General features: G+C 49.7%; 8 protein-coding genes across 13 annotated transcripts; 3 read left to right on the plus strand and 5 right to left on the minus strand.

Moving 5' to 3' along the window:
- The first annotated feature begins 23131 nt into the window (after positions 1-23131).
- RIMS4 (regulating synaptic membrane exocytosis 4) lies at positions 23132-91845 on the plus strand. 2 transcript variants are annotated; one of them, XM_080405234.1, is made up of 6 exons: positions 23132-35407; positions 70271-70412; positions 83093-83205; positions 83859-83960; positions 84218-84357; positions 86242-91845. In XM_080405234.1, the coding sequence occupies exons 2-6, from the start codon at positions 70336-70338 to the stop codon at positions 86458-86460; spliced, it is 651 nt and encodes a 216-aa protein (XP_080261360.1). In that variant the 5' UTR covers positions 23132-35407; positions 70271-70335; the 3' UTR covers positions 86461-91845. The 2 variants fall into 2 exon arrangements, with proteins under 2 accessions (XP_080261360.1, XP_080261359.1); XM_080405233.1 differs by having other exon boundaries at positions 23132-35390.
- A 5356-nt stretch (positions 91846-97201) lies between these two features.
- KCNK15 (potassium two pore domain channel subfamily K member 15) lies at positions 97202-109436 on the minus strand. The gene is made up of 2 exons (XM_080405228.1): positions 103125-109436; positions 97202-99500 (listed from the first exon to the last, which is right to left on the minus strand). The coding sequence occupies exons 1-2, from the start codon at positions 104125-104127 to the stop codon at positions 98587-98589; spliced, it is 1917 nt and encodes a 638-aa protein (XP_080261354.1). The 5' UTR covers positions 104128-109436; the 3' UTR covers positions 97202-98586.
- A 5920-nt stretch (positions 109437-115356) lies between these two features.
- Positions 115357-121816, minus strand: LOC308070742 (P2Y purinoceptor 1-like). Its single transcript, XM_080405229.1, has one exon. It carries the CDS (start codon positions 117749-117751, stop codon positions 116696-116698), a length of 1056 nt encoding a protein of 351 aa, XP_080261355.1. The 5' UTR covers positions 117752-121816; the 3' UTR covers positions 115357-116695.
- Positions 121817-121967: 151 nt separating this feature from the next.
- Positions 121968-127514, minus strand: CCN5 (cellular communication network factor 5). 3 transcript variants are annotated; one of them, XM_080405230.1, is made up of 5 exons: positions 127245-127514; positions 124642-124858; positions 124070-124321; positions 123688-123881; positions 121968-122754 (listed from the first exon to the last, which is right to left on the minus strand). In XM_080405230.1, exons 1-5 carry the CDS (start codon positions 127302-127304, stop codon positions 122611-122613), a joined length of 867 nt encoding a protein of 288 aa, XP_080261356.1. In that variant the 5' UTR covers positions 127305-127514; the 3' UTR covers positions 121968-122610. The 3 variants fall into 3 exon arrangements, with proteins under 3 accessions (XP_080261356.1, XP_080261358.1, XP_080261357.1); XM_080405232.1 differs by having other exon boundaries at positions 122603-122741; positions 127245-127510; XM_080405231.1 differs by lacking the exon at positions 121968-122754 and adding an exon at positions 122838-123162 and having other exon boundaries at positions 127245-127504.
- A 21549-nt stretch (positions 127515-149063) lies between these two features.
- ADA (adenosine deaminase) lies at positions 149064-170451 on the plus strand. The gene is made up of 11 exons (XM_080406033.1): positions 149064-149193; positions 156489-156550; positions 159724-159846; positions 159983-160126; positions 160910-161025; positions 163307-163431; positions 165822-165893; positions 166141-166242; positions 167003-167070; positions 167562-167691; positions 168959-170451. The coding sequence occupies exons 1-11, from the start codon at positions 149158-149160 to the stop codon at positions 169058-169060; spliced, it is 1080 nt and encodes a 359-aa protein (XP_080262159.1). The 5' UTR covers positions 149064-149157; the 3' UTR covers positions 169061-170451.
- Positions 170452-172229: 1778 nt separating this feature from the next.
- PKIG (cAMP-dependent protein kinase inhibitor gamma) lies at positions 172230-199673 on the minus strand. 3 transcript variants are annotated; one of them, XM_080406060.1, is made up of 4 exons: positions 198662-199673; positions 184077-184144; positions 174326-174501; positions 172230-173168 (listed from the first exon to the last, which is right to left on the minus strand). In XM_080406060.1, exons 3-4 carry the CDS (start codon positions 174474-174476, stop codon positions 173089-173091), a joined length of 231 nt encoding a protein of 76 aa, XP_080262186.1. In that variant the 5' UTR covers positions 174477-174501; positions 184077-184144; positions 198662-199673; the 3' UTR covers positions 172230-173088. The 3 variants fall into 3 exon arrangements, with proteins under 3 accessions (XP_080262186.1, XP_080262185.1, XP_080262184.1); XM_080406059.1 differs by lacking the exon at positions 198662-199673 and adding an exon at positions 189790-190295; XM_080406058.1 differs by lacking the exon at positions 198662-199673 and adding an exon at positions 189494-189758.
- A 5931-nt stretch (positions 199674-205604) lies between these two features.
- Positions 205605-213995, plus strand: SERINC3 (serine incorporator 3). Its single transcript, XM_080406029.1, has 10 exons — positions 205605-205762; positions 206311-206472; positions 206941-207134; positions 208246-208325; positions 209084-209221; positions 210077-210246; positions 210980-211070; positions 211479-211656; positions 212083-212310; positions 213074-213995. The coding sequence occupies exons 1-10, from the start codon at positions 205724-205726 to the stop codon at positions 213210-213212; spliced, it is 1419 nt and encodes a 472-aa protein (XP_080262155.1). The 5' UTR covers positions 205605-205723; the 3' UTR covers positions 213213-213995.
- Positions 213996-215622: 1627 nt separating this feature from the next.
- Positions 215623-224070, minus strand: TTPAL (alpha tocopherol transfer protein like). The gene is made up of 5 exons (XM_080406030.1): positions 223957-224070; positions 221776-222228; positions 220857-221050; positions 218881-218991; positions 215623-218140 (listed from the first exon to the last, which is right to left on the minus strand). The coding sequence occupies exons 2-5, from the start codon at positions 222212-222214 to the stop codon at positions 217865-217867; spliced, it is 1020 nt and encodes a 339-aa protein (XP_080262156.1). The 5' UTR covers positions 222215-222228; positions 223957-224070; the 3' UTR covers positions 215623-217864.
- Positions 224071-224769: the final 699 nt, after the last annotated feature.

A 224769-nucleotide genomic window follows, 5' to 3' on the forward strand; every position in this document is an offset into this window, starting at 1 on the left:
AGGGATGACCTAGGAGGTCAAGCCCGGTGATTGTTGTCTTCTGGCAGGATAGATGATGCATCATGACTCCAAGCCTATTGTTGTCCCCACATACTACCCATAATAGGCTTCATCTTTAGAAGAAGCCTCTCTGCAGACAGCCCAGGCATGCAAGGACAGTTTGTTCCTGGCTTTTGCAACTGCTTTCTCTACAGAGAGAGGATCTCAGTCTTCAAAAATGTTTCTCAGCATTAAGTTTACTTAGCATCAAAAACAGTTAAAAAGAAGCAGAACAACCTCATTGTCAAAGATGGCCTGTTGCCAGACCAGGATTCCTGGGTCTGCTCTCTGTGCAAGCAGCGACACTACAGCAAGTTGTTCCCAGCAGACAGCACCCGGAGCTGCTCCAGCTGCTGCTCTCCACAGCAAGGTACCTGCCCTCAGGCATCCCACTTCTTGCATAAGAAAAGGGAACCTGAGCAAAATATTGTGTTTAAATTGATAAAAATTCATTCAGAAACACAATCCTGATGAGTTGCTCAAATTTTGCAATTATTTTCGAGTCATTTTTGTTGAAAGCAATAGGTCTCAGATGATGTGGATACGAGAAGCAAACAGTTGATGGCACTGCATGATCACTGCGCCTGCAATCGACGTCTCCCTGGCTACCCAGCAGTCTTTGAATGAAAAGGGAAGGTGTTACACTTTCATGCTGTAGCAAAAACACTCACAAAATACAATTGTTACCTACTGAGTAATTTTGTTTCTTGATTCTTCTGTTACTCATCTTCTTCTCCCATGTATGAGAGTCTGTACACAGCCTGGATGTTTCAGTGGTTCTCGAGCTGTATCTCACAGATCACTAAACAATGTATTAGGTGATGGATCCCAAATGGAATTAGCATAGTGGTTTATGACAGCTGTGAGGCTGCCCTGCTGGAACTGATGGCTGGGATGGCCAGCAGAACTCTGGCCAGGGTATTAAGAATTTCATCATTTGTCAGTGCTGGTTGTGGTGCTGCTCTGAATTGTACGTGGTGGAGATAAGAAGGAGGCTTGTGAGGAAGCAACTAGGAACACAAAAAAAGGAAAACAATCAGTATTCTTTTCATTAATATTTCTGCAACAGGAAAGAAAAAAGCCCCAAGGGAAGAATTTCTGCATTTCATGTCTGTCTTGTATTTTCTCTGTATGTAAGCTGCTTGTGACATTACAGGCAGCTGTGATGAAAATGAAACTAGAATTAGGTTCGTTAAATTTACAATCAAACCAGGATTAGGCATAAACATCTTGCATAGGGTAGAATTAATATTAGCATTATTATTAACTATAACTAAAGCAACATTTAAAGCAAAGAGCAGCAGGTTTTCCTCACGGTTCCTGCCAGCTAAATGCTAGACTAAATAATACTTTGTTTGGGCATCTTTCAGTTCTTCCTTGTGTCCAAGGAATGCAAGTGGTTTAGCACAGCTTTTCTATTCAATGCAATTTGGACTGAAGTCAAATGGCTATTTTAATTTGCAGGTGTTTAAAGGCCTGAAGGTGACTTCAGTGAACACAGGTAAGAGCATAATTGCAAAGTAACATATAAGAAGTGATTGTGGGAGCATGAAAATATAAATGACCTAAATAGTATAAAATAATATGATGGGAAATATGGGTAGAACAAATGTCTTGGATGGGATAGGAATTCAGCTCCAGGAATGCAATTTTGGCAGTAGTGTCCCAAACAGAGAATGCTATTTCTGGGGAAATGCACTGAACTCTGGCTCATGAATTAAACTCAGGTAATTTATGTGCAGCTCATAAATAGTGGCAGTGCAAAAACCAAAGAGAAATGGAACAGCATACATTGCTGTAAATTTTGTAGCCCTTGAAACCTGTAGAGTTGTTGTGTACATCTGATACGAGGTAATGCCCAAAAAATATTTAAGCCAAGGAACACATAGCAAGCCCTTCAAAGCTGCCAACTCAATGAACTTAAGGAAATCCAGTTTCAAAGCAGCCTGATAAGAGGGGTTTGAAGAGGTAGCTTCCCAACCTCTGATCTTTTATTTATTAGCTGTTTCTGACAAGCCGAAAAGAAAGGCAAATGTCTTGATATTTTGAGATTGTGTGGCAAGCATTCATTTTATAGGAAACTCAGATCTTTAGGACATACCAATACTACTCAATTTCCTGATTTCTCATTCTTTGTCTCTCTTGGTATGTAATACCAGTCTGCTGTGCAGGTCTTCCAAGCCAGTGTCGGTTCCAAGGCTTGGCTGCCTGGGGCTTGCAGAGCTCCAGCTTCCTCACAACCAGCTATCCTCTGGGTGCCTTTGAAGTGTGATTTCTGCTAGAAAAGTAGCTATGGAAGAAATATACCTCCATACTAATCAGTCAGGTCTGTTAAAATTTTGGTGGTCTCAGTGGGTGCAGATCAGCTGGACTTCTTCACGGGAGATGCAGCCAGTGGCGAAACCTCCCTTTGGCAGGAGGATGGATCCCTTTGGGGTTTGGTGGGCTCAACTTAGACAAGTCAAGGCCCCTTATGGCAAATATGGGAGAAATCTCTCCTTAATACATGGAGTGGTGGAGCTCCTTCTTTGGTATAAGGCACAGAGGAGCCTGGCATGATGTTCTCTCTGAAGGTCCCTGGGGAAAGCAGCTTCTCTCACAGCAATATGTATCTGTTTCAGGCCATGCTTCAAAGTCAAGCCTGGGTTTTTGGTGTTCGCTTTGTTTCTTTTAAACAGGAACTATCTGAAAGCCTAAAACCCTCAAGCTTACACAAGCTTCCTAGAGCTCTGAAGAATTTCTTTATATTTAGAATAAATGCATGAAATATTTAGCCTTCATCCTGTGCAAACCTTGACTTTCAAAAAAGAATTTACAGCACAAAGTGGAGTTTTATCTGCTCCTAAATAGGACAACAATTTCCCTCCTTCCATTTCTGCCCCAAATATCAAATTCCAGCGACGAATCAATTGCAGAAGAGACTCCACCTACTCATGCAAATGACTCTTAAAAACTTCATTTTTCTGAGAGAAGTCAGGGTGAAAACTTGAAGTAGCACGTCTCCAACTGGGTATCTGTTTTTTTTTCTGGTTTGTGGTTCAAGGTGTCTTTTTCTTATTAAGCACCTACCACTAGACCCTTAACAGTTTAACAGCCCACAGCTTCCAAGGAAATGCTTACCAGCAGTCAGAGCTGGAAAATAATTTAGAGGATGGCATAAGCCTGATAAAAGGATTAATAAATCACAGCACTGAAAGCTGTGAGTTCAGTTTTGTCTGACACTGGCACTAAGGGTTATTTTGTATATTCAGTGCTCTTAATTGCTTTTTCTCCCCAGAAGTTCCATGTGCAGCTCTGCAATAGGCTTTCTAGAGCTTTCCCAAACAAACTGAAATAGATTTCTTCCTAATTTATATTTAAAGTGTGGTTGTTACAGCAGACTCTTGTATTTGAGGTATACTGACTGGAGTGATAAACAGAGGGAAAGGGGCAACACCTTCCATCACTTCCATCATGGTGAAAGTAGAATATTTTCGCAGAATAAAACTGCAAACAATTCTAATCTAGCTCCACTATTCCACTTTTCTTGGAATTGTTCCGTCTGTTTCTCTGAAAATGAAAGTCTGTTTTCACTCCTGCCACCTGCTATTTCCATATGAAAAAGCTGTGTTGTTATAATGAAGGTATCATTTCTCCCAAGGGCAAACTAAGGACATTTCATTACACTGATCTTCCTGAAATTTCAGTAACCAAATTCAGTATGTTACTAGATTTGATCTACTTTTTAACAAAGCTGTAAAATCTTTCAGGGAAATCTCAGGTTCTGTCTGCAGGTATTCACAAAACAAATGTCACCTCCCTGCTGAACCGTAAGACAGTCTGATCTGGCAAAACAAAAAAGAGAATCCAAACCCAAGATTCGCTTTAGCTTTGAGGCTTATCTAGTGACAAGCACTGGGAAATGAGGGTATGATTTCCAAACACAGACCTTATTTTTATCCCAGGCACCAGTGAAGAACACTGTGACCAGAAAGTTTCCTCATGGTGACCTCTTGATGCAAGCAAGGGTGGGCAGCGGAGGTGGCCTGAGGCTTGTCTCCTGGGCAAGTCAGCTTTTTGCAGATTCACCTGTGCTTTTCAAGAAACTACCAAAACTGCCCTTTGGCTCCAGGAGAAACTCTCCAAAAAAGTCATTGTTGACACCCACCTTTTAACGAACCCCTTAACATCACACGTACTGTTTTCCCAACAATGTGAGTTAGTCCCACTTTCCAGGAAGAAAGCAAGAAAAAAGTTGGTGGGCTGATCATGGGCCACCTGAATTTCCTCAGCAGGATTCCTAGGTAAGAATCAGGGAAAATTATCTTCTTAGCATTTGTGTAGATGAAAAAAAAGAGTGTAACCCATCAAAGTGCATGCTCTAGAGAACACAGGGCACCCAGAAGTTCAGCATGCTGTTAATTTGACACTGGGGACCTGCAGGAGATACACAGCTGGCTTTGGCATGGGTCTGGACGGGTGGGTCTGCTGTGGGTCACCCGCTGGGTGTTCAGCTGGGCCTCAGGTCACCTGTGCAGACACAAACATGATACCAGAAAGAAAGGCCACAGTTCCACAGCTCCTTTCAGCACTGCATCATTTCTCCCGGTCGCCTGGCATTCCCCTTGGATGAGATATACTCTGCCCTCTGCCCTGGGGTTAATAGGTGCCATCGGGGGTGGAAGGGAACAGGCTGAACTGAAGGCTCAAGAGAAGACATAGCTGAATATTTGCTCAAAATCCCAGAAAGCCACCATCACCACATGTCTGGCCAGAATGCTACAGCTGATCATGCAGCCATACCTTTGGGTTAATAACCAAATTGTAGTAATCAATAACTTCATTGTGCCAGTCTGGTTACTTTGTATAAACAGTGCATGCCTTACTAACCGCTCTGCCCTTGAAGAAGAACTAAAAGACTGACAGAAAGGGAACACCCCAGAAGGCGCTGGAGGCTGGGAGTCAGCAAAACCTGCAGTGACTAAGGGAAAAGTAAAGGTGGCAGTGGGAGAGCGTGACCACCAACTCAAGACTGGAAAGACTTGCCGCCCCCCCCCCCCCCCCCCCCCCTCCACCACTTGCAAGGACTATGCGTGCTAACCTGCACGGCAAGAGAGGTTAATTTGAATATAACTAACCGATGAGCATTAATTTAGGCAGGTTTTGCTAATCATGTAACAAGATAAACACACTGTAGTTCTTCTGTGCAGTGTGCTAGCTTTGTGGAATTACCACCTAGCACCCGTCTTTATGCAAACATGAAATAAATAAACATCTCAGCTCTGTGTGTAAAATTGGCTTATTGCACACCGGGTACTGGACCCCACTTGTAGAACAACAATCTGCGACTATCCAGGTTCAGACAAACACACTACGAGTACCACTTCTTTTCTGAATCCTTTAGGTTCTTGCCTAAGGTGAGTCCTATGGGAATAAGGAATGGGGCCCGTAACAGCCTGAGGCTTTCTTGAAAATCCTAACTGAGACTTCCCTGTTCATATTCAAGATCTGCCTGGTTCTGAAAAACATCTTTATTTCAGGTCTGAATCATGCATTGCATGCTCACAGAGCAGGCAAAGGCCAGGGCAGTACATGGAAATGTGTTAATACGTTTACCCTTGGACTGCTGAAACATTATCTAATTATCTATGTTAACGCAAGCTGCCTTGGAATACAAAGAGCCCTTAATAAAGAAGAAATTGTGGTAAAGAAATGATGAAATGAAAAATAGCAGAAGATGGCTCCCCAAGCTGGGTGAGTTTGAGATGCAAAGGGATAACAAAAGCATCGTAAATGCCTACCTAAACATTTTGCAAACACAAATGTCTCAGGGAACGAGACAATCTGTAGTTGTAGCCCCAGGAACTGAGACAGAGTGTGTTTCTCTGTTTTAAATCAGTTTTCTGCCAGATTTCTTGCAAGAAGCATTGCAAAACTGCCGTGAGCCCTGGAACGGCAAGTGCTACCAGCCACTAGATGTCCCAAAGAGGAAAGGCAAACTCAGCAGGGCAGGGGGGAGAGGAACTTTTAGCAGACTAACTGATTTAGCTGGAAAAAAGACGTGAGCTTTTGCACACACGTGCCTTTCTTCAGGCCTTGTGGCATTGTAGCTGTGATGGTGTGAGGAAATAAAGAACCTGGACAGATGGATCTGAAGTAGAGCTTCTGCATCCCAAAGTTGGACTTGTTTCATTATTACCTTAGACTGGGGTACAGCAACACTACTGCCACGACAGGAAAGCAAAGGGAGATGGGAAAGCCAACATTTCAGCATTAATGAGCTCCTCAGAATAATGATGTGGAAGGGCAGAAGACAGACAAGTATTTCTGCTCTTGTCAAGCTGGTGTAACCATGTGATCTGCGTGTGGTGGGTCGTATGAAGGTGCAATGTCAAGTTGCTTTTCTTTTCCTGTTCCTCATTTGTGGTTTAGTGGCTTTGCTCAGCAAGCTGCAGTGATGTGAGTTTCTATATACACATACACTGTTCTGGGCTCACTGTTTCGCCCCTCATTTAATTACTTTGCCATAATGTTCAGCAGGTTTTGTGATTCTGCATGCAAACCAGGAGAAAGTTGTGAGCAGCTCGCTAAGAGGAAAGAAAGAGAAAATGGCCCAAGCACAGCTCGTGGTCCTTCCACACGAAAGTGTTCTAGAAACAAAAATCTTTCCAACACCCTGACACCCACAGGGCCACCCTCAGCTCATGTTTAAGCCCCCCTACATCTCCCATCCTTGGCTAGCTCTTCTCCTCTGAACAACCTTTAGGATGATCAACCGTATCTCTGCTTGTATGCAGCTTCCTGCTATGCTGCAGTATCGTGTTAGGGCTTCCATAGTTCTTTTCTCCAGTTTTTCGTGCACACGGGCTATGCCATTGCACGATACCTCTGACACAACCCAAGCAAAATGGCTTTGCCAGACGTGCACCATGCGTCAATCCTGAGTAAGCACAGCAGGTCCTTCCTTTTTGGGGTCTGCCAGACGGGCTACACATATACCCTGCTGCTCGGAATGTTCCCCTAACACGTGGCTGGGATTTTGGGGTGCTCAGAAACCCTGGGAAAAAAGCCTCAAAAGCCCACTGCTCTGCTTCCTGCTCTAAGTATGCTCCTACACATAAACACTGATTTTTTTCCCGATTATTAGGGAAGCGAAGAAGGCTGTGGTCCTGTGACATATCCAAATCTGCCCCTTTCCTGGGTCTTCTGGACTCACTTGCCACTCAGTTGCTATTTCTTCTCTGTCAGAGCAGTAATTTGGTAACACGTACCAGGAGCCAGCATGTCCAATAAGGGAACAGAAGCAATTTAATGTGATTCATGATCAGTCACAACTAAGCAACAAAGCTAATTTTTTGGCATTCATTCCTGGGAGCAAGGATTCAAGAAAAAAACATAATCTTGATTATATTCGAAGAAAGTAGAGGAGTCTGCAACCTACTTACAGACAGAAAGGAGGAAGGCAAATGAATCCAGGACATCATTTTTTGTAAGTGACCCACTGCACTGCGGGATGAGGAGGAAGAAGGGGTCGTGTCCCAGCACTGTGGTGCTGCTGCTTGCCTCCTCCAACCATTCCTGCCAGAATATGTGAAAAATTTCATGAGACAAGGCTGGATGTAATAGCATAAGGTTCTTGAAGTACTCTGGTCTCCTGCTTCCTTCCCCTTGAATACACCAGTTACTAAGCAAGGTGAGAAGAAATGGGTGTCTAAAGGGGTTTCGGAGGCAGGAAGGTTGCACGGGGGCATCTGCTTTCTGTTCTGGTGCAGAATGGGTGCAGTCATTTGTGCTCAGCAGGTCCTGAGGATGAATGAGAGAGGGCTAATGAGAACATCAGGAAGAAACTATCTATTAAAGCTTCCCTTGGTAGGAAAATCCATCGTGTCCTTCTGTTCCTTCTACCTTACTTACAACTCAGTGACATGGGGTGACATTTTTTAGCTTAGTCATTATACCAAGGCTGTGAGATAAATCACTGCCCAGTGAGGGAAATGAGCTCAGCAACATTTATAACAGTGTGGGGTCTCATGAAATCTTAATTTAATGACCTTTAAGTAAGAATAGAGACAAATCTACACCATTGTCAGGGGATGATATCCTGTCCTGCCTGGGAAATGGACTCAATCAAATCCTGTCATTTGTGTCTCTGGCTGTTCTGAGCCTGTACTGCAAATAGGCTTATGTCTCAAATGGTCCTCTCCTTTAGTCTAATGAAGGCACATGGAGAGTTATTTCTGCAGCCAAAGCCACAGACACAGGGATAAAGCCTTTTCCCAGGGGACCGTCAGTAGTCAGGACTGCCAGGCGCAGGCCTGTAGCTGGATGCTCTAATGCCATCCAAAAGCAGGCGGGGAGAGGAGCAGGACAGGCTGCAGCCTTGCTCTTCTGCAGCTTGTCTGTGGCCGTAAGAGCCACAAAACAGGACCTGTTGCAGCATTAGCAAACCACATTCATCTGGCAAAGCCATCGCTTTGCACCTCAGTCCTGGGGAAGACCTGCGGTAGGCAGGACGGCAGCCAAGCCTCCGCCTGTGCATGAGGTGACAGCCTGCTCAGCGTCCCTAGGAACCTCCCACGGGCACGCGTGGCTCTGAGGTTAATGGCATTAACACAGGCAGTAACTGTAACAGAGCAGGGCAACGTCCTGGGAACTGCACCCCAAAAGACCAGCGGTGACAAGTTTATACTGCAGCTGTGTAGACCTTTCAGCCAGGAGGTAGCAAGACAGCGCAGTGTGGGTTCTTGAGCAGGTGAGCTCAGACTGCCCAGGCTGTTACACTCCGCTCTTCAGAGTACCATGTCACTGCCTTCCATAATACATCCCTTTGATGCTTTATATGCCCCCTTCTTTATATGGCCATGCCTCTGCAGTCTTCCTTGCACTTCTATCTGAATAGTGGAAGAAATCAGAAGAAACACCAAAGAAGCTGTGATGCCACCATTCCTGTGACCATCATTATTTGTCATATCTACCATCAGTTATGGCTTCCTTGTGCTGGGTTTTATCCAGAGCCACGGGAATAAGATATTCCCTGTCAGAGGGAACACACAGTGCGGTTTAGGGTGTGATGTAGCAGATGGGGGTGATCCGGACTGGAAGGGGACCATCGCTCCCTGTTTGGTTCCATGGCTTGTGCTGTGGTGGCAGATTTTTCTGGTCCTGGGCAGAAGGCAGCCCCACCGACTAACAAGCCTCTCGTCTGCGAGGAAGCAAAGATAAAGCTTTTGATGCCGGCTCTGCCTGGTGACAAGGAGAGGAGAGCTCCTTAGAAGTGGAGAGCTGGCTTTGCCAGAAAGCTGAACTCCTGGGTGGTGGGACGCGGCTGTCAGGAAGCCCAGCCAAATGTCTCAGAGAGCCTGTGACGTGGCACTGCCTCACCATCACACGCACACCATCTGCCACCAGCCATCCCCAGGCACAGCCCGAACGCGGAGCTGCTCTGCAAAGCAAGGCTGCAAACCAGCTCAGGGAGGAGGGGGCCGGTAAGGAATGCCACCCCACGCAGGGGTACCGAGCGTGGTCTGTGAAACGTGGCAGGTGACCTGCACAGCACCCTGCCAGTGCCGGGCCCCAGCGTCACCCATGGCTGAAGCCAAGGGCTGCTCGCTCTGCCCAGCACCCAGCATGCAGAGTTCACACAGCAGGCAAAATGGCTTCACCTTCCGTGGCTTTCTCTCTGCCCAAGGTTTGAAGAGACCTCCAAAACCAGAGGAGACAGCCAGGGCTGCGCTCTGGCTCATGGTAATACGGTTACCTCCGTGCTGCATCGGTGTGGTGGAGCATGTGCAAGTGTGCCGCCTCGCACTTTGGTTAGCTCGAGGAGGTTTGGAGCATGACCCTCCTGCCAGCATCGAACTGCTCATTCCTCTGCCGACCCTGCTCATCTTCTGCAGCCCAGACGCTCCTGGTTCCCCCCATGAGACGCTGCAGGACGGAGTCTGCCTTCCACCCACAGCACAGCCAGGACATACGCACCAGTCCCTCCCACAGGTGCAAGAAATCTTGGAACTGGTGTTTGTTTTCTCTAGGGCCAGTCTCCGACATATGGTCTATTGCCTTCTTTACTGCCCAGTACAACTCCCATGGAGCTAGAGGATTTTGCCATTTTAAGAGGAAACAATTACTGATGAACATTAAGGGTGTCACAGATTTTAGTCTCCCCCACCCTCTCCCTTTCCTCTCCCAATTTTCTTGCTGTTGGAGACAGCCATCTGCTCTGCCTGCCCCAGGGCTCAGCCCTTGGGATAATAATATCTCCAAGTAGTCCTGAGCACAGGGAAGCCGTGAGCCAGCAAAGTCTGCAAGCACCAGGATGAGGAAGCCTCGTGGGAACGGAGTGAGAAAATAGGCTCAGCCTAATCATCCTCCTGGAGCATCCCCATTGCTTGGGAAGCTGAGACTGGCGGCGGAGAGAAGCTACTCTGGGTTATCGCTGCTGCACATGGAGCAAACCTGCGCCAGGCGTATTTCTTGATTCCCAGGCAGCTCAAATTCAGAGACTTTGCAAAAACCGGACTGCCAATCTTATGAAATGCTTACTAGTGAGTTCATTCCCAGGAAGGAAAATGTGGCTTTATAATGCAGCTCTTATTCTCTAGTGTTTTACAGTTATCAGCTGCAGCCTGACAGCAGCGTGACAACTTCAGCAAAGCCCAGAGCCATGCTGCAGTCAGCAGAAGCTGGACAGAAGGAGCTGGGAGCTGTGGGATTGCCCCTTGCCTGACCCTCTGCAAACTGGGACTCAAGTGCAGCTGCATGAGGCTGATAACATATTGCATTGCTTGGTGTGCACACCGCCAAGCAGAAGGCGTTGAGCCCCACGACTCTTCTTCTCAAGAGGCTGGGATGTCAAGTCCAGCCTGGCCAGCAAAATCGATTCCTTCCTGCCCAAGGGCAGGGTGAGCTTAACAGGCTCCGGAGTGGTCAGGTAGCACAGGCAAAGGTGGCTTCTTGCAGTGTAGGGTTGAGTTCCACCATCCAGGCCGTTTCCCCTCCACCCTCAGGAAACAGGACTGTGCTCCACTTTTTCTTTGAGAACTTTCTCCCTGCAGCGCTGCAAGCCTTTAGCTAATGAGACATCCCTGCTCTAGAAACTCTGAAGAAAAAAGCAAATTGTTTCCAACTTTCTGCAAAGTTCCTTTTCAGGGAGTCCAATAAAGCACAATAATAGATCTGATCTGCTAGAAAGTAGGACTTTTTCCTCCCTCGAGTTTGCTCTTACTGCCATGGAGCAAGCTGCAGCGTGGTGACCCACCTGCACCCAGGAGCGTGGTGGGAACAAGCCCAGAGGCAGGTGGATGAGCCCCAGCTCTGGCAGAGCAGTGGCCCTGCTACAGCAGAGCTCCTGGCGTGCAGGCAAAGGGCTCGATGCTGTGGCGTTGTTCACGATCCCCTGGTAGGTTCTACAGAAGGGCAGCCAAACGTTAACTCCGTTTCTCTCACCCTCCTGCCAGATATGTGCTGTCAGTGCTGGAGATGGCTTCTGTAAACGGTTAATGTAAACAGAAAGGGAAGTTTATAGCAAACAAGAAGAGATGACATGGTGTGAGCCACAAACAGCCTTTTAAAGAGGGACCTGGGAGGCTGGGAGCTTTCTCCACTAATAATGCAGGCTGAAGGGGGTCCTGCTGAGGTGGGGATGGGGATGGTGCTGCAGCCCCACACCTGTACACAGGGCACTGTATCTGGCCGAGGTGGTCCTACAGCCCACCTGGGCTCCCTGGGGAAAGCATCAACATATCCCATGTTTACAAAATCCCCACTTAGTGCTGGAGCTGGACAGGCTGGGATGACTGCCTTTGCCAGGGAAATACGCTCACTTGGGGTGACAGGCTGCCTGCAGCACTGCACAGGCGTGTAGGACAGGAAATCAAGGAGAACAAATATCCTGTTCAAATACCAGAGGACAGCATGTAATTACCTGAGCTGGGAGCCAGCCAGGACTCCAGGAGTAATACTGCTGCAAAAGCAAAAGAGCTGAAAAGCGGGAGGGAGGGATGGGGAGGTGGGTACCGAAGAACAGGCACAGAATTTGATTCTTTCTTAGGGAGGGCAATAGCACAGCATCTCTGCACTCTGCCCCTCGCTCAGGCTTTGATCCAGCATGGATGGAGAGAGACAGACATGGTCCCCAGCATGCCTTCTGCACCTTGTCTTCCGCAGCCACTCCGCTGCCCTGTGGAGCTGGGGATCTGCCCGGGGGATGCTATGGCGCAGGTACTCTGCATTCCATCCCTCAGCGCTGTGACCCAGCCATAGCCCCTCATGCTAGAGTCCAAAGGAGCTCTGCTGGCCTCTTTGCACTGGGTCATTTTATACCCTGTGCCAGTCCCAAGGTAAGTTTTTGCAGCCACACCTGAACACTGCTGGAATGGCACGTAAGGACTTTGAGCTTAAACCAGCCCCAGAACCTGGTAAGGAAGATGTAGATGGGTTGGACCAATGCATCACGAAATATTTTGGGGACAGAGCATGGAGTCATAGTCTTCAGCTGGTGCTAAGAAGCTACTATCAAGGGAGCGGTGTCAGGGAAACAGTGCCAAGGGCTGTGCTGCTTGCACAGACTGACCCACAGCAGTTTCAGCCTCACATCTGTGGATGAAACCTCCTGAATTCAGGCTTCTCCAGATGCTTCAGGGCTGTCAAGCACCAGGTCAGGCTGTGCTCTTTAACTCAATAGCCGGCACCTGTGGGCTTGCTGCTGGGCTGATGTGTGCATCAGGAAAGTGGCACTGCCGTCTCTAAACCAGGGTGAAAACCTTCAAGCTTTCTGAGGGAGGCAGTGCTGGAGTCTGCCGAGGAGCTTTCTCAAATTGGGCCAAGCCTTCTTGGCTCCATTTTGTGCCTGGATTGAAAGAATGTGCAGAGGATGATTACGTGCCATTTTCTCAGGACTCTGCTGCGTTTCCTTGGCTGGCTCATGCCAGGCTTTGATCCCCCAATCTCTGCTGACAGCTGCTTGGTTTTTGAAAGAGCAGCAGTTACACGGCTGGGGAGCTGGACCTAGAAGCATCCCCAAGTATCAGCCTCATGGGGCTGACCTGGTATGACCAACAGTGAAGTGCAATCAGCCTGGTAGACCAGGCTTCTTTACAGAGAAGAAGCCTCACCCCACAGAGCCTGGTCCCAACACTCACAGACGCTTTTCCAAAGAGCTCATCCTGCTCGGTGCTGCTGGACCTGACCTACAACCCCCTTGGTGCAGTGGAGCTGCTGGCTTTGGCTGGGGCATGGGACCAGAGCCATAGCTGGCAGTGCCCAGGGCAGGTGGGCAACTGGTTGGCTTTAGGTGATGTGTGTTAGGATCCAGGACTATCCTGGGACTATTAGGATTAGGAATATCATCCCTAAACTTCTGTGTCTCCCTTGGGATCTCGCAGCTGCTGTGGAAGTGATTCAGAGACCCACCTGGTCTGGGGAGCTGCGTTTTGGTGTCCCCTGGCATGCTGGGCTGTGCAGTTCCCTCTGCGGAGAAGTGAGCAGCCGCCACCGTCTCCTCCTTCCTGTCCCTATCACTGCATATCCCATCACACTTTTCAAGAACAATTTTTTCTCCTTAACCACCAGCCCCAAGTTTCAAAGTTAATTGGGGCTGGTGAGGTATAAATAGATGCTGGACCAGATGGAAACTCTGTCATGATTTATAGCTAGCTGAGCCATCACATGTTCCACTTGTACTCTGAGCAAGGGCACTATTAATTATGACACTGCCCAGGCAGATCACATGGGAGGTTACGACAATGATATTCAAGCTGAGGACTTAAATATAACTGGGCTGTGACGTTTTGCTGAGTGAGCGAGATGCAGAGAGGACCTGCCTGTTGCAGCAGCACAGTTTTCAGGGTGTTTCTTCTGTGAGCCCCAGGGAAACAGGTGTTTTGGGGAGCTTTGGATGGACAAAACCAGCGTAGCTCCTTTGCAGGATCCTGCTTTCGTCCAGGCAAAGTGCAATAAAGCCAAGGGATATTTTCTCCGTGCTGAGGCTGTGTTTTCTCACTGTTCATCACAGCTGCTTTGAAAAGAGCCCACACTATAGGCACCCTCTCGCTGATGCAGACAAAACCTCCTGCTCCACACAGGGAATTAAGATTGAGCTTCTTTTACAGCAATTTCCCATCCCTGTGCCTCTGCCTGGGGCCCCAGCAATGTGCTTCTGGATCCTGAAACAGTTCTCAGAGGAAGGAAAAGGCTCCTGTAAGAGACCCCGAGAAAGGGAGGACTGGGATGAAGTAGCAGGAGATGAGGGAGCCCAAGCCCTGACTGCAGCCAGTCTCTCCTGCCAGCTGCCCTCGCTGCACAAGGCAAACCGAGCCCTGGGAAGGGAGCACTGCATGTTCCTGGCCTGAGGAAGTGCATGAAAACAGAGGCGGGGTGAGCTCTGCAGCTCCAGCTGGACGTGGACCAGGAGCACATGCGTCACCCCAAGGGGCTGCAGTCCAGGCTGAGGAGAGCAGGGCAGAGGGACGAGGGACAGCTCCTGGTCGGTGTGGCCGGGGGGATATAAGGATCAAAGGACTTGCTGGAGGTCGTGTGGGAGGGTGTTGCTGCACAGGGTCTCCTGAGTTTCAGGCCTCTTTTCATCACTGCCTGTTTCTTCTTGTAGCCCACACTTAAAACATCTCTTCGCTTATCCATTGTGAATTGGGATTTGGCTAATTAGAAGAAAATTAAGCCCAGGGCAAGGGGGATGGCTATTCCTCCCTTTCCCCAAGCCCTTTCTGCCTGAGGAACAGATTCACGAAGCAGTCAGTTCAAGAACAGTTTGCAGATGTCCTGATTTTTCTGGGACCTGCTGCTCAGTGGTAAAATGAGAACAGGAGCCACAGTCGCCTCTTGCTTTTAGAAAGTATCGACCTCTTGCACTCCCCACGCTGAGCGGCTTGTAAAATATGTACAAGTGTCACACAGAACTGTCAGAGACAAAGAAATCTGTACAAAAGCTTCCTTGGGAACTCTTTGCATCACAAACTGAATAAGATGTGCAATTACAGAGCCATGATTTAAGAACTTAAAACCCGGCTAAGCTTGATGGAAGGTATCAGACTTACAAACAATATGTAGGGAGAATTTAATCTTGCAGGGACTGCGGTCATTTGAGGGGAGAGACTGTTGGGATTAAGATCCAAATTACTGCACAAATTTTTATTAAATCTTTATATTTTCAGCCATACCTTATTATAGCTGTTTTGGGACAGGAGCTTGGTTTTATGGTGGGCATAAATCCCCCCAAATAGTTCACATTCTCTGAAACAGGCAAAACATGAACAAAATGGATTTGGGCGTTACCTGGGCTGCTGACTACTTAAAGCTCCCACACGAGCCTTTCATTAAGGCACGTGATTTTCCAGAAAGCACCAAAAGGAGACAAAAATTATCTAATTTCTCTAGTATTCCTAAAAACCCAAAGAAGCCCTGAGCACATACCCGCACCCCCTGCTGGGAACCCTCCCTTTCCACCTGCACTCATGCTGGGAAGCGCATGTTTGAGCATCCCTATTTTGAACCGATCCCAATATTAATGCACCACAGAAACATTCACTTGGGGAAGCAACCTCCTCATTATCTTAGAGCTCAAGGGACCAAAGCCCAGCTCCTCCTGTGAGATGCCAGGTGGGCATTAAGGGGTGCCCAGATGCCTGCAGCCCCAGCTGGACGCATGAGGTGGCTAGGCGGGGGAGATGGGGAGCAGGGGGCTTGGGGACTGCTGGGGGCTCACACCTGTGGCTGGGTCCACGGGTATCTATCTTCCACTCTACAAATTAATCCAAACACACCAACATCACGTCTTGGTGTGCAACGGACATATCTGCACAAGACAAAGGTTTGATTTAGAGTTAGCATTGTTGCTGTAGCGGAGAGGGCAGGAGCTGAGACAAACACTTTTCCCTCTTGATGTTTTATATTTAAGTGGCTTTATTAAAGCAGCTGGCAGCGGACTCCAGGACCAGGAGCTGAGCTCAGAGCTAATGGAGCTGATTGACACAGCAGCAGCGCGGCATCCTTCTCCTGCATTCCCTGACAGGTAATGTCATGTTATTAGAGCAATGCTGACTGCAAACATACTTGGGAAGCAAAACCGAGTGTTGCTGGCTTGATGCAGGCAGTGCTGGCCCTTGTGCCTCTGTGCAGCAGCTTGCTGCAGCTTGTCCTTAGTGCCAGTCACCCAGGTGCGAGTGCTCGCCTTGCTGGATGATGTTTAACAAACCTGTTCATGTCTCTGCACCACTGTAAGTGGGGTGACAAATGCAAAGTGCTTTGAGATCCTCTGGGGGAAATAACTCACTTGTATCGCCAGACCTGAGCATGTGAGCATCATTTTATCTACCGGGGATGCAGGTCTATGCCAGGTAAAATGGATATAGATCGCATGTCATTAGATCAACCGCAGAGGCCAGGAGCTGGCAGAAGGAAGGAGCAGGCTGAGACAGGGAGCAAAATACTAAGCACACACTGAAGTGTTTGTGGGTCAGATCCATGGTACCAGAAACACTTCAGCCTCAGCTGTGAAGAACTGCATTTGTTGCCATTCAGGCTCCCTGCTAGTCTAGTTGCCCTCTGAGGAGCAAAGCTGCTCCAGACCCCTTCTGGTGTCTGGTGCTTGGTGCCACCTTCCCACAGGCACGGCTCCCGTGCAGGCTGCTGAGACCCTGCTGGGGCCGGGCACTGTCACAGCTGACACGGCAGAAGGAGAAATGGTCTGTTCCCTGTCACCTCTCACTGTCGTGCTGCTGGCTCACCCGCTGCTCTTTAACGGTCCACCCTTCCTGGCTCCGTTTGCTGCTTTGCCCTTTCCAGCACAGCGCAATTGCTTTATTCTTACGGGGATTCACATGGTTTCCCAAAGTGGGTCAGTGTGGGCAATTCCAGCTTGTGCCAGGTCCCAAAGACCTTTTCCCCTTTGCACTTCCCATTGGCAGAGGATGGGGGAAAGCTGGGACAGCAGCGTGCACTGACCTGACGTGGGTACCAGGGAGCTGCACCTGCTGAGAGCATCACGGGCACCGTGGATGTAGGTATTAAACATTATTCAAGGAGTTGTGTGGTAACATTCTGCTATGAAAGTGTCCTCCTTGTCACTGTGGCTGTGGTCAGCTGCCACTACAGACTGATCCAGGCACAATCCCCTTTCTGTCAAACAGCTTCACAAACGCCAGCTGCTCCTCCTGGGCCAGCCAGGCTCGCCTGCAGCATCCTCCCAGGGCCAGCACCATCCTCCCTGCCCACTGCCCGCTGCTCTGCCCAGGCAGCACGAAGACAAGAGGCAGGGAGATATTCAGCTAGTCGAGGGCTGGCTTCTTATTAGAGAGAAGCCTGATTCTCTCGGCAAGATGAGCACTTCTAATATATGGCGACAGAAGGAAGTAATTTGATGTTTTCTGGCAGCCGCACTCTTCTATCAGCCTTAACTTAATCCCTGTTGTGTGGAACACTGGCTCTGCACAGAGGGAGCTGCTGGACAAGGTTCCCTGTCGGGAAATGGCCCCATCGAGGCTGCTGCCAGGCTTTTCATCAGGACACAGCACTCAGCGCTAGCTCCACATACCTGGCGCTGTGATATGACCTCCGCAGGGATGCAGTGCGGGGCTACCTTGTACAGTTCGCTGACACCCCCTGCTCCACACACCCTCCTGGGAAGGAAAGCTGCCCGTGCACACTGCCGTGCCCTCTGGGCTTTGCACACTACTCCTGCCGCAGCACACACCTTGCACGAGTCCCAGGTCAGCAACAAACAAGGAAAAGCCAGGGCCCTGCCCTCCAGCACCTTGGCCCAGGCAGCACCATCCCCGCTGAGGGGCTGCTGCCCCCTCCCTGAGCCACCAGCTCCTTCCCCAGCGACCCTGGCTCACTCCCATTGCAGTTGCTGCCGTTCTGGGTGATTAATTCAGTGTGAGTAATTTTGGAGCAGATGATCTCATTCACGTGGTTCCTGCTATTTCTCCAGCAGAGCAGAGGGAAGAGAAGAGGAGAGGAGAGGGGAGGAGAGGAGAGGGGAGGGGAGGAGAGAGGAGGAGAGGAGGAAAGGAGGAGAAGAGGAGGAGAGGAACGTGAGGTCCATGAGAGCTGTCCCTCTGCGTATGCTTGGGAAGCCCAGTACCAGCCTGCAGACCACTTACTGCTACAGGCAGAGCGGAAGGAAATTTGCTGGCAAATTGGTTTCTTTCAATAGAGAGCAATTTAATCATTTAGGCTGATAAGGGCTCAATTATGGCTTTGCAGCAAGGCCAGCATTTGGGGCAGCAAGTGGCTGCTGTGGCTGAGGAGCAGCCTTGCTTGCTGGGCTCCTGGGGGGCTGGGGAAGGCCCCCAACATGGGACGTGGCACTGGATGGCCGGGCCATTGGGGAATGCCAAGCTCTGGCCCTGCCAGGGGTTGGGGAGGCTTTGTGATCATCCCCCTGTACCCGGCACTGCTGAGGCTGCAAATCCCGTGTTCAGTTTTCACCCCCTCACTTCAGGAGGGATGTGGACAGCGGGGCTGGGGAAGGGGCTGGGGCACCAGTCTGATGGGGGGTGGCTGGGGGAGCTGGGGGTGCTCAGCCTGGAGAGGAGGGGGCTTGGGGGGGACCTTATCACTCCCTACAACTGCCTGAAAGGGGCTGTAGGCAGGTGGGGGTCGGTCTCTTCTCCCAGATAACAAGCAACAGGACAAGAGGCAACGGCCTCAAGTTGTATTGAGGGAGGTTTAGGTCGGATATTAGGAAAAATGTCTTCACTGAAAGAGTTGTCAAGCATTGGCACAGGCTGCCCAGGGAGGTGGTAGAATCACCATCCCTGGAGGTGTTTAAATACCACATAGATGCAGTGCTTAGGGACAAGGTTCAGTGGTGGACTTGGCAGTTCCAGGTGACTTGATGATCCTAAAGGTCCTTTCCAACCTAAGTGATTCTATGATTCTATGAAACTGGAGTGAACCCTACGAAATGAGATGAGATTAACAAAGCAGCTGAATTATTCTAAGCTAATAAAGTACCCAGTCCAGATGGCTCCCACTATGAATACTATTAAAGAGAAAAACTCAGGCTAAATTAGGAGATTTGAGGCTAACGCTTTTAATTCATGTGCAGAAGATGCTCTGCGGAGTGGGGAGTTGCCCCCTGCTCCCTGCCTATCTCCAGCAGCAGAGATTTGGCACTTTCTTGCAGCCCTGGGGAAAGGCGTGTGTGCTCCTTCTCACCCAATTTCTGCTGTCTTTCCCTCAGAAGCCCATGCTGGCTCCTCTTGTTGCCTCCTGTCAGCACAAGGTTTGGAGCCATGGAGGTACTTTCCTGCCACACGTCTGATCATGCAAACCCCAGCTGCTTGGGATCCAGAGCTATTTCCCATCTCCCATCATGGTCTGAGCCCCCAGATACCTTCATGTTGCCCCCCTCCTTCCATCTGATGGGAGCCCACATGAAGACTCTCTACTAAGAAAGCAGCAACATGAATTTCGGTGCCTGGTTTAAGCAGTAAGCAGCAATGAGACCTGCACTGTCTGCCTTGCACGGGGCTGAGCTGCAGCCTGGGATGCAGAGGGGCTCAGCGGGAGGCTGCAGTTAAGGGCGAGCTGCAAACCTCAGCCTGCCAGGTACCACGTATCCCTCCTTTGCCCTGGGAAATGGGTGACAGAGGCAATAAGTGAGACATCATCGCTACAGAGCTGGGGTAGCCGCAGCCCGGAGCTGTGCTGGAGAGAGGTGGGGGGGGGGGCAGTGCTAACCGGGGTTCAAACCACCTGGGATATCCGTGCCATGCAGAGCGAAGTGACAGCTTGTGACATGGGCTTGACACCGGCCAGAGCAGCTCAGGGCAGGGAAGTAGAGCAGGCAGGACCCAGCGGGCACTTAGAGGCAGGGAATTTCCTACCGGCCGTACTGTTTGGCTGAGGATGGATGTTTAAAGTACATCCTTATTCCAACAGGGAAAGGAAGAAACTATGGCAGAGAGAAAAAAACTGGTTTTGCTCCATCTGCAGTGACAGGGGCAATAGATGGCTGGTATGTTTAGTTTTTGAATTACCCTGATGAAATGTATAAGCTTGTTGTTTGTTTTAATTAATGTGAAGCAAGCTGTCAGAGCGCCGGAAAGTGGCGGGAGAGGGAGCAGGGAAGGGAGATGGGGACATTTGGAACAGAAGCATCCTATTAATATTCCTGCTGTTGTATGAAAGGTCATTAATGAACTAAAGAAAAATGAGCAGGGAGAGAAGTAAGAGAAAAAAATCCCTCTCTGCCTCCCATCACCCGCCCCACCACCAGGACACCTCCCAAGCCCTGCTGAAGCCCAGCTGCCCCTTGCCCTGTGCCTTTCTCTGCTGTCTTTAATCTGCTGGGGGGAGCCATGCTCGCACCGATGCTGGACGGGGTGGGAGGCTTTCAGGGAAGATGAGAGCTGGTGCCTTGCCACACTGACACGAGGCTGCTCAAAACTGCGCTCATCTGCTGACATCTAAATCAATGTCTCCTGCCTTTGCCCCAGGACATCCCCTGAACACAGCCTTGCACCTGCAGTGCTGCGGTGAGCAGCAAGGCTTGGGTGAGCAACAAATCTTCTGCCGAAGGCATCGAAACCCCAGCCCTGGAGTGATGTTTGACAAGGAGAGGTGCTGCAACAGGCAGTAAAACTTCACTTGGTTTATTTATCTCATTTTTTCTGCTCTTCTGGAGGTTAACATGACCAGTGTGTGTTCCCAGCCCTGCGCTGAAGCTGTGCTTGCCCAGGAATTGATTTGCCACGCTTGAGACGGAAGAAAACAAAGATTAAATTTAAGCTATTTGTTCAGTATCTCAGTTATGCAATTGGACATTGTAGATTAGGGAAGGTGACCTCCTGTAGCGCAGGGGGATTTACTGACATGTTTGAGCAAACAATACACTTCCTGGGATCCAGCACAGCTCAGGATGGAGGAGAAAAAAGTACCAGCCCGACTGTCCTGCCTGCCCATGCTGCCTCCCTGCACAGCTGCCTGAGCCCTGGTGATCTCCATCTTCCCCCAGACCTTCAGACTGGAGGACCCAGGATCTCCAGAGCAGGGGCCAGCCCTCCTTCCTCCAGCAAGCAGGAAAGGGAGAAAAGGAAAGGAATGAAAGGTGAATGGGAGGGGAGCAAGGAAATGAGCCTTTGCAGGATCTCGGCCACCTGATAAGCATGACCAGCCCCAGGAGATGGAGGATTTTTTTCTGGTCACCATCTCCTACACTCCTGGCTCCTGAGAGCTTTGTGGTGTTGGTGGAGCCAAGGCTTTGGGCTCTCGCTTGCCGCAGGGAGGCTGCCCAGGGCCAGGATTAGTCCCAAGGGCTGTGGCAGTGGGCACGGGGCAGGTGGAGAAGAGAACAGAACACTAGAAGCCATGGGAAGGTTCATTCACCCAGGAGGCTGTTAATGGACCAGCAAATTTAAAATTTAAATCCGTGTGCTTAAAAAAGAAAAGAAGGGAAAGAAGCCATTGGAGGACTTGTGTTTGTATTGCAAACTGTCACTGTCTGTTTGTGAAAAGGCTTTTGACTGACAGCAAAGTTTGTCAGAGGCTTCTGACGTCAAAGCTCTGCGCAGTGAGGTGTCAGAGTGACAGCTTGCCAATGGCAACAGCAGCATCAACCGCCTCTGGGTAGCTCCAAGCTCTCCTCCTCCTCCTCCTCCTTGCCAGGGTTTCACAGCAGACAAGCGGGCTGCCCCAGCACCAACCTGGCCGCTGCCCATGGAACTCCTGGGTAGAGGAGGAAAGGAAAGATGCTTTCATGCTTACTGGATGCCACATGGCTACGGCGCTGTGGTTCTCCCAGGATGGAGACATCCTGACACAGACAGGGCAACATGCCCAGAGCCACGTCCCTCTCCCCACACCCCTGATGCCCTGCTGGGCCTTGGCCCCAGCTGGGCTCTGTCTGTAGCCCAGGAGGGGAGCAGTGCAGGGGAGCTGGGCTGCTCACAGGAACAGGGTAGCAGAGCAGACTCCAGCCCAGAACCTCCCCTTCTCTGGCTTCAGGAAATTCGTGCATGTGCTATGTGCCAGGCTGCGCCACTAACCACCTCTTGGGCTTTTGCCCTCTCCTTGCTGGCTTCCGTGCCACCTTCAACACGACCTGGACAAAGCAAGGGCTCTGTCTGGAGCGAACCAGGCAAATCAGCAGGACACTAAACCAGTTATTGCATGCTTTGACACTGAAGTGATACAGTAGCTCTGGCAGTGGCAAGGCCAGGGCAGAGCTGAGGACAGAGGAGGAGGCTGGGGTGAAGGCAGCGCGAATGGCTCATGTTTGCTGTCTTGATGTGAAGTCTTGCAAATAGAAATGATTCGCCAGGAGAGCATCTGTTCCTCAGGCAGGGGCTGTACCACTGCAGGCATCCTCCAGAGACATCACTGGCCCTGTGAGCAAATAAATAGATCAATAAAAGCAGTGGCTACAGCAAGGGATTTGGCCGTCCAGGCTTGGACACACCTGAGCCATCCAGGATAATCGCCCTGTGGCTGTGGACAGATGGGTTTCTGAGCCCCAAGACACCTGCTTGCTGCTGAAGTGGTTTAGTCCATCTGTTCAATGCTGTGCTAGCTGGGAAATTGTTTCTCTGCTTTGGGCTTTGGCTTTAAATGATGAATTGTTGCCTGAAAGATTATTCTTTGTTTATCTCTGTTCCAGTGACTCCCTTTACTGCCTCTCCTCTCACCTCTGCTTGGGCACTGCAGGAGCCAGGGCAGAGGCAGCAGGAGACGTGATCATTCCCAGCCCTGAATGTCAGGCTGTTGATCTTTCCTCCAAGCCATCCCACCTCCAGCTGAAACCTTGCCTCTGTCCAGCTTCTCCAAAATGCAGAGCAAGGTCCGTCACTCCTGAGACCAGGAAGGAGCATCAGAAATACGTAATAGCTGGAATGAGAAAGGTGGGGAGGAGAAGGACCCATGGGTGCATCTCACCCGCTCCTTCCCTTCACCTCCTGCCTTTAATCTCCTTGCCTGGGGACAGGGCTGTGGAGGGCCAGAGGGATGTCCTGGGATGGAGGGGGACACATGCTCCACCCTGGCTTGGCTTGGGTAAACTCTGGTGGGACTGAGCCAGGTTCTTGGCATGCTCTGCTGCTACTGGTGGGACTGGGCACCAGGCAAGGAGACTTGGGCTTGGAACTGGCTGGCCCCCAGGGTGAGGCCACCTCTGTGGCCCTGCTCAGATGATTTCCTCCTTTCCCTGTGTCCAACAGAATGGTGTCCAGGGGAGGAATTTGCCCGCTTGGTTTGAGGTTTAGATAATTTCCCTTAGAAAAATCCTTGGGCCGTAACTCTCTTAGGAAGGGCAGATATTTCCTCTGAAATTTGGCATGGCTTGCTGCTCTGTCGATGCGGGTATGAAACTGTTAAACATGCTAGGCCATCTGGGTCTCTGATCCTGAATCGATAGCAGCAGTGACCCCAAGCCCTGAAGCCACCTGTGAGAAGCTCCCATTTCATTTAGGTGTTTCTGAGAACCAGAGCCCGATGCTCCCTGACAACACAGACTAACTAACCCCTTGGAATCCAGGTTCTCATGCAAATGAACTCGCTGAGGAAAGGGAGCTGTTACGAAAACGAGCTGAATCTCACTGAGGAAGCTATGCAGCATGAGCCCAGCTCAGTGCAAGAGCCAGAATACAGCAATGAAGTGACAGAATGGATTAACCTGCAATTCGGTTAGAGCTGGGGTGGGGAATCTGCAGAAGGTCACAGTGACACTAAACAAGTGTCTTGTATTAAACCCAGCTCAAGTTTTCATGTCTTGGTAAAAGAGCTGGAGCATCTGTAACTACTAGCAGGCTATTTTTGGCATCCCAACCTATTTTGTAGCTCCCAGGAGGACAAAACTACTTCTCTTTGACTTTGCAAAGCCTGGATTTCTTTTTGTGTCTGTCGGATGCTGGGATCTGCAGTTAAATTCTTTTGCCACTGCCTGTCTTAACAAAAACTCACAGGTCCAGGCCATTACTGTTCTTGCTTGATTTGCACACGGCAAAGAGCCTGCAGCCTACATGAGGGCTGCATTGTTCAAGCTGCTGTTCAAAATAACAATGCAAAAGGGTGTTGCAGCCCTAAAAAGCCTAAATTTTCAGCAGATGTGGTGGTCCAAAGGGTCATTCTATTGCCTTCTTACAGCTCACTGGGCCACAGACGTGCTTGAAGTCACTTGGAAAGTCAGTAGCAGAGGGTGGTACCAGAGGCAGGCCACCAGTGGTTTCCACGGACCTGTCATCAGACAGGTTTCCATGACTCTGCCTCTTCCTTATCCTGTCCCTTCCCAAGCCCCGATGCACCCACACCATGTTCCCACACTTCCTAAGGCTGTTTGTCGGATGGGTGCCAGATCTCCAGTTCTGCAACGCACTGTGTGACATCTGGTCTGCCTTCTCTCCTGCTTCTCCCAAACGGAGATAACCGGAAAAATATTTAAGCCAGCATACACAGACCCATCAGAATCAAAGTGCTTCACAAAATTGACTGCATTTCACAGGAATTTTGTTTTGAAATGAAATAAACAAACAAAAAGATCTGGCAGCATCAAAACATCTTGTTTCAGCATTTTCAGGAGCAAGAAAACCTTCCTGTTCTATTCTGAAAAGGCTTTTCACTGCTGAGATTGTTTCAGAAAATAGCTAAATCAAGCAGAAAGCAAATTAAAAAATCAAAGTCTTTTGGAGATGAATCCAGTTTCCAGATTTTTCTCTGACTGGCAGCCAAGCGGGGCAGTGCCACTCCTGGCATCCCACCCGGTACAGGGCTGGTACCGTGCTGCTCCTCTCCGGCTCCCTGTGTGTGCATGGGGGACACACAGAAGAGCAGGGAGGTGACCCAGAGCTATCTAAAACCTGGGAAGAACAGGCAAGATCAGGGAAACCCTACTATCCACGAGGAGATGCTCCTCCTCTCATCAAGAACCAACCTCCAGAATAAAGCTGTGCACTGAAGAGGGACAAAGAGGACTTGTGATGTGGTAAGGGCAGATGTCTTAGAGGCGTTGGGACAACCCCTGCCTCTGTCTCCTGCATGTGGAAGAACCAGGAAGGTTTTTTCACCACAACAGTGCACATAATACCCACAGCAGGTACCCTGGGACAGGAGTGCTCCCGCACTGCCTGTGCCAGGGCTCCATCCCAGCCAGGCGGGGACAACAGAACTGAAGATTGCTGCAGCACCCTGCGGCTCCCCCAGCAGCTGGGCAATGCGAGCAAACCCCACAGGGCTGGGGTACAGCTCGCATGGTGCACAGCCTTCTGCTGCAAATTCATTATGGGAGACTTTTCAGGGAATGCAGGGCTCTGTGCTTAAGCTTGGTCTTCAATTACCCAAACATCTCATCTCTTCATATGTTAGTATTTCACGTGTCCCTCAAAGACTGGAATGTATAAGGCCACTCAAATGCTCGCTGGTGTTCTGGAAAGTGGCCTTGTTAGGGAGCAGAGCCCCCGGCACAGGGAAGCTGGGCAGGTGCCTGCAGAGCCATCAGCTGCGGACTGTGGGAAGCATGTGGGGGGAGCACCTCCTCCAGAGTCCATCCAGGGCTCCAGCATTTAGTGTATTTTGCCTTGAAAATCAAAGATAAGCAACTGCTTCAATAAATGATCTGCTTCAGGGCAGCCATACATCTGCTGGAGAAAATGTTCTTCCGTGCTCGAGCTAAACTGGAGCAGTCCGCGGTGCCGGGGTGCTCTGGATCCCCACAGTGCGCTGGTGTGAATGCCGAGGAGCATGTCAGCAGTCCACTAAGACCTTGGGCAGATGCTGCTGGATAAACAAAATTCCTGTATCTTTTAATGATGTGAATTTTAGACAGGCAGGAGGGAAAGAAGCAAACATGGTGCTTACAAAACTAAAACCACCCTAAATCTGAATCTCCAGGATGGCGATTGCACTGTCCACCAAGTCCACAAAAAGAGCTGGTACATAACCAGTGGTGAATACGTCCTTCCCATACTTCTACATCCTCCCCAGCTTTTATTGAAATAAACTAAAAGCAATTCTTGGACCTTGTAAGACAAGGTAGTTACTTCCACAGCCAGCCAGCAGATTTATTGACCTCTAAGATGTATTCAAAATGTATTTTCTTTCACATGACAAGTGTTCTATTTTATTAAAGCAGTTTTTCAGCAGTCCCGAATCACTGCTGCAACTCCATTTTGTCAAAAGCAAACTGAAGATGTTTTCAGCTAGAGGCGAGGAAATTGAACACAGTACGTTTGTGAAATAGGGAACGTCAAGCCTTTAATGGTAAGAATTAAAGTTTAAAAAGGGCAGGTTTTCGGGCAATAACGATAAACACTTTAATAGTTGAACTTGAAAGTGAGGGAGTCTTTTTGGCAGCAAAAGTAAAAAAAATATGGTAAACTGCTTTTACAGTACTTTCATCAAGTATTTGAATGAGTGGACCTAATAGTCTGAAGATTGGAGGCAATTCGGATAAACCTGAAGAAATCTCCTCAGCACAAATTGTGAAAGCGTCTGAATTGCATTAGGGATGTTGACAACAATGCCCTCAAAAAAGACTGACAAAGATGAATGATTTGATGAGTTTGCAAATGTAAAGAATGTTGGAATTAAATGTGAAGAGTGGAATAAAAATAAGACTGGTGAGATAAGACATGGAGTGATATATTTGAGTACTTGGTGTGAAATATAGTCTCTGTAAAAATGAAAACATTATCTGGGTTTTTACTGGTACTACCAGAACCAGTGTATTTGTATAGACAGTTGATAAGAAATGTAAAGGCTCTGAGACTACTAAAGCAATCAATGTAAAAATATATTTCCAAGATATGTTTCTAGTGAATTTTATCATGTTTCTTTAATTTTAAACTTCCAGAAGATATACATTCTTCCCAGTACAAAACCCCTTACATTTCCTCCTATAGTTTTCTATACTTAGAGAATGAAGAGAGGAGTTATGATACTTGAAAGAGCAGTCTACTGATATAGTTACAGATAAGCAGATATAGATTAGGCATTTTGAAAGTGAGAACACATTATTTTTGGTTTTAGGACAGGTTATGTCAGAAGACGGAAGAGAGCTGCGAAGCTCAGTGTGAGCTTGCTGGTGAAGACTACAGCAGGTTATTGAGATCTCTGTTTATTTTCAAGTTGATACAGTGTTTTAGTGTGTTACGATAAAACTTGTGATATCACTTGGTTGTTCATAAACTGGTCTTGCCTTCATTTTGTAGTTACACAGTTTGAGTCACAGCTTCAAATTATTTGGCTTGTATAGTCTTCTATAAACAATCTGTTAGGGGCTTCTTATGTAACATTACTCTCAAGTTCAGCAAAAAATGCTGCACCCTGAAAAATGTGCGCAGTGTATAACAAATTTAGCCCCTTTGGTAAGTGCAGACAAGTGAATCTTCCTTTCACTTTGGAACATGGTAATCGCAGCCTGGAGGAAGGAGGGAGGGAAAAGGCAAGGCAAAACAAGAAGGGTGAAAGCAGCCTTTGTGGCAGTCCATAAAAATACACACCCATTTTACCAAACTGTTGCTGGCTTTTGAGACAAGAAAAAGCATTTTTCCCTTTCTCCATTGGCTTCTAGGCTCTTGCCCTGCGCTGCAGGACATAAAAGCCCTTTTTAGCTGAGACCGGCCTCAGCACGGGCGCAGGCGCAAGATGGCAACACATCCAAAGTATCCTCAAGTGCTTGCAGTGATTTCTCTCTCCAAGATGCCGTTTTGCTCTAGCCACTGTCGCTGATGCAACATTCTCCCATTCTATAAACCTGTCAACGTCTAGCTAAACCCGGAGCAAATCCATTTGCTACAACTTTTACAAGTATTAAAGCCCATCTGTAGGAAGCCGCCCAGAGGATTATTTCTGCCTTCTTCTTATTACAGACTCAACAGACTCATTTAGAAAACATATTTCACAAACCTGTTGCTTACCAGGCTGAAAGTGTGTGCGCAAAGTGGATGGTAGTCAGAAAGCCACCTACTTCAGCAGCATCGATGACCCCAATGTGCCACTCCTGCGGAGGGAGAAGAAACGCTGAGATGAGGCATGCTGCAGCACGGAACATTTTGTCCATATGATTATATGTTCTGGCAACTAAAGGACCCAAATCCTAACATTAAATTCGAACTAAATTACCATTCACTGAGCTGCTGAGAGGTATCTGCTCTAAGGGAGGGTTTATGCCACAGACTGCAGCAAAATCCAAATAAAATCAGCTCCCGGTTAGCTTGAGTGCCAGCAGCACGCTCGCTGCTGCAGCACACAGCTCACATGCCCTTGTTTGCTGGGTTTCTTGGCCCCCCGATGAGGGGCTGAGCTACCCAAGCCCTGCAAAGCTGGGGCTTGGTGCCCTGGGGCTGCCCAGGCCACGCGGTGGTCCCTGCTACGGGATGCTTCCCGGTGGTGGCTGCAAGGTGGGCTGCACCGAGGGCTGCCGCGCGCCAGCACATGGGGGGCAGCTCACAAACGCCTCCGTAGCTAAAAAGCTAGACTTGCGTCTTCAAACTGAGAAGCTATTATCGGAAAGATGAGATGTTTATTTTCTGTATTCCTTCCTAGAAAACGGTCTAGTCGCACAGGTAGCAGAACTTGCCAGTCTTGGCACTGAATATTGATGTTACAACAGTATTTAAACATTTACACTCCTTTCACACACGCAAACATATGCCCGTGTGTGCGCGCACAGGGGAATGAGGTGGAAACACAGTCCTTTTAATGTCAGTGCAGGAAGGAAGCCTGAATCTTTCTAAGCATGGCCTGGGATGGGTGCCATACTACTGCTATGTAATTTGGCTGGATAGTTCTGAGCCATCTTAATTCTCCAGCCATCATTACTTTGCTCGGTTATCATTCATGCATTTCTATATGCTAGTTTGCTTAGAGGAAAGAGGTTGGAAATTTACAGCTAGAGAGGATGAGTCTATATTTTTGGAATTGGAGCTAAATTACCCACCAGTTGAAGCATTATTGTGTTTTACAATAATTACTGATTAAAATTCAAATGCATTAAATCCCACCTGTCATTCCCAGCATCGCCTCCGCTTGTGACAATGCCGATGCCATGAGCGGGTATGAATGAAAGGACTGAAGGAAGTGATTTGTCTGCACAATTCCATGCTTTCATTCTGCCACAAGCTGCCACCCCCCCCCTCCCAAACCGTCGGGATATTTTCTACCCCCAAAAAGAGGATGCTATACAGGATGCTTTATAGAATGAAGACACCGTGGTTCAAGTTTTCACAAGCAGCGTCTTCGTTCTCACACCCATGCAGCACAGATACCCAGCTGCCTGAGCTGCAGCCCTCTGTCATTTGTGGCCAGTCAGCCTGCTGGTTTGATACAGAGATGCTTATGACTATTGATGGAGTTTCCAGGTGGGTTTTTCTCTTATGAAGCTTTTTAGAGGAGCTAGATGGGCTGTTCATGTACATGAGCTCCTACTTAGTGTCTCATTTTTGCTCCTGGCCATAGGATGTGCCCCAAGATCATTTCTGTATCTCTCCTGAACTTGCCTGTGGCTGCAACACTTCTTTTGACTGGTTAAATGCCCCAGTCCTTTTCTTCTCCTCTTGTGCCTCCTCCAGTTCAGAATTTTTGGCCTCCTCCTTGCTTTTGGCTTTCCATCCTCTCTCTCCCAGGTCTCTCAAGCTTTTCCTCGCTGTGCCTAGAATTTCCCAGCCTGGAGAGCTGGGGAATAGTACAGCCCCTAGGGAGGTGGTATGTTTATGATAAATCAGGGAAGTGGATAAGCAAGTACCTGCTCTTAACAGCATTTACTACATGCAGATGTTTCCTCTTCCCTTTTTCTTGTGACTGAATATGGCAACAGACAACGTGCGTCTGCAAATTACCTCTACCCTGCACTTCATCAGTCTGGGTCCACATTTTAGTCATCAGAAAAGAATGAGCCTGATTTAACATCCATTTACCTATCCTGGCTGTCTGAACTGAAAAAACCCCAACCAAAACCCCAACATCTGGGAAGACACAGTGAAGCAGAAGATGGTCTGCTGAGTTACACCCCACGGCAGTGCCCAGTCAGTTCCCACACTCCTCGTCCCAGGGGTTGGAAGCCACTAAATGGGCCGAATGCATACAGATTTAGTAGCTGCCAACAGTAAAAAGAGTGCATCATGTGCTGTGAAGCCTCAAGTTCTCTTAATCCTTGGGAAAAGGCTGGCTAGACAACGTGAGGAGAATCAGGGCTAGCAAGAGACCCGAGGCTGACAGCTCAGCATCACATTACTCCTCCTCTCAGCTCTGTCTCACTAGTAGGTTAGCACCTTTGTGGGCTTGGTTTTGATAACTAAAGAGGAAGAGAGAGACATGACTCCAAGACAACAGGATATTAGGACAGAAGGGTGGAAGAACAGCAAGACTGAAAACAAATCTGATTCTAGATGGGGTTTCTGGTTCAAATAAGTGCAGTGTATTTTGAACTACAATGTGCACACAGTGCAGCGTTCTGGCTAGCTCTTTAGCATGGAAGTTGCTACACCACAGCATGGCATGCATGTGGTTGGGCTATCAACAAATCAGAGCAGTCCTGGCTTGCCTGGATCCTAGCCAGAAAAGGATGCTCTAAAAGGCTGTCTGACTCTAAATGTAATTTTGCTAAGGTTAGAATATTGCTTGTATTAGTGAAAAGCAGAAGGTAGTCTTGAGATTCAGGCAGGAAATCTGCATTCAATTCCTACCTCCAATACAGACTTTCCTTACGTGGTCTTGGGCAAGCCAAGTAAAACTCCCATGCTTCATACCCTGAACTTGTATAAGAAAAATTATACTGCCTTCTGTCCTTTGTCTTGACTACTTAGATAGTGAGCACTTGGGGAAGAGAAAGGCTTTCACTCTGTGTTTATATGGTGACTGGTTCTTCAGGGCATCAGTCTGCAATATTCCCTCAACACAAATAATGAGAAGTAATAAGTTAAAATGCATACTATTATACAAGTGTACAACAACCAAGCCCAGTGAAACTGTGGTGCTTGGTGTAGTTGGACACATGAGTCAGTACCTCTCAGCATCATCCCATATTGACGCAATGCCACAAGACCGGAGGTGGCGATGCCAGGCCATTCTGCCGTGTTTATTTACTGGTTATGTGTAGCCACGCTCAGCACATCTCACCCCCTGCCCTCCAGCCTGCCCAGAAAGACCAAGAGGAACTCAAATCAGGTAAGAGAATCACTAAGAGCCCTGAAAAGCAGGGATGATCAGGTCTGCATTTGCTTTTGGGAGCTGAAGAACATTGTGTACTTCCAACTATGAACCGCCTGGCTCTAGCGTCAGCTTCGCCCTGGGGAAGGAAGGGGTAGTATGAGACAGGGAGGAGCTCATCTCTCCTTATCCTCAGGGATGCTGTATGTACTCTGAGTAGATTTATGCATAAGATGTGTTCTCACTAGCAGAGCTTGTTTCTCTGCTGCATTTGAGCTCCCAGCACATGGACTCTTTTTTGAGCAAGCAGTGGGCAGACAGGGCAGAGAGAGCAACATACACAAACCAGGGAGTTTGGTTTTATTTCCAAACAGTCAGACACAGAACCATAGGGGAGTACAAAAGGGAGAAGGCCGCACATTCTCTCACTCCAGTATATAAAAAATAACTGTCTAGGCTAATCCAGACACCTAAGACTCAAGGCAAAAATATAAACTACGTGACTAGTGGGAAGAGAAAGAACCAGCAGGAAAAATCTATCAGCGCTTTCCATGGTTCAATCAGTCAGAGCTTGCTTCACTGGGAAAACAATCAATCAACCACTTCCACCAGAGCAGCCACAGATGTGCTATTCTGGAGGTAGTAAATCTTCGAGTTTATTTGTTCTTGGTTGCACTATCAGCTTATTTACAACATCACAGGAATCTTCCTGCTTGCTTATCCTCACTTCTCCAAGACCCTCCCAAGGATCTTTCCATCCACGATGATCAGTGAAGGAGAACACTTACGGACTAACACTTTCCAGCTTCATTGCAAATCCGTATTTCCCTTAAACAGGCAGCCAAAACAAACGGCTTCCTCCAGGCATCTGGAGGGCATTACGCCTTTAACTGTCCATCTGATTTCCAACTGTCAATGCATTTTGTCTCACTTTAAGGCAGATGGTTTTGGTTTAGGGTGTTTTGGCCCAACCAGTAATCAAAAAGCCCTGCAGTACACAAATTAGGTATGTCCCTGCCCTGAGGAGTAAAACGTAGCAGGCAAATGAGAGGCAGATGACACCAAAGCTAAGGGATGATGCTGACAGCACTCAGGCCAAGCCTCTCTGTAGCAGAAGTGTACAGGAAAGGACTCGAGCATGGCCGGTCCCACAGGTATGGTAAAGAGGGAGGTGTGAGACAGCATGGAAAAAATGCACAAAAGGAAAATTGAGAAGATGTGACCAAGTCATGCTGAGAAGCTGTGCAGGTGCGAGGGGTTTGAACTGCAACTGCAGAGGAAGAGGAAGCTGGTGGATAGATGGAGCACAGAGAAAGGTGCATAACGGTCATGTGGGTGATGGTCTTCCTCAGCACCTCATAGGTGGATCTCAAAGTGCTCAAAGCAGAAGGGTCTTCAGTCCCAGTGCACCAGTGATGAAAGCAAAGGGTGGAGAAGAGCACTGGGGACAGAGATCAGCTATCCAAACCACAGGCCTGCGCTGTCCATTAGGCACTGGTACCTACGCCATCATTATGCTCTCAAGATGTAGTGAAACGAGACATTTAGATGACCACAGCATCAAGTTGAGATTAATTTTCTATTCCCCATTTAAATCTTTCCTTGCATGTTTAAATTAATAGAAATCAGCTCTCAGCACTTCTAGATAGCTCCTGTGCCTGGGAACCTGGAAGCAGATTTCGATTCACAGATGCTTCTTGCTCCTCTGATCAAATGTGCTGCCAGGATTGGTAGACAGGAGCTGTCTTAACAGCTTTAATGCACTTGGACTTGTCCCTATAGATGCTGCTAATGCCTTGATTGGTGCTATTGAAGTCTCTTCTTAAATATATGGTAATACATTCCTCACTGATGTCCCTGCTTTTCAAATCTCAGACCTGGAGTCATCATTGTCTGTAATAAGTTCATTCTGTTCCTTCTGCTTTACTGCCTGCCCAGCCTAGCTTTGATGAAGGAATTCATATAACTCACTAAACTCCAGAGCAAATTTGGATTAGTTTTTGAATTAAAAAGCCCCTATTTTCTATTGGGAAACCCTGCAAACTCAGCTTGGCATCTGATATTCAAATAACCTCTGCTATTTTGGATGCATCATTAGTAATGAAGACTCTGGGTGCCAGGGCTGGGAGTGCACTAATAAGCCTTAATTGCCCTGATGAGCCTCAGCTGGGGCTCACATTCACCCTCGCTGCCAGGAGCTCCATATAACCTCTAACTGTCAGGGCCTTTACTTTTTGCTTGGGTTGTGTTGTAGATGAGCTTCTCTCAGACCTGTTCCTAAACTGATGTTTAGCTTTCCTTGGTTGACCTTGGAGCTGGTGTGTTGATAGGGCCCGTCGCCACCCTGCTCTGCCTCCCGTGGTGTGGGGCTGTCCCTGCCCTGTGCTGGGGCTGCTCCTGGCTCCCCTTCCCTGGGAGCAGCTCTGCTCTTGCTGCTTCCTGATGCTGGCAGCCACAAACACACTACAGCTCTGACAGGATCTTCAGTCGATGGAAGACTCCTACTGGATTGATTTGTTAACTGTTTGAGAGAAGAGGATAGGTAATATGGGCTGTAATTCTTACGTTGCTTACTGTGCATGGAAATAAAATCAAAAGCAGTATTTATAAGTATGAGGTCTCTAGCTCTATCACAGCTTTGAGGCTCCAGTGGGGTTGAGGTGAGTGCTGGGAATGACTGACCCCAGGATGTTATCTTCTGCTTGTCTGCAGCTGGGCTCCAGCACTGCATGAGAGAAACCCTTTTTCACTTCAGGCTGTTCCATGGCACTCAGCGTATAGTAGTTTTAGCCACACTTTTCTGTACGGAGATGTTAGGCTCTAAACTGCAGTATGGAATAGCACAAACAGGCGTGTCACTTGCTATGGGATGGCATTTGGTTATTGTCATGGGTGGACAGACCAAGTGTGTGAGGCACATCTCCCTTTGTGCCCTGAGTGACAGCAGCCCTGCTGGGGAGACTGTCCCTGGCAGAAACATGCTGTGTTTCATCCCATCCCGGGGTTTGTTGCACTGAATAAATAAGGATATTGCTGGGTTTCCTTCCCCAAAGCGGGAACGGGTGATACTGTGGTGTCCATGCCACAGGCAGCACCTATAGACAGCTGGTACTTTTGAGCCTACAATTCTCCATGAGTCTTGTCAAAAAAGAAATACAAGACGCTAGCCTTTGGTAAGATCTCTCTTCATGGAGCATCCCAACTTCCCACCAGAACCTATCCATCAGTGTGCTGCAGAGCTGTTGAAACGCGGAGCCAGCACAGGCAGCAGCTTCCAATTTAATTAATTTAACCCTCCAGTCGACCCCCAAGGAACACCTCTTGGTTTACATGCTGTCTGCCTCGGAGCTTGCATGCTTCCGGACAGCAGCTTTAGGATTTCTGGGAGGTTCTTTTTCCTGGTGCCTGAAGAGTGGAACGTGGGGGAAGACGACCCTTGGGATATGGGTGGAGGGAAGGTGAGGAATTCAATGTATGGAATCAAATGCTATCGTGGCCTGGTTGGTAATGGCCTTCTGTGGGGCGGCAGGCCTGGTACAGGCAATGGCTGACACAGCCCCCCGGAGTGGGGGGACGGCTCTCCCCGTTGTTCCCACAGCGCCTGAGGCGCCCCTTGCCCTGTGCCCGCCTCAGGGGAACGGCTGCTGTCTGTGGGGCTGGGGGCCAGGCCACCCCTGCGGTGACACCAGTGCCACTGGTCATCCCCCCGTTAGCGTAAACCTCCCGCAAGGCTCAGGGCTGTTTCTGGGGACACCCGCGCGGGGCCCGGGGGCGTATGGCGAGCCGCTGGGGGGGGGAAAGGCCCGTCCCGCCCGGCGCGGCCTCGCCCGCCGCCCCCGCTAAGAAGATGGCGGCGGGGGCCGAGACCCCCCGCAGCCCCTCCGTCCCCTGGCGCCGCCGGGCCCGTCCCTCCCCTCCGGGCGGCGATTGGCGGCGGCGCGGCCGGGCGTGAGGCGGGGCGGGGCGGGGCGGCGCCCAGAGCGCCGGGCGGCAGCAGGTGGCTCCGCTCCGCTCCGCGCCGCGCTCCCGCCTCGCCTCGCCCCGCCGCCGCACCGCGGCCCCCGCCGCAGCCAAGACGCCGCGGGCCGTGCTCCGAGTGAAGAATGGGGCGGCGAAGCTGGCCAAGCCGCCGGCGGCGGCGGGCGAGGCCCCCGGCGGCGCCCCCGGACCCGGGCTCTTCATGGAGCGCTCGCAGAGCCGCCTCAGCCTCTCCGCCTCCTTCGAGGCCCTGGCCATCTACTTCCCCTGCATGAACAGCTTCGACGAGGAGGACGCGGGTACGGGGGGGCCGCCGGTGGGTCTCGGTGGCGAGTGGGGCCGGGGGTGCGTGGCGGTAGGGGGTGGGCGTGAGGTGCGCCGGGGGGAGCCCCGGGGGTGCCGGTTTGCAGCGTGCGTGCCTGCACCCGTGGGCGCTGTGGGAGCGGGGGCTCGGCGCAGGCTGCGGGTGGCGCTGGGGCAGTGACCCCCGCCCTGACCGGCGGTTTGGGGTGGGGGGGTCCCCCCGCTGCCCGGCGGGGCTGTGCTGGGAAGGGGGTGCCCGCGGAGGTGGAAGGAGGGCATCTCCCCCAGCCGGTGGGGCACACTCCCTTGGTGGGGACGGGGGGCGCTGGCGGATGGGGGGCTCGCCCCTCCGGCCCCCCGCTTGGCCGAGCTGTGCGAGGTGCAGGGCAGCGCTCAGGGACAGGGGTCTGTTCCGCCGCTCGTTTATGCGCGATGAACTCACAGGCTAATTGTTCCGAGGGGCCGCTAGCAGCGTACGCCGTGCTGCTTTCGGGGAGGGGAATAAAAGGGGTTCTATTTAAACGAGGGCGAAGTAGATCACAGAACACGTACAGAAGCCTTATCGGAAGGGATGCGGTGATTTTTACCGGCTTCATAAAGACCCTTCTGGCCTCCAGAGAGTTGGCAGTGGTCATAAAATGTGACCAAGCTTGCGAAAGTGGGCTGTCGGTAAGGGAAAGTAGGAAAGAAATGGGGTTGAATGGCAAAGGAAGGGTGCTGGGTGCTGGGGAGGGTGCTGGGTGTAGAGAGCAGCACCGCAGCTGCGTGGGTAGGGCGGACATGCGAGGGAGCGGTGCGTGAGCACTGTGTCCCTTCCCGGCAGCTTACTTACAGACCAGGGCTGTTTATTACCGTGCACACTGTACCAGAGACTGAACCTGTAAATGAATCTTCTGAGTGGTAAACGATGAAAGTTGGTAACGAAGGCGTATTTTAACGCTGACTGTCATGGTTGCATCCCTCAAAATGCCGGCGTGCTCCTTTGTCTAACGGCTTATCCCAAGATGTGCAGATGCCAGCAGGAATACATGGGTAAATCAGCCCGCTAGCTGCTACACCTGTAATGTTGTTGTCCTTAAAGGAATTGACGTAGGAATAAATTCATCATCGGTGTGATTAACCTAGGATTGTCATCAGCATCATGCAGGGGTGTCAGGCAGAAGATCGTATCCCCCAACACCTGTGTATTTTTTTAAAAAAATTTGTTCTCAAAATTTTGCTGATGATTTATTTGCACTTCACATTTGGTTCAGCTGCTGGGGAGCGTACAAGACAATAACGGGAGCTTTGGGAAGTCTCGGCGCTGTTGCTTCAGTAATGATTGATAACGAGACATGCTCGAGTACAAGAACCCGACATAATGCCTCAAACAGTGTGTCATTCCCTGGTGCCCGACCCTTCTTGCTCTGAGCAGGGTGATGGTTTTAACTGAATGCTTCCTCTTCCAGTGCTTAGAAAAATGGTTTTGCTCTGGATTTTATTTATACACTTACTGAATTGTCAGGCATGAATGTTAATAGGCTGCTCTTATTACAACACAAGTACTTGTCTCTAAATTAAATAAATCCTATAATTAAGACTTCATTCTCCAGCACCTTATTAGTGGATCTCGCCTGCTTGAGTTAGTCTCGTTAGTAAGGGTGCTTGGGGTAGCATTCAGTACAGTGGGAACATTGCAGTATTGCTACTGTATTTTGTGCATACGAGTGTGTATTCAGACACCTAGGAGCAACCAGCAAGAAAGAATGTTTGCCACTTTGTATTCTTTACATTAAAACTACAAGTGTATAATTTTCTCAAGAAAATAAATGTCATGAAAGAGAAATGATAAAGGAAATGCTGAAATTGTGCCAGACAAGATTCTGTGTTATTCATACCCATGCACGCTCCTGAAATTGAGAGAGATTCTGACCAGTTTGGGTTGCAGCATGGTTTCTGTCAAAAAAATAGATCTTGATAGCTCATTCAGGGAGATGAATACTGCACTTGGCAAGATGTTCTCCACAGGAGATGGTAAGAAGAAAAAAAAAATGATCCTACGAGCATTGACAAAGTAAACAATCCTATTTCGAACAGACACATCATCCATTTTGTGTGAAGCTGAGAACCACATCTTTAAGAGAATAGTCATCCTACGGAAAAAAGAGAGGAGCTGATAAATGGCCAAGCTTAAAGGAAACCTGACATTTTCTTCTGAGAAGGGAAATAGGCTAATGAGAGCTCAAATTTACAAGCAGTAAAAATTCTTCAGGTGTTTCATTTAAGTTACTATGGGTGGGTCATATTAAAGAAGTGTAAAAGAAAATTTGCAGGAGTGCCTACGCTGGGAGCCATGGCGATATAGAAACATAGCTAGCCACATCTGGCCACTGCTAGCAATACCTCTGGGTTCCAGTATTCCCCACTTCTAGTCTTGAAAAATTTCTCTGCTTTTGAAAAATGCTTTTACTTGTAGAATATTTCCTTTTCTGCCATGGCCGTCTTGTTCTTCGTTGCTGTCCATCTTCTGGACATTAGGTGAGAAAACTCTTCTTATCTTCCACAACTCTTCTGCCTGCCGTGCTGCTGGCGTGTCTGGCCTGAGTTCTTGGCCATGAAGTGGATGCAGATGATACCCACTTTATCTTAGTGCGCAGAAGCAGGTAGCCAGCATAGGCAGGATAGCTATAGGACTTGGAGCAAGAAACTGGATCGCTTTTGAATGCTTCCAGAGCATGAGCGTGATTGAGTTTCAGATGTGTCCTGTGGCAAATAAGGCTATGTGCCCATCTCTCTGTGGGCTTCGCTCCTGTGTTGTAATACCCTTGTCATTCCTCAGCTGCATATACAAAGAGGATTCTCTGAGCAAACACTCAGCTCTGTTCGCCACTAAGCTGCGGTGGGGCTTTGAAATAATGGAAATTACTGTCTGCGCTCAATAGTGTAAGGAGTCTAGGTTAATAACTCTTTTGATCTCAGCATGGTCATGTTGCTGTCCTTCCCGCTGGCTGAGTGCCACTATCTTCGCTCCACTGGGGTCCCCAGCAATGTCAGTGAAGTTAAGGATTTTTAAACTGTGGTTAATATTATCATAGTTGTTGGTTTAACTTATGCAAATGTTTGTCCTGAGCTCTGGTAATTTTTCAGTTACGGAGTAGTAGACTAAAAAGACATAAAAGTCAATCGCACGTTCTTCGTGGGCATGTTTCTAGAAATGTGAGCCTTAAATCAGTGCCTATGTCTAGCAGCGTGAACACAAATCTTAGCTGTCCTGAGGATCTGCCATACCCTTGGTCTTGGCTGGAATCAGCCGTTCGGTATGCTGGTATTCGCATGACAACATGTTGAAAGGGACCAAACTGCCAAATGGCAAATGCATGCGGGTTAATAGTAGGGTGTTGAGGATCCGTCCTTACTGTGGGGACCTGCCTTGTAGGTGCCCTGTGAGTCCTGGGTGCAGTTTCCAATTAAAATTGTGGGATTGTGGAATGGGGTGTATGAAATCCACCTTTGACAGCAGTCTTAGTCTAGCTGTGCCCGGTCCGGGACGAGGGATGTCCTTAAGGTTATTGGTAATGTGTTTGCTGGCATGGAGGAGGACCAGCCTGCTCCATGTGTGGAGCATGAAGTTTGGAAAGCTGGCTAAAGCAGAACAGAAAGTGAGGGTTTGGTAGAGAGCAACAGCAACTGACTTGGAGCTGCACATCAAAACCCAGCGAGCTTTGGGCAGGAGAGAGGAGGTGGGTTTAGTAGTAGGGACAGTCAGTGTAACGGTGGTGGATCTGCTGAGGGTTGGCAAGCCAGAAGCAGTCCTTAGCTCTGAAGAGGTGGGAGCTTCTAGATGAGGACCCTGTGTACTGCAGAGACCAAGGACTACACTTAAAGAAACACAGGAAATTTCAAAAATTGCTGAAGGGGACAGGGTTTCCCTAAGCCCCTGTGCCTAAACTGCAGGATCCAGGAGCACTTCTCAGGCTGGAGTGGGTGCTCCAGCCGTGCTGTGGCTTAAGTGGGTGAGATGCAATAACGCACCCGCTCCTGTTTAATCCTGCCTCCTGGTTTTCTCAGGAAGGACACCAACTTGCACTGGCAGAAGGCATCCGAGGTATGCCCTGACAGGGATGCAGGTTTGGGTGTTTGGGGGCTATAGTCATATTGCAAAGGCAGCTGCCCTCGAGTCCAGATACAACTTGAGGAGCTGTGCAAGGGGAGATGTGTGTGTGCCTTACAGCGATCTTGTAGCCATGCAAGTGTGAAGAACAGAAGCGCTTTGATCAGGAAGCCGGAGGAGGTACAGATGAGCTGTGAGGGCCGTGTCAGGGTCGGGACCCCAGCACAGGGACTGTCCAGCTTGGCAGACCTCTGTCCTGGCTGCAAGACAGCAGAATCAAACTGTGTCTCAGCCAGCTGGAACCAAGTGTTTGGCAGAAAGAAAATGGTTTCCAAAGTCAAAATGTCTCCTAGATACTGACGGTAAGCCTTCCTCGTGTCAGCTGCTTGTTCAGAAAAGAGTTGAGTTAGAGATAAAATTCAGCCTAGGCTGCTGCTTTCACACGGTATCAAGTGCTGGCAGATGCACTGTGTTACAATCGATCGCTTTGAAGAGAAGCTATGTGAAATATTATTAATTTAATGGATTGATAAAAACATTTAAAACATTGGGGTGGATGAACATGCTGTGGACATGCAGTTAAGTTTAGAATACTCTTTTTGTCTGGGTTTTATCTATTGAACGTCTCTAATTTTAAACATTGAACTTTTCTGTAATTTTAAACATTAAAGCATCACAAAGTTATTAGAGTGTCTATATATGTTTTCATGTTGCCATGGATATTTCTCAAGTGCAGCACTGTATTGGGTTGGGGTACATGATGATTTTTAAAGAAAATGATGATTCAAATGTTTTAACTAGTCCATTTGTATATTTTTAAAATGTATATGTATCCAGTGTGTTAAGTCCTTTTGGTGTTTAGTCTGGTTTATGCTTCATCCAAAGCCACCTTTGAAGTTTTATAAGCCTCTAGCCAGTCCAGTGAGTTGTTTGTTAGGTGGGTAACCACATTCACAAGGCAGACATATAGGGCAGGAGACAAGGGAAATTATTTGCACATCTGGAATGTTAACTGTTTTTCTTTGTAATCTTTTACAAATGAAATGAGAGTTCATCCCTGTAACCCTGCAAAGGCACAGACTGTAGGGCACATCTGACAATGCATCACCCCAGGGATGCTGCAGGACAAATCTGAATCAGTCTTGGAATACACAAGTATGTTGAGTTTGCCTGTGGCCTCATCCCTGCTGTGCACCTAGCCGGCTCTCTTGGCTTGTGCAGGAGGCAGCGAAAGCCATGGCTTTTCCCTCTTCTTGCACAGTAAGGGGTGTATCCTTGGCTGGAGGTTATCCTGGTGATTGTAAGAAACGTGTCTCTCCCTGCTAGGCACATTCTAGCTCTAGGTAAGCAGATGTTTGTTTCATAAATGGATTACAAAGAGAGAAAAAATGAGAACAATTTTAGAAGGGCTGCTGTCAAATCAGGTTTTCATCAGAGGAAAGTGTATCAAATGGGCCAGCATTTAGGAGACAGCCTAGAAGATGCTGCGGGTAGTACCTGCAGAGGTTGGTGATCTCACACCCGGCCATAAATTAATCCAGATGATAAATACAGCGACTCACTCTTGCATAGTGGATGTGCCAGTCGGGGCAGAGCTGCACAAGCCGTGCTGTTCCTTGCATCCCTTGTGTACTAAAGGCCAGCTTTCTGCTCTCTGGATCTGTTGCCTGCATGTGTGATCGGTAGGCTGCAATTACAGGGCATGGGTTTTGTCTTCTCTGGTGGCTGTGTGAGACCAGAGCGGAGTAGGAGCCCTGAGAATGAGTCAGCTCTAGGAACAAGTGATTTGAAACCTCATCCTCATTTGTGTTGCTCTTGGTGGTGTGGCCGCACGTGAGGACCATAGTCCTTGGCCAAGTTCGTTCTGTGTCTGTAGAAATGCAAGGCAGAGTGGCAGTCTCTGTCCCAAAGAGCGTGCCGTCTGTGGCAAAACCCAGCAGATGGGTATGGTTAGACAGATGGGAGAGCACAGGGGAAGGGTGACGTGATATCGGTCAGCGCTCGGTGTGGCAGGCAGCCTTCCCGGGGCACCAGCTGCTGCCTGCTCCCGTCTCTTATGGGGCACCCGGCAGAGTTATCCAGCATGCCCCAACCTGGAGCATCCACCCGTGCCTCGTGCTGCATGTAGGCTGAGGAATTGTTTTAAACAATGATGTAGGATGGGGGAGAAGAGAGGTGGTGGCTAGCCCTGGGATGTCGAGCGCTCTGTCACTATGTGCTGTGTAGACATTTCCTTGGTGGCCATGTGGGTGTGGGTTTACAGGGAGAGGGGACGTGGATGAGGTCATGGGCCTCCCGGTGGTGGCACTGTGCTGTCCTCTTAGCACTGCTTATTGCAGCACACGCTTGCAGTCATGGGAAGGCACAACAGTATCTATCTCCTTCCCTCAAAACTGACTGCATCTGGCCTGTTGTACATTATAGGTGTTTGGAGGATGCTGTTACGTTCCAGCCCTGTGTGCAGGAATTGCAGAGGGTGGGTTGTATGTGACCCCTTGACAGCCACAGGGGAAGGGTATCTCTTTCTCTTATTTTGCTGTCAGTTGACTTCCAAATAGAAGAGTGTCCCTGGAAAGCTTGCTATCTAGGAGAGACCGTTTCCTTACTGCTTCTATTTCATGTGATGTTAATTCTAATGCAGTATTTATTAATTCAAAAGCACTCTGTTCTCCAGGCTAAAAAAATTATCTACCCTGTCAGATTCCTACATCAGGACAAGTTGTGAAATGCTGTAACTATTTTGCTTCAGCATTTCTGTTTGACAGAATGTATGTCTGCTTTGTGTAAGGGAAGAATTAAATTTGATTGGAGTAGTTGTTTTGAGGAATAATTTATCTGTGCAATTATTTCTGAAGCACTATCTGCTCATATTTGAGTGCCTTCCGTTAGATTAGAAATGTGAATGTTTTAATTTAGGAAGCGGTCTGCAAGTTGCTAGTATGTTTTAGTGGGGCAGAGAGACCGGGCTCACACAGGCTTCTCAGCCCTGCCATCTTCTCTTCCCTACCCAGACATCTGTCATGAAGCACCGTTAGCATATTTGAATAAGGATTTCTGGTCTCCTGCAGAACTGTTCAACACGCGATTTGAATATCCATCTATCCAAATGTTATGTTGCTTTGAGGTTTGGTTTTATTTTCTGGGAGAGGGTGTGAAAACCATGCTATACTGTATGGGAACATGTCATGATAGGGATCCTGCAATGCAAATGATGCCTCAGTAGGTGCCATTGCTTAAATCATTCGCTGATGACATACACAAATTAGGCACACTCTGTTTTCGCTGTCAAACAGCTATGCTTGCCTTGGGATCTTCATTTAAGTTGTATCTTTGCCTTTGCTTTTGCAAAACAGCACAATGGAAAGGCTGGAAAGCCCTGCTACCGCCTAACTTCAGGTAGGAATACAGCAAAGCTCAGCAGCCCTGTCTTTTAACCAGATCCAGCCACAGTTAAATCACGGTGGTGGATGTTTCAGCTTCTTACCATTGGAGCGTTATATCACCTTTGTCCAATACACAGAGAACTTGTACAGCCTTGCAGCAGCCGGTGTAAAATGTTTGAATGCTCAACAGTTTGGAGAGTACAGCGTGTACAGAGGTAAATGGTTTTTTTCTCAGAGCTGCTCTATGACTAAGAGGAACTTGTGCTAATGTTTGTATGTCCTTATTCTTATGAATGTTGAAGTAGAAGGGGTCCTGAGGAGTCACTTGTCTGCTCCCCAAGTAACGAACCTATTCCTAATTAGAAGGACAGTTTACCCTAAAATTTAGCTTAAATTGCCATGGAAATTAAGCAGATTACTATTGTCTTGCTCCCAGCAACATAGGAAACAATTGATCGCTGCTGTCTTGAGAGCAACTCTTCACACTGCGAAACTGTTCTTCCCTGTGCTGGTAATCGCAAGTCAGCAAGTGACCGTAACCACAACCACCGCTAGCTAGCACCCCTCTCCCTCCTTTTGCATTTTGGACGAAAGAAGCCTGGTTGAATTTTTTTGCGTAAAGCAGTTTTCCAAGCATCGTGTTGGCCTTGTTGCTGGACTCAGGATCTTGCCGGAGGAGCGGTGTGGGTGCTGCTCTGCCTGCTGTGTGGCTCCTAGCAGGGAGGAATAACTGTCTCCCACACGGTGTGTGCAATATTCCTATAAATACACGCAGCGCTTTACAAGTGTCCCCACTCCTGACTCGCATTCGGGGTATGATCTGTGCCACTTTCCAGATCGTTCTCTGCAGGACTGCTGCCTGGCTACTCATTCCCATTCTGGCATTTGTGCATTTAATTTTTAAAATGTTCTGAAGTTACTACTTATTACATGTGCCTTTATTAAACTTCCTTGTGTTGATTTGGAGGGGTGAGCTATTTTATCCCATCGCTATCAGTCTCAATTCTGTATTTTTTGTTTAGCAAGACCTGTGCTGCTGGGGTGTTTGTGGCATTGAAAGGTAAGGGTAAATGGCTGTGATAAGGTGCATTGTCCTCCGGGCTCCAGGAATACTGCACTGTTTTGTGAATTATCTTGGCAGCGGGGGGTGGGGGGGTGTCTTCTGTAACTGAGAATCTATGAGTGAAGTGCAGCATCTTTGAAAACCTTTGCTTTCAGAGCATCTGGAGTGGCCCATTTTTTCAGGCATCTTCATTGCCTCATTTTGCAACACTCGTTTCAAGGGACTGTTGAAGCGTCCCCCATTCAGTTACTACCCAAAGACAGTTGTGGTTAGTGGTGCTTCACATTGGTGACAGATGTGATTTAAGACCTCTTAAGTTATAATCACCCTCCCCAAGGAACACATGATTGTGTCCCTCTCTGGATCTGACCAACTTCTTGGGTGCAACAGCTCAGCTGTTGGTGGGTCAGACCTGCGGAATGACCCACCTTGGCAAGGAAGCGGCAGCATCACCAGTAGACAGGATGGTGTGGGCACAGCCTGCCTCTCCCGCGACTGCACAGGCACTATGGATGAGCCTGACATTTCCCAGTGGTGATGGTTTCCCAGTGGTGTGGGACTCTTGCCAGCTGCCCACCAGCAGCATGCATATGTACAGTTAGCAGGGAATGCATCCTGCCACGTGGATGAAAGACATGTTAATTGTGTTCCAGCCAAGATGTCTAAGAAGTTTTTAAGATTTTTGTTGTTGGAAATCCAGCTCCTCGTTTAGCACTTCTCACATCCTGGAAGGATTGCGTGGGAGGGTGTGTTTTTTCTTTCATTTTTACTATTTACCTTTCTTTTCTAGTATTTGAGGCTTGGTATCACAGCAATAGTGAAAAGTTAGGAAATTTGATTCAAGATTTTAGGGTTGCTGCTTTATATCCATATTTGGGGGTTGATCAGATTATCAGGAAAATAGATTAGAAGGCTTTTGCTTTCTAATGCCTGTTAGGCTTTCAGCTGCTCTAGTCAAATCATTTCTGGATGGTGGTATCATGACAAATCAGACCCAGCAGCTTTCTTTGTCTCTTATGCTCTGTCCACGCTGCTGCCCCTCTGGCTGAAGCCCTGTCACCTACCATGAAATCTCACCAGTAACCTGCAGGATTAGAGCAATTGGTCTGCAGCAGTTCTGCAGAGCGCTTCCACCTTTATAGTAGTTTTAATTAAATTTATGATAAAGGTAGGTAGTGGTCCGGACTTAACTTTTGAGGATTGTCAGTATTTTGCTTTTCCCCAGTTCCCTCAAAACCAGAAGGAATTTCAGGAGCTGCTGTCATGACCCAGTGTTACATTTTGATGGCAATTTTGGTACATTTGTCAAAACCCACACATCTTTGTGGGGGTTGATCCTTGTACAAATGCCCCACTGCAGGGCAAAGCAAGGGCAAGACAAGCTGCTTTGGCAATTGCTGCTCCATTTTATGTCAAACACAGCAAAACACAGTCTTTCCGGCTAACACACAGTAATAAAGAAAATCCTTGGGGTTTAAATGTATATAAATAAAAAAATAAAATAAGTATATTTTTATATATGTAATATAGAGTAATAAAGAAAATCTGCCTTTCTGAATCACATAGTCCACAGTTGCATCCCCTTCAGACTTGGGATTTTTGTTTCGTTGTAAGTGAACAAGAAAAGGTTAGGAAGTATTCTGCCTGATGTGCCTTGAGATTAAAAAAAAATAAAATCTTTCTGCAATGAGCATAGTTTTGACAACAAGAATCTGTGCTTGCTTTAAATATTAAATATGCAAAGTTGGGCATTTTCAAAAATGCCTGAGACTTTTGGTCTCTAGTATTTGTTGAAAGTGAATGGGATTTGGGGCCATACCTGCCTTCAGCAGTTCCGAAAATCACCCCGCAGCCGTGCGGGTGTGGGGCTGAGATTCTGCCGCTCTGGTCGTGCAAAGCCAGCTCGAGCAGAGGAGCAGACTCTCCCTTGGATCCTCCAGGTCGAGTAAGCTGATGAAGGAACATTGAAAATGCTGGTCTGGAAAGCAGGGCAAGCGGTGCTGAAAGTAGGCGTGCGGGCCAGTGCTCAGCCTGGCAGACAGTGCATATTAAATCAGGGTGATTTATGGAACTGTTTCTGTTAAAAGCTTCCTCATGCACTTTAGAAAGCCGGGCTGCCAGGTTGGTCAAAATCCAATACCCAGACAGTTTGAATTGGCTGCCGGCTGCAGTAATAACCGTGGCGAAACTCGAACAGCCGTTTCATGCAGACTTTGCAGGCTGCCACATCGTTGCTGCTTCTCAGAAAACAGACAGTGTCAAAATGTTACGCGGTATGAGGACATTTCCATGGTAACGTTAGCATCCCATGACACCCGTTCTTGTACTGCGATGTCAGTGCATGCTGTCATCGTTGTACTTTCTCCCTCCATCTGGGGCCTGTAGGAATGCTGTGGTACGGATCATACGGATTTCTTCAGCGACGGCTCTAGTTGTGGGGCTGAGGGTGGAAGAGATGCTCTCTCTGGGCTTTCGGGTGTCTTCAGTAAGGCAAGCATTCCTTCTTTTAGCATAGCAACTCTCATATAATTCAGCTTAAAAGCACCCGGGTTTGCTTTTCTGCTGTGCTAAAAAAGCAGCTTTCCCTCTGTGACCAGGCAGCTCGCTGCAATGGCTGTTTTGTACCTGGCATCAGAGGCACCCCACTCCTGGCACGCAGCTCTTTGCCAGGCAGCTCTGAGATCGCTCCGTTTGTGAAGACGCTCCAGTCTCGTTTTGGGTCCAATCCTTTCAGCCCAGAGAAAGCTTATTGCTGAGGACCACCTGCAGCCCGACGGTGGTCAGCTCCCTCCTCCCCTCCCTTGGCAGGGGCCATCAGCTGCTCGGGATGCTGCTGGCTGCGGGGTGGGTTTTGGACAGCAGCCTGAGGCCTTTGGGTAGGGTTTCATCTGTGACTAGCTCCTGGTTTCGTTGTGTCTTGATCAGTGGTTTTGCCCTGTATAAATATTTCAATTCCTGCTGCCACCTCTGCAGTAATAATGTCCCACTAGGATTTTCAGTGTTCCTCCTGTGCGGTTTCCCCCCCGCCCCCCCCCCCCCGCTTTTCTTTCTGTATTTCCACCAGGTCATTTACTCCAAAATTAGCATCACAGTGTTTTTTGGTTTTTTTTCACTGTGCAGGCAACACATGTTTATCGGCTCTTTTCCCTTGACATAAAGCTGTTCTCAATATTTTATTGATAAGCTAGACCTTTGGCAAGAAATATTAAAGGTAAAGATGTTTTCTGCGTGGCAGCCCATGGACCCTCCAGCAATATACTTTTTTCATTTCTGCTTGGTACTTTGTAAGAGCAGTAGGGAGAGCTTCTTCAGCTGTTGTGCATGCATAGGCTCTGAAAATCGCATGGATAGGGAGACAGTTATTTAACTTGACGTTAACTTAACATCATTTATTTAACTTAACATGCCTACTCAACATGCATAAGCTATGGATGTGCAATCTAGCTATGTGGGTGCACAGCAAGGCTATTTCTCATACAGCGGTGCTGTAGTGTAAAGGGATTGTGTATGATAAAACCCAGCATTTGTGGTTTTAACATCTGGTCTAAAGTATTTCACTTGAAGGGACTGAGAGGATAAATGTGAGACTTGAGAAAGTACAGGTTGAGACTGGGGGAAGGAGCAGAACTTAACTTTCAATCGTATCTGTTGCCCAGGACCCACTTCTGGACTGTTTCACAACTGTAATTCTCAGCTCTCCTGTTTTGCTCAGGGCTCCACTTTGAGTCATGCCAGAGTCCCAAGTTATCTTTCTATAAACTTGTTCATCTGTTTCCACTGAATTCCTAGCTTCTGCCTGGTAACAGGAATAGGTCTGTTCCTGTGACCTGTCTGCTCTGTCTCTGCAGAAAGACTCTTACTGCTCCTGGACAGGAGGCAGCTACTGCGTCCCAAAGTCAGTTTTTCCCAAGCCAAATGCCTCTAAACCTGGCATCGCGTCGGCCCTATTTCAATATTTTTCTATTTCTGTCTCAGTACTGCCTGGCTTACCTACTAGAGAGCTCTATGAAATATTACATGGTCAGTTAAGGCAAAATTTGGCTTGCTGCTCTAGGAATAATACCAGGCAAATTATCCACAGTCCATTTTAGCTGATGAATTTGACTCTCTGTTTTCACAGTCTGTTCACTGCAGCCATCTGCTGCAGAGGGACAGCAACTTGTAGGACAAGTTGACTGTGGAAATCAGCAATTCTTATTTCAGGCCATAATTTTGTCTAATTTCCTGAGATCTAGAAAACTGTTTATTTCCTAAACCACCTTTCCCCTAGAGCCCTAAGACTGGCTTTCCAAAGATCACCTGTACAGTGTGTTAGCTCCATGAAGAATGTGTGCGCGTGAATCCTGAAGCAGTTGACAACATGATGACCTGAAAATGTTCCACTGATCAAAATATACATTAATAAGTTCCTGGGCTTCTGTCAGTTGTGTTAAGAATGTGCTTTTATGTACGAGCTGACCAATACAAAAGTGTTCTGCAAGTGTCGGTAATGCATATTAAAGCAGCATTTGGCCTCTGATACTCAGTAAATGGTTTGGAAACTGGCTTTTGCCTGCTCTAATGCTAAACTACTATGTCAGGAAAGATTCTCAGCCTTTTATTTCAGTTTGAAAGGGGGGGAAAAGCTTAACGTCTTGATTTGAGTACATGTTACGAGGTTTAGACATTGTGAAAGATTTAGTGACCTGCTCTCTTAAGCTCCTATAGTCATCAGATTTGAGAGGAAATTGCGGTCAAAAGCGAACGTTTTAAAAGTTGCTGATCTAAGTGGTCTAATTGCCGACCTGTTTTTCCCCTTGATATTCCTATGCTTATCTCTTCAGACCTGCAGGTGTTCTGTCCACTAAGGCTGCAGTGCAGAAAGGGGAAAAGAGCTGCAAAACTAGGACAGACTTGGATTATATTTAACAATGTTCTATTTCGACTTGACAACCAGCTATCGAACACCTACAAGTTTGCAACTGTGATTCACTCGGAAGCTGACATAACTGATGTCACGTTGTATTAATAGCTACAGAATTGTAACTGCTTTTAGCAATGAGATTCATTAACAGCCTCTACAAACACACTGACAATCAGTTGAAAACCTGAAAATATTAGGTATATATAAAAATGGATCATGCCATAAAGGAACCTCCCTGTGCTGCCAAATGTGTTTACAGCAAGTTCTCACGGGTGTTATGCATAATGATTCCTCTTCATCACTTTCAGTAGGTCTTACTGTTAGCAAAAGGTGTTTGAGGACTGATCCACACTCTAAATGAATTGGGAGCTGCTGATCTAATGGAGTTATATGACGAGAGTGTATTTGAGAGTTACTGCATCCACAGTGGTGCTCTTGTCAAGTGGAACCTGTCCGACCAGTTCCTGCACAGTGCTGATGGTGTTTTGGGAGGCATTTGGTCCTTCACTCGTTTCAGTTGAATGTTTTGGCTTCAACAGGAAATGTGACAAACCATGCCTAGACAGTACTCGCCAAGCTGTACTAAGTGCGTTGAGTTCAGCTCCCCTTTGAGTTTTGCATGCTTTCCTTAGTGTGGGCTGCTAGCCACCTCGGAGGAGATTGGCGCGGAGGAGGTGGAAGCATTCGTTGCTTCCTACCATCTTCTCTGAACATATTGAATTAGCAGCTAACGATGGTGGCATATAACTGGTCCTCACCAGCCACTGTTAACTGTCCTGTGGGGTGAATGAGTCAGTTACTCTTCCAGGCTCTTGGTAAAGTCATTTTTGCGTTATGTATGTGTGGTTTTCAGGTTTGCATTGCTGGCATGATAGGTCCAGACATCGTAGAAGTGAAATAAAAACTGAGATTCAAGAGAGAAAGTGTTCAGGATGACACTGGGTCGATGTTGAGTTGAGTAGTTGGACTTGTCACCGGGAGTAAATCTGTGGATGTGTACTTTTGGGCTGAGATTTTTAATGCTCTGGGTACCTCTGAGAGCCAGTCCATTGCTGCTTACAGCAGTCAGTCATCTGCTTCCCTGGGTTCCTTCTTTCCCTTTTTTCTCTTATGTACATCACAGTGCCGCTTCTCTCCCTTTTGGCCATGAATAATTCAATTGTGTTTAAGTTTTCAGGTGATGTCTGCTCTGTGTCATTCATCTATCACCCATTTTTGGCATCTGTCATTTGGATGTGACTTTGCTTTTGCTGACCTGCAGCTCTTGGGCTGGCCTCATGTGCTGCTTTCTGGAGGTGGAGAGTCTTCTGAGACCAGCAGGAATGTTTGGCTCAAGACACAACAAAATTGAACATAACAGTCCTTTGAAAATGGTACTTCCTGGCAAGGGAGCACAGTTCCTTATTTTGAGAGGATGGAAATCCTGGGCATTTTTTCCCCCTTTCTCATTGTTCTCTTTCACAAGGTTAGAAACCGTGTTTTCCGGTACACCACAAAACAGTCATTCACCCTTCCTTTCCTAGAGTTGTAAGCAACGGTCCAGATAACTAAGTACAGTTGATCGTCATCCAGTAACTCTGTATATTTTAAATGTTGCAATAGCCAATGATCCATTGGGCATGTAACACAGCAAGTGATCAGCCCCCCCCACCCCCCTGCTCAACGTGTCTCTGTTGAAACAGCCTATGACAGTGAAGGAGTGTAATTAGCAAGACACACAGAATGGGATTGTAAAAAAAATGTGAAAATAAGCAGAAGGATTTGAGAAGGATTAGGAGGGCAAATGACAAACCAGTAGTTAAATGGTGCATGATTAATGATTGTAGAAGTAAAAGGTTGACTAAATATTGTGGCTCTGTAATGGCTGTAATGGAGAATAGTTTGTTCGGAAGACTCCAGAAGTGGATTTATATCAACATAGGCTGACTCCAGGTTTAGACCTGTTTCTTAGACTTGGCTTAGGTCAAGGTGAATATCCCCCGAGATGCTTTCCTAGTTGACTTGGTGACCTGAGATTCATCTTCCATTTTCAGTATTAATGATCAGCATCAAAATATCAGGTACCCCTCTGAGATGCTATAACAGAGTTTTTCTCTCCTGAACCTTGGTGCAGGTGGGAGTATCAGAACTGTCTGGAGTTACACAGGCTCATTGGCTGGTATTAAAGGAAATTATATCTGTACTGGAACTGTTTTTCCTAGTGCTACAAAACTGGTTTGTGTATGCAAAAAGAATCTGAAGAAGATGCAACTTCCACAGTGCTTAGAGGAGTAAGCAGGAGTTGCTCTCAGTAACATGGAGTTCCTGAGTGCTGCTCTTCATCTTAATGTTGATTTTTGTCATGTCTTTTGTATAACGCCTGATCTGGGGCTGGATTTCACCTCTGCTTTCTTATTACTGTATGTTAAATTCTGATTTTCAAGGAGGTACTGAACTCTCCTGCATGTGTTTAGTAAATATGCTGTTACGGACTTTGGAGCAAGCTCTGAATTTTCTCTCTCCTGTAGGATCTGTGTTTCTGCTGTTTTAGGATTAGTCTTTGCATTATTCTTAGCCATGTTTTGCCGTCCACATGGGCTTTGGCAATTTTCAGATCTGCTCTCTTGCATCTTAGTGGAAACAAAGTTGTATGTCTTTTAAGGTTCAAGATTTGTCTCAAACTGATAAAAGCCGACAGAAACGGAAGTGCCACCCTAATATTGAGGTACTTTGACCAAAGATTTGTAGTTGTCATAATTTTTCCATTGGGAACTTTGAAGCAGAGCTGCGGGATAGGGGAATTTTGAACGCAGCTAAGTGCATGGGTTTGCCTATCATGAAGAAAATTTGCTGTTAAAATTGTAGTATGGAGCCTCAGTGAAATTATTCGGTAACCTTTGGTTTGCGGTGTTGCGTTCTTCCCAGAGGGCAGGGAGCTATGGAGAGCACCTGCTGTCTGTTCCTTGGTGCAAAGGATGCAGCCAACATTGGAAGAAGCAGTTTCTCTGGGTTTTTGTTTTGTTTTTTGAACAAAATCTCACTACTGCCAGAAGTAACATTTTTCTTCTTACTGCTTACAGAGTAATGGTATGTGAGTGTTACAAGTTTTTTTATTTCTTTAGCAGGAGCAACTTCATTTCTGTTTACCTGAAAAAAAATTTGCAGGCAACGTGGTCCTCCCAGTTTCTTTGGGGCTTTTGTGCTGTGTTGGGAGAAAAGAGAAAAACTTTTTGCGATAGGTGAATCTGTAAAATCACAGAAACTGGAATAATGTGTGAGTGGGAAGGGAACAGATTTAGGACTCTAAACTTTTTTGACTCATTTTTGGAAGTCTCCATTTCAGTTGGCATTCCTCCCTGCCTTTCAAGGACTGTTGCAAGCACAGCTGAACTAGTTACACCTCTCGGTCCCAGACAGCCCCACTGAGGCTATTCTGGCGCCTGCCATCGTCCACAGCCTGTTTGGATGTGCAGGCTGCAATTTGGGCATAGCTGGAGCATCTGTCCTCACTGGTCACCTAGCTCTTGCTTCTTGTGGTAGGTAAGAGGCTGAACCGTGGCAGGCGCTTCCTTTGGTGGGGACATTAATTTGAATCTCCCCTTCTGTCCGTGGGTACTAGTTTTCATGAATCTATAGGAATATGCTACCTGTGAAACCTGACCCCACTCTCTGGTGTAGTTCAAAGGTTCAGAAGTTATGGAGGATGGAAAAAGAGGGGAGACAAGCCTTGTTTCCAGAGGCAGCTTTGTTGAAAAGGTTATATTTGCCCTGCAGAGGGAAACCACTGCTTCTGGGTTGTGTGCTTAGAGCAAGGGTCAGGTTTGCTAAGGTACTTAGACGCCTGAAGAGCCCCCAGAGCTTTAAAGAGTGCTTCACGAGCCCATTCCCACTGATCCAGTATCTATGATGCCAAGAGGCTAAACATCTTTAGGGATCTGGCCTTTAGCTGCGAGTGGTGAGGGGCTGGGGGACATGGGTTTGTGCACAGGCAGCCAGCGCACACCTCCCTGCAGGGCACGAGGGGCTGCAGATGGCCTGAGCCCCCCTCGCCCACCGCACGGGCATCCTGCAGTGTCACCCAGGGGCTGCGGACCTTGGGGGCTCCAGACCTTTCACAGAGTCACAGGCCTGGGGTGTCAAGTGCAATTAATCTGAAGGTGTGGTAAATAATTAGCTCTCAGTGTCTGCAGTGATTTTCATCTTGTTGGTGAAGTTGTTATTGGAGGTGTATATTGGGAATCTGTTAATCTTCAAAGATAAAACCACCTATATAAAATGTATCAGTATGAAATATATAAAATGTATCAGTATGAAACGTACTCTGTCGCTGTGGGACAAATGACTATGAGAAATGGGGTTAGATTGCACACTGCGTTATAATTGGGATCTTTGAATATAGTTCTGTGTTTGTTGGGCACTAATGTGGAAGAAAAAAAGGTTTTATTTAATGCAACTGCTGGTTTATTTATAATGCTTTCAATAGGAAAATCATTCCGTTGTAGTATATGAGCCTGTGCAGGGTGCTTTTGATTTTTAGCAGGTAGGATTTAAGAGTTCTGTTCTCTCCTGCATACATATGCCTGTGCTTCCTTGCAATGGGAATTAATGGGAATAGCCAACTGTGAAAGGAGAAGGACAGATCCCAAGGACTGGATCATACATAAGAAATTTCAGCAGCCTCTTATGCACAGCTAGTCATATAAATTGAGTTTGGATGGAAAAGAGATCAATAAATGGGTTACTGTCATCTGCCCGTCATCTGCTGGGCATCAGGGGGTGATCAGCAAGTGATGCCCAGAAGACCAGCAAGCGTCCTCCAGTGAGGCTTGTGAATTATTACTAGTTTTATCTTCCCATGTCCTGACTTGCCTACAGGGAAAGTCACGCAGTGTTAGAGGTGGGCTTTTGCTCCTCATTTTGAGAACGTTTTGTGGGATGTTCTAGGAAGTGGACAGCACAAAGTAAAAATGAGCTGGTAGGACCAGAGATCTACTACGTCAGGAGGAGAGGCTCCAACCTCCTGAGCTGAAACCAGGTGTTAAGACTACACTTGGAAGGTAGAGAAACACCACAAATGCCCTACTGTGGCTGGGTGCCAGGGCAGTGACACCACCGCCTTTGCGAGAACAGGGTGATACAGCTCCATGGCCACTTCTTGCCAGCCCAGCGTGGGCCGCTGCCCAGTGCTTGAGGGTTGGGTCTGCCTCTTGGCTCCGGGAGTGAAGATGGGGAAATGATTGTGTAAAAGTAGCCAAAGTAATTGCAAAGTGCTAGTACTTCCGTTGAGAAGACCGTTGCCATTGCATGTTGTGTTTTAATGAAGAGATGAGGTGGTGTTTCCTTTTTTGAGATTTCCACTGGACTGGCAGCCTACAGCGTGTCCGTAAAACTGTTGGAGGGAAATCAGGCTCTGCGTTCAGTAGCTCCCAGCTTATAGAGTTTAATTTTGTCTCTGAGCGCTAAATTGCTTTGAGTTCAATAATTCATCTCCCTCCAAGCGCTTTAGTGTCATTTGATTTATTAATGAGTTGGCTCGGACGGCTGTCCTAATGCTTTATCACAGCAGAGTGAAATCCAGGGTTGTGCTAAGCACAGATTGCAAATGTTTGCACGTGTTGTGTGAACAATACACCATTTCCCTGTAGCTGACCCTGGAGGCACAGTGTGGTTAGTAGATTGGGTGTGCAAGAGCTGGAGCTGCTAAACTCTAACCTTGTTTTGCCCATCAGTAACCCTTCCTAACACTCATCCTCTCTCTGACTCTCTCTTGCTGTAGAAGAACTTTCTACATATCATATTTTTCTTGGTTTTTTTTTTTTTAGAAGCGGATTGTGGCTCATTAATTAGATAATGTTTGTAGAGCAGTGTACAAAACCTGCCAAGGGTTACTGTCCTCGCTGGTATTATTAGAGCTGGAGGAAGGCTGCCAGAAGGTATTGATTACTTGGTAAAAATAAACCCTTCAAACTTCTTTGGTCTTTATTCATTACTGCTTTTTATCGCTGCATCCTGCAAACATTTCAGAGGGTGGATTTGTTTGCCGAAAGATCAAAACAAAATGTTGACAACTACTGATGCCAATTTGTAGCCTCCTGTGTGGGCGACATGAGAGGAATCTGTGCAGTGCTTTGGAAAGTCTTTCTAGGCTTTAAATCCACTTGGATCCTTGAACCGTTGTTTGAGCAAAGCATCCGAGTGGCCAGGTTTGGATAGTACCTTCAGTATCAGAAATGAGAGAATCTCTTCAGGGCTTGTGAAACTGCATTGCGTACAGAAGCTTGTATGTGCTTCCTGAAGTTGACATTTTGATTTGTTTGGTGAAGTTTGTTGGTTAGTTGAGTGCAAGCTGAGGCTTGCAGGGTGTAGTGGGTGCTGTTGAGAGAACTGTGGCTGACTGGTGGGAAGGGCTTGCTGCCTTCTGTGTTTTCTAGTTCGTCTCACAGTGATGGTTTACAGCTTCTCTTATACCTCACTGTGGAAAACAAAATGTCACACTTTGAATTCATTAAGCAGCTGTGCAGAGGGGGGACTATTGAAAGGGAAAGCTGTTTTATACAACAGTAAAATACAGGGGGGAAATTTACATATATGTAGCAGAAAACACATGAAAAAGACAAACATTGTGTAACATTCAGAAGGGCCAAGTCATGCTTGGTAAAGTGAAATTTCTAAGGCGAATGGATCCAAGAGGACACTTTGAGCAGGAATATAGCTTACGGGATGGAAGGAGGTACTAGCCATTCATGGAACCAGAGGACTAAAATTTAGTAGTGACTTCTGAATCAAGTGTAGGCTTGTGGTGTCTCTGGTTGAAATGTACGGTCAGAGCAGAAGCAAAACATAGCGTCTGTCTCCAAATGAGACCAAGGACAGAGCACAGACCTCCAAACATCTGCACATGTTATGACCTGGAAATTGCTTCAGCAGGGAGACTAAAGCCAGGCTTTGGTGGAGACTGCGAAGTGCTTCTGTGCATGCGTCTGAATTGCAAATGGATTCACTCTGGTTATCACAAGTCTCTTCATGTTCATTTCCACCCATTAAGCTTCTTCGAATTAATATTTGGGTAAATGGGAAGTTTTAAAGCAAATACTGAATGACTGCACTTTGAGAGTCATCCAGAGTCATAAGAACCGACCTGCCATGGATCCAAGGGCACATGTTGTCAAAGCCACCCGTTAGTGCTTGAAGGTCCTGTGCTGGCCTGGCATGCCGACCTGCTTGCTCAGGAACAGAGCACCTTCTAGGTGCACTGACCAATGTTAACCTTTGGTAATCTTCAACAAGTACCAGCTTCTTTTCTTTCAAAACTTGGGACAATTCATGAGCAAAGAAAGAGCAAGAACCATCAGCAGATGCTATAAGCTCACTCCCCCCATGCTAGTTGCTCAGATTTCTTCTAGAAGTAACTAAGATGTGAGCAAGTCTTCTAGCTACCTGCTGCATAACGTGTGGATGAAAGAGGTTAAAAAAAAGCCAAACAAAACAAAACCCAACACATTACGCAGCTGCATGTTAATGCTGTAGGTACGTTACTGCTGAATGGGTGGAATGGCACCAGTGCTGAGAAGTGGTAAAGAGGTTTCTGTTTTTGAAATGTGTCATAACCCATCACTAACTTGAAGACAGAGAAAGAGCTGTGAGGCATGGGACAGTAAATACCCGACAGTACAATTTTCATGTTCTTTCAGTGGAGCTGTTTCAATGTAGTTGCCCATTTGAGGAGACCACCGAATATAGGTTCGAATGCTGGTGCTGCTCGGTAGGTTCTCATATGGGCATTGCGGCATCATCTCTGATGGTCCAGGCATGTGTGGAGTTAGATGTGAGCATGTCCAGTGAGAGGGGAGCAGCAGATGCTCGATGTGGGGGGACAGGGCCTGCCCTAATGGTCTGGGTACATAGGGAGACCATGTAGGACACCCAGTAAACCTATTGCACAAGCTATAGAGGAGGGAAACTCGGAAGCAGCTTAGGAAGTGAATGGGAAACTATTGCAGTTTGAGGGCTGCGATTTCACCTCTGTTGTGGCAAATGGAGGGATTAAGAGGTTTTGTGCCTGCAAAGGGGTCTGGAGAAGACTTTCTTCACAGAGGACACTGCACTGACGTTGTTTACGAAGCACCTGCGTCTGCATAACTTGCTTCCATCTTACACCTGCAGTTTACATTTCTGTTCTCATACTTGAAGACTGGGCTGACAGAAGGAGGCCCTGGGATTTCTCAAGATGGTGCTGGCAAGGTCAGAGAAGCACAATCCCCCTTCCATCACCGACTGCACTCCGAGCGCTCCGCTTCACGCTGCTACGTACAATACCCGCACCAGCAACCTGCGTGCGTACAGCCACTGACAGGCAAGAGTGTCCAACACCATGGAGGAACCCTGTGAGGGAGATGAGTGCTGGGACAGGGCATCAGCCTGACCTCTTGATCACCAGCAGTATGGATTTCCCACCATTCCTGTGTAATGCACAGCAGAACGGGAAACAGTGAAACCTGAAAGCAGAAGCATGGCCTCTTCCCGGAGAGCCCCACTTCTGCCACCTGTGAGTTTAACCTCCTCTTTATGAGTGCCCACCTCGTAACCCAACAAGTAGGAGCTGCCCAGATTTATTGAGATGCTTCTTCAGGATGCTGGTCCAGCCTCCGCTGACTCGTGGCTTACTTAAGGACTTGCTCTGCTCCTGACTTTTCCTGATTACTTTTGTCCAGTTGCTTCCTGAACCCATGTTAATTTCCAGCAGCATCTCAAAGTCCTGCAGTGAGGAGATACCCACTCCTTGGCAGGGGGCAGTGTCCGTGGCCCCTCTCGCCTCATTAGGATGTCTTCTAAATCGTTGGCATGATGAGTTCTTGGCTGTGGGTTGCCACAGAGCTGTCGTGGGGCAGACCCTAATTTCAGCACATTATGCTGGTTTAATGACAGTAATAGAAAGTCATTTTATAGGCAAGAACAAATTGCCTTTTCATATGGGGAGGAGGATAATTCCTCCCATGTGTTACATTATTAAATTTGTAATCTTCATTTCTAATGCTTTTCAAAAGTGATATTAGCAGAATCTCAAATACAGATCTTAAATTTATGAGCTGCGTTTTTTTTCCCCCAAACTCCTCAAGTTCTGTAACTTTTCTTTAAAGGTGAACTTCAGCAAGGTTTTCTTTTATTAATGTAATAAATTAAAATCTCTTACTCGTTACCTATCTTAGGGCAAGCTTAAAGACTGCAAAGTTACTTACATTTTAAATAGCAGTAATGGATATCTATTTCCATCTTTGCTGAGTGGTGAGTTTTGAGTTCAGACTTATACCCCAGTTACAAAAGACTCTGGAGAGGAAAAAATGTCACATTTTCGTATGCCGTTTGCTAGCGAGGAGGCTGTTGTGATGCTCTTTTTTTGTTGCCATGGAAACGGAGCCCTGAACCCATGGCTCTGCAGGCAGGAGGAGGAGGAGGAAAGGACAATATTTCACTCCTGAGCTTGCTTTGTAATTCTGACTCTTGATCGGGGACTGTGAATGGGTTGGGACTGGGGGTCTCTCTCTGAAGTTCGAATGGTGTGTCCTGCCTTTTAACGTTTGTTCCATGTTGAAATAAATGTGAGGGCTGGAGCCTGATGGCACAACTCCACCCTCATACTGGTGATGTGGGGTCGGTGGCTGTACGCACGCAGGTTGCTGGTGCGGGTATTGTACGTAGCAGCGTGAAGCGGAGCGCTCGGAGTGCAGTCGGTGATGGAAGGGGGATTGTGCTTCTCTGACCTTGCCAGCACCATCTTGAGAAATCCCAGGGCCTCCTTCTGTCAGCCCAGTCTTCAAGTATGAGAACAGAAATGTAAACTGCAGGTGTAAGATGGAAGCAAGTTATGCAGACGCAGGCGCTTCGTAAGCAACGTCGGTGCATGGTGTCCTCTGCTGACCTTGTTTCGCTGTTGTTGGTCAGTCGGTGCCTGCACATCTTCTAAAGAGGTTCCCATCAAACTTTTTTTTTTTGTGTCAGTTATGTTAAAACTATTTTTTCACTCCTAAATAAAGATACATACTGCTCTATAATGCGTGTTTGATCTTCCTGAACTGGTGGTGGTGTCTGCAAGACTGATACTGGCTGTATCACAAGTCCATACTTTTATTTCTTCTTCATCTGTTCTTTTTTCCGCTGTCGTAGTAGAGAGAAAGAAAAATCTGCACGGTGCTCTAAAGCGTTTTGTTTCACCCTTGCTCCTTCTAAAAAACGTATTTCTGAATATTTGGCACAAATCATGGAATTTTGGTGAACATCCTGCCATGTGTGTGCCATGGGGTAGGCATGCTACAACAGCCATCAGCTCCTCACGAAGCTGCGCGGGTGCATGGCTGGTTTACGCTGTGAGTGATTAACACAAATTCCACTCAGTACGATATTGAACGCCATAGTGTGCCTGTTCTTGACAAAGGACTGATTCTTCCTGCACCTAATGGTTGCTAATTGAGAAAACCAGATCTTGGTATTGTTCCTAGAACGTATCAGTCTTGCTACATTGATGGCTTTTTTTCTTGAATCCTCAATAATCTTCAGACAGGCATGGTATTTTGATTGGTTTCCCACGTTCTCCTGTATCTTTCAGCAGAGATGGAGAAGTTATGTCTATTTTCCAGCTCTGGCCAAATGGCTTTTTTCCTCTATTGGAAGCTCAATACTGGGTGTAGACAAATGGTGAACTGAATTTCCCAATGGACTTCAAATAATTTGGGGTGTTTTTATGAGTGCTGCTTTTGTGCATGCGGTAAACAGATGTAGGCGGCAGTTATGTGTCTGCCATGTTTGTCTGTGGGAGAGTTTTATCACTCAGATAAGAGTCTGCATACATCTCTTCAGGGTTTGGGCTGTAAACATTTTGCTTGAATGTTCAGCTGCACTTCTAGTTAAATTTCAGTGCCTCTGTTTTTGGTATTGGATGGTGTTTTCCATGTTTAATGGCTCGACTTGTCACCAGTTGAAGATATTTATGAAAACTGGTGTTTTGACCACTTTGATTTCTTAGTCATGTGAATCACTTTACATTGTAAGGTACTGTTGCTCCTGTCCTGCTTCTGGGCACCAAAGCCTGATCCTCTCTTCCAGCTGTGTAGAGATGCCAGCAGCCAAATGATCACGGTCAGGAAGGGCAGGGTGCTGTCCCTTCACTCCACCCAAGCAGAACCAGGCACTTGCAGTTTATTAAAGTGGTCCTGGATCCTGAAAAGGGATCCATGTGAGAGAACTGGTATGAGCGCAGTGGATGCATTTGCAAGAGCAGAGCTCTCGTCGGTGGGTTGGAGTAGCTGGTGAGCCAGCTGGGCTACTGCTCTGCTAGGTCCTCTCTCCGCCTGCTGGAAAGGGCTGGGCTCTTCCCCAGGCTTTTGGGAAACTCAGCCACACTCCGTGCTCACCGCTTCGGCATCACAGGCATGCTGCGACTGGAGGGCTTCATTCTGTTCTTTGTACCACTTGGGAAGAAAATGGTTCCCTTTCGTGCAGCTGTGGTGGGATGTGGTTGCACATCCTGGCACAACAGGCACTGCATGGCTGTGGACCTGACAAAGGATGTCTCTGTGAGTCAAAGCAACGTGCACAATTAGAGGGGAAAAATGTGCTGGCTCGCTTGCTTCCTTTAGTGTTTGCTGCAAGTATTACATGGCAGCACCTGTGGTGAAGCCTGACACTGATAGTCGTATCGTCTGGTGAAACTGCCTGGAATTAGAAGCTGAATGCCTGAAATGGTTTAACTTCTCTGGAAACCAGACCATCATCTCCACCTCTCTGCTTCCACAGCGGATCAAATAATTGCTTCCAAATGGACGCAAGTTATTAAGCAGTGTGTATAATTAAAGTCAACTCCTTGTGAATTTGATCATTCATTTCCTTAAGGAAAATATGATGAAGTAATTACAACCCAAGCTAAACACAAATCAAATGCTATTCTAAGCGCCATTCTGCACCACGATTCTATCTTATGAATGACTCCAGGGTTCTATGGCTTCGTGCCTGTTAAAGAAATGTGGCTGTGTTTTTAATTGTGTTTATAACAAATGAACAAAAGGTTGCATGACTCATTCACTGTGCCAAGACCATTGCTTGCTCTTTTTGTTCACACACATGCGGTCTCAACAAAGTGGCTCGCTCCTAAAAGAGCATCAATGGCACAGAAGGGAAAAATCTTGTTAATAAATCTGGCCTTGTCAGCTCTTTCTCCCTGAATTCTGTCTGTACCTAAACTAAACTTTACTTGTCTTAGCTGTGGATTTGAGGGAGGTAATTATTTCTTCAATACTTAAGCCAGAGCCCTGTCCTCACCCTCTCCCCTCTCGCTTTCGTTCCGATGTAGCACATACTTTCCAGTTTCTGTGAAGTTTGGTAGAGCAGTGCAAGATCTGCAGACTTGGCGAACGCTGGGAAAAGGTGGCTCTGGCTAGAGAGAAAGACCTAGACTAGTGTCCCCAGAAGAAAAGGTCTGATGTGTAATCTCAGTTTATAAGTAACACTGAGTGAAAGCAAAACACTGGAGCTCAGCATTATAAATCCCCTGGGCGGAAAGGTGTGTCCGCTCCTCTGAGAAGTTCTCAGTGGCTTCAGGAGACTCACGGCCTGAGCCCTTTTCTGCAGCAGGAAAACACAGCTTGCAAACGGGCTGCTTAAGTTATTTTGTCCACAGCTTTCTTCCCAAAAGTTACTGAGCAAAGAGCAGGATGCTGGGCTCCTCCAGGAGGTATGGTTAGCGAGCAGGCAGGTTCTGCGGGCTCAGGAAGGGCAGAACAGTCTCATGCAAAGTTGCCTGGCTTAGCAAAGCAGAGGCAGGGCAGCTCTTCCATCTCGTGCCATCCATCTCCTGCAGTGACGCTTTCTATCCACTTTATTTTTGTGAAGTCACCTCATTTTTGTCATCCCCTTCTAAACTGAGAGGTTTTCTGCAGCTCAGTCTCATTCATATTTCAGATCCTAGACTTGAGCAGCATCCTCAAAGTTTTTGATGGTGTGAGATGGACAGCAGAATTAGGACAGAGTTCTCTGGTCCAACTCATTTGCAACTGAGTAGAGATCCTTACCTGGCCTTCGTAATTTATGTTGGTCAGCTGAAGGACTTCCAGCCAGAGGGACACCAATATGTTCCACCTCTGGTCCTACTTGTGAAGTAACAAGAAGGCAGCCCTGGGATGGCCCTGGCAGACAAACTAGCCACCCACCTTCTGGCTTCTCATGGTTTCCTGATGCCCAGACCCTCATAGCCGGCCAAGTTTTAAGAGTTTTGAACTGAGAACACTTAAAGCACAGCTGGTTGTTGGTACTATGCCTGATGTGTCCCCCAGCTTCTAGGGAATAAATATTACAACATAGTAGTTTAAATAAAATTAGTTATTTGTTATCAATTGCCTGAGGCTGTGCCAAATGTACCTGTTTTCTGAGCCCCTCAGCTAAAGTTTCCTTGCCTTGGCATATACTCAGATAGTGGACCCCCAGGGCTGCCAAGGTGGGCAGATGTCGGGGGTGTGTGTGTTAAACTCTTAGTGAGGCTTAAACCACAAAATCCAAGAAGTGGGAAGATTGGATCCCCTCACTGCTGTGCAATCAGAACATGTGTGTGTGTATATGTGGTTTATTGCATTATAAATATCATAGTCAAATTATATAGAATTTTTTTTAAAGTCGTCACTCCTTGCCCAAGCAGAAAATGGAGAAAGTCCTGGGACATCTGTCACGGTCATGCAGCAGTTCCAGGGGCAAGTGGCGCAGCATCAGCAGTCCCGTGCTTGTTGGTCCCTAGGGACCTGGGCACGCAGACGGGGCAGGGTTTCATTGCTAGGCTGCTGAGGAAATATTGCAGCAGTGAATTTTCTGTATGCATATGGACATTTCATTTAATCAGACTCTCCTGTAAAGCGTGGCAGATTGGGGGAAGAGAAGGGGGCAGCGTGTTCCATTTTCTTATAAAAATAAAAATGCAGAAGCAGCCATCAGATGAAGCTATTTGGGTCCTGCTGCTGCAAACAAAATAAGACATGGAAAGAATTCTGAAGGCTTGGATCTAGCTGCAAAGTAGTTCCCATGAAATACCCTGAAAGAAGTGAACATTTTTGTTAGTGTTATGGTACTGTAAGGTTTTTATGGTGAAAAGCTAAACAATTTTTTATGGTAGTCAAAAATCTGTTTAAAAGTCATTGACAGTGGAATATATATGTTTACCTTTTGGTTTGTTAGTGCTCTCTGTTTTGTAAGTGAAGGAAAAAATCTCAAAGTAATTTTCCTGGCTGCATGTTAGTTGATGAACTTTTTCTTTAGACATTTTAAAATGAAAATTTTGGCCACTTATTTTTTTTTATATAGATGAACTATCGAAAAGATCAAAATTAAAAATAGTACCATGGGAACGATTTGGTTTTAGCCTCAAAAGGAGCAGAAAAAATATCACACTCGTTTAAAATACGAAATGGATCTCACAAAGATAAGAAGCAAAATTGATGCTTTACCAGGGCTCCAGCCAACCTACGAGAGGTGTGGGTGAGGAAAGGCAGAATTGAATGCTGGGATGAGAGAAAGCTTTTTTTTTTTGGTGCTAAAATATTATAGTGTCCCAGGAGCAGTGGGACAAGTTGGTGACTCTGCTGTGGGTGGCAGTTCAGAGGAGGTGCCTCATTGGCACCTCCGTAGGCTGCCCACACAGGTGGGGTGTCCTGGCCCTGCTCGGGGTCTGTAGCTGTCGCAGCAATACAAATAGTTGCTAATTTTACTATTTTCTGCTGCTCTGAAGAAGAGTTGACTGACCTTTCCCAACCCTGTAGATGTACTTAATCTGCACAGATTAAGAATTAACGTGTTGAAGTATTTTTTCCATCCCGTAGAAGATTTTCAGCTTAATTTGGAAAGAAAGGGTGTGATTTTTATTGGTGTCTGAAACTAGGACAAGGGGAATGAAGCAAACAGCCTGATTCAGTGCCCCTGCTTATCCTCAGCCATTTTCTGTCATTGCTGGTAGATTATTCAGGCTGTGGTGATAGCCTGGTATGTTCTGGAGCACAGTACAAACTGCCTCTCTTTAGGTGCTCATAATTCACACTCCATTAGGATGTCGATGTAGGGAATACTTGGCAGGATGTCAGAGCTTGCCAGGCATGATGAGATTGAGTTCATCTCGTTAAACTGCATTCTGAAGTGACAATCCAGTATTTATATATTTTTTTTTTTCTTCTTCAGCAGCAGCATCCCCTTAGGGGGAGCAGCATGGCTTGCTCTGATCAGAGATGCTGATGTAAAAGGGCCTGTGATACCCACCCCGGCAGCTGCTCCATGCAGCACGTGCCAGGCTGTTGCAGGTGTTGGATACTCATGCAAGGTGGTGGGAAGACTTTTCTTTTTTCCCTTTGAAGCTGAACAATGGAATTATTTTATTAATCTCAGAATTGATGCATGGCACACGAATCTTAGCACATGTCTGTAGGGATTCAGCGTCTGACTAAACAGAAAATCTTCTATTTTTAAACCCATTAGGAACAACAATGCAGCGGCAAAGTTTGAAGCAGAGAAGCTAATGGGCTGGCTCTTTTCTCTGAGTATTTGAAAATCAGTAGTGGGTAAAATGGTCAGTGCTTTGGTAGTCTCACAGGGTGCTGAGCTGAGACTCCCTCTATTACTTCTTGCCCATAGCCACGCTAAAGACCAGTTGTTGGACTTGGGGACCTTCTTCCTAATCTCAGCAGGTGATAACATCCAGATGGGTGTTTGATGTTTTCCCTTCTTTGTTTTCAGCCCCAAACCGACATACCTCATCCTTTCTCGGGGCAGATCTTCATGGAGAAGAAAGCAAGAATCAACTCTTTAGTTTTGACCTTAGAAGTGAAGTTAGTGGCTGTGGAAAATGTAGGGGCTTGCAAGTCCGTGTCTGAGCCAAGGATAGAGCAAGCAGGTTTGGCATAAGCCACTGCGGAGCTCAGGGCCTGTCTCCTTTGCAAACAGTCAGGTCCTGTCCTGTCCAGCCAGGCACCCCTGGTACCCCTGGATGCTGTCTGCAGGGTTCATCCCCCTCATCTCTGCTTCTGCATGATCTATAACGCCTGTCAGATGGGGATTTCTGTGTTTTGTTGCTGGACTTGTCAATTCTTCATGCTTCGTAAGTGCTGGTTTGTACCTGGGCTTCATTTTTGGAGCAAAGCAGATAATGCACTTGCTGAGGAACCCAGGTGTGAAGCCAGAGAGCAGAGTCTGCCCAGGTCGATACCCTGCAGCATGTGTGGATGCAAATCGATGCATACTGCCTGGCTTGGGTAAGAAAAGCAACAGAAATGCAGTCTGTTCACTCAAGCTTGGACTAATCTTTCCTGGAAATATAAAATGTTATCTTTTCCAGAGCTTTGCAATAGGAACAACTGAAAGGAGGCATCCAACTGATTTCCCTTCTGGATTTTCCTCTTGCATCCCAAGGTGAAGTTTGGGAAGGTAAAAAAGCGAACTAGCTGGACCTTTGGTGTGTATTGGGTGGCCGGTATTGGTGCTGCGTGGCCGTGTGCTTTGGGTACCAATGTGTTCTGTGTTTGGAAGCAGATGGTTAATTTAGGAACAAAGCTGATCCAGTTGAAATTCAGTCAATTCCTAGTCTCGGGGGTTAAATCAATATAAATTAATTCTGAAGTCTGGGAGTGTCCATAGCACATGCATCATGCTGGTTTCTTTTTGTGTTGGCAGCATCCAGCAAACTGAGCGAACATGGAGGAAAAAATTGAAAACAAAAAGGAAAAGAGAAGGAAGGTACCAAGTGCCTGGGTGGGGGAAGGGAAGCGATGGGAGAGGAGGGAGCGTAAGGATAACAATGAAAGGGGCGCACTCTGTCCCTTGGAAGCATCAGCTCAATAAACATCTATCATAGGATCGTGACCTTGTGATGAGCTATTGCACAACTCACATGGATTTTTAAAGACTTGATGGGCTCAGAGTGTGGAGAGACCTGTCAGTAGCAGAGAGGAAGGGCCTCAAAGAGCGGTGTGTTAGACTGATGTAGAAGAGGATATAAGAAGTGGTGGCCCTTCCTTTGGGGGAGAGAAGGGGACAATGCTGCACTTAACTTTCCCCACCCCCAAGGTTTAAGGTAAACACAATTCTCAGTGGTATCATCCCTGAGAAGAGCTGCCTCTTGATGCGACTGACAGCTGAAAATATATTGAAGGAAGAGAACTCTCCAAAGAACGCTCTGTGCTGTGCAGGGCACCCGCATGGTCACCTTACTCCTTTTCATCCATTACTGGGTTGTCTGGAGGGAACTTTTGCTTAGTTGATCTGATGTCACTCAGACAGAATAAGGAGAAACATGATAATGAGATCCAATTAATAAAGAACAAAATGACGGAATATAATTAATATCAGTCAAGAAAGATTCAGGGAAAATGGGTCTTGTCAGACTTCTTTTCTCCAAGTTTTAGTAGGAGCAAGTATCTGGGTAAATGTGATAAGTGTGTAAGGGTTTTGTCCTAGAACAATATGACCCTAAAAAATGTGATAAATAGATTAAAAACTTACTTCACATTTCAAAAAGCAGTTGTCAAGGAAAAACCTCAAAGGCAGGAGGCTCTTTTGAAGGCCTGGCGCTATTCAGCGTTTTCATTAGATTTGGAGCAAGCTTGAGTTTAAACCTCACTAAATTCACAGGTGATATGCACATTGGAAGGATAGTAAAGAGTATTGGAGTTGTATAGAGCTGTTTTTACTGTCTTCAAATGAAATGTTTTTTTCTTACTTATTTCTTAATATAATATTCCAAAAGGTTGTACTGGCAGGACAGGCAGGGACTGCGCTGAGTCCAGACAGGGTGTGATGCTGTACCAGAAGCTTGCTGTGGCCTTGGGAGATGCAAGCAGAAGCAGTGAGGATGAGAGCACAAGCTGATTTTTACCTCTGTACATGTTTTTGCACTAAAACGCAGTCTCCAGTTCTGCTATGCGTGTTCTCAAAAGGGCATTCTAAACCTGGGGAGGTCATTAAAAAGATTCAAGGGCATGAGAAAGAAATGTCAGCATGAGAAACATAAAGAGTTTGGTCTGTTTAACTTGTCAAAAAAGATTGAGATGACGACTTGATTACGCTGCAGAAGAGTCTTTATAGCGAGAACACAAAGCCGCCTTAGTAGTAGAGAAGAGCATTAAAAAAACTGCTTGGTGAAAGCTGAAACCAGACAAACTTAAGGCACATCTCTAAATGTCAGGTAGTGAAATAAACTGCACAGGCAAATGGCAGATTTTTCATCTCTCGATACCTTCCAGAGTGGGTAGCTTTTTAGGAGATATTCTTTAGCCAAACATAAATTGTTTGGCTGAACAGAGCAAAATCTAAGCGCCTGTCAACACAGAGAACTTGGCAATGTGTCTGCTGGTCCCTTCTGGTTCTTGGCACCTGTGAGGTGCTGTGTATCTTCATCCTGGAGATTTGAGCAAAAAATTTCTTCTTCCCAAGGTCATCCTGAAGCAGAATCTGCTCTTCAGCTGGGCGTTGCACTGCAGGCTTGACTGGCTGCTTAACCTTTGTCGTTTACTGCTTAACTGGAAAAAGTGCAGGGAATAAATCTGGTGACACTGCAGAAAGCGTCGATACTACTCTTACTTGTTCCAGATACCGCTAACGATTAAATTTAGACAAATGGTTTTGACAGGCAACACCCAGATAGACACGTGTCATTTACCTCCTTGCTTTGCAAATGTGTTGAAGCATAAGATTTCAGGCAAGAGCGGAGACACAACCCCTGTGCCGTGCTCCACAGTGACCAGATAAGGTTGCCAGTAGGTGACTATTGCTTGTGAAATGTTTTTGGTCCGCAGACAAGCAGTGCAGCTTTGTCCATATTTATTTCCTTTCTGTGCTGACCCTTTCCAGGTGCGTTGCTCCTGATCGGCCTTTCTCTCCCAACTGAGGGGGTTAAAACATTGTATTTTTATTACATGCTGACTGTGGGTGAAGTTTGACTTGCAGGATTTATGTGGGTAGTTTAGGAACCTATATCCCATTTCTGATGGCATCTCTGGTGCTGATGCTTATCTCTTATCCTATTTTAGTCTTGATTCTGGTTGCAGTGGTATGGGAGCTTGCCTTTCTGGCCATATATGTTACTCCCCTTCTGTTCAAGTGAAACTCCTAGAAAAAAAGAGACTGGGAAAAGGCTGGAGAAACCTTTTACCAGAATAACGGGAGATGGTTTGTGAGAGCAAGAGTCGCTGTGCATCTCTGTCTGGAAGAGGAGGGAGGAATGAAAGATTCTTGTCATCTATTCCTGTTGTCTTGCTTTCCAGAGTTTGTCTGGTACATTTTTTTTTTTCTTATTTATTTATTTTTAAATAAGAATATCCATGTGTCATAGCTGTAACAGCGATCAGGAATACTAGAAGGCCACCCACTCACAGAAAGCCAGCAGTGCAGAGCTGTTGCGTTGTGGTACTACAGCTGAACTTGTCCCGTGCCAGCCGAATTGTCTGCATAATCGGGCGACAGGGTGTTTTTAATTTCTTTCCTACGTTTCTCATTTGCTGCTTTGCCTGTGGGTTGCCTACCCCAAAGCTCTTGTAGAACTAACTTGAAAGGCACCAGAAGGATGAATATTCTGAGAGCGCACACGTGAAGGGGAGAGGGGCATCGGTGGGTGTAGGTGACTAAAAGATTGTTTGTGGAGGTGAATGCGAGACAAATTAAATGGACCATTAAGTCTGCCTACAAGGATGTGGGATGCTGTCTGAAAGGAACCTAAAAAGGCCATCAGAGGATCCAACAAGCTGTATGAGGCTTGCAGATGTTCTGCAGTGGTCGGGAGAGTAGGTGAGGCCATTTCACAAGGCTTTGTTTTCGTTGATGCCTGCGTTCTTATTCTTGCCTGAAGGTTTGGATTTTGAAGGCCCATTAAAAATGTGTTTTACATTTGTGTAACTTACTGATTTATACAATGTACTTCATATGTTGCTCTAGGCACACAAACAATACAAACTGTGGTTAGTGTTAACCAGGAACATGCATATTCTGTCCTCTTAGCCCATAGGGACATGCTGCACCATATGTGGGGACAGCAGTTGGTACAGAGCCCTGGAGCCAACATGTTTACCCACTTGGAAACCTCACGATACCAGAGGAAAAGGGACTGTATAGCTGTACTTAAGGAAAATTTTTCTTTGCGTTTCAGTGTAGGTATAATTTGAGAAGTAGGATAGGAGGAAGCATTTCTGATATCTTACTGTTTTGGGGGTTTTTTGTTGGTTTTTTTTAAGTGCCTGTTCACACCAAGATCTAAATAAAAGTAATTTGGGTCAAGCAGCTTGCTACACAAAACAACTAACAACATTTTGCGTATTTTATACAGGTTATTACAGATATCCTTATATTCCCAAAGTACCTGGGAAAGACCTGTTTAGTATTTGGTTATCCTGAGTTCTCTAGGCTCACTAGCTGGGTCATTTCTTCTCCAGGGGTGGTACTCAAAAAGCCGGTGGTTTTCTGAGGGCACCGCGGGTCAGAGGTTTGTTGCCTGAATCAGGTTAACAGGCGAGCATCTTTAAAGGATTTAGATAATTCTGCTTTGTTCAGAAAACTTGTAGCAGATGTGTTTCAGGATGAGTGCTGTATGTGGGATGAAATCTGGAGCTTCCTAGCACCAGCTAAAGCAATTAATGGTAATGGTATTCATTACATATTCATTACATAACATGGTTTGTTCTGAGAAACAGACTGCTAGAGATGGAAGATGAAAATAGCAGCTGTTAATTTCAGAGGGCTGAGCCTCTGAAGACTGCACCCAGGGGGAACCAGAACCTACTTAATTCCCTTTGCGCTGTGGCTGAGGGCATGTACGAAGGGGAATAGTCCTCTCCAGGGTTTTCCACTGCTGGTGCCTTTCCAGGGGCCACCAGGGAATGTTTGGGCCGTACTCAACTATTCCCCTGTGGTCCGTCGGGAAGGGCTGCTGCCTTCACAGCACTTCTGGTGCCGCCTGACCTCTTCCTCCACTCTGCTGCCTTGGTGCTTACCTGTGGCTTTTGGCTGCTCCACACAGTCTGAGGCAGCAACATGGGATTTGGGAAACGTTTTGAGGCATGGTCGGGCTGTGTGCCTCGGCTCTGCCTGTGGTCACTGCTGCTGTGTTCCCAAACTGGTAGCTCCCTATATAGCCAGCTTGTGTGCCTGCATGCACCTGTACGCGATGCATAATTAATTGGTACAAATGGTTGGAGTAGGTAGGGTGGTGTGTATGTTTTGAGTATCTGCTGGGCCCTGGCTTGCTGGAGCACTTGAGTTTGTTCCAAAGTTGACTGGGAGCTGCTGATGAAGTAGGGCTGAGTAACCGAATGCTGCGTGAGAACCAAGTGCTGCCTGGCTACCAGATGCCAGGCTGACCTTCTGAAAGACCTTCTCTGCTTCTCCTTGACTCTGTCATTGTGAAAGGTGCTGGGAACTATAGCTGACTACCGTTTTTTCCCCCCTTTTGTTCCTAGATGGGGATGGTCGGAGACTCAAAGGAGCCATCCAAAGGAGCACAGAAACTGGGCTGGCTGTTGAAATGCCCAGCCGGACCGTCCGTCAGGCCAGCCATGAGTCCATTGAGGACAGCATGAACAGCTATGGATCAGAGGGAAAGTAAGTCGCTGAAAGGGAGCTGAGTAATCACTTGTGGGATGCGCTGTTCTTCATGTACCTATTAATTTCCCTCCAGCATGATAGATGATGTGTTTTTCTGACTTGCCTATGCTGCAGGTGTACTGCCCATTCAATTAGAGCAGTTCTCTCTGCCTGCATAGCTGGGACATACTTATCTGTTTATATACTTGTTTTAGTGTCCTCATTATTCTGAGCTGAAGCAGATCCCCATTACTTTTAACCACTTTACCTTTAGAAGAATAATTCAGGTTGAGTAGCTGAGGCTCGTTACTGGTAATAAATTATAAGCCAGTACTTGTTAATGTTGCACAATATTTGTTCACCTCCCCTGTTTCAGAACAGCCCTTTGGTTTGGGGGTAAGTGCCAAGGTGATAAAAAGGATGCAAGTATAAAAATAATCATTTTCATGCAAAAATACATATTTAGAAGCATGCATATACTTTTGGTAATGAATTTTCTTTCGTTTCATCTGAGTTAAGTGTCCTAAAAAAATGTGTTTTAGAAAAGGCTTTTGACCCCAAGGAAAATTACAACACGCTTTATTGCATTTAGGCTTTATACCAAAATGCAAGGCAGGGGATCCTTAGGCCAGTACTTTGGGGGCTGACTTGTCTCCAGTTCTGGTTTTTCTGTTTCCACTATTTGAAGCCGTATATGGAGATTATAATAATTTTATTAGGATGACTATTCATGGGAATGTTTGGAGGTGAAAAACCCCCAGTATTTAAAAAAGGAGGTAATATATACCATCAGATTCCGTGCTTCTAGGTGTGAGGTGAAAATGTTTGTATACCTAAAACTTTCTCTGTTTTAGCCAGGCACCACACTTGGCATCGCTCTGTACACTCTCTCTAGCCCTACGTGATATTCAAAGTACAATGTACTGCTAAAATGCTGGGATAGTCCAAAAACGCTCTCAATTAATGTGATTCTGGTGTTAAATAAGTAACAGGCTGTAAATTAAGAGAGACTTTCTTTAGCGTTAGAAGTAGGCTAATCCTGGAAAGGCATCATAGATCTGTGCTGAAGGTTGGAAATAGTAATGAAGCACAGGCTGCGATAGCAATCTTGTCACTCCAAAGCTGTGATGTACCTTATCTCTTCTGTGAGCTGCTGTCTCCAGGGAAATATTCCTGCTACACCAGCACAGTCCTGTGGCTTGGAGTTCTGTCTCTGCTACGAGATGCAGAGGATTAGTGATTAGGTTCAGTCCCTTGGCAATGTGGGGTAAAAATCTGCTTTCATGCAGAGTAGAATTCTTTCCTTTTTATATTTACATAGCTTGCCCTCCTGGGAAGGGATATAATTCTCCGAAAGGTCTGTGTCCTATCATTACATATGCTGGCTTGCTTTGATTGGGCTTTCCTGGAGAGAGAATATTTCTGCCAACAGAATATTGCACCCATACAAGTACTGTTTTACCCTGAAGGCCAGCAGCATGTAGCTATCAGCTCAACAAAGGAAGACAAATCCTGTCTTGCAATCCAAATTGTCTATATTAGAACAAGTCTTAACATTTAGTATTCCAATCTTGAACACTGCCAGAACATCCTTGCCAGCCCCTCTGCCAGGGATGGGGCGGTTTCTCCTCTTACTTCTCTGAAAAGCGTGATTAAGTGGTTCCTGGATGCTTTGTTCTTAGGTGGGATAATTGATGTCTTCTGGAAAGCCAGTGGGAATTGCAGCTATCTGTCTGAGCCACAATTGATAAGCAAACAGGGCGAAGAGTACAAAGAGCTAAGAGGGCTCTATTCTCTTGAAACATGGTGAGAGAGGAGTTTCTCTGCACTCTACTCCTGCAGCAAAGAAAGGAATTGTTGGGGGAATAGCTTTGAGGGACAGAAACGTATTCTCCTAAATCAGATTTCTCTTGACCTCTCTCATTTGCTGTAGCTGTGTTCCCAGGGAGGCAAAATGAAGATCCATATGACTGTGTTAGCTGTGGCAAGTTTTCTTTTTTAATGCTAGATTTCTGACTGATGCAGATACTCCTAGGTCAGAGACAGTTTTCACCAGTAACTGCCAAAACCCTGGTTTTCAGCAAGATGAGGTTGCCCTAGTTCTCCCTGCCCATGCATCTCTTTGGTATGTTCGCACAGGGAAGAAAATGGATTCAAAGCCTCATCTTCCAAGAGGGCTTATTTCTCAACTTCTGTATGTTTTTATAAACCTTTTCAATTTAAGAACTAAAAGGACAACTTCCAAAGGCGACACGCTGAAACGATCAAAGATTTGGTGAAACTTTGTTGCAGAAGGCCTAAACACCTGCTCTCAGACATACAAAGGTGCTTTTGAGAAGTGATGCCATTTGACTGCTTTCATGTTTGTTGCAGTGAGCTGGTGGCAGCGAGCTACAACTGCTCTGTGCCAGCGCAAAGTATCGCAAAGAATTTTCTGTAGTGTGTGATTTTGAGCAATGCTGCTTTTTCTCTGAGTACCAGAGTGCGTGAAATCCACTTTTTTTTTTATTTTTATGGAGACGCTTACTACAGGATGTACTTGCCCTCAGATATGTTAGGCCCTCCTTCAACAAAATATTCCCTTTAGGGTTTTACCTAAAGATGAAGTATACTGAAGATTAGCTGTTCTTTAAATTCCAGCTCCTGGAGTTTAAGCTCATACAGCATGCCAGTAAATGCTGACAGTATCAACACGCTGCTTCATTTAGTTTTTTGCCATACGAAAAGTCCCCCAGCCATATTACTCAGCTTTTATACTGCACAGTGGTTGTGCACTCGTGTAGGAAATTTATATAATAAAACTCAATGTGAGACTTTATAGAAGGGAAAGACGATATTTATTCTAAACAAAACTGTTTTCAGTCACTCGTGCTTCTAGGTTTCACTCGCTTGTGCTCTCACCGCCCCTGCAGGCACCAAGCCTTGTGCATCCAGGTGCTGTAGGCAGGCTCCGTTGTGTGCTGCAGGGAGGACCAGGGACACCATCTGTCAGGCCCTCACTGTGTCTCCTGAGTTGTTCTTGACAACAAACCGGCTCTTGGGCTTAGTTTTTTGATGCTTTCTCGGGCTTGCCTGTTATTATGGTGTAATCTTTCACCTTGAGGTCTTGCTCTTTTTGATCTCTGTGGATCTTAAGCAGTGCTGCTACCTTTTTGTTCCCTTGTTTGTGGGCTCTTCGTGGCTGCAGTGTGCTTTCAGACAGGCTGTGGATGCGATACGCTCTCTAATCTTGTTGTTGGTCCTCTTGTTGTCAGAGGGCAGGTCTGCTGCTGACAGGTTGGTTGTGCTTTCTCACAAACAGATGTTTCCATTCATAATTCACCCAGACCAGTCTTAGCACTGGTTACAAATCTCTACAGCAGTATTTTCTTCTATGTACTTTAAAAGCTGCATGAGAGGACAGTTACCCACTGTAGCAAGTGCCTACCAGGTAGTCCCAGGACACCCAAGATTAGTGCAAGGATAAAATTCTGGATATTTCAATAACTCACAAACAAACTCCAGAGATTCAACAGAGATCTCCAGCTCCGTCCTGGCTCTTGCACAACATACATCTTGTTTTGGCTGAGTTTTGCTGCAGCTGCACGAGACCATGTACAACATTCAGAAAGCAATAGATTCTGGACTTGTGTGTAACTTGTTCCTGCCAATGACTTTTCTTTCTGAAAACACAGCAGAAAGACAAAAATGGACCTGGAACAAAAGACCGTTAACTGCCTAGTCCCTAGTAAGTGGTACTCGCCAGGCTTTTTGTTCTTGCTGGCTACTGCTGAGATGATTAAGTTACGGAGAGCTAATGTGATTTTCCCTTAGAAAAGCACAGCAAGTAATGACTAGCGAAGACTTAGAGGATCGTTCTTGTATTATCTGAGACTATGCTGCCTGTCCAGCAAGGAAGCATCTTGTTAGCCTTATCATCTCTCTTTCCCCACTGTGAGGGCAGCACCAGCCCGAGCCCTGCCTGAAGCCACCGCTGTGTCACAAGGGCTGGAGGCAGAATGCAGCCTGGCACATGTGCCGCCAGCACGGGCACCTCGCACCTCTCGGCTTTGTGCTGCCTCGTGCTGTTTCTACAAGTTTCTACCAGTTCTCTCATCTGTGCTGATGTGAACCAGTGCTGGGAAGGAACTTGGGCTGGGAGAGCTGCCTGCCCTTCTCTGCTTTACTGTGGAGCGATAGCTAAAAGGAAGCTGGAGAAAATACTGTCTTGGCTTGTGACTGTATGGCCACGTAAAAATTCACTTTTCTTCACCAAAAATTGCCCTTCATTTGAATAACTCAAATCATCATTTAAGAGTTACCAAAAGACTTGATTCCTAAATGCACCTTGGTATCCAAAGCCAGAGGACTTTTAGACTCTTTCATAGAAAATTATCTTTAGGGCTTTCATTTTATTTGAGTCCTTTTAAAAAAAATGTAATGAAATGTGTTGTTAATACACTTCAGGCTATAAGAAATAAAGGCCTTTTGAGATGGAAACTGGGAAAGGCACAGAGATTGTTTCTGTAATAGATCAAGAAATCCGTCAGCCTGTTCATCTACAGCACATGTTAAACCTGTTAAGCTTGACCAGGGTGACTTGGAAGGGATGTGACCTTGAGAGCTGCAGTTACAGCAGTAAATACAGTGAATCCCACCTTCGGCAACCTCTTGGGAACAGGCAAAATTGCTCTCTGAAGGCAGGTAGCTATCTTTTATTCAGCGCATCTGAGATGACTAGCAATTGCTAAAAATGGAGTTAGCCTGGTAAGTTGGGGAAGGGAATGGAGGAGGTCTTTGTACGAAATGCACTGCGTGGTTTTTATAGCACCATTTAGGTGGCAGGATTCATACAGCAGAAGGAATCAGATACGCGAGTGGAGCACAGTGTGTTACAGCACATAAGATGGCACATCAGAGTGCTAAAAACATTGCAGAAAGTGGAGTGGCCAGGAGAGAAGCTGAGCTTGTTGAGAGACAGAAATGGGGATATTGCCTGGCAGAGGAGAGGTGTGGGGTTACCTTGGGTTTGGGTCCTGCAGGGATAGATGCTCATAGAAAACCTTTCCAGCCAACGTGAAGGCTCCTGCAGCATTCACATCAACTTTGACAGGGTAAGGGGCTGTGTGCCCAGTCCCCTGACTATGTAGTCAGGTGTGTGTTGTATTAGTAATTCCTCATGCGCACCATAAATATTTTAAAGATGGGGGCAATGGTTGTTAAATTAACCAGTTCTGCCTTCCTCCTTAGCTGACAGATACCTGCTTGGCTTCTGTGTGTAAGATGCGATTTAAAAGACCTTAACATGCAATATGGATGAGCGTGATTGTTACTGCTGCCTGAAATTGGAATTCTGATGGGTTTTTTTATGCTCAAATAAAATAACTGTCAAATATGTTATCAATCTCAGAGGAGACTTCCCCCCTCCCCCTTTCTTCTGGATGAAGAAAGTATGTGTTGCTGTCCCTGTTTTTTTAAAGATAGAGCTGGAGAACTTAGGTAGGTGTTAGATGCAGACATACAGCAAATTTATTAGTTCAGCTGTGCAAGTCAAACCGTTCAGTTGCATGGCTGTGTGTAGGCAACTTGCTTGTTAACTGCAACTTTCTGTCCTAAGTGGACAAAAAAAAAGAAGTAATCTTTTAGGAAATATTTACGAGAACAGAACAATGATTTCTGAGCCCTGAGCCCAAACACACCCCATGTACACACTGGATGTGGTGGAGCACCTCTTTAAAAGCGTATTGCTTCTAAAGACTTGATAGCAAATAGGCGGCTGTGTGGATAGTGTGAATAAATCCATGAAAAGCACAAGACAAAATGTTATCTTCTGAAAATAGCTGTTCTCTGGGTGTGCTGGGGGGTGGCTGCGTGGAAGCTGCCTGGCTTCACCAGCACCCACCTGGCCGAACCCACAGCGGTGGAGCAGCGCGGCTCGGCAGAGGGCAAGATGTGCAGGTGTAATAGGGCAGCAGGAATGGGGATTTGGTCCAAGGGGGAGGACAGTCTTCTCGAAATACCCCTCCCCTTGACAGAGCTCTTCAATAAAAGGGTGTTACACCCCGCCTGTGAAGGGAGCAGGAGGTGAATACCTCACCCTACATTTCTTCCGCACAGATGTAGCAGGCAGTGTGTGGCCGTTACAGATTGGTACAGTCGAGACCAGTCCCAAAGTCTTGTAAGATAGAATTGAGAAGTACTGTAGCAAGGGCAAAAGAAAGGGAACATGCTGGTCTGTGCTTTGAACTGGTAATACTTGAATTGTGTTTGAGGTCTGATGTGCAAAGAGGAAGGGCTGGAGAAAGATGTGGAAGGAAAAAGTAAAGCAAAGCACAGGAATAAATTCTCTAGGGAGGGTTTTTAAGAATAGGTTAGGCAGTTGTCATGAATGATGTAAATAAGACTGCTCTGGCCTTGGGACCTGGGTGTGAACCGAGTTACCTGTGGAGATGGGTTCTTACCGTATTTTCTGTAAGTTTTGCAAGGTTTTGACAAGCCGATTCTGCAGATGCTTGCAACAGCATAATGGTATACCTGGCATACAGAGTCCCAGAAGCAATTTAAAAATAGATTTAGAAAAGAGGTCAGATAAACTCCGCATGGACAGGAAAAGAAATTAATGATACATTTTCCCTAAATGTGTCTGTGCTGTCACACACTCTGCATGCTAATGCGCCGCAGACGTTGGGAGGGGGTGTGGAAGAGGCTGAGCAGAGCCACATATGCGGCATGAGAGGGATCGGCACAGGTGCTCTGAATTTTCTTTATACCATTTCATATTGAAATCAGCACTGTCCATCTAAGCATTCAGATCTTGGGCAGTTTACAAGGAAACATTGAAAAGCTAGTTCTCCGTCCTAATACGTGTGAAGAGCAGCAGCCTTGCTGTGAGGGAACCGGCTGCGTGATGCTTTGCACGTGGAGAGGAAGGGCACGGATCTTTGCAAGAGGTGCGTCAGGGAGTGCTGCTAGCTTGAAAGAGTAGGGAAGCAAGCAGCTGGCAAAGAGCCTTTAAGCCACTCTTAAATTACACCACAGAGGACAGAGTTCATATGCCCTGACCTATAGCGTGCAACGCAGGAGCACAGTCTCCAGAGACTACTGCACAGATTTCCTAAATAATCAGGATTATGAATGTTGTGTTTAAAAGAAGAACATCTAGGCAATCTCAGCCCCAGTTTAAGGGCAGGGTTCCTAAGACTGAGCGAACACGCAGTTTTATTCTGCAAAAGAAAGAAATCGTTGGTGCTGTCACATGAAGTCAGGAATGGTAATGAGGACCATGTTCTGCCTGGGGATTCACCCGGGCAGCTGCGGGCCGGGCTGAGGGCTCTGCCTGCCAGCTGCAGCCTCGCAGCCCCGGCTCGGCGTGGGCTTGTCTCCCTCTCGCGGGTGTCCAAACGACTGCAGAAGAGCCGCTGTCCCCTGCTCTCCCGAGGTGTGCCCACGCTGCCATGCCTTCAGCAGCGCGGGGAGGCCTCTCTGCTGGCTGGCTGCAGTGCCAGGGACGGCTTGGGCTGACAAACGGGTGTTTTATCCATGTGTCTGAAATGCGGTTTGCAGCCTGTGTTGAGCCTTGGGGTGGAGCGCCTGTGCAAACTGTTCCTGGGGGGTTCTGCTGATGCTGCTCCACACTGGTGAGCTCCGAGAGCCCGGGGTCAATAGTACCCAGTGTCATCCTGCTGCTGCCTCCTTACCTACAGCCCAGGGCAGTGGTCTGCAGGTCCACTGGCAGAATGTCCTTCATTTGTCCTTGATGCCCTGGAGGTGTCGCTGACCTCTCCATGCCTTCAAGTCAGTAATGGAGTCACATTCGACTTGCAACGAATCCCGCAGCAAACCCCATAATCTTTAACTTCATTAAAATCATTCTCATTCAGCTGTGGCAAAGCAGAGCCCATGAATCATGATTAGCAAAAGCAGAGGGCCAGAGAAGAGATAATTAATTTCTTTTTCCTGTTCAAAAGGCTGTGCTGCCCTCACTCAGTGGAGGATTTGTGCCCTTTAGACAAAAGGCTGACAAGTGTCACCTGTTAATCCTCCCTGTGTGTGGCTGTTTGTCAGCATGAGATGGCCCTGCCGCAGCCTCGCTCCCCGGGGCCCTGCTGGTTATGACAGTTGCTATTTGCAAGTCAGCTGCGAAATGCCCCCTCTTTATTCCTCCAGCTATTTTTAGCACTTTTTTTCAGATTGCAATTAAAAAAAAAAAAAAAGCATATCTGGTATTTGTGATAACCAGGTTGTAGCGATTTCTCCCCTTAAGGGAGAGGCATGCTCGATGATGAGAGGGGAAGGGCTTTCCAGAGTCACTCCAGTGTGTATGAAATCCATCTGCTGGCTGTCTCCCAGGGTGGAGCTGCCACCGTCACCTGCAGCAGATCCCTTCGGGAGCATGTCTCCCTGCCAGCACATCTAGCGTGTGGTGGTTCAGCTGGAGGACTGGCTGCTGAATCAAGGGTAGGTGAGAAACGGCTCAGTTTCTTCAGAGGTCAGGCAGGAAAAGTCTGCTGAGCATGCAGAGTGGCAGGGGAGGACTCTTGGGAGCACCAGGGTTGCAATTAAAGAGCTGGAAGAAGTCACAGTGGTCCCTGGAGCTCTTTTCCTCCCTGCTTCAGCTGCAGGAAAAGCAAGCAAGTGAATGGGTAAGGTCTATCTCATTGATCTCAGAATCACACCATACGCAGCCCCCTCACCTCGGCATCCCAGCTCCTCTCTGAGCACTTGACAGACAGAGCTCACTGAGATGTATTTGAGCATCCTAAATTTAGCCGATGCAGCTAAATGGTTCCTGCTGTTTTTAATTCGCATTCGTACTAAATTTCTGCAGTTTTATTTTCCTCTTCCCTCTCCTCTCAAGGGAGAAGCAATGACTTTCTTGGAGGTAGCTTATGATTTTTCCAGACAGAAATTGTTTCCATTCCAGGGTTATTGGCAATATCCAAATATATGTCCAGGAATCGGTCAAAGCCAAGGAGCCTGATTTAGAGCTGCTGCTTCTGATGTCTAATAAAGCAGCACTGCAAAAGGTCAACCTCTGTGCAACATAGCAGCCAGTCCCGCCAGCTAATGGCATAATCTATTAAAGAATTAATTCCCTACATCTTCGCTTTCCAGTCAAATATAACAACGGGGAACATTAACTGTCTAACCTAATATTGAGTTTCATACAGTGCTAGTAAACCTATTAACTGAGGCTGTTAGCCAAACTGCCGGAGTCTTGACCTTGGCCTGAGTGTTTAAGCGGGCTTTTGGCATTCCTTTTGAGATCAGCCTCGGTGCTACAAAGCAGCAGCAGATTCACTCCAGCAGCAGCTTGACTGCTGTCCTTGCGAGGGTCCGCGCTTGCGGCACAGCCCTGGTGTCCCTGCAGCAACGTCCTGCCCTCCTGCTGTCACTTGCGCTGAGGAGCGTTCATTCTTTCAAGGTCATCCCAAGTGCTTGGACTTGTGAATCTGTGTGGAGATGACAGCAATGTTTAACTTTGCTGCAGACACTTGCCATTCATTTACCTTTAGCCCAACAGCCCTTGTTCTTGTGCTTTTTAATGCTGTTCTTCATGCTCTCCTGCTGTTTTGCTTTGGATCGTTGATGTAGGCTGCAGCATCGGCTGCTCCATTAGCAGGTGCTTTTATTTTCTCCTGAGCTGCCCTAGCTGCTGGGCAGAGCCTTTGCTAGCAGCGTTGTCCAAAGGAGGGGTAAGGAGGTGTGTGAGAGCACGGGGTGGTTTCTCTCCACGCACGGATCAGATACTTTGCATCAGCCTTTGACATGACTGTCTGCCCAGCAGGTAAGAGGAAACGGTTTCCTGGACAGGGTTTTTTTGGAGTATTTTGAGCCCTCAGGGGCCAGAAGGGTCTCACTCTTCTGTCCTGCAGCAAGCAGAGTTCTGCGAGTGGTCTTCTCCCAGCTTTGTGTCCCAATGCAGTAATGTGGCTGGACTTCACCCCGGAGAGGGATTGCTGCAAGACCTGCTTCTGGGTGTGCTGTGAGCTCTCACAGCGCTAGGCTTTGCTCCGTCCTGGATTTCCCCTCTGCTTTCCTGGTCCTCAGTGTCTTTTAATGAGCCTAAGCATCTGTTTTGCGCACAGCAGTGAACATTCCCCTGAACAGTTGTGAGTTGCCTTGCCAGCTTGTTATTTACGTGCTTGTTCAGGTCACATACTCCCCAGGGTAGGAGTGAGACCCAAGCTTGGCCCATTTATCTTCCACGAGTTGAGGAAAATAAAGAAAACGTTTACCTTCTGACTGATGGTCCATTATGTCTTTCTCTGTCAGGTCTCCTTTTGCTTGAACTATTTTGGGTTCTGTAAGCACTACTTTTCATCCTTTTTTGACTCTGTGGGCAGCTCAAAATGCCTGAGCCAGCAGGCTCAAGGAGTCTCGCTGGTCCTTGTGTGCACCAGGACTCAGTTCTTCCCTCCTTGTATGGGCAAATCATGAGCCTGATAAAGCCTGTCTGGCTCCGGGCTCCCCTGCTCTCCCCATCACACGTCCCTGTCCCTGTAGATTTACCAGTCCTGGGGACATCACTCTGTCTGTGCGCAGTCTATCAGCAGGAGCCTGGCTACAAATCCAGCATCTCTGCCCTGGTGCTGTGCTCAGGGTGCTGCTCCCCAGAGAGGGCTGCCCCAGCAGGCACCCGCTGGGTGGTGGGGCAGGCGGTGCCTGTCCAGAGGGAGCAGAGTGCAGCCCAGGCTGCCTCTGTCCCCAGTGTGGATGGTGGCACTAGGGATGCACTTAGCGCCTCTGCAGAGTTCGTGATACTGAAAACCCAAGAAAAATCTTAAGCTTTCTCTGCAATTAATGCTAATTATAAACCCTGCTGTTTCTATAGTATCTCAAAATATCACCCGGAGTGTTTGTGCAAACAGCGGATGCAGGGTGAAAAAACACCGAACTGCGGAAAATCCAGCCGGTGCAGAGTCGTTCCCCCCCCCCCCCCAGCCTGTCTTCCAGGACACCAAGACACCCTCCTCCCTTTCCACAAGGGTGACACTTGCGAAGAGCTCAAGGGCAGGTTTTTCCCTGCTGATGGCTCAGCAGCTCCCTTGTAGCAGTGATAACCAGGTTTCTCAGAGGGCCAGGTCGGTGCAGAGGGAGGGTGCGGTGCTCTGTGGAATTGTGGCCATCTCACTTAGTGCCCCAGTCACGGTGAGCTGAGCCACCCCCTGAACTGGTCCTGAGGATATGTCCTAGTGACATGTCCTCTTAGTCTCTAGTCTCGTGCACAGCAAGATGCTGAGGGGTGTGTGCGGGCTTCCTCATCTGAATAAATAAATATTCCTGTGGGGCTGAGAGAAGGTCTGCAAATAGCTAATGAGAGCTGAAATTAACACTTCTTTGGCTGAATAGGGTGTTTTTTTTAAAAACACTTCTTTTTTTAATGTCTTTCAAATGTAACTGGCTTTGCAGCGGGGGATCAATGAATCTTTGTGGCTGACTCAAGTTGCGTGAGCGCCCGCGGTTCCCAGCCCACCCCGCAGGCAGGCTCCTCTGCGGCTTCACTTGCGCTGAACGTGCAGCCTCCTCACTGCAACCCTTCTAAGAAACAAATCTGGGGAAGCAGGGAGCTGTGTCATTACATGGGTAATTGTCCCCCTCCAAGGATTTTTGGAAAGGTGTAGGAGGTTCGTAACTGTGCCTGACTTTGGTGTGCAGCAGGTTCCCTGGAGGCAGAGAGCAAAACCGGCGCGGTAGCATGGGTACCCCGGCGTAAAGCTCTTAATGTGTGTTTCATGGTTTAGCAGATGCCTGCAGGACAAACATAGGTGCCAAATGGTGGCCTCAAGCCTCCTCCTTGCCATTCACGGCAAGTTTTTGCGCAACCTCTGAAACAGCTGCATAAATCAGGATACCACCGTATAAATCTTGGTTTGTATCAGTGTACCCCAAGGTTTGACCCTTTTGCGTTGCTTCACCTGTGTCCACAGGCAGTGACCTGCATGTAGCCATGCCATAGATCAGCCTCAGGTGCCTGGTGATTAGATTTGGATGCTCGGTCCCCCCAGCAGGTTTTGTTTCACTGCAGTAACTGCAGCAGAAGTTTTGCTGGTGTTTGAGGGTATTGTCTCTTTAGCCTTGCACCAGCGTTCAGGTGCTCTTCATGATTGCTTCAGGCCCAGTCACAGAAACAGGTGTGAAGACCGCACAGTGGATGTGGTGGATGCTCCTGGTGTTGGGTGGTAGGAAATGGGGCCCTCTGGTCAAAAAGGAGATGCATCGCCTTGTATGTGTGTGATAAATAAATAGCAAACTGAGTCCCAAGGGGATGGATGCTAGCACCCCTCATCTCACTTTTAATTACTGCTCTAGATGCTTTGCTTTGTCCCCATAAACGAAGATTGGGAAGGGACAGCTACCAAGAGACATCCCATAAACTATGCTGGGAAGATTATAACACTACCTGGAAAACGTGACAGGCTGCGTATGAGCCTGAAAAGACAGAGAATTTCCTTACAGACAATTAGTTATAGTTAAACAAGTATCAAGCAACTGGTGCCTGTAATCATTACTGTGTTGCTTGTTTTTTTTTCTGTGGGGAAAGGGATTTTTAAATGGATTCCATGTAACTAAACTGCTTGGGAATCAGTGAGTTTTGCAAAGCAAAAAGGCTTCTGTTGATGTTGTTCATTTCAGAGATATATTACATCTGGTTCTTTAGTTACTGGGTTGCTTTAAAATGCAAATTAACAACTTGCCAAAATCAATTTCTTTTGCAGCTTGAATTTCAGTGGAGTCCATCTGGCATCAGCTGGGCAGTTCAGTGACTTCCTGGGGAGCATGGGACCCGCACAATTTGTTGGGCGTCAGACCTTGGCCACCACCTCGATGGGTAAGGAACACAAAATGTTAGGTGCCTTTAGTTTAACCTTGAACAGGCAGCTCGTACAAGCCCTAATAATGCGTCCAGCGTGTGCTGATTTACTGTTCTCCCGCTCCATTTCTCTGTTAAATCAAGTAAGCTTGGCTGAAAGGTTTTGCTGATTGCTGCAAATGCAGTGTTCGTAGGAGAGCACCAGCTTTGTGCTTTTCTCTGTGAGATCTGAAAGGCACAGACTAAGTAAAACGCAGCTGAAATCTTGAAAATGCATTGCGTGCATCTTCCTGTTTTTCTTGCTCTCTAAGGCCCACTGGGCTCTGTAAAGATTTTCTTATGTCCACCGTAATTGCATTTTCCAAAGCAGCCTGCAGTTCTAGGTGCTTCAGTTTGGGAGAGATGAGAGGCTAGCTGCCGCTGAAGAGTATGAGGCTGAGTCACCAAAGCCACCACGTTAGAGGGCTGGCAGTAGAGCTTGCTTTTGGAAATGTGGGCTTGAATCGCTGTAGAGCTGCTCCAGAGTAACGCAGGAGGAGATCAGGCACTCGGGACCTACAGTTTGTTAGAGCTCTAGCAGGTGTGACATGAAGACCGTTTTTTTTAAAAACATTTTAGTAACCCACAGAGGTATTGTTTTGAATGTCTTCTCTTTTGATGCTTTGCTTTAGGGGATGTGGAAATTGGCTTGCAAGAGCGAAATGGGCAGCTAGAAGTGGATATCATTCAGGCTCGAGGACTGACACCAAAACCCGGCTCCAAAACTCTGCCAGGTAGTACGCTTTGACTTCCTAAAGTAATTCACTGAGCCCCAGCCTCCTGCGATGCTTGCTGATAGGAGAAATTTTAATTCTGCTTGGCTTCTGCAGGAATAAGCACCCTGTATGCAGTATTGAAAATAAGTCTGGTTGAGCAAATCTTTTCACTGTTGTAAATGCCTTCTTTAGAAATACCTGAGACGTGGTACTCTGTCTTTTCTAAAGTGAGCATGAAGATTTTTTTCCTATTTGACCGTATTTATTTTTTCCAGCTGCTTACATCAAAGCTTACCTGCTAGAGAATGGCGTGTGCATTGCGAAAAAGAAGACAAAAGTGGCTCGCAAATCATTAGACCCTTTGTACAATCAGGTGTTACTGTTTGCTGAGAGCCCGCAGGGCAAAGTATTACAGGTAAGATGAGCAAGTCTCAAGTCTGCCCATCTCTCTTTTCCATCTCTGCTGGAAGATATTAAGTCTGGCAAGGGATCTGGATAATTAACATAGATGAGAAAAAGCCAATGCTTTCATTGAACCAATCGATGATCTGAATGTAACAAATGGAAAGAAAAACCTTTTTTTCATACTCAAACATTATTATTTGACACCCTGCCAGGTAACATGAGTGCCTACCAGGAAAAGATTGATCTTTATTTTTTTAATTCTTTTTGTCCCCACCCAGTTAGGAGATAGGTAGTACCTATAGATGCTGAACAATCTTGCAGCATAGGTTATCTTCTGCGTTTATACATATTCAGAGCACTCTGTGTTGGCCATCACCCAATCCTGCCTTTTTCTGCCTCTTCTTTTACTGCCATATATTTTCTGCCATGCTCATATTTTCAATTCTGCACCTATGTTTCCAGAGCAAAGAGTGATTTGCATTGTTAATCCATACCTAAATCATTTCCATCCAGTAAAGCCTGGCTAAAATCCACTGGTAATACTGATGTAATTAATCTGCGAGTTTCAATTGCTTACCTCCACTGGCACATGAATTGCTAGCTAACCTGCTGGATCCTTCTCATTAGTGAGCTCTTCCTCATTTACCTTAATTAGAAGCCTTTTGCCCCGTTGCAACAGGACTGCCTATTTTTGACTGAAACGGGGTGGGACCTGGCTTGGTCTGCTTTTGCCTTGCGTGGGTTTCCTTACCTGCTGCCTTGCTGCCAGGAAGGCACTTATTCCAGGAGAATAAAATGAGGAGCTTGGCTCTCTGCCGGTGGCAGTGCCACCAGACCAACTTTCTGCAGTGGCTTGCTCCATCTAATGCTGACCTAGAGCATTAATTTTTGTCTTTTAATTGACATTTGTCAGTAATGTTCTGGTTATTTGGAGCCTAGGGAAAGAAACTGTCAGGATTAGCCGGAGATCACTAGTCACCGTCATAACCCATCGTACTCATGCTCTCCTCTTCAGAACACGGACTCGCTCTGGAGTCAGTCGTCACCTTTGTCTTGAGCCGCGTAGGGCCACTTGGTCACGTGCAGATCTCCAGCATGCCTAAGCCCATGACCCTCACTACATCTGTTGTTCCACCCACTGGTCTCCATCGTGTCGTAAGTGTGATTCAGCTTTCCCTGCTCGTCTGCCAGCTCTCTTTCATTAGACCTTCCTCTGCATCCGCAAGCCTTTCTCGGCAGTCTGTTCTGCTTCCCCTGCATGCCACTCCATGTGTGCCCCTTGCGTCACCGGTCCCCCTTGCCAGCGCTCAGCTCCTGCCCTTTCTCCAGGTGAGTAGCCGTGCCTCGTCTCCATCTGCCCTGCGTCACGAGCTCCGAGTGCAGAAGCTAAGACATCCTCTTTTCCTCAAACTTGGCTTTTGACACAAACTGTTGCCCCCCTGTTTTTTCTTTGTTTATTTTTCCTGCCCTTTTCCCCCCAGGCCACCTTTTGTTGTGTCCAAGGCCTATTACTGTGCCAGGACCAGGTTTTACCTGCAGGTGTTGGAGCTGCAGCTCCAAGGATGCTTTGTGCACATGCTGTCCCTGCCCAGGAGGCAGAACAGCAGAATGGTGTCTCACCCATGTTGTGATTCACCTCTTTTCCATGAGGGGGGGGGGGGGGGGGGGGGAAGTCTGATAACATTAGAATTTGTAAAACTGTGCTTAAAACAACCACAAACCAGCAGCCAGAGCTTCACTTCACCTTTTGGCAGGGTAAACCTTTCTGCTCTTCTCGGACTGTAGTACGGCCCTGGGAAGGTGAATGAACAGAAAGAAGGGTTGATCAGACTCGTGCTCCCAAGCAGGTGTGCAAGTTGGAGGATTAACTGTGCTCCCCCCTCTTGTTCCTAAGGTGATAGTCTGGGGAAACTATGGACGCATGGAGCGCAAGCACTTCATGGGAGTCGCCAGGGTCCTCCTGGAAGAACTGGATTTGTCAACTTTAGCAATCGGATGGTACAAGCTTTTCCCAACCTCCTCGATGGTAGATCCCACTACAGGCCCGCTCCTGCGTCAGTCCTCACAGCTTTCCCTGGAGAGCACAGTGGGACCCTGCTGTGACAGGTCTTAGTGAGTAAGGAAGGGGGAACTGCTTTTGTTTTTTAAACATGCTGTCAAGGTTTTGTTTGCTGGAACTCTGACCTCAAGCGCAATGCATGTTCAATCAGTTCTTGTGGAGCTGGAAGAGGAGGAAAAACCAGTGACCTTAGACAGAAGACGAGGGGGAGGGCGCTGTGCCCTCTCCGTCCGAGGAGGAGGTGCCGTGGGGCATGAGTCCTAGTTGTCAAATTAGACATACACCTCTTGTTTCACTACTCTCGCTGTCATTCTTGGACCCTTGTTTCAGATCAGTATCAACCCTGGAAAGTTGCAGCATTTGAAAGAATTTGAGGGGAGTAAGGAAGGAATTTTTCTTAACTGTGTGTCTTAGAAATTTCTAATACGGATTCTTTCACGAGAAAGTACCTGAAATTCAGAGGCCAATATCTGACCTAAAAAGAGCAGGAACAGAAAGTTGAAGAGAAGCGTTAGGTTTTTCATCAGGTCTTCCTTCTTGAAAGGAAGAAAAAGAAAGAAACCTGCAGCTCTGTCTTTAGAATCAGTTCCCTATCACTGAGTCATGTTAACTGTAATGCTGTCGTTGCTGTGTTTTCAAACTGTGCCAAATTACCAGCAAGTGTCTTTACTGCATTACTTGTCTAACACTGCTGATGAAGCGTACTTGGTGGGAGAATAAGTAGCGCCTACTTAGACCAGACAGTTTGAATGAAGTTCGAGTTTAGCAGACTAATTAACTGCAATTTTGCTCAGAAAAAAAAAGAAAAAAGTACTAGAAGAGGGAGCTGAACATCAGACTTGCAGCTTGAGATATGTTTTGTACTGTCAGATACAATGTTCTGCAATTTACTGACTCCCTTACTTGTTGCCGTGCATCCTTTAGTCACGATGTCTTCTATCTCCTGCTTTTCTTCCATCTCCTTTGTACTGGTACATATCTGCCGGAGATGCTGCCCTTCCCGTTGTGCTGTGGACTGACCTGAAACAGGACTGTTTTATTCTGCCATGGGAAAGGAGATTGAGGTTTCTGGGGGTGCAGAAGAAAGAAACCTCAGTTTGGCATCTGACAAGAAGGTGCTGGCGAGCACGTAACCTTCCTTACGGAGAGAGAGGTGCGTTAGGCAGTCTCGGTAGTACACAAACGTTGTCCGGCGTCCTGCAAGAGGACACGCAATCCCCAGAGTCTGGAGAGGTAGCGGGTGAGGAATCTGAAGACGCAGTGGTCACAGCATGTATATTTTGTTAATTAAAGTGCAACACTAACTGTAACCAAGTCTTGTAGGTTAAACCAGTAAAGCACATTCTCTGAGCTGCTGAGCTGCAGCAGCTGTTGTCAGCAGAGTCACGTGCTGGAGTAAGTGCACTAGATCGTCAGACAATTAAAATCTTACTATCCAAAATAACAGAGAGTCTCCAAAGATTTTCTGTTGATAGGCCTGTTTTGGCTAAGTTTTGTCTTAGTTCCTAATGAGGGTTTGATGACTGCCGTCTCAGAATAAGCTTTTGGAGATGTTTTACTTTGTGATTTAAAAGTGAAGGTCCCATGTCTTGTTTAGGAATGAGCAGATCCTTGACCTGTCGTAGAGGCATACTGAACATTTATTTCTGCATGTGGACCTCAGCTTTGTTAGAGTAAAAGCATGAGTGTTGAGTGGATGGTAAAAGCAGTTGCTTTTGGTCCTAGCTTGTCTATGGCATTTTAAATTATTTTGAGATAAATTACAGGATAGATGCAAAAATAATAGGCCTTACAATAATCTCTGTAAAAAAAATTATATAAAGGAGAGGGAAGAAGGATAAGGGATGTAGAATGAATAGTTTTTAGAGTCTTCAGTGGCAAAAGCCTCAACATTTCAGATAAATCTCTTAATTTCCTTGATCAAATATGTCTCTGGCCTCTCACTAATTATTTTTTTCTAATCGTATTAGAAAAATTCTATATATTAGCTGAAGAAAGTTTGTTGCATGCTGGTCAAACTGTTGTGGCGCTCTCTTTTAATTTTATTTTTTAAAAAAGCACATTTACTGTGATTCAAGTCAGCATCTTTTCCTCTTGGTATGTAGTGAGTACTAGGCAATATTGTACAATATATGTATGAACTAGAATAGATTAGGTAGATTTAGTGGTTTGTAGCACTGGATCTTTTAATAACTATGTCTTTAAAAGGACCGTGGGGAGCTCCAGGTACATGCCAGACCTGGCAGCTGAGTAACAGGGCTTCTGTCTTAAGTTATGCCGAAAACTTTATATTGGTACCTAGTTTGGACATTATCTACCAGTAATAGCTAGTTAATCATGGTTTTCCTGTGTCAAATAAGATGAAGGCAACATTTTTGCAGTCTTTAATGGGGAGTAGGAAACTATATATGCCAAAAATATTCCCCCGGAAAACTTTGTTTAATGGCTGTCTGTTGAAAAGCTCAGTTCCTGTATGCCTGGCAAACGCAATGTGTTTCTATATCCCACCCCTCCAAGAGCTCTGCAAGCTCAGTGATGATCGGTTTAGTTACAACAGGACTACTTAACACTGAGGACTATCTTCCGTATGTTTTTAATCATGTTAAAAGGTCATTGTCAGGGTAAACAGAAAAGTTACAGTTCTACTTGTGTTATTTTTGTTAACGTCTCGGATTCTGAAATTTGGAGGCAGTTTTAACAGTCTGCTCCGTCCTGTTTTCTTCTACATTTTTTACGTGGTTGATTGTAGTCCAGTCTTTCTCGCTTTTGTTTCTACTCACTTCCAAGTCCTGTTTCTCCCCAGTAAGCGAACGTTGCAACCCCTGGCTGCCACACACAGCAAAGTCACATGAACTGGCAAGTGCAGATGATTTTTGTAAAGCAGCCTCGCAGGAGGCCTGAGCGTGCCCGCGGGGCACACAGCAAGGCCAGGAGAGCTGCACGGTACCCTGCACTCTAAGTTCTTGTTTCACTCGCACCCGTGATGCCTGCACTGACCATTGTGTATTATAGTTAAAAAAGAAGTCTTCTAGTTATCCATCAATTTAAAGACTACCAGTTCAGCATCCGAGGCAAGTCTCAGACTTGGAATAGCTTGTTTTTATAAAGCTTAACCTTCTTTTTTCCCTAAAATTTGACTTGCCAGTTTCTGTTTAAGGTGATGTGATGTGGCAGTTGGGATTGCCAGCGTGGTTGTGTAAAAAGTGGCAGTTTGCTAGAGTGCTGAGAAGCTGAAAACTAATCTTTGGTCCCCTTTACAAGTCTTGACTGAGTTTTTTCCTGTGTCTGAGTCTAGCTGTTAGTTATGTTAAGGAGGGGGAGAGAGAGGAAGAGCAGGAGACTTAATTAAAAATAAAATAAGGCATCATAGTATTTGGTCTGTGAACGATGATGAGGGATGAGACTGAGGAGAGAGAAATACCTGTGCAGCTCAGGGTTGATTCCCTGTTCCTCATGCATGAAATACTACATTATAATAGCAATGGGAGGATTGCTTGCCAAAAAAAAAAATAATGGAGAACTAGTCCCTGAATGTTACCTGCATTACTATTGCCATGGAAAACAAAGAAATCTTGATGCTGAGGGCATCCCTGAGAGCGGAATGATCTTTCCCCAGTGGGAATCCCCTGCACACAAGGAGAGCAGCCCTGCACATGGCTTTGCCCTCCTTGTGCTCTGAGCAAAAAAGCAGCTGTGACCATGGATAGTCCTGGTTTGTTCAGGCAAAAAAATTAATGATTTTTTTCCCCTGGTCTCCTGGTGTTGCTTTCCCTTTGCCCCAACACAGCTGAGATGCCGCAGAGCCAACGCAGGGTCCTCGCTCTGCAGTTCAATCCGTGGGTCCGCATCCTGCAGGCAAAGCCACGTGGGCAGGCTGGAGCATCCCTTCTGTGCTGCGCGTGGGCGTTTGCGTCCATGGGCAGGGTGAGGGCCAGATGACTTTATTGTTTAGTCAAGTACATCCCTACTTCTTGGCCATGGATTGTTTCAAAGGATATTGCAGAATTATTTGCTTTGAATGAAAATATATATTTATTGTTTCTAGCTATCGGATCCTTTATCAATGTACTGTTCTAAATTTGCAGGTCTTCTGGAGTATGAATATCACAAGTTCCTGTAAAGGAGCTATTTTTAAGATGTTGAGGCAGTTAACAGAATCTCAACCTAAGCATGTTTAGTAATGTTTAGACAGCAAGACAACTTTTTTATGAAACTCATTTTAAGTTAGTTTATTACATGCTGTGGTAATATTTTAAAACAGGAAAAATATTTTTCTTTAAAAGACAAAATGATGTATGTTTTTTAACAGATAACATAATTTAGTGTTTTCAAAAATGTTTAATGTTCTTGGTATGAAGTTTACTCATTCTTTTGATTTCTATGTTCCTTGTTATATTTTACCAACTTTTTTCCAAAAGAAAAGAGGCATATGTAAATAAACACCAGAAAAGAGTCCTATAAGAAATTCTGTTCAAACTGGCCATAAAATTATTAGTAAATATTTGTTACCGTTCATTAACTCTCAGCTACTATTCAAGCCTTTGTTGAAAGAGTTGATGTTGTATTTTCAAGATGAGAACTACTTAGCTAGTTTTGTCATAATCCTGTACTCTGTATAAAAATCTTTTTATAAAGAAAGTCTAATAGGCTAACAAGCAATAATTTATTCCATTTGGTGTGCACAGATTGTGACTTGCAGGCTGTAGTACATATTGTTGATACAGTTTATAATTGTCTTCAATCTCAATGATGTCACTTTTGAAAAAGATCCATATTAACTTTGATTGTAAAAAACGAAGACTGGGCTGTTGCCTCGTGAGATACATTCATCCTATAGACTTCTCTGTGAGTATATGTGCCCATTGACATGAAATCTCTTAGGTAAAGAATGAAACAGCTGTAGGTGACTTCATACTACAGAGGTTAAAAAATAGTTTCAATGTAAATTGTGACTGTTTCAATCTCCCTGTTTTTCTTAGGCTATCTAGTATTTGTAACTCAACGCGAATGGTTCCCACTGCCACTGTAGCCCTGATAAAGCAAAAAAGCCTTTGCACTCTGGGGCCACACGAGTTCTGCCTGACAGCTGCCTATTTTCCTTGAGATACCGGGAGCAAGCTAAAGGGAGGGGATTTTTTTCAGAGCAGCAGATTGAGCTGCCCTTCTTCAAAGGCTTTGTGGGTTATTTTATCCATTTCATAGGTGGTATTTGTCCATTGTGTTAGAAAATTCCACCCAAGGCAGAGAGATTGCACCTTCGCAGAGGATCACGGGGGTCTAATGTGTAAAACGGGAACAGGCTGTTCTGTGCCATTCTCCAGAAGTTAGCTAATGCTGGGCTCATCTCAAGATTTTTCCAAAGTGGCAGGATCAGGATACTGGCTTTTGTCAGCTCTACTGTTGATGCAGTGCGTAAAATAAAACAGCTTCGAAACCGTATCCCAGTTCATTGCCTGTGGATTTCTCGCAGCGTTTCCCATAGGAAAAATCTTGGTGTTGTTCTCGAGATTGCCAGTGCACTGGCCTTGCAGGCAGCAGGTCACTGGCCCAGGGATGCCAGGAGCCCCGGTGAACGATGAAATAATTCACCTTTTTTAGTGAAATGCTTTGAGAAGAGAGAGAGACGTGGAAACGTGAAGTGCCGTCAGTAGAGAAGTCCAGGGCATATTGAGACCTGGGGCGAGCATCTCAAATGAAGTTGTAGCTACCAGATTGGAGCCAAACATTTAGAAAAAGGACGATCAGTGAAAGCCTTTTCGTGTTTACCCCAGCGCACGCCTGCCAAGGCGTGGATGTTTGTGGATGTCCATACGTGTGCATCTGAATGTACGCAAGCACGCGGTAACGCTTTGGAAAATAACAGGTTCCCTGAGGGAGGCGAAATCCCTCTGAAGAGGCTGGCTGGTTGTGCAGTCGCTTGTATGAGCCCTTTGCCTGCGCAAGACCCAGCAGCCAAGTCCGTGGGACGCTGGTGGAACCCAGCATGGCAGAGCCCCACAGCTGCACTGCTGCTGCGCCCTGTGTCTATCTGACGGTCTGCCTGGCTTTCCAGCGTGCGTCTGTGAGTGCAGTAATTCTCCGGGGAGTTTGCAAGTGATTGGGTATTTGCAAAATGTGGCTAACAGGTCTTAAACTCACACTGCCAGACTCCTCTCTGCTCAGTGACCAAGCAGCCATGCGTCCGTCCCTGCTCGCAGCCACACAGCCATCCCTAGTCCCAGCCGCTCACCGATGACAGCAGCATCAGACTCATTCCTGGGGAATCTCAAGCTCTTCTCATGGTGTAGACACCCTTCTGCCCTTCCTTCCCTGTGGTAGCTGCTCTCGTCCTGGTGGAGGAGAGGAACTGGGGAGAGTTTCTTGTAGCATTGGTTCTTCGCACTTTAGCAGCTGAAACTGAGAAAGAGCCAGCACCAGCCCTTTACAGAGCACCAGCAAACAGAGGCTGCAGCCTAACGGTGTTCCCGTCGTGACTTCCCAGTAGGAAAATGACAACCAACACTACGTCGTTAGACCCCGCTCTGCCAGGTCAGTAGACAGCCTTTGCATTCACACTGCAGGCTAGGCACCCCGGGTGGGCTTGAGACCCCCGTGCGTGGGAAGGGAAGGGCTTTTTGCCTTGCAGGCAGGTGGTGGGGGCGCAGGCAGCGTGTGGGCAGCAGTGAGCTCTGCTCGCTGAACGGGGATGGGGCAGAAACAACCTGAGGGAGGAATCAAGGCACCCCTTCTGCTGAAGCCATGCCAAGAAGCTTTCCAGGAGCTAGGTCTTTGTAGTTGCTTGGGCACCACAGATTGAGATACCTGCCCACCGGGGCTCCCCATCCCACTAAACACCGGCCTGGAACTTTAAATCCTGCAGCAGTTTTTTGTTTGGGGCTGTTGCTCCCTACCCAGCGCTGCTCACTGGTCTCTGCTTTGGTGATTCCATCTCTTCGACCTGGAGCTGGTTTTGGCTTTGGAGCAAGGAAGAGCGAGGTGTGGAGAGTGAATCCAAGGCACGTTTCCCCAGCCTCACTGCGCTGCCCTTGCCTTCCTCCTGCAAGCTGCTCCCGGCGCCAGGTGGAAAGGGCATCCCGGGGATGCAGTGCCTCAGCCCAGACCCCCTCACACAGCACTGCCATGGCCTGGGACCACCTGGGACCAGCGTCCTGCCCACATTCTGTGACGGGCCTGAATTCAAACCACAGGGGGTCCTTCCTTTCCCATCCTTGGGCTCCACAGGCATGATGTGCCATGGGTGGCCAGGAGAAGGCAGGGACAGGGAGGGAGCTGCCTCTGTGCTGGCCAGGGAGAAGGGCAGCTCCCAGCGAGCTTTCCTCCAGGTTCCCTTTGCTTTCCCCTGCGCCCGCTGCTCCCTACATGGGTTCTCCCTTCCCTCTCGATACGAGGCCTTATTCCACCCCGAGGGGCCTGAGGCTGCCCACAGCATCTCTTTGCACTGAAGGGTCCGTCCCCCGCTGCTCGCGGGGAGCCCCGGCGCGGTGCTGCAGAGCTGGCCTCTGCTCGGGGATGGAGCCAGCACCCCCAGCCCATCCGCGCTCTCGCCTCCCCAGCACCCGTGCCGGCGCTCTGCCTTGTCCCCCCGCTGCCCTGGGGCCTGGCCGTGGTAGGGACATCTGCTTTCATGGGGTTGAACCTTTTTACTTCATTAATTGCTCCACGAAAACCGATAGCTTTGCAGGGGCCCTATACAGTTGCTACATCTCCTGTCGCCTTTCCCTAGGAGTGGAGGCAACTGATCTGCTCTTTTTGGCCTCTGTGATCCTCTCCAAAAATTTTTTGGAGCTTTTTAACATCAGCCGGTGAGATGTAATCTCCGTGGAGCCAGAGGGAACACAGGCAATGGGGCCGGGCAGCCTGCTTGCCGGCACAGCGGGTCGCTTGCGAGGTGCGTGGGCTGCCTTGGGTGGAAGGTGGACACCGTCCCGGCAGCGCCGGTGGGATGCCGGCTGCTTGTCTGTAGTCAGGAGAGGATTCTGCTGTACCTTTTTCCTGTCTGTAGGTTTTATTCAGACAATATGTAATGATTGAGTGATTTACAATTCAGTGTTAAGCTAATGAAGACGTTGATAATAGTGACAATAAAACCTTTTTTTTTTTTTTTTCCTACGATGTGTTGGAGGTCTTTTGTGGAGTGTCTCTGCCCTCTCTGTTGCCACCACCATTATTTTCAACCTAAGATTTCAGCTGGCCCATCCCTCCTCCTTGTGCCGATAGGGAGTGAGAGCAGCTCAGCCCGGTGTGCCCCAGCACCGCCCCAGGCTCCTTCCCAGTGCTCTCCATGGAAGGCCCCTCTCTGAATCAACCCCAGCTCCAAACCTGCATTTCCCTGTGCCCTTTCCAGGTGTAATTTGGTCACAGGCATCTCCAGGCGCAGAGCCAAGCTTGCTCCCAGCTCATACTCTGCTCGCTACCCCAGCTGGAAGCCTTCTGCTCCTGCTTTTTTCTTCCCAAGACCCTTCATGGCCAACACTGGTCATTCAAGGTTGATTCTGAAACCCTGGAGGTGAAGATGCTGCTGGCAGAACAAACTACCCCTGGGCCAGGCTGCTGGGAGTACCCAGAGCCAGCGTGGGTGCTGGGGGAGCCTGGGGATCCTCGGGGAAGGAGACCTGTGGATTTTACTGGGTGCGCAGCTACTGCCTGGTCCTGGGTGGCCTCAAGCTGCAGGCACTCGGGTGGGGAGCGTCTGGGGGCTCTGTTGTGGCTGCTGCTGCGGGGGTCTGTGGGAGGAGGTGGTGAGAAGAGGCAGCATTCCCCAGGGAGCCACCACCAGCCCTTTTCCCATGGGAATTATGCGGGATTGCAAAGTCCCAGTTCACTGAGAATTTCTCAAAGGTTTTTCTCATGCTTCCAAATCCCTCTGCAGCTCATCAGGGCAGGACCGAGGGGCAGGGCAGCTCCCCACGCAGCCACCTACCTGCCCCAGCTACAGCCCTGGGGAAGCAGCAGTGGAGGAAGGAGGAGAAATGATGTTTTCTCCAGCAGTGTGTCTTGGAGGTAGGGGCAGCCCAGCTCAACCTGGCACCTGGGGATGAATGGCATCGCTCATCCTCAGACCATCACCAGCTTCCAAAAGCAGGATGGGGCTCAAGTAGTCACTAAGCAACTCAGCTGCCTGGCAGCTCCGGCTGCGCAGAAGCAGCAATAAACCCGAGCCGGTGCCCTGCTTTCTGCACCAGCTCCGTCCTTTGCCCCAGCCAGGCTCCATGGTGCAAGCATCATGCCACCTGCCTTTGCATCATTGCATAGTGGGCAATGCGGCACCGTCACGGAGTCACGGAGCACTGGCAGCACCACACTGTCTCCAGAGGGAGAGTGCCAGGCTGGCTCAGCCTCCGGACTGTGGTTGTTCTGCTTCCAGCTGTAGAAGAGGTGGGTTTCACCCAGGCGGTGCCACGCAGACTCTGACTTGTGCAGGAATAGAAGAGCTGCTTCATTCCACAAGGGTGGATGGAGGGTGAGATTTGCCGGCTCCATCCTGGCCACTCAGAGGGTGTCCCAGGCTCAACATGGAAAGGGTGAGAGATCTGCATCTGCTGCACAGCTCCGACGGCCAGGGCCCCACAGCACAGCCGAGCCTTGGGCTGACAGTCTTGGTGAGGATGGGAGCAGATGGGACAGGGCAACAGAGGTGCTGAGCTGGTGGGATCAGCATGAGATAACACCCCTGAGGAGCTGAGAAGCAAATGAAAGCTTCATTTTTAAGCCCATTTTATATGCTCACAGCTTGCTTTCTCCCCCCGCCCCTCCTCCCCCTTTCTATTTAAACCAAGGCTTACACAGCTGGTCCAGCTTTGGGGCCACTGGTGCAAAGCAATGCAGCTGCTGAGCCCGGGGGGTGGGGGGAGCTGCAGCCAGGGCATTCTGGTGGTGGGAGGCTTTCTGCCCCGCTGCCTGTGAGATGCCACATGCCCGAAGGGCCCTGGGGAACATCCAAGCAGAGATGTCACAAACCAGCCCCTCGTGCCAGCCCAGCAGCACCTGCACCATCCTCCCTGCCTGCGTGCCCCAGCTCCTGCTCCCTGCCAGGACATGGGATGAGGGGACAAGCTGAGGCTGGGAAGGGCTGAGCACCTTGCAGGAGAGTTCTGCTGCCCAGGGCCAGGAAGGATGGATCTACTGTGGCCATGTCGCACCCCAAGAGTGGGTGTAAAGTCCTACCTCTGCCACCAGTGGGGTGGAGAACCTGGCAGGCAGCAGGCAGCCCTGCCAGAGAGCATCCCCCAAATAAAGGCACCAGGCGAGGGACCCCCCTCATCTCCCCAGGCAGCATGGCAGCCCCCAGCAGACCTGCCCTGCCAGCTGGCCCCAGCAGCCAGAGCTCCTGCCCATCCCTGTACTTGCCTGCTTGGGCATCTCCTGTCTCAAAGCCCAAATCCCTGCCATTGTAGAGACTGGAACAAAAAAGTCCCAGTCTTAACAAGCCTGCCCAGATTTGGGGTGACATCAAAGCGCAAAGCTGCTTCCAGGGAAGTCCAAGCACCACAAAAGGCTGGAAATTTGAAGGTCACTGGCCAGGGCGGGTGGAGGAGCCCAGGGCATCCCCGTGACACTATCCCATGATGGGCAACGAGACCCAGCTGCTTCCCAGCTCGAGGACAGCCACTCTGCCTCCCTCCGATGCCCAAACATCCCAGCAAACATCCACAGGGATAATATCCCTGGATACAAACACTGCCCACACCCCCTGGGAGGGGAGCCAGCCCTGGTGTACCCCTGCAGCCAGGCTGGGCTGGGGGCTCGGACACATCCCTCTGCTCCCCCTCGTGAAAAATAACCAATCACCAGCAGCTGGATTCACTTTTTATTAAACTGCCCAGAACAAAAGGAGGAGAAAGCAAAGCCTGCCCAGAGGCCATCCCGGCGCTGGCACTCATGCCTTCCCCACCAGGAAAAGGGGATTCTCCTCTGGGACAAACCCCCTCAGAGGGTATTTCAGCTTGACCTAAGAGTTAAAAGGTCCCTTTATTGGGAGGGACGGGGGGTGGGGGGGTGGTGAAACAGAGCTCCTACCGCTGTCAGAGCCTGGTCCAGCTTCCTTGCGGATGAGGCAGGATGGGCATCGGCTGCATCGGGAGCGCCAGCTGGAAACAGCCCTGCAGGCAGGGCTGCGGGTACCACCCCACACCCAGAGGGCTCCTCCTGCCCCTGATGGCCCCAGCAGCACTGAGCACAGCCCCAGGGAGGCGGCGAGGGCCAGGCACCTTGCTGGGCTGCCAGCTGGAGGACAGGCCGTGAAGGGAAGGGTGATTTTAGCCGATGCCCTCATCCGAGCCAAGCCCTTCGCAGTGGCTCTGTTTGGCTCGGGGAGGCTCTCCCTGGGGCCGTGCCCTTAGCACAGTCTGGGCTTGTCACGAGGAAGGTCTCTGGCTGGGCTGGAGTCCAGCTTCCCCTGGCAATGGGACACAGCACCCAGCATCCCAGCAGCCAGCTCAGCCTGGAGGACCTACCAGCAGCCAGGTGAGGTGTGCTGGTGGGTAAGCAGGTGAATGGACGGACCTCCAGCTTCCAAGAGTACTGACCAGCCATGAGGCTGAGCTGAGACCTGGCAGGCTGGTGACGGGAGGTACAGTGCCACAGAGCTGTCCCTGCGTGCCAGGCAGCAGGGGTCCCCTCCCTCCTGCCCACCCACCAGCTGCAAACTGCTGCGTGGCACCCACTGACCTGCCCCCCATGCCAAGGAACAACGTACAGGTCCCCAACCCTGCAGGGCTCGCCGACATGGGCTGTGCTTTTGATACGCTCCCAGCAAGTGCAATCCAGCCCTTGCAGCAAGAGGCATGTGCTGGCAGCAGCCATAGCTGAGGGTGGCCAGGGCGGGAGGGCAGCAATGCCCCCGTTTGGGGAGCAGGGAGGTGGGAAAGCAAACCTACAGCTTGCTGGCCTTCTCGTCACGAGACCTCTTGCCAGACCAAAACACTCGAACCTACTTGGGAGGGAAAAAAAAAAAAAAACCAACAAAGAAAAACTAACAATGTCATTCAGTGCCTGCAAAAAAGGATTGATTATTTCTCAACAGGCTTTAAAGGCTCCTGCTGGACCCTGCGTGGGGCTGGCTGCCAGCTGAAAGGGGAGAGGAACAGAAGAAATGAGAGCAGTAAGAAGGACCTGACATCTCTGTTCTTAATTTATGATCATAGTAAGACTTGAGCACCGAGTACAGCTCGGCACGTGCTCCTAGATGGATTTCCTCCGCAGCTGGGGGTGTTGCCGGCAGCGAGGGCTGCTGGATGATAAAGTGCTCCCAGGGGAAGAGCCCGTCTGACCCCGCGTGCTCAGGGAGACCTCGTCGATTTTGTAGGAAATGGAGTTGTAATACACAGGGTTGGTGTGGCAGCTCAGGGTCTCGGGGTGGGAGGGCACTGGGCTGCTGCACAGCTGAGGTCTGTAGCACAGGCACGTGCAGAAGGAGGGGACCGCAGCCGCTGAGTTGGCCGACTGGCGCCGCTGCCTCTCCGCGTCCTCCTGGATCAGTGGGATGAGGTTCATCTGGCTCGTCCTGTCCTCCACGGGGAGAAAAATGGCATTGCTGCTCCGGCTGTCCTCTTTCGGCTTGAGGTGGATGTTGTTCCGGGCTCTCCTCAGTGAGGCTCGCTCTTCAGCATCCCGCCGCTCGTCCTCCGAGTTCATCGTCAGGAACCGCAGCACTACCAGGTTGAGGAAGGCACCGATGACGGTCAGGCCCACCAGGATGTACATGAAGCTGAAAGCCACATACGGGGGCTTCTTTTGCAAAGCCTCGTTCTTCTGCAGAGCCACAAAGTCTCCAAAGCCAATAGTGGTCAAGGTGATGAAGCAGTAGTAGTAGGCATGAAAGAAAGTCCAGCCCTCAAAATAAGAGAAGGCTGCCGCGCCAATGCACAGGGTCCCCATGCAGGATAGAAAGCCGACCAGGACCATGTTCTCCATGGAAACATTGGTCGTCCTCATGCCCAGACACTTCTTGATCTTCTTCAGTAGCAGCCGCACAACAGTGTTCATGCGCTCCCCCAGGCTCTGGAACATGACCAGCGTCAGAGGGATGCCCAGGATGGCGTAGAACATGCAGAAAACTTTGCCAGCATCCGTGCCCGGGGCGGCGTGCCCGTAGCCTGCGAAGGAAAGAGGAAAGGCAGGCGTCAGCCCTCACTGGGGCTTCCAGCAGGGCTGGCCTGGGACCAAGAGGAGCAGAAGAATGGGAGGTAAATGGAAAATGAATTGGTAACAGATCTGCAGGCAGTGCTAAGGGGGCCACGGGATGCCACATCCTTTGGGATGATGGCACGTGGCAGTATCATGTAGGCAGAGCCTGATTTGGCCTCTAAAGAGAGAAGGTACTCTTCTGAGAGCCCCTGAGATTGTATGAGGTCATGGAGGCCAAGAGGAGCCCTAGAGCTCGACAGGGGATCCGCGAGCCTTCTGCAGCTCACAAGCAATTTAGAGGCAATGATGCCATGCCAGCGCCGGGTCTGCAGGGCAGCCCGAATCCCCGCAGCGAGGGAGGACGGAGGCTCCGCAGGATGCTGAGGCCAAGACCCTGCAGGCAGGTATGCACCCAGCCAGGCCCATCCACCACTGCCCTTGCAGGGCCATCGTCACCTCCCCAGCACTCGCCCCCACCCCTACTGTCCCCTGAGCCCTCCAGTACCACGTGCATCTTTGACTCTCAGCTGTGCGACCATCTTCTGCGTGGCCTGTGGGACAGGAGCTACAGGGCCCTGCGCTATAGGGTTGGTCCCCACAGGAGCAGGGGGACTTCTGCAGAGCAACTTCGGATTTATACCAGTGTCACTGAGACTCAGACCTCAGTTCACTGCCAGACTGCTGGTGAGGAGGGGTTGTGCTGTTTTAGATGCAGGGAAGTATTTAAGTCACCACAGCCCTGTCAGCCCTTGTCCCAGGGACAAGGAGCTCAAGAAGGACAAGGTTCTCCTTGAACGCCTTCTGAGATTTAATTTCCCCACCTTGCTCCAAGTTTCAGAGCTGTGACTCAAGGACGCGCACAATTATACCATGAGTCGTAATGAGGTATTCACCGCAGCCTTCCGGACTCCAGTGATGCTGCACGCACCTCACTTAATTATAAAAGCTTAACAGAAATCGGTGGCCTCTGAACCTAAGCGGATGAGTAACTCGGTGCAAGGGAGTCATGCAGCGTGGGGAGTAACGGCATCCAAAGGCATCCAAGCCTTTCTTTTGACTTTCCATAAGAAACTACCAGGGCTGGAAACTTCCTTTCTGAAGGTGCCTGCAGAACAGCACCAGCTCCTTCCCGTGCTGCTGCACGGCCTTTTGCAAACAGCTGATTATATTTTCACTTTTTGCACGCATTTGTGTGACTTTTGTGTGAAGTACGTGGAGAAGGACAAAAACACCCTCTTTATTTCTCAGTCTTGTTCGAAGCTGTGACTTGGCTTCACCTCCACCTCTGATGACTGTGGATTTCCAAGACTCTTAGGGAAGCTGGTAGCACAGAGTGATGGGACAACCAGAGGCTGATGACCATGTTGTCCCTGGCCCCTGAGCACACCTCCTGCCCCAGGACACTCCTGCACTGGGGCAGGGCTGAGAGGCTGAGGACAGCGTTATCCTCGACCACGCTGTGCTCTAAACCGCAAGCAGGCAGGCAGGGACCAGTTTCTGCTGTTCATAAACCAACACAATCAAAAATGATAAACTTAATGCCTGCATGCCACATTTCACAGAATACAGAGCAGACATGAGACTGCAGTGGCAAAAAAACCCCCCAGATAGATCCAAGCTTATAACCGAAGGCAATTATCAGGTCCTAGGCTACAAGATAATACAGTGACAGCAGTGAGGAGGTAAATATAATGATCCAGAAGAGCAGTAAGTGGAAAAACAGTTGTTGTACCCTGAGAGACTGCTGAAAGAGCATTTGACTGATGCTTTCAAAATGACAATGGGAATTAGAAAGAGTAAACACAGCTACATTAACATTAAAACTGAGATTTGGAGCACAGCCCAATATAAAGAGATTTGACATGCCAGTGTTTTGGAAATACGGCACCTGGGCTGAGATGATTTATCGCACAGGGTGTGTGAGAAGTGTAGCAATTGTTTGTCACACTCCACAGACAAATAATGTAAATGAAGCTATAACCTGTCACGCGACGATGGAGGTTTTCACTGAAGCCATCCATCCTACCCTCCTGCTGGGGCCTGACACTAGCTGTGCCCTGAACCCATCGCTGTTTGCTGGCCACGTGTGTTGCCAGCTGCACACACACACACGCCCCCGCCACATCTTGTGGGGGCACACGGAGCCCCCCCAGGGCAGAGCCTGCAGGGTACCTGCCCCTCCACCACCTCTGGTACCCTGGTTGATCCCACCAGCCCTTGTCCTGCGGGATGATGCTTTCAGACACCAGATGTATTTCACACATCCCAAGCCCCTCGGTAAGGCTGAGCCCTGTCCTGTGGATGAGGAGGTGGCTGCCGGCTGTGGAAGGGCAGGATTCGACCTCAGGGTTCCCGTCTACAAAACACGCCTGCTGACCGAAATCGCAGCACAAGCAATGACATGAGCACAGGATCCTGTGCCTGTCTACCCCCAGAGGATGCTCAGGGTGCATGGATTAATAAAAGTGGATTAATTAAACAATGCTCAACTCCCATGTGGCTAATCTCACCTAGAATAAAGGCAATCCTCATTCAATTTAGTTCCTTTCTCGAAGCAGGGCAAAACAAGACGTTAGGCTCTAGTATGGGTAAGTGTGTCTACACGGGGGTTTCAATCCTTCCCTCCAAGCTAATCGCCACCCATCTCTCCGCAGGTTCCCGTGCAGGCAGAGTGAGGTTCGGTGTCTGGTGGCTGCCTTGGCACCCTGAAGTGGTCTCATACAGCCAAACATCTAAGAGTTTTCAGCTGGCAAAGAAGCCAGCCGTTCTCATCCAGCTCTTCAGCCCGGCTGGCTGGCTACAGCACTGCACAGAGGACAGACGCGGCTCCCACCTCTGCCCTCCTACCACCCCTGCCAACTTCTGCAGCTGCCTGCCCCAAAGGTGCCTGCTGCCACCTCCCCGGGACAACCTGCACGTCACATCTCATGGCCCCAGCCACAGCAGCACCCTGGCATCCCCCAGAACTGGGTGGCCCCAGCCTGCCTGCGGGTCATCTCTCGCACCGCTGGGCACCGGGGTCCTGCAGGGTCAGCGCTGGTGTCCCAGGGGAGAGGTGTCCCAGCCTTGCAGGGGTGAGACCTGGCGCTCCTGTGCAGGCATTCCCCGCGGGCTGGGCTGGGGCACCCAGCGGTGCTGGGGTGTGGGAGGCGGTGGAGGTGCAGAGGTGTGGGGATGGAGGGAAATAGGGGTGCAGGGCCGAGGGGATGATGGGGTGCAAGGCTGCACGGATGATGGGGTGCAGGGCTGAGGGGATAACGGGGTGCAGGGCTGAGGGGATGATGGGGTGCAGGGCTGAGGGGATAATGTGGTGCTGGGCATGGGGATAATGGGGTGCAGGGCTGAGGGATGACGGGGTGCAGGGCTGAGGGGATAATGGGGTGCAGGGCTGAGGCGATAATGGGGTGCAGGGCTGAGGCCATGATAGGGTGCAGGGCATGGGGATGATGAGGTGCAGGGCTGAGGGGATGACGGGGTGCAGGGCATGAGGATAGCGGGGCGCAGGGCACTGGGATAACGGGGCGCTGGGCTGGGGGGAGGGGGAGGTGCGGGGAGGGGCACGGCGGGGCGCACGCCGGGCTGCCGGCACTCACCGATGGTGGTGATGACCGTGATGGCGAAGTAGAAGGAGCCGGCGAACTTCCACTGCCGGCCGGCGCGGTGCGGCTCGGCCTGCAGCACCAGCCGCTCCAGCTCCCGGTAGTCGTCGGCGGAGAAGCGGTACTTCCTCCGCAGCTCCCCGCGCTTCTGCTCCAGCAGCCGCTTGCGGCCGCTCTCCGCCTCCGACTCCAGCGCATCGAAGACGGCGGCGCCCACCAGCAGGTAGGAGAAGATGCAGAGGATGAGCGCGGCCGTGCGCAGGTTCTGCCGCTTCATGGCGAGGGGCGGCCGCGGCGCCTCAGCCCGGGCTCCGCATGGCCCCTCGCCCGCCGCGGGCCCCGCCGCGCCCCCCGTGCGCCCCGCCTGCGCGCCCGCGCACCGCCCCTGCGCGCACCGGCCCCGCGCACCGCCCCCTGCGCGCACCGGCCCCTGCGCGCACCGGGCTGCGCGCTCCCGGCCGGAGGAGCCCCCCGGGCCCTCGCCGCCCCCTGCCCGGGACAGGGACCCTGGCAGGGCACGGAACCACGGGCGGCCGGGGCACCGGGGGGCTCTTCCCCTGCCCGCCGGGGTACCGGGGGGCTCCGCCCTCGCCAGCCGGGGCACCGGGGGGCTCTGCCCCTGCCCACCAGGGTACCGGGGAGCTCTGCCCCTGCCCACCGGGGTACCGGGGAGCTCTGCCCCTGCCCGCCGGGGTACTGGAGGGCTCTGTCCTTGCCCGCCGGGGCAGCAGGGCACGGGGTGCTGGCCCGCTGTGCCCAGCACAAAAGTTTTAAGAGAGCAGAAAAGAATGAGACCAGCAGGTTGAGTGTTTGTGCTGGTTTCTCTGGCACGTTTGGCAGATGCTGCAGGCACAGGGGGCCATGGGACCCCCCAGTGTGGGGGCAGTGAGTGGGACCCCCTGCGCTGGGGCACCTGGCAGCCCAGGCCAGCGCTAGCATGCAGGGGGATGGCGGTGGGAGGAGGCAGAGCCCACAAAGTGAAGACCCTTTTTCTCATTACTGGTTTCCTGAGCTTTTATGTAACCCTTAAATTTCACTTTTAAAAATAGCAAGATACTTCTCTGAGTTGTACATTGCAGGAAATAGCATCTCCTTCAAGAAACAAACTCCTTCTTTTGACTGGGAATAAAACATACAAGGGAAACAAACCTACAAGCAGACTTGCATCCTTCTTCATCCACCTCACCTCTCTCTGGAGAGGACAAGGTGCTTAGGGCTTTAATCGCAGCAAAGGAGGTTGGAATTGGACATAAGAAAAACTTTTTAACCATAAAGACAGTGAAACACTGGAACAGATTGCTTGGGGAGATTGTGGCAGCCCTGCCACTGGGGGAGTTTAAAAATAAGATAAGCAGATGTCTGGATGTCTGCAGAAAGTGCTCTGGGTACAGCTGATGCTCGCCTGGAGCAGGGGATGACTCGACGCCCTCCTGGACCCCCCCCCTCCAGCCCCAACCTCTGCATTTCCATGGCCAGCACCAGGGACACGGTGCCCTTTCCCGCTGTAATCGTGAACTCTTTTTCACCCTGGACACTTGCCACTTCCCTCCTCCTTGCCAAGCCTCTGTGCCAGCCCCATTAGTGAAAGTTGTTATTGAAGAAAAAATACAGGCTCCACATCCATCACCAGCAGCACAAGCTGTCGGTGGATTGCTGTTCGACATCGTAGTGCTTGCAGCCTCCTAAATCAGGCGGCAAAGGCCTCTGCTGGAGGAATGTGTCTGGTTTGTGTTCTCTGTGGTGTCGTTTGCAGCCCTGCTAATGGGGCCTGGGGTCCTATCAAACCTCCAGACCCAGGGCAATGTGAAGGCTGCGTGCTAGAGAAGGTACGCTTCACCTGCTGGTAATTTTTTCCACTAGCCAGTGGTGGCATCCCACCTTGAAGACAGGACACAGTGCTGATAACTGAGCTCCTGTTGGTTCCATTACAGAGAAAGGAGATCTTACAGCGACCGCATCACTGGGTGCCTGTCACACATCTTTTAGGAAGGGTTCTGGGGCCTCCAGTGCCTTTCAGGTCAAATTCTGGGGTCTCCAGGTAATATGTGGAGCATTAAGCTGATGCTGTAGCATGTTATCCAAGGCCAGTTGCTCTGTGCAGATGTTGGGCCAACATGCCAGTGCAGGTTCAAGCATGCAAAACCCCAGAAGAAGCTCTCAGCCGCGGGTGAAGAGAGGCACATGCTACTTACACAGTTTCCTTCAGCAGCAGCATCAATCTTAGATGGTTATGGGCTACCTAAATCCTCTGCAGTTTGTTTCCAAACGCGTGTCTGCGATGACAGCCCACAGTGCTTCTGTAGAGGTGGTAGAGCACAACTGTCTCAAAGTGTTACCTACACAGGGGGCCTGTGGATGGGATCTCACCCTCCCTGTGGCTGGGGCCATTTAGGGCAGGGGGGGCCATCTCCACCCCTGCAGTATGAACAGCTCTCAGCGCTTCCTCGGTGTGGTTTCTGCTAGTCCTGTCCTCTTTGGGTCTTGTGGTGGATGACCTTTCCTGGCTTCAAGGTCTTTACCTGACCCCAGAAGAAATCCTCACCTGGCTGTGTCTTGTGGCACGGGTCTTCCCTCGGCATGGCCTCTCCCTGCCACCTTGGGAGCTACAGAGATTCAGGCACATCCTTTCTCTAGAAAAAGGGATGCCATTGATGGAGCAGTGTCGGGCGAGGGTCTCATTCAGCTACGAGCACAATGAAACAGCTGCTGATCGTTTCCACGGGGGCTTGGGATGTCACTGATTTCTCCTTTGGGGGTTTGCTTTGACCTTGTGCAGGTCATAGGCCCCGATGGAATCCGTGCTGCCCAGCGGGAAAATGGCAACAGGATCCATCTCCTAATGAGACCCCCCCAAGTTCACAAATCCGGCACAGACAGAACCAGGACCGTGCAGCAGTAACGCGTGCAGCCCTGTGCTCTGAATGGGGCTGGAGGCTCCGTAATTCAGGTGGTGCTGAGATCAGCCTGATCCGCCGTCTTACTGCTCACACATTGCTTTTTCCTGCATGCAGTGAGCGCAGGGCATGAGCGACACCAAACCCAGTCAGATGGCTGTCGTGCAGGGCAGGCCCTCCTGAGGCACAGGGAAGTTTGATGCTTTCCCACTGGGAAGCTCTGTCCGTCCAACCTTTGTCTCTCTCCCAGCTTTGCTGCGCTTGAGAAAGGTCAGGCTGGAGCCGCAGGACCAGACCAGGCAAGATAATGTACTTTATCATTGATTTCCAGTGAGAAGTTGCATTATGAGATTAAATGTCTCATTTTTATTGCATGGGGAAGCAGAGAGAAGGCAAAAGCTCTGAAAATAAAATAGACACCAAAGTGATATGTTTTTGTTGTAAGGTGTTTGTGATGGGGAACGAACGTATCTTGTTTGTTCAGTTCTTTGGAGGTGAACTTTGAGAAGCTGCTTCCTTGTGAGGTTGCTAAACAAAGTCAAACCTCATCTGTGTTTAAACCAGTGCCTAATTAATGTGTCTAATTGGCCCACATCTACTAATTCCAGGCTGGCAGGGTATTTATTAAAAAGCTTTTCTAGTTTTAATGGATTTAAATAAGCAAAGCTGCTTAGCAGTCTCAGTCGAAAGGCACTAAATAGGGACCAGCAGTGTGGGTCTGGGTCGGTCCCACAGCCCGACATGCATGGGGAGAGGTGGGAGCATCCCGCCAGCTTTGCTCAAGCTGCTTTGGGCACCAGCGCTGCCTCGGTCTGTGCAGGCAGCTCCTGGTCCCCAAGCAAAGGGGTCAGCGTTAGTGGGACATGTGGCACCAGCTGTGTCACACCTGTGGCTGTGCTGCCCACCTGCCCACGGTGGGCAGCCAGGGCCAAGGACGGCATCTGACAGGTGTCAGCCCCCTCCCCAGGTTTCAGCCACAAGGTGCTCCAGCTCTCTGGGAGCTTGGGGACCATACTGGCATGCTCTGCTTTTTTTTTTGTTTTATTTTTAAGGACCAAATAGATATTTTCTTTTGCCTTAGTAAAAGCATCAGCTATTCTGGATTTAATGCCAGTTAATACCGAGATTACAGCCTCACAATGCCACAGGATATTTTTAAAGCAATGGATTAGTTAATTTTGAAAAAAGATTAGATGCTGAGATACGAATAACAACCAGCTGCAGCTGTCCAGAGGAGAGCGGGACCCCAAGCACGGCTCAGCTGTCCCCGGCCAGGCAGCACTGTGAGCCGGCACAGGGAGCGATGTGGACACAGAGTCCCTGACCCGATCCAGACTGGATGTAGCAGCGTTTGCTTCTGTCCCATGACTCCATAAATCTTCCTGTAAAATATCCCCCTGCTAGCTGGAGCTAACTTCTCTTTGTCCCGCTGGCCACGCTCAGGGTTACTGGAGGCCCAGGAACCTCACAGCTTTCTCTCTGCTGTGGGATTTCCCCACTGCCTCCCTCCCTGACTCTTTGTGGCGTGGATGGCTTGCAGGTGCTTTGCTCTGTGTTGTAATCTGGAAGCTCAGCAAGGGAATTAATGAAGGATTAGAGATAAACTGGTTGCAAATGCAGATGGCCTCTGTGTGGTCACCACGGATGTGGCTTGCAGGTTTCAAGCCCCAGGGCAGGTGGGCACAGCTCCACGTATGACTGTCTTCAACCACCTTGCCCAGGACCAGCCACGATAAACCTTGGCTGTGCCTCCTCCTGATACCCCACAGCCTGTTGCTGAGCCTTCCCCAATTACCCTTCCTACCCAAAATGGGTCCTGCAAGGGGTTGCACAGCCCCATCCTCCCCACCCCTGCTCCCCCTGGCAGCCCCATCTGCCAGTGGTTGTACACAAAGCAGACTGGGGCTGGAAATGCTGACAGTGCTCCTGACAGTTTATGGTCACAAACTCTATTTTCAGCATAATAAGTTTTTTATATGCTTGGAAAACTGTCAGTTGAACATCGGCCAGGCACAAAGTACCTGCCATAAAGTGCCTGGACCGCAACCAAACGGGGAAGGTGCTGCTCTGCTTTAGCAAGTTCTTGATCTCAGCAGCTTTAGTGGGTTCATTTATTTGGTTTGAGGATCTTGGCTTTAATAATAAAATAATTATATATGTAATATATTTTATATATATCTCCTATAAAAGATATAAAATAACAATGCCCCTGCTTAATAATTTGTGGAAATATTTGCTGAGAGCCTGTTAAATCAGAGCTGTCAATCAGTCTGGATTGGGGCTCAGGGCTGGAGGCTCCACGGTGCTGCTGCCGCTGCTGGGGTGGGCTGGTCCCTGCGAGGAGCCACTGGACCCCAGTGACGAAGGAGAAAGGCTTTGGGAACGTGTCTGGAGAAGAGTCCCACTCCCTGGGAAGGTAAATCTGCAGATGGGCTGCCACAGCCACGACCAGACTCACCACAGAAACACGGCCACATCAAACCCTCGGCCAAATGGAGAGAGGGGCCTGATCCTGAGCGCGACTCCGCTCCCACCGTGGCAGCATCGCGATGCTATAAATTCCTTTCCTGCATCACAGCCCGCGGGGCTGCCAGTAAGGTCAAGGGTGGAGGGGCAAAGGGTCTGGGAATGAATTGCAAATATGCGAGGCTCTTTCAGAGGGTGCCCCGGTGACAGCTTCGCCCTTGTCCTGCAAGGCAGCCTGTGCCACGGTGGCACTGCACCGCAGGGACAGGAAAGGTCCTGAACTGCTGTAGGGTTCCTATGGGACACCCTTGGGTGAGCGATGGGCTCTGGCATGCTGCGTGGCACATCATGACCCACGTGGCACCTGGTGAGCACCATGGTCCTTGGCGGGAGCCCTGCGGTGGCTTCAGTGCCCAGGGTGTAGCTGGTTCACTGCCCGGGTCCCGTGGCACCCTCCTCCCCCCGGGCAGCGGCAGGGCAGCGGGTCCCACTGCAGGTACCGCAGGCTGGCCGGGGCAGAAGGCAGCTGCTCCAGCTCCGGCAGCGCGTGAGTGCCTGCCTGAATGTGCTTCAGGGAGGAACGGTGGTGGCTTCCATCCCACCAGCGAGCTGAGCCGTGCTCTGGGTGAGATTTGGCCGTGCGGGCAGCCAGGGCGGTGACCTCGTGGCGCGGGAGCTGTGGCAGCCCTGTCTGCTGCCCCGGGGCTTTGCTTCCCAGGCAGACAGTTTACAGCAAATGGCTCCTTTCAGTGCTAAAAATAACCTGGTAGGAAACAAATTGGCTCCAGCACTTCAACTGGGGAAAAGTGCATTTATTAGTAAAAGTCAAGACATCCTTTCCCGTTCTGCCTCTGAAGCTCAGGGAACCGGCACCGCGATGTTGACTGAGCTTCCCAGCCAGGCACCACCTTATTTCAATGCAGCCTTTGATTCCACCAAGATGCATTGTTCTTTCCTTGCTAGTGATGCTCCACAGGCTGGTCCCAGCCGCCAGACTCCACCGGCCAGAAGCGGCTCCGGCTTTGGGGCCACAAGCGATTTCCCAGCTGAGGGAGCTGTGAATCACCCTGTGAAAATGCTCCCAGATGCACCGTGCCTGAGAGCACAGCAGGTTCCCGGTGAGGAATGAATTTAACAAAATGAAAATATTTGTTTTCTCTTGCGGTGCAAGCACCATGTTGGGGACATATTTCTTCTTCCACCTCAAGATTGCAGATTTTACTAAGTCTTGTTTATATGCAGATATTTTCCAGCTGCTTCTCTCCAGGCTTTTCTCTGCAAGGATTAATTGGGGAGATGAGACACATCCTCTCTGAATTGCAAATGCAGAAATATTTCTGTGTGTGCCTGGCCCAGCTGCTTGTCCCCTGGTCCAACCCTGGCCCTTTCTTTCCAGTCACGCTCAGGGGCCGTGCGGTGTCCCTGGGGCAGAGCAAATGGCAGCACAGGAATCACAGCTGTTCTGGGCATCAGGACGCCAGGTCTGCCAGGAATCGGTTACAGGCAATCAAATTAGCACTAGGCTTTTCTGGAGGCAGGCAAACCACCTGAGCTACATGGGAAAATAAGCCAGAGGCTTCTCTGGGTTCCGAAATATTTAGCTAGATTTTAGCTCCCTTGTTTGAGTGTCCCTTCAGGTGGGAGCTGAGGTGCTGAGCTGTGGCAGAAGGCGATGCTCATCTGGGTATCCCTCCAGGGCACCTCCACACAGGGCTGGGTGACAGATGCAGCCATGGCCATTTCTGGGTTCCTGCCTTGGGAACCACATGTGAATGGTCCCCTTTTGTAGGAAGGTTGAGAGCTTTGAGCTGTCCCCCAGCCTGGGATTTGCAGGGGCTGATGCGACTGCAAATCCGTCGCTCCTCCTTGTGCTGTGCCTTTGGGAGGGGATGCTGCGCTGTGCTCCCAGCCTGAGTCTGCTGCTCGGGTTTATCCATGAACCACCCTCTGCTCCTCACCCATGCGGCACTGGAAAGGAAAATAAACCCTCCTCTTGGCTTCCATGCTGCTGGGTCTGCTCCCCCCCACCCCATCTGGGCTAAGCAGAGCTACTGGCAGTAAATCTGGGCATGAGGAGTTATGGCATGGAGACCTGGCACGGAGGGGGAAGAGGCACTGGCCCACCCAGAGGTCAGTTCCTTTACCACCAGCTGTGGCCACAAAATCCAGCCATGGGGAGATGGCTCATGCTCGTCCTTGTGGACAGGTGGGTTAAAACACAGACTTCTCCCTAATATTTCAGCTGACGGGCCCCTCTCCTTTGCTGTGCACCTTGTGCCGTTGGTGTCTCTGCTCCGCAGCTGGCCCTGGGGCAAACCTGCCAGAGCTGTTCCCCACCTCCCCGCCCAGTGCAGTGGGACAGCGGCTGTGGTGATGGGACTGCTGTTCCTGCTTTGTACGCAGAAAGATGCTTTCCCCCAGCAGCCCTGGGGAGGCTGCAGCATCTCCCTCTGGGTATTGCAGACCTGCTGGGGTCTTGCACACCCCCAGGCACCTGGATGAGCTGCATCCCAAGGACTGTCCGTGTCCCTGGCTCCTCTGGGCTCTCAGCACGGCACTGTGTTGCCATCACAGCACCGCACACTTTTACATTATAGGGGGATTTTTGCCTCCATAACCAAATAACACTTCATGCAGTGAGAGTGCCTGGCTTTTGGCATCACCACCACCAAACGTCCCCCTGAGCTCTCCTCAGTGCCAGCAGCTTTGTGTTGCCAGGGTGCCTTCTCACCCTGCAGAGCCTGGACCAGAGGCGCAGCAGTGCTGCAGTGTGGGCTGGGCTGGTAAGAGTTGACGGGGAGCTGCGGTATGTGGTTCTCCCCCACCTCTGCTGAGCAGCACCTCCGCATCCGAGCAAAGGAGGCCAGGATGGAGTTAATCTGTCTCCTGTCTTTGGACCTCCTCGGCAAGCATGGAAGCAGCCTCTCTGAGGAGGAGCTGTGCTGCTACTGAGAAGCCTGGGAGTTTTCTGATGATCCTTAAGGTAAACTTTTTGCCCATCAGCCCAAACAAGCAGAAGAATTTCACAGTGGCTGGGCTGTGCCCTGGCACAAAGGGCTCTTCAGGGAGCTGGATCTGACCCGAGCATCTCCTGGTCGGAGCAGAGCGGAGGTGTGGGGTAAAATTCAAACTATCGTCTCCTCCAAGGTTGCTGAGAAGACAGTGCAGGTCATGGTGTGCAGAGCCAGGGGTTTCTTGCTGCCCTGCTCTCTGTGCTGACCCCTGCCTTGAGCAGCAAGCAGCACTGATGGCAAGGGGTGCGGAGGGCTGGCCACTGGGGGATATTTAGGGGGGTGGTCGGAAAGATGGCACATTTTTATTAAGCCTGGGCTCATCAAGTCCTCCAGGACAAATCCCTGTCTGCAGGGTGCAGCCGCAGTCGCTCTGTAACACACATACAAATGCGTGTCACAGCTGCAAGCTGCGCAGTGCCGCTGCTGCTGAGCTGCAAGTGCATTCCTCAGCTCTCGCTCTCCTCAGGTCCCACGCTACACGGCATCACCTATTTATAACTGCATGCACTGCAGGAATAATATTAGACTGATGGCCTCATGCAGTCACGCTAAATGTTATTCTATTTATGTGATTTGCTCTTCTTCACAAGCTGTTGGTCTCCCAGATGCCAAAACACTCTGCGTAGCACAGACAAAGACTCAGATTTTTCTTTTATTAAAATCTTCACCACTGGCACCCAGTCGCAGGTACATTTACCTTTTTTTCCCAGGTCACCTGGAGTAATTGCATCTACTATTCCCTCCCCAGTCTTACCAATATCCTTGGCAAATAAGATAACCTGTCAGGTCTGTTGTCCCTGTAGCCAAAGGTACTTTAGCAATGAAATTGTTTTACAGAAGAAATAAATGCCTCTCACTGAATGTGAGGATGCTGTGACCTTTCATTAGTGACCTGAGTGACTCATCCCTTTTTGTGTGCTCACTGCAGCCTCCCACCACGCCGTAGAAGATTCACCAAAGTCCTGCTGACTGACACCTGGTGTAATGGGAAGCTGAGACCTGCGGAAGCCTCCTGCTCATGCTGCTTCTCCTCCGGCTTCGCACAGGGTCTTCACACCTCCACCTGGACCAGGGGGCTCTCGCATTATGGAGATGCCCCGTTTGCACAGTGGGGACTCTGTGCACCAGCTCAGTCCCACAGCAATGTCCCCGGTACCCCAGCCCTTGTCCGAGCAGCAGCTCCTGCTCCCCCGGGCTGTGGAAATCTCTGACACAAATGCATAAGCCCCTGTTTTCAGTACAGGGCAGCCAACCCACGCTTGTTTAGCAAACAGGGCTTTGGTGGCCATACTAACCCCCTGATGTGAGGTGGGCAGCTCGGTCAGAGCCAGATTTCAGCCAGCGGCCACGTATCACACCATGAACTCTCTATTCACCGGTGGGGGCAAGTCCTCCTACTCCAGCAGGCTAATGCCCGGTACCTCTGCAGCCAGCAGCTGTTAAACAACACCTGGCAATCGTTTTGCTGAAATCAAGGAGTCTTTGCGGCTCCTGTGGCACTCATTGCTCACTCCCACTCCCCACTGCTTGCACAGGGGAGCCTCTCGCTCCCTCGCTTTGCTGGGTGCCTCTGGAAACACAAAGACCTTGGAAACACAACATTTAGTCTCTTTTTAGAAATCCATGCAAAGTGAAATAAAGAATTAAACAGAGTTGATTCCTATACATTTAGCTGCTGCTGATAGTTATATTTTCTTTTTGTAGCGTGTTTTGCATGCCAAGAAAAACAGTTTTGCATTTTAAAGAAAGTGGCTGTACATCTGTGCATCTGTACATATGCCTGTTAATTCTGCATGAATGGCTTCCCTGGGCTGTCAGCTCAAAAGTTCTCTTTAATGTAACGAATCCTGACTGCGTTTGCAACAAATCCTCAACCAAGAAGGTTTTATTTAATGAAGCAAGAAGTGCTGCCAAATTGCCAAGCTTGATCCCGATCCCATTAATGTCAGCAGGAGAATTCCCACTATGTTTGGTTTGTTGGTTGGGTCTAATCTGGGTAAAGGAGTTAATAGCCTGCTTTCAGGCTGATTGTTCAGACAAGATCATTGCTCCGCTTCGCTGTGCCAGAAAGGCTGTGGGGAAAGTGGACAGTACAGGTGGGATTCCTCCCACCTGATTTTAGGCATCTTCAAGTCTGGCAACAGATAGCCAAGGGAGGGAGAGAGGGACATTCACCTCATCATAAGCCAGGAGCTTGCAAGAGGTGAAATGAATTTTAATTCCTACCGAGCCATCTCCCATGAGGATTTGCATCCCATGTAAAGGAACCTGACAGCGCTGGAAGGTCTCTGCAGCAGAGGGGAAGGGGCCTTGCTCAAAGCCAGCCCCTGAGCGGGTGGGTGTTGACCCAGGCACCGCTGCAGCCCACTCATGTCTTCTCCCTGTGCTTGTGCCAGCCTGGAAGTAAAGCTGATGCCTGGTCCAGGATGCAACCATGGCACAGCAACTCCGGTGAGCACTGACCCCCACCTGCCAGCAGCAAATGCTAACGCACGGCCCTGCCAATGGCTGGCAGAGCTGCTGGGAGAAGGAGAAGGGGGGATATGACAGCTCTCCACCTTCCTTGTCCCCTCACCCACTCCCAAACATGTGCCGCGTCCTCCCCTCCCCATGCCACAAGCAGGGACTGGCACAGAGCAAGAGCTGCCTGTGCTGGTTGCTCCAGGGACAATCCCACCCCTCTGGTCCCAGGGGATAAGGAGCCCTGGGGAGGTTTTGAGGGGTCAGTAGTGCCCACATGTTTTGGGCAGGTCCCCAGCAGTGACCATGCAGCTGCAGTGTCCCACGGAGAGCAGCGGCTGCTGTTTGCAAGGGAAGGAGCCTCCCTTGACAGGGAGGACTGGAGGAAGGAGGGCTGCTTGGCTGCTCCATCACCAGCTGCAAAAGCTGGCCACACAGGCTCATGTGCCAGCGGTTGGCCCTTAATTACACATACAGCTAATAAAGGGAAGGAGCTTAGTCCTTTAGCTCACAGGAGGAAGTAGTATTGTCTGAGAATCAAGGGAACTGCAAAGTAGGAGATACAAAAAGAAGCCAAGCCCCTAGTATCTCAGGGGCATCAGCCTGACACACAGATCCTTAATGGCTTTTGCTGATTTGACAGATGCAGGACAGAGAAAAATGAGCGGATTTTGTGGCTGCAACTGTCCCTAGGGCTTAGGGATGCTTCTCAGGATACAGATCTTTAAATCATCGTTAACAATGACTTGAGGGGTCACTGGAGAAGACAGAGTTGGGCACAGTGATGCAGGGGGTGAGAGCAGAGTTTGCTGGCACTTGTTACACAGTGCTCCCTCCCTGGGATGCAGGTGATGCTTTGTTTCAATCAATCATGCACAAAGTGGGTGCAGCGACAGTGAGATGTAGCTCCTGTGGGCTGTGGGGAGCTGAAGCTGGTTCTGTGGGGAGCTGTAGCATGTTGGATGGGATCCAGGTGTGAAGATGGAAGAGCCAGACAGCTTTTGGAGGCGTGGATATTTTTTCAGGAAAAGAGGAGAAGAATTCAGAGCTCCGGTGAAGCTCAGATCTGGGGAGTGTGTGCAAGGAGGAGACAATATCTGATCCCAATGCCCCAAAGATCTTCCCTACTGCAGAGACAGAAGAGCATCTCGTAATTTAGGCTTTGTCTTAGTGTTTCCTTTGGTTGAGGTGGGAGCTGAAAGTTTCAGGCAACCCTGCCTGGTGCTGAGCAGACTCTGGGGACCTACCTCAGTGTATGCCATGCTCCCTGTCTGCAGAGTCCTGGGAAACTCGTCACTGCTCCCCGGGGCTGGCAGGCCCCTGCTCCAGCCCGCAGGCCAGCTGGCTCCTGTGTTCTTTTAAAGCTTTAAAAGAAGCCAGATGACTCATGGCTGAAAGCATTAGGTGTTTATTTGCTCTTCAGACCTATTAACTCCATCTGAAAGCAAGCTGCAGCTCCCTCCACACAGCAGCAAAGGTGGGTCTGTAGGAGGAACAGTTGACCTTGATAAATATCAGGCTTTGGTCCAAAAAGCGAAGCATCTGTGGGTTGGCCCTTTCCTGGAATGGGCTGATTTTAACTCACAATCCACTTCTTCAGCTGAGCTGCAAGATCTGCTGTCACATTGCTTCTTTCACAAGGACCAAAACATCAAGCTGTTCGTGGTGGGGTGCACCAAGAGCAAAAAACGAAATGCCTCTTGGTTGCCGCTGTTCCCCCTGAAGAAGGGGTCCCCACATGCCCCCCCCCAACAACAGCAGAAGGACTGCCCTCACCAGTGATCCTTGCCTTTACAAGCCTTCAAACCAGTGGTGCTTCTCTTTTTGCATGTCTAATTTCTGCTAGACACGTCTAATCCCCTCTCAAGGCGGGATGCAAGACTGAGATGCAGCCACCCACCTGAAGATTTCAAAACTCTCCTGGGATCTGCCTGCTGAAAGCAGTGGTTCAAGCCACTACAGTCATTTGCCTTGCAAAAAACCCCACCCCCAACCAACAACCTCCAGAAACTTTAAAATACCAATTTGTTGTTGTCTGCTGTATGCTCTTCCAAAAGAGAGTGAGTAATGCTAAAATTCTTTTTTTCTTTTGCCGGGGGGGTGGGCAGTAGAGAATAACACGGATCCTGAAGCAGCTCAGTCACCCAGGAACTGGCACAGCTTAGTCATGTATCTAAAACCTAATATTTTGATGACAGCACTTCCCCCCCTGCCCTGCCCCACAAAGATGCACCCTCTCAGCTGTCCTGTGACGCAGGTAGTTAATTACCAGTGCCCTCTCTTCAGGTGAAGGAGGGAATCCTGTCTCAAACCCACATCCAGTGGAGGAGAGGGGATGCAGCAGGGGGGGCAAGGCGTCATTCACCCCCATCCTTCACTCACTGAGAGCTCGATGAGTGGCTGGGGAGCCAGGGGATGTTAACCAGCTCAGACTGCTGTGTCGGAGGCTGAACTGAGAAATACTTCAGGACTGGAGGAAACGCAATGCTCACCTCTTTCCATCTCCAAGTTACTGTAGGCAAAATGGTTGGGTTGAGTAGCTTTGCTCTAAAACCTGGTCCCAGTATGCGCTCTGATGCCAGCAGTCCTGTCTATCCCTGTGTGAGATGAGCCAGTGATGCTGCAGTCACCATCTCTCTGTAAAACAGACATCAAGGCTGGGGGGCTGCTCCCAAGATGGGGCCAAGAGCAAACAGAAGTGGTGCATCCTTTGGAGGGGGTGTTGGGTACCTCAGAGATCATCAGAAGCCTCCACCTCACGAAGAATGATGCTCATCTTCTTCTCATCTGCCTGGCAAGAGGTTTTGCTCCTGAAGGTGGACCCCAGCGACTGGCTGGCTCTTTGGCGGATGGTCCTCATACATGACATGCAGTCTTTGCTGGTCATCACGTAGAGCAGGGGGTTGAGGGCACTGTTGAAGCTGGCCAGGCCCCGAGTCACCTGGTAGGAAACGTAAATGTGCTTTGAAGCCTGTGTGCAGGACCCTTGCAGCTGCCAGCCTCGAGACAACAAGCTGAGGATTCTGAAGACGTGGTAAGGAAGGAAGCAGATGGAGAAGAGGAGCATCACAAGAATCACCAGTCCGATGCTTCTTCTCCTGAGGCTGAGGTCCATGGTGTCATTCCTGCAGAGCACCACCACCACGTGACAGTAACATCCGATGATGATGAGGAATGGGATGACGAACCCAGTCACAGTGATGGCCACAGTGTATGGCAAGTAAACTCCCAGGTTCTCGTTCCCGGTCGTGTCGTGGCACCGTGTCCCCATGTCGTCCATCTTGCTGAAGATGAAATCGGGAGCTACCTGCGCAATGACCCACATCCAGACTGTCGTGCTGAGCCACGCTGAAGAAGTGGCCCCCTGGCACCTGCCCCGAGCCTTCAGTGGGTGCACGATGCCCAGGTAGCGGTGGATGCTGATACAGGTGAGGAAGCCGATGCTGGCATAGAGGTTGAGGTGGAAGAGGCCCCGGGTGATCCGGCACCAGCCGGGTCCAAAGAGCCACACTCTGCCCCGCAGGTAGTAGCTGACGAGGAAGGGCAGCGTGCTGACGTACAGCAGGTCGGCCAGACCCAGGTTGCCCACCAGCAAGCCCAGGGGATGGCGGGCACGCTGCTGGGGGCCGGTGCACACGTGCCACAGTCCCAGCCCGTTCCCCGCCAGCCCCAGCGGGATCACCACCAGGTAGATGGCAGGCAAGAAGCGCTGGGCGAAGGTGACATCCACAGGGCACAGGGTCCTGCTGTCATTGCCGGGCCACGGGGTGAGAGACTCCGTGGCCATGGTGGGCTGCAGTGGGCTTCGCGGGACGGCGCTGGTCGCGGCGCTGCTCGGGGTGCCGGTGCCCGGCGAAGCGGTGCCTGTGGCTCCAGGCAGGGCAGCACGGGCAGCGCCGAGCCCAGAGGCAGCCCCGGCAGCACCACGTTCCCTGCGGCTGCCCTTGTCTCTCCGCTCCCGACGGGCCCTGGCCGGGGGGTCGGGGGCACCCGGCTCTCCCCGGAGCGTGGGGAGGCTGTGGCGATGGCCGCCTCAGCGGAGAGCCCCGGTGGCTTCCACCGCTGCCGGGGCCGCTGCCAGCCCACTTGAGATATTTCGAGGCGGGCACCGGGGACGCGCGGGGGCCCGGCTATTTCGGACACGGCGTGCCGGGAGCGAGCGGGAGGGAGGGAGCGGGGAGGGAGGCTCTGCCTCGGGGCGGGTGGGGGATGTCTGGTGGCGGGGGCAAAGCTTTCAGCTCGGTGTGTCCCACCCGGCGTGAGGAGAAACCTCCCACCCTTGCAGACCGGGGGCTGGAAGCCTGCGCCCCGCGGGCTCGTCCCTCACTTCCACCGCTGACGGCCGTTCTCCCGGCCGCCTGCCCGGAGCGTGTTGTGCACCGGTGGCAGCGGGGCAGGGCCGAGGCCGGCAGCTTTCCGTGGGGCAGCAGCGGTGCCGCAGGCAGTGCCGGCAGGCGTGGGCACGCCGGGCTGCTGCCCCGCTCCCTGCTGAACGCTGCCGCTTCCCTAAGCAACCACCTGCTCTGGCTGCCCACCGTATCCCTCCCCAAGTACAAAAATCCTCTCCCTCCTCCTCCTCCGAGCCGTTTGGAGCCACGCAGGGAGGAGATGCGTGTCAGGCTGTGACCTTCCTCCGCCGCCTTCCCTGCCGCCGGGGATGTCACGCAGAAGAAGCCAGATACTGTGAGGGTGGGGCAAGAGCTAAAAGCAGCGACCCCAAAGAGGACCCCCAAAGAAAGCCACCCCCCATCTGCATTGCTGAACACGTCCTGCCATGTAAACACGGCCAGAAATAACTTCACCTCCAGGTGCAGGAGTAAACAACAGTCAGAGGGGGGAAGGTTTACCCTGGCAAGCCATAAGGAAATGACCTTGGTAAAACAGCTTCAGGGAAGGGCCGCAGCCACCTGATTTCCTGGAACTTAACGTAGGGCAGGGGATGGGAAGAGGCTGGGATCTCACCTGCCAGCGGGGAAGGAGGGGGGTGAGTCCTGCCTGAGTCATCCTGACTGCCCGACTCTCCTTGGGAGCAGCCCAGCATCTCTGCTGGACCACGCTTGGGCACAGCGGTTTGAGGACAGTGTAGGGAAGGTCATGACGTGGGGTGGTGGCAGCTGCTTGTTGTGAGTGAACACACATATGGTACCCCAAAATCTGGAGCAGATAAACGATGGGAAAGGCTGCATGTGATTTCCAGCCTATGTAATAACATGTAGCCACTATGGTTGTGCCCCAAGAGATGAAGCTTAAAAGCTGTTTCCACGGAGTAAGGATATGGCTTTTCTGAGGTTTGCAGAGGCTCTGGTGGCTCTGTGCTTCTGGATGAGCAACAGCAACAGAGGAGGGGGTCCTGGGTGTTCACCCCTCAGGAAAGCAGTCCTCCGTCCTGCCCTGCTCCTGCTCCCTTCACTCCGTGCATGTCAGCTGCTCCTGCAGCCTGGGGTTGAGTTATGAAGTGCAGTGAGATGAGAGGAACAAACCAGGAGCAGTCCCCTTTGTCCCAGGACATCTGCCGTTTGGGAAACTGAGGCAGAGACAGCAGCTGGCTGGGAGGACTGCTGTAATCACAGGAAGGGCCACAAGCTGCTCTCAGCAGTGTAAGCAAAACTTTCTCTGTCCCTGGAATGAAGGCTTGGAGCTGGGTGTCTCCTGCCAAGGGAAGAGAGGAGCAGGGCAGGGTACGGGGAGCAGTACCCGTTCCCTGGCTGCAGCCCTGTGCCCTCCACACCCCCTGCTCCCAGGACCTGTTGGAGGCACACACACAGCAGCACTGCTGCTCTCTCGTGCCTGTCTCATGTGTAAGACGTTCCCTCGACCCATGATGTCACTCGCAGTAGAGATGCTACCACCCAGCTTTGCATCCCGTATCAGGATGCTCCCCTCTGGTGCCCACCTCCAGCATGGGGCAGCAATGCTGCTGCCAGCCTGCCCAGGGCAGTGTGAGAGCACAGGGCTGGGACAGCTCCTGTAGGTAGCAAACACGGAACTTGAGTGATGGGCTGATGGGCTTTCAGGCAACCAATTCAAGGCTCTTCACCAACAGCAAAAAAAGGACTTTGATGTACTTTTTTTTTTTTTTATGGATAACTGCATTCCTGTGCTCAGGAGGTAGCTGAAAACATTTAGCTTTAATGAAAGGCTCATCCAGCCCTTTCTCCACCAACTCCACCATTTAAAAATCATCAGTCATGAGAATGGCTTGGGAAAAAAATTCTGATGCACTTTGTTTACTCATGCAGCAGCACACAGTTTCTCCTTCAGCTGCTGCATCTGTTTGCACGGAAATGAGCTGCGATCTGTTGCTCACCACTGTTGGTGAATATGGTTGTTGAATCACCACGTGCCATTTATGCTCGCAGAGGTGGCAGTGTGCCTTGAAGACGGGGTGAGCTGTCTTCTGTTTGGATTTTTGATCTTTACAGGTGACTGTAATCACCTGTGAATGGCAGAGTATTTACTGCCCCACAAGAGCAGGCAAAGCCCAGGACCTGCTGCACCAGGACCCGCAGTAAACGTGATCCTCAAATAACCACATGCTTCCAGGGTAGCAGGGCTATAGAGGGAACAGCATATATTGAGAGACTGGTGGTCAAATTACAGGAGTTGATTTCCATGTATTCTTAAGGAAAAATAACTCTGATTTATTTGGAGTCATTAATTCATTATTTAGATGTTTTCTGCTTAGTGAATCAGGGAGAAACGTAATTTTGCAGGGAAAAAAAAGAAAATTATAGCAGAAGTGTGTTGAGTCATTTCTTTTTGAGATGAGAATTACAGGTTGCCACTTAAAAAGTGACCTTTTGATTTTTACCATCACCCAGAGGTGGCTGGGCAGGATTTGGGAGGGGGTGAGAGTCCTGACAGCGCTCCCCGCCAGCAGCTCACCTGGCCCTGGTGGCTGTGTCCCAACATGCTCAAAAAAGAACTGGTTTAAAAACAAGATTTTCAGTACACAGAACAAGTCTTATGCATGTCAATCAAGGAACACTGTGGTTTTAAAGTCAACATGAGCTGTTTTTTTGGCATGGCCGTTGCAGAGGTGAAAAAAGTAAACAAAAGCTGTGGATGGGGCCACGTTCATTCTCTGGTTTGCTGCCTGCCAGAGGTTCACTGTGTCCCCCGTATCAAACTGAATTAATGATTTGTATTCGGGCAGAGCACCAGATGATCACAGTAAATTCTCTTTGCAAGCCATATTTTACTGCATAAGCAGTGAGATATTTATTTTTTTTTATTCCCAAGAGGTGACTGAAAAGCATCCTTGACTTCAATTTTATTTTCAACACTTGCAAGGGCCCAGGGAGTGGGTGAGCAGCTGCCTTGGCCCTGCTGCCTCTCCTGCTGCTTGTGGGGAGGCTTTCCCCCAGTAGGAGAGGGGAGGTCCCCCTGCCATTCAGCCTTTTGCCCCTGCACCCCCAAACCTGCCCTGGTGTCACATTGGCCTGGGTTGGGATTACGTGGCAGCTGGTGACAGCAGTGGCATGATGCCAGGGAAAGCTTGGTCTGGGGTCTGGAGGAGGCGTGGGGCTGGCGGGAGGAGGGATGAGTTGCAGGGGGAGAATTTGGGCTTTGGTTTTGGAGAGGCTGACAAGAGGCATGGCCTGGTGCGTGCCTGGGGCTGCAGAGCCAGCGGTAACACAGCCCAGCACCATGCTGTGCTCCCCCACACATCCCAGCAGCAAGTGGAGATCCAGGCACTGCCACGGCCAGGGCTGGTCCCGTTGGCAGAGCTGATGGAGCTTACAGATGGGTAGAAGCAAAGGGGCAGAATTTAATCTAGGGTATAATATACTGTAATAATGTTTTCAGTGCTTTGATTCACTTTTTTTTTTTTTTCTTTTCATTTTCTTATCCTAAACAGCCTGAATTGAGGTGCTTCCAAGCTTCCCCATCCTGGGTCAGACCTCTCCTGCAGCAGCCAAGCTAGCCATGAGCAGCAGGGCTCCTGAGGGCTCACCGGAGCCGGGCTTACCCTGCACAGACAGGCTCAGACAAGCTCCACACCTAGATGAGCACATCTTTATTTTCAGTTCCACGAATACACATCTAAACTGTCTGTATCTTGCCTGGACACGTCACCTAAACCACTGCTGCTTTCCAGTTGCCCTTCTCGCCCTGCCATGGGATGCGCGTTCCCTCTGCACACTTGTGCGAGGCCGTTAGAGGGCATTTGGGTTTCATTTTTCAATCACCCAGAAGGATTGTGAGAAATGACGTGATCATGTGAGAAAGTCAAGGCAGAGCTGCTCGCAACATTCCTGCGCCGACTCTTGCATAGCTGGAGCAGCTCCAGCCCGTCGGGAGAGGCCCCGACTCATCTTTGCGATTTGTTTTCTCTTTTTCCTGCTTTTCTTTTGGCCTTGGCTTGTGGGGTATGTGCTTGGATGGCAGGCGGTATGTCTGGTGCTGTGGAGCGGTGTCTCCTGCGTCTGAGCTCCTCGCTCGCCGAAGCCCTGCCAAACCGCCAGTGCTTTGGAGAGGAGGAGGCCAGGCGGAGCAGGAAGGTTTGTGTTTATTCTGGAGGGATGCGGGGAAGGTGAATTAGAGCTGCCATCAGGAGGATGCCTCTGCCCATGCCCAGGAAGCAGCTGCTGGTCTCTGGAGTGGATATCGTGGGATGGCAGAGCTTGTGCACTGTCAAGTTGCTCAGCCTGGCGTGATGGTGACTTGTGGTGTGCAGCCCGATGTACGTGCTCCTTCCCTGGAGGGGCAGGGTGTCAGGGTTCCCCCTGGGATTTGGGCTTCCAGGTGCCTGGAGACAGTCTCTCTCACAGCCCCTGCAGAGCAGAGCTGTGTGCGTGACACGGAGGAGCAGCATCACCTCTCCAAAAGCCCCACCGATCCGCGAAAGGACCAATTCCTGGCTTCTTGGGTCAGTTCACGCTCAGGGAAGGGTTTCCCCATTTCCCATTTCATTCAGCCTAAGGAACTTGGGGATGCTGCCCAGTAACCCGGCCCGGAGCAGCGGGGTGCACAGAGGGGGCAGGTGCTGGGTGACACAGGGATCTTGTTTTCTATTTCCACCTTTCTTTGCAGCCAAAGTCCATCAGTTCTTCCCTAGTTTCCTCAGGGACACATTCTCCATCTCCACCAAAACCACAGTGCCGTGGGCTTGTGCCAGACTCTTTGCTGGGACGAGGCGTTGGCTCTGGGATGCGATGGGGGTGGGCATGGCTACAAACGACCTCATTTTCCCCTCTGGAAAGGTAAAACAGAGTGATGGGGAGATGGAGCAGGGTGATGGCATGTCCCCCACATCTAGGGGGCAGGGGCATGTGGCAGTGCAGGTGCCTGACCCCAGAACGCGCCGCGTGTGTGTGAACAGGGTGCTTTTGCACCATGTCCGCACTGGGGCTGTGCTAGGCTGGCTGAAGGTGGCAGAGCCACCTCTCAGGTGTACCCAGGGAGCCAGGCGGGAGCTGCAAGTGCACCTCTGGCCATAGGGGCAGGGTCACCCCTGTGGCTCAGGATTGTGTGGGATCCACAGTGCTCTTGGATTCAGAGACCCCAAAATTCAGGTCTGCACCTGCCGTCATCTGTTTTCCAAGTGAAGTTTCAGGAGGTGGTTTATCTGTCCCTGAGACACGGTCAGCTCAAGGCTGAGGAGAGGTGATGGGGTGCCCACAGGTCATCGAGGGTCCCCTGGCTCATGTTGGCTGGCATTTGCCTTTCACAAGCAAACCTGTTGCCAGAGGCACCAGCTTCACCGAAGCCCTCACTTACCACCAGGGATGCTGCCGGCAGAGCCGGGCAGGGTCTGGCCATGCAGAGCCGCCTCTGAGTCTCCAGCCTGCAGTAACGGTTCTGGTTGGAGACGCGGGTCGAAAAGCCCATGCCGCAGGTGGCCGAGCAGGCACTCCACTCTGTACCCCACTCCTGGCAGGGGTACAGCAGCGGTGGGGATGCTGCCCCAGGGGCTAGATGAAAAGAGATGAGGGGAAAAAGGGTGGTTGGGGCCAGGTACAATGTGCCCTGTAAGTGTAGCCCTGCGTGGCAGAGAAACGTGTAGCAAGGTGTCTCCTGTTGATGTTCATAGTCTGGGGTGAAGGGACCATCCCCAGAGACCTGCGCGGGCATCCCTTCACTGGCACGTCCTGTATCTTACCTGCCCCAGCATCCCGGAAGAGGTACTGGTCCCGGGCTTCACAAATCCACTCAGGGCAGCACTTCCCTGGGACCTCTACGCGCCGTGGGTAGGGGCAGTCCGGGGTGGGCAGCCGCACATCCTCCTGGCAGAGCGGGATGCAGGTGAAGCCCCCATCCAGGCAGCGGCACTGGAGTTTGCAGCTGGGCTGGAAAACCTCCCCATCTCGATAGACCCGGCCATTCACCTCGCAGCCCTCCTCACCATCTTCAACTGCAAGTGACAGCCGGGGAATCCATTAGGGACAAAGTGACAGAGAAATGTGGATGGCAGACGGGACTGCTGGGGGGAAATGTGGGGCTGGCATAAAGGGACTGAACTGGGGGGCCACAGAAATGACTGACAGAAGTGGGGCAGACATGATTTGCAGGTGCGTTGCCGAACCTCCTCCCCTTCCCTGCCTCCTCCTCTCTCTTCCCTGAAAATGCCATGGGATGCCTGGAGCTGGCCAGGGCCACGGCTGGAGCTGGGGTGCGCGATGGGCTGGGAGCGCGGGGTGATCCCCGGGGGGAGAGGGCACCCCCTGTGCTCACAGTTGCAGGTGGCTCCTGTCCCCGCGGGCACCGCGCTGTAGTCACAGACGAGGCCCTGGCTCTGGTCGCAGATGTGGAGGAAGTCGCAGGGCTCTCCCAGGCGCCGGGCGCAGATCTTACAGCAGCCACAGCCATCCAGGACCAGGGGGGACCCACGGGGGCAGCGGGGTGGCGCCCAGGGGCAGTAGCATGGTCTCCGGCACAGCTGGGCACACACCTGTGGAGGCAAAGCCATTGCTGGTTCCATACAGGTTGTGATTTTGGCTAATGGCTGCTGTTTCACTTGGGACAGCCAGGTAACCTTCTCTCAGTCATGCGGGCAGATTTTTGGTGGAGGGAGGCTCTGCGAATCCATGGGAATACGGCAAAGCAGCCTGGAAAGCTACTGTCCCCTTAGGGTACAGTGTGGATGGGCACCTATTGAAAACCAGGGAGAATCAGGGATGCTCAGCACCGTGCAGGATGGGGACTTAAATGCACCACTGCTTTGAATACACAGGGGAGAACAGAACTACAAGGGGAATGCCCCATGCAGTGGTGGTGATTTAAGGGGCTGGCAGTCCCCTTAAAGGGAGGGAAAGCAGCCACCCCCATGCCTGCCCCCGAGGCAGCGGGCTGCACCCAGCTGGAGACGTGGCTTTGCAGGGACCACAGCATGGTGAGGGCACAGCACTCCACTCCCAACAGACTTAACAGCCAAGAAACAGGGCATTGCAGCGGCAGTGGGGGAGCTGAAGCCAAGCGAACCTCACTGCTTTCCTTCCTGGTCCAGCTGCCTCCTCTGCCTGGCCTGGCTGCAGCATCCTCTGCCTGGCCTGGCTGCAGCATCCTCTGCCTGGCCCTGGCTGCAGCATCCTCTGCCTGGCCTGGCCACTGGGCGAGGAGCCCTGAGATAGGCACTTTTTTGAGGGCTGGGAGCTGCATTTCCCCTCCTAGCTAGACTGAGCAATTGCTTCGGCAGGGCTGTGCACTGCAGTCGTTTGCCTGCTCAGCCGATTGTTTGCCAAGGATGTGCCTGCAGGAGTTCACCCAGGCAGGCAGGTGTTTATGGCCACGGCTCATTCTGCTTGCACAATTACCCTGGCACGGACAGCCTTTGCAGGCAGCACTTGTGCTCCCGTCGTGTCGTATCTGACAGGGCTGTTACATATAGAGCCTGAAGCCAAGTGAGTTAGCTCTGCAGTTTGAAAGTGAATTCTTTGCCAGTCCTGGCCTGACTGTGTGTGAGCCCCACACAGAAGCTCTGAGCTGCCCTGCGGCAGCCCTGCTGCTCAGTACCACACACGCTTTGCTTGCTGCGTGGCCAGCAAGTGCAGCTCAGGCAGCAGTTCAGCAAACACGCAATCAAAGAATGCATCCCTGTGCTGGTCCAAATACTGCTGAGACTGCCAAGAGATCGATGGGTTCAGCTGGACCACATGGATTTTAGACAACGGTTTTCTTTCTCCTTTACTTTCTCCCAATAGCATCAGGTCTGACATGACCAGTTAGACAGAGATGGTAGGTACTGGTGTGCTATCTGTTCCCCATTCACAGCAGTTCAGATGTTTTTTATGGGGTGGTAGAAATACTAGTGCCAGCAACTGAAGATAAAATATATGCAAAATGGGCTGGGCAATCTGGGTCTTGTTTTAGTTCTATCAACAAGCAGCGTTATTAGTGTGGCAGAAACCAGAGGGGCTGGTGGCAGGGACCGAAGGACTGGCTGTGGTGGCCAGGTTTGGGCTGGAGGCACGAGGGCTCTTGGTGATTCTCCAGGCACTCATCAGTGCCTGGAGCAGGAATCATTTCTCCATCACAGCTTACCCAGGCAGCCAAGGGCATTTTTCATCTTTCAGGAGGCTGCTATTACAAATCAATGTTTTAGAAAGATTAAACAAGCCATTAACCCATTTTCCCCTGCTCTTTCTAATTAACTTGTCTTTAGATGACAATGTGGCTTCTGTCAGAGATCTTAACTGTCTGGGAAAGGAGTCAAATATGCACGATGCTGCCACGATGTCCCTGCTTGCAGAAGGTCTGCTTTGAGTTTCAAGCAGAAATTAGAACTTGGAGCTGAGATACCCCAAACTTTTCAACTTTCCTGTTCTCTACACAGGCAACTATCTTCACACAGAGTCCAAGAGAAAAAAAATAATAAAATCACTACAACCCAAATTCTGTCAGAGGCATCAGCTTTGCTTGAGCAACCCAGGGAGAGCTGAGTAATGCAGAGGCTGGGGAGCCTGGGCAGGGACAAAGGAGCCTGCAGGAGCTGCTACCACCGAGCTGCTCGCGCACTCGCAGGGAGCATGCCACCGCCCTGGGAGGGCTGCAGGGATGGGGCAAGCAAACAGAGCACATTGCTTTCATTCCTCTCTGCTCTGTGGACTTGCACCAACGAACGTCTTTGGCCCAGGAACGTTAAGACCCTACTGCTTAATCGCAAATAACTCTCCCAAGCATAGCTCTGCCCCCGTGCGACTGCAGAAATACAGCCTGTCTGCCAGCCGGCATTAGCTACCGGGCTCGTAACACCCCAGTCCTCCCTGCATCCCACTTTGCAAGATCCAGGTGCTTCCCCGAGTAAGGCTAAAGCTGCCCCAGGGTCCCGTCTCCCTTACCTTGGCGAGGATGCAGAGGAGGGAGAGGAAGAGGAGCTGCTTCTCTAGCTGGAGCCTCATGCTGCTCTCCACTCTGCCACTTCAGCACATCATCCCCCGGGCAGTTTGAAGGCAGAGGAGAGTTTGCAGGTTTTAAAGCTCGGGATAGGTCCTGCTGGTGTTTATACTCTCCCTGCTCTGATGTCACTCACAGGCTCCAATATAAACATGAGTAGGTTTGGATAAGCCTCAAGATTTTCTTTTTTTTTTTCTTTCTTTCTTTTTTTTTTTTTTCCAGCCCGCATTCCAGCTGCCATTTCCAGTCCCCTCAAGGTGAGAATGTGCTGTCCACCGAGGCAGCGAGCGAAGGGAAGGGACGCTCTCCCTGAGGAGCACAGGAGAGGGGCTGGGACCCAGGCTGGTGGGGTGAAGTGGCTCCTTGCTGCTAGCCCCAACCAGGAGGGTAGGTCCACGCCTCTGCCTACTGATCAAGGTCTGCCCAGACAGAGTTGGTCTCTTCCTCCCGGGTTTTGAAGGGTTTGGCAGGGCTGTCTGTGCTGCTACCCGGGGGCATTGCCACGAGGAAGCAGGAACAGGGCATGCACCCCTGTGTTTTACAGTGAGCCCAGCGCCTGGCAGGCTGTGGGAGAGGGGTGGATGCCCACACTGTACAGAGCCCTGAAGCCAAGGGCAGGATCCTGTCCCTCCATCGCTGGGGACCGTGTATGACTTGCTTTTGACTGCCAGCAGCTGAGGCTGCAGCAGTTTGCCAGGCAAGACCTCCAGGTAGCAGAGGTGTGCTTCCCTCTCTGTGCCGAAGGGGATTTGCTGGGGTGGTGCTGCTGCCACAGCACCCAGGGAGGCTGCTGGGGCAAGGGGGGCTGGATGCACATTGTGTTGCATTGCCCCGGGTACATGATGCAGGGAAAGCTGCAGTCTGGCCCTGCTGATTTTAAGCCTTGTAAACGCAAATTCAGCTCCCCAAAAATTATGACTGTCTTAAGCAATCACGAGAATCTACAATCCAAGTCTGGGGAGGAAAAGTGGGTGCTCAGCGGTTGCCTCCTAGTGCTTTAGCACTTCTCAGTCTGCCCTGTGCAAGCTTTCCTCTCAGTCACTGTTTCTGGGGGCAGGAGGCTGGTGTTTAGGAAATTAAAAACGAAACATCTCAAGACCTTCAGGAAACTGAGGCCCTTGTCCACATTCCCATCCCCCAGATCTTATCACAAGATGTAAGAGGGGGAATTTATAAGTCCAGAGGTCGAAGGAAAGGCCTGAGATCACGTAAGGATGTGGGATGCCCTGCAGCTCTCCCTGGCTCCCCTCCTGCACCCCCCTTACCTGCAGGACATGGGCTGGGGGCCAGACCCTGGTAGCTGCACACAGACTCTCTGTACCTTGCAGGCATGATGAGAACTGCCACTATATATAAAATGTTAACATATATTATTATTAACATATACTTTGCTATTTATTAATTATACTATTATTACAAACATAGCCATAATATGATTATTAACATATACATATATACAACATATATTATGATAAACGTTGGCAAACAGGCAGGAGGGGCTGGGTGCCATTTAAGCAGAGCATCAAAATTCTACAAGTAGGAGTGATGGCCCATACCTCCCTCCAGGCTTCTCCCCCTTCTTTTTGCTTTTGCTTTCACAAAACAGGTCTTCAGTCACCTGAGCAGCAATCCCAACCCCAGCTCCACCACTCGCCATGGCCTGGAAGCCCGGGCACGGAGCAGGGAGGGCAGAGCCCGCAGGGAGGAGCGCACAGCCCGAGCTCTCCTGTTACCACCCTGATTCTCTGCTTTGGTTTTGCTTCGTTAGCTGCAATCAGCCTGTTAATGAGGTCATGGCAGCTTGTGGAAATACCAGGCCACTTTCCAAAGGCTGCTGTCACTGATCCTGGCGCTGGACTCTCCGCTTCTCACGCGGGAGCCCCAGCTCCCTGCAACATCAGAGCCGTGCCCGGAGGTCCAGGGATCCGCACTGGCAGCCCTGCCTATTGCAGGGAGGCGTGAGGACCCCGCATCGTTCTGTCCTCACTAGCAGGGAGGTCCAGGCCCCACCGACGGGTGCTCACAAGCCAAAAGGTTTGATACTGAAGGCTGGAGCCACATCTCTGGGGCACAATCCACAGCAGAGCACTTCAGTATGGTGCACAGGTGGTTTATGTCTCTATAGAAAATATATGGATATATGGATACATTAGCAACAAAAGGAGGGCTAAGGAGATTCTCCAAACTTTATTGGATAGGGAAACACAGGGACAAAGGGTGAGGAAAAGGCTACAGTACTTAATGCCTCCTTTGCCTCAGTCTTTAATAGCAAGACTGGTTGTTCTCCAGGTACTTGGCCCCTGAGCTGGAAGGCAGGGATGAGGAGCAGAATGAAGCCCCCATAACCCAAGGGGAAATGGTCAGCGACCTGCTACACCACTCAGACACACACGGGTCTCTGGGGCCGGATGGGATCCACCCGAGGGCACGGAGGGAGCTGGCGGCAGTGCTCACCGAGCCAACCTCCATCATTTGTCACCAGTCCTGGCTAACCGGGGAGGTCCCAACTGACGGGAAGGTAGCAGGTGTGATGCCCATCTACAAGAAGGGCTGGAAGGAGGATCCAGGGCACTACAGCCCTGTCAGCCCAACCTCGGTGCTGGGGAAGGTTATGGAGCTGATCACCCTGGGTGCCATCACGTGGCATGTGCAGGGCAACCAGGGGTCAGGCCCAGCCAGAGTGGGGTTATAAAAGGCAGGTCCTGCCTGACGAACCTAATCTCCTTCTATGACGAGGAGACCTGCCTAGTGGATGAGGGAAAGGCTGTGGCTGGTGTCTACCTAGACTTCAGTAAAGCTTTTGGATACTGTCTCCCACAGCATCTCCTGGAGAACCCGGCTGCTCGTGGCTGGGATGGGGATGCTCTGCGCTGGGTGAGGCCCTGGCTGGGCGGCCGAGCCCAAAGCGTGGTGTAGGATGGAGTCACATCCTGCTGTGCTGGGCACCAGCGGTGTTCCCCAGGGCTCAGCGCTGGGGCCAGCCCTGTTCAATGTCTTTATCGATGATCTGGACGAGGGGATCGAGTGCACCCCCAGTCAGTTTGCAGACACCACCAAGCTGGGGGGGAGCGCTGGCCTGCTGGGGGGCGGGGGGCTCTGCGGGGGGGCTGGGCAGCCGGGCCGAGGGGCCGAGGCCACCGGTGTGAGGTTCAGCAGGGTCAGTGCCGGGCCCTGCCCGGGGGTCACACCAGCCCCCGGCAGCTGCGGGCTGGGGCAGGGGGCTGGGAACTGCCCGGCGGGAAAGGGCCGGGGGGGCTGGGCGGCAGCGACTGGGCAGGAGCCCCCAGTGTGCCCAGGTGGCCAAGAGGCCAACAGCAGCCTGGCTGGTGTCCCCAGCAGTGTGGCCAGCAGGGCCAGGGCAGCGATCGTCCCGCTGTGCTCGGCACTGGTGAGGCTGCACTGCGAGTCCTGTGTCCGGCTCTGGGCCCCTCGCTGCGGGAGGGACGTGGAGGGGCTGGAGCGTGTCCAGAGATGGGAACGGGGCTGGGGAAGGGGCCGGGGCACCAGTCTGATGGGGGGCGGCTGGGGGTGCTCAGCCTGGAGAGGAGGGGGCTCAGGGGTAACCTTATTGCTCCCTGCAATCACCTGAAAGGGGCTGTAGGCGGGGGGGGGTCGGTCTCTTCTCCCAGATAACAAGCAGCAGGACAAGACAAAAGGGCCTCAAGCTATGCCAGAAGAGGTTTAGATTGGATATTAGGAAAAATGCCTTCATGGAAAGGGTGGTCAAGTATTGGAACAGACTGCCCAGGGAAGCGGTGGAGTCACCATCCCTGGAGGTGTTTGAAAGTCGTATAGATATAGCACTTGGGGACATGATTTAGTGATGGGCTTGGCAGTGCTAGCTTAACGGCTGGGCTCAATGATCTCAAAGGTCTTTGCCGACCTCACCGATTCGATGGTTCTATGATCTCACGCTGCCGCTTTCTCCTCCGCTGCCCGGAGCCGTGCCCTCCCACGAGCCGCTGCATTTCCGATGCCGCAGCCCAGCCAGGCGTCCCGGGGGTGGCTGCGGTGCCTCGGTCAGCAACAGCTCCGGAACAGCCAAAGTGCTGATCCAGCCTTGCCACAGGACGGGCACTTCAATTACTTAGTGCAGGCTGGTGTTTATTAGGGACTCCTGATTAACGGGTGTGACTTCATTTCCCAGTTAGCAATCAGGTGACAGTGCTGGTAAGGGAAATAAAAACCTCTCATCACCCTGAGCGAGCAGCTCTGGGAGCAGCCAACAGCCCCATGTGTGGGGCCTTGGGGGGGCAGCAGGGCACCCCTGGGGGGGCTTAGGGCTGCCCAGGGGGTTACCCTTTGCCTGCCCTTCCCTGAGTACAGGTTCAGCTCTTTGGGATGGGGACCCTTTCTTTATGTCCCTCAGCTAGGGACAAAAGGGGATATTGCTTGCCCCACGTGCCTGATGTCACTGAGATTTTACTGCAGTAAGGTGACATCACTGGGATGGTACGATGTCACCAGGAAGCCAGCGGAGCTCAGGCAGTGACAAAGAGCTGCGGCAGTGAGTCAAGCAGCCAGGCAGGGGCCAAACCCACCACCCTGTGCAGCTGCCCATACTTCAGGAGGTGTTGGCCATCCCAGGCAGTACCTCATTGGACTTTGGGGGTGCTCAGAGGAGCTGGCCGGAGGGGTACCCACAAAGCCTACTGTGACTCTTGCCGTCCTGAGGAGGCTTTTCCATGGGGGAAGTGGGCTTGAGCTTCGCTTCTGCTGGCTCTCCATCCCCAGTGCCAGCAGTGCAGGGGCTGCAGGCAGAGCCTGGCAGAGCAGTACAGCCCTTGCACAGGTTTTGATTTGCAAAACCACGTGAGAGCAGCACGTTAGCAGTTTGTGTTATAAATACTCAGCCATAACCCTTCCCCTCTGGAGCACATGCCCCATATGTGTTCTGTACCATACGTGTGATCTCATAGCTACTAATTAAGTCCATATGCTGTGCTCCACAGTTTCCATGGTATTCTTGTCAGTTTTTTGGGGGGTTGTGATATTTTTTTTATTTTTTGTGGTCAGTTGTGCAAGAAAGTACTTGATACAAGGATCTGGATACATCTCCTTTGAGTTAGCTACTGGCAAGCTCTGCTGTTTCTATAGAAATGAAGGAATGGACCCAGTGAATTTACATTTTAGACAGCTGGGTTTTTTCGTGTCTGTGCCATTTAACGTGCCACCATGAACACCACAGCAAAGCTCTCATGTGTGCACCCCGCTCAGCTGAAATTGCATCCAGCTGTGATGGATATAGGCCGTATTCTCCCTCCATCCCTTTCATTTGCTTGAGACTCTCTCCTTCTTTACGCTGTGTGTGGAACACCCTCCCTAGAGCTGGCTGGAGTCAGATCAGGGTCTAGGCGCGCATCTTTGCCCGGGAGCACCTGGGCGGTCCTGGGTCATCAATAGTGAAATCGTGGGTCTAGGGTGAGCCCAACTCCATACCTTGGTGAGGAGGATGTTCCCTTTGCTTCTGGGCACTCCTGGCTTGGCTGCCCACTGCAGGGGAGCAGGGCTGTCCATGGAGGGTGGGCAGCACGGGTAGGAAAGCTGGAAAGACACCCAGCTTGGAAAGGCCAAAGAGCCCTGAGATGAAAAGGAGACATCTCAGGTCTCCCGTAGCTGTTGGACACTTTGGGGTGGCTGCCGGCTGTTTTTCATGAGACTTCTGGAAACACCCCGGCTTTGGGAAACTTTGAAATACCTTTGCTTTTGGCAGGATGGGAAAGTTGTTTCCTACCCAGAATGAATCCAGCTCCAGTTTCAAACAGCAAGAGCTGAGAGAGGTGGTGATGGCCATTTCCATCCCTGTCTGGCCATTTTTATTCCCCCTGGTTCTCACACCTTCACTGGAGAGTGGAGCTGGGCTGGGAGGACTGGCCACCCCGAGGGACGAGGGACGGGCCAGGCAATCTTTTACCTTGAGGTCACTGCTTCCACCCCAGACACGGGCTAGCAGAGGCTGAAAGTATTTACCATCTGGTGCCTGTCCAAGTGACTTGTGAGAAAAGAATTCAGGGCTGTCGTCCAGTTTCTGATGGTCAGGCAACTACATCAGAAAACCTCGGCTTCATCTGGGACCAACTGACCCCTCTAAGCTCCCAGCCACCGCGGCAAGGCCAGCAAGGGAGTGAGCAACAGCTGGGCATTTCCCTCTCCAAAGGAGAAAGGGTCTTTCGGATGGAGTGGTGTGTGCTGGAGACACTTGATCCTTCACCATTTTCCAGGCATTTTTTAGTAGGTTTCTTTGGAAAGAAGCACTGATAAATGGCACTCGGTGCTGCTTCTGGTCTCAAAGTCTTGACATTGCCAAGAGGAAGGAGCTGAGTGATTACACGGGGAGCAAATGGACCATCACAACCAAGAAAGGGCTTGCTTAGCCAAAATTATAGCAGGATCTCATCGTTCAGACTGAGGGGCTTCTCATTAGTACAGCCCAGCCGTGTATCAGCTGTTGTGAAAGGACAATGCTTTTTCTTAATAGACACACCAAACCCTGGGCAGTAGTTAGTTCTATGTGATTTTCTTTTTTGTGCTGCAGTCCAGACGAGAGCAATTCATAATTGTCCCCCTAAGTTAAACATTCAGATAACCCAAAGAATAAGAATTTTGTAAAACAAAGCCTGGAAACTTCAGCCAAATGAATCTTTCCATTATTATTTGGAAAACAGTGTCAGAAATCATCACGTATCAAACATTATGATCCCCTGCGAGTTTATTTTTGGTATAAAACATCGTCAAACATAAACTTCTAAAATATCTCACTAGAATTTTTGTCTTTCAGACAAGATATAAACCCCAGATCCTGACCTTGGGTGGTTAATGACAGGCCTTTGGTATTTTCCATGGAACTGCACGGCTAACTCATGTTTCCTGATCAAATTGCTCATTCTTTTTTACTATCTCTATTTTTCTTGTGGTTTCAGGCTAAAACAGACAGTGTTTTTCCTCCAGTTCTTGTCTTGCTCAAGTGTGCTATGTGTTCTCCAGCAGCTGCCATGTCCCTTACAGCATCAAATAGGCTGCAAACTGAGGCATGCACTGCGGTACCACCAGGGATGCTTTTAGGTCTCTCCAAACTCACCTTGTAATTGCAGCCAGCTCTGCTTTATCTCTCTCTCTATATATATATATAGGTATAGGTGAGGTGATGTCTATGCCTCCTTCCAGTCCTGTTTCCTGTGATCCTGGGAAGACCTTTGAAGACGCAAGTGCTGCACCCATGCAGCAGCTAGTGTTGTGCCTGGGAAGTGGGTGGTGCTGGAAGAGGTTTGGATGACGCGGGTTTTGTCTGTTCCCAAATGTCACAGCCCTTCACATCCTCAGGGCTGCCCTTGGCTCGCCATCAGCAGGAGCACTGTGAGCCAGAGCAGCTCAGGGTGCCGGTGCTGGTGGATCCACGGTGCCAGGACTGTGTGCAGGGAAGGGAGGGTGATGTTGTTGGGACAGGATGGTGCCAGGGAGGGGACAGTGACCTGGGACAAAGATAGACCTTCTGGGCTAGCACATCTCTAGTGGATGCTCTGCACATCTTCCTTGCAAATTCCTGCTTGTTGCCAGGACCTTCCCTAAGACCTTGTGCAGCAGAAACTTCTCAGAATCCTTGTTGGTTGGAAGGAGTTTGGCTTGTGCAGGGAAGGGGCTTCCAGCTTAGGCTGACAGAGTGAGGCTGCAAGTTACAGCCGATGCTGCGGCACTGCAGCCACCCCACCTCATTTCCACAAGATGCTTGGATAGCAGTTGCAGGAAAACTCCCTGATTCTGATTTAATGGGACGCTGTTGGCTTTCAGCCATGCAGGCCCTGCCTGCGTGGGGTCCCTGCACCCACAACCCTCCCAGCCATGGGAAGGGAGACTGTTCTGGAAGATTTTCCTTTTCTGACTAAAGTTTTTTTGTGATTTTCTTTTTTTTTAAAAAAAAAAGGGGGGGCGGGGGGAAGCCCATCCATGATTCATGACTCACTAGGATGTGTCAGGCTCTGGATTAGCATTTCCTTGTTCTGGGCTGGTCCCCTTCACCACAGATTGCCTTTCCTGCTTGCATAACTGGTCCAGTTCTGTTTCTGGCACAGCAATTGGCATGTCCCTGGCTCCAGCTGCACCACCTGGACCAGTTCCTCCAAGGACCCTGCTGATGAGCTCCCTTTGAGGGCTCTGGGACAGACTGGGGCAAGAGGAACCCACCAGGCATCACAGAGCATTGCTGCCCTGCTGAGCTGGCCACAGACCTCCGGGAGCATCTGCAGAGACATCCCAGCGAGGCAGGCAGGGCACTGTTGGGAAAACCATGTGTGCCTTGACAGCAGCCCAGATCCCCGCAGCCCCAGGAGAAAAATAGCAGGAGCTTCTACCGAGGGTCACCAGAGCAAGGCTTCTGCCCACAGCCATCTCCTCCATCCTGGGAAAAAGCCCAGCAGCTTGTGGTGGAGCTGCAGTGGGACCGTCTCCTGCCCTCAGCCATGCTGGGAACTGGGACAGGCTGAGCTGTACTGGGAATTGCAGGGCATCCTTCATGTAGTCCTCAAATCAAGACCCTTCAGCGTTGGATTTCCACCTGCTGCAGGCTTTGGGGAGGGAACTACAGAAAGGGAGTGTTTGACTGATGTGACTGTCTGTACCTGGTCACCCAGGGCTGGCAATGGCAGCCCGACTGCAGCTTGGCTTGTCCCAGGAGCTGTCCCAGCCAGGCTTCCCTCTCTGGTTTGGAGTCAGCCCGAGCCCCAGAGGAACATCTCACCAGGCAGCTCCTTGCATGGACCAAACTCCAGGAAAGGGGATGCAACCTGGAAGCCCTGGCCTGTGGGGTAGGACAGACGTCTGCTCTCCCTGCTCCGGCTGAGCCCAGTAAAGGACGACATCTCCTACAGGTGCTGCAAAGGCAGCAGCTCATAGCGTGAATAGCAGCGTGTGCATGGGGCAGCCAGGCTGCTCTTCAGCCCTTACTGACGGCCCAGGCTGGAAGGGATGTTTTGAGGTGCTTTTGGCTGCAGTGCATGCTGTCCATGCTGTGTTTCTGACATTATCTCACTCTCCATCCTGGAGCAGGGAGCTCCCCAGGCCACATGGAGAAATCCTGGTCTCCCTGTGCTGTGATTTTGCTGGAAACCACATCTAGCACAATGTGTTTGGGGTTAGGAGAGCCATTTCCCCAGTGGCTGGCAGCACTCTCCACTGCCAGAAGCTGACCACATTCAAACCCTGGTTTTCTTTACATCCCCTGGTCCTGCTGAGCTGTGGTCTGCAGCCTGCGCAGGCGAAGCCACTCTGTTGGCCTGCCATCCAGAAAGCATGCTCTGGATTGCCTTTATGAGAATGAAACACAAACACTTTGCAAACCGCAGTCCTTGAGTGCGAGGCAGTGAGCCGAGAGCTGTCAAAGCAAAAGGGAAGATCCTCCAAGCTGCGCAGGCGAAGCCCAGCCAGCCTGGTACGCGCAACTGGAGAAGCGACAAGTGCAGAGGCTCTGGCTCCAAGGGACATCAGCCACCCTCGGCGTTGCAACCCTGGCTTGGAGATCTTACTTTGCTGCTGCCACTGTTCACCAGTCCCACGTAGGATCTCCGTCACAGAGGTGGTGCTGGGCATGAGAGGAGACCAGTGGTGCAGCCTCTGCTGCAGAGCAGCCTCCTTGTTCAGCAGCTTGGCTCAGGGATGCTCTGCTCAGCCCAGGGTCCCTGCAGGGGGGCAGAGCTGCTAAAGCCTCTCTCCCTGAATCCATGCCGTGATAGTGCTGCTGTGCCTTCCCTTGCGTTACATTCACCCTTATGCCACCTCTGATGGCACCAGAGCGGCTGCAACTCATGGAAAGGCAGATTGAAGGTTCTGCAGTGACATGCAGCTTCTGCTTGGACCTGGCCATGTCCCCCACAGCTTGGTTGTCCTTCCTGTCCCCACACAGGGCCATGGGCACCTGCTTTGAGACAGCTTTCCTCTCCCAGGACCTTCCCCTCCCTGGGTTGGTCTGTGGGGTGAGAGCCCAGCCTTTCCCCTCCTGCCTCTGAGCCCTGGCCCCTGGAAACATTTGCAAGGAAATAGCTGAAGGTATTGAAAGGGGAGGCAGGAAACGCTCCGAATTTTTTTTTTTTCTAAATATACTGACACTAATGTTGTTTGCAGTGTTAAAAATAGAAATCAAGGGAACCTGCCTTTTTCCTGTTTGCTTTCAGCTCTCACTTTCCTGCCTGTCTCTGCGTTCTGGGGATCTGCGTGAAAATAAACCCAATGAAAAAGATCTCAGCAGTGTGCAAAGCAAAGCCAGATGGGTTTTACCTCCAGCTCCAGCTTCTCCAGACAGGGCCATGCCCCCCTGGGCAGCGTGGGGAGCTTGAGGCTGTGAGCTCGGTGCCTCGGGAAGCTGTCCCCACAGGCTCTGAGCTGTGGTGGGACCATGCGCTGACACACTGCTGCAGCACTGGCCACTCTTGCTGGGTGTCTCTGGCAGTGTGGCCACCCTCCTGCACCCTGTGTCCAGGCTCCGGTCACTCTCCTGACTTTCCCACGTATCTCAGTGCAGTGAGTTGACTCCAAGCAGTGCTGCTGCTCTCCCTTCTGCGGTTGACAGAGAGCTGGAGCTGGATCTGCTGGTGTGCTACTGCAGGAGCGCTGGGCAAAATCCCCCCCGTGCCCACCTCTCCTGTTGAAGATGTTTCTCCAGGTGCCTGCGGCTGGGCAGAACACCCCTCCACCACGTCCTGTGTGTGCTCATTCCCAGGTCTCCGTCGGTACACTGGGAAGATCTTGTTGCCAGTCTCTCAATGGCTGTGCTCAGCACCTGCACCATTGAATTCAGAGGCTGAGGGATTCAAGCTCACTTTGGCAGCACTGAGCCAGACCAGGGCACACAGAGCTTGAGGGATAAGGGTGTGGGAGCCAGCTCCCTGCCCTGTATGGGGAAAAGAAAACACCAGAGCACAGCAAACTGGCCAGGGAGACTGTCTGAACACCAACGTGCTTTTCATTCAGGAGGAGATACCGCACCCCTGGTCAGCGCAGCTGCCTGCCTGCTCCAGGTGTTCAGATGAAAAGCTAGGCACTCATTTTTTAGCAGAGCAAATCAGGGTATGCGTGTCTTGGATGGAGGCTGCTGCCTGATTTATTACAGACACAGCTCTAGGTGCCTCAGGAGAGTAGGTCCTGGCAGAGGATGAGAGGCAGGCGTATGTAAGGATGGATTGCAGTGCACAAAATGCTGCATTGTAGTAAGACTGCTTGGAATGCAGTCTTGCATTCCCTTGGAAGGGAGGATGAATGTGTCTTCTGGCCCAGTTTGCATTCCTCTGCCCTCCCCGTTCCTTTCTTCAGTCAGTGAACAGGGAGGACGGGCAGCCCTGGGCTCTGGTCTGTCTTGGAAAGCCACAAGGCAGCCAAGCTGCTGGGGGACTGGCTCTGCTGTGCCACCCTCTGGGCAGCATCCCTCAAAAGGCTGGTATTTCTAAGGAGTGGTTTTCCGTAGGGTGACAACTTACTAGGTTGACCTCAGGTTGTTCTTTCAAAAGTCTTTGGTCAGCTGAGAATCAGGTGTTTAAAATGTCACTGGACTATCACGAGTCACTGTCTGGGCCGGTTTTGTATCACAGAGTCAGTTCTGCGCGTCACTGGTAAGTCCACTCTTGAACCTGGCATGATGTGATTTTAAAAACACCTCCACAAGAAGCTTCCCTGAGTTTCCTTTCCCCTTCCAGCTGCTTTCCTGGCCCTGGCATAGCCCTGGCCCCTGGCAGCCAGCCCACCTCTTCTGCAGCTTTTCAGCTGCCTCTTTCCCTGCCAGGCATGTCTGGGGCCGCTAGCTCTTGGTCTCTTTGCTATCAGCAAACATTCAGGTCTTTCAGCAGCCATGTGTCAGCGGTATCCGAAGGGGCCGTTGGTTTGCAGAGTGTGACAGTGACCTGGGTTGGTGGATGGATCATGACTGGCTGCTAACAGGACACCCCTGCTGATGGGGTTGCATCGGGGGCTCCCTGATTGTGCTTTTGGGGCCCATGTGGGCACCAAACCTGTGGTGGAAATGGGATCCTGACCCTACCTGGTGCTGATCAGCAACCTGTCAAGGTGTTAACTGGGACTGAACTGGAACCATTGACAGAGGATGGACGTACAGCCATGGAGACTGACAGCCCATCCCTGTAAGCTTCTCCCCTGCTTGGTGCACTGAGCCTGCACAGTCCCTCTGTAAGGCACAGCGGGCAACTGCCCCCAGTTTACAGATGGGAGCTGAACCCCAGGAACTTCCCAAGCTTTCCTCTGTTCCCGGTCCTGCTGCTGACCTGCAAGATATCCCCTCCACAGCTTTGGTGGGAATGAGGAATGGGACACAGCCTTGGCATCCAAGCTGACGCCGGAGGAGAAAATAGCCCTTTGAAAGGGCTTTAGCCAGAACTTACATATTCAGATGCTCATCTGCACCCGAACCGAGGGCCCTGGGGTGGTGGGCAGCGATGTCACCTGGGGATCACCGGAGGCGGCTGATGTTTCCATGGCGCTTGTGTTCCCCTGCTGAAGGACCATCGCCCTGCATCACCGCAGCTCCGGGGGCTGGAGCTGCCTTCTGCGGTGGGATGGGTAGCAGCAGCGCCGCAGTTCCACAGCCCCCAGCCCCACAGATCCAGCTCTGCAGCTGCCCCCTGCTCTGCAGCCCCGCAGCAGCCCCCGGCCCCAACTCCACAGCCCCAGCCCCGCAGCAGCCCCCAGCCCTGCAGCCCGGCCCGCAGCAGCCCCCAGCCCCACAGCCGCCCCCAGCCCTCAGCCCCGCAGCCGCCCCCAGCCCCGCAGCCCGGCCCGCAGCCGCCCCCAGCCCCACAGCCGCCCCCAGCCCCCAGCCCCACAGCCGCCCCCAGCCCCGCAGCCCGGCCCGCAGAGCGCACGGGCTCTGCCTCCCTCTGGTGGCCGCTCTGCTCGGGCTCCGCCGGGCGCCGGTGAGGGGCTGCACCCCGGCCCGCAACCCCCTCCCGCACCCCGGCCCGCACCCCTCTCTCGCACCCCTGCCCCGGGCTCCCCGCCTGCCCCGGCGCCCCCCGCCCCACGGCGCTTCCCCGCGCCCCCACACGCGTTATCCCAGCCCCGTGCCCGCGGGGGCTGCGCGCAAGGCCAGCGGGTTCGCAGGCAGAGCCCGATCCTTCCTTGCTCAGCACCATTCCTGGATATTCACTTTTCGCTTCTCAGCGAAGCCTTTCTGCTGTCACTGGAGGAAAACATTTTGTAGACAAACTTGCATCACGCCTGGGGAAAGACTGGAAATTAAGCCAGCTTCCAGCCTCACTGGAGACAGCTAAGAATTGAATCTTTTCTTCCTGATAATCTGTTTTCAATTTCTTCTGCCGCCCTTGAAGCCAAGAACTGAACAAAACAAGAGCTCCAGGAGATCCTATAGAATATTATTGGGGTCAAGGCCCTGGATTAGATAAAGTGTCTCCAGAAATCTCCAGCTCAACACAGTGAGGCTCGGTTCCTCTTCAAACTTTTGTTCCCGGAGCAGGAGGGCTTCCCGGGCTGCCCAGGGGCTCTCAGCCGCCTTTCGTGGGGGCAGCAGCCAGGCAGCCCCCTGTATGCCCCAGCAGCACCATTCCTGCTGGGAGCCAGCACTGGGGAGGTGGGTGGGAGCATCTGGCTCTTCCCCTTCTCCCTCTGCTTCTTCTCCCCTTCACCTGCCTTTCTCTCTCTTCCTGCTATTCCTTCTTTTAACAGCATCTGATGCAACAGCCCTGGTGTTGATATTTCTGCTGGTGGTCTGCAAGCCCAGTTTCAGGAGTGAGCATCTCCTGGGACCAGGACCCCACAGGTGAGTGCTGTGACCCTTAGTCTGGGACCAGTCAGACCCCAGCTGGCCCTGCGAGAGGGGTGATCTGGGCATCCTGGGATGGCAACGTCGAGCTGGGGCCAGGGAGGACAATTTAAGTTACAGCTCTGCTCTCCAGATCCTAAATCTGGGCATGAAGATAGCTCCTGTATCACTCAAAATCACCTACAGGCAGGGTGGAGCAGTAGCAGGGATGGACTGATGCCAGCCCAAACCCTGCTGTCTGCCAGGTTCAGGGGTCTCACTGTGCCCTGGGTCAGGGTGGCAGAGGAGCAGAGGCAACCCCCCAGCTTTGCTTTGCAAGATGTGACACTGCAAGTGTCAGAGCCCTGAGAACACGAATGGCCCTTGATGGCCTCACCCAGCCCCACACCCATGGGCCCAGGAGCTCTATTTAAGCTCAGCCCAGGGCCTCAGACTCTTTCTGAGCTGTGCTGGAACGTGTGGCTCCAGCCCAGCTCCAGTGGTGCATGGCCATGGGGTCATTGGTCCCGACCTCAACCTACTGACTGTCTTCCTGGCCTGGTGTCAGCCCTACACCATCACTATGGACCTGCCTGGTGCTCTTGGACCCAATCCTGATGGGCACGGTGACTTCTCAGCTTGACCTGGGACCTGCCTCATCACTGTGATTACTGCCTTATGAATCTGTGCTCTTGGCTGGACCTGCCTGCCTGCCCCAGGTCTGTGCTGCTCCCCTTGCCAGCCCAGTGCCTGGGTCTGGGCACAGCTCCGCATCTCTGGACTGGACTAAGGTGGAGGTGAAGGTATGGGACAATGATGGACTCTCTAGCCCTGGTCCACCAGTGCTGCTGAGACCAGGGACCACTTTCAGCTGTGGCACTGCTGCACTGCAGCCTGAGCCGAATGGCTTGGTCAGAGCCTGTACAAGTGGAATAAGCCAGCACTAAATCCCTGATGTGGGGTTTTGGATGGATGGGATGCCCTTTCCCCCAGTGCTGAGGGGCCCCACACCCCCTCATGGTGTGACCCGTCCCATGCAGTGGCTTCTGCATCCCTTCAGCAGCTGACCAGCCTACTCCCATCTCTTTTGCCCCAGTCCCATCCAAACTGACTGTGTGATAAAGGGTTGAGAGCTCAGTTAAAATGCCTGAAGAAACGCAAAGCTGATCCTGTGGCTCCTTGTGGGGGGACACCCACACAAACCTGGCTCCAGAAGGTGTTGCCTGGGCACCCTGTGGAGAGGTGAGATGTGACACTGGCTTCAGCAGGAACTGGAAGCTCCCAGATCCCCTTGACCCCTGCCTGGCCTGGGAAGAGGAGCTGTGCTGTTGGCTGGGGAGATCCAGGTTTTCCTGCTGTGACAGCATCCCACTCTGGAGCTGAAGCTGTGATACTAGCAGGAGTCTGAGGAGGGCAATATTATGCTGCTGTTTTCTGCTGCTCAGTCCCAACCAAAGTATCTCTAAGAAGGTCGAGTTTGGCAGAAACATTCTCCCTTTCTTTTTCTTTTTGCCACTGCAGTGAAGATGGGGCGCATGGCACTGTCCTGCGGCACCACAGCCCGTCTGAGATGTGCTGTCCTCAGCTCCTCTCTGTCCTTCAGTGGGCTGGGTGGCAGTGTCTGGTCAAGCACTTGTAATCTAATTACCTGCTTATACTGGGGGCTGGAGGGCAGCTCAGCCCTCCCAGTGCAACACGTGCAGCTAAACCCTGGCACACAGTCTCTGGGGCTGGAGAAGCTTGTTCCCGCTGGTCACAGCAGCCAGGTGTGCATACAGCACCCTGACCAGAGGTTTCATTTGGGATCCTCGTTACTCCATCCCAGTGCAGTGACTCTGCAACTTTTAGACACTACTGGACCATGGGACAGGGTGTGAAACCTAATCTAGCTCCGTGGTGGCTGGAGTGGTCTGTGAGGATGGAAATCTGCTCCGAGCGCAGCCCTGGATGGCAGGAGGAAGGGCTGGGAAGCACTGTGGGTCTGGGGCTGCAGAGCTTTGCGTAGGTAGAAAACTGCACAAGCCTCGGCTCCCTGGGCTGTGCCTTTCAGAAAGAAAATCAGAGGTGTCAGCCCATGTGTCTCCTGGTCCTTAGTAAAAAAGTGGATTTTAATAGAGACGTGTGTTAACTGACCACAGCTGGGCTTACACTTGGCCTTGGGAGCTGTATCTGCATTGCTCTGCCCCGTGACCCACTCGCCAGGGCAGGGCAGCCTGCTCCGTGCGGAATTTCATTTCGTGCCGCAGGAAGGGTTGGGGTGGGGAATCGTTCTGGAGGGGGCTTGGCAGGCTCCTCTCCGCTCCTCCCTGGTGGGTCCCAGTGCGACGGGCTGCACTGTGGGCTCAGGGTCCAGGACCAGAAGGGCTAGTCCAGCTCTGCAGGAGAAGTCAGGCAGGTCTTCTCATCAGGATCATGTCCCAGCCCCATCCTGGACACTGTGCTTCTGCTCCTGTGGAGGTTCTGATCTACAGGTGAGCTATGCCTTCTGAGATGGTGCTAAAACCCCTCAGGAGAAGCACATTGGGCCAGGCTGGGCTGAATCTGGGTGCAAACCTGGGTCTCTATTGGTGTGTGGTGCCTACAAGAAGGGCCGCCACCTCAGCAGAGAGAGAAGGGCCTGATCGCCTGTCCTCACAGGATGGTTCCCTCTCCTGCAAAATGGCAAGGATGGCTCTTCCCTGTCTTTCCCCTTGGCTCCTCTCAGCACACCCTGAGACGAGCTCAGGGCAACAGAGCTGCATTGCTGAGCTCCAGCTCTTGCACCCAGTGCCTCAATTAGGGATGTGTTTAAGGAACAACATAGCAGAGGAATGTGTCCCCACTTCCTTATTGCTGGCAACTGGACATGGTGTGGGGACCTGCTGGGGCATGCCTAGCTTGCATTCCACTCCTGTTTCTGCGTTTCCCTTTGTGAGCTGTCTGCACCTCACCTCCACGGTATGGCAAGGTAAACCCTGATTCCATTTGTGGTGTCGTTACCTTTCATCTTGAACTTGCATACTTGATTTTCGTACTGTGAAGCTGGCTGACAAAGTGGGTAGGGCAGAGGGAAAGGTGGTGGTCCCAGCAAGGCGAAGCTGCCCCGTGCTGTGGGGACTGTGTGCTCCTCTCGCCTGCAGGCACCAGGTCCATCTGCACCCTGTGATCTGACGAGCTGGGTGAGAGCAGGGCTGCCTTTATCTTTAGATAACCCACAGCTTCCAGGGTGGGTCTTGGAGGCATTTCCAGGTATGAAACACTGCCAGACCCAGACCACTGCTCTTTTCCCCGGCCCAAAGCACTGACACCGTGTTTCTCTGCCTTTTCTCTGCTGTATCACTTTTCATGCTGTGCTGTATCAATGTTCTGTGGGCTCTGGAGCAGCCCAGTTTCCCCATAGCTCAATTCAGACAGCCTCTCTGGTCCAGGAGATGTTGAGAATAAGTTCAGATATATTAGCATGGCCTGACGCTCGGTGCAAAGTGGACCTCTGTGTTACAGCCTTAATCTGGTTAGGGGATCAGCGTGGCAGGCTTGCAGCGGCCCACGTGGCTCTGCCAGAAGCTGCATCCCGGGGGATGACCAGGAGTCTGTGCTGGGCATGTTGACATCAGCCAGGTGTGCATTTCTGTGCTGCTCAAAAAGGGAAAATGCAACCTTTTGACATGATAGCCTCATTTATACCTTAGGGTATGTCTTGGGGTGGGGGGCCACTGTGGAGGTTAACAGGTTTTTCTATTTTCATGCTAGTGTCATGTGTAGTGGTGTGAGGGTTGTGGTATCCTTGGAGCAGTGCCAGGCAGGAGCCCCCGGCAAGGCTTGCCTGCCCAGTGGCAGCTCGCAGGTGTACTTGTGTAGCCACCAGCCCTCCGAGGAGCTGCTTGGTGGCACCCTGTGGTTGCCCTGATGCTCCTGGGGCTGCAGTTGCGTGAATATCCTTAAGGAAAACCTGTCATCCGCTCCCTGCTGATGGAGAGCTGGGGGAAAGTCTGCCTGGGACCGTGGCGTGATGCAGGACCTGCTTCTGCTTTTGGAGGCCAGCGTTGGGGCTGCTTCCAGCTCCTTTGAGAGCAGAGGGAAATGAAGTCCCTTTGGGGAGCAGCGTGGATCCTCAGCTGGGTTTTTGCCTTTCCCATTAACCGCAGGGTCCCATGATCCCCAGCAGGAACCAAGGCATTCACAGCTGAGTTCCCACCAGTGACTCCAGTGTGGGGACTGGTGGTGTTTCGCTCTGGGGCAGAGGTTTTTCCCTGCCCTGCAGGGAAGCTGCAGAAGTTAAATGGGAAATGCTGAGATAAGTCAGAGCTTTGTCTCAAAAACAAAAATTTTGCAGAAGCAATGGATGTTTGGGCTGAGAGCGTCTACTCTTGCAAAAACGACCACTATAGCAGTATGTCATGTTTATACATGACAGCAGCTTTTGTAGTATCTTGCTAGTAGAATTAATCTAAACACTTTTTCTTCCCTTAGCCACTTAGCATGAGCTGTAGTGTGGCATTCTTTGGTATCTAGTAAAAAAAACAAACAAATTACCCCAAACCAAAACAAAAAAGTATTTGTTTGTTTGGGTTTCTTTCTGTTTTGAAAAATCTAAGCCCAGCATAAGCAAACATGTTAATATCTTTGGGAAGTTGTTTGCAGGTGTCAGCCACCCTGACACACAGCTGGTAGTAACCTGTGGGACCAAGAGAAAGGGAGCAGGTTTAAATATAACTTCTGGGAAATAAGCATTGGAGTAACTTCCAAGATCAGCTTTACCCCTACTTTGCTGCCTGAGATTTTCCTAAAAATACAAGACAATCGATTAGCAGCAGAGACTGAAGTCATAGGCAGACTGTGTGGATACCAGCAGCTGCTTCCCCCAGGGATGGCTCCAGAGCATCCTCATGCAGTGCCTTGTACTTGGCCAGAGCACCGCAAGCATGAGATGTGTTCCTCCTACCATCCCTGCTAGCCTGTGGTGGCTTCCATGCATGGTAATGGAGCCCCGGGTGCCTCTTGCATCCCCCAGCCCTGTTAGTGTGTGCACTGATCCCTCACCTTTGCTCCAGCAGCCCTGGGGAAACAGCAGAGCTAGTGCTCCTGCAGCTGCCCAGATGTGCATCCTCCTGCCTGCATGCCTGGGACTGCCTCTCCTCCTGCTTGCAGGGGTCAAGAGAGGCTCCCAGCTCAAGGCAGCGACATGAACCGAGTGGCCAAATCACATTGGGACCTTTCATAACTGTGTTTTCCTCCTGAATTGTTGTTTGCTTCTTGCTCCTAACAGCAAAGCTCTGGGGAGCATCTGTTGTGCTGATGGGATGGAGGGGTTTTGTCTCTTCTCCGCTGCAAAAGCACCAGCCCTCGACGCTGAACCCAGCACAGGACTGGCTGTCTTTTGCAAGTGACTCAAAGGTGTGACCAAAAGGGAAGGGGAAGCAAATGAGGTCAGAAGTGTTGGGCTGGCACAAATATCCAAGCAAGGGTGTTGTGTGGAACAGAGGTCCCTGCCCATGCCCCTCTGGCTTCCCAGGTAGGAAGTCATCAACAGCCATTAAATAACAGACTTGTTCCTCTTGAGCCTTCTGGCTGCAGGGAGATGTGGTCTTCTCCGTAGGAAAACATGCATTTAATACTAGCAGCACAGCAGTTATTGCAACCACCCTGGTTAAGCCAGTGGTAAAGATGGATGAAGTGGATCAAGGTCAGGTCAATTAAAATCAGCCCAAGCCTTATTTCCAAGGCTCTGCAACACAGTTGCGTGCGATGAATGCACTGTGCAGTCCTGGTGCTGACACTCCTGGAAAGAGCTGAGTTTGCAGAGCACGTGCATTTGCTAAGCAGAAAAAAAAACACCAAAAACCCCTTACTGCACCATTCCCTGTCAATGGAGCCAGTTCAGCTCCACTTGCCTCTTTCTGACCTTTGCTAACAAGTCATCTCCTGGCAGAAAACTACCCACATGTTATTTTTTACCTTGTAATTTTCTTTGATCTCAAATAAAGTCTCTAAGTGACCTATGTCCTCCCAGTGCAGATGACACATCGAGCAAGGCTCTGCCCACAAAGGAACATTAGAAAGCACCATGTACTCACGCTGGGACCGTTATTGTTACAGATGCTTTGAACCAGAAGTCAGACCTCAAATATATGATGCTGTGGGACATTCTCCAGGCAAAATAGGTGTTTTTCAAGTGGCTGCTAGAAAAGACCCATGAAGTGGAGGTGAAATAGTCCACCTGAGCCAGAGCTCACTTTGCCCAGGGACAGTTTCATACCCAGTTGCTAATTTGCACACTCAGGCTTTGTATTTCTGCCCAGAACCTCCATGCACAACCAGGGGAGTTTTACTCAATTTCAGCAATTGCAAAGCTTTGGGAGCTTGGAACAATGTCACCTTTTGGTGACTCCAGAAATCACAAGTTTTCATGCAAACAACAGCTGCTGCTTATTCCCACTGGTTTCCCATCAGCCTGGGGTAGCACTGTGCCATCCCACAGGCTCCCGAAAGCTCTGAGCAGTTCCGGCACCGTCCTTGGCAGCTAAGAGTTACTTCCCCCTGCCAGTCACTAGTTTGTAAAGAATATTTTTGCCAGTTAGCTGTGGCTAATGTGCTTTTATTTTTTACAGTATGGATACAGTCAGGGCACCTCTGAAAGGTGGTACTCCATAAAAGAGAACATGTTGGTGAACTTTCTCCCCAGCCAAACCCTGCACTTTTCCCACGGGCTCCGCTGCAGTGCACGTACCCAAATGACCTTGGGATTCAAGCTGAAAAACTGCTGTTTCCTCAATGCCTACTTGGCTTTGGGGCAGAAATTCCATCACTGCTCTCATGGCAAAGCTGGGGAGGAGTGGCAAGGGATGCCAGTGGCATTTTCCTGTGGAGCAATGACTCTGTAGCATGTTCTGCACTCACTGAGCAGTGCCTAGCACCAGTTTGCAATCCCCGCTTTCAGGGCTGCTCGCTCCCCTGGGCTGTTTCATGTCACCTTGCTGGGGTGGCAGCGTGGCTGTGACTGCCCGGTGCTGGAGGAGCGCCCAGCCCTCGCCATCCCCGCGGGCAGGGCTCCGGTGTAGCTAATCCCCTGCTGCCAGCTTCCACAAACAGTGTCCCTCTGGTGTAAACACAGCTGGGGAAGAAAAGGAAACTTTGTTTCCCAACCATTTGTGGTAGCAGTCACACCTACAGCCCCAAATGCTTTCTCTGCTTATGTGCCAGAGCATGTAATAACAGTATTTTACATTAACATAGTGATTTTCATCTCCAAGGCTACCAGCAGAGCCGGCCTGAGGTTGGCCGGGGATGGCCTTGCCTGTGCAAGTGAGAACAAAACGCAGAACAAAACTGCCACAAAACCGTGGTCCTTGGCTCTGCAGTGACTTTGGAAACATCACCTGCCTGCTCAGCACCTTCCAGGCAGCTTGGATCTCACCTCACCCAGCGCTGCACCAGGACCCAAGGGAGATTCGCTCTGGGGAGTGGTTCCACCTTGCAGATTTGCCTTTAGCTAAATGGGTGCAACTTTGCGGCTGCTTCAAGACTGGAGCAGCTGAAAGCTCTGCTCCTCCAGATCAGAGAGGCTGTGCCCGGCAGGGAAGAGCAGGACTTTGCCCCACCATCCCTGGCACAGGCTGCCATGTGCATCACCTGTGGGCGAGGAAGGCAGGAGGCAGGGGAGCAGTGTGGAACATGGTCAGTAAAAATCAGAAACGACACACAGCCTGGGTGTGCGGGAGCTGAAAGCAGGTGTAGGATGGACCACACAAGGCCAAAAAGCCTGGGACAAAAGAAGAGTCACTGGGTAGCGACTTTGCCAGCAGGAAAGAGGGCGAGGGGTGGTCGTTCCTCAGCTGAACAATTAAGTCCTTTTTAGGTTAAAAAAGTAAAAATTGTTGTATTGGCTTAAGACTGCAACCAAAGTCGGAGCGCGCGTTCCCGCCCCGGGAACTGTTTCTTTCCTACGCTGTTACCCCCGCGTTTTCTTTTCTACGGTGTTACCGGGGGCACGCGGGGCGGGGCTCCGGGGGCGCGGGGCGGGGCCAGCTCTGCCCGCCGGGGCGCGCGGGGCGGGGCGGGGCCAGCGCGCGGCGCGGTGCGGTGCGGTGCGGTGCGGTGCGGGCAGCGGCGGCGGCAGCAGTAGCAGCAGCATGGAGCGGGGGCTGCGCGTCTTCGGGGACCCCAAGGTGAGGGAGCGGGGGCTGCGCGTCTTCGAGGACCCCAGGGTGAGGCGGCGGCGTGGCCGGGGGCGCCGGGCTGGGGACGGGACGCGGCCAGGGGCAGAGGTTGCCGTGCCCCGGAGCTGGGAGCCGCGCCGTGCCCCCGGGGCCGGGGACGGAGCGTGGCCCCGGGGCTGGGCAGCCGTGCCCCCGGGGCTGAGGTGCCGCGCACTGGGGCTGGGGGCCGCGCCGTGCCCCGTAGCCGAGACCCCGCACACGCAGCCGGGCCGGGAGTCGGGCTGCCCGGCGCGGGGAGCGGGGACGTGCCCGGGGAGCGGCGGCCGAGCCGTGCGGGTGAGCCCTGGGGGCCGCTCGGCGGTACCGGGCAGGGACCGCGCTGCCCGGGCCCAGGGACCCGGCAGGAGCTGCTCGGGGGTCCCGGGGGTCCCGCCGCCGCAGCGCCCGCCTGGGTCACCCTGAGCTGGGGCACGGCTGGAGGCACCAGCGCTGAAGGGTCCGGTGCCCCAGCCGTTGCCTTTCTCCTAAACCACATATCTTCTCTGGGCGTTTTTGTTTCGGGATTTGTTTTTATTGTGTTGTGGGTGGGTTTGGGTTTTTTTTTTTGTGTTTTTCTTTTTTCCCCTCTTACACATTTAGTTCGGTTATTCCTCAGATACCCAAGATACCATCTTGGAGGCTGCTGCCGGGAGCGTGCTCCAGTCTTTTGTTCTTACCATGCGCTGTATAAATACATCTCAAGTGGGATTATACAGTAACATGTTTATTAATCAGATCATTAAAAAGTTGACAAGGAAGAAGATGGCTCATATGTGGTTAGCGATGAACCCGTATCCAAGGGCAGACCCTGCCCGTGCTGTGGGACAGCTCGGCTCTTCAGCTGGGCGCTGGGTGCCGGCACGTGGGGCGCAGGTTTGCTCTGCCAGGCAGCGCTGGGCTCTTGGTAGGCAGAGAGGGGCGAGGGTAGAGGGCACCAAGAAAAGTGATGTGAGGATCACAGTGGGCCTGATCTGGGAGAACCCCGGTGGTGGCAACTGTATGTGGCTTTACTGGAGAAGGTGTCTCTGAAAAGCCATAAAGGTTGGGGGGATTTTGCTGCTGTTTGCATTTACTGCCACTCCCAAACCATTTATCTCTCATCTTGAGCTTACACCAGGGAGGTCTAGTGTACATGGAGAAGCCTGTGTGCACGGGTCTGATTCATGTTTTGTTCTACTGCTACGCGAGGTTTCCCTCTTGGAGAAGGTGACCCATGCAATAGCAGGCAAACCTTGATACCAAAATCCAGGGAATGGCTGACATCTGCTAATGGTTAAAGTCTTTTTAAGAGTACTTCACTTTTGGGAGATGTCATCTCATCAGCTCCACTGAGAACACAAGGTGTTGGTGCACTGTAGTGATTTTAAAATTTTGGCTGAGAGAAGCAAGTTTTACTTTCACTTGTGCTTCTTCCTGTTTTTTCAGTGTGTGGGAGAGTGGGATCCCAAAGAGAGAAACCTAGGAAAAACCATGCAGGGTTTGACTGCTAAGATCAGGCTTCTGTTGTCTGGTTGCCGGCAATTACGAGACTGGTTTTCCTGAGTCAGGCAGTCCTTTTCAGTCCTCTGAACCTGCTAAGTCAGGTTTGGGGGGAAAAAAAATGGGTCTGAAGTCAGTTAATGGGCGCTATTCATTCCCCTGGACCCTCTGCTATTGGGAGCGATCAGTTTTGTGTTTTAGAGATGTTTCTGGTAACTGGAGCAGCTTCGAGCCCTGGCTGAACACTGAGGCTGGGGCTGCCTCCGTGTTTTTCGGGAACTCGCAGACTCCCAGCGACCGCAGTGGGTGAACAGGGAGCTGCTGGGGCTGCTGGAGGGTGACTTTGAACCCTGCTTATCATGGCCATAAAAGAGCAGAAAAGACTGCCATTCCTTAGATGCCGACCATCAGCCTCTTCCCGGCTTCACAACCAGAGCAGAGACCACGTTCTTGCTTGCCGCTGCTCCAGAGCAGGGACTTTAGGACACACAACTCTTCTCCTGCGGCTCCTGTGTGCCTTCAGCAGTGCTGTGGGGAGCAGGATGGGAACGGGGGCTTCTGGGGTCAGGCCCGCACCCTGCCAGCCACAGAATGCTTGTTCCCAAAACAAGCATCAGGTCGCGTTGGGCAGGTGTTCCCGCAGGCCCTCCCGGGGCATGCTGTGTGTGTCACGGCATTCCTAATCCAACCTTCCGACGTGCCCTTCGCACCTGGGAACTGGTGGAAATGTCCAGAACTGGCTGTAGCTGCGTCTGTCTTGTCAGTGGTTAGGAGAGCACCTGGTGACCAAATCTGGATGGCACCAAAGATGTCCGCTTGGCTGCAGAGTGCTGGCGGTACCCAGGGAGGTTTGGGTGGGCGTCCTGCCCTGCCCCCTATAACGCTGCAGCCCCCCCTGCTCGAGACAGAACTGCCCATCTGTGCCAAGCTGATAGTACAGGTATTTGCCTTGGGCACGAAACAAATAATAAAAATTTTAAAAGATGATCCTTATTGTGGGGAGTGCAAGTACACGAGGGTGTATCCAGGGCGATGTTTTCTTTGGCTTATCCACTTTTTACACACAGCCTGACCCCTGACAGGTCAAAGCCTGGTGCTGCTGAGCATTGAGCTCAGCTGTACCTGAGGCAGTAGGTGCTCGTGCGCATACTCATTCCTTCGGTAACGTGGCGCAGGCAAGCGCTCGGATAACCTCCCTGGATCCACTTGTCAAATGTGGTGACAGAAAGAGGCTGGCTTGCTGCTGCACGAAGCACAAGGACTCTGTTTATTGCTGTGAAGCGTTGCCTTGTTCCAGCCCCATGTGGGTGCGAGGTCTGTGGTGGCTCAGGGAGGGATGTGACCCTGCCACCCCCTGGGAGCTGTCTCTGCAGGAGGGGGATGCGCAGCCACCAGCACCTATTAACAGCACCAGGAGCCTTGTACCGAGGTCGGTGGAGGTCGAGTAGTAGGTGCCAGGAGAAGTGATACTAAAGGCCGCTCAGCACAGGAGCATCCTCCTCCTCAATCACCAAACCCACGCATCCTGTGAATGCTTGTCTAGAAAGCACAAATATTTCTTGCAATGGACCAGTGTGTCATGTGGGTCTTGCGGTCTTCCACATTTATCTTAAAAGCCCAAGCTTTAAAGCATATGGTAGATTCGACTCTAAAATGCATTTGTGGGCGTCATCAGGTTTGAGGACAGTACTGTGCCTCTTCTACTTCACATCCCTCTTGATCCACTCTCACCTCTTGCTTCTAAATGAGCGTCTGTGGTGAGTTTGTGACGAGGCTGCTCCTGACAACATGCTCTCATAAACCCACTGTTTAGGGAACACATTTCTTTCTTTTTGCAGTAACTGGCATTCATCTTATCTCTTGTTGATTTTTGCTCTCTATTAACATGTTCCTGGCACGTGTATCTAACAATTGACAAATGAGAGCTATAACTACTCTGTTTTTCAGGTATCAAGATCAATAGAGTAAACTTTAAATTACCATGTTTTAATGTGCTGATAAATAATCCTGGGCAAAGTCATTGCTAAAGGTTTCAAACTGATGCAACTTTAGCAGCTGCCTGGATTATCTATTAACAACTACTGGAAAACATCAAAATAAAAGGTGAGGTGGGTGTTACTTTTACCGTGGTGTTAGGGCTGATGTTCGTCATTGTATGTATTTTTAAAAAGCACTAAAACCACGCAATAAGAGAAATTCCCTCAAGTGCCTTAGCTTGGATGGTACTTTTTATGCCACGTAACAGGCAAACAGAGCAGTTAACTGCTCTGTCATGGTCCGCTGAACAAACCGTGGAGGAAGAGAGAAGTTCTGTTGGGTTGACTGTAGCTGAAAAGACTTTGAATGTTTGGTTACCTTTTAATTTCGCTAAATTGAAAATAATCAGACTCAGTCTATTAACAGAACGTACTTGTCTGCAGTTCCTCATTTTGTGTTTGAATTTATTTTTAAAGCTTGTGAAGTTCCAAAGAAAACATGCTGGTTTTCAGACAAGAAAAGTCACGCCAAAGCCCTTAAAACTTCTCCTTTTTAAATCTGAACTAACTTGCTGATATATGTGCTAATAAGTCATGTGCCGTGGTTGAGCTAAAACTTTTTTTGCATAAAAGTGGAAAGCGCTCGGTCTGCTCAGAGAGCCTTGCTGGGCATTATCTGTGCTGAGGACGCACAATTTATGGCCACTTATGTCTTTTGAACTCGTCCCTCTGGCTTTTGACAACTCTTCAGTGAAACTCTGAGATTTTATTGAGTTGTATGATGGGTTTTTGATGCACTGGCCAGCAGCCAGTGAACTGGCTCCCAGCTGCAGCGCTGCGGAGATGCAGAAGAAGGGCTGGAGAGTGGCTGCACAAGGGTGGTCCTGAGGGTCCTTGCTGCAGCTGGAGGAAGAGCAGAGCTCCTGCCCCAGGAAAACATTGGACAGCTGTGCTGCTTTCTTGTTCTTCATCAGAGCAAACATTACCATGTCCAAGTTAGCTGTGAGAAAGGAAGGCATGGCTGGTCCCAGAATGGTTGAAGGCTCCTCTCCAGTGCTGGTGGTGCTGTTGGGGTCCTGGACCAAGTGTTGAGAACCCTGTTTAATCTGCATGCACAGGCTTCCTCTCCAAATAAACCAGAGGGCTTGGGGTGGGAGACCACATGTTCATGGGTCTCTGTGCCGAGGAGCAGAGCCCTGGACTGCTGCATTCATCTTGTTTCTGCTTGCTCAAGCATTGTCTCCTGGAGCAAGAGTTCAGAGAAAACTCTTTTATCTTTATCTGGGTACATTCCTTAACTTATAGCAAGGTCATGTCATCCACTTGTATCTGGAAAAGTCTTGTGCTTTGTTTACCCAAAACAAACACGCAGGAAGAGAGATGAAATGTAATCTGCAGCGAGCAGCCTCGTACGGACCTGGAAACCTGCGGGGTTTGTGGGCAAGGCGCCTGGGGAGCCGAGCTGCTGGCTTGTGCCTCTGCTGATTGTGTCCTTATCTAGGGCTGGCTTTTGGTGAAGGCCCTTGCAGGCACACCTTTACTTCTCTTGAACGTCCTTTGGTAGTCTTCATAGCACAGATTAGTTCTCAGCTGCAGAAAACGCAACACCCTGCCCCTGCTCAAGCACTGATCTTGAGGAGCTCCACAACTTTTTGAGGAGAGCAGCATTGCACAAGACTTTCTTAGCACTTGGTTTAGGTCCCTCCAGACCCAAAGAAATACATGGCAGGAGAAGGAGTGGCCTGTTGCTGCTGTTGGAGAGGATCCTTGCTGCTTTACAAGCATCTCGTCTGCAGTAGTGGCAGGAGGTGGCTTGCATGAACAAAGGACAGCACTGAATTTGCTTTTGCGTTCATGGAAGTGTCATGTTGGGATGTTCTTGCATGAAATGCTTGAGGAATGTTTGGAGTGAGAATATATCCAACATGAGCGAGTTTCAAGCCTGTAACTCCAGCAGAAGGTCACAAGGGCTTTTGAAAACCTCAAGGAATGGAGCTTGCATGGTTTTGAAATGGGAATTGGAGCTCAAGAGTGGAAAACGTGCCAGGCATCCACATCTGGTGGGGCAGATCATGCCTGTAGTCTGTCATTTTATCTGCTGCTTCTCAGGACTTTTAGTTCTCATAAGCAGGACTGTGTAACTTGAGGTGGGGGGAAAGTTCAGGTTTTGCCCTCTTGAAATCTTCATCCCTGTAGATTCAGATCGTGTCTTAAGGGTAGGAGAAGTGACAGGGGTATCTTTTTACAAACTGCGAGCAGCAGTGTCTGTGTGGGTAGTCATGACCCCTGGGCCAGCTGATTGCAGCGGTGCAGGATCAGCAGCTCGAGCTGCCCTGAGCATTCGGTATCACACCGGTGCACGTTTCAGTGGCATCTTCATGGCCATCCTATGGAGGTGGCCTGAACAAGCACTGTCCCACCCCAGCAACGATGGCCTTTTGCAGCAGAAGTGGTCAATGAAAACCCTGGCCATGAGTCAGAAGGTGGGTGTCAGGCATCTAGGGCTGCGGGAGGAGATGGGGATGAGGGCGAGCTTGTGGGCATCGGTGCGTGCCCCAGAGATGGGCATTGCCACCCTGTGCTGGGAGCTGGGCCAGGAGTAGTGTCAGCTGCTCGTGGGTGCTTCACGGGAGAGCAAAAGGCTCTGGAGGTGGACAATTATCCATTGCTTTGCTTGTAGGCACCACTTACTCATTTTTCTTCCAGCTTCTTGTAGTTATTGTTTGATACATACCCTGCCATCAGAGGATTTGTGGGTTTTAATTAGTAACCCTGGGTGGTTTAGTTAGCCATGCAAATACTCGGCTCTCTTCTGAATCCTACTCAGTTCTTACTCTCGGCATCCTGCAGCAATCATCTACACAGGAAAATCTGCGCAGTGTTGTAACTAATAAGAACTTTGTGTGTTAAGTTGCTGCTCTACAGTTTCGTTAAAACAATAACAAATGTATTTTGTAAGCTGTTCTGTTGCTTGAAAGAAAACAGTTCTGTAAATATAAAGATTTGGCTGAAACATTTTACAGCTAATATTTTCCTTCCCCGTTCAACTTCCAAATTACCGTTATCATGTTCCTCTCAAAAGTCCCAGCTGTCTAATGCAAAAAGCTTGTTCTTCTGGGGCTTTTCTCCAAAATCCATTGCTTCAACAATTATCAGGGAAAGAGGATTCCAGCGTGAAGAGATCTGAGTTACTGTCCCAGGTTTTAATGGGGTGTTTAAAGTGTTTTATTTTTAAACCAGCTTGTTAGCTTTATGGGGCAACTCTTGGTTTTTTATTTTTTACAGCACGTTGGACCATGGGACTAGCTCCATGTGCAGGATTAGAAAGCCTTTAAGCTCTGATAATGCCAAGTAATTAACAATATATCAGGAGCCGATTCTTGGAACTGAAGTCAAAGTTTTTGTTTGAGGACTCTTAGCAAATTAATTGATGCTTGGGTGCCTGTGAATTCCAGAAGGAGCAAGCTGGAAAGCGAAGGTGTTTGGGGTTTGTTTTTTTTCACTCTTCCCAAACTCTAAACCATGCAAGCTAAATAAGGGTGGGGCAGTTCCTGAAAATTACGAGAAACAGAATAGATTTCTAAAGATCCATTAATTGTGTGAGCTGAAGCAGCAACAAGCAAATATTTAGACGATATGTAGGTGCTGAAAAATAAACTTTATGATGATAGTATTTTAAAAATATTCTTGTGCTTCCTCTTTGTCCCTGTGTTGGCTGCATTTATACCCATGTTACACCAGCTGCTTATCTCTAAACTTTTGCTGCGGGTCTCAGAGTACGTCACTGATTTCCTCGTTATCTTATTGCAGGTAGAGCTTCACGTCCACCTGGATGGAGCCATTAGACCAGAAACAATCTTGCACTTCGGCAGGTGAGTTGTGGGGGGAGGAAAGCTCTGCCAGCTGCAGTTCAAAGGCATCCTCTCCTCTACTTGTCCAGTTCCTGACAGAAGAGCTTGTGCTGGCAGGCGCTTTCCCCTGTGTGTGCTGGTCTCATCTCTGCACAGATGATGGGTCCTCTGGCTGCACGATGCAAGAGCACTGAGCGCATCCCAAAAGGTCTGCGCTGGTAGCAGGAATGAGAGCGCGGTGGGCATCGGTCCTGTGAGCCGGGCAGGCTAAGAGGAGCCACTGTGGGAAAAGTACAGAAGATGTCTCATGAACAGAGCTGTCTGCCTTTGAAGCGTACCCAGGAAGCAGCAGACTCTGTCTATTCTTGTTTCTTTTTGCACATTCCTAATTGCAAAAGCGAGTAAAATGAAAGCAGGCTGGGAGCGTCGTCTCAGTGGTGGTGCTGTGCCGCAGCCTTGGGAGGCAAAACCTGCTTGGGTGCTGCTGTGTGCCTTTGAACCCCCAACTGAGCCAGCACTCGGGGAGGCACGCTTGTGTGATGGTGACCCAGGAAAGCGCTTGGCAGTGACTTGAAGAGAGGTTGTTTCCTTGACAGAGCCCACGTGCATCTTCTTGCCTCCGTGTAGCTTGTGTGGGAAGCACCAGGGTGAATAATTAACTGGTGGGAGAGGACCTGGCTCCGTGGTTGTAAGCAGAATGAACTTAAGACTTCTTCTGTATGTCACTATTCAAAAAGCTAATGGAGACCAACAGGTACCCTCAGATTGAGAAAGCAACAAGCTTAAAAGTTTTAGGAAGCAGCTCTTAGGCACGACTCCAGTACTATGGGGAGGACAGCAGTGAGGAGGAGGAGGATGGGAAGTGGTTCTGGCATCTCATGAGCCCAGCGGACTCCAGGGCAGTGCAATCCTAGGGGAAAGTATTCCTTCTAAAGTAGTTTTTTCTGCAGCAAGTGGCCGTACGTTTTGCAGTGCAGTCAGAGCAAGGAGGGTGGATCAGAGATGTCCATCTCATTCGTTGCAGGACATTGGCACGGTGAGCGGAGTCAGGGTTCCTGCTGGCTCTGCCCTTGCCGATGGTGGGCTGCAGGGCTGGAACACGAGTCCTGATGGACAGAAGAGCCGGTGCTGATTCTCTGGGGCTCTGCTGGGTCCCTCTGCCAGCAAAGGAAAAACACCAGTCTAGTCTCCAGGAGGGCTGTAGGAGCCCTGAAGTCCAGGAGGCAGCGGCCATCTGAGGATCCTGTGCTTCAATCTTGCTTAGGGCAGAAACCTTCGTTGCCCGAGTGTGTGCCGAGTTGCCTCTTATTTTTAAACAGCCCTGGCATCCCCTGCAGCTGCCAGCCCTCGGGTGGAGCAAGGCTGTGCTATTCATGGGCTCTAAAACTAGCGGTCACACAAATATAAAAGCAATGGGGCAGTGCAGGAGTCTGTAGGGAACTGCTTTAATAACCTCACCCTGGACACAAGAAGCTGCTTGTGGTCTATTTTTGAAGGTAAAGACCTGGAAATAAATTTGCCAGGTGGTGCCTGACCATATGCAAATAACCCGAAGCTGCTGGGATGCACAAGCCCCCTTGGGCAGTGGCTGAGCTCGGCTTTTTTGAGAAACTTTGGCTCCAATTCTGTCAAGTCTGGGTCAGGCTTTGCATCCCCTCTACCTTGCCAAAGGGTTTAGAACCATGGCAGACCCTCGTGGGCTGGGGTGTCCCCAGGAGAGGTGCCCTCTCTGCGGTGGGACGGTGTGCGTGGCTCTGCCGGTGGCTGGAGGTAGCTCTGGGCAGGATGTTGAGGTGCCCGTGGGCACGAGCACGTTCCGCTGGGGCAACTTTGCTCTGGGAAGGCTCCTGGCTACCAGGAGGGTTGGATGGGGTAGCAGCAGCTCTCGAAGCCGTGCTGGCAAGCTCTGACTCCAGTATCTGCACTGTGGGTCGTCCCAAAGCACTGTCGCTGCTGGCTGTACAGAGGCAATCCTTTGGGAAGCACAGGAAAGAGACGGGGGAGACAGCTCTGCTATAGGAAACTTTCCCTGGGCAGGTGGAGGAAGACCTGGGCTTGTTCTCGGAGCCGGAGACCGATGTGTCAGTGCCACGGAAAGGGCAAAGCAGGGAGGAAAACCAATGCCTTGGCAGTGATGCATGTCCTCTGTTGAGTGCCAGCAACTTAATCTGTGCAGACTGCATGTGAAGGCTGAGCGTGGGGCTGGTTTCCTTCCTGCCCGAGCGGGGAGCGAGCGATGTGTCCCCTGCCCCGGAGTGGGGTCCTTTGGGCTGCTTCCCGGCGGGTTGCTCATCCGGATGGCTGCTGGCATCGGGACGCTAGAGCTGGCTGTGGTGGTTTGTCTCTATTTGCAGAGAGATCCATCGCTCAGCTGTAATCCACTATGGCAGGAAAGAGGATTAAAAACAAATATCTAGTTATTATTCCTAATTTAGGTTGGCATGTGCAGGGTAACAGGGTGTGGGGTGGGCGTGGTAAAGTCTGCCCAGGGAGCATGCAGCATTCTTGGGGAGCAGCCTCACCAAGCCCAGCTGTCACCCCAGAAGGGACCCCAGGTGCTCCAAGCAAAAATGGTATCTTCCCTCTTGGAAGCATTGAGGTCAACTTTGCCCTCTTCATCCCTTTGGTGAGAGCAGTTGTTGGGATTGTCTTTTGCTCCTGCGAGGGAGTTGTCCCCATCAGAGAAGGTGCCACCGCAGTGCTGGGCTTGGGAACCGGCTTGCTCGCAGGAGCTGCCAGCATTAGACCCACAAGCCACAATGCTTGTGTGTGTGTCATCCTGGGCCTGGGAGTGTCTCCACAATTTTTCAAGCCTTTGAGCCTGTGTAAGTGGAAATCAGCTTTTCTAAAGAATTTTGGCAATTCTGAGACTACGGCTAGGAGGTGCCAAGAAATAATCCAAAGACCCTTTAGATGAACTCCTTGTTAAGCTTAGAATGTGCTCTGGCTGTGTTCCTGCTGGGTCACTCTGGGCTTGTATTTTGATTTATTTATGCTTTGCCTGTATTTTGGATTGCCTGCCTTCCTGCTGAGATACAGGGCTGCATCTGTGAGGGGATTTTGGAAGGACCACGTGTGCCATCTTTTCTGTGAAGAAATGGAGGTTAATGCTGCCAGCTAGGTTTGCTGTATGGAATGGAACCATGAAAAATTCAGTAGCCTTCCCTGTCGGTAATATGTGGCTTCATTTCCAGGAAAAGAGGGGTTCCTCTCCCTGGCAGCACTGTTGATGACCTCCTGAACCATGTCAGCTGCAGAATACCAATGACACTTACCCAATTTTTAGGAAAGTTTAATCACTACATGCCTGCCATTGCGTAAGTACCCTGCTTTGTGCTGCTTCCCCTTCAACCCTTGGCAGGGCCCACTGGCTGATGCTGCTCAGCCTTGGAGCTCACCTTGCCTGTCCCCTGTGTGCCCTGGGGGTGATGTGTCCCTCTGCCATCCCTACAGGGGTGACCGTGAGGCAGTGAGGAGGATCGCCTACGAGCTGGTGGAAACGAAAGCAAAAGAAGGAGTCATCTACGTGGAGGTCCGGTACAGCCCTCACCTCCTGGCCAACTGCTGCGTGGATCCCATCCCCTGGGGCCAAAGCGAGTGAGTGACCCTGCCGTGCCAGGGGGCTGGTGGGTGGCCAGCCAGCGTGTGTTCAGCCTGGCGTAACCAAACCTTCTCTCTCCTCCAGCGCAGCCAGCGCCGGCACGCTTCCGCTTCTCTTCCCCATCGTTAGGATTTTTCATCTTATACTATCTCTGTGTGGTGCCGTGTCCTAACATCCCTTGCTTTGGGCATGTAATTCTGCATGTGCAGAGCAGCTGTGCTTAAACTTCTGGCTGAAGCCGCTCTTGGTGTGAGGGGAGGCGGTGTTTGGATATGGATTGCCTGCATGCAAAATGTGAATTTGAGCTGGTGGAGACAGAGGGCAGTACTGGAGAGGGCTGGCGGTCTGGTCCCTTCTTTGCATGTCATCCCCTCTGTGATGTGTGCCTCTGATTAAAGCAGTTCTGGGCTCTGTGGCCCCTTGCAAATTGTGCTGTTGAGCCCCCATGCTTGCCCCTGCCCAGCAAGCAGTTGTGTGCCCTGATGAGATGCTTTGGCAGGATCAACATCCAGATCCCTTAGGCTTTTCTAGATCTTGCTATCATCTTTGCATGCTTTTGTGCCTGACATCTGGTAAGTGTGGGCATGGCATGGGTGCAAAAGGTGCTCTTCAGCTCTGGGCAGTCTCGTTGGGCATCTCTGGATGTTAAGGCGAGCAGGACCCCGGGCAGCCTGGGTTTTGCATGGCGTGTCCTGTAGGGATGCTGGCTGGACCTGCGACCCCTGCCTGCCTCCCTGGTGGGTGCCCAGCCTCTTGCTGACCGCTTTTCTTCCCTGCAGGGGAGACCTCACTCCAGATGAAGTCGTTAACCTCGTAAATCAGGGACTACAGGATGGAGAAAGGGATTTCCGCATCAAAGCCAGGTCTATTCTATGCTGCATGCGCCATATGCCAAGTAATGTATTGCAGCTGCCCTGCTGCTCTGCTCCCCTTCCCTGACGCGTGGCGGCGGGTGACATCCCCTGGGTTCAGGTCCCCACAGAAATGCGGGGAAAGCCCCGGTCCCATGGCCCTGGGTCTGATGGGTGCTGAGGAGTAGTTTTTTCTTGGTGGGCGTCCTCTGCTCCCTTCACTATGGGGAAGGGATCTGCTAGATGTGAGAGTGGGGGCCTGTAGGCACAGCCAGTATTGGAAAGGGAGACAAAATGGGCTTTTCTGTCCTCTCCCGGGAGCGATGTGGTTTCTGCTCTTACCTCGCTCCCTGCCCCAAGGCTGGAGCTCTCCTTGGGCCAGCTGAAGCCACTGCCACAGTGAGCAGTTGTGTCTGCCGTGACCGTCTGGTGGGTCCGGGAGCAAACGGTCACGGGAGAAGGACCAGGCATGAGACCTCGCACTGCCCCTGCTCATGGTCATGCTGCTACAGCAGCGTAGTCCTTCATCAGCCTGGATCATGGGTCAGCCAGAGAATCCACTGGCTGCGGTCTCTGCTAGTTTAAGTTGAAAACACAAGTAAAATATACTTAAGTCGCATATATAAAATATTTTTTTATAAAATTGGTAGCTCTGAACTTCGTCGGTAACAGATGCTGTGACCCAGGATAGGAAGAAAACCCAATTTGCAGTGTTCCGTTGGGCTGCCGAGTTCTGTGAACATCTTCCTCTAGGGAAAGATGCAGTCAGAACCAAGTTGTATGACGGTAGCTGTTCTATGTGAAGACTTTGTTATAAACATCTTCATATCTCACAACAGGTTTATGTAGGCTTAGTAGGCTAGATGGTGGAAAGATTTTTGCTAACGACTACACGGTTAATTTGTGTCTAGAAATGTGAAAAATGATATTCTTGGAAACTGGATGATTTGAGGGTGTTTGTTTTCTTGCTTATACAATCAACCCCAAACAGTATTTGAAAACTTGAACCTTACATTTCTGGTTTCTAGGAAGAAAACTTTTTTCTTTGTAGAAACTGGAAAGCTGTAAGGCAATATCGCACTTGTCTGCAGTTGCAGTTGTGCCGGTACACAAGTGGTACAGGCAGAAGGTGGCGGGAGCATCTGAAGACATGTGCAGCGTGTGCTTGCACAGCTGGGGGGCATTTGCAAACGATGGAGTTGGCACTCTCATGCCTGTGTCCCAGGGCACCAGCTCTTACCCAGAGCCAGTGACGTGCTCGATACGAGAGTCTTTAGCACTGCATTCAGGTTGTGTTGCACAGTGAGGAGCCACCCTGTGATTTGTGAACTGCTGAGAGAAAGGCAGAGGTGCCAGCCAGAACTACCTCATATTAAACTTGTTAATATAATAATGGCTCTAACCCAGTGAGCTGGAAACTGATGAAAAATGAAGGTGAAATTACACATGTTTTATTGTACGTTTATATGATTTTGGGATTGTACGTACACGGCAGGTGCCTGTTAATTATTAACGCTACTGTTTATCTCTGTTTCTTGGCCTTTTTGCTAAGGGAAAGTGCTATGTGAGCTGGTAGGTGTGTGTCCTTTCTCAGAGGTTATCTATCCTGAGCAGAGATAGCTCTGAAGTAGTTGTTGGCCCTTTGTGACTTTCTTTCTCACTGATGCCAAAAAGACAAAACTTCACAATGTTAAAGGTCAGCCTTCCGGAGGCTGACCAGCTCCTTCCCACCAGGAGTAGCATCTATTGTCCTGCCTGGGGGAGTCGGGGGTGCTGTGCAACAGGGCAGGGCTGTCATACAGGGCTGGGCAGACATCCCTCCCAGCCCAAACTCCTCCATAATGCAACACCTCCGATGGGCTGGTTCTTCCTTGCCCAGCCTGTCACGGGGTGAATGCTCAGGAGCAAGTTGAGGAATTTCTCCCACACACCGTGTTACAGCACCTGGGTTGTGCAGTTCAGCTTACCTTGGGCCAACTGCCACAATCGCCACCGCGTTTGGAGATTTTTGTTGTTGGGGTTTTTTTCCCCCTGCTCAAAATGAGCAAAAAATCATGATGAGAGCAGTTTTATAGCTGGTAAATGCATTTGATTTGCCTTTCATTGATGACGGACTAATCAGTTGACAGCTCATATTTGCCCGAAGATGCCAGACCTTTGTTTGTTAGTTTTCTTTTTGAGTGTCAAATTTTAGGAAAGACCAAAGAAAATAGCTTTAGCCTCCTATTTATAACTAGGCTATAGGACCAGGATTTGTTTAGAAAAATGCTGAAGGTGTGACCTTCACAAATGCTTTCTGCTCAACCCTGGCGCTGTCTCTTCCAGGCTGGTCCCCGGAGGTGGTAGAGCTCTGCAAGAAGTATCGAAACAACTCTGTGGTGGCCATCGACCTGGCTGGAGATGAGTCCGTGAAGATGGAGAATTCCTCTGAGCATAGGAAGGCTTACGAGGTTTGTTCAATAAGCTGCTTAAAAGAAATTGTAAGAAAAACCATATATTGAGGGGACATGCAGCACGCTATTCTGACTGCAAACAGCTGGTACAGCTTAAATGCGCTGCAGTTATTAAAAACAGTCAGTTGAACAGCAGAAGTATTTGTTTATATTTTCTAAATAATTAATGGCAGGCATCATTGCTTACACATGGCCTTAGAGCTGGAGCTTGGCACGCTACCCGGTAGCACAGAGTGCAATGGGAGTGACATGGAGCCCGTGTCCCCCTGGCAGGGTCTGCTGCTGCGGCTTGGCAAAACCACCCCCGAGGGTGGAAGAGACTGGCCTTTCCAGTCTGGCAGAAATCCGCCCAAGGAGAAGAGGAGCAGCTGCAGGTTTGAAGTGCTTTTATCTGATCATTTCAAATGCAAACGCTGGAATGGCTTCAGGAGCCTGATCCGAGACTCTCCCTAGACCTCAGTGCTTTGCAGTGGCTCGAAGGGGAAGCCTCGTGCCTCGCTCCTCGTTGGTGGGAGTTTGGGGTTGGTGGTCCCCTGCATCAGCGGCAGAGGAGCTTGTGCAGCAGCAGCACTGCTGGAAAGGACGGTGGTTTGCAGGCAGCACTCAGGTCTGAAGCAGCACAGGGTTTTCTCAGGGTCTTTGTCCCTGTCAGCGGGAGCCGGTGCAAGGTCCGCCAGCACTGCTGTGCTGGGTGAACTGAGTGGTTCTAAACTGAGATGCAGGCACAGCGTTTCATTAAGAGGCAGGGAAGTATGCCTCATCCCGCCCTGGTGTGGCACTGTACCCAGGTCCAGACTCCTCCATCTGAAGGATGCGTCTTGTCTGTGCTGGGGGTTCACTCAGGCTCTGAGATGCTGAAGCATCTGTCAACCCCTCACGGCCTGTGTGGCAGGGAAGTACATCCCCATAAATATTGCTGCTGTGCTCTGTGGGGGACATAATGCACCAGGGAAGCTGGAGAGACTTGTCATGTCCCTCAAGCAGGCATGTTCTGCCTGGGAGCTCTCGGGGCTGCTGGAGGGGAAAGAGCAGATAACAATGAAAACTCGACTGGTTGCTGGCTGTGGAGGAGCACCGGGAAGGATAGAGCCAAGCATCCTAGGACCACTGTGTCCAAAGAAACAGGGATCATTGGAGGAGAAGCCAAGGGAATTGCCATGTGTCCTTGGACAAATGGTTTGAAAAAGTGATTAAAGCATTTCTGGGAAGGTATACCCATGGATGGACGTTAGACACAAGCTCCCTCCTGGATGGAGAGGCTCAGACTTCAGCAGCCAGGAGGGTTAGTGGGGAAGGGTCCTTGTGCATGTGCTTTTCCTGACCCCTCTGCTCCTGTTGTGATAGTTAGGGACGCCTGTCTTCAGAGTGGGGGGTGAGAGTTTCTGCTTTCTTTCATCCTCTGTAGAAGCAAGTGGAAAATCTCTGTGCTGGTGTGAATCTGTCTCTCTTCTTGGTCTGGTACTTCAGCCCAAAGGAATTTTTTATTTTAAAAAGTGTCAACAATTAGCTGTTTGGGAAAAAACAGCACTGACTTAAATGTAGGGAGCACAGAGTGCCTTTCAGGTTGATGCACACAAGGCTCCTCTGAAGACATCCTAGGTAGAGCCTGGCCTGATTTACACTGGGGTTCTGTGCGCAGCACATGAGGAGCTGAAAATTAAGTAACTGAAAAAAGACCTGAGTGAAAAGGTCTGAAGGAGTGCCCAGGAAGCACGTCTGCTGCAAGACGGGGCTTGCAGCCTGCCTGCCGCTGCCGGCTGGGTGGCCCTTCTCCAGCAAGGCAGGAGCCAGGCTTCCCCCGAGGTTGTATGGCTTCCCAAAGCCCAGGTAGTGGCCATCCTGGCAATGGATTTCTTGGGATGGCCACGGAGAGCATCTCAAACTGCTCCCAAAGCTGCACCCGTAGGGTGGTCCCGGCTGGGCTGCCTCTGTCCCCAGTGCTCGGTGTCTGAGCGTTGCTTCATCTCTGCCCTGGGGGCTTTTAAGTTCTCCCATTTGGTTGCAGCCAGCCAGAAGAGCAGGAGTTTCAGACAGGAGCTGCTGCAAGGTTTGTGGGGAAGGGCAGGGGGGTGGAGGAGGGAGAGCTTAGAGCTTCTTGCTGTCTAGAGGAGACAGCGGTGAGCTCAGCCGGTATTTAAAGACCCTGAGGAGTCTGGCTGGGCTGCAGGGGAAGGTAACCAGGCTTTCTAAGTTTCTGTGTCTGGCATTCCCGAGCTCTTCTCCTAGCCTGTGCTGCAGCAGAGAGCATGTGCCTCTCATGGTGCAGGGCTCGTGATTTGGGGGCTCTTCACACAGAGCGTTGTGCCCCCAAGAGTGGTGCCAGCCCAGGGGTTTGCTGACCATGCTGCAGGCGATGGGAAAGGACCGTGTCCTCACTTGTTTTGCAGGAAGCTGAAAGATGTGGGATTCATCGTACTGTCCATGCTGGGGAAGCCGGCCCGCCTGCCATCATCAAGGAGGTACGGGGAGCTCCTGGCTGGGGCTGGGAGACTGGCAGGGGTGGGAAATGCCCCTGCACTGGGGAGAGAGGGACCCATGTCCTCTGTCCTCATGGAGCAGAGCGAACATCGGGGATTCAGGCAGAGATCTGGCCCCGATGGCTCCGAGAAGGACCTCCCCAGAGCTGGCTCGGTGGGGCAGGGCTCTGGGCAGGCAGGAGCCCAGCTGGTGCTCGGAGGCTGTGCGTGGTTTTCCTGTGCTCTCTAGGCAGTTTATCTCCTGAAGGCTGAGCGCATTGGCCATGGCTACCGTGTCCTGGAGGACCCTGAGCTCTACAAGGAGCTTTTGGGAGCAAAGATGCATTTTGAGGTAAGGATGCATGGTGTGGGTGTGACAGCCAGGTAGCCGCTGTCTGAGTGCAAAATCAGCCCTCGTTTGTGCTGTGCTACAGCCAGGGACACGACCTGACATGTGCGTGCTTTAGTATCAACACACGTGTGTTGATGTTGCCGTTGAATCCAGATGCCCAAAGATCTGCAGCAGAAACGGTGGAGACACCTGACTGTTTGCTGGGATCTTTTCTACACGGAGCACTGGTGCACACAGCAGCTTGCAGGAGGTGTGTAGCAGAAACAAACAGATCCTGGTCTGGCTAAGGATAAATTTTAGAGGGTTTATTCACTAATTTGTATACCTCAAGCCTCCTACCACAAATCAGGCTGCTGTACCAGAGCCTGTCTGGTTAGAGGGTGGAAGTGACTGGGAGTTACTGTGCATGGGCAGATTTCCTTGGCTTTTCCACAGGATGGGTGTATCCAACTAATATATGGAATATTTATGTATGTACTTAACGCCAGTGGTTTCTTAACTGTGGTCAACACATGGCTGGTGGCTGGCTGGCCATGGGAAACATCCCGGGGGCTCGTGCTGCTGCCACATGGGCTGTGGGCTCTTCACATCTGTGTCCTGGGATGTGCACTGGTCCATTGGAGTAGCACCGAGGGGCAGCTGTGAACAAAGCTCTAAACCTGTATCTGGCTTTACCAGCATGCTTAGCTATCTGTGTACACAGCTGGGGTTCAGATCTGTGTGGTTGATTCTCATTTTCGTGTTTAACATCCCCAAACAGGTCTGCCCTTTGTCCAGTTATTTCACTGGAGCATGTCTTCCAGACTTTGGGAAACACCCAGTAGCACAGTAAGACTTCTCAATTATGTTCAATCTTAAATAACCGCAATTTGGGTTGATTATAGCTGCTTTATTGCTTTACAAATCTAACGTACATTAACCGCTTAGGACAATGTAGTGCATCCTCACCCTTTGGCTCCGAGGGTCCCCGTGCAGCTGGAGGGGGTCCCTTGGGGAGGTTGTGGTGTCTCTCCTGCCCCTGCTCTCAGCTGTGGGGTGTGAGATGCTGCATGCTGGCTGCTAGCCCTGGTTTGTGGGTGAGAGCTGAGGTTGCTGAACCTCTAGGTACAAGATGCCCTGCTCCTTGCTGCACCGCAGCAGCGGATCAGTGCAGAGCGCTGGCGAGACAAGCCAAGCCCTGTGTTTATGCACAGCAACACAATCTGCAGGGACAGCTGTGAGGTCTTGGCTTTTACAGCATTTTACCCTGAGAAGTGCACGACCAGTGCTGCATCCCAGTGTTTTGCCCACCACGCCGGTTCAACCCAAGTTTCTTGCAGATTTAGGAAGGATCGTGCTAACTATTCTATAAACACGGATGACCCCCTCATCTTTAACTCCAATATTGACAAGGATTATAGCATAGTGAAGGACTACATGGGCTTCACTGAAGAGGATTTCAAGAGAGTGGTAAGTCGACTTTGGCTGGACGCTTTGCTGATGTCCCGGTGCAGCCCAGGACAACCTGCTGGTTTTCTTTATAAGCTGAAGAGTTTTTAATGGAAGTCAGAAAATCTCGCGCTGGCTTTGTAAGCAGGAGGCTGGGGGGGGGATGCTGGGAGTGCTGTGGGGAGCAGGGGGATGTGAGTGCAGGGTGGGTGCTCTGCAGGGGCTGCATCATTTGGGCTGACTGCTTTGGGCTTAATGGGGAGCAGGTCAGGGTGTAAATTGTCCACTGACGTCCTTGCAGCAGGTCACAGCAGTAAGGAAGGTAGGTGACTAGGGGGTTTTTTTGGTTGTTTTTTTTTTTTTTTTCTTCTGGATTTAGAATTGCAGGTAGGTTATTTCAAGGCCTGGCCCAGAAATTAGCAAGATTCAGCAGGTACGAAAACGCTTGCAGATTTTGCATAACATCAGCGTGCAAAAACTGAGTTGGAAACAGAGTGACTGCTGGCTTCCATTTGGCACACACAGTCATTTATGTGTCTTTGATTACACCCTTGATTTTCTAATTATTCACCCAGGACAGAAAGACAGGATAGCTGTTAGGAGGTTGACTGGGTACCAAGCAAACCTGTCCTTGTTTGCATTTAGAGTCATGCTCCACACTTTCACCTACATGTCTCCAAGGATACTTGCTTGGATTGGGAAGTGCAGGATGCATCAGTCCTGCTTTCAGCTCTGGCTGGAGGAACAAATCCCTTTCTCCTAAAGACATCACCCTCTCTGGGTCTGGAAGGAGGAACGAGGACAGCTCTGGGATCCTGGACCCAGCTGTCCTGCTGCCAGCTGTCCTCTTCTGGCAAAACCAGGTTGTTCCCGTGTAATAGAAGAGAAGTCCCTGCCGAAGGCGGCCGAGCAGGTTAAATCGCACAGCCAGGCTGTGTCCCAGCGGCATGTCCCTGTGTCCCGTCAGGCTGCCACCACCTCTGTGCCAGGAGGGGCCCTTGTCCAAAGGGCAGCTGGGAGCATAGGAGCGGGTCTGCAGTGCGTATCCTAAAAACTTTAAAGTGTTTAGAGACCTTTGCTTTGTGCCTGCCTCATTCCTCTTGGGACTGTTGCGAGTGATGGGCTAGAGCCCTGTAAAACAAGGCCCTGGAGATGAATCTTGGAGGGGGAACTCTACACCCTCCCTCGCCTGTTGCTGCTCAGGGCGAGATGCTGGGCTGCGCACAACCATGTGTCTGTGTCTGGTGTGTCATAATGTCTCTCTTGTGTCCCTCCTCTGCCCCCCCAGAACATCAACGCAGCTCAGTCCAGCTTCTTACCCGAGAAGGAAAAGCAGGAGCTGCTGAACACGCTGTATGAAGCCTATGGGATGGTCCCCAACGCATCGTGACCCATCCCTGTGAGCCAGCATGGAGCGGTGGCCCTTCTTCATGTGTGCTTGACTCCTCTGTGCTAGTGGGAGCACCAGGAGATGTGCCCAGAGTTGGTCTCTATTACTGGCAGCCCTGTGTTAACCCTCACAAGTGCTCAGCAGAATCAGCTATCACATATACCTACCTATACCCTCCCAAACTCCCCCAAATGGATATCCAGCTTCCTATCTTGCTGTTCTGCCAGCAGACGGAACCTGCCTCCTAGACTGACTCCCTTCACCATTTGCCAGTGTTTCTGTACCACAAATGTGGACAGAAGAACCTCCCCCGCATTTTTTTCCCCTCTTCCCTTGCTTTATCTGTCCTGCCTCACTGCCTAGCCGTCGTCTGCAGTGCAGAAATAACCACCTTTAACTGTGACTGTAGCCTGGGTGACTTCACCTTTCTAGGAAAAAGGTGTGTCAATGCTGAGAGGGAGTGAGCAGGCACTCCAGAAACAGGGTTTAGGAAGTTGGAACATATTTTTACCATTTTGGGCCAAAATCTGCCTTCTGGGACTTTTCCCAGTTCTGTACTTATCCCGGAGAATTCCTGTGAACTGCAGTTTGCTCTTCCTCTAGCTTTGTTTAGGACTTGGAAAAAACATGATCAATCGACTGTTTTAACTACTCTTGCCCTCCTCCTGACTTGATGTAATCTTTAGGCGCTATTAAAACTGAATGAGTAAATTAATAAGCTGGGGCCCAATGTCACATGTTCACTCTGGTCCCATCTGAATTGCTTCTCTCACTCAACCACGGTGCTGGCTGGAAGTCAGATCTTCAGTTTGGTGGAGAATTTATACAGAAGTATTCACCATAAGCCATTATGGTGCATTATAGTATTTTTACTTAATACACAATAGAGCTGTGCAGCCAGAGAAGAGACCATCATTTTCTTACATGAGTGTGTGCTGTGCTTTAGCATCCTAGGTGTCTGCCAAGGTGCTTACTCCAAAGATACTGTACCAAAAAGTTGCCTTTGACAAGGGGCCGTGGTCACACACTCACAGTGTGTGAGACTGGTCCAGTCTCAGCCAGCAGTGACTGCGTGCTGGGAGTATTTCCATCCTTTCTGGGCTTCCATATTTGTCTTCTGAGTAAAATACTCATCTCTGAAGTATGTGGTGCATATATATACACACAGATATATATATATAGCTAGATGGATATGAGAGAGTGAATTTCTTACTTTTATAAAACAAATGATAAAGCATCATCTTTAAGATCATGATTGCAGTAAGAACCAGGCTTTTTTGGGTAATTTTTTCTCCAAAAATTGTTTCTGAAGAAGAGTTGCTTGTTTGGATTCTGGGCAGTTGATTGTTAATCCTGTTTAATAAAATAACAGATTTATATTAAAAGATAAATCCTCCTGCCTTTCTGTTCAAGTTAGGAACTGTGGCCTGTGGTCCACAAGGTGAGCCATCGTACCCCTGCTAGAGCACAGGGTTAATCGGTCGGGGTGATGGGGGCTGTGGCAGCTCGATTCCTGACTTCTGCCAGCTTGGAGCACTTTGACAGCCACAGGGAAAGTTTCCCTGCTCCCTTGCTAGACAGGCAAGTTGGATTTATGGAAGCAGGTTGTTCCAACCTCACGTGTCCTTCTCCCTTCGGTAAGCAAAGGGGTGCATATCACTGCTAGAAGCAGTGTTGCCATCGCTGCGTCCTCTCGCTTTTTCTGGCACGTATCAAGAACAGTTTATGGGGTGGGTTTTTTTCCCCCCCTGTTTCCTGAGTTGTGCACGGTGGGTTGATGCTAAGGGCCAGAAGTGGTGCAGCCTGGGCTGCCGGGCTGTTGGACTGCACTGTCAGCTCGGGCAGAGAGTGTTTGCTGAAAGACTTTCTGATCGTTTAGTGCTGGGTTAGAGTTTCAGGAAGTCTGGCAGGCCCCTATATTCAACCGAACGAAGGGCTGGGAGCACACGTGTGCTCAGCAGCTTTTGCACGTCAGAATGTCACTAGATTAAGCCAGAGCCCTTGGTCTTTCAGCACAGTCAGCAGCGGCAGCTGAGCTGGCTCTTTCACTTGCAGGGGGAACCTGATGCCTCTTGCCTGTCCTCTGAAGGTAGCTGGCCAACAGGTCCCCCTAATCATCTGCCTAAATGTATTTCTGGAACAGATATTTTCTGACCAGGGAGAGCTAAGATTAGACCACATTTGGCTGCTGGAGGTCTTGCATGGTGCACAGTCCCTCTGCACCCGCCTTTCAGCTTTCTCTGGATGTGTCAGCGTGAGCCAAAAATACTGTTCAGTGGCAGTGAGGAGAGCTGGAAACGGGGCTTAAAGACCCAACTGTGTGGTCAGCCAAGCCCAGCAGCTACCTGCTGTTTTGCCCCTGGGAATGGGAAAAGGAGCAGGCTCTTGGCTGCTGGCTGGGCAGAGCTGCAATAGCATCCAGGCAGCTCCAGCAGCCGAGCTGGTTTGCAGCTGCCAAAGCAGCAGATGCAGCTGCTACCTGGCTGCCAAACCCTTGTTCCTTGTGGGGACTGGAGCCTCAGACATCTCTGTGCTGGTCCCACAGCCATCACTTCTCAGAGGCCCACAGACAATTCTCCCTTTCTGGCAGCTGCTTCTCTGCTTATTTATGGCCTTGTTTTCTCTGATAAATTTCAAACTCGTAACATTCAGTTCTTCCCTAGGCTGCCAGGGTGATGCTCGTCCTTGTGTCACCAGTGGAGAGTTTCTCAGGCCAGCTCTGCCTTGTCCCCGTGCCGGCCAGCGGTCCCAGCCAGGCTGTGGCTGCTTCCCACAGCTGTACCGGCAATGTCCTCGTAGCTCTGTGCTGCACAGGGGAGACACCTTTTCCCACCGGCACCTCCCGAGTCCCGAGCCAGCCTTGTGCCTGACTTCAGGGGCAGTATTGAGGGGAGCAGTGCTCCCACGGGTGGGTGAAACACCTGTGGGAAAAGTGCTGCCTGGCAGCAAACCTAGGAAAGTGGGGCAGACTTCTAGCATTTTCTGTGCCCAGCTACATCTGCTTCCACCCAGATGCTGCAAACCTGCAGGTTTTCGCAGACAGAAGGGACTCTTGTAACACACTCTCGTGTCCACCTGCTAGGGGAAGCCGGTGGAACAACCCCCAGCTCAACCAGCTATGAGGCAAGACAGAGGAAAGAGAAACATCCAGGCAAAAAAAAAAACCTCCTTCAGTACTTGAAGGCTGCGTTATTTATTCCAACAGCTTATATAGTTTTATCAAACCATCTTTAACACAAAACATGTCTCCTAAAAGAGAGAAGGGTGTGAGATCCTACCAGAGATCATCTCAGCTAACAGCTTGCAAAGTTAAGCCTGAATTTTAACAGTCAAACCAGCAAAATGTTTCTCCCCTCCCCTTAACAATACCTTAAAATGCTAAAACCCGAAGAAAAACATGCCTGTGGCTGGTGCTGCTGGTCTGTAGGTGGAGTTCATCCACACAGAGCTGTGCTTTGGTCCTTTCCTGATGCTCAGTGGCAGCAGCACAGGTGAGTGGTGCTTGACGTGAAGGCAGCGGGACTGGCCGGGTCCCTTCCCCGCTGCCCACCCTGATGAGGGACCACATGGACAGTCCAGAGGCCAGGTTAGGTCTAAGATGCAGATGAGGGTGAGGCTTAGAAAAACCAATAATCTAAATTCCTAATCTATGGAAACAGAATAAATAATAGTCTAAATTTAAAAAGGAGGAAGGTACCTTGGACAGGAAAGTCTGACATGTCTATTATTACTGAAACTGTTTTTTCCCCTAGGGGAAAATTGCAGCTAAGGCATCTTGAGAATGGCTCATATCACTACAACCACGGCAGTGTTGCTCTAAATCACTAGGGATAGGAGCAGAAGTCTTTTGGAGGCGTCAGTCCTTGCACAGCATCTTGTAGTGCTCTAAACAAAAACGGTTGCAGCAGAGGCATTTGACAGACAACTTGCTGTTCCAGGTTGGATTTTGTCCGCAGATTCAACAGCAAATTCTGGTTTAATGTTCACAGCAAGGCCCTCCTCCTGCCCATCCCACCCCCTGTACACTGTCATGGGGAGGGGCTGTTTTCTTGCCCCTTTGGTCTTGCTCCAGGGTCGTTCTCAGAAGAAGTGGCATCTCTTTGGCTTTCTGCAGAAGGGAGGATTGGGAAGAAAGCACGGTTACACCCTGCTGAGGACACAAGCGATCAGTAGTTGCCACAACTGATTTTATTCAGATCGTCACCTGCAGACCTAGCGCTACCCTCCTGCGGCCAGATATTTGGCTTAAGGCTATTGGGTTCTCCCTTCTCATTCCTGGAATACAAATGCTTCTCACGCTGCCGGTGATGCTGGAGGGAGCCTGGGGGCAGGGATGTGCTCTCCTGGATTAACCTGCCACAGCAACTCACAAGTGCTCCAGGAATTCCTGCCAGACAGCCTGGCAGCTAGCTGAGATGCTGGCTGTTAGAAAAGCTCTAGTTTGTCCTTGTTACGGATGGGTGGGTGGAGAGGTGCTAGTATGGACATGTTGAAAGAGGTACAGTTAGGGTAATGTGTTCTAAAGTGGTTTTATAGTTACAGATTGTAGGCTGGAGGACTAAAAGAGCAAGGGCAAAAACTGAGTTTACCCTCTGCGGTGGTGCTGGATGTTTTGTTGCTCGTTAGTGAAATCAGAGTGGCTGGTTTGCTTGTGCTGTGAACAGAGGATTCATGCTCCTTGTAGCCAGCTGGCCAGTATATACTGAGCAGGGTGATCCTGCTGCCGTGTTTGGGCTACAGGGGAAGATTTGTAGGTGGCTGGTGGTGTTTAAAATTATTTCTGTGACCTTTAAGATACCGTGGAACTATTTGAAGGCTGATTTAAAAAAAAAACAACCCAAAGCAACCAGCAAAGAAAAAGCAAACCACAACCTGCCCCACACTTGATTTCTATAAAGCCTAAGGTATACCTGATGTGTAATTTGCTGTGGGATGGCTCTTGGTCAGCCCAGGGCTTGTTCAAGCACCAGTGGCTCTACAAACCAGCCGAGCGAAGGGTCTTGGCTGGAGTGTGCAGTGCTCATGTGCCAGGAACCCCGGGACCACCCTGTTCACTGCAACAGCCCCTCGGCCTGGGGAGTCTCCCACTAGCTGAGTACCCACCGAGCATGAAGACACTGGCTGTAGCAAGGAATGGGAGCTTTCTCCCGAGCATCTGTGTGATGCTCCCAGAGGCAGCACTGGTCAGCTGTACTGCCGTTTGGTGCCTTGCTCTTCCAGCCTGAGCGCCAGGAGCTGAGCTTACCGGTGTCTGCAGCAGCTCACCTGCTCCTTCAACGGCGAGGTCACCTAGGTCCTTGGTCAGCTTGCGCATGCTGATGGTGGTTGCATCTCGTTGGATGTCATGGACAGCGTTCCTCCGACCAGCCCGATCGCAGGAAATAAAGTCGGTGTATGTGCTGGACTCTACCTCCATTGCATCTCTATACACCTGCAAAATGCTGCAGAGAAAACACAGCTGTGAGGTCAAGGATGCTCAGCAAGCCTGGAGTCATGGCTTTGCCCAGGTTAGGTTACTCTGTGGAGTTAAATTACAGCATGAAAAAATAGTCCCTGTAATTCTGCTCCGGCTCCTCTAACAGCAGCTACTAAAATCTCAGATATCAACCCTGTCATGTGGGACGGTGCGGAGGGTGACCCATCATGCTGGGTGAGGGCAGGTGGGCAGGGAGGGTCCATCCCAGCTGCCTTGCTGGTCCTCATTCTGCCTTCCCATTGCAAAGCAAGGCAGACAAGGTGTTTGCCTCCCCTTTTGAGCTTCTGTCCTTCTTTAGGAGCTGCAAGGTCACTTGCAGCAGCTTTTTCCCTACAGAAAAAGCCTTACAGAAAAAGCCCTCCTTCTGCCTCAAAATGCCGTGGGAGCTTTGAACGGAGGCCAAATCTGGCTCACTGTGGGGGGGATGGGGTGCTGATCCAACCTGAATTCGTAATGGGGAACGGTCAGGGCCTGGATGGGTACCCGCTGGAAAGCTGGGGGAGCAGGGCAGCATGTTGTGGGGATGGGGCTTTGGGTGAGTACTGATCTCTGCTGGCTGCCAGATGCCACTGAAAAAGTGTCACACTGGACTGCTTTGGGATAAGCACTTTAAGATGTGAAAATCAGACCTTCTGTGAGATGTTTGGATCCCTTCGCTCCAGGCTGGTGTCTGTGCCAAGCACAGAGCATGAAGAAAGGCTTGGAGCAGCCACTCGTCACACGCCAGCCCCGCTGCGAGCCAGCCTTTAGTTCAGCCTGTCAAGTCCTTAAGTTGTTGGTTTTTCATTCTAGCTGATGGTGTAACTCGGGTCCAGGGAGCTCACCGGCCTGGGGAGCGCAGCGCAGGCGTCCTGGCTCCTTGCAGAGCTCGCAAGCGCACGCTGCCTCTGCCCTGGCAACCTGGGGCTCGCTCTGCTCCTGCTCTTCTTTATTCAGTTTGGCACTTAGTTTCTTTTTCTACATGGAAGTTGGAGATTGATTGTTGTCTCATCTGTGATTCTACTCACTGTGAAAAATGCCCTTAGCCCTGCTGATGCTGCCAATACTTGAAGGAGGTCCCAATCAGAAACACTTGTGTGTAATGAAAAAAAATTCAGCGTCTTGTCATTCACTTGCTTTTGTGTCTTGGGGTTAACAACCCGCTGAGAAATTTGCCTAGCCTCCTGTACAAATCCTGCTTTAAGACTGATCTTCCTACTAGGGAAATCTGCTGGCAAACCACCAGCCTGGGCTGGAATCGCACTCCTTGCTCTGTAACCCCCAATGTTCAGGCATTAGAAAGGAGATACTGGCGAAGAAGCAATAGCCAGGACAAAAGAGGTTAAATTCTCCCCATTCCTGAGACTGAGCAGGGTGCAGTAACCTCAAACCTGCACAAACCCAGTACATTTTGGTAGCTCCAGGGACTCCTCCCTTGGTGCTGATGCCCGCTCAGGCAGTGCTGGCACCAGTTCGCTGGTGGGTCGTGGGGCTTGGCCCACCCAGACCCCCCAGGACAAGAGATTTGCTTCTCCGAATCCAGCACATCCTTGCAAACACGCGCCTCCTCTCAGGGCTTGGTGTCCATCTAGCCCCTGTTAAATGACCCCCAGCAAAAGCTGCATCCTCTGTCCCAGGGAGAGATGCCAACTGTTATTTCTCCTTGACTTCCCTCCTCCCTTTCCAGGCATGCCCTTTCTGCGACGAGGCACCCGCTCTGGATGCAGCAGGCTGGTTGATCTCAGCGAGCAAAGCGCCTTTTTCCCAGGGCAGGACAAGCATCCATCATTCCCAGACAAGTCCTCCTCACAGCCCATGGCATCCCACAGGCTGCTGACTGTCTGTAGCTTAGGGAGGCTTCCCTAAGTGATCCTGGGTCCACCTTCACATCAGTGAGGCCAATCCCGGGGTGGTATGCTCAGAAGTCCTCCTGCACTTGCACCGGAGATGGACCACCTGGTTCGTAGGATAGACTCCACAGACAGGGGAGCAGGAGCCGGCCAGCTCCAGGATGCAGCATCTTCCCGGTGTCCCTTGATGTAGCTGCCAACGGGGGGTGTGCTCACCTGCGGCAGTGCCAAAGGGCGGAATGCCCCATCACATGGGAAAAGGATGGGATCTTGATTAAAAACAGGGGAAGGAACCAAGTGTGCAGAAGCTGGTCCTGCTCAGGGCAGGCTTGGTCCCAGCTCAGCGGACGGCAGATGGCGCGTGTGGTTTAGTTATTTTCCGTGGCTGGGCAGGCGCCTGCCTTCCCCTCTCTGCGCAGAGAGCTGGAGAGGGCGGATTTATGAGCAAAGCTTTCAAATTTGTGCAGTTCCTTCAGGATTTTCAAGGTAGGAGGCTCTCAAAAGCCTTGCAGGCAGACCCCTCCCCACTGGCAGGGACACACCAGCCTCTACCTCCAGGCAGCTGTCAGACCGAGGAGGTGATGGGAGCAGCCACCTCAATTTTTTGATAGAAAAACCTGATTTTTCAAAGAGCATTTTCACATTTCCAGGCAGATGCGTAACAGTTCAGTGGGTTTTTAGTCAGTGGAAGAATCTTTCAACATCTGCCAGGGGCAAGAAAGGAACCACTTTCCCTCTTGCCCACGTAGTTCAACCTGAAACTGTGTCACTGTGGGCAGTCATTTAGCAGTGGCAGGGGGTGCAAAGAGCGCTGCAGCACCCGCCAGCCCCCCACCTACAGTTTTTCATACTCCCGTGGGCCGGCAGGAGGGAATGATTTTGCTCTTGCAAAGCACATTGCCAGAGCTTTTGCCAGGTGTTGTGGGAATAAGCCCACAGCACACAAATACACTGTGCAAGGGGTTCCAGGGTGCTTTGAAGACATGATTCAGCTTGTCCCCAGAGGGCCATTTTGTGCCTCCCTTCCCTCCTTGCTGTTGATGGGAGTAGGAATGGTCCCTGCACCCTCGGCGCAGCATACCAACCTGTGGAGGCAGGGCAGGGGACATGTGGCACGGTGACAAAGGACCTGCTGCCAGTGGCTCATCCCTCAAAAACTTTTCTGTGCTGCTTGGAGGGAGGTTGTATCCCCTCCAGATGGCCACAAGTGAAGAAGCCCCTTGCAAGCTGCCACAGGCACCCGACGTGTCCCCAGAGCTGCCTCTGCTCCCATGCCCCCTGAAACAATCTGGCTCTGCCAAACCTGCCCTTTGGTCTCAACTTATTTTTCTGTGTTGTCTTGTGAGGGCTAAAAAATCTGGAGCTGTAATAGTCTTGGCTTTGCTGGCATGAGCTCAGCTTCTGGAGCGGTTTTGCTCTTGGATTGCAGCTGGGCTCACCGGCATTTTCCAGTGATGGAACAGCTGGCTTTGCTGTGGATGGTTGCAGCTAAACAAGCCGTACTTATACTGGGGCTGAATTGTACCCATTTAAAAGGTGGATGCTAAGAAATTCAAAGGTTAAATGTTTTTTCTGCCTTTCCGTAGAAGAAACCAGGGCATTTCTTTTGGGTCAGCTCAGTGTCGCTCTTGGTCCCACTGGCAAGCCAGCGTTTCAGTCCCATTTCCCCGTTTGCCTGCTTCTCCACAGCACAGATACCAGAGACTACAAGCAAACAGCTACTGCAAATAATATAAGAATGGCAGACAAATGACCTGGAAACACCAGGGACAGGTTAAACTCAACACAGGGCCATGTGCCTGCAGGGCAAACACAAGCCCTGTGACCTGAGCCAGTGGCCAGGCTCTAACTCCCAGGGATCAGATGGATGTTACAGTCACACCCAGCCCTGGATTCCAGTTTCAAGGAAACCCTTCACACGATATCGCATCTGTCCCTTGTCTAGGTTAATCTGTAGGCTTTTTATGGCTAGGATGGGATATTTTTGGACTCCACAGTGATGCTGGCCATCAGCAAGCTGGGCTGAATTCAGCCAGCTTCCCCTCCGCTGCCTGCTCTGCTCCCTTGCTGCTCTGCCTCTTACCTCTTGCCATCCTCAGGATTTTCCGCTCCACCTAACCCACCTTTGCCGTGAGCACAAAGGGCCCCTAGGCCAGAGAAAGTCCTGTTTGTCTCTGCATGGCAGCCGTGACATTTTTGGGCATAAGGTGGCTTAGTCACCTGCTTAGACATCCCTTTAGGGCAGCCAGCACAGCACCCCTGGGCTGCTGTAAGGAAGGAGGTCCAAAGGCTGAACACAGCAATGGATTTCCCTGCCTAACTAAGCCTGGAATCGTTGCCTGCTCCCACCCTGCTTTCCTTCAGAGATGTCCCTCTTCCTCAGGAGCAAGCAGAGGCATTGCCCTGCCCACAGTGCTCTCCCCTGGGACACCCAAGGAGGGGGACCTGCGCCTTGTCCCCCCCTGCGGCCGCAGCGGGCAGCCCCCGAGGGCAGGGACCTCGATGCCGAGCCGAGCTCCCAGAGCAGGAGCCCCAGCAGACTGATGTCCTGGGGTGCTGCTGCCCATCTGGGGCCCTGGGCCAGCCCATTGCCAGTGGCAAGAACCAACAGCTGTGGGTTCTGGTTGGAGATGGCTCCCCCATCCCACAGCCCAGCGGGGGATGTGCTCTCCCACCTGCTTGGTGTCACACCAGCAGGTCTAATGCTCTCCTTTGGCCGCCAAACTTCTAGAGTCATAAAGCCACAAAGCCGAGCTAAACCTTGCTGTGTTTCTGGGGTGAAATTTCAAAGTTCTGCCAGGGAACAGGGATGCAACCCCTTCTTCTACTCATGCATCGCATCCCACTTCTCTCCCCTTCATTAGCAACCTGCAGGGGCCATGGCATGAAGTCACAGGGTCGCCTTCAAACCCTCCGCATTGTGCAGTGCCCCTTGCCCTTTCATTCCAGGGTACAGTGACTATTATTAGACCTCTCCTGCTGGGGCCGGATCCATAACAACAGCAAAACATACTCAACAGCCCTGCTGGGCTTTTAAAATATTTACAGTGTAAGATGGTTTACTGCAGAGGGGGGCCTGGTAGAGCACAGAGACGGGAGCACCGGGATTTCTGTGCTCCCTGTGGGGCTGCTGTGAGGTTTCCTGCTGGGAGAGTCGCATCCAGCAAGGAGGAAAAAAAATCCCGTAGGCTGAAGCCATCACTTGAGGTCAGGGGGTTTCCACCAACTGTCTGACAGCTTCCAGCTGGAATTTCTGCAAATTTTCCACTGGGTCTTGTCTGGGAAGATGGGTGAGGGGCTGCACATCAAAGAAGGAGGGCTCTGCGATGGTGTTATTGGGGTTAGAGAGTATTTTTAGACCTGTGCTCATGCCTAAAAGGCCTTGCTGTGGCTCATGACCCCCATGCACTAGAACTTAGACCTGTGGCCAGAAGCCAAGCTGAAGATGCAAATGCCCGGTTGGGAGCCTGGTCTGGTAGTGGCTACGTATGCAACAGGCATTGGTAGGGCTGTTGACAGGGTCTGCATCAGCGCAGAGCTCCCCTGCTTTCCTGCTGGGTCTGTGGACCCATCAAAATGTGGTGGTGATGGGTCTCGTTGGCCAGAATTGATATGCTCCAAGCTGCTGAGCCCCAGGTTTCCCAGCGGATTGAGGAAACAGGCAGGATCATGGCAGCAGCCTGGTCTCCTATGAGGGCACATGTGTCCCGTGCTGAGCAAATTCTTTCCAGGCAAGAATAGTGTGAAAATGCCTCACCACACTTCAGTGGTGAAGAGATGTCAAGGCTAGGCATGGCACACTGGTATTTTTGGAAAGCTTTTGCTGTGGGATTCCTCATAACTCTGCACCCTCTGGCTCTTACACTAAATACAATCAATTCAGTCAGCACAGACATCACAGCTTCTCCGGCCACTGCAGTGGTTTTGCAGGAGCAGAGCTTCTAGGGTTCTCTAGGACTTAGTGGAAATTTATAATTAATTTAGGAAGAGAGCAGATACAGCAGGGGGACTGGGGCTCAGTGTCCACAAGCAGATCCCTCCTTTTCCTTTGGCCTGGTTTTACAGTATAAAGGCCACTTAATGCCCGTAGAACTGGTAACTAATTGCTTAGCCCCAGGTCTAAGATTAGGCTTGGAGACTCCTCTGCAACTTCACAAACTTTGCATTTAGCTCTACCAAGCCCCTTAAACTCCATCCCCTCCCTCCTGGCCTTCAGCACACCCTCAGGGACCCCTGCTGCAGTGTCTCTGCTGTCCCAGGCAGTTCCTGCTGCCCCACATCCTCCCAGCCACTGCCTGGCTCCCAGCTGATACAGGAGAAGCTCCAGACAGATTTCAAAATCACGTCCAACCCTTGGCATAGGGGTAGGGTGAGTCTTTATGTGCGCTGCTGCAGTCCCCATGGGAGAGGGGAAGGCTTGGGGCGGGGAGTGTGGGAGCCAGGAGGGGATTGCTCAGCCCCACCGGCATCTCGTTAAGGTCAGGATGTGTGGGTGAAGGCGGGAGGGAGCCAGTCCGTCCGTCTGTCCGTCCACCAGGAGGGCAGCCCGGTGCCCAGCTCTGGCCATGCAGCACTGCCAGCCAGCATCCCCGTGGCTGGAGCAGGCAGCACCCCTCTGCCAGCCCCACGGGAACGGGTGCTGAGCATCTGCTCCAAAAATCCCGTGCCACGCAGGAATCACAGTTTGCCTTGGCAACCAGAGTTGATGGAGCTCTCTGCTCCTCCCTCCTCTCAGCACCAAGCCTTGGCTACAGCTTCAGCCTCTTCTGCAGCTTCTCACTAAGTTGATTAATGGAAATAATTGGTCTCTTTGTGCATCTGGAGACAGTTGCCGTGACAGCAGTTGTATTTTTGTTTTGTTCCCGAGTTGAACTTGTTTTTCACATCCCACAGCTTCAAAGTGCTAATAAATCAGGGCACTCGGGTGTCATCCCCCCCCACCTCTGAAAGGTGCACATCCCTCCGAGGGATGGGGTGGCAGAGCGGGATGAGGCACACTCAGCCCTAGCAGCCCTTAGGATGTGGCAGGCTGGCACCTTTCTCCCCCCCCACATTTTTCACCCACTCAAGCCAGGTGGCTTGAGGCACACTGGGTGGACACGATATTCTGACTTCTGCACAGAAAGCAGCGAGACAGATTCCTTGTGTTCACCCAGCATGGCCACGAGCACCCATCACCTTGTGAGCCAGCACCCAAGTGTCTCTCTGTCCCCTGCAGAGACCCTTTCAAAGCTGTAAAAAGTATGAGGCCATGAGTCCCTTCTCCATTATTTTTATTTTCTCCTGATTTCTTCTTTCCCTTCCTTTACTTGTCAACATATTTTTACATGAACAAAACCAGTGACTGCGTGGAAGATCTGCTAATGCAGATTTGCAAAGCAGATGAACCACAGACAAGTCACATTAAACCCTTCAGCTGCAAAAGCCCCACAGCTGCTGTCACAGGCATGTTTCAGGAAGACTCGTGTATTTTCCCTGCTTGTGATGTGCATCACACTTGGCCACGGGGTAGATTCCTTTGCAATGGAAAGCCCCTCCAGACTTGGGTTCCCTGTCTTCCCCCAAATCATTCAGGAAGAAAAGTCCCTACTGGATTTCACCTCAAAGGCTGGAAACCCCTGCCGTGGTCCCACAGGTCTTCTGATCACACCAAGGTGCTGACCTCTGAGTGAACATCACCTACTCAAACCCCGCTTGAATTCCTGGCCCAGGGTCCCTCACTGCCAGCACCACCTCCCCAACACCTTGCAGGCTTCCCTGAGCAAGGAGAAGTCAAGTAAGTGCTGAGGAGATGCAGCTGGGGGTATTTTCTAAGTTTCTATCCTAGCACAGCTGCCCTTGTCACATATAAAAGGAAGGTGTGAGCCATAGCAGCCCTCGATGGGATGGCTCTGTTTCTGGGTGGAAGAGGACCTTTCTATGCCAACAGAGGTGAGCGAGAACAGGTTTTTATTTTTATGCCTAACGAGAAAGAGTAATTTTGTCTAGCTTTTCTTTGTGATGTGAGGAGTGGAGCTCTCCTGCTGTGTGGGAGCAGTGCTGGTGTGGCTGGGAAGGCGAGCTTGGCTTGGAAGAGGTGCTGTGCAGGCTGTGCCTGTGCGGTTCTGCCTGCTGCTAGGTGAGGGGGCTCTGCTTAGCACGGGGGGTGTGAGGCTGAGAGCCACCTGTCCTGGCTTTTCCTTATTCAGGCTTGCACAACCCCATAGAAAGTCTCATCCAGCATCCAAAGGGCCCCTTGGACTTGGTGTGGTGTAAGGGGCTGAGTGAGAAGCTGTGAAGTCTCCTGAGGTGTGAGAGCCCTGGCAGCTCCCAACAGTACTTAAAAATAACTGGGGCAACTCTTCGGAGCATCAGTGTGGAAGGAGGCCGATTAGCAAAACCAGGCTTAGCTCTGGCTGCCCACCCCACGGCAGGGGAGCAAGCTGGCCCCAGACCTCCCACCCCAGGCAGGGGCAGTGCTTGCCTGGGAAGATCTATCTTTGGGAGCTGTGGGAGGGATTGGGTGCCTGGCATGGTGCTGTTGGTGTTTTACATACAATAGAAAAGGAAAGTGTAGAGTGAAACACAGGCTGGCGGTGAGAAGTGGCTGAGCTAAGCCCTTCTGGGTGGCTCCACGGCTCCCGTTACCCACTGAGATCAGCAGTCCCTTTGGCTGTGTGACCTTGCTGGGACCTCCACATGGGCAGGGAAAGCTCTGCTGGCGTGCACACCCCCTTCTCTGACTGTTTCTGTGATGGGTGAAGTTTTGTACATCTGTGTCAGGTGATAGCAGCTTCTGCAAGGCAGGGTAAATCTGTCTGCGTAAGTCACCAGGGATGTGACATCTAGTCACGAGTTGAGGCAGCGCTCGAGACGTGCCTGTAACGTTACACTGGGATGCTCAGCAATCGTTGCAAGTTACAGTCTCAGAAAAGGTGAAGCTTCTAATGAAATGAATTGCCAGCTATGTTATGGTCCACTTGAAAGGCGGGCCAGGTGTAGGATACAGGTGATGCAGGATATAGGTGAAGGATGCAGGAGATGAACTGCTCTGAGGGACCTGCAGGAGAAATGTCTACCTGTGCCAAAGAGTCCTGAGATCCTGCATAGCCAGACCAGCAAACAATACAACCATGGCAGATCTGTGTACAGGAGAGCTGAGCGCAGGAACAAGAGAAAGCAGCAAGATGACATGAGGACTGAGGAGATGCTCTGGGCACAGCAGCCATGGAAGCGAAACCATAAAAAGGACTGTCTGAGCTGGCAGATCTGCCGTTTACACAAGTGCTGCAAAAGGTTAAGCTTTGGGGGTTCCCTGGATCTTGCTGGGCTCGCTCTACCCACAGAGCAAAACTCGCTTACATGGTTGTGTACAGGCAAATGATATTTCCATGCAAAGCACGCGGGCAGCCTGCGAGCAGGACTTGCAAACGATGTCCGTGTGGCTGGCAGAGGAGAGGCATGGCTTGCACTAGGGGCTGCACTTAGTCAGCCCTGGGACACTGCCTGGGACAAGTACATGGCTATGAAGTATGGAAAATACAGCAGGAAAGTCATTCCAGCAAAATTATTGGTATTTTTTTCCCTTTAGCAGCTTTCTAGCGTCTAGTAATTCACAATATACAGAGGGAGGACAAGTGATTCTATGAAATGGGAAGGAGAACCTCATTCCTGTTTGTGTAATATCTCCCTGTGAATAAAAATTTTATCAGTCCATAATGTGAATCTTTACCTGATTTAGTTGACTTTCCTTCTGGACATGACTTCAAACAAGTTTCGTACGCAGCAGGGCAACAGCTTCTGGGGAAGGGAAAGAAAATAAATGTAAGAAAACATAATCTGTGCTTTTGTTGGGAAGCATAAAGCTCAGCTGCTTTTTTCCACCAGCTAGGACAGCCGAGGGGATGTGGGGTCTGGCGGGGCTCTGCCCAGCAGGCTCAGCCGGAGCCTGGCTTGGGGACACCAGGCGCAGGGCTGCGGGTGTTCGTATGGCACCTCGGGAGGGTTTGTGCCAACAGAGGTTTGGCCTTTCATGTCTAAGAGCAAGGAAAGGCCAGCCAGGGGCTGGCTTTGCAGAAGTTCTCCTTGGTTTTGCTTCTCCTTTTGTTGACCTGTGAGTGTACCGGGGAGAGCTGCAGCCACTCGTGCCCCCTGACCTGCTCCACGGGGGGACCGGCAGCTGTGTGTGGGGGTGTGTATAAATGGCCATCGGTTTGCAGCTCCACTGCCCTTTAAAGAAGTGACACTTCCGTGTCGGCTTTTCCAAGGCAAAAGGGGAAGCTTGATCTGGTACTTGTAATCACCTTGCTGTATGGGTTTTGCTGCACAAAGAAACCTTGGGTTCCTTTGCTGTTTGTGCATGGCTGTGCCTTCCCCCCTGTCCCCAAGCCCCGCTCAGAGACATTTCCTCTGTGGCCTCAACATCTGTGGGTGCGTTGCAATCTCCTGACCTGCAGAGCCCAGCCAAACAAGACACTTGCTTATTTTAGCAGCTGTTTCAGCTTTCAGACTTTTTGGAACATTATGGACTATTTTTTTTCACTTTGTCCCAGGGACAAATATTAACAGAACAGAAAGCAAGAGAAAAACCATTTAACCATATAAGCAGTAGCTCATCCAGCAATTGATTGGTCTGGCCCATCGGTGTCGAGTACCACTCTGGCTAGAACTATTCCCCATCATTTCCCAAGCTGGGAGAGATCTACAGCTTTTCTCTTTATTTTTTTGACCCACTTTTAAAACTCCCTAGCTGTTGGAGCCGACAACTTGCTGGCTCTGGTCCTGCTTCAAGGACAGGGCACTTGCTGCTTCTGTGTGTCAGTTTGCCCATCTGTTAAACGGAGCTATTAATACTCGCTCCCCTCGCTAGATGCTTCAAATATTTGTAAAGCACTTTCGGATCTGCAGATGACAGACTTACAGAAGTGGAAAATACTAATTATGATCATGACAGTAGCCAGACAAAGACGTGGAGATTTTACAATACACTTTTGGTGTTCACCCCATTCACAGGGAAGTGCTTACTGGAAACACTGGACCGGAAAAGAAACACTATTCCCACAACTCGGGGAATATGCATCACCCTTTTGGGGCACCAAGTAGGCAAACAAAAGCAGGAAGGAAGAAAGGCAGCTTTGGAAATCTATAAGTCTTTATTTTCTTCCTTTGCCTTCCTGCCCTGCTCTGGCTTGTGTGCTACATAGCCCAAACAGTTAAACCTCCAGCACTTGATGGGTTGCAAAATATCTCGAAATATGTGGCCCTCTGCCAAGAAAGGCTTACAGAAGATTGGAGCAATGATGCTCTGAAGTAGAAGTTACCACCGAACAGCCCTCTTCCTGATGGGATGTGGGGTGAAACACATTTTTCTTTCAAAGCAGGCTGATTTTGGTGATGAAAACTCTTAAGCAACTGGTATTGGCTTTCCTACCCTGCAGCCCTGGCTCTGGTTCAATATTTCCCCCCACAGCTCTCACTGGGGAATCTGGAGTCTGCAAACCTGAAGCTGAGCCCCTTGCTCCATCCCTGAAGGCTCATCCTTTTCCAGTTCTTCTGGTCCTTCTGCTCCTGGGGTGAGAGGTAGAGCTCTGAAGGCCCCTCTGTGCAAAGGCCAGGCAACAACCTACATGGATTTCAGGGATTTAAGGGTGGTGAGGTCCATGCAGTATGCCTAAGGATGGGGTAAAGTCACTTAGAGAAGAACACTTTACATCTCCTGATCTAGTCCTATAACCCATCAAGGTACATGGATTATTCTGGGACTCCTGTGGAAATAAATGTTCATGGCATAGCTAAACATCCATACCCCATCAGGAATGAACTACAAGGGCATCAGCATGATGCACGTGTTTGAGGTTCAGATTCCCTCCATGTTTATCAGCTGTTACCCAAAAGGAGCAAACACACAAAACAAGCTCGATGCTCTCAACATTGCTTCAAAATGAATATATGTTCAAAGCAAACAAAAAAAAGCTTTTTGGTGGGATTCAGCATCATTCTACACAGCAGCTGTTATGGTGCTGCTTTTGATCCAGAGAGGAAATCCTTTCTGGTTTCAAGCAAGGTGATGGGAGCAGAGAGAAGGTTGTTCTAGTGTCTTTTGACTCCTGGGTAAACAACAGGCTGCACGCGCTGCTGGTGGGAACAGGAGCCCACTGCCTCCTCTAGTGCCCTGTCCCCGGCAGCAGCTGGCATCCTTGGCCTCAGAGGTGCAAGAAAGCTTGTAACTATAGTGGAATGTTTTTCATAAGTCACTAATTACCCTGATCCAGCAAGTTTTATAATCCTTAAAATACAATGTCCTCTTAATCATACCCAGGATTGTTTTGCTACTGAGATAACTACCTGATCTCCATTAAAATGCCTTCTGAGCTCTTTGTTCCAGCGATACCTTGTGGCGACGAGCACCACAGATTAAGTACACTTTGTGGAAACGGTAATTCCAGTAAAGTTGATGACTCTCTGGTGGGGATATGTTTGGCTTATTACATCACTGCAAATATCAACAAAAGTTGGCATTTTGTCGCTTGCTGGGGAGTTCCTGAGGCAGCGGTTGGCAGCGTGCCTGCGTGCAGGAGCTGTGCAAAGCGCAGCGAGCCCAGCCTCGCCGGGGCTCTGCTGGGGAGGGAGCGTTGGGGAGCTCGCTGTGCAAGCCAGGAACAGGTGGTGTAAAGTACGTATCCCCGTGGGCTCGGAGGGAGTGAGAGCTTTCAAACCGGGGAACAGGTCATTCATAGTCCAGTGGCTGTTCTTCCCGCTCACGCTACAGGTGCCGGCTGAGCCCTGGAGCGATGTCTCAGCCTCTCCAGCTGCCATTGTGAGGAGCTGGGGACAAAGTCCACCCACAGCTGAACCTGCCCTTCTCGCTGTTGAGCAGCTCCCTTATGACTTGGCTTTTTCTAGTCATGGGGCTAGAGACAGCTAGAAGCATGGTCGGGTTTTGGGTTTGGGGTTTTCTTTCCCTCTCCTCTAAAATGGGTACCGTGATGGAAACCCTGTTTTCTGGATCAGTCCATAAATACAGCTTTGGTGACACAAGGAAACCTTGAAGAGTGTGAACAAGGTGAAAATGGGAGAGACCAGAACTGGCTGGCATAGAAAGGCAAACAAAAGGCTGGGTTTCAGCTTCTGCTGTTCCTTATGGACTTGTATATTCATCCCTGACCGTGCCACAGACCTGTATGAACCCAGGAAAATCATCTGCTTTGTGTGTAGCCTATGGAAAACAGGAATAACGCTGGTGCCTAGTCGCCCAGACAGGCTGCAGGGATTAACACACAGCAGTATGCTGCAGGACCTGGCTCTGAAATGTGGGAGATCAGGAAATATTAATAACTTGGAAAATGTTTTCCATAGTTATATCGGGCGGCAGGGTTATGTACCTGTGGGTATTCCTCTGAGTGGGCTCAAAAGTAGTTTTAGTTTTCTTTGGAATAAGAGGATAAAGGAAAAAAGCAAAAGTCCTCATTCTAGCTCACCGCATGCCTGTAGAGCTCCTCAGAACTGGCCCCTGAGTACAGAAATACTGGGTGGCTGGAAGATGCATGGCTGTGAAAGTCCTTGGGTTTCCATCTCTTTGTGGCCAGGCTGCCTATGCTGGGAGCCCATATACTGTAATTAATGGTCTCCAGCTTTTTGAGGCATCGGAGCCCATGCTCTCTGGAAAGCGTCCTTGAAAATGATGGCATGGGGGACTTGTACATCCATGTGGAACTCAGTCTGAAGGACTGACTCAATGCCCTGCTCTGTGCTTGAGGTATATTAAGCAGTCCTGGTGCATCCATGTTTGTAAATGGCCATTTAACCTACATCAGCACTATAAATGAATCCAGCCATTGAGGATCTCTTCATGCAACCTTCTTTCCCAAACACAATCCCTCATGAGAGCAGAAAAGAGGCAGTTTCTCAGTTGGGTGGCCACGCATTAGCATGGTGGCCCTTTCCAGCCAAGAGTCTCAGAAGCCAAGGTCTGCCCCACAACTACCGAAGCCAGGCACGCTGACCTCACCACGAGTGAACATCCCAGAGCCTGAAGGGCTGCAACCATCTGAGGGTCTCTGCCACCCGGTCAAGCCATCCCCACTCCATAAGTCTCCCCTCGTGCTTGCACTGCTGCAGCATCCCCGCTGCAGCTGCCTCTTGCTCATTTGACCGCAGCATGTCCCCCTCTTAGTGCGAGTCACCCAGGGCATTGCTTCTGGGTTCACAGCTGTGCTTGGCTCTTGTTCTGCAGAAATGTTTCCCTTTGCTTAGAGCGGGTAAATATTTCCCAAACACCCCTTTGGGGCCAAGGCATCGTGTGCATGTGAAAGCTCATCACCGTGGCTCGCTACCAGCTCCTTGGGGGACTCCAGAGAGAGGAGGGAAAGACACACAGCTCTGAGGTGGAGGAATTTGCAAAGCCTCCTGAGAATACCGCCACACAGCAGTTCTTTTTTTATCCTAAGCCTTTGCCTGTTAAAACATTTGCTTGGAAAGCTGGATGCCAGCGAGCCTCCAAGCCTGCTTCTGCTGTCACATGCTGCAAAGCTCTCACTTATGCCTGCAGTTCGAAGGGAAGCCCCGGGCAGCCCTGCAGCTCCTGACAGCCCTAAGGATAGATTCATGCCATGGCCCCACACAGGCGGCACACTCGGTGCCTGTCCCGCAGACTGGCATCCTTTCTCGTGCAAGCACAGAGCCACCCCGATGCTGTAAGGGATTCCCTCCAGCGTGTTGCTCAGAATAAAAGGGCGCGTGTCAGAAATGAGGCCAGAAATCCCTGCGGGGGTCACTGATCCACGGTCCTGGGTGACTTCTAACCGCCACATCTGCTCTCCGTGCTACCTCTTTGCAGCAAGCACTGAACTGCATGATTTTCCAAGTGAAGCAGCAGCCACCTCCCTGCCATCAGCCTACAAACGGTTTCTCCCAACAACAAAAAAAACTGGGAGGCAGCTTAGTGTTTCATCTCAGTTTGTGGGCAGCAAAACTCTGGCTGTTCACAGTCGGTTAGGTAAAAGTTAACCGTATCTCTAAACAAACCACCTCTTTGTAGCACAGCTGGGGGCAGCGGGTGAGCAGCCGCTCTCTGTGCTGCCAGTCTGGTCTCCTGGCCGCCATCCATCCCAGCCCCACGCCTGCCCCACATGCCTGCACAGCCCTACTTACGGCCACCCAGGGTCCCGCTGCTCCTGGAATGCCCAGCTCCACGGTCCTGCTGCCGAGGAAGCGATCGAGGCTGGATTACACCCTGCTGGTGTCTCTGCCCAGTGTGGCGAGCAGCCGAGCCGGCCAGGGGATCGCAGCCAGTTTCAGACTTGCTGTTTCCTTATACTGGGAGCTGCTAAATGAAGTTGCACTTCTGGGGCCGAGGGGCGTGTTCTCCTCCCTCCCAAGTCAGTCCCTGCCTGCTGTAATCCAATGCTCATCCCGATGATGTCAAGCAGCTACTGCTCAACTCCTACCTTACAGTCGGCAGGAGAGATCCGTTTCCTTTTCACAGCGATCTTTGTTTAGCTTCGCCTTGTAACCCCATCTCCTGGCAGCTGCATGTGCCCGAGCATCCTCCCTTCGATGCCGGGTGCTGCGGCAGCTGCTGCAAGGTGCTTCCTCCTGCCTCCTCCGGTGCATCGCTTGGGTGCACGTCCCAGCTGCATCCCGCCGTTCACCCTCTCCATCGGGGCTTGGCCAAAGGTGCCACTGCACCCTGAGCTCCTTTGCCAGCTGTAGTGCTGACAAAATGCCTCCCAAGAGAAAAACAGCTTTGTGTCTTTTTAGAGTGCCTTTTACTCCACTGACTCCCACGGGGTAAAATCCAAGCATGCTGCAGCTCATCTGCCCCTGCATGCCAGCCTTATGTGGGGGTGAAATGCAGAGGTGGGCACAGCACCTGGATTGAAGGTGGGGAGGGTGCTTAGGGCAAGGCAATATCAAGCACGTACCTTTGTACCCACCCTGCTGTGAAGCACAGCCTGGCAGCTCTCGGTGAGCTCAGGGCGGCTCCAGAACAAGAGGAAGTTTGAGCTGTTCTTGGCACCACAGGGGTCCAGGAAGGTCCCTCTGGGTGGTATCACCTTCCTGTGCTACGTCTGCCTTGGGGACACTGCTGGGTGGCTGAAGCCAAACGAACAAGGTGGTTGCAGTGCCAGGTCTCCAGTCATCCTGCTGGCCCTTGCTCCAGCCCAGCCCTACCAGCGTGTAGCAAGGTGTGTGAGCACACAAGGGTGTGCACAGTGCTGTCTGCTCCTGCCTGAACACCCAGACTGGAGCAGGGCTCGTTAGTGCTAATTGTTTTGCTGAGAGAGTTAAAGATTCACTCCATCCCTGCTGTAAGGTCACTGGAGTTCTCAGCCTCGTAAGGGGAGAAGTGGCACGACTGAACTGGAGAGCACCGAGGGTGTTTGCCAAGGACTGGATCCAGTCCCCGTTTGAGCTAGACAAGCTTTTATTTCAGGGCAAAGTGAGCAGTGGGAGCCAGGACTTGGCTCTGCCAGCCTGCCATCTCGCTGAGCACCACAGACACAGAAGCGCCGTCTCTGCCATCCATCTCTGCCATCCGGCAGCTCTGCCATGGCAGATGGGCCCCAGAGCCGGTGGGTGCTGGCGAGGAGCACCAGCCTCTCCTCTCGCCCCGGCACCGGCTGCGCAGCCGGACCCGCTCCACCTCTGCTGACTCCAGCCAGAATGTGTGTGTGCGCCTGAAAACACGCTGTTTGCCGTGAGATACCCACACCCCTGCCATCGCACGCAGGAAGAGATAAAAACACCAACAAAAGCAGCAGGCAGTGCAGGAAACACCCTGATGACAATACCGAGGCACAGAGGAAGGGGAACGGACCTCAACAGAGCAAAACATCACCATGCTCCGTGCATCCCCACACTGACCTCGTGTAGCTCTGCCTCCTGATTCAATTCGGGTTTATTTCCAAACCAGCCCTGGGAAGCCACTTTGATTTCCTGAGACGTCTCTCTCCCCAGTGCTTCTGAGTCACGCGTTACTACTTGTCTAAAAGTAAGGGTAAGGGATTCACCTGCCTGTCTTGGTGAGATGCAACGGAGGGAGGAGAGCTCTGCCACGCTGTGCCGAGGGACCGGCACAGCCTCGGGAGGTTGCTACGCTGGCCTGGCCAAAGCTGCAGTTTTCTCTCGACTCCAGCTTGTGTTTGAAAGCGATCCAGAAGGCAGCGGCTTCACACTAACGCTTGGAGCGCAGGGTCTGAAGGCCAAACCTGGTAAGGGTGCAAATGCTACACTAGCAACCCAGGCGTTGGCTTGGCAGCCTGCGGCCAGCACCGTTACTGCAGGCAATGTATAGCACTGGCAACAACAAAGCACTTCAGAAAACCAGCACAGCATATGTACTTTTAAAATAAGATGTGATTTTGCCTTACTCAGACCTCCCAACCCTGTGTGTCTGGTCCTGGGAACAAGCCCCTGAGAGAATCCATCAAAGAGTCCATCCTTCTCTGCACACACTCGCGTGTCCTTGCAGTGACCTCCTCATCCAACACTATCCCCTACAAGGACTGGTCAAACATTTTCCATCAAAACTCTTTTGAAGTAGAAAAATGCAGTTTCGAATTTTCTACAGAACATAATTTTTTTTTTCACAAGGGGAAAAAAAATAAATCCCGAGATGCCAAAAAGTTTGCCTGAAATCTTAACCCATTAGGATAAAAACGCATGGCTTTCAATCTATTTAGCCTTCTTATTTTTAAATGAGAGTTGACATTTTTCACTGGAAAGCCACCTGAACTTCTAGTTAATTCTCAGGTTCACTGTTTCTTGTCCTATTGCTCCACACACCATAAGACGTTCACCCAGAGGTGTGGGCTCTGAGTAAATGCAGTTCCTATCCCACCATAGTGAGAAGACGTTACAGCTGCCTGGCACGGCATGCTCCACGTGATGGATGGCATTACAGCCTTGAGCCAACTGACTCAGCTGCAGTCACAATCAGCCTTTAATGGCTTCTACTTTACCGATACACTGTATTTGATGAGGTTTATGCTGCCTGTTGCATCCATCTGCTTTATACTGTGCTACCCCCTGTGGTCTAGGACTGGTGGCAATGTCACTGCTGCTCTGGACAGCAGGAGGTTTGGCGCTGCTCTGTTGGCTGCTGCTGCTGTTGATGATGCAGTTGGTCTGCAGAGAATTGCGGTGCTTTTTTTTAGCTCTGCATCACAGAGTGGGATGCAGGGAGCAGTACCCCAGCGAAGGGATGGTCCTACGATGCCCTGCAGCTTGCGCTGTGGGTGCCACCTTCACTGCTGCGGTGCAGCACAGAACGAGAGAGCAGGGCTCAGGGAAGAGCAACAAGCTGTTCTGTGGGTTGACAGTCAACCTTCAGCTGGAGGGAGGGACAAAGCCAGAGCAATCTCGTAAGGCAAATGAGTCAAAATGAGGTGAGAGTATCCCTGAGGGTGCTAATGTAAAGAAACCCACCCCCGGAGCCATGCTGCGATGCTGGATTGCATGCTGCCTGCTCCAGCAAGAAAAACCACCAGCACAAAGGACTGTTCGGGAAGCTTTAAAGCCCAGGGAGACAAGATGTCACTTCTGAAGGATCTGACCTGCCTCTGACCTGAATGTTTTTGTAGCCTGAGCCTCGCTTCCCTCAGAAGCTTGTGCTGCCGGGGTTGGAGCAGCGCTGTGATAGCCTGCTGATGTAGCATGAAGCTTCCTCACGTAAGAGCAGCTTCCCGCTGCATTTCCCAGGCATTGAGCTCTCTGTGTCACTTGATGTCATCAAGATTGCAAGGAAATGTGGAATGGCACAAGATACGCATGGAAAAAATGTGACAACTTCGTTATTTTTTTCCCAGACTTCCTCCCCCAAAATAAATACTTTAAATAAACTTTGATCAAAAAACGCACAGAACATATTTCAGCAGTCTGCTGGACTCTTTAAGGAAAGTGTGAATATCTTAAGCCATCAAGTAACAGCTTGCACTTGGAGATTCGTGAGAAGAGAAACTGGCAGGTAAAAGCAGCTTTAGTGAGAAGCCACTCTTTGCTGTCAAAGGGAAAACATGGTTTGCCATCGGTCAAGGAAGAGAGAATGGGTGTCGGGACAGCTGAATGAATTATCAGCACTCAGACCCATTTTGTTTTTATAGAAGTTGTTCATCCAGAAAGGTTCATCAACAAGTGAAATGAAAAAAGCTTGTAATGAGGCTAAACTCATTAGCGAACCGGCTGCAGGGCCACCTCTGAAGCGGGCAGGGTCGAAGAGCCATGCAGGGCAGTGGGGAGCCCCTCGGGACAGTGGGGACGTGCATCGCAGCTGCTGGCAGGGTGGCTCGGTGTGGGGCTGACATGCCAGCAGGGCAGAGCACACTCAAAAAACTGTTTACTTTGAGCTGGAGCTATTTTTAGCTGCAGTAATCTGTGCAGAGATGATAAAGCTTTTCATTGCAAAGTGAGTGGCTGTGCTTTGCTTCTGGGCAATTTCACTCCATGAGCTCATCCCTTCCCCCTTCCCAGCCGTTACTCCCCACGGACCTTATCTCCTCTGTCTGTTGAGCCAAACACCTCCAAAAGCTTTGTCCCGGCTATGCAGGTTGGAGTCTCAGCCCAAACTGAGATTTTTTTCCCCTCTTTCCCTAGGGAATGTATTCAGTCTGGAAAATAAATGAACTTTTTTTTTTTTTTTTTTTTTTTAAGTCTCCAAAGTCCGGTTCAAAGCTTTTGCTGAAAGCCCGTCATAGAGAAGCACCCTCTAATCCTTCATTTCTGCAAAACTGTCCAAAGGCTCTTGCAGCATCAGTCACTTGATGGTTCCCTCTTTGCAGCTGCCACAAACACAAGCAGGTCTCAAACTCAGATCTCGTGGCAAGCCAGCCATCAGGCAGTGACAGCACTGCCCCACGCCGCGCTTTACCCAAGGGGTCCCCAAGCCCATCACAAACTCCCTTACACATTCTATATAAGAAGCACTTTACCTGCTGCTGATAGGAGAAAGCGTGGCAGCTGGCTAGCGGCACAAAGACTACAAAACAAGCACAAATCCTGCTTGGTAAGGGATTTGTTTGTCTAAAGGAATCCAGAAGCTTCTTCAGTGTAAACCCACAAAGGTCATGCATCCAGCACATGCTTCACCAGAAAATCATCCCACTAGTAAAAGCTTTCTGATTTGGGACACGGGGTGAACAGCAGCATCGCTGTCAGCTCAGGGACATATTCAGGGGGGGTGGGGAGAATATGCGAGTATTAATTAAATAGGCATGCTAAGAAAGGTCAGATACACAGAAAAAGCTAAAAACGATTGTCAGGATGAGAAGGTACAACAGGAGAGGTGTTGCTCAAGTTGATTGCAAGTGCCTGCTCAGGTCTCGCTGGCAGGGAAGCAGGAGACACTGCTGTCCCCACGCAGGTCCTCCTTCCCTTTGTCCCTCTTTCTGCTGGAGGGGGTGGTTGGAAAAAAACGAGCAGCAGGCTGTGTTGGCAGTTGTGCTTCTCTCTTTTGGAGAGCAAAGGGGTATGCTAATAAATGAGAAGAAAACAGTTGTCTCTGTCAGCTTTATAACACATACCAGAGCCACCCAGCCAATGGTGATGGTTTTTCCCTGGTGTTTGGCAACCAGACGCGGATTCCTGTTGCAGATGTGCAGAAGGCATGTAAATATTTTGATCCTGACTTGTGCTCTCAGATAAGCGGGCTTTCACGTGATTTTATTTCATGCACTCTGAATGAGGTACTCCTGCTTTGGAATGGTGAGGGATCAAACTCAGGTTATTAATCCTCTGTTGTGAGTCAAAAGACTGCAAGCTTCAAGCTTCACCCGATACACTCATTCTCTTCCTAAGGTTGGGAAAAAATACAGCCTAACCTCCTGGCATGATTCCCTGCTTTCCACGTTGGTTCATTAAAGGGTACATGTAACCAGATGCCTTCTCACGAAGCAGCTGGCCACCGTGACAGCCAGGATAAGCTCAGCAAGGCTGTTCCTGTGTCCTGTGCCATCCCATGCCCTCAGACACGGTACCCTTGATCTATCCTCACTGTTCCCGAGGCCATAAAGACTGGGACTGGGGAGGTGCAGCATCCCTGTGATCTGGTTTGAGAGCAGCAGGAGTTCAGGGTGCTCCATGGGAAGAGCTTCATGTTCTGGTCAGGGAACAAAATATTCTGTTTGTGCTGACAGTGTGCATAAAATAAAACCAGGGTTTGCCTAATGACCTGGGAGCATTCCACTCAGGCATTGCATACAGCCCTTTGCTCCCAGCATCGTACTGGGAGCCCGCCTTGGGTTCCAGGTGTTGCCCAGGTGTGCAGTGGCTGACAGGGAGGTGTAAGCAAAGGTGACAGGGCCACCCTGCATGTTGGGTGGACCAGAGAGGGGCTCTGCCACCCCAGGGTGGATGCAAGGGCTGCCAAAACCCTGTTGTTCCTTACCGACTGCGTGGGCAGAGTACAGTGCTGGCTCCTGGGAGGAATGTGGGATGCTGCGGGGCATGGGATTTGCCAGGAGGCAGAGCCATTAATTCTGAAATGATCCTGGCGGTGCTACAGTGTGTAACCACCTTCCATCCCAACTGTAGTAGCAGATATTAAGACATAGTCTCAGCCTGGGAAAGCTTAGTCTTTTAAATAGCCAAGACAGAGAAAAATAAAGGAAAAGAGATATTATCATCTCCTTTTGGCAGTTGGCTAATGGAAGGACAGAAGGCTAAATGACCACTACAGAGACACATTATCACCCAGCCCAGAACATTAAACTTGTCCACACTGTTGCTGGCAGCATCTCCATGCCTGTCGCAGATGGACAGCCCGATGCTCTTGCGGGGCCCTGCCAGCAGACCTTCCTCACCTAATAATGGCCAATGCCACTCCCCACTGCTCTTGGGTTGTATTTTATTTACTGGGGTTTGTGTCATGATTGTTCCCTTATGGTTATTCTAGCATCTCCAGTTTTTAAAGGGTTCCACTTATTCCCTTAATTCACTGTATCTGTTTCAGATTCTTGCTTTCTCCCAAAGCTGGGCTGAGGTTTTTTGGACAGGTGTAAAGTTTTTGCTTTTATGCAGGACTACAGCTTTTTTGGACACAGAGTTTAATGTTTTCATGCAGATTCCAGTTGCTGCTCATTTTGGTGGCTTAAATAATATCCTTTTATAACATCTCTCAAGTTTTCAGCTTTGTAAAACTTGGCCTGATAAAGCATCAAGTATCTTTATTCAGATTATCCATTGCAAGAATAATTTAGCAGTGGCATTTAAACAGACAAGACATCAGCTTCCTTGAGCCATACATTAAAACCTTATTTTCGTACAATCTCAAGTTAGATGCCTTATAAAAGGTCTTGCAGAAGACCCTTTAATTAAAATCCTACCATCCAGGCTGCCCTGGGGCAGAGAGTTTCAGTCATAGTTAATATAAAAGTCTGGGTTTGGGTCTGGGCTCCTTGCCCTCATACTGAGTGAGGTGTAAATGCCACTCACCATCCAAAATACCCTTTGCCCAAACTGCTGTGCTGCCTGGCAGCTCCTCCCTGCATGCAAAGGTGGCTGCAATATTTCTGACCTGCTCTGTATGCTGCAAGCTATCAGTGCAACAGTCATGCCATTATTTCTGTATGTAAACATATTTCTATATGTTGGCCATCCTGCACAGGCACGTTCAAGGCAGCAGCCTCTACAGCAAGCTATGCACCTGTAAAATGCCGCACTTGATAGATGGGCACTTTGCAAACTGCCCTTTCCGAGCTGGCTGTGGCTGCTGGGACCTGGCTGACCAACCGAGCTGCTAGGCAGGGGGATGGTGTACAGAACTGCACTTGCAGTGCAGAATTGGTACCCCAACCCGCCCCAGCTCTCCCTATCGCTATGGCAACTGGCAGGAGATCTCTGTTTGGACAAGAGGTGTGTGCTCCGCAGCAGCGCTGGCTGCTTTCCTGCAGAAACAAGGGCTCAAACTAGGCAACCAGGAGGGAAAACCCTCTTTATTGTGACTAAGAGGCCCTTTTAGTTATTATTTATCCAAGTCTCCAGGCACTGTAACATATCATTAATAATATAATCAAATCTAAGCAATCTTCAAGGATGAGTTGAACAAGCATGTAGCCAGTTGGGAACCTGAAGAATTCCTTTATGCTTCTTCATTGCTTATGGGAAGACCATCGTCGTCCCTCCAACAGCAACACCAAACACACCCCTTCTGTGCTGAAGGCAGGAGGTCACCAGCTTTTCAGTATCTAAACCAGTTTGGGAAGTTAAGCCTGCTAGCTGTCACATTGCTAACAAGAATGTGGGTGAAACTGAGAGCTAGGATTAATAGAATAACAGCTCCCCCTTTTCCCATCTTTATTTGCATGACATGAAAAAAAAAAAAAGACTCACTGAATCTACTGGTTTATTAGATAACTGTAAGATGCAAAATTAGAGAAACCTCATAGATTTGATATTGAAATGTTGGAAGCTGGAGTGTGTGATCTCACCTGCAGAGTAATTACTAATCTGGAGTAAACCACTACTTGATAGGGGTCTTTACCCCAAGAATTAATGTGGAGGGGCTTGTGTGCTATGGATTTCATCCTAATTTGCTGCGTGCTGACTTCCTCATGTAAAGAGGTCATCTTGGCAAGGCTTATGGTATATTTACCACTATTTGTTCAACGGTGCTTTAAACTGGGACATCACCACAGTCCAAACAATTCAGTTGTGCCTGCTGGCTAGGGATCCAGCCCAGCGAGAGCCCGGAGCTGACACTGGCATTGTCAGCAATGGTATCCAGACAAGCTAAGTTTGGGAAGCTGTTGTCTTTCATCATTCAACATTTTCAGTTGGGTTCATTTAGTTCCAAGCTGGGTAATTACAGCCTCATTATTTTTCCTTTTTACAATGAAGACAAGACCGCAAGCCAGGCAGAATAATTCCTCCTGCTACCGTTGCCAAGATATGATAGCACATCTACGCCATAAGGAATGTGTCATGATATCAGTTTTATTAATGGTAAATAATGGCCCTTCAGTGAAGCAATACCTTAATGCCAGCTGGTGCCTAGCCATAAAACGCTAACTAAATTTCAAATCCTATAGACAGATAATTGAGTCAAGATTATCACTGCCCAGCACATTCCTTGTTGACCAGCATGCGTCAGGTGTTGCATGTTGGTTTATTCACTGAAATTAGTATCTGGCTGCAATCAGTCTTCCATTCTAAACCCACAAAAACTCATCTAAAAATAAGATATCAAAGTTCCCACGACAGTAAGTAGAGGCCAGGACAAAGGGAGTGATGGTAGATCAGGTATCAGAGAGCAAAACTCATCCTGTCTGTCCACCTTCACTGGCAAGAGGGAGAGCTCGCTGACTACCATGAGTAGATACCTACCTTGTAGGCAGCTTCAATGCAGTGAGATGAAACCCACCCAAGTAGGAAAGGAGAAGAGACACCTCATTGATGCTGTTGTATCTCACCAAAGGCTCTGTGTTCTTGTAGGGACTTTTCTCAGACCAGAAACCACTGCTGGTGCAGTGAAATTTTCTGACATACACTTGGGCACCAGCATGTCCACTTCTGCTTTGCTTTGATGGCTCTTGCATGAAATTGTTTGAGGACTGTAACAATACTAAATATGCATTTGGAAAAAACAGCTTTGAAAAGAAAATACCCCCAAGAATTGCATTGTGGGACTATCAAAGCATCAGGTTCTGCACAAGCCCCTGAAAACACGGTAACAAAGTTGTACTTTGTTATACAGGTATACAACGCAGCTATTCATTAAAAATGGTAAGCCATCCTTTAGAGTCTGAAAAAAACCTTCTGCCATTATCTCACAATGACTGCAAATTCAGGACTGAACTATTATTTATGTTAGGGGGATATCACTCTGCTTCTGCCACTGGAACACCTGTGGGGGTCAAGCTTAGCAAGGTACCCTGCTTTTGTTTCCCATGGACACCCTTAATTTTGCAGTGACATGACACTCTCAATGAACATTTAAAAAATTTGTGTGTGTGTTTGTAGTAAAGGCTCCGTGTTCTCAAGTGTGTTCTGCCGCAGGAAGCTGGTTCATAAGATCCCCCTGATAAACCAACACTCAGCCTTCAGTTCTTCCCCTTTCCTCCCTTCCAGAATTGAGCTTGTGGCTGTTCCTGCCCCCAGTGATGTGGGCACAGCGAGTGCTGAGCCTTGTCAGCTCTTGCCCTGCACGGCCTTGGGCAAACTGCTTGATTTAGACTCTCTCAGGCAACAGCCCTATTGAACTCAATGATGTGACTAGAATTAGACTCCCCTAGGGTACTTTTTTTCTAAACCATCTAGGATGGGAAAAACATTTCTATAAAGAATGCCATGACTCACTCTCCAACAGCATGGAGGCTCAGAGCAACCAGAAAAGAGTTAACAGCACAGCCACATGCGCGCGCGCACACACACGCACTACCACCCCACCCCCCGCAGTATTTCAGAGTTTCTAAATACAGAGTTCCTTTCCAATCTGGATGCCCATTTTTGTTATCTTAAAAGTATTTCTGGAACTCTTGGCCAGCTTTAAACAAACAAACAGGGAGAAATATTTGTGAAGATAACGTGGTCAAGAGTGTTTGGTTAATGAGTCTTTCTAAATTGAAGGATTTCATTTTTAGACTTCATTTCTTTAAAGCTTGTGAACAGAAGAAAAAATTGCTCTGGAGACATTAAATCACACAACCATCCCAGCTATTGGTTTTGGAATAACAATCATTCAACTTAGCAAATATCGAACGTGGGAAGGGATTTATCTGACGCATCTATATGCTCATGTGAACTCCTTCCTCAAGGAGAAACAATCTCTCTGCTGGAGACACAAGAGGAAGGAACTGTTTTCCCTTCTTTAAAAAAATACAACATAAGCAACTGTAACACACTAAATGCTTCCTGGCACAAGTGCAAAAATGCAGCGTCTAAAATGTCAGCTGGTACGCTGGGAGCATTTACATGATTTAAAAGATTTATGAGAAAAAAACCCTATTTGACTAGCTTCAGAGCATCTTGGAAAGCAGCCGCCCCAGTGTGGGGGACAATGGGAAAAGAGGGGGAAAGAAATCTCCAGCTAAAAGAAATTACCATAGCCAGTATGATCCTGCATTGCTCTTTTTAGTACAAGAAAAAATTGGGTCAGGCACTCATCTGATTTTAAGCTGTGTGGAAAGTGAGCAAACGGAGCCTGCCATGACTCTGGGATATGTTCATTTTCTCACATTACCTATTGACTCACATCGTCCTGTGGCTCACCTAAAGCCACACAACTCGTCACTGCTCGAGGCAGGATTAAATCCAGAAATTCCTGACTTTTCCTCCCACTATTGTTTCACTAGAAGCTGTTCTGTTGCAGTGATCATTGGTACGAGAAGGCTGGCCAGCTGGATTTCAGTGCAGGCTCTCTCATGGGAGAAATGGGGTCACAGAGACAGGGAAAATAAATCCTCGCTTAATAAAAAAAAGTATATCAGGCAAGCAAAAAACACAGCAACATCTGACATAATAAACTCAGCAACATTTCTGTGTGCTTGGATAATACTCAGGTAGAAGATTGGCTCACTTTGTGGCCACCCACTCTTGAAGTGGCTACTTAAAAGCAGGAACCTTGGTGCTCTGTGCAGCCTGAGGTGCTCTAGTATCAAAACCAAGTCTAGATCAGCATCGCCAGCCGGAGCAGGGGCTGATGCCTGGCTCTGCACTGTCTTGCCTGCAGGGCTGGGGGAAGGTGCCAAGCTCCAGCGATGCCTCTGGCTGCGAGGCTCCTGGGACGGTTACTACCCACTCACCTCCGTGCAGAGCTAAAGCTGTTCCAACAGTGCTAGCCCCTTCTGGGTCAGATCCTGCTCCCTAGAGGGCCCTGCCTGAGCATCCCATGCTGTCTGCAGGGATACCACGCTCACTTATCACAAAAGGCCACCTTTCACTCCCTCCTCCTTTTCACCAGCCATCTGTTGCTAGTCCCTTCCACGGTTCATTCACAGATGTCACTGCAGAACTTCTGTACGAAATATTCCCTCCAGTATATCTCTGCTTGTGTTTTATTGTTGGTGTTTGTTTGGTTTTTTTGTTTTTTGTTTTTTTTTTTTAATAAGCTTATATTTAATGTTATTTTAATATTTTGCAATACATTTAAGTTTCACCTATGCTTCCATAAATAATGGGATGAAACAGCTTGGTAATATCATTCCAGGGTATTGGATAATGGTGAACATTTCTCTCCATCTGTTTTACCAATTATTTTTACCTAAACTAATGCAGTTTGCAGACCAGAGCACATGATCTGAGGTGAATTGAAGTAGTGAAGAGGTCTCTGGTGACATATAAGGATTTAGAGGAGATTGAGCAAAGGTGTCCTATAAAATAAATTTCTGGCCAAACAAAACTGGAAAGACACAAAGATTACAATTCCTCTATCATAGCAGCAGTGACTCATCCAGTTGCATAGTCACTTGGGGTGAAAAAGAAAACAGTTACTCAATCTCTCAGGGATTTAGACACAGAAGAATATATTATGCAAGTTTTAGCAGCGTTACTAATGGCCTTGAAGCGCACAACTCTACTATGACTCTCACTCAGCTCAACGGATCACAAATAAGATGACTCACGTATCCATGACATGATAGGAAAACAGAGAATCTAAGAAGTGCAGAGGCAGGTGCTAATGCAGTCACAGAGCACGCAGTCAAGGGAAGATCAGAATTATAAAATCGTGAGCAAAAGACTGCAGAGAAAAGCAGCTTGCATATTTGAAGACTCAAGAGTGTGGACTAGGCTGATTTTTCCTGATCCCAAATCGCAGGGGCTCACGACTGTAAAGCCAGGCTGTGCACAGCGAAGAGCCACGCTACTGGCACCGGTCACCTGCGCTTCCCTGGGGAATCACAGCACACGGTGTTCCTTTGCACATTACTGGTGAGTGAGTCTGTATCCACAGACATGATTAGATTAGACCCCAGTGAAAGTCATCTGGGAACTCCATAAACTTAACAATATTTATACTTGAGAGGACTTTCTGCCCTGCTGGAACATCATGATTTTGTAGAAGCTATTAACTCTGACCATTTGAAGACTAAATAAACCCACTGGTGGTTTCAGCCATAACAGTATTTTGCCCTTTATCTAGCGACTAACTTCCTCATGGATGGAGGACTTTTGACAGCTCCTCTCAAAGCACGGTTTAAAATCTGGAGGGTGGAATAGAGCTCAACCCAAAGCCTGAACTAAACTGCTGGAAAAGCAGTTGTCCCTAAAGAAAACCTTGTAATTCTTTATGCTCTGGAGACCCAATCAAAGCACAGTTATAAATACTGTTTAAAGCCAAACACTTTATAGAAGTCCAGTAATTAGGAGGGTTACATTAGAAAGCTGATGCTGATACCTCAAAATGTGGAAGTTTATGCAGGCCAGAGCACAGTAAGATGTTTAGACCTGCATATGGGTCAAGGCAATACTACTGTAGAAACACAGACTATGTATGATTTTTTTTTTAATTTTTACAGTTCGTTTGACCCACCTATTCCAATTTGCAGTTTCCCTTCACCTGACTGAAAGATTGTGGATGGTCAAAGGATTATTTGATTACAACCTGTCTATGGGATGTTACCTGCAAAAACACGGACCCTCAAATACTCTGGGAACATCAGGAAAAGTTCTGCCTTTTTGTTATCACAAAAGGGAGACCCTGGAGATTAACAAGAATAGCACTAATGCACCAGTTTGAGTGACATTTTTTTATGAGCTCAACTGCACAAAGAACTGCAGAGAACTACTTTCAAATGACTATACCTGACACAGTTCCTTTAAATATTACCTAATTTCAAGGCTTTTATTCTAGGCACTTCAGCTAACATATAGATATGTATGGGATGTACCGTTTAGATATGTAAGGGATGCACCATCTCATCCTGCTGTCAGAACTGATTAACATACCAAAGCAGGGTATTTTTGTACAAACCAGGATAACCTCCTGCCACATCCTGTCTTGTTCCCATAGCAGACAGTCACTAGGCTGACTTCATCTTTATCTCCTGTTAAACATGTGTGGTTTGAGGTGATATTACGCAGAACCAGAGGGGGCTTATGCTGGGAAGTAAAATGAGCACTTGGAAATCTCTTTTTACATGGACAGTTGAAAGAAAAAGCTTTTAATCTGTATCCTTTGTCTTTCCCTAGCATAATCCACAACACTTAATAAAACTGTTAATCTTATAAATGTCCTGTGAAGAAAACATTCTCAGTCTCAGGATTTAGCTGAGTTTCATCACTGTATTAGGAAATATACCTACGAATTTGTTTACCCAGGATTTCCAGGAAAGGAACACAGAATTTTGGATTCTGCCTTTATTCTGCAAACATTCATGTGAACAAACAGTGGAGTAGCAGGGATGCGGCAAAAGCCTTCTTACAGATCCAGCTGGTGCACCCAAAAGGGTAATAAAAATATGTTAATAATAAAGGCTCATATATTATCTGAAGGAAGCACAGTTTCACTGATTTATGGTCTGATCTTTTTCTGAAAGAAGCCTGTATGTCTTCATGAATGAGGCTGATTACAAGAGAGATGATACTGTTAACATAATGTTCATATATCGAGTATTAAAGCTGCTGTGGAAAATAAGTGGATGGTTTACTGGATACTTTTTGTCATTTCTTGGCAATTTTAGATGGTAATAAAGCTGTCATTCTGATTATTTGTCCCTTTCTGTGATGGAAGCAGTTCTTTTGGAAAGGGACTGTGTGAAGGCAAGAAGGGTCTGACACAGTGGGTAGTGACATGAAATAGCTGGAATTGCTATGGCAAGCACGTATCCTGTAACTCAAACTGGTCAGCGCTGACCCTGCCCTGTGACATTTTGCAACACCAGTGCCAATAAAGTAGCACCTAACTGCTTTCTTAATTGCCTGTGTCAATTTTTGTCACCCCACAGCTACCTCTCATCTATTTCATTTGCTCCCAGACCCCCAGCAACAGGGGAGTGTAGTCACTCAGCTGTTTCTCTCTAACTCCTCCAGACTGCAAGTTGTGCACTATGCTTGTAATCCAAAACCAGGGAGGCCCCAGAGCAGAACAATGTCTCTTTTCACATGATTCCTCTACTTCTATTTCCATTTTAAATTACGTCTCTAGCGTTTACAGCTGTGCACCTTCAAAATATGAACCAAGCGTGGCATAAACTGATGCAGAAGCGTGTCCTTGAGAACCCCCACCTCTGAAAGGCTCAGGAGCTTTCCTGCTTCCACCCAGAGCCCCCTCACAACATGGCACAGGCCAAAGCTCAGGGACACCCCTCGGTGCTCAAAGCAGGAGCAGTAACATGGCATGAGTTTTCCAGCTCATCTGTCTCATGACATGACGGGACAAGTGTGGGAGCGAGTTACACGTTCCCCCCCGTGGTCCAACTGCTCCAAGAGGCTGCGCAGGCCCCTCCTGGGCCTCCAGCAGGGCAGGTGACAGCAGTGTCCCCAGCCCCTGAGCGGCACGGCCCACACCGGCACCCCTCGGGCTGTCCGTGCAGCAGCTGTAGGCCGCCCGCCCGCTTCCTCAGGCCGCCGGTTGTCGCCGTCCCTCCGGTGAGGGGTGAGGTCAGTGCTTGAGCGGTGACGCAGGTGTAACTCACACGGCTTCGACCCAACCTTAGCACGGACGTGACGCTTGTCACCGCGCCCGGTGACACCGTGTCCCCTCCGGCACCCGAGGGGTCAGCTCTGCCCGTGCAAACGGGGTACAGGGCATGCCGGGGTGCCCTGTGCCGGGCTGCCCTGTGCCGGGGTGCCCTGTGCCGGGCTGCCTTGCCTTGCAAGCTGCTGGCGCTCAGGGACATGGGACGGCAATGTGTCGGGCCCCAGCTCCTGCGCGCGGCGGGGGCGGCCCCGGTGACTGGCGGCCCCGGTGACTGGCGGCCCCGGTGACTGACTGGCGGCCCCGGTGACTGACTGGCGGCCCCGGTGACTGACTGGCGGCCCCGGTGGCAGGCCCGCCCCGCCGCCATGCCGCCTGCCCGCCCGCGGCACCCCCGCTGCTGCCATGGCAACCGCCGAACATCCCCCGTGGCCACAGGGAGAGCGAGATATCGAATGGCTGCCGGGCCTGCCAATCAGCCTCATTCATTGGCTGTCCTGCTGGAGGAACCGCCCACTCACGGACATTTCCGACCAATCAGAGCCCCTTCTCCTCACGACCGCCTCGCGGCGGAGGGGGCGGAAGAAGCCTTCACAAACAGCGACCCCCCGCGCCCTTCGCCGTCCCTGCCTAGCCTCCTGCTCGCGCGCGGCTCCATCCTGCCTTCTCATTGGCGGGCAGTGGCCCCCGAGCGCACGAGCGTGGCAGGGGCAGCCAATGAGCGGCGGCGGTGCTGGACGGGGGCCGCCTGACGCCGCAGGGTGGGGGCGGAAGCAGGAAGTGGCCGGAGGGGTCTCGGCGGTGGCGGCGCCATGGGGGCGGCGCTGGGGGTCTGCTCGCTGGCCAGCTGGGTGAGTGGCGGCTGCGGGGGGGCTGCCCCGCCAGACCTCCCCCTTCCTTCCCGGGGAGCCAGCCGGGAGCCGCGCCTGGGCCGGGGGCCGGTGCCCCCGCCGGCTCCCCTCCCGCGGCCTGCGGGCAGAAGCCCGGTCCCGCCAGCTGCGGGAGCCGGGGGGCGGCCTCAGCCTCTCGGAGCGGCGCGGGCGCCAGGCTGTAGCTGTTCTGCGCCTGCCTCGGGGCCGCGGGGCTCGCCCGGCGGGAGGCGGGTGGCCGGCGGCCCGGGCCCGCCCTTGCGAGGTAGTGTCGGTGGCCGCGGCGCTGCTGGGCGCTGCCGGGCGGTGGACCCCGGGAGCTGAGCCCGGGCTGATAAGCCGAGTTATCTAGGGGGTGTGCTTAGACACGGTGTCAGGCAGAAATGGCGATTAAACGTTTTATCTGTGCGGTCCGGGAGGGTGTGGAGTGTTGCTAAATGGAGTTTGGGTTTTCCTCTCCCGGTGTCACTGAACACCCCGGTGCCAGCTGCGAGGGGAATGCCCTTACTATTTCTGTCTCTGTCCTTCAGATTCCCTGCCTGTGCAGCGGTGCCTCGTGTTTACTGTGCCGATGTTGTCCCAACAGCAAGAATTCAACAGTGACGCGTCTCATCTATGCCTTCCTCCTCCTCCTTAGTACTGTTCTTGCCTGCATTATGCTGGCACCAGGGATGGAAGAGCAGCTGAAAAAGGTATGGAGGGGAAAACCTCCTTCTCACTGTTTGCAAAACCATTACTTGTGCCAGTGGCTATTGGTTCTCTTTACTGGGAATGGATTACCAGAGACACGAACACCCAATGTGCCTTGTCCCCTGAGTTAAGAGACTGTGTGTACTGCACAGCTTCTAGCTGAAATAGCAAATTCAGTGAATGTACATGTTTAAGTATGTGCCTGGTCTCTGAGACCTGACCAGACCTGGAGATTGCCAGTCATTATCTGAGGGCCTGCTGCATGGTGTCTTAATCTTCCTGGATGCTTTTAGTGATGACGTGGGGAAAGAAAGATGATAATAAAGTCTGTGCAGGCTGGCTGAGCACAAGGTCTTTTGTTATCAGATCTCTCAGATGACAGTTGACTGAAAGCCTTGGCTGTTAGAGCGCTTAAAGAATGTAATTGCAAATGCAGATGTAAATTCACAACTAAGTGTGTCTTTACTCAGATACCCGGATTTTGTGATGAGGGGCTTCATACTCGCATACCACATCTGGATGGCTTTGTCAGCTGTGATGTCTTTGTTGGATACAGAGCTGTCTATCGAATCAGCTTTGCCATGGCAGTGTTCTTCTTTCTCCTCTCTCTGCTCATGATAGAAGTGAAAACAAGTAATGATCCAAGAGCTTCGGTACACAATGGGTATGTGTGTGAGCCAGCTGTCTGGTTTTCGAGCTTGTCTCCTCTCTCAGTTTTCTTTGCTGAACGCAGTGGCAAATTGTTTATGCCTGTACTGACAGCCTCAAGTTTCTTTGCAACTGAATACAGGGTAATGGAAAGCTTTTCCCCTAAAAAGCTTCCTATTTATGTCATATGTTCAATGTACTGATAATTGGGTAACCAAAAGGGTGGTGCTCTGGGCACCCCCTCTGTGTTTTCACAGAGATGCTAGATTTCAGCTAGTTTATATTGCCATCCCTGCGCTGACTAGTGCTCATGGGGTCATTCACTAGGCCAGTCTGACTCAGTAAGCCAGCAGAAACTGGTTTCTGAGTTCTGATTCACTGATTTAACTGGGTTAGTTCTGGGCTAGATAACTGAATTACTATAGTGTCATTTAATTTGAAAGAGACCTTTGGAGATTATATGATCCAACGCCCTGGTTAGAGCAGGATCAACGTGGAACAGATTATTCAGGGTCTTGTTTAGGTCAGTTTTGAATGTCTTGAAAGTTGGGGATGCTTTGACCTCTCTGGGCAACACTTGCAATTTTTTGCAATAGATAATTGTTCCTATTCTTGCAGCTTGTGTGTGTTGCCTCTTGTCCTGCTGCTGTGCACCTGCAAGAAAATCTGGTTGTGTCTTCTTTACACCATTCTTTCAGGCAGTTGAAAACAGCAATTAGATCTCCCTTTTCCTTTCTCCAAGTTAAACAGTGCAGTTAGCCTTCCTCCCTGCAAGGATGAGCTGCTGACTCACATTCTGTTTGTTGGAGCTGCTCTTTCAGCAAAGTCAGCCCCCACTGTGTCCTGCTGTGCAGGGGTTTTCTGTCCCAGGTGCAACACTCTGCATTTGCCTTTGTTGAACTTTGAGGTTTCTGTGAGTCCATGTCTCCAATGTATTAACCGTTGCTTCACCCTCTCCCCCTGATTTGAAGGATGTCTTTATCTGTAATCCCACTGAACACAACCTTTTTTCTTTAAATGTTTGTTAAGGCACTCATCCATGTACAGCAAGCTGCTTATAGGTCATGTAAAATGACTATTGTGTGCAGAGTAAGACCAATATTTTCAACTTATATGTTCTTTTAAAGGTTCTGGTTCTTCAAAATAGCTGCCATTGTGGCTATCATGGTTGGAGCATTTTACATTCCTGAAGGGCCTTTCACAAGAGGTACAGTTGATACGTCATCATGGAATTCTGTTTATTAAACTCAAACCTTTTCACAGACTTAACTGGCTATAGTCGCAATAGTGAAAGTTGTCTTGTAGAAGACAGTGTCCTACTTCTTCAGGTTATCTCGGTTCATCCAGTATTTTGGTGACCAACTGAAGTTACGGCAATAAGCAGTCTCTTTTCCAGTGTATAGCTGTTAGGTATTGGTAATTCAGTATATATATAGATGTATTCATATTAATATATTCAGTATATCATGACATGCTCACTTCTGGGCTGAGTCTTCAGACTCTGTTTAGATTAGAGGCAGCTTAGAAAACTGGCAAGTGCTAAATACTTCCCTAGAATCTCTGGAAAAATCTGTGCAAGAAACTTTTACTGTCTGGCCACATAACAGACACTTGAAGGGGTTGTTGACCCTCAAAAGAAATGTGGCATGATGATTCTTTATGTACTTAGCTAACACAAGACTTCTTTATGTACATCTTGCATTCATTCTGAAAACATGTTGGGCTAAACATTCCCATGTGCAACCTGACTAGCATAAGCTGCACCCTTGAATAGCTGGGTCTCCTTGCATGCTTCTGCAGGATGGAGGCCAATATGATTAACAGCATCTGCATTTCTAAATATAGTTCCAGATCTTTTCATTATTTTTCTTCTGTATAATTAGTAGCTTTTAATGTATTTATTTTAAACTGGGGTAGCATGCAAATGCTAAAAGCTAATCTTGTTTTTCTTGCTTCCTTTTCTAGCTTGGTTTGCTATTGGTATTTGCGGAGCCTTCTGCTTCATTCTTATCCAGTTGGTGCTTCTTGTGGACTTTGCTCACTCCTGGAATGAGAACTGGGTTGAGAGAATGGAGGAGGGAAATTCTAAATGTTGGTATGCAGGTAGGAATCATAACCTATGAAGGATTTGTTTCTGCTGACCAGTACTCTGTGGATTATCACTTACTAGTCTGTGGGCATAACTAGAATTACGCTCCACAGTCTCCTTGAGTCACTACTGTAAATATTTGGAATTAATAGCTGCAGTGTTGCTTTTTTCTCATTAAATAAAATGCAATATATTTTAGGCTTGTGATTAGCAGATCTGACAGTCATAATAAACAACACTTGCCTAGTTTGCAGTGCAAGTGCAGAGTTAGTAGCTGGATTTCTTCAACTCTGACTTTGCCGCCTCCCCTGCTGAGGTCCTCAGGAAGTCAGTTATGTCGATGACAGTGGCTGCAGTACAACACAAAGCGTGCCTCAGCGCACGCTCCCGAGCTGACCTCTAAATTACAAAGTGCTAATTGTTGTGGTTCTTTGTTCATAGCTACAAATGCTGCAACAGCATTTTATAGCTTCTTATAAAGAACATAGCAGAATGGAAATGAAAATGGGTGGCCTTTAGCATAGAAGGGGGAATTCAGGGCTTACAAATAGCCTGTGAGAAGCATGTGAAAAGCACTCTCATTTTGACACTGTGGCCTGACATCAGTTAAGCCAATTAAAATGCTACTGAAAGGCAGGTCCTGCTTCCCTGATGGCAGCGTTGGCTTTCCTCTGAGCTACACTTAGTGAGCCGAAGCAGAAATTTAGCCATACCTAATACAAATGCATTTTGCTAGTCTAGTTTTCTGAACCAGGCTTCCAGGTGAGGAAGAGGGACTGTCTCATCACAATAGTAGCTGGTTATTAAATCACGTTAAATATATTGTTAAATTATATGTGTATTCTAACAGTTCATTTTTTCCCCTCCAGCTCTGCTGTCCTGTACAAGTTTGTTCTATGCCTTGTCGCTGGTTTTTATTGTTCTCTTCTGTGTTTTCTACACCAAGCCTGATGACTGCACTGAGAACAAGTTCTTCATAAGCATTAACATGATCCTGTGCATTGCTGTCTCCATTGTTTCTATCCTTCCAAAAGTTCAGGTATTTTTCTCTGCTGTTTTCTTCTGACATACAAAGCAGGGAAGTAAGAAAGATGTAGTACCAATTCAGACATAACAAGTTTAAAATTTTGCTATGCTAGCTAGGAACATATTTTTTTTAAAAAAAATAATCTTGCTCTGAAAGCAGCGCACTATGTAGTGACGTATTTCTTGAAGATACATGTGGGGTTTTTTTGGCTAATGTTATTTTAGACTTTGTTTCCATGTGGGAGACTGCTACCGTGGTTTTGGTGATGAAAGGTTGTGGCAGAACAGAGACACCTGTTAACGAAAAGCAAAATAAGCTGGGAATTTATTGGCTTAATGCCATGGCTTTGAAATAATGGGTAGGCATGTTTAATATGAGAGGAAGCATGCATGTTCCTTGATTCTGAACTGGTATTGCTCAAATAAATCACATGCTAGATTTGTATCTTTAGAACTGTTAAGCAAGTTGGGATTAACTCAGTTAGAACCCATAACTGAGTTTTGGGCACAGAAAAACTGGATTTGGTTTGCTTATTCCTTCCATGCTTGAGTTGCTCACTGCATAAATTGTATTACTCTAAGGAGTTTCTTCCAGTCTTCTGAACATAGAACAAAGCCCAGTGCATTGCTAAAAATAAAGCTTTTCATGCTAGTAATTGCTGAATCTGTGGCAGTACATTAAAACTACTCAACTATAGGTAAAACTTGCCCTTTTGACCTTGGCTTGCTATTCTGTCTTTGAACAGGAACATCAGCCTCGCTCTGGCCTCCTCCAGTCCTCGGTTATCACACTCTACACCATGTATCTCACTTGGTCAGCCATGTCCAATGAGCCTGGTAAGCAGCAGGCTGTCTTGAGTAACACATTTTGGTGTGAAAGCAGAAGCTGTTGATGGGGCTTGTAATTATTACAGATCACTGTGCTGATCTGTCTAGATAGAATGTAGTGGGGGCAGTAAAGCTGACTTTACAGAAACGATCAAATTGCACCTTTCCAGAACTAAACTGGGGTATTCATGAGGGGGGAGAGGGAAGTGTTGAGGCATTCTTATTTTATTTATTTATTTATTACATCTTTGCCTAGCTCACAGGGAAGAAAAATATTCTGTGCCATTGCTGCCTCTGGGGAATTGGAGAGATCAGCAGTTAGAGGGAATGAAAAACTGCAAGCTTATTTGTAATGTCTTCTTAGCTAAATGCTGACAAAGCTCATCTCTCTTTGATCTGCCTTGAAATCCCTTTCAGAACGAAACTGTAACCCAAGTTTGCTGAACATCATTACCCAGATAGCTACACCCACAGCTGTTCCAGCAAATACCACTGTCGTACCTGCTACTCCAGCTCCGCCCAAGTCCCTGCAGTGGTGGGATGCCCAGAGTGTTGTTGGATTGGTTATCTTTGTCCTTTGCCTTTTGTATTCCAGGTGGGAACAGCACTGCTATCAAATGAGAAATGTTTGGGATTTTTCTGCTTTTTTTTTTTTTGTTTGAATCCAGGTTTAGTGAAAAATGTACCTGCATTTATTCATATCCAAGGCTCGAGCCCAAATATGGGTAATAACCCTGGTTCTGTTTTGTGGATGAGGATAGGTCTTATTAGCCCAAGCCAGAGAATTGAACAAAATGTGTTACAAGACCTGGACTAGGAACACTGTTTAATTAGGTTAACAAAAAAAAGCTTGGATGAAAACAGATCTCTTTGAGAAGCTTCCTTGTGTTTCCAGATGGATTTAAAAAATGTTATTTGCTAGTCCCAGATATTCATTGTAGCCTGTTGCTTGCTTTATTTGCAGACAGAACTAAGTGAAAAAGGAGTTTTTAACCATGTCTCTTTTTGGGTTACACTGCAGCATTCGCTCTTCAAGTAACAGCCAGGTGAACAAGCTGACACTGTCTGGGAGTGACAGTGCCATTCTGGAGGAGACTGTGGGAACAGGCAGCGGGGCTGCAGAGGATGGAGAAGTGCGCCGTGTCATGGATAATGAGAAGGATGGTGTTCAGTACAGCTACACCTTCTTTCACTTCATGCTCTTTCTTGCATCTCTTTACATCATGATGACACTCACAAACTGGTACAGGTAAGAGCAAACAGAAAGCAGCGGGTTGTGTGTGCTAGCCAGCATGTAGTTTCTAGGTACATAGGCTACTGCTGCCAGGCTGGTTAAGGTGCTGTCCCTATGCCAGTAACATGACAGTTGCGCCTTCTCAATTTTGTGTTGCTGAATTAAGATGTAAAAAGGCAAAATCAGCAGCTGTAGTCCTAGTGGACTGCTTCACAGCTGCAGGGGCAGAAAGCGTGGTTACAGTCCTTCAGATAGGCAAGTAGGAGGAAGGATACATATGAAATTGGTTTAAGGTGGCTTCCTGGGGAGTTTGTCAGAGGCCAGCTTGATACTACTGGCTTGTCACCCTGGGAAAGGTGTGTGTGGACAGCCATACATGCCACTTAAACAGTGATATGATTTCCTAGATGTGTTGGGAATACTCGGACATATAATCTACTGCTGAAGATTCTGAACAGCTTTCCCCAGGACTGCCATGTTGTATACATTAGCAAACCCACTTACAGAGAGCAGCTGTCAGGAGACTATTGCATAGGTTGCTCAAATACTTCCTTTAAGAGTAGCACAAGCAGGTCAATTTTGAACAGTGGTACCAAGAACAAGCAGCTTATGAAGGAACCACAGAAACTGCTGGTTTAGTTGTCCTGCTGTGCTCCCACAAAGGTTCTTGCATCAGAGGGTCCCAAAGGATTGTCCTAACTTCAGATTTATATGACATGTAGCAAGGAGTAGTGGAAGGTGCCTTCTGTATCTATTAATTGACTTCTTTACTTTTCAGCCCTGATGCAGATTTTAAAACAATGACAAGTAAGTGGCCAGCCGTGTGGGTGAAGATAACCTCCAGCTGGGTTTGTCTCGTCCTCTATCTTTGGACCCTTGTGGCTCCTCTTGTCCTCACTAATAGGGACTTCAGTTAAATTGCTGCACCTGAGCTTACAAAAGTGGGGAACTTTTTGCTGAGAGCCAAAATGTTCATGTATTGCTTTAGTTACACTGTCTATGTTACTGTTTCTTATGTTGATATTAACATGCAGGTGGATAGAAAGTTATGTATTGCATAATGCTTGATGCAGAATCAAAATTATGTTACCTTTCTATTTTAACCTTGTCATGGTTATCTTATTACTGCATTTTTAAAATTCACTACAGTTGTGCTGTCAAAGCGCAAAAGAAAGTACCTGTTCTGTCCAATAGCCACAACCTTTCTACTGAATATAAGTAACACTTAGCTAAATATGAGTAATATATTTTAAAGAACAATTATATTCAGCATAATGCACTAGTATGCTAATGTTTGGGTTCCTGGAAGTTTAAGCCATGCTGCTTGATTTCTACATTCCACTGCAAAAGTTTATTTAAATTATACTTACTTTCCTGTGTTGTGGCAAACCCCCCTGTATTCCTCACCAAAAGAATACAACTTTGAGGTTGAAAAACTGGTTCACTAGTTCCTTTTCAGAAAAAACTTTCCCTTTCTAGGAGCCAACTTCTATGGTAACTTCTTTTTTAGCATGTTTGCCAAATATGGAGTGGTAAGTGTATGACTAGCTTAAACAACTTCAATGGGGGTGGAAAAATAAAGCTTCTACTGGATTTCAATTGTCTAATATGCTTATAAAAATAATGTACCTGAAATTATTATTGGCACTAAGGCATTTGCACTGTCAACTCATTTGAATAAAGCAGACTAACTACTGAAACTGTTGCAGATTTGTTGAGAAGCATTAAGAAGTACCAGTTATTCTTCAATGCAAAATTATTAAAATGCTAATTAGCTGTCACAGTGTCCAGTTGGACGTGACTGGATGTTTTCTCCATGAAGCAACTAGGAAGTCATAATGTATTTTTTTTTGAAACAAACTGCATCTTCCATGTGATTCTTGCAACTGTGCGGTTAGTGTGGAACTAAGTGTATGTTGCTATTGTCTTTTTTTTACAATAAAATACCCCAACATGACACAAGGCAAAAATATTTTAAATATCAAATCAGCAGCTGTTACAATGTGTTTAATCACCCAGTCGTGCATCATAGAAGTACACATTTTGACCACTCCATTTTATAAAATGCAATATAAAAATAAATTTTGTCAAAATAAGATGTACACTTAACCACCCAACACTTCTAGGCCCACATATAACAGAAGGCAAAATTATTAGTTTGAATAACACTATGATTAACTCATGCCAAAATGAATTTAACAAAACCAATACTTCACCCAGTTCCTGAAAATACCTCAGGGTTTGTAACACCCATTTGCAACAGTATAAATTCAAGTACTTTTATGTACAGTATGCAGCTACCTCTTGTCCCACTTAATGCCAAATGCCATGGCTGCCCAGTGCAGTTCAAGTATCTTTCCTTACTCTGTGGTGGAATTGGCAGGGATGGCTTATGTACTGGGCAAGGCATATAACCTCTGGAACCAAAGTTACTTCAAGTGGAAAAAAGCACAGATCAGTTTTAGTGCTGTAAAAACCAACAACCCACAACCAAAAAAATTCCCCAACCTGTAAGCTTTGCCTATCTTTTCTCTTAACTTGCAGAGAAGGAGACTGCATACTTAAAAACAAGTGTTTATTTTCCAAATGCTGACTTAAGAAATTTTGGGAACAAACTGGTTTCTTTGCTAGTAAGTGCTCAAGCTCAGAGAGCATTCTCAGCTCAGTAGTCAGGTGCATGTAAAACAGAGCTGTGCTTACTGTTAAGCCAAGCCAAGCACCGGTTATGAACCTAAAAAGTGTTAGAGATACAGCTCAGTACAGGTGCAACTCTCTCTGAGTTCTAAAGCCGAGAAAGAGCAAATTAGAAGTAACAGTTAGATGCCTGATAAAGCTAAGTTCAAGCTTAGTTTAAACATCCTGACATCAACTGCCCAGCAGCCAAGTTTAAGAAAAAGAAGTTCTGGAGGCATAAGACAGGCTATTTTTCACATTGATAATATAGCCTTATCTATTACATTTAAAACATTTAGTCTTAGTTTCTCTGGGAGCAAAGGAGAAAAGGGGAGGAAGGGACTGATATAGTTTGCCCACTATTTAAGGCATGCAAGAGAATATAAAAGCATAAAAAAAGGGTGTTGTTTCTGTAGAGGTTCCTCAGCCACCTGCTGAACACCACTAGGTGTTTTTTTTTTCTTTTTGAAGGACACTAAATCAAATTTTGAATATTCAACCTCCTTCTCTAATAGTTACATAAGAGGATCAAAGTAGTTGTTCTTAACAGGTTAACTGTCAAAATACCACCACTTCAAACCCTGCAGCACAATTAAGGGAAGAGGCTCAAAATACCAGTCATGCCTTCACCTCTAGAAAAAATGGTCCATTCTGTTTTTGTTTTTTTTTTAGTTTTACATTGTGGCTGGACTTCAGAGGCACTACAACATAAATACCAGTCTCTACGTTCTGGCAGTTAAACTGCGTGGGCAGCCACTTACCTAAGTCCTGGTGCTGTGTGCTACTGTCTTGCTAGGTGGCACAAAGAACTGAATTAATCTCCGCAAAACACACAGCATATTACAGTCAGAAATTAAAAAGTGGCTAGCAGTACTCTCTTACTTTAAGTAGATTAAAATTGTTGGGCTTTTTTTCCCCCTACACTAAAGGCAATAGCTGTCAAAGAGGAGAAAGAATTGACTTACAAAAGGTAGGAAAAATCAGATGCTTTCAATGAGGAAATTTAATCTCTTCCCACCTTCAATCTAGAACAGTTCAAGTGACAAGTTCCACGCTCCCACAAATTCTGAACTGCCACCCAGAAAAAAAGCTTCACCATTTACCCCTTTTCAGAACCCAGTCTCCTTTTATAATGCTTGGATGGCAGGTATAGCATTTGCTACCCCCTACGTCCAGGGTGAGGTCTGCTGCCAGATCAGGAAGTCATTACAGTGGTAGTCTCATCTCTTTTTGGCAATGCAATCATGCTGTAGGGGGACTGAGGGAAAGAAAGACATTCAAAACAGAGTTTGGCACTTTGAAAAGTGAATGTCTGAAATCCTCAAGATGCTTTAGTTTTATATTTACAGAAACATAACTGGTACCTATAATCACACTTGGCACTAAATAAAGATTTCACCCAGAGAAAGTGCTCAAGAGAAAAGTCTCCAATTAGAAGGGAAGGGATGTTCTTTTTCACCAAACAGTGAAATATTTCACCTTGAAGTAACAGGGTGTGCTTTCCTGGTCCTAGTGAGGTTTCCCGTCTCCACACTATTACAGAGCAGAAAAAAAAAAATGTGCAAAGAGTGTGCTGAGAGCTAAATTCTAATTAAGACCATTAAACAGATTGAACCTGGGGAGTGGGAACAGCTTATTTAGACATAGGTATCTTACCCTGATTTGACATCGGAGTCTTAGCTCTGTCTCTAGACAAAGACCTAAAACCACAGGCATACAAGCTAAGGGTAAATATTACAGGGATGATTAAAGTCTAACTTCATACAGGAACATGACAACCAAAGACAAAAGAGGTCAACAAAGTGGAAAACAAAGTTGTAACATTTCACAAAATAGCTGACAAGCACAGTGAACAAAATGCTACAATACCAGGAAATTTAAGAATGTGCTTTCAAATAGCCTGTCTGCATTTGGTTTCACAGACTTAAACTCAAATTCTGCCCAAAGTTACAAGCTAAAGCAGCACCTTGCTGTCTCACATGAAGTATTGCCTTCTATACCTTATATGCCAACTGCTACAAAGCCTCCTTACAAATTCTGTGTATGAGCTAGTTACCCAGTTCCTCATCACAACCAGCTGACAAACTGAACAACTGACAACATGGGAAAGCAGATGGCATAGCTTTTTCTTATTTGGTCCCAAACCTCATTATCTGATGCTGTTATCCAATCGAAAGCCTTAGCACATGATCTAAAAATCTTTATGTTTTCTGAAAGTGAAGGTTGCAACTGTTTATACTAAACCTTGGCATAGATGTTATAGTAGTTAAGCCTCCAGTTATAGTTCTTCCTGCTGTGAGGAAGTTTCAGAGATTATCTGCATACTGATATTCATGGATAAGAAAGTTTTGCTCTGTATTAATTTTATAAAAATATGGATTGAGATATTTCAGAAGTGCCAACTCACAATCTGAACCAAGTGACAGAGGATGGGCCAAGTTGGACTTTTTATGTTTTTAAGCAATCTTCACTGACAGAACTACATTTTGCAGGGCTCAAAAGCAATTTTCTTGTTTTCAAAATGGGAAGGAACAGATGGTCACAAAGCTAAGAAATCATCACTGTCACTTTTCACCTGCATGGTGAGGGGATAAGAAAATATCAAGCTTACCATACTGTAATTTTTGTTTACCATTAGAAAGAATAGGCCAGTTTGCATCATTCACACAGAGGTTGATGAGCCTCAAGTATTCTACATAACTTGTGCCCTTTGCCTTTATCATCCCCAAACTCTGCCCTGCCCCTACTGTGCCTTCTTTAGCTTCCTTTGGTTCTACAGTGTAAAGTGCCTCAGCGGTCTGTTCCTAAACTGCAAGTTTAGGAGTAAGGCAGAGTTCACAATATCCCTATCAGAACAGATCTTAACTGTGCTGGAAAATTTCCCTTCACTGGTTTGTTAATAACAGTAATACAGCTGAGGTTTCATGCCTCGCAGAGAATCATCACATTGCTTGTCATCAGCATCCCCACTCACTAGCATGTCATGGGGTGAGCTGTCGCATGGGAGAACCAACTGTGAGAAATCATGCAGAAAGTCCTCTTCGGAAGCTAGCAGCAGCTCATTCCACGCAGAGATGTCCAGCTTCCCTGAAGTGCCACCATACTCTTCAGGAAGGATCACTGGAGGAATGTTTTGATGAAGGGAATTCAGATCACAGCCATGAAGAAAAAACTGAAGGAGAAAGCAGAAGATAGCTGTTAGTAGTGCATACCAAATGCTTTACAGCAAATTGCTGAAACAGTCAGCTAACAAGCTTACTCTGAGTTAAAGAGCAAATTTCAGAAATTACGTTTTTATGGGCAAGCAACAGCATACAACATTGGGCAGGTGTAGTTAGACACACTAGTGAGAGGTGTCTTGGGACAACCCAAGCCTAGTGCAGCTTAAATCCCAGCAAGAAACTTGACATGTGCTAGTCTGTGCCAAGATTCCAAATTCAGCTCGTCCCCAAGTTCATTCATGGGATTGGAAGAACTTATCATTGTGGAAAAAAGCATCATCCTTCACAATTACATTCAGTCCTATGGAAAGAATACTTGTGCCATGCAGGACACTTGCTTAAGGAGAAGAGCAAGGAAGGGGCAACACAGATTTCCTGTGATGCCACCTCCTAAACAAATTGTTACTTGCTGAAATAACCCAACCCCAGGGATGGAATTAATGCCCTGAATACACGGCCTATGTACTAAAGTTCCATATGAGTATGCCAATATTCAATTCCTCAAAGCTTCTCCCTCATGAAGAATTTTGCCAACAGGCATATTTTTAAAAAATATATCAGAAAGGACCAGTTAGATCAAGTAAATAAAAAAACATTGAAAAACTCCACAACTAGAACAATGTTGGTTCTACTTGCAGTGGCCAAGCACATAACCCAAAACCAATAACATTAAAATGACATAAATCCTTACCCGGTTTGCTATCTTTTCCTTCAGAAAAGGCTTGATGATTGCAAAAATGCCTTTGAATATACGAGGCTCATTTATTATGTTAACAGCTTTTATTCGAATGGGGAATCCATCCTGAAGGGTAAAGAACATTTTTATAATGCAGTTTAGAAAACATCTGCCATCTTCCTCTTTTTAAGATTTCCTGAAACTGACTGCCAGCACAACCCACCAGCTCCCAAACTTTTTCATCTGAGGTACCAACATAAACCAATACAGCAACAGAAATGCACCTCGTAATAGGGAACAGTCTCAGGAGGAGATCTGTAAGCATAAAAATAAAGTCAAGAGACAAGAAAACCCTGCGTTGAGAAATACATCGCTGTCAGTGAATTTTCATTTCTTACTGTTCTTCATCTCCCCTGACAAAGACACCTAGGTAATCACTGTCCTTCATTCACATATTCCCAACCCTGATAATGATGCAGTTACAAAGTAACAACCCAAGTTTCTGTGGGGGTGTACCACATTGGGAGCCAGAGCAGGCTGATTCTAACAGTGTGTCCAAACACACGATTTGGTGCCCAAGACACTCTGAAATGTGCTTTTATATAAGGAAGAAATCTAATATCACTATTTTTCTGCCATTCCAACTATTGTCAAGCTAACTGCAAAAGACAAACAGGCTCTGCTGCCAACAGAATACACAGCATCTGCTATACAAGACAGTTTAAAACAACAGCTAGTTATGAGATTTCTGCTGGAGATATTTATTTGCAGAAACATTTTTCCAACGCAAAAGGTCACGATCAGCAATTAAAGTCTCATGTGCCACAGTGAAGTTTCCTTCCCTTATAACCAGCTCTGCATATACAGAGCAAGCAGTCAATGCTTGGAGTGAAAAGCAGGTAACATGCACTCTGCAGGAGTACTTTTCTCCTTAAGAAGGTCAGTGAATTAGCTCATCTTTACAAGAGACACAGCTCAGCAAGTTTGATGCAACACATTTATATACAATCCATACTTTCACGTCCTTCACCAAGTTCAGCTTTTGTTTTGTGAAAAGCTTCCACTAATAACAGCAGGACACCCATCACACTATTTGTACGAATTAAACATGGGCTCAGACAGTAAAATGACAAGTTTAGATTATCAGCAATCTAAAGGAGCAAGTTCTTATACAGGCATTCATAGACTCACTGCTATCATCTCCCTAAACTCCCCTGGTTCCCCCCATCGATACAACAAAGAACATAACTAGCTCAGGCCAGAATAAAAGTAATGACGGCATAAATCCATTCAAGAGAAGATTTCCTCACCTTACTCCTCCAGACAGTATGGTAAAACATCAAGTAAAATCATCAGACCATCCTGCCACCTTGGCCAGGTTACTCCTTTCACCTTCCTATTCCGTACAACTCCACTTGTGCTTACACCCTTGCTCTAACTTGCTCTCCATCATTTTCCTTCCAAACATCTAGACAGAGATCCTTTTTATTACTCTTTTGTGGCCCCCTATGCTGAAGAAGACTCTCTTCTTTCAGGGAATGGATGGAAATCCTCCTCAAATCACACCCTCTCTGCAAAATTTTTACAGCAGTACTTGAACTTGCACTTCCCCAGTGGTTAGCTCCATCTTGGCTGACGGGAACCATTTAAATAACAAGCCATTCCTCAGCATTCAGGCAAAACAGTGTCTTCTAAGTGTAATTCCCTGTTCTCTCTCTTCCTTACCACTACCTAACAAAACTAATTTTTTCTCTTCCAACTCAAAGTTTGCATTTCTAATGCAAATTTATTTTCAGGGATGCAAAAGTCAAAAAAAGGACAAGTGAGGTAATTTGGCAAGGGTGTGAGAAACTGGTTGGGCAGAGACACCTTTTAAGTCTGCTAGTAAAGGCCAAGATGCTGAAGTTTCTGGTAACATAGTCAAGAACTCTAGACAAAGAAGCAGTCATTTACAATGCACAAGCTTATTTTCCCACCAGTTCAGGTCTTACCTGAAGAATTCCAATCACTTTTTTGGCTACAAAAGGACCAAAATGAGACGCCTTAGATAAGCTGACTCCTTTGTAGTCTGCCAGGATTACAATTCCATTCACCTGGGTCTCTTCGGACTGAATGAGTTTTTCTAACGTTAAGTATATGGCACGAATGTTCTCAGTAATCGGATAATTACTGGGTGTCCATCTGTCTGAGGTTACAAGACATGGATGGTAAGTCGGAGAATAAATATAAGCTAATAATACACATTCCAAAAACTGATTTTCTATTTTCCTGGACTCTTAAAAGTTAGTCTTTAACAGCCACAGTCCTAGCTCAGAGCAGCCTTTCTTAAGCAAGAGATAAATGGCAACTCATGTTTACTTCAGGGAAAAGGCAATGGTTTTAAGAACCCTGTTCTCTACCCAGCACAGCTTATTAGAAGCAGCTTCAGCTCAGAAAGAAAGCAGGTAAATGGAAAAAGAGAAGAATGAATGAAGGCAAATTTACAGCAAGCCTGGCAGCACCAGAAGTACATAGAAAGCTCTGAATGTTTACATGGGAGTCCTAGGCTCCTCTCTCCACTTATTGTCAAAACAAAACACAAGCTTCTAACTGTAGGCCAACAGCCCTGTTTCAATTTGAGTTACTACACATTAATTTTTCTTGAATTACCTAATATTTCATCAACCCACCTCACCGCATTTTCATTTTGACATAACTGCAGTTATTGCTGACACAGGAAAAGGAACTGGCATACCGTTGGCTAACGACAAATGTGTCCCTTCACAAGTTAGCTTTTCAAATTTCAAAGAGAACCCATGTACTCTGCTAAGTAACCACTGTTCACAGGAGAGAAGGAAGCAAGGAAGCAGATCTTTTTGACTCGGACACACCTTGAACTCTGAGAACAAAGACATTCATGCATTTCAGTACCTGGTCGGATGCAGACAATGTGGCGTCCCTCTGGGTCCAGACGAGGCAGCACAGTGACAAAACCAGACTCTAGGACAGGCTTTATTGCAGATGGCTTCAAGTTATTGAAGACCTCAGGCCAGCTCCTCCTACAGCTGTGGTAGTTCACCAGAAGCTGAAGAGCTCGATCATAATCAAATTTCCTGGCTCTGAGGAATCTTAGCAAAAAAGCATCGTCCAGGCAGGTCCCCAGGGAGGGATAGTCTTTGCACACCATATCTCGGAGTGCCTGCACATCACGGAGCCTCCATTCAGGTTTTTCTTGGAGCTCTTCCCGGGCTTTGGTAATGAGATCAGGAGACAGAGAGCAAACATACTTTGGCCTATCTGGCAAGAACTCGTTGTCCGACGGAGACCCCACTGATGGGCTTGTCCTGGTGCAGTCGCTGTCTCCTGACATAATGTGGCAGGAATCTGTCAAAAACCAAGTGTTACACATGACAAACAACCCCACAGACTAACAAGTATATTAACTATTTATGTATTTATTATGTCCTGTATCTCTCTGTTTCTTGGCTAAGGAGACTGCCCTTCCAAGAACAAGCACTACAGCCAGAAGCACAGTTCAGACACTAATTCTCTTGCTAGGATTAGAAAGTGCAGGTTTCTCTAATCTCTTTATCTTATAGCAGGTAGAAAACTACCCTGGATGAAATCTAACAGAATTAAAATACAGGAACACACAGCTGCATTGCAAAACACAGAATTTAATTTGCCTTAACATTTATTTCCTAGGTTTAATTAGAAACTAAAGCAAACACATCCTAGTTAGGCAGGATCTCACATTTGGTCAAATTACGCCTTCCTCTGAGAAACTCTCAGCTGTCTGGGCTCAGCTAGTTTTCATTAGCTTCTCTGGCAAATACATGCCTCAATTAGCATGTCTGCCCACATGAACATTTTGAGCAATTCAGGAGGCGCGGCACTCAGGAACATAAGAAACAGCTGCAGTTCAGACTGGACGAGCAGGTGAGAAAATTAAACTCTCATGCCAGCACTGCATGGATATCAAGGTAGGCTTAATCTAGTTTTAATGTGCTGCCAATATTTCTGAACTGGGAGCTGAATTTGCAAATCCAGTAGCAAGTGGATAGAAATGAGTAAAAAAATTATAAAATTATGAGCCTGGCATATTTCCTGCAGCTTGATCTGGGACTTAAAGAGAAATATATGCCTTTTTTTCCTGAGCTAGTCCTATTCAAGAGTCAGTCACGGCACACTATACCACTCTTGGGTGTCACATAGGAATTGCCAGTCAGAATAATACTATCCCACATAACCAGCTTCCTCCTGCAGTGACAGACATCTGAATGATTTACTTCTACCATCCCTTCCCCAGGCTCCTCGGGAGAGGTCTCAGGATCACTCAGAGGGCTGTGCTTCACCTCCTTACAGCCCGGGCTGTGCACCACCCGAATCCCCGGTCCCTGCCCTGCCTGTGCTCCCAGCACTGAGGTGGGTGTAGGGGCAAGGAGGCCCGCCAAGCGCCAGCATTGTGCCCCTCCAGACCCCTCCAGTCTTATCCCCTCTCAGCGCCAGAACCAGCCCCCCCCCCCAAACCCCTCAGAGCCAGAACCAGCCCCCCCGACCCCTCAGCGCCAGAACCAGCCCCCCCCAAACCCCTCAGCGCCAGAACCAGCCCCCCCCAAACCCCTCAGCGCCAGAACCAGCCCCCCCCAGACCCCTCAGCGCCAGAACCAGCCCCCCCCGCAGACCCCTCAGCGCCAGAAGCAGCCCCCCCCCCAGACCCCTCAGCGCCAGAACCAGCTCCCCCCCCAGACCCCTCAGCGCCAGAACCAGCTCCCCCCCCAGACCCCTCAGCGCCAGAACCAGCTCCCCCCCCAGACCCCTCAGCGCCAGAACCAGCTCCCCCCCCAGACCCCTCAGCGCCAGAACCAGCTCCCCCCCAGACCCCTCAGCGCCAGAACCAGCCCCCCCCAGACCCCTCAGCGCCAGAACCAGCCGCCCCCCCAGACCCCTCAGCGCCAGAACCAGCCCCCCCCAGACCCCTCAGCGCCAGAACCAGCCGCCCCCCCAGACCCCTCAGCGCCAGAACCAGCCGCCCCCCCAGACCCCTCAGCGCCAGAACCAGCCCCCCCCAGACCCCTCAGCGCCAGAACCAGCCCCCCCCAGACCCCTCACCTGCACCCCGGGCCCTGCCCCGCCGCCGTACCAGAGCGCTCCCGCGCAGCTGCGCCGTCTCCAGGCAGCGGCGCCCCGGAACTACAACAGCCGCCCGGAAGTGACGTAATCGCGGCGCATGCGCGGTCTCTGCCGATCGCTGCGGGCTCCCGCTCATGCCCGGCGGCAGCGCTTCCAGCCGCGGCGCGGCCCCGTGCGCGTCCCCGCGGTGGCCAGCGGGCCGAAAACGTGGGTTTGCCCCCGCTTCTGGTGTCTGAGTAGTGAGGGAACCCTGAGACCGCTTCGTGGGGGGCACTTCTGCCCCTTAATAACGCCTCAGCCTCTTTCATAACGGCATTTCATTGCCTCCAGCCGTCAGTCGCAAACGCGCAATTCATATATGCTCTTTATATATAAATATATATAGATATAGATATATAAAGCTCCCCTGAAACTGGCCTTCGAGAACAGCAGTGCTCAGGTGGTGACCTCCGGGCCTCTCCGTGCCAGGGCTGGGCCTTCCCCCGCCCCGCCTGCGGCCAGGCCGGTACCTCAGGCCGCATCGCGCCCCGGGAGCGGCAGCAGAAGAGCGGGGTGGCGGGAACGGGGCTGCAGCCCCATCCATGGGCCCTGCAGCCTCTCCCTGCCAGCCAGAGCTCCCCAGCCAGAGCAGCTGCAGAGTTACCTGCTCAGAGCCAGGGGAGCCTCCAGGCTGGCTCCTGCTGGGGTGGGAGCAGGGCCCAGCTGTTGCCCGGGTTGAAATGCCGACAGAGGAACAAAGCGCTAATAAAGGGAGATTGGGTTTTGAGAAGACAGAAAGACGTATCCCACATG

Source organism: Falco punctatus (genome assembly GCF_963210335.1).
Source record: "Falco punctatus genome assembly, chromosome: 10".
Classification (NCBI taxonomy): domain Eukaryota; kingdom Metazoa; phylum Chordata; class Aves; order Falconiformes; family Falconidae; genus Falco; species Falco punctatus.

Coding starts and splice junctions, on each gene's coding strand:
- LOC308070742 (XM_080405229.1), bottom strand. CDS start 117,751: ATGGCCACGGAGTCTCTCACCCCGTGGCCCGGCAATGACAGCAGGACC.
- PKIG (XM_080406060.1), bottom strand. CDS start 174,476: ATGGAGGTAGAGTCCAGCACATACACCGACTTTATTTCCTGCGATCGG. Junction 173,169..174,325: donor CCTCGCCGTTGAAGGAGCAG/GTGAGCTGCTGC, acceptor TCCCTTCTGCAG/AAAGCCAAAGAGATGCCACT.
- SERINC3 (XM_080406029.1), top strand. CDS start 205,724: ATGGGGGCGGCGCTGGGGGTCTGCTCGCTGGCCAGCTGG. Junction 209,222..210,076: donor TTCTAAATGTTGGTATGCAG/GTAGGAATCATA, acceptor TTTCCCCTCCAG/CTCTGCTGTCCTGTACAAGT. Junction 210,247..210,979: donor CTATCCTTCCAAAAGTTCAG/GTATTTTTCTCT, acceptor GTCTTTGAACAG/GAACATCAGCCTCGCTCTGG.
- CCN5 (XM_080405230.1), bottom strand. CDS start 127,304: ATGAGGCTCCAGCTAGAGAAGCAGCTCCTCTTCCTCTCCCTCCTCTGC. Junction 123,882..124,069: donor CTTCCGGGATGCTGGGGCAG/GTAAGATACAGG, acceptor CTTTTCATCTAG/CCCCTGGGGCAGCATCCCCA. Junction 122,755..123,687: donor TGCCGGCAGCATCCCTGGTG/GTAAGTGAGGGC, acceptor TCACGCACACAG/CTCTGCTCTGCAGGGGCTGT.
- KCNK15 (XM_080405228.1), bottom strand. CDS start 104,127: ATGAGAAAAAGGGTCTTCACTTTGTGGGCTCTGCCTCCTCCCACCGCC. Junction 99,501..103,124: donor CACGGTCATCACCACCATCG/GTGAGTGCCGGC, acceptor TTTCCTTCGCAG/GCTACGGGCACGCCGCCCCG.
- ADA (XM_080406033.1), top strand. CDS start 149,158: ATGGAGCGGGGGCTGCGCGTCTTCGGGGACCCCAAG. Junction 159,847..159,982: donor CACTACATGCCTGCCATTGC/GTAAGTACCCTG, acceptor CCATCCCTACAG/GGGTGACCGTGAGGCAGTGA. Junction 161,026..163,306: donor CTGCATGCGCCATATGCCAA/GTAATGTATTGC, acceptor TGTCTCTTCCAG/GCTGGTCCCCGGAGGTGGTA.
- TTPAL (XM_080406030.1), bottom strand. CDS start 222,214: ATGTCAGGAGACAGCGACTGCACCAGGACAAGCCCATCAGTGGGGTCT. Junction 221,051..221,775: donor CATTGTCTGCATCCGACCAG/GTACTGAAATGC, acceptor TTGTAACCTCAG/ACAGATGGACACCCAGTAAT. Junction 218,141..218,880: donor AGGAAAAGATAGCAAACCGG/GTAAGGATTTAT, acceptor TTTCTCCTTCAG/TTTTTTCTTCATGGCTGTGA.
- RIMS4 (XM_080405233.1), top strand. CDS start 35,294: ATGGAGCGCTCGCAGAGCCGCCTCAGCCTCTCCGCCTCCTTCGAGGCC. Junction 83,961..84,217: donor CGGCTCCAAAACTCTGCCAG/GTAGTACGCTTT, acceptor TATTTTTTCCAG/CTGCTTACATCAAAGCTTAC. Junction 84,358..86,241: donor CGCAGGGCAAAGTATTACAG/GTAAGATGAGCA, acceptor CTTGTTCCTAAG/GTGATAGTCTGGGGAAACTA.